Genomic DNA, 288,358 nt, shown 5'->3' with positions numbered 1-288,358 from the left:
CACATCAGTGCGAAAGAGGGCGGCACAGTGGCGCAGTGGTTAGCACCGCAGCCTCACAGCTCCAGGGACCTGGGTTCGATTCTGGGTACTGCCTGTGTGGAGTTTGCAAGTTCTCCCTGTGTCTGCGTGGGTTTTCTCCGGGTGCTCCGGTTTCCTCCCACAAGCCAAAAGACTTGCAGGTTGGTAGGTAAATTGGCCATTATAAAAATTGCCCCTAGTATAGGTAGGTGGTAGGGAAATACAGGGGGCAGGTGGGGATGTTTGGTAGGAATATGGGATTAGTGTAGGATTAGTATAAATGGGTGGTTGATGGTCGGCACAGACTCGGTTGGCCGAAGGGCCTGTTTCAGTGCTGTATATCTAATCTAATCTAATAAGGCTGAAGCATTTGCAACAATCTTCAGCCAGAAGTGCCGAGTTGATGATCCATCTCGGCCTCCTCCTCAAGTCCCCAGCATCACAGATGCAAGACTTCAGCCAATCCAGTTCACTCTGCGTGATATTAAGAAACGACTGAAGGCACTAGATACTGCAAAAGCAAGGGCCCTGACAATATTCCGGCAATAGTACTGAAGACCTGTACTCCAGAACTTGCTGTGCCCCTAGCCAAGCAGTTCCAGTACAGCTACAACACTGTCATTTACCCTGCAATGTGGAAAATTGCCCAGGTCTGGCCTGGACACAAAAAGTAGGACAAGTCCAACCCGGCCAATTTCCGTCCCATCAGCCTACTCTCAATCATCAGTAAAGTGATGGAAGGTGTCACCAACAGTGCCATCAAGCGGCACTTGCTTAGCAATAACCTGCTCAGTGACGCTCAGTTTGGGTTCCGCCAGGGCCACTCAGCTCCTGACCTCATTACAGCCTTGGTTCAAATATGGACAAAAGAGCTGAACTCCAGAGGTGAGATGAGAGTGACTGCCCTTGACATCAGGGCAGGATTTGACTGTGTATGGCATCAAGGGGCCCTAGCAAAACTGAGGTCAATGGGAATCAGGGGGAAAACCCTCCACTGGTTGGAGTCATACCTAGCGCAAAGGAAGATGGTTGTGGTTGTTGGAGGTCAATCATCTCAGTTCCAGGACATCACTGCAGGAGTTCCTCAGTGAAGTGTCCTAGGTCCAACCATCTTCAGCTGCTTCATCAATGACCTTCCTTCAATCATAAGGTCAGAAGTGGGGATGTTCGCTGATGTTTGCACAATGTTCAGCACCATTCGTGACTCCTCAGATACTGAAGCAGTCCATGTAGAAATGTAACAAGACTTGGACAATATCCAGGCTTGGGCTGATAATTGGCAAGTAACATTTGCGCCACACAAGTGCCAAGCAATGACCATCTCCAACAAGAGAGAATCTAACCATCTCCCCTTGACATTCAATGGCATTACCATCGCTGAATCCCCCACGATCAACATCCTAGGGGCTACCATTGACCAGAAACTGAACTGGGGTAGCCATATAAATACCGTGGCTACAAGAGCAGGTCAGAGGCTCGGAATCCTGCAGTGAGTAGCTCACCTCCTGACTCCCCAAAGCCTGTCCACCATCTACAAGGCACAAGTCAAGAGTGTGATGGAATACTCACCACTTGCCTGGATGGGTGCAGCTCCAACAACACTCAAGAAGCTCGACACCATCCGGGACAAAGCAGCCCGCTTGATTGGCACCCCATCCACAAACATTCACTCCCTCCACCACCGACGCACAGTGGCAGCAGTGTGTACCATCTACAAGATGCACTGCAGCAATGCACCAACGCTCCTTAGACAGCACCTTCCAAACCCACGACCTCTACCAACTAGAAGGACAAGGGCAGCAAAAGCATGGGAACACCACCACTTGGAAGTTCCCCTCCAAGTCACACACCATCCTGACTTGGAACTATATCGCCGTTCCTTCACTGTCGCTGGGTCAAAATCCTGGAACTCCCTTCCTAACAGCACTGTGGGTGTACCTACCCCACATGGACTGCAGCGGTTCAAGAAGGCAGCTCACCACCACCTCCTCAAGGGCAATTAGGGATGGGCAATAAATGCTGGCCTGGCCAGCGACGCCCACACCCCATGAATCAATAAAAAAAACCAATGGTACAACGTTCGCAGACCTCCAATCATCTAGTACCTCGCCTGTATCTAGTGAGGATTTGAAGATGATCCTCCGCGCATCCGCTATGTCCTCCATGGCTTCCTTTAACAGCCTGGGATGCAAATCATCCAGTCCTGGTGATTTATCCACTTTCAGGGATGTCAGACCCTCAAGCACTTACTCTCTCATTATGCTTATCTTATCTAATATTTCACACTCCTCCTCTTTAACTACAATGTCTGCATCAACCCTCTCCTCTGTGAAGACAGAGACAAAAAATTCATTAAGAATCCTGCCCATATCGTCTGCATCCACGCATAAGTTCCCTGTACATCTCTGATAGGTCCTACCCTTTCCTTTGTTATCCTCTTACTCTCAATGTACTGATAAAATATCTTCGGGTTTTCCTTGATTTTACCTGCCAATAATTTTTCATGTCCCCTCTTTGCTTTTCTAATTTCCTTTTTTACTTCACCCCTGCACTTTCTATACTCCTCTGGACTTTTAAAAGTATTAAGATATTTGTGATCATCATAAGCTTTCTTTTTTTGCTTTAACTTACCCTGTAAGCTTCTAGATAACCAGGGAGCTGTAGATTTGGCAGTACCACCCTTTAACTTTGTGGGGACATGCCTATACTGTGTTTGTAGTATCTTACTCTTGAATGCCTCCCACTGGTTTGCCACTGATTTTCCTTCAAGTAGCTGTATCCAGTCCACCTTCGCCAGGTCACCTCTCAGTTTCATAAAATTTGCCTTCCCCCAATTTAGAACCTTTGCTCCTGTTCTATCTTTGTCCTTTTACATGATTATGCTAAAACTAACTATTATGGTCACTATCTCCAAAATGGACACCCACTGTTACTTCATCCACTTGCCCAGCTTCATTACCGAAAACTAAATCTAGAATTGCGCCTCCTCTCGTTGGGCTTGTTACGTGCTGGCTAAAAAAGTTCTCTTGAATGCATTTCAAGAATTTTGTCCCCCCTGCGCCCTTCACACTATATCCCAGTCGATCTTGGGCTAGTTGAAATCCGCAACCATCACCGCCCTCAAGTAATTGTACTCAGAAATTTGCCTACTTATGTGTTCTTCTATCTCCCTCTCACTATTTGGGGGTATATAGTACACTCCCAGTAATGTTGCTGTCCCTTTTGTATTTCTGAGCTCCACCCATATGGCCTTGTTTGATGATTCATTCAGCATATCATCCCTCCTCAAAGCTGTTATTGATTCCTTGACTAATAATGCTACACTCCCTTCTTTATTTTAACTCTGTCTCTAACATGCCTGAATACTCTAAATCCAGGGATGTTGAGCTGCCATTCTTGCTCCTCCTGAAGCCAAGTTTCTGTTATAGCAACGATATCGTGTTACCATGTGTCTATTTGTGATCTCAGCTCATCTGCTTTATTTACTATACTCCTTGCATTTAAATAAATACCCTTTAACACTGCCAAATTCCTGTGTTTCACACTTTTTAACCTTTTCTTCTGCCTTTTAGAGTCACTCGCTAATTTTGCACCTCCTGTTTCCTGCCCTGAAATTGTCCTATCTAAGACTGCGCTCAGCTTCCCATCCCCCAGCCAATCTAATATAAAAGCAAAATACTGCGGATGCTGGAAATCTGAAACAAAAACAAGAAATGCTGGATTCACTCAGCAGGTCTGGCAGCATCTGTGGAAAGAGAAGCAGAGTTAACGTTCCGAAGAAGGGTCACTGACCCGAAACGTTAACTCTGCTTCTCTTTCCACAGATGCTGCCAGACCTGCTGAGTGAATCCAGCATTTCTTGTTTTTGCCCCAGCCAATCTAGTTTAGAGATACAGCACTGAAACAGGCCCTTCGGCCCACCGAGTCTGTGCCGACCATCAACCACCCATTTATACTAATCCCATATTCCTACCACATCCCCACCTGTCCCTGTATTTTCCCTACCACCTACCTATACTAGGAACAATTACTAATGACCAATTTACCTATCAACCTGATAGTCTTTGGCATGTGGGAGGAAACCGGAGCACCCGGAGGAAACCCACGCAGACACAGGGAGAACTTGCAAACTCCACACAGGCAGTACCCAGAATTGAACCCAGGTCACTGGAGCTGTGAGGCTGCGGTGCTAACCACTGCACCACTGTGCCGCCCTAGTTTAAACCATCCTCAACAGCACTAGCAAACCTTCCTGCAAGGATATTTGTCCCAGTCCTTTCAGGTGCAGACCTTCCCCAGAACTGGTCCCAATGCCCCAGAAATCTGAAGCCCTCCCTCCTGCACCATCTCTGCAGCCACACATTCATCTGATGTATTTTCCTATTACTAAACTCACTAGCACATGGCCTTGGGAGTAATCCGGAGAATAGTACCCTTGTTGTCCTGTTTGCTAATCTCTTTCGCAACTCCCTAAACTCAGCCTGCAGAACCTTATCCCTCTTTCCTGCTATATCGTTGGTACCAATGTGGACCACGACCTCCGATTGTGTAGCCTCGCCCTCCAGAATGCTCTGCAGCCGTTCGGTGATATCCATGACCCTTGCACCAGGGAGGCAACATACCATCCTGGAATCACGTCTGCAACCACAAAAACGCCTATCTGTTCCTCTAATCATAGAATCCCCTACCACTATTGCTCTCTTGCCCTGTTTCCTCCCTCCCAGCACAGCTGAGACACCCATAATGTTCCAGTCATGCCCCTCACTACACTCTCTAGAGGAACCCTCCTTCCAATTGGTACTCAGAATTGAATACCAGTTAGAAAGTGGGATGCCCTCCGTGGACTCCTGCACTACCTGCCCTGACCTTCTTATCTGTCTGGCAGCTATCCAGTCCCTCTCTGACGGTGCTTGCTTAGGCACATCTACAAATTCTGACAGCCTTACAGTCACCTCTGACTGCCTCCATATATCTCCAGCTATGTCAGGTACATCATCCAAACAGTGCAATATAATCACTGACGTTCTGCCCTCTCTCTTGCAGGACCAGGTGGCACACAAATGGAAGGGAGCAGAGCAGAATCAACAGGGGAACGAGGTCGCCTGCATCTGCTGAGCCCTATTAATGAGATTGCTCTCAGCATCATGGTTCCAGCTGCAACAGGGCCCATGCCATCCGGTGTCGATTGAGGATGATGATAGTTTCCTGGTTTATGCCCTTCTCAATTCCCAGCTCAACCTCATCCTGTTATCTGGCATGATGAGCAAGTTGCCGATAGTGTGACCATGGACCTTTTGCTTCCCACCCCAACTCACCTCCCTCACACAAACTTTTCCCTTCTGATTTCCTACTTTCACATATACAAGAACTGCTGCTGCCCAGCCACAGCAGCGACAGAGGAGGAGAACAATAGCACCACACTGATGAAGAGACCCTGTCACTTGATCTGACACTTACAGCCTCCAGCTCAGATACTGGCACTGCATGTACCTTGAAGGCAAGTATACAGTTGCCATCAGCACCTGGTGAGTCATCTGGGCACGAGAAGGCTGCAGCCAGGCCAGGGATAAAAGATGGTTTGTTTGCCAGCTCACTGGAGGGTGAGGTCTCAGATGAGGTCTACTGCAGAGGACTCAGATGAAGACCTCAATTGGCGACATACAGGAGAGCGCTGAAGGGCATGCACACCAAGATGCTGAGTGCATTGGCTGGCCTGTCAGCCAGACTCCTGTCACTTTCAAGGAGCATGGAGAAGTCTGACTCCAAGTAGGCAGATTTTGCCTCTCCGCAGCCTCTGCTCCATCTCCCTGTCATGCTGCAGACCCAGAGGCACTGGCTCTACTGCCGCCATAGCAGTCGCAGCCTTTGTGTGGACAAGTCACCTGCTCCTCTGCCATCCCTGTGAGGATGCAGCAGCATTTTCTGATAAACCCAAGAACTCACCACAACACCACCAAAAAGACTCCACAGTTCTTCTGGACACTTTGCAATAGTGGAAGTCCTTGAAAATTACCTTGCCTATAATTTTGGTGTTTGACCTTTAAGGAACACTAGTTCAAGGCCCATCTTGCAGCTTAACACTTGTTATTTGCTGGGTGATTGACATATTCGTTGCCTGGACCTGCGTGGTCCAAATTTGTTATCTTGGCATCACATCAGCCGGTCTGGCTGTGTGATGTCAGTATGGCATACATTCACAGCCTTCCAGCACATGTTGGGGATGACCATGCGTGGATCCTTTTCCTGATGGGATGCCAATTGGGTTGCATAGGAAGTGGCTGTTGGTGCATTGTGTCCCAGCAAATGAACCTAGGCCTGTGTACCACCGCCTCCAGCGGTGCTACGGCAATGAATTTTGTGCTGGTAGTTTTCTAGTCCAACAAGGAAAGAAGCATTGCTTGATTTAGTTCTCCGAAATGCTCAAATTAACTGAGTAGAAAAGTTAGCAAACAGAGTAATGAAATCCTGAAATATGAATTGGACAGGGTAAAAGATAGCTCCAATTTCAACACATGGAGAGCGTGGGGCTAATGAGCTGAGTATCAAGTTCACCATGGCTAGCCAACATGAGCCCCGAGCCATTTTGACTCTGAGGCCTCATTTAAATACACCAAGTTCAAATCCCGCCAAACTCAGCCTCAACAATATCAGACTGGTGGACAGGAGTTAGGCGAGTGTGGCAAGAGATGCAGCTGGGGACCCAACAAACAACATTACTGCACTACTTGCTTCCTTGGATCCTGCATTTCCCCTACCAAAACCAAACAATAGAAAAGCATGGCCACTGGGATACTTACAAGTTATATGAGCAAAGGTTAATTGCAGTTCACTTGACAAATATCCACTGATAGCAGATGGAACGCGGCTTTAAGAAGATATGAACGGCTGCTTTCTTGAAACTCAAGGACACTATAAAACAATCAGTGAAATTGCTGGGTCAGCATGCTGCTGCTTGATGTAACTGTGAAATAGGCTCCCCTTGAAGGAACAGTAACCCAATATGGCTGATTAGGCCATCCGTGTAGCGTCTGTTTTATATGGATATTGAGCTCTGGCAGTGCTGCCAGGTGCTGAGACTATTATGGAGAAAATACTTCATTAACATTCTTTTATACTCAAGAACAGGCCAACGGCACTGCAAGCATTTCACAATGGCTTGGGGCATGCAGTGGGCTTCAATGCTTGATAATATGTATTGCTTGCACCTGCTGTGCATCAGCCCTCCAGTTGCTGAACAATACATTATTGGCTCAATGGATTTGTTTATATCAAACAAAGATAAAAGTGCAAGCACTTTATTTTTCATGTATTCTTATATTTTTAAATAACTGAATGTGGAAGAAATCATAATTACTCAGCTTCATGTGGAGCCCTGTGCTTCCTACAATACAATATGGCATGAAGCCAAGAACCATTATTTCCTTAATCAACATTTTGGCTGCAGCAGACTTACGGAGTGAGTTTGGCCAAACTCCAGCGATTCTTAGAGGGTTAGGATTGCGGTCCTCTTTGTTGAAGGGTTGGTACTTGGTCTTGAAGGTTGAAGCGAACAGGACAGTGTTTAAAAGGCAGGAATCTAGGGCTTCGTTTCGAATGAAGGTGTTGTCCAAATTGCAGATCTTAATGATAATCATATTCTACTGGAAAGTTAGGATTGTATTTCCCCTGGCATGTAATTGGTTATGCTCAGATATGGAAAGAAAAGCTATATGCATGATATATTACTGTGGCAAAGTTAAAGCAGCATGCCCTAGGGTTGAATAATTGAACTTGCTTTTAATAAAGCTGAATATATGCTTACATGTGCACTGTGGTTGCTGGAGGTGCGAAGAAATTTTTCAGCAGTAAGGAATGTATTTTCCTTACAAACTGCTTGACTTGCATTGGCTGCTCTGGTGAGATTATTAAATGTCAGCCTGTGTTTCAAGGGAGTCCTGGAGACAGAGTCACTGTCACAACCACCTCCCTCCATAAAGTGCCAACCAAATGCTTAGCTGGTCTCCAGTTTCCAAAGCCCATTTGCCAGTCCATCCTTCTGTATAATCTCCGTTAGAAGGACATCCAGATAAGAGAGGTTAATTTTGACTTTGCATGATAGTGTAAAATGCACTATAGTGAATCAACAAGTTGTTTTACATTTCTCTCAAATTTCATTTCCATTGACTTCAATGCTAGTGTAATCGAGGCAAAAACATTGAGCTCATTCAAGAGGCCATTTGGTGGTGTGATGGTCGGACCATAGGGTTCTACGGATAGATGAACTAGATGAGATGGTGATGTAATGGTAATGTCACTGAACTAGTAATTCAGAGGCCCAGGCTAATGCCTCTGGGGACATGGGTTCAAATCCCGCCATGGCATCTAGTAGAATTTAAATTCAATTAATTAATAAAAATCTGTAATTAAAAGCTAGTCTCAGTAATGGTGCCATGAAAATATCATTGATTGTTTTAAAGTCCATCTGGTTCACTATCAGCCTTTAGGGAAGGAAATCTGCTGTCCTTACCTGGTCTGGTCCACATGTTGCTGCAGACCCACAGCACTGTGGTTGACTCTTAACTGCCCTCTGAAATGGCCTAGCAAGCCAGTCAGTTGTCAAGGGCAATTAGGTAATGGGAAACAAATGCTGGCCTTGCCAGCAACACCCACATCCCATGAACGAATAAAAAAACTCCATTGTCTGATTTCCTCGTGTATCCCAATTTTAATCAGTTCACCATTGGCGGACATATGTTCAGCTACCAAGGCCCTAAGCTATGAAATTTCCTCTCTCAACATCTCCACCTTTCTACATTGCTTTCCTCCTTTCAGATAATCCTTAAAACCTACCTCTGAGACCAAGCTTTTGGCCATCTGCACTTACGTGGCTTGGTGTCAGATTTTGTTTGATAACATTCCTGTGAAGAGCCTTGGGATATTTTACTACATTGAAGGTGCTATATAAATGCAAATTGTTGTTGTTATTGTTGTGACAGCAGCCTAATTTCACCCACTCTCTGATTTGCACTCCCTTTGGTAAATGCTTCTTTCCAGCTTTGAACCTTTACCAGAAGATGTCCGCATGGATATCGGGAACATGGATTGTGGAGCATTGCAAGGAAAAGTATGGATAGTGGTATCTCGATCTGGTGCATCGTTAGGTTATATACAATTAAAGAAGAATTCTTTTCTTTTGGGCCTCCTTATCTCGAGAGACAATGGATATGCGCCTGGAGGTGGTCAGTGATTTGTGGAGCAGCGCCTTGAGTGGCTATAAAGACCAATTCTGGAGTGACAGGCTCTTCCACAGGTGCTGCAGAGAAATTTGTTTGTCGGGGCTGTTGCACAGTTGGCTCTCCCCTTGCGCCTCTGTCTTTTTTCCTGCCAACTACTAAGTCTCTTTGACTCGCCACAATTTAGCCCTGTCTTTATGGCTGCCCGCCAGCTCTGGCGAATGCTGGCAACTGACTCCCACGACTTGTGATCAATGTCATACGATTTCATGTCGCGTTTGCAGACGTCTTTATAGCGGAGACATGGACGGCCGGTGGGTCTGATACCAGTGGCGAGCTCGCTGTACAATGTGTCTTTGGGGATCCTGCCATCTTCCATGCGGCTCACATGGCCAAGCCATCTCAAGCGCCGCTGACTCAGTAGTGTGTATAAGCTGGGGGTGTTGGCCGCTTCAAGGACTTCTGTGTTGGAGATATAGTCCTGCCACCTGATGCCAAGTATTCTCCGAAGGCAGCGAAGATGGAATGAATTGAGACGTTGCTCTTGGCTGGCATACGTTGTCCAGGCCTCGCTGCCGTAGAGCAAGGTACTGAGGACACAGGCCTGATACACTCGGACTTTTGTGTTCCGTGTCAGTGCGCCATTTTCCCACACTCTCTTGGCCAGTCTGGACATAGCAGTGGAAGCCTTCCCCATGCGCTTGTTGATTTCTGCATCTAGAGACAGGTTACTGGTGATAGTTGAGCCTAGGTAGGTGAACTCTTGAACCACTTCCAGAGCGTGGTCGCCAATATTGATGGATGGAGCATTTCTGACGTCCTGCCCCATGATGTTCGTTTTCTTGAGGCTGATGGTTAGGCCAAATTCATTGCAGGCAGACGCAAACCTGTCGATGAGACTCTGCAGGCACTCTTCAGTGTGAGATGTTAAAGCAGCATCGTCAGCAAAGAGGAGTTCTCTGATGAGGACTTTCCGTACTTTGGACTTCGCTCTTAGACGGGCAAGGTTGAACAACCTGCCCCCTGATCTTGTGTGGAGGAAAATTCCTTCTTCAGAGGATTTGAACGCATGTGAAAGCAGCAGGGAGAAGAAAATCCCAAAAAGTGTGGGTGCGAGAACACAGCCCTTTTTCAATTATATACAATTAAAGAAGAATTAGTCTGATAAAAATATAAAAACAGACTTCCAATTACAATTAGATTCCGGTAACGTGAAGATTCTGCTGAGACAATAACAGAACAATGGAAATGATACTGGCTAATGTTAGTTGTATCGCTCTTGTCAGCCCAAATTCCCTCACACTCCAGGATTAAGCTGGAAGGCATGCTGCCAACCAAGGCTTCAGTTCTGACTTTAACAGGATGGGAATCAGAGATGTGGAGCTGAGGTGGGTGTCGAGCCATCTGGACCCTGAGAACATGAGGCCCAGATGTTTGTGACTCCCAGGCCACATTAGCTTTTGCCAAAATTAACTGCTGCCCAAAGCTGCTGGGAATGATGTACTGCTGGTGGTTGGAAGTCAAGATTTGTGAGGGCTCAGTCTGCTGCTAGGGACCATTTAATTTATGGCCCTATTCCTCCAGCTAAAATGTGGAGGGTGGGAACGTGGTGCAAACCCTCCCCACTCCATCTTAACCCCTCCCTCAGCAGGACCTTTCCAGCCAGCCTGGAGGGTTAAAATTCCCTTTCTTGGCTCCACAGCTGACGACCTCCTCTAACCCCTTTATTCCGCTCCTTCCACCTTCATATCTCACACCAACTGTGAAGAGCTCATGAATTTCTTCATTTCTAAAATTGAGATCACCGTACAGCTCTCTCTGCTGCGATCTTTCCTTCCTCTTCCCCCTATGTTCCTGACCTCCTTCTATCCCCCATTACTGGAGCACCTGTCTTCCATCATTCTGCAGTTTCCATCCCATCTTCCTCACACCTTCCCATTGCTCATTTACTCCCTGATACTCATTTCCTGCCTACATCATTGACTCCCCACTTAACTTTTCACTGCTTTTTGAACAGCGGTAGCAGTGAGTGTGCGAGCCAGGGGGCAGCTGGGTAGGTAAGTTTCAGTATAAATTACTTACCTTGTGATTCGGCGGACGCGGACACGGGGACTGTTGGGTAAGTGAACTTATATATTCGGGCAGTGGCTAAACCCGAAACACTACACGTGTAGTGTCTCCCACCCATCCTCCTCCTCGAACAAAAAAAAAGGACTCTTGTGTGGAGGGTTTGGTAAGGTAAGTTTTTCCTTTATTTTTTTACTTAATCTCTGTATCAATTTAGAGCAGAGGGGATGGAAGCTAGGGCAGTTGCATGCTCCTCTTGCAGGATGTGGGAGGTAAGGGTCACCACTTGTGTCCCTGCTGACTTCACCTGTGAGAAGTGCACCCAACTCCAGCTCCTCACAGACCGCGTTAGGGAACTGGAGCTGGAGCTGGATGAACTTCGGATCATTCAGGAGGCTGAGGGGGTGATAGAGAGGGAAGTAGTGACACCTAAGTTACAGGATAAAGGTAGCTGGGTGACCGTCAGGGGAGGGAAAGGGAGTAGGCGCACAGTGCAGGGATCCCCTGTGGCCGTTCCCCTCAATAATAAGTATACCGTTTTGGATATGGTTGGGGGGGGGGGACCGACCAGGGGAAAGCCGCAGCGGCCCGGTCTCTGGCACTGAGCCTGGCTCTGTTGCTCAGAAGGGAAGGGGGGAGAATAGGAGAGCGATAGTGATAGGAGATTCAATGGTTAGAGGAACAGACAGGAGATTCTGTGGTCGCGAACGAGACTCCCGGATGGTATGTTGCCTCCCGGGTGCCAGGGTCAGGGATGTCTCAGATCGAGTCTACAGGATTCTTAAGCGGGAGGGGGAGCAGCCAGAAGTCGTGGTACACATCAGTACCAATGACATAGCTAGGAAAAGGGATGAGGACCTGAAAAGCGAATATAGGGAGTTAGGTTGGAAGCTAAAAGGCAGGACGAGCAGGATAGTAATCTCAGGATTGATACCGGTGCCACGTGCTAGTGAGGCTAGAAACAGAGATCGAGTGCAGCTGAACACATGGCTACAGAGCTGGTGTAGGAGGGAGGGCTTCAGATATGTGGATCATTAGGATACCTTCTGTGGAAGGCGGGACCTGTACAAGAAGGACGGGTTGCATCTGAACTGGAGGGGCAATAATATCCTGGGCGGGAGGTTTGCTAGCTCTTCGGGAAGGTTTAAACTAGTTTGGCAGATTGGAACCGGAGCTACAGATCAGTGGATGGGGTAGCTGTTGAACAAGCAGATACAGAGTGCAGAGAGGCTGTGAGGAAGGTTAGACAGTTGACAGGGCGAAGTTGCAGCCAGTATGATGGGTTGAAGTGTGTCTATTTTAACGCAAGAAGTGTCAGGAATAAGGGTGATGAACTTAGAGCATGGATCAGTACTTGGAGCTACGATGTTGTGGCCATTACGGAGACTTGGTTAGCACAGGGGCAGGAATGGATGTTGGATGTTCTGGGGTTTAGATGTTTCAAAAGGAATAGGGAGGGAGGTAAAAGAGGTGGGGGAGTGGCATTGCTAATCAGGGATAGTATCATAGCTGCAGAAAAGGAGGTCGTCGAGGAGGGTTTGTCTACTGAGTCATTATGGGTGGAAGTCAGAAACAGGAAAGGAGCAGTCACTTTATTGGGAGTTTTCTATAGACCCCCCAATAGCAACAGAGACACGGAGGAACAGATTGGGAGGCAGATTTTGGAAAGGTGCAGAAGTAACAGAGTTGTTGTCATGGGTGACTTCAACTTCCCTAATATTGATTGGAACCTCCTTAGTGCAAATAGTTTGGATGGAGCAGTTTTTGTCAGGTGTGTCCAGGAAGGTTTCCTGACTCAATATGTAGATAGGCCGACTAGAGGGGAGGCTATGTTGGATTTGGTGCTTGGCAACGAACCAGGCCAGGTGGCAGGTCTCTCGGTGGGAGAGCATTTCGGTGTTAGTGATCACAACTCCCTGACTTTTACTATAGTCATGGAGAGGGACAGGTGCAGACGGGATGGGAAAATATTTAATTGGGGGAGGGGAAATTACAATGCTATTAGGCAGGAACTGGGGAGCATAAATTGGGAACAGATGTTCTCAGGGAAATGCAGGACAGAAATGTGAAGATTGTTTAGGGAGCACTTGCTGCGACTGCTGGATAGGTTTGTCCCGATGAGGCAAGGAAGAGATGGTCGGGTGAAGGAACCTTGGATGACAAGAGATGTGGAACAGCGAGTCAAGAGGAAGAGGGAAGCTTACTTAAGGTTGAGGAAGCAAGGATCAGACAGGGCTCTAGAGGGTTACAAGGTAGCCAGGAAGGAACTGAAGAATGGACTTAGGAGAGCTAGAAGGGGACATGAAAAAGTCTTGGCGGGTAGGATTAAGGAAAATCCCAAGGCGTTCTATACTTATGTGAGGAGCAAGAGAATGGCCAGAGTGAGGGTAGGGCCGATCAGGGATAGTGGAGGAAACTTGTGCCTGGAGTCGGAGGAGGTAGGGGAGGTCCTAAATGAATACTTTGCTTCAGTATTCACTAGTGAGAGGGACCTGGTCGTTTGTGAGGACAGCGTGAAACAGGCTGATATGCTCGAACAGGTTGATGTTAAGAGGGAGGATGTGCTGGAAATTTTGAAAGACATGAGGACAGATAAGTCCCCGGGGCCAGACGGGATATACCCAAAGTTATTACGGGAAGCGAGGGAAGAGATTGCCGTGTTTTTGGCGATGATCTTTGCGTCCTCACTGTCCACTGGAGTAGTACCAGATGGTTGGAGGGTGGCAAATGTTATTCCCTTGTTCAAGAAAGGGAATAGGGATAACCCTGGGAATTATAGACCAGTCAGTCTTACGTCGGTAGTGGGCAAATTATTGGAGAGGATTCTGAGAGACAGGATTTATGATTATTTGGAAAAGCATAGTTTGATTAGAGACAGTCAGCATGGCTTTGTGAGGGGCAGGTCATGCCTCACAAGCCTTATTGAATTCTTTGAAGATGTGACAAAACACGTTGATGAAGGAAGAGCAGTGGATGTGGTGTATATGGATTTTAGCAAGGCATTTGATAAGGTTCCCTATGGTAGGCTCATTCAGAAAGTAAGGAGGCATGGGATACAGGGAAAGTTGGCTGTCTGGATACGGAATTGGCTGGCCCATAGAAGACAGAGGGTGGTAGTAGATGGAAAGTATTCAGCCTGGAGCTCGGTGACCAGTGGTGTTCCGCAGGGATCTGTTCTGGGACCTCTGCTCTTTGTGATTTTTATAAATGACTTGGATGAGGAAGTGTAAGGCTGGGTTAGCAAGTTTGCCGATGATACGAAGGTTGCTGGAGTTGTGGATAGTGTGGAGGGCTGATGTAGGTTGTAACGGGACATTGACAGGATGCAGAGCTGGGCTGAGAAGTGGCAGATGGAGTTCAACCTGGAAAAGTGTGAAGTGATTCATTTTGGAAGGTCGAATTTGAATGCAGAATACAGGCTTAAAGACAGGATTCTTGGTAGTGTGGAGGAACAGAGGGATTTTGGGGTCCATGTCCATAGATCGCTCAAAGTTGCCACCCAAGTTGATAGGGTTGTTAAGAAAGCGTATGGTGTGTTGGCTTTCATTAACAGGGGGATTGAGTTTAAGAGCTGCGAGGTTATGCTGCAGCTCTATAAAGCCCTGGTTAGACCACACTTGGAATATTGTGTTCAGTTCTAATCGCCTCATTATAGGAAGGTCGTGGAAGCTTTAGAGAGGGTGCAGAGGAGATTTACCAGGATGCTGCCTGGACTGGAGGGCATGTCTTATGAAGAAAGGTTGAGGGAGCTAGGGCTTTTCTCATTGGAGCGAAGAAGGATGAGAGGTGACTTGATAGAGGGGTACAAGATGATGAGAGGCATAGATAGAGTGGATAGCCAGAGACTTTTTCCCAGGGTGGAAAGGGCTATCACCAGAGGGCATAATTTTAAGGTGATTGGAGGAAGGTTTAGGGGAGATGTCAGAGGTAGGTTCTTTACACAGAGAGTGGTGCGTGGAATGCACTGCCAGCGGTGGTAGTAGAAGCAGATACATTAGGGACATTTAAGCGACTCTTGGATAGGTACATGGATGATAGTAGTATGAAGGGTATGTAGGTATCTTGATCTTAGAGTAGGTTAAAGGGTCGGCACAACATCGTGGGCCGAAGGGCCTGTACTGTGCTGTACTGTTCTATGTTCTATGTTCAACTTTTCCTCCTTGCTCCCATGCTAGATGATACTATTTTTGGTTCCGTTTCCTCCAGCACCAACCCTTACTTTTAGAACCTTTGCTATCACTCCCTTTTAAAATCTCATCCCCAACCTATCCATCCTCTCCAGCTGTTGCCTTATCACTGCTCTGGATGGGGTGCCAATCAAGCGGGCTGCTTTGCCCTGGATGGTGTTGAGCTTCTTGAGTGTTGTTGGAGCTGCACCCATCCAGGCAAGTGGAGAGTATTCCATCACACTCCTGACTTGTGCCTTGTCAATGGTGAACAGGCTTTGGGGAGACAGCAGCTGAGTTACGCGCCACAGAATTCCCAGCCTCTGACCTGCTTTTGTAGTCACAGCATTTATGTGGCTGGTCCAGTTCAGTTTCTGATCAGTGGTGACCCAGGATGTTGATAGAGGGAGATTCAGTGATGGTAATGCCATTGAACGTCAAGGGGAGATGGTTAGATTCTCTCTTGTTTGAGATGGTCATTGCCTGGCACTTGTGTGGCGTGAACATTACTTGCCACTTGTTCTGAAACATATTGTTACTTCCCAGCTCTGTGCCCCTTTCTCTGGAGAAGCTTTAGCCACTTTGACCCGACTCTCTGAAACTTTTTCCCTGTACTTTCATCTCTCCATTACCTTCTCCAGCTTTAAAACTCTTACTAAAATTCATTTCTCAAATATGCTTTTAGTCATCCCTCCTAATCTCCCACTCCAACGCCCCATGGCCTGGGATTGACTTCCTTGTCGGTTTCCTTATGTGAAACGCCTCGGATCTTTTCATATGAAAGGTGGTATGGGCTGGTTTTTCTCTTGTCTGACAGTGTAAATAGAAGTGAAAATGTGGAGAGATGTACATTGTGCTGCTGACTCACTATCACCTGTTTTACACTATCATACAAAGTCACGATCTACCCCTATAATCATGAAAGTTGTTTTGTTGCTGTTATTTTGTTGTTGTAGTAAAGGAAATTAATTCCGATCTTTGTTGCTGCAGGGGAGCAAGGTTTCATCCTGGTTTTTATTCTCACAGTACAGAGATGACAACTTTGTAAGATGTGTTAGTAATCATTCTTGAACTGGGTGTTTCTCGGCACATATCCATGGAGACAGTTGAAAAATAAAACTTAATGAGAAATATAAAATGTCTGCCAAAGGAACATGATTTTATAGCTTGGTAATAAATAGTGCTGTAAATTGGGATCTTTAATACAGTGGAAAAGATGCCTTGCAGTTTAACTACACGCTATAAATAAATTAATTGCGTGTTAACATGGCTGGGATTCAAGAGGTACAGTCTGCCTCTTGTATTCACCAATGGTACCAACCTGATAGCAGGACAGGTGGCTGTTCTATTAGGGAGGAATGCCTGACAAAGTGCAATCATGTTATTTTGAACAAGTGTGAAAGACAATCAGACTAAAAGTTTTTTATAATTAAAAGTGTCCCAGTAAATGTATTCAATTTTAAGATAAAACTTTGTCATATATTACTGTAATTTTAAATATAACTCAACTCTTTAAACTGTAACAAAAATAAAACTGAAGAAATATAAGTGAAACTATTGAAGAACAGAATGTGAAGACTGGAGAAAAGGAAGAAGGAAAATGAAGAAGGAAAGGAGAAAAACGAACTTAAGAAATAAGAAAGATAGTTAAAAATAAACTTTTACCGATGCAAAAAAATTGCGGGATGCTAACAATTTAATGTCTTCATCTGAAATTTTAGCAGAGGTGTTAAACCACTTTTCTCAGGGGGCTATCTGTTAAAATATTAATTTTCTTTTTCTGGAGGAATTGGCTGTATATGTAGTCCTTTACTTAGAATAATGCCCAATGCATTTGTATGAAATGTTTTGTCCATTATTTTCATAAAAAAGGCTATTTAACCTATTTATTTTAACTATGTTTATTACGAATATTATGCAACACAATTGAAACCCATTAAACCATTGTAGTTTTGGTATAATTATTTGCAGAAGTTCATGTTCTAGACACCTGCAACTGTTTGCTGAGTTATGGAAAATATTTGGGCTCAGGCAATAGCATTTAAATGAGCTCTCAGAAAATAAAAAATTCTGCAAAGTCTTTACTTTAAAGGGAAAACACTGCAATAAGATGATAACAGAATTCTAACATGATGATTGTAGCTGTGTTTGCAAGTACTGTGACTATTGGGCTGAAAACTCATTAAGTCCAGTGCTGTCATAATATCATGAAAAAATGTATTTACAGAGATCTTAATTTCTTTAACTCTAGGCACTTTTAGTGAGGAAATTTATCTAACTATACAATTGCATAGGTAGGTGGAAATAGCTTGGCTATCTCTGTATGGAAAAATGAAAATCCCCAAACTACAATGATGCAAAAGACTAGAAAACTAGGCAATGTTATTAATGCAAAGTTAGTTAAGTTTTTCTTTCTCAATTTTTACTGGTTTTCACTGATAAATGGTTTGATTTTAAGAGAATTGCCTCTGAAATATAAAATACTTGCAAACCCATGCCACTTCTCAAAATCTTGTAAGACTCTCAAGGTTTGATTCTGCGCCTTTTCCAAACTCATACAGATATAATACAATAGCTGATGTTGGCTCTGACGCTTTGGGGTGAAACTGATCTTTGCCAGTAATGCAAAGCAAGTGCATGGTGAATGGGCAGTCCATTTTACACTACACCCAATTTTCAGAGTTAATTTGCTGCAATGTTCATTTTGTGTTACTGGCAAAGATTCTCGCCAGACATGACAGGTCCTCTCCTGCACAATATCAAAACAAAAGTCTGGAAACTATTGAGCATAAATGAAAAGGAAAAGGTATATTAACTAAAATTAGACATCAATCAAGAGCGTATCTCATTCAGAGAAAGAGATATAAATATGTGGTGAGTGTTTTTGCTAAGTCCAAACCAATTCTGGGCTACTTCCACTCCAGCTCCCCTCTCCCACAGATTAGTTTCTCGTTCCCCCCTCCACGCCGGGAACCTACCTTTACCTCGCCTGAAGGCCGAGTTGCCTGATGCAGTGGCAACCCAGAGCAAGTGGCTACCCCGAGCCACTCAGTTTCCGGTCACTGGCATAATCAAAACAAGGCCTGGTCTTCAAGATGGACTGTGCCACCCGCTAACAAGCTGGTCAATTTAGGCTGCATTTTTAAAATTCGTTCGGGGTGTTTGGGCGTCGCTGGCTATGTCAGCATTCATTGCCCATCCCTAATTGCCATTGAGAAGGTGGTGGTGAGCTGCCTTCTTGAACTGCTGTGGTCCATGTGGGGTAGGTACACCCACAGTGCTGTTAGGAAGGGAGTTCCAGGATTTTGACCCAGCCACAGTGAAGGAGCAGCGATATAGTTCCAAGTCAGGGTGATGTGTGACTTGGAGGGGAGCTTGCAGGTGATGGTGTTCCCATGCAATTGCTGCCCTTGTTCTTCTAGGCAGGTTTGGGTGGTGCTTTCAAAAGAGTCTTGGTGAGTTGCTGCAGTGCATCTTGTAGATGGTACACACTGCTGCCACTGTGCATCGGTGGTGGAGGTAGTGAATGTTGAAGGTGGTGGATGGGGTGCTAATCAAGCGGGCTGCTTTGTCCTGGATGGTGTTGAGTTTCTTGAGTGTTGTTGAAGCTGCACCCATCTAGGCAAGTGGAGAGTATTCCATCACACTCCTATCTTCCCAATGCCTTTTGGATGGTGGACAGGCATTGGGGAGACAGGAGGTGAATTACTCATTGCAGAATTCCCAGCTTCTGACCTGCTCTTGTAGCCACATGATTTATGTGGCTGGTCCAGTCCAGTTTCTGGTCAATGGTGACCCCCAGGATGTTGATAGTGGGGGATTGAATGTTGTTAATGTCATTGAATGTCAAGGGGGCATGGTTAGATTCTCTCTTGTTTGAGATGGTTATTGCCTGGCACTTGTGTGGCACGAACGTTACTTGCCACTTATCAGCCCAAGCCTCGATGTTGTCCAGGTCTTGCTGCATGTGGACACCGGCTGCTTCAGCATCTGAGGAGTTGCGAATGGTGCTGAACACTGTGCAATCGTCAGCAGACATTCTCACTTCTGACCTTATGATGGAGGGAAGGTCATTGATGAAGCAGCTGAAGATAGTTGGGCCTAAGACACTACCCTGAGGAACTCCTGCAGTAATGTCCTGGGACTGAGATGATTAACCTCCAACAACCACCGCCATCTTCCTTTGTGCTGGGTATGACTCCAACCAGTGGAGAGTTTTCTCTCTGATTCCCATTGACTCCAGTTTTGCTAGGGCTCCTTGATGCCATACTCGGTCAAATGCTTCCTTGATGTCAAGGGCAGTCACTCTCACCTCACCTGTTGAGTTCAGCTCTTTTGTTTGAACCAAGGCTATAATGAGGTCAGGAGCTGAGTGGCCCTGGCAAAACCCAGGTTATTGCTGAGCAGGTTCTGCTTGATAGCACTGTTTACGACACTTTGCTGATGATTGGGAGCAGACTGATAGGGTGGTAATTGGCTGGGTTGGATTTTTCTTGCTTATTGTGCACAGGACATACCTGGGCAATTTTCCACATTACCGGGTAGATGCCAGTGTTGTAGCTGTACTAGAACACAAATCTTCAGTACTATTGACAGAATGTTGTCAGGGCCCAAAGCCTTTTCAGTATCCAGTTCCTTCAGCCATTTCTTGATATCACATGGAATGAATTGGATTGGCTGAAGACTGATATCTGTGATGCTGGGGACCTCAGGAGGAGGCTGAGATGGAACATCCACTCGACACTTCCGGCTGAAGATGGATGCAAATGCTTCAGCCTTATCTTTTGCACCGATATGCTGGGTTCCCCCATCATTGAGGATGGGGATGTTTGTGGAGCTTCCTTCTCCTGTTAGTTGTTTAATTGTCCATCACCATTCATGGCTGGATGTGGCAGGATTGCAGAGCTTAGATCTGATCCGTTGGTTGTGAGATCGTTTAGCTCTGTCTATTTCATGCTGCTTCCGCTATTTGGCATGCTAGTGGTCTTGAGTTGTATCTTCGCAAGGCTGACATCATCTTTAGGTATGCCTGGTGCTGCTCCTGGAATGCCTTCCTGCACTCTTCATTGAACCAGGATTGGTCTCCCGGCTTGATGGTAATGGTAGAGTGGAGGATATGTCGGGCCATGAGGTTACAGATTGTGTTTGAATACAATTCTGCTGCTGCTGAAGGCCCACAGCACCTCATGGATGCCCAGTTTTGAGCTGCTAGATCTGTTCAAAGTCCCATTTAGCACGTTGGTAGTACCACACAGCACGATGGTGGGTACCCGCAGCTTGAAGATGGGACTTAGTCTCCAGAAGGACTGTGCGGTGGTCACTCCTACGAAGTCATGGACAGATGCATCTGCGACAGGTAGATTAGTGAGGACAAGGTCAAGTATGTTTTTCCCTCTTGTTGGTTCCCTCACCACCTGCTGCAGACCCAGTCTAGCAGCTATGTTCTTCAGGACTCGGCCAGTTCGGTCAGTCGTGAGACTTCATGGGATCCAGAGTCAATGTTGAGGACCTCCAGGGCAACCCCACCCTACTATATACCACTGTGGTGCCACCTCTGGTGAGTCTGTCCTGCTGGTGGGACAGGACATACCCAGGGATGGCGATGGAGGTTTCTGAGACCAAGTTATGATTCCGTGAGTATGACTATGTCAGTGTCACGAATAGATGAGAACCCCCTTGTAAATTATGTATTGTTCATTTGAGTATTAATGTCAACCACCATTTTATACAGCCTGTTGTAAGTTTTACTTTTATGTTTCACTTGTTAAAATGGAGGAGGGAGATCATGTGGTACAGCTTATCCAAGAGACCTCCTTTTTCAGTCTGCTGAATTTGAAACTGAAGCCAGTTGAGGGAACATCTAGTTCGGAAGACACAGATGCCTGGCAGATTTTCCCAGCTACCTGCTGCTGCACACTTCTCCCTGAGACCTCCCTGCAAGAAGTCGAGCTGCCTTCAAGCTGCATTGACGTCTCTCTAAGGCCTTTTCAACAAGAAAAATTAAAAATAAGCCACACTTTGAAAAATCCAGCAAGAGAAATCAAAATGACAAGTTGCAAAAACAGCAGGAAAGTCTGATTTCTGCCAGTTTCCTCCCCATCTAAAATAAGGTGACTTCAGCAATTTAGCTGTTCTGTTTATATCCAGGCTGGCCAGAAGAAGAAGAAATTGTCAGAGAAGAGGTTTTCTCAGCGACTCCTGTCTATACCCAGCATTTCCATTTTGGTGATCTCCATTTTTGGACTTTTTTTATATTTTTAAAAGGACTCTAGTTTTAACTGAAAATCCATGTTAGCTGGTAGTTAAGAGAATTTTCTATTTAGTAAATGACCTTGCCTTTTTTTCTGACTTTAACCTTACCTTGTAAGTTTGTAAACGTGCATGGCGAAGTTAGACCCCTTCCCGAGTTTAGGAGTGTGTTAATAAACCCCACTTTGTTTTAACTTTAACAACTGTGTGGTTGTTGCGGTCATTTTTATTATTAGGGTTTAAGAGAGGGGAAGAAATTCAATCACTAATCTACTTACGGACAGGTGGTTGGAAAAACAGGGAAATTGGTTCAGAGAAAAAAAGATTAACGACCTGTTTGTAACAGGCTGTTGCTTGACTAGGGGGAACTGCTCTCCCAGTTTTGGCATAAGTCCCCAGATGTTGGTAAGGAGGACTTTGCAGGGTTTGCCATTGTTATTTCTGGTGCCTAGGTTGATGCTGGGTGGTCTGTCCGGTTTCATTCCTTTTCTTAGACTTGTAGCAGTTTGATACAACTGAGTGGCTGGCTAAGCCATTTCAGAGTCCACCACATTGTTGTGGGTCTGGAGTCATATGTAGGCAGGCCAGGTAAGGACATTAATGCACCAGATGGGTTTCTACAACAATTGATGATGGTTTCATGATCACCACTAGACTAGCTTTTTACATTCCAGATTTTTATTAGTTGAATTCAAATTCCACCATCTGCCATGGTGGGATTCAAACCCATGTCCCCAGAGCATTAGCTCTGGTTACTCGTCTAGTGACATTACCACTGCGCCACTGCCTCCCCCATATGCCATGTTTCAATGCCTTGTATTTCCCTCGGTGACTTTAGAAAGAGGTCACGCAGTGTCTGCTATCACTTGAAGCCTTCTGAGACCAGTGGACATCACTTGTACCATTGATAAAGAAAACTAGATCATAATCTGATTGCAAACATTTTAGTCTGATTGGTCCATTTGCCTGAGTGGTGCCTTTGCCTTGAGGAGGTTTTACCCTGGTGGAATTGGGCAAACCCCAGTGCCACCCTAATAGCCCAACTCATGTAGTCCTGACTATTGTACCTGCATCCAGTTCCTGATGCTTTGGCGAGTAGAGCTCTCAAGGTGAAATATTTCATCAGTTTGCCAATTGTTATGATCTCGCTAGAGACCAGTAACTTTTTAGAAAGAAATTCAAACACCCAGTTATTAACTGAAAGAATTATGCCACAAGATTTCATGTTTTAAACAAAAACCTTTAGTGTACAAGAGTTAAACAAAGTAAGCGCTATTAACGTAACACTATATTTTGTAAATACTTATACTTCACACCCAAAATCTCAACAGAATACACCCTGTTTGACTTTTACTTCCACCCACGAGCCCCCTATACTTTACAGGATCTTGAGGTTTCATTCACTTCCCCTGAGACCAATCCAAGGCATACAACAGCTGTCAGGAATTCATTTTGACTCTCCTTAGTGTTACAGCTATCCTCCAAGGTATGAAATTTATTGGGGCCCCTCCACTATCATCCGGCATATGAACCCTTCAACTCTCCTTCAACGCCTCACAATTGCGGACTCCCAGCTCAGGCATGAGCTTCACTGGCACTCTTGTGTAGTGACGTCAAATCAGAAAGCACCATTGACAGCTGATAGCCCTTTGCTACTGGGTTCAGCTGTTTCCAAACATTAACTACTGGCAGCTTTTTCTCACTGCTTCACCCCAGCTGCTTCCAAAACACCAACTAACTGCCTCTGTGAAAAAAATCCCAGAGATAAAACCCCAAAATCCAAACAGAGTCCCTCCCTGTAAAATGTATCTCTCCAGCAATGTGGTACCTCTGGGATGTCCCAGATAGAAACTTAAGCTAATTAACTTCAACTCCAAAACATCACTTTGATATTGGGTACCTGCATGAATAATTTATACCTCTGATTAGAACATCTGCAGTCTCTGCAGACCTTCTGGCTCCATTAAGAAGCTAGGAGAAGGGCCACCTATTATTTAGTGTTGTCACATTTCTAACTCTGACCTCTGTAAATAAACATGGGCCACCCTTTCATTTGCAATTACCCTAGGTTGGTTTGCCAGCTTCTCAAACCAAGTGTTTTTATTTATCTCACATTTAAAAATTCCAATTCCCAAACTAAAAGTTATACTCCAAAAACATATGAACCATGAAATTAAACTTTTGTAACACAATCCTGTGTAAATTTCTTGCTAATATTGATAGCTTCCATTGAAGACTGTCAGATGCTCCTAGTTTTATTGATCTTCAGTGCCTGCACACCTGGATACTGTTAGATTTGTTTTGTGGATATGGGAACCCTCCAGAGAAGCAGCCAAGTCAGCCAAAAGTTCTGGTTATTAGAAAGCTGTAACGAGTGCTTGTGTTCCAGTGCCATTTCTTCAAGGCTTTCTGTGCTTCCAGAAACAACAGATATCATTACTTGTTACAGCTGTCTCTGTCCACATTCTTTACTTACAAAAATAGCAAAAAACAAACTTTCAAAACATTATTTGCATCTGTTCACATGTCTCTTGGGATATATGAATCTTTTCAACTTTTTCACATAATCTGATATTTTATCAATATTTTCATTTGTCATAATGCACAATTACTCCTCTTAAAATGTCACCTTCATAAGGGAGTGTTTGAAAAATGCATCTTTGTTGGGGGAGGAAAACAGCCAGACTAGTATGCAAATAACACAGTGCAACTCTGCAGTTTACATTTCATGCTTGTAAATGACTGGAAAACGTTTATCCTTTAAGGACAATGGCTTCTGTAGCATGTGGAGCTTTTTTGTATTTGACTCCTGGTTTGGTTCCAGTGATTTAATTCATCTGTTCTTAATAGTGACCTTCTGCTTCCATGCAGTTCCTCATCTTATGTTTTAATTTCCTCTTCAATTTTTCTCCTTTCTTCTGAAGGCACAGACTCATGCTGCGGTACGTCTGCACTAGTGCAGTTTTCCCAAATTGACACTCTTTTGGTGTGTGTCTAGACCGTGCTGCCGTAGCTAAAATCAATTAGCTGGAAATCATAGGCAGTTCACAATGACAACTTACAGTTATATAACACCTTTCATGTAGTAAAATGTCCCATGGTGCTTCACAGAAGCATAATCAGGCAAAAATTGACACCAAGCCCAAGGAGACATTGGGGGAAGTGACCAAAAGCTGGGTCAAAGACGTAGGTTGGAAGGAGAGAGGTAGGGAGGTGGAGAGGTTCAGGGAGGAAATTCCAAAGTTTAGGGCCTAGGCAGCTAAAGGCATGGCCATCAATAGTGGAGCAAAGAAAATCGGGATGCGCAAGAGGCCGGAGTTGGATTTGAGATTCTTTTCATATATGTTCAGTCTGTCCCACAACAGTTATACTTGGGTAGGTGTTGAAGTTCAGTATTTATTATTTTGGAAAACAGTTCTCATTTTTTGCAGAGTAACTGCTTTTAGCAAGATAATGAAGGCCTTGTTGCTCTTTTTGTGTACTATAATTAATAAAGGTTTCTAGCATAAGTTTAAGGTTGTCTTCATTAGTAGCTGGAAGTTGCATAATATAATTATGAATGAAATAGTAAAGGTTTGTGCTGGACTGTATTCCAATGAGCTGAATAATAAGGCAACAGAAAATTGCAGAACGTGAAGATGAATAATTCATGTTTTTCAAAAAAATATGGCAATTATGGTAATTAGATTAGGTCTGTACTATGAGGATATTGTTGATATTATTCTGGATGTCACTGCTTCTGTGACCACTGCTATGAAGTTTACTGCTGCAATATAGTTAGTGTTTTATTTATTGCATTTTTCTTAATAGATGCCTGGTTAAGACATGGGGTGGATTTTAACATGCAGGAGCCCGTGGATTGGGAGCAGGGGGGTTAAAAGTGCAGAAATGGACAGCACGACAGGAAGCTGGCTCCAACCTGCCAACTGCAGCAAATTAGGCTGTGTGCGTCCAACCCGTTTGGGAGAGGAAGTTTCAATACATTAATCACTCAATTAACTGTGGGTGCACGGGTTTCCCAGGCTTCCTGGAACTTGCCTATGAAAGCAAGCTGAGAACTCAATGGCAATTGAGAGGGATGAAGTTATAACAGAAAAATATACCAATAAACACTGTCACGTTGCAACTCGTTTCTTGCCTGATTGTGTGAAAGGTTTTGTTCATAGTACTTGTGCTGAGAGGTCACTTTCACTACTTTGGCATTTACTTTTTCAACTTTTGGAAGTTTGTACATCTGATCTTCACTTTGCAGCTATTACCTATTAGATCAGCATGGATGCCGCTTATGCTGTTTAACCTTGGACCTCAGATGAGGACCGAGATGATCAGCAGCATAAGGGCCTGCTACCCGACCCGAACCCGACAGGACTCGACAACATGTGTCGGGTTCGGGACAGGTCGGGCCCCTTTTCTGGATCCAGCTTTCAGGCTCGGGTCGGGTCAGGCCGAGTCCAGGTCGGGCCGGGTCGGGTCGGGCCGGACACACACAATAAGTGCTCTGCTTCCTGGAGGTTCCAAGTCGAAAGGTAAGTAAAGGGATGGTCGGGTTGGGCTCGGGTCGGGTCGGGTCGAGTCAGGGTTGGGCTCAGGTCGGGTCGGGCTCAGGGCAAAATCAGAGGGACTCGGGTTGGGTCGGGCTCAGGTCCGCTGTGGTGCGGTTGGGTTCAGGTCGGGTTCTTTTTCCCGACCTGAGCAGGCCTTTACAGCAGCATCAACAGCACCAGCAGCAGCAGGAAGAGCACCAGTAAGGCACTGCCAGTAGCATGACTGGGAGCAACAACAGCCTGCTCCTCACAGAGCTGTCACTCCACAGGAGAGAGGAGATGAGCAGAGAGATGCAGCTCACAGGAGGCCATACCTGCAACATGGGGTGTGCAGGCAGAGGATAAGCATCCTCGATGTGTCAGAACACCAGTATTTCACGGGGCTCAGAGTCTCATGTCAGCTGCTGGAACAAAACCTGCTGCCATGCGGACCTGGTGGCCACATTTTACTAGGGGCTGTCAAAGTCACCACTGCCCTCAACTTCTTTGCCTCTGCTTCCTTTCAGGGCTCTGCCAGAGACATTTGCAGGATCTTGCAATTAGCAGTTCACAAATGCAAAAGACAGGTGACAAATGGTTGTTTTCCAGGGAAGGCAATAATACCAACTTTGCCACTGATGATCTCGGTCAGAATGAGCAAGCGCTTGAGTTTGTGATCTGGCTGACTTTTCTCAGGTGTGGGGCATCATCGACAGCACACATGTCACAATTAAGGCACCGACAGATCATTCAGGAGTGTTTGTCAACCACAAGAGCCTCCACTCCACATCAATGGTGTGCAACTACAAAAAGATCGTTATGCAGGTGTGTGCAAGATTCCCGGGCAGGTTGCCATGATGCTTTTGCTCTGTGACAGTTCACCCTCCCTGATTTCTTTGCATCTTGAAGCAGAGTTACCGCTGGCTGCTCAGCGATAATGCATACCGACTTAAAACGTGGCTGATGACCCTCTCAGAAACCTGAGGAATGAGGCCAATGAGCGACACAACAAATTCTATGTGACCACCTGATGAGCCATTGAATAATCCATCGGCATGCTGGATTTCAGTGGTGGGTGGACAGATGAGGATATGGAAATATATAGGCAGAGAAGGATAGGTGCACCTGCAAGCTCATAGAGTCAAGGATCATTATGGCACTGAAGGTGGCCATTTGGCCCATCAGGTCCATGCCAGCTCTCTGTAGAGCAATCCAGCCAGTCCCATTCTCCCCACTCTATCACCGTAGCCCTGCAAATGTATTTTCCTCATTCGTTAAGTTTCTGTGAGGAGTGATGTGCTGGAATAGACTTGTGAATGCAGAGTGAGGGGGGTTGATGTAATATTCAGGATGTAGGTAAATGTGTCTCTGTATTCACCTTTCCTGTCCTGCTTAGGTCGTTAAAAAGCTTTTGCTATTGGATCTAGGAGTGTAGCCGACCTGCTCCCTACCTCCAGCTACGCCGCCTTGGTTTCACTGGAAGGCTTCAGTAGGAAACATTATCTCTCTGTGAGCCATTACAACCCCCAGCAACATATTCAGGGAGGGGTCCCTAAAATGAGGTGCAGCCTTTAAATGTGTGTACTCTATTCTGTCACTTTGTGTTCTGCTTCCAACTCCAAAATCCATTAAATTTCATGTTTGCAAAGTGCCTTTAAATAACTTAGCTGAAATTGATGTATATGGGTCATCATTACATCCATTCAACCGAATTGGTTGAAAAATCCAGAAATAATGGGCTGAATTTTACCAGTCCATCGACGCTGTGGGTCGCTGCGGGGGTGGGGTTGGGGCGGTAAAATTCTGTAGGGAGAGGCCCGCTTCGACCCCCAACGTTGAAAAGGGCCCGCTGCATATTACCACCGGCGGGGGGATCTTGGTGCGGCACACCCCCAGCACCTCCGCCACATGGCGATGGGCCCTTCATCTAAATATGTAAAATTAACATTAATGAGATGTAAACAAACTTACCTGCAGGCGGCGGCCATCCTACGCCGATATTATGGCTGCCATTCGTCCTACGTGCGGAGTTCCGAGGCGAGAACCTGGTGGGGAGGGGGCAGGAATAAAATTTTCAGGATGGGAGGGGTGGGGGAGAGGGGAATACAGTTTTTATTGGTTGTGTAAATGGTGGGAAGGGGTTGAAGAACAAATAATAGAAGGTTGGGGGAACGTTCGGGTAGGGGATAATGTGATTTTTGTCAATGAGGGCCAATTAAAAGACCATTGTGGGGGGGGTGGGGGGTTGAGGAAGGGCCTCCATAACATAATTGTTTATTTAATAAAAATCGGCACTACTGTACTTTATAAATTTATATCTGTGTTAAGGGTTTAAAAACCTTTAAAAATTGCGCCGGCGCCTGCACAGTGATGCTGGACGCCATTGCTGGGGATGCAGCGACCGCCCCCTCTATGTCATTGGAGGCGGCCGCTCCGCCCCCTCGATTGAAATGAGCCCCTGCACGTAATATCACGGGGGCTCTTCAGCGGCACTTCCTTGCCGGAAGTCCGACAAGTTCAAAGCAAGGCGTTGGACAGCGTGGCGCGCGAATAAAATTCAGCCGACTGTGTTAATGCGCTGCACTTACTTCCGGTAGGTTTTCTAGACTCTGCTGGATTCCCTACCCACCCAGCGCAGTCCCCACTCTACCATCCACCCTGCCCTGAACTCGTGAACAACTCAGAATACAGTCTAATTTCTCCATGTGTGAAATTGGTCCACACCAGCAGCACAAAACAGTCTCACAGCAAATTGTTTAGTTTAGTTTAGAGATACAGCACTGAAACAGGCCCTTCGGCCCACCGAGTCTGTGCCGACCATCAACCACCCATTTATACTAATGCTACACTAATTCCATATTCCTACCACATCCCCACCTGTCCCTATATTTCCCTACCACCTACCTATACTAGTGGCAATTTATAATGGCCAATTTACCTACCAACCTGCAAGTCTTTTGGCTTGTGGGAGGAAACCGGAGCACCCGGAGAAAACCCACGCAGACACAGGGAGAACTTGCAAACTCCACACAGGCAGTACCCAGAATTGAACCTGGGTCGCTGGAGCTGTGAGGCTGCAGTGCTAACCACTGCGCCACCGGATTGGCAACCGACTTTTCACTGCACCAGTTTTCATTTTCCATTGACTTGGAAAATATTGCCTAGATTTTTAATTTCAAACCAAGTAAAGTAAAAATGACATTAGAAAATGAGTCTCCAAAAAGAGTTTTGAACTATTGTTCTGTGAACTTCAGTCGAAAGAAGATCGGGTGCGGTGAAAAATTGACTGCCGATTCACTACAAGCCCGTTTTGTGCTGCTGGCGTCGACTAATTTCATCCATTAAGAGTAAGGAAGTCTTGCTGCAATTATATAGGGCTTTGGTGAGACTGCACCTGGAGTATTGTGTCCAATTTTGGTTTCCTTACCTGAGAGGGAGTGCAACATCAGTTCACTAGACTGGTTCCTGGTATGAGAGGTTTATCTTGGTAATAGAATGGGCCTACATTCTCTGCAGTTTAGAAGAATCAGAGCTGATCTCATTGAAACGTATAAGATTCTGAGAAGATTTGGCAGGGTAGCTGATTTCCATGGCTGGAGAGTCTGGAACTAGGGGGCATAGTCTCAGGATGTGGGGGCCATTTAGGACTGTGATGAGGAGAGATTTCTTCACTCAGGAGGGCTGTGAATCTTTGGAATTCTCTACTGCAGAGGGTTGTGGTACTCATTTGATGAATATATTCAAGACTGAGATCAATAGATTTTTTGACACTAAGGTATTCAAGGGGTTTGGGGAGAGGGCAGGAAAGCAGAGTTGAGGTCAAAGATCAGCCATGATCGTATTGAATGATGGAGCAGGCTCAAGGGGCTGTATGGCCTACTCCTGCTCCTATTTGTTATGTTCTTATGTTAACAATTTTGACAGAGGAATAGAGTTGCTGCAGTATATCTGCTAAATGTTAATCCAGTTTCGCAAGATGGTTGATGAGTATACCTCACCAAAGAGATAAATTACAATTTACAAAAAAAGTAAAATTCCCAAAACATAATGAATTATTTTTCACATTTCTGAATAAAGTAATGTAGAGAAGATAAACTCCTTTTGAAATTTGAAAGGGTTGAATGCTGCAACTCTGAAATTATCATTGAAACAAGTTGACACTTGTTCTGTCACTTCCCAGGGAAGCAGTTGTTCACTACGCTGGCGAGATGCTTCCATGTGGAGTTTTGATAAAATATAGAGTTGCTGTCTTATTGCCCTTGTCTCGTGCAGTAATGTCTTTCACTGGTGATGTTAAGCCACAAAAATGTTAGTTATATTTGCAGTTAGTTTCAACAAGAGTGTAATTTTTTGTGTCTGTGCTACCAGTGAGGAGCATCAACTGCCAGTAGAGAACATTGCAAATCTGGGCGTAATCTGTGCATGATTGTCGGACCATTAGTTTAATTGTTCCAAAAATCATGTATAGAGCTTGCCCACAGTAATATTCATTACAAGCAAACCAGGCTTCTTCATGAATGGACAAAGTCAGAAAATCATCTGAGCGCAAAGGTTGTGGTTGTTGGAGGTCAATAATCTCAGCTCCAGGACATCACTGCGGGAGTTCCTCAGTATAGTGTCCTAGGCCCAACCATCTTCAGCTGCTTCATCAATGATCTTCCTTCAAGATAAGGTTAGAAGTGGAGATGCTTGCTGATGATTGCACAATGTTCAGCACCATTCGCAACTCCTCAAATACTGAAGCAGTCTGTGTAGAAATGCATCAAGATCTGGACAATATCCAGGCTTGGGCTGATAAGTGGCAAGTAACATTCATGCCACACAAGTGCCAGGCAATGACCATCTCCAACAAGAGAGACTATCTCCCCTTAACATTCAGTGGCATTACCGTCACTGAATCACCCATTATCAACATCCCAGGGGTTATCATTGACCAGAAACTGAACTGGAGTAGCCATTTAAATACCGTGGCTACAAGAGTACCATCTGGTACCATCTACTGCAGAGTGTGTACCATCTACAAGATGCACTGCAGCAACCATCCAAGTCTCCTTTGACAGCACCTTCCAAACCCGTGACCTCTACCAACTAGAAGGACAAGGGCAGCAAATGCATGGGAACACCACCAAGTTCCCCTCCAAGCCACACACCATCCTGACTTGGAACTATATCACCGTTCCTTCACTGTCACTGGGTCAAAATTCTGGAACTCCCTTCCTAACTGCACAGTGGGTGCCCCTACCTCAAATGGACTGCATCGGTTCAAGAAGGCAGCTCACCACCACCTTCTCAAGGGCAATTAGGGATGGGCAATAAATGCTAGCCTAGCCAGCGACGCCCACATCCCATGATGAATAAAAAAAAATCCGAGGCTTTATTAATAGGGGATAGGGGCATAGAGTGCAAGGAGGTTATGTTGAACTTGTATAGACTATAGTTCGGCCTCAGCTGGAGTAGTGTGTCCAGTTCTGGGTGCCGCACTTTAGGAAGGAAGTGAAGGCATTGGAGAGAGCACAGAAAAGATTCAAGAGAATGGTTCCAGGGATGAGGAACTTCAGTTGTGAAGATAGATTGGAGTAGTTAGGACTGTTTTCTTTGAAGAAAAGAAGGCTGAGAGGAGATTTGTTAGAGGTATTCAAAATCATGAGGGGGCTGGACAGAGTAGATAGGGAGAAACAGTTCCCACTCGTGAAAGGATCGAGAACGAGAGGGCACAGATTTAAATTAATTTGCAAAAGAAACAAAAGTGACATGAGGAAAATTTTTTTTGCGCATTGAGTGGTTAAGGTCTGGAATATGCTGCCTGAGACTAGAGGCCTGCTACCCAACCCGAACCCGACGAGACCCGATGACATGTGTCGGGCTCGGGTTGGGTCGGGCCGAGTCCAGGTCGGGCCGGGCACACACAGTAAGTGCTGTGCTGGTAAGTATTGAAATTAAAAAAGCTGGGAGCCCGGGACGAAACTGAGTCTGCACAGTGAGCGAGTGACATCACTGTGAGGTCATCGCTCATGTGCTGCAGCTTCTTGCAGGTTCGGCGTCAGGAAGGTAAGTAAAGGGATGGTCGGGTCGAGCTCGGGCTTGGGTCAGGTCGAGGCAGGGCGGGTTCGGGTCGGGTCGGATCGGGCTCGGGGCAAAATTGGAGGGACTCGAGCCTGGTTGGGCTCGGGGCCGCTGTGGTTCGGGTCGGGTTCTTTTTTCCTGACCAAAAGCAGGCCTCTACCTGAGAGTGTGGTGGAGGCAGGTTCAAGTGAAGCATTCAAAAGGGAATTAGACTGTTATCTGAAAAGGAAGAATGTGTAGGATTACGGGCGAAGGCAGGAAAATGACACTGTGAATGGCTCATTTGGAGAGCTGGTGCAAGCACATTGGGCCAAATGGTCTCCTTCTGCGCTGTAATAATTCTGTGATATAAATCTGTTTTAGTCAATTGCATTTGCCTCCCAAGACTAAGTCGGTAGTTTTATAATTCATCCTTGGGATGTGGGTTCTGTTGGCAAGTCCAGCATTTATTGTTCATCACTAGTTGCCTTGAGAAGGTGGTGGTGAGTCTTCTTCTTGAAACGTTGCAGTCCGTGCATTATTTTCCGTGGCAGTTCAATACAACTGAGTAGTTTGCTGGGCTAATTTAGAGGGCAGTTAAGAATTAACTACGTTGGTGTAGAAGGCAAGACCAGGTAAGGAGGGCAGGTTTCCTTCCCTAAAGGGTATTAGTGAACCAGTTGGGTTTTTAAGTCAATCCGACAGCTTTAGGGTCACTTTTAATGATACCTCATTTTTATTTCCAGATTTTTTAAACTGAACTCAAAATGGCATAGTGGGATTTGAACATGTTGAATTTAGTGAGGCTGTTTGGAGCGGGAATGGAGGTGTGAGGAGCTGGAGAATAGTGTCAGATGTGCCTGCCTGAAAATCCAACGTTGTGACATTGGTTCTGGATTTAGTAAGCGGCAGAAAAGCTCCAAGGTGATATCACCGCCCAGATGCAAGGGAACTGCCATTTGAATTGATGAACAGATAGTTATAATGCATTAGCACGCAATTGATCGGGATTCATTGGGGGGCTTGGAATTAAGTGGATGGCGAGCCCTCAAGTGCCTTCGGGTCCCCAGCCGTTGAAAGGAGGCGGCAATGCAGCGAGGCCTCAGTGCCACGACGGGAAGGCAGCCATGACAAGCACTGGATGCAGGAAAAGGGGCAGTTAAGGCCATTGTCGGCCTACAGTGCTGTGCACTCTGCACGGGTGGGCTTGGCACCAGGTGAGATGGTCAGCTGGGTTTGGCCTCAGGTGAGAGGATTGGGTGGCCATACAACTGGGTGCTGGGCTGGCTCTTAGCAAGGATGGGCACTGAGGGCCATTAGTGCATAAGCCGAGAAGAGTAGCAAAGGCAAAGACACCAAGGCAACTTCATCCCTTCAAGGACAGCTCTCTGGATCAGCTGGCATGGGTCTCATACACTCTGTCTTTGTGGACCCCCATGGCATGATGCAGCACCTCTGATGGAGGGAGGGCCAGGAGGCAGCTGCACCTGCTCTTGAAGCTCCATGACAAGAATGACTGCAGCTGGCCATGCCATGAAAGGTTCAGCTGCCCCAAAGAGTGTACTGGACTTGACTCAACTACATCCAAATGTCCAAGTGGCATTGTCAGCAAAGACTGTGGCTCTCCAGAGAGGCCATCACCAACCTACGTTCAATGCTGCAGGATGGGTTGTGACCTATGAGATTCGGTGGTCACCCTATGCCAGTGACCCTGAAGATCACTGTGGCCCTCATCTTTTATGCATCTGCATCTTTCCAGTGATCCACTGGGGACATGTGTGGGGTCTCCCAGGCAGCAGCCCACTGCTGCATCAAGGAGGTGACCAATGCCCTGTTCAAGAGAGCCAGTGACTAAGTGCGCTACCAGACAGACCCTGACAGTCAGGCCGAGAGGACCATTGGCTTCGGGATTATCGCTAGATTCCTCCAGGTGCAAGGTGTGATAGATTGCACGTATTGTTGCTTGCAATTCCTGTGCCATGTGGGAACTTCAGGACATGTCATGTGTCTTGGGCAATCACATTTGTAGGAGGTGTCTCCAGCTGCTTCAGCTCGAGTTCAGGATTTCTGAGCTTGAGGGGCAGCTGGAGTCACTGCGGAGAATCAGGGAGTACATTCCAGGAGGTGGTCACCTCACAGGCTATAGTTCAGGATAGTAGATGGGTGGCCGTCCGGAAGGGTAGGAAGAGGCAGGAAGTGCAGGAGTCTTCAGGGTATCTGCCACTCTCAAACCAGTACTCAGCTGTGGAGACTGCTGGGAGTGACGATACCTTGAAGGAGTGCAGTCCAGACCATGGCACCAATGGGCAAGGGACTGTACAGGAGGGAGCAGCAAAGTGTAGCAATGCAGTTGTTATAGGTGATTCCATAGGCAGGGGGATAGATAAACATTTCTATTTTGGGTGGCACAGTGGCGCAGTGGTTAGCACCGCAGCCTCACAGCTCCAGCGACCCGGGTTCAATTCTGGGTACTGCCTGTGTGGAGTTTGCAAGTTCTCCCTGTGTCTGCGTGGGTTTCCTCCGGGTGCTCCGGTTTCCTCCCACAAGCCAAAAGACTTGCAGGTTGGTAGGTAAATTGGCCATTATAAATTGCCCCTAGTATAGGTAGGTGGTAGGGAAATATAGGGACAGGTGGGGATGTGGTAGGAATATGGGATTAGTGTAGGATTAGTATAAATGGGTGGTTGATGGTCGGCACAGACTCGGTGGGCCGAAGGGCCTGTTTCAGTGCTGTATCTCTAAACTAAACTAAACTAAACATAGCCACTATCATGAGTCCCGCATAGTGCGTTGCTTCCCTGGCGCCAGGGTAAAAGAGAGTGCAGGATATTCTGTCAGGGGAAGGGATTGAGCCAGAAGTTGTAGTGCATGTTGGTACCAACGACATAGCAAGGGTAACTGTTGAGGTCGTACGGTCAGCCTTGTATGCTATGGTGTTTCAAGTGCTCATCTAAATACTTCTTATAATGAGGAACTTTAATTATTCAAATATAGACTGGGATAGTAGTAGTGTAAAGGGCAGTGAGGGGCAAGAGTTCCTAGAGTGTGTTCAGAAAAAATTTCTACATCAGTATATTTCCAGTCCAACAAGAAAGCAGGCATTGCTGGACCTGGTTCTTGGGTATGAGGTGGGCCAAGTGGATCAAGTATCAGTAGGAGAACATTTAGGGGACAGTGATCATTGTATCATAAGGTTTAAGTTGGCTATGGGAAAGGACAAAGAACAATCTAGAGTAAGAATAATGAACTAGGGGAAAGCCAACTTGAATGGGGTAAGAATGGATCTGGGCCTAATTAATTGCAATGAACGGTTAGCAGGAAAACAGTAGCTGAGCATTGGGCTACCTTCAAAGAAGACATAGTTCAGGCTCAGTCAAGGTATGTTCCCTCGAAGAGGAAAGGTACAGCAAACAAATCCTGAGCTCCCTGGATGACAAAAGAGATAGTGAAGAAGATGAAGAAGAAAAAATGCACTTATGACAGATGTCAGTTAGATAATAGAATGGAGAGCCAGGCTGAATATAGAATATAGACTTGGACAATATCCAGGCTTGGGCTGATAAGTGGCAAGTAACATTCGTGCCACATAAGTGCCAGGCAATGATCATCTCCAACAAGAGAGAATCTAACCATCTCCCCTTGACATTCAATGGCATTACCATAGCTGAATCCCCCACTATCAACATTCTAGAGGCTACCATTAACCAGACACTGAACTGGAGTAGCCATATAAATACCGTGGCTACTACAGCAGGTCAGAGGCTAGGAATCCTGGGGCGAGTAACTCACCTGCTGACTCCCCAAAGCCTGTCCACCATTGACAAGGCACAGGTCAGGAGTGTGATGGAATACTCTCCACTTGCCTGGATGGGTGCAGCTCCAACAACACTCAAGAAGCTCGACACCATCCAGGACAAAGCAGCCTGCTTGATTGGCACCCCATCCACAAACATTCACTCCCTCCACCACCAACACACAGTGGCAGCAGTGTGTACCATCTACAAGATGCACTGTAGCAATGCACCAAGGATCCTTAGACAGCAGCTTCCAAACCAACTAGAAGGACAAGGGTAGCAAATGCATGGGAACACCACCACCTGGAAGTTCCCCTCCTAGACACACGCCATCCTGACTTGGAACTATATCGCCGTTCCTTCACTGTCGCTGGGTCAAACTCCTGGAACTCCCTTCCTGACAGCACTGTGGGTGTACCTACCCCATATGGACTGCAGCGGTTCAAGAAGGCAGCTCACCACCACCTTCTCAAGGGCAATTAGGGATGGGCAATAAATGCTGGCCTGGCCAGCGATGCCCAGATCCCATGAATGAATTAAAAAAAAGGTTCAGAGGGGAAATGAAAAAGCACATAAGAGAAGCAAAGAGAGAGTATGAAAAGAGATTGGTAGCTAACATAAAAGAGAATCCCAAAGGTTTCTATAGGCATTAAATAGTAAAAAGGCGGTTAAAGGTGGAGTAGATCCGATTAGGGACCTCAGGGGAGATTTACAGATAGAGGCAGGGGGAATTGGTGAGGTATTGAATGAGTACTTTTCATCAGTCTTTACCAAGGAAGAAGATGCTACCCAGGCCATGGTGAAAGGGGAGATAATTCATTCATGAGAAGGATTTAAAATTGATAAAGAGGAAGTATTAGATAGGCTGTCTATACTTAAATTGATAAAACACCAGGACCAGATGAAATGTGTCCAAGCATACAGAGGGAAGTGAGAGTGGAAATTGCAGAAGCACTGGCCATAATTTGCCAGTCTTCTTTAGACTCAGAGCTGGTGCCAGAGGACTGGAGAATTGCAAATGTTACACCCTTGTTCAAACAAGGATGTAAAGATAAGCCCGGCAACTGCAGGCCAGTCAGTTTAACTTCGCTGGTGGGGAAATGTCTAGAAACAATAATTTGGAGCAAAATTAATAGTCACATGGACATATGCAGGTTAATTAAAGAAAGCCAGCATGGATTTGCTAAGGGAAAATTGTGTTTAGAGTTTTTTGAAGGGGTAACCGAGAGGATTGCTAAGGGCAATGCTGTTGATGTGGTGTACATGGACTTCCAAAAGGCATTTGATACAGTGCTGCACAACAGACCTGTGAGCAAAGTTATAACTCATGGAATTAAAGGGTCAGAAGCAATATGGATATGAAATTGGTTGAGTGACAGGAAAGGATTAATCAATGCTTTTCACGCTGGAGGAAGTTTCGTAGTGGAGTTCCCTAGAGGTCAGTGTTTGGGGCCATTGTTCTTGCTGATATATATTAATGACTTAGACCTTGGTGTACAGGGCACAATTTCAAAATTTATAGAAACTACTAAATTTTGAAGCACTGTGAACTGTGAAGAGGATAGTTTAGAACTTCAAAAGGACATAGGGGAGGTAGTGGTAATGTCACTGGACTAGGGGGCATGACAGATGGTGAAATTTGAATTCAATTAATAAATCTGAAATTAAACAAGTTAGTCTAAAAATGACCATAAAACTATTGTCGAGTGTTATAAAAACCCATCTGGTTGACTAATGTCCTTTAGGGAAGGATATCTTCTGTCCTTACCTGGTCTGGCCTACATGTGACTCCAAACCCACAGCAATGTGGTTGACTTTTAAAATGGCCTAGCAAGCCACTCAGTTCAAGGACAAATTAGGGAGGGATAATAAATGCTGGCTGAGCTAGCAATGCCCACATTTACAAAAAACGAATAAAAAAAATAGACAAGCTGCTGAAATGGGCAGACAAGTGGCAGATGAAGTTCAATGCAGAGAAATGTGAAGTGATTCATTTGGTTGTAAGGATATGGAGAGACAATGTTAAATAAAGGGTACAATTCTAAAGGGGGTGCAGGGGCAGAGGGACCTAGGTGTAGATGTGCATAAGTCATTGAAGGTGGCAGGACAGGTTGAAAGAGCAATTAATAAAGTATACAGTATCCTGGGCTTTATTAATAGAGGCATAGCGTACAAGATCAAGGAAGTTATGTTGAACTTGTATAAGACACTGGTTCGACCTCAGCAGGAGTATTGCATCCAGTTTCGGGCACCAAATTTAAGGAAAGATGTGAAGGCATAGGATAGTGTGCAGAAAAGATTCACGAGAATTGTTCTAGGGATTAGGAACTACATTAATGAGATAGATTGGAGAAATTGGGACTGTTTTCCTTGGCGAAGAGAAGGCTGAGAGGAGATTTGATAGAGGTATTCAAGATCATGATGTGTTTGGACAGAGTGGATAGGGATTAACTGTTCCCACTCCTGAAAGGGTCAAGAACGAGAGGGAATAGATTTAAGCTAATTGGCAAAAGAAGCAACGGCGACATGAGGAAAAACATTTTCGCCCAGCGAGTGGTTAGGATCTGGAATTCACTGCCAGAGAGTCCGGTGGAGGCGTGTTCAATCGAGGCATTCAAAAGGAATTAGATAGTTACCTGAAAAGGAAGAATGTACAGGGTTATGGGGAGAAGGCGAGGGAATGGCGTTAAATGAATTGCTGACTTCTGTGCTGTAACAATTCTGTGATTCTGTGATGTGGCTATTAAGGCTCCAATGGATCAGCCAGCTGTCTTCATCAACAGGGTCTCCATTCCATTAACGTTCAACTTGTCTGCGACCACTGAAAGTGTTACCTGCAGTTGTGTGCGCGCTTCCCAGGAAACAGCCACGACCCCAAAATACTTCTACAGTGCAAGGTGCCACAGCTTTTCAGGTCCCCCGCTCGCCTTCAGGGATATATTCTTGGGGACAAGGGCTACTCACTGAAGACATGGCTACTAACACCTGTGAGGAACCCTCACACTGCATCAGAGGAGTAGCGCAACACTTGCCACAGCTCCACCTGAGTGACCATCGAGAAGGCCATTGGGCTGCTGAAGATGAGATTCCGGTGCCTTGATTGATCTAGTGGAGCCCTGTAGTATTCCCCAGTGAGGATCTCATGTATTGTGGTGGTCTGCTGTGCTCTGCACAATCTAGTACTGCAAAGGGGGGAAGCCTCCCATGAAGAAGACATGATTGAACAATACTCCTCCACCAACGAAGAGGACACGGAGGAGGCTAATGAGCAGGCAGCACTGGATCCTGAACTCCTTGCACCAGAGGCCAGGCACATTGAGTGATGGGACAGAGGCAAGAGACAGTCTCAGTTACCCGCTTCCAGCCACCATGATGGCCTGTCAGAGTGAACTCAATAAAGACTCACCTTAATGCAGTCAGTCTGTTGCCTCCTTCCTATCTGAATTCTGTTCCTAGCATCCAGTTTAACCACGCACTCTGGCACATCTGGACGCTTACCAAAGGCAGGCTGTGCCTATAATTGCAGCCCAATGAGGGAGAGGGGTGAAGGCAGCATCTCACAATGAAGGCATGAAAAAAGAAGCATTTTTCAACAATGAGTGTGAACTGTACTAACAATAGAATTTTATAATACAAAATAAATGGCAAATATCAAACACTCGTGGGAAACCACAAGTGTGTCTTCGTGCTTTTCTTAATATGTTTACAAGTGCTTCTATGAGGTGTGACCCTGTGATAGCAGCTGAGCTGGAGTCAGGCTGCTGATCAAGCTGCCCTTTGGCCTGTGATGACTTTGGCAGCTGTTGTCTGGCTGCCTGAGGCCTGTAAGGCCCCGGCTGCCTGAGGGTTTCCTGCAGAGGTGCAGGACTGTCCTCAGGCGTCGTGGCTACAAGGGGCTGAGGAGCCACTGTCCACAATCAGAGCGCCCTGAGGGGAGTCCCCAGCTGTGGAGGTCAGCCTTTCCTCCTCCCTTTCAAGGTTCACTTGAACCTACTGCTGACCAGAGAAGAACGAAGACCTGGAGAAGACTGCTGTGTTGAGCTCATGGCCAAAGCATTGGTGTGCAGTTCTGTGCACATCTGTGGGATATGGTTCTCCATGAGGGTCACCAACCTCTTGATGGAGGAAGCTATGAGCTCACATGCCTGGGACATGGCAGCACTCATGGCATGGATGGTCTCCTCCATCATCCGCTCATAGCAGCGCATGGCCGCTGGTAACTCCGCCAGATGTTGCCTTACCTCTCTCTGCAACTCTAACATGCTCTGTGTTGTCGATACCAGAGGCTCTTCATTAGCCTGGGTCTCAGCATGGGCTTGGTCACCCACAGCCCTCCGACTGTCAGAGGCCTCGGCTATCTCAGCCTCAGCCAGCTGCTCAGGTGCGTGTGCAGTGCTCTCACCAGCTTGTGACCCTGATTCTACAGCCGAGCGGAAACCCACCGAGGTGAACATATCTGCACTAGTGGAAAGTGCAGGAGGGTCAGGTGATGGTGCATCCTCTGACTGCTCCTCCTCAGCCGATTGTCCCCCTTCAGTTGGAGCTTCCTGTGACATCGGCCTGCATGAGAGATTTCAAACATGTATGGGTTAGGCTGTGCAGATCTTGTCATGCCAGCCATGCATGATGTGGATCTCCAGATGTGTGTTGTATGTTGAATGAAGATCATCTTCACTCTCTTGTGCACAGACTCCAGTCTCACCATCCACTATTGAGCGGCCCCCTGGGTCCCCGCTAGCTCCAGTGCCTCCTCCTCAGCCGTCGACTGAGGCCATATATCTGGAATTCCTCTGCCAGTCCTTAAGGTCTCCCTGTTGTTGTAGGCCCGCTTGTCCTGCAAGTGGTAAGAGGGAAATACTAAAAGCTCTAAGAGCGAAAGAACAGTTCTGCTAGTAACAGCCCCTCGTTTCTTGCTGGGGTTTCCTATATGGCTTTTCCCCACGTCCGCTGTCAGGGAAAGTAATAGGGGTGAGTTGTGAAAGAAGGATGCCTGTGGCCGAGATGCAGCCATGCATCTGGCAGGATGTGGTGATGCCTAACCCTCTTTTCCAGCGCCTTAATGGTGACTCCCTCCCCATGTCATGCTGACTCCCACATAGCCACATGCAAGCTCCAAAGGGGAGAGAGGTGTGGAGAACTCACTTTGGTAGAACTCATGTTCGGGGGGGTTAACCCAGGCCGCTGACCTCCTCGGGGATTTCCATCCAGGCTTGCTTCATCAGGTGGGAGGACCTCTTCTTGCCAACACTGGGTGAGAGAACCTCCCACTTTTCCCTTGCAGCTGGATGAGAATTGCCAGGGAGGCATTGCTAAACTGTGGGACGATCGGTGTCCTGTCTTTGTTGTAGTGCGTCCTCTATCTCCTGGAGGCGGTCGTCCAGCAGCAATCGGCAAACAGTAAATCTCTATAAGGCTGCAATGAAAGCAGGGCTAGGGGGACTTTAAATAGGGCGCCAGCATCTGCTCCGCAGTCATCTGACACCGCAATCTGTGTTTTGGAGCCCATCCCTGTTGCATAATTGAGTGGGCCCCGTGCTTCCATTATGATAAGTGACTACCCGCCACATAATCGCGGCTGGCCGGCCGCACACATGATGAGTGACAATCACGTCCACTTCTGGGTCCACCACTGGGACGTACGACAGGTCACTAAATTCAGTCCGTTGGCTGGAATTTAGTTGGCATGGTGGGAGCCCCAACAACAGTCCCGAAAGCTGAGGGCACTGCCATATCAGCCGTTTGTGCAACCCCCGGATGCATTTTTTGGCCATCCAGCAACTAATTAGTTGCCATCGGAGCTCCCTCCCCTTTAAATAGGCGCCTGCCCCCCAGGAGCTGCCAGTTAATTGGATGGTTGGCAGCTCAGCAATTTCAGCAGCACCACCGGGAGCAGTGGCTATTGCTGGGACTGCACCTGGCAGAGAGGACGTCTTTCTTGGGAGCCGGCCTCCCTCCAAACCAGTAAGTGGAGTCTGGGGTTGCCGGGGCTAGTCAGGCAGGCCCCAGCGAGGGGTCCTGTAGGTTAGTGGTTGGTAAGAGCAAGCGGGAAGTTGCCATAGGGTCAGTCATTGTCATTGGGGGACCCTTCCATGGACCACAGTGCCCAATTAGGAGGGCCCACCTGAGCCCAGAGGGAGGCTGCCAGGGTTCACCAGGCGGTCTCTCCATGCGGTCGGTGGTAAAATGCCAGCAGCGGCGGGAAGAGGCCCTTAATTGGCCACTTTTGTGGCTCAATTGGTGTCTGGGCAGAAGGGCCGTCCTCCACTTTTCCCGCTGCTGGTAAAATGCTATGGTCGGGGGAAGGCGATGGGCACTCCACTCCGCACCTTCCCTCGCCAATTTATGGGCCTGGCCCCCACCTCCTAGCACCTCCCCAGTGGGCTAGTAAAATCCAGCCTGTTACTTGGATTATTGGGCCAGGCCTCTGGATTACAAATTCAGGAACATAGCCATTACACTACCTTATCCTTCGAAAGACAACAAGTACATTTAAACACAATGATTAAAGCCTACACTTTTTCAAATATTGCTGAATTGACTCCTGTGAAGTTTGTTTTTTTGGGTACATTTTTTCAGATCCAAAAACAATGTCAGAACTTCTTGGTGCCATTTTCAGAAAACCCCATAGTGAGGTATCACTTTTTTTTCTCACGTGAACAATCAACAATTAGAAAGGCAATAATTTTAGTTGTTTGATAACAAATAAACTGCTTTCATTAGATACAATAATGAAATATTGGACTAGTACCTAGGAATGTAAATCTCCTCGCTGCTGATGCTAGCATTTCGTTTACTGGAATGGTAAAGAAGTTTTCTAATCTCAGATAGGTCAAGATAAGGCAACACTCACTCAGAAGCGACAGTCGTGAATTAACCAAGTCGCCAATTTGATGCTGTTTGTGGTGGTACCTGGACGATAATCCCATCATGCCAACCGAGAAGGCTGGCATGGATGAGGAAGTTTGGAACACTAATTTGTGGGAGGAAGTAAGGAAGATATTGCCAAAATTGAAAAGAGGACACTGCACATTTTTTGCTATTTTTCTTATGATTTGGTTTGACGGGCTCTGATTTTATATAATAATCAGTTTGGAAAGTTTATACTTGTTAGATGCCAAGTGGGAGTTATTGTTTTTAGAAAATAGTTATCTTGTTAACTGTATTGTATAAATTTAATTTTACTCTATTCTTTTTGGTGTTGTTAGATGCTTTACTTGCTTGCAAGCACTGAAATTACACAAATTAAAGGTAGGCCCAGGGCATTCTGATGTTTTTATAGAGCCATAGAGAGATACAGCACTGAAACAGGCCCTTTGGGCCCACCGAGTCTGTGCTGACCAACAACCACCCATTTATACTAATCCTACATTAATCCCATATTCCTACCACATCCCCACCATCTACCTACACTAGGAGCAATTTACAATGGCCAATTTACCTATCAACCTGCAAGTCTTTGGCTGTGGGAGGAAACTGGAGCACCCGGCAAAAACCCACACAGTCACAGGGAGAACTTGCAAACTCCACACAGGCAGTACCCAGAATTGAACCCATATCAGTAGAGCTGTGAGGCTGCGGTGCTAGGCACAGTGTTATTCCAGGTTTGTTGACATGATGTAAAAGATGGCACTAATTATGTTGCAGTGCTGCCTGCATTTAATAAAAACTGGCACAGAGGAAATCACGCCTTCAGCATATCCTAATATAGCCCTCTTTAAAGAGTTAAATAGTTTTTAAAAATTATAGGCATATGAAATGCAGTGCCAGGTAAAAATATTGGAGAAATAAATTCAGTCATTTTATACTCATATTCTATTATTTGAAGTGTAAATATTTTTAAAAGGTGCCAGAGATCAAAGAACAAATAAAGCACCCACCATAAAGGATGCTGTCAACAACTACAGACCTCAGCAGACCAGATTTTACATGTGGTGAGTGATAGCTGCTTGTATGATTGACAAAGAAAACCAGAAGCATGGTAATAAACCATAACTGTCAATCTGGATACAACTGGTGTTAGCACTATTCCGAGCTTCACAGTCAATGGAACAATCTAGACAGTTTTTATGATAGCTATTATTCTCGCCGCCCACCCCCCCACCCCCCCATCTTAGCCAATAGTGGGAATCTACAGGGTTTGTTTGGCTATGGAAGGGGAAAATAGTCAGAGCTTTTGCTCCTAATCACCATCCCCACCCTTTCAGAATGGACAATGTCTAAGCATATAAATGAATAGTCCACCATAAAGTCTCGCTATTGGATGATATATCTGCCAATGATCATGGAGCCGTTTTCCATGAGAAGTCACCAGCTTTAGGAGAGGAGGAGCTAAATGAAAATTTAACTTCTCAGCTGGAGTATTTTGTCCAATTCTGGACACCACACTTCAGGAAAGATGTGAAAGCATTAGAGAGGGTGCAGAAAAGAGTAACAAGAATGGTTCCATGGATGAGGAACACAGTTATGTGGATAGATTGGATACGTAGATTCTCCTTAGAGAAGAGTAAGAGGAGATTTGATAGAGTTGTTCAAAATCATGAGGGATCGGACAGAGTAGATAGGGAGAAACCAGAGGACACCAATTTAAAATGATTGGCAAAAGAAGCAATGGTAACATGAGGAAAAACATTTTTACGCAGTGAGTGGTTAGGAGCTGGAATGCATTGCCTAAGAGTTTGGTGGATGCAAAATCAATTGAGGCTTTCAGAAGAGAATTGGATAATTATCTGAAGAGAAAGGATTTGCAGGGGTAAGGGAAAGGGCGGGGGAGTGGGACTCTCTTGCAGAGAGCCGGCACAGATATGACAGGCCAAATGGCCTCCTTCTGTGCTGTAACCGTTGTATGTTCTATGATCTTTAAAGTGGAGTTTTTCTTATCACCTGAAATTGCTGAGTGAGTCTTATGTTGATGAAATGAATTACTGGGCCCTAAAAATCCAAATGACACACATCTCAGTGCAGGTGCCAAGGTGCCAAATGTACCTGTCCCAGCACTCAGCTATTAACCATGTTAAAGTTCACACGGCCAAGTGGAAGTCCTCTCATCGACAGCTTCAGTGCCATTAGGGACACACCTGAGGTACCCATCCTTGAAGTCTAATATTAGTGGCCCTGCTGAGGAGGGGAGGGGGCATGGGGAGTGGGGAGTGGGGGTGGGTGGATGAGCAGAAGATGAGTCATTTGCGAAGGCAGTGTCCAGAGCTCCGCAAATCAGCTAATTCATGAAAACAGTAGTGATTTTTCAGCTCAGAGAATGGTGTGAAAGAGCGGCAGAGTTCAGTTACTCCCCTTGCACCCCACTCAAAATAACTCAAAACCAGTACGTGCAGTAATACTGCACTATATCATGCACCCAGCCATCTGTTATTCTCACCAGAATCTAGGGAGTGAAATTCTTGTCAGTACAAATCTCGATCTTGCACTCAGGCCAACCTATTCATTGACATTATTGAAAGGCGAAATTTCACTCCATCTGGTGTTAAGAATAGCGGAGGAAGATTTCTTCTGTGCTCTGTGGAGAGTGATTTTGTCACAACTTGCAAACAGAGAAAATCTTCCCAAGCTGTTTTCTTACCAAGCCTCTGAGAATATCAGAATTTTAATGGAAATTTTCATTATGACCTTTTCAAAATTCATGCACCTGTTTTTTCAAAAGAATATTATGTACCTGCCATTTTAGGTGAACTACTAATAAACCGTGGAACTTGGATAAAATTATGTTAAAAAGCAGATTAAACCTTGATGCTGCTCACAGCCTGGTGATATATTAACAAAGCATTATTAATTTTTGTTGTTGGTGATTCAATCAATAACTCACTAACTAAAATGTAGAGGCCTAGAAATGGTAGTTGCTGATATTAACTAATGACTACTTAACACATTTGTATGAAGTTTCTTTTTCCACTATTAATCCATCTAAAATAAAGACTGAAAGCTGTGTTAAAACAGTAGGCAAATGAATGTCATGTGAATATATTCCAATATGTCCACTAATATTCATCCCTAGGCTGCAGATTTTCCGAGGAGAACTATTCTCCTTCTGTAACATCAGCAGAAAGCTCGGAGAAGTGGTGCAAACAGGCTTTTCCACCATTTCTCTCAGATTTCTGCTGATCTTCTCCCAAAGCTACAAAGGTAGATTGGAAGAACTATCACAGTTTGTAACGTATTACTGAAGTTTTTTTTTATTCATTCATGGGATGTGCGAGTCACTGGCTCGGCCAGCATTTATTACCCATCCCTAATTGCCCTTGAGAAGGTGGTGGTGAGCTGCCTTCTTAAACCGCTGCAGTCCATGTGACGTAGGTACACCCACAGTGCTGTCAGGAAGGGAGTTCCAGCATTTTGACCCAGCGACAGTGAAGGAACAGTGATTTTGTTCCAAGTCAGGATGATGTGTGACCTGGAGGGAAACTTGCAGGTGGTGGTGTTCCCATGCATTTGCTGCCCTTGTCCTTCTAGTTGGTAGAGGTCACGGGTTTGGAAGGTGCTGTCTAAGGAGCCTTGGTGCATTGCTGCAGTGCATCTTGAATATGGTATACACTGCTGCCGCTGTGCGTTGGTGGTGGAGGGAGTGAATGTTTGTGGATGGGGTGCCAATCAAGTGGGCTGCTTTGTCCTGGATGGTGTCAAGCTTTTTGAGTGTTGTTGGAGCTGCACCCATCCAGGCAAATGGAGAGTGTTCCATCACAGTCCTGACTTGTGCCTTGTAAATGGTGTACAGGCTTTGGGGAGTCAGGAGGTGAGTTATTCGCTGCAGGATTCCTAGCCTCTGTTCTACTCTTGTAGCCACTGTATACATATGGCTACTCCAGTTCAGTTTCTGGTCAATGGTAGCCCCTAGGATGTTGATAGTGGGGGATTCAGCGATGGTAATGCCATTGAATGTCAAGGGGAGATGGTTAGATTCTTTCTTGTTGGAGATGGTCATTGCCTGGCACTTGTGTGGCATGAATGTGACTTGCCACTTGTCAGCTCAAGCCTAGATATTGTCCAGGTCTTGCTGCATTTCTATATTGACTGCTTCAGTATCTGAGGAGTTGCGAATGGTGCTGAACATTGTGCAATCATCAACGAACATCCCCACTTCTGACCTTATGATTGAAGGAAGGTCATTGATGAAGCAGCTGAAGATGGTTGGGCCTGGCCACTACCCTGAGGAACTCCTGCAGTGATGTCCTGGACCTCAGATGTTAAACGTCCAACAACCACAACCATCTTCCTTTGCGCTAGGTATGACTCCAACCAGCAGAGAGTTTTCCCCCTGATTCCCATTGACTTCAGTTTTGCTAGGGATCCTTGATGCCGTACTCGGTCAAATGCTGCCTTGAGTTCAAGGGCAGTCACTCTCACCTCACCTCACCTGTTGAGTTCAGCTGTTTTGTCCATGTTTGAACCGAGGTCAGGAGCTGAGTGGCCCTGGCAGAACCCAAACTGAGCATCATTGAGCAGGTTACTGCTAAGCAAATGCCGCTTGATGGCGCTGTTGATGGCACCTTCCATCACTTTTCACTGATGCTTGAGAGTAGACTGATGGGGTGGTAATTGGCCGGGTTGGACTTGTCCTGCTTTTTGTGTACAGGACATGCCTGGGCAATTTTCCACATAGCCGGGTAGATGCCAGTGTTGTAACTGTACTGGAACAGCTTGGTTAGGGGTGTGGCAGGTCTGGAGCACAGAACTTCAATACTATTGCCGGAATATTGTCAGGGCCCATAGCCTTCGCACTATCCAGTATGGAGAAGATCTTCCAATTTTCTAGAGTTGCTGTGCAAAGAATCCATTTCTTAAACATAAGCAGATCAATTTTCTCTCTCTGCAAATCATTACTGGGGCAATTTTATGAGACTCCTTGGCATAGAGCCTCAGAGGCTAGAAGCACAAGTGGGAAATGGGCTTGATGATTACTGAGCTAGCTGCATCTTGAATTGAAGGAACAAAACTGGCTTTAAAGCTCCAAATCTTATGCTGGCAAGTCCCTGGCTAGACATTACAGATTTCTGCCCACTCATTCCTACTGCAGAGCGACCCTGAATGTTCTTACGAGCATACAAATTAGGAGCAGGAGTAGGCCATGCAGCCCCTTGAGCCTGCTCCGCCATTCAACAAGATCATGGCTGATCTGATTGTAACCTTGGCTCCACATTACCGCCTACCCCCGATAACCTCTCACCCCCTTACAAAGAACAAAGAACAAAGAAAATTACAGCACAGGAACAGGCCCTTTGGCCCTTCAAGCCTGAGCTGATCCAGATCCTCTATCTAAACATGTCGCCTATTTTCTGAGGGTCTGTATCTCCCTGCTTCCTGCCCATTCATGTATCTGTCTAGATACATCTTAAAAGACGCTATTGTGCCCGCGTCTACCACCTCCGCTGGCAACGCGTTCCAGGCACCCACCACCCTCTGCGTAAAGAACTTTCCATGCATATCCCCCCTAAAATTTTCCCCTCTCACTTTGAACTCGTGACCTCTAGTAATTGAATCCCCCACTCTGGGAAAAAGCTTCTTGCTATCCACCCTGTCTATACCTCTCATGATTTTGTACACCTCAATCAGGTCCCCCCTCAACCTCCGTCTTTCTAATGAAAATAATCCTAATCTACTCAACCTCTCTTCATAGCTAGCGCCCTCCATACCAGGCAACATCCTGGTGAACCTCCTCTGCACCCTCTCCAAAGCATCTACATCCTTTTGGTAATGTGGCGACCAGAACTGCACGCAGTATTCCAAATGTGTCAGAACCAAAGTCTTATACAACTGTAACTCTTGTACTCAATACCCCGTCCGATGAAGGAAAGCATGCCGTATGCCTTCTTGACCACTCTATTGACCTGCGTTGCCACCTTCAGGGAACAATGGACCTGAACACCCAAATCTCTCTGTACATCAATTTTCCCCAGGACTTTTCCATTTACTGTATAATTCACTCTTGAATTGGATCTTCCAAAATGCATCACCTCGCATTTGCCCTGATTGCACTCCATCTGCCATTTCTCTGCCCAACTCTCCAATCTATCTATATTCTGCTGTATTCTCTGACAGTCCCCTTCACTATCTGCTACTCCACCAATCTTAGTGTCGTCTGCAAACTTGCTAATCAGACCACCTATACTTTCCTCCAAATCATTTATGTATATCACAAACAACAGTGGTCCCAGCACGGATCCCTGTGGAACATCACTGGTCACACGTCTCCATTTTGAGAAACTCCCTTCCACTGCTACTCTCTGTCTCCTGTTGCCCAGCCAGTTCTTTATCCATCTAGCTAGTACACCCTGGACCCCATGCGACTTCACTTTCTCCATCAACCTACCATGGGGAACCTTATCAAACGCCTTACTGAAGTCCATGTATATGACATCTACAGCCCTTCCCTCATCAATCAACTTTGTCACTTCCTCAAAGAATTCTATTGAGTTGGTAAGACATGACCTTCCCTGCACAAAACCATGTCGCCTATCACTGATAAGCCCATTTTCTTCCAAATGGGAATAGATCCTATCCCTCAGTATCTTCTCCAGCAGCTTCCCTACCACTGACGTCAGGCTCACCGGTCTATAATTACCTGGATTTTCCCTGCTACCCTTCTTAAACAAGGGGACAACATTAGCAATTCTCCAGTCCTCCGGGACCTCACCCGTGTTTAAGGATGCTGCAAAGATATCTGTTATGGCCCCAGCTATTTCCTCTCTCGCTTCCCTCAGTAACCTGGGATAGATCCCATCCGGACCTGGGGACTTGTCCACCTTAATGCCTTTTAGAATACCCAACACTTCCTCCCTCCTTATGCCGACTTGACCTAGAGTAACCAAACATCTGTCCCTAACCTCAACATCTGTCATGTCCCTCTCCTCGGTGAATACCGATGCAAAGTACTCGTTTAAAATCTCACCCATTTTCTCTGACTCCACGCATAACTTTCCTCCTTAGTCCTTGAGTGGGCCAATCCTTTCTCCAGTTACCCTCTTGCTCCTTATATATGAATAAAAGGCTTTGGGATTTTCCTTAACCCTATTTGCTAAAGATATTTCATGACCCCTTTTAGCCCTCTTAATTCCTTGCTTTATGGAATTAATTCCTTAATTCCTTCCCTTGCTCATCATGAATCTATCTACCTCTGCCTTAAAAATATTCAAAGACTTTGCTTCCACCGCCTGTTGAGGAAGAGAGTTCCAAAGACTCCCAACCCTCTGAGAGAAAAATTTTTTCCTCATCTCTGTCTTAAATGGGCGACCCCTTATTTTTAAACAGTGACCCCCTAGTTCTAGATTCTCCCACAAGGGGACACATCTTTTCCACATCCACCCTGTCAAGACCCCTCAGAATCTTATCTGTTTCAATTAAGTCACCTCTTACTCTTCTAAACTCCAGTGGATACAAGCCGAGCCTGCCCAACCTTTTATCATAAGACAACCCACCCATTCCAAGTATTAGTCTGGTAAACCTTCGTGGTGTCCAAATCCTCAAGAATTCGTAACTCGACTCTGCCTTGGATAGATATTGTGTTGGTAGAGACTCTTCCGAAAGGAAGCTTCAAAAGCAGATTCCCAGTGGTGTCGCTATAATATGTGAATGCCTGACTAACCGTAATCCTGGGTGGTTCTTCAGAAGCGCCAAATCAGAGAATCTCATGTTTCCATAGAACTGCATGAAAGAAGGCAGATCAAGATGATAAGGAACCAGTATTGCCTCTTTGGGTGCCAAGATGCACTAATCATTGCTGCAGGCACTCCTCACCTACCTAACAAAGACCATGGGGACCTTTCGTGTCAGGGTCTTTGTCAGCAAAGAGGCAGATGTAAAGTTGTGACAACTGTTGCAAGGACACTTGTGGCTACCAAGCAGCAGATGCTGGTACAGTCAATGACTCTAATGATTATCAGTGGCCTGAAACTTGGCTGCTCTTCAAAGAACAAAGAACAAAGAACAGTACAGCACAGGAACAGGCCATTCGGCCCTCCAAGCCTGCGCCGATCTTGATGCCTGCCGAAACTAACACCTTCTGCACTTCCGGGGCCCATATCCCTCTATTCCCTTCCTATTCATATATTTGTCAAGATGTCTCTTAAACGTCGCTATCGTATCTGCTTCCACCACCTCCCCTGGCAGCAAGTTCCAGGCACTCACCACCCTCTGTGTAAAAAACTTGCCTCGCACATCCCCTCTAAACTTTGCCCCTCGCACCTTAAACCTATGTCCCCTAGTAACTGACTCTTCCACCCTGGGAAAAAGCTTCTGACTATCCACTCTGTCCATGCCACTCATAACTTTGTAAACCTCTATCATGTCGCCCCTCCACCTCCGTCGTTCCAGTGAAAACAATCCGAGTTTTTCCAACCTCTCCTCATAGCTAATGCCCTCCAGACCAGGCAACATCCTGGTAAACCTCCTCTGTACCCTCTCCAAAGCCTCCACGTCCTTCTGGTAGTGTGGCGATCAGAATTGCACGCAATATTCTAAGTGTGGCCGAACTAAAGTTCTGTACAGCTGCAACATGACTTGCTAATTTTTATACTCTATGCCCCGACCGATGAAGGCAAGCATGCCGTATGCCTTCTTGACTACCTTATCCACCTGCGTTGCCACTTTCAGTGACCTGTGAACCTGTACGCCCAGATCTCTCTGCCTGTCAATACTCCTAAGGGTTCTGCCATTTACTGTATACTTCCCACCTGCATTAGACCTTCCAAAATGCATTACCTCACATTTGTCCGGTTTAAACTCCATCTGCCATTTCTCTGCCCAAGTCTCCAACTGATCTATATCCTGCTGTATCCTCTGACAATCCTCATCATTATCCGCAACTCCACCAACCTTTGTGTTGTCCGCAAACTTACTAATCAGACCAGCTACATTTTCCTCCAAATCATTTATATATACTACAAACAGCAAAGGTCCCAGCACTGATCCCTGCGGAACACCACTAGTCACATCCCTCCATTCAGAAAAACACCCATCCGCTGTTACCCTCTGTCTTCTGGGACCGAGCCAGTTCTGTATCCATCTTTCCAGCTCACCTCTGATCCCGTGTGACTTCACCTTTTGCACCAGTCTGCCATGCGGGACCTTGTCAAAGGCTTTACTAAAGTCCATACAGATAACATCCACCGCCCTTCCCTCATCAATCATCTTCGTCACTTCCTCAAAAAACTCAATCAAATTAGTGAGACACGACCTCCCTTTCACAAAACCATGCTGTCTCTCGCTAATAAGTTTGTTTGTTTCCAAATGGGAGTAAATCCTGTCCCAAAGAATCCTCTCTAATAGTTTCCCTACCACTGACGTAAGGCTCACCGGCCTATAATTTCCTGGATTATCCTTACCACCCTTCTTAAACAAAGGAACAACATTGGCTATTCTCCAGTCCTCTGGGACCTCACCTGTAGCCAATGAGGATGCAAAGATTTCTGTCAAGGCCCCAGCAATTTCTTCCCTTGCCTCCCTCAGTATTCTAGGGTAGATCCCATCAGGCCCTGGGGACTTATCTACCTTAATGCTTTGCAAAACACCCAACACCTCCTCCTTTTTGATGAGATGACTGTGACTATCTACACTCCCTTCCCTAGGCTCATCATCCACCAAGTCCTTCTCCTTGGTGAATACTGATGCAAAGTACTCATTTAGTACCTCACCCATTTCCTCTGGCTCCAGACGTAGATTCCCTTCTCTGTCCTTGAGTGGGCCAACCCTTTCCCTGGTTACCCTCTTGCTCTTTATATATGTATAAAAAGCCTTGGGATTTTCCTTAATCCTGTTTGCCAATGACTTTTCATGACCCCTTTTAGCCCTCCTAACTCCTTGCTTAAGTTCCTTCCTACTGTCTTTACATTCCTCAAGTGCTTCATCTGTTCCTAGCCTTCCAGCCCTTACAAATGCTTCCTTTTTCTTTTTGACTAGGCTCACAATATCCCGTGTTATCCAAGCTTCCCGAAACTTGCCAAACTTGTCTTTCTTCCTCACAGGAACATGCTGGTCCTGGATTCTAATCAGCTGAGGTTTGAAAGACTCCCACATGTCAGATGTTGATTTACCCTCAAACAGCCGCCCCCAATCTAAATTCTTCAGTTCCTGCCTAATATTGTTATAATTAGCTTTCCCCCAATTTAGCACCTTGACCCGAGGACTACTCTTATCCTTATCCACAAGTACCTTAAAACTTACGGAATTATGGTCACTGTTCCCGAAATGCTCCCCCACTGAAACTTCGACCACCTGGCTGGGCTCATTCCCCAATACCAGGTCCAGAATGGCCCCATCCCTAGTTGGACTATCTACATATTGTTTCAAGAAGCCTTCCTGGATGCTCCTCACAAATTCTTCCCCATCCAAGCCCCTAGCACTAAGTGAGTCCCAGTCAATATTGGGGAAGTTAAAATCACCCACCACTGCAACCATGTTACCTTTACATCTTTCCAAAATCTGTCCACCTCCCACTGGCTGTTGGGAGGCCTGTAGTAAACCCCCAACATCGTGACTGCACCCTTCCTATTCCTGAGCTCCACCCATATTGCCTCACTGCATGACCCCTCTGAGATGTCCCCCTGCAGTACAGCTGTGATATTCTCCTTAACCAGTAATGCAACTCCTCCATCCCTTTTACATCCCCCTCTATCCCGCCTGAAGCTTCTAAAACCTGGAACATTTAGCTGCCAATCCTGCCCTTCCCTCAACCAAGTCTCTGTCATAGCAACAACATCATATTTCCAAGTACTAATCCAAGCTCTAAGTTCATCTGCCTTACCTGTTATACTTCTCGCATTGAAACAAATGCACTTCAGACCACCAGTCCCGCTGTGCTCAGCAACATCTCCCTGCCTGCTCTTCCTCTTCGTCCTACTGGCCTTATTTACTATGTCTTTATTTGGCATTTACTTCACTAACTGTCCTACTGGTCTGGTTACCACCCCCCTGCCACACTAGTTTAAACCCTCCCGAGTGACGCTAGCAAACCTTTCAGCCAGGATATTAGTGCCCTTCCAGTTTAGATGCAACCCATCCTTCTTGTACAGGTCCCATCTGTCCCTGAAGAGAGCCCAATGGTCCAGATATCTGAAACCCTCCCTTCTACACCAGCTGCTCAGCCACGTGTTTAGCCATATTCCTTGCAGACATGGTGCAATGTGGACCTATGGGGAAGGTACTATGGAATGGCACAGAGGCACTCTCCTTATACCACTTCAAGTTCAACAGCAATCAAACAGTGTGCCTCCAGAAAACAAAGAAGGGAGAGAAAGGATAAGTGTGTTCGGTGGTGGAAATAGTGGAAAATGATCTGCAGGTGCAAAGGCTAATCAGAGAGAGGATCACTAACCCTGTACACTCTTCCCTCACCTCCAGCTTTGGTAACTTTTGTTCCGACACTTTCACATGCAACTGTAGTAGTTGCAACACCTGTCATTCATCTCTGACCAGATGATGATCCACATCTCCAAATATTTCTTTGATGTGAGACAGCAATTTAGATGTATTGTCTCTAATCTGGTATAGCCAATTCTCTGCTTATGGTGTGGTTTCCTCTATCTTATCTCACTTAACGGGAAAATATATATAATATAATTTGGTTGACTGCTTTACCAAACATCTTTCTACAAGCATGGTCCTCGCCTCATTGGAGTTGACTGTTCCAATCTCACTCCAGATTTTTCTACTTTGACCCGCTATATTACTCGAGACAAACGCATCAGAAACTTCAGGAACAGTTTGGGTAAATTCACTCATTCTGTGCTGCCAGCAGGCAACTGCTATTGAAGGGTGAACAAGCCAGAGATAGGGCTGCAGCACTGCAGCATTCAATCACTAACCCACACTCCCTTCCAGCACAGCTCCCCTCTGGGAGTTTGGGACCAATAAATTTATGTTAGTATCTTAATTTCTTCCTTGACATACTAAAGACCTCTATTCTGTGCATTGATATAAATTAATTCAGACCTTAACTGTCAGCTCCACTTTTCTGCCTGTTCCTCACATCCATATTCTCCTTACCCTTACTGCTTGGTGTTTAAATCCTTTTGGACTTTTCCTATGCCATTTTACTCCTTTTTCTGAAATGATCTTTGTATATCATGCATTTTTTTTCTCCTCTTTCTAGTTTTCTATAAAACTGTTTACCGATCATTAAACCTATTCACTGCTTCTTTGAGATGGTTGGAAGCATACCTGATTCCTTTCTTCAATCTATTTTTTCCCTCCCCTTCTCATTTTTGCAGCCCTAGAATAAGGCTCACTTATCTTCCAGTTTCCACTTTTCTCAAAGGCTCTATCCCCAAAATGTTAACCTATCTTTTGTTTTTTCAGATACTGACTGACCTGTTTTATTATTGCCAATAGTTAACCACCCCATGCAGTGTTGTACAATGCCTTCTGGATTTTCTTTTTGTTGTTCAAATCACCATGGCAAATCAACAGAAGCAGTGTACATAGAGAGTATTAGCAAACCTCACTGAAAAGTGAACCATATATTGATCCAGCTGAATAAATAGCAACACAAACATATCTAATTTTTCTTTATATTCTATCACACTTGAGGGCGCACAACCAGTTTACATTTTTCAGTTTGAAAGAAAATCATAGCTTACTCCCATTTACACCTTTTACAAGTTGTTTCCATTTTGTGCTTGGTGCTATAATTTAAAGTTAAACACAACAACATCTTGTTTTTATTGCGCCTTTAACATAGAAAAGCGACCCAAGATGTTTCACAGGAGTGTTATCAAATAAAATTTGACACCAAGCCTCAAAAGGGGATATTAGGATTAAGCTTTTGGCCATCTGCCCGAATATCTCCTTAACTGACTCAGTGTCATATTTTGTTTTATAATGCTCCTGTGAAGCGCCTTGGGACATTTTGTTACGTTAAAGGTGCTATACAAGTTGTTGTTGTTATGACCAAAAGCTTGGTCAATGTGGTAGATTTTAAGGAGCGTCTTAAGGGAGGAAAGAGGCAGAGAGGTTTAGAGTGGGAATTTCCAGCTTAGGGCTTTGGCAGCAAAAGGGATGGTCACCAGTGGTGGAGTGATTAAAATTAGAGATGGTCAAGAGGCCAGAATTGGAGGAGCACAGATATCTTGGAGGGTTGTAAGGTTAGAGGAGATTACAGAGATAGAGAGGGGCCAGGCCATGGAGGAATTTGAAAACATGGATGAATTTTTTAAAATCGAGGCATTACTTAACCGGGAGCCACATAGGTCAGTGAGCACAGGGGAGATGGTGTGTGATGGAATCCGTGGTTAGAAAGCTTGTTTTATTTTAGATCCTAACTGAGAGGGAAACTAGAATTAAAACAGAAACTAGAACTGAAACAAACACAGAAACCAAAACTGAATCAGAAGCTGAAAAATGACTTCAGGTTTCTGGAGAAACTGACACTGGTTAGAACCAGAAAAAGAAAATGGAGTCCTCCCCAGACCCGGCAGACAAGGCAGGAGTGGAGCACCACCAAACAGAAGAAAGTGATGACTAAATCCAACAGTTGTTTCTGTTACTTAAAGTAGCTGACTAACCAGATCCAGCCATACAATGCACAAGTTGTCACTGAAGGGTTTATAAAAATAGAAGACTGGTAAATCCACACCAGAATGACTGCCGTGAGCAGAGCCGAGGAGGTTCTGGAGAAGTGTCAGAAATGTCGCGCCACACAAGTGCCAGGCAATGACTATTTTAAATAAGAGAGAATTTAACCATGTCCCCTTGACGTTTAATGACATTACCATTGCTGAATCACTCACTATCAGCATCCTGGGAGTTACTATTGATCAGAAGCTGAACAGGACCAGCCACATAAATGCTGTGGCTACAAGAGCAGGTCAGAGGCTGGGAATTCTGCAGTGAGTAACTCACCTCCTCTCTCCCCAAAGCTGTCCACCATCTACAAGGCACAAGTCAGAAATGTGATGGAATATTCTCCTCTTGCCTAGATGGGTGCAGCTCCAACAGCACTCAAGAAGCTCAACACCATCCAGGACAAAGTAGCCCACTTGATTGGCAAACCATCCACCACCTTCAACATTCACTCCCTCCACTACCAATGCACAGTGGCAGCAGTGTGTACCATCTACAAGAAACACTGCAGCAACTCACCAAGGCTCCTTCGACAGCACCTTCCAAACCCGCAACCCCCACCACCGAGAAGGACAAGGGCAGCAGATGCATGGGAACACCTCCACCTGCAAGTTCCCCTCCAAGCCACACATCATCCTGACTTGGAACTGTATCGCCATTCCTTCACTGTTGCTGGGTCAAAAATCTGGAACTCCCTTCCTAACAGCACTGTGGGTGTACCTACACTGTGTGGACTGCAGCGGCTCAAGAAGGCAGCTCACCACCACCTTCTCAAGGGAAATCAGGGATGGGTAATGAATGCTGGCCTGGCCAGCGATGTCCACATCCCATGAACGAAAAAAAAATGTTTTCCTACTAACACTTGATCCACTTGGCTCACCTCATTGTCAAGAAACAGGTCGAGCAGTGCCTCCTTTCTTGTTGGACCAGAACCATACTGTTGTAGAAAATTTTCCTGACATACTCACTGCCCTTTACATTACTATTATCCCAGTCTATGTTTGGATAATTAAAGATCCCCATTATAACTACCCTATATGTTTTGCACCTCTCTGCAATTTTCATGCAAATTTGTTCTTCTATATCCTTCCCCACAAGCTGGTGGCCTATAGACAACACCAAGCAATGTGACTGCACCTTTTTTGTTCCCTTGCTGTAGCCAAATAGATTCTGTCCTCAATCCCTCTGGGACATCCGTTTTCTCCAGAACTGTAATGCTTTCCTTATATCAATACCGCCACCCCTCCCCCTTTTTTTCCATTCCTACCTTTCCTGAACACAATGTATCCAGGAATATTTAATACGCAGTCTTGCCTTTCTTTGGGACGGTCTCTGTTTTAGCCACAACATCATATTTCCACATGTCAATCTGCATCTGTAAGTCGCCAATCTTAGAGTCATAGAGTCATACAGCACAGAAACAGGCCCTTCGGCCCATCGAGTTGTGGCAGCCATCAAGCAACTATATTCTAATTCCATTTTCCAGCACTTGGCCCGTGGCCTTGTATGCTATGGCTTTTCAAGTGCTCATCTAAATACTTCTTAAACGTTGTGAGGGTTCCTGCCTCTACCACCCCTTCAGGCAGTGCATTCCAGATTCTAACCGTCCTCTGGGTGAAAAATGTTTTCCTCAAATCCCCTCTAAACCTCCTGCCCCTTACCTTGAACATATGCCCCCTGGTTTTCCCTCTGCTAAGGGAAAAAGTTTCTTCCTATCCTATCAATGCCCTTCATAATTTGTATACCTCAATCAGGTCCCCCCTCAGCCTTCTCTGCTCTAAGGAAAACAACCATAGTCTATCCAGTCTCTCTGCATAGCTGAAATGCTCCAGCCCAGGCAACATCCTGGTGAATCTCCTCTGCACCCTCTCCAGTGCAATCACATTCTTCCTATAGTGTGGTGACCAGAACTGTACACAATACTCCAGCTGCAGACTAACTAGCATTTTATACAGCTCCATCATAACCTTCCTGCTCTAATATTCTATGCCTCGGCTAATAAAGGCAAGTATCCCATATGCCTTCCTAACCACCTTATCTACCTGTGCTGCTGCCTTCAGTGATCTATGGACAAGTACACCAAGATCCCTCTGACCCTCTGTACTTCCTAGAGTCCTACCATCCCTTGCCTTGTTAGTCCTCCCAAAATGCATCACCTCACACTTCTCAGGATTAAGTTCCATTTGCTACTGCTCCGCCCATCTTACCAGCCCATCTATATTGTCCTGTAATCTAAGGCTTTCCTCCTCACTACTTACTACACCACCAATTTTCGTGTCATCTGCGAACGTACTGATCATATCTCCTATATTCACATCTAAATCATTAATGTACACAACAAACAGCAAGGTAAGAAGGTAAGAGCCCATGGGATCCAGGGCAATTGGACAAATTGGATCCAAAATTGGCTTAGTGGCAGGAGGCAGAGGGGAATGGTGGAGGGTTGTTTTTGCCAGTGGAAGCCTGTGACCAGTGGTGTACCGCAGGGATCGGTTCTGGGACCCTTGCTGTTTGTTGTATACATTAATGATTTAGACGTGAATATAGGAGATATGATCAGTACATTCGCAGATGACACGAAAATTGGTGGTGTCGTAAATAGTGAGGAGGAAAGCCTTAGATTACAGGACAATATAGATGGGCTGGTAAGATGGGCGGAGCAGTAGCAAATGGAATTTAATCCTGAGAAGTGTGAGGTGATGCATTTTGGGAGGACTAACAAGGCAAGGGAATATACAATGGATGGTAGGACACTAGGAAGTACAGAAGATCAGAGGGACCTTGGTGTACTTGTCCATAGATTACTGAAGGCAGCAGCACAGGTAGATAAGGTGGTTAGGAAAGCATATGGGTATACTTGCCTTTATTAGTCGAGGCATAGAATATAAGAGCAGGAAGGTTATGATGGAGCTGTATAAAACGCTAGTTGGGCCGCAGCTGGAGTACTGTGTACAGTTCTGGTCACCACACTATAGGAAGAATGTGATTGCACTGGAGAGGGTGCAGAGGAGATTCACCAGGATGTTGCCTGGGCTGGAGCGTTTCTGTTATGAAGAGAAACTGAAAAGGCTCGGGTTGTTTTCCTTAGAGCAGAGAAGGCTGAGGGGGAACCTGATTGAGGTATACAAAATTATGAGGGTCATTGATAGATTCGATAGGAAGAAATCTTTACCCTTAGTGGAGTGGTCAATAACCAGGGGGCATAGATTTAAGGTAAGGGGCAGGAGGTTTAGAGGGGATTTGAGGAAAACTTTTTTCACCCAGAGGGTGGTTGGAATTTGGAATGCACTGCCTGAAGGGGTGGTAGAGACAGGAATCTTCACAACATTTAAGCAGTATTTAGATGAGCACTTGAAACGTCATAGCATACAAGGCTACAGGCCAAGTGCTGGAAAATGGGATGAGAATAGATAGGTGCTTGATGGCCGGCACAGACACGATGGGCCGCAGGGCCTGTTTCTGTGCTGTATGGATCTATGACTCTAAGGCGGCGCGCTAATAAAATTCAGGCCAACGTTTCAGGTTGATGACCTTTCATCATGAATTCTGATGAAAAGGCATCGTCCTGAAATGTTAACTCTGTTTCTCTCTCCACAGATGATGCCTGACCTGCTGAGTATTTCCAGCAGCTTTTGTTTTTATCTAAATTTCCAGAAGCTGCAGAATTTTCTTTTTTTTCTGCCTGTTCTATTGGTTCAGTTAAATGCTTAAAATACTCGAATACTGGTCAAAAAATAACAGATTTCTCCTGGTGTCCTGTCCAACATTCATCCCTTGATCAACACCAGTAAAAAAGTCTAACTGATCATTTGTCTGTGCTTCTTATTGCTGTTTGTGGGACCCTGTCTTGCATAATAGGTGCTATATTTGCCTACATTACAATTGTCATTACGCTGCACAGTAATTCATTGCACGTGTAGTGCTCTCGAATATTTCTGGGAGATGTGATAAAGTACTATAAAAATAATAGCGCTTTCATTTCATTTGCAAACTCTCCAAAATCTTTATTACAAAACATAAACAAATAGAAATGTTGATTGTTTAACATCTTTCCATACACTGCAGCTTTTTGAAATGTAGTCACTGTTGTAGGAAACACAACAGCCAATCTGCGCACAGCAAGCTCCCTTCAACAGTACATGGTGTAAGACCCTACCTCCTGCAGGTGGTCCCATATTTGTTTCCTAAATTTGGCTCAAACAATTTCACACAAAATTTACAAAGCACAGATTGGATCAATGCAAAAGCACTTAACATTGACCTGAACGTTGTATTATAACCATCTCATAAAATCAGTCAAATTAAATTAAACTGATGTTGCAGTCTCGCTCACTGCATATGGAAATAGTAATGGAAATTCCTCAGAGAACGCTGTGTGGGCCACGCAGGTAGCAGCCGACAGCGTCACCTGCACCCAGGAAAGCCAAGTAGGCCTTTGTAGTGCCGCTAGAAGTGGCGCTCTGCTTATAATTTCATGCTCCTTCAGTTAAAATGCAGTTTTTGTGTATTCATTAATAAGTTATGTGAAAAATATATCAACTTTGAAACAAAGAGCCAGTTCTCTCATGCTATTACTCCAGCAGAAGGCTGGTGGAAGAACCACAAATCAGACCGGAACCTGGATACAGCAAGTGTCATCCCTGCTGTGGCAGTTTCTGCAGATCTCTTTTAGGGGTCTGTATGGCTGAAGAGGTAAGAAATTTAAAAATATTTTTCAGCTCCCTTGTAAAAGTCTACAACTCAGTCAGATGGTCATGCAACATCGTAGGGATTTGACTTGTGGACTCCTCCATAGACATCCCCCAATTGCGCACACTCTCAATGACTGCATGAACTGTTCATGTTGCTGAACCAAAATCCATGAGTTCCTTCAAAAGGAAATTAAATAGTTGCTTGAAAAAGAGAAATATTAAAAGAAATCGGGGGGAAGTTGGGGGGGGGTGGGGTGGGGGTGGGGGGCGGGGGAGTGATCATCAGCAGAGTTGGATTAGACTAGGTGGCTTCTGTGGGAAAATGTAACACCGGGAGGAATTTGATGGGTGGAATAGTTTGTTTCTGTGCTGCACCCAGTCTGTGAATCTGTGTGCTTCACGAAGATTCGACCGACAGCTTCAAAAGAACTATCTTTCTCTGTGGGTACTCTACCAGTGGCACCTGCAAAATTGCTTCATTAAACAGACCCATTCTAGCATGGGTGTTTCCTGCAGCCATTTCCTCCCTATTCGTGAGCAGGACAGCTTTAAAGGTGACCAGGAGCCCTTTAAGCGCTGCTGCAATGGGATAACCCCCTTCTTGATCCCAGGGCATTCTGAGAGCATTATTGATGTTCATGAGAGCAACGTAAATGTAGCTAAATGAGCTAACCTTGCAATATATTACATTGTCAGGTCACTGCATGGAGCAAAGGTCTGTAGGGACTGTATTATTGGCCCTTATTTCCCAACTAAAATCGAGCTGGTCTATTTATTGGATATCATTTTGATCTCTGCAATTGAAGGCTCCAAACAATGATGCCATGCACAATGGTGCATCGTAGAAACATGGGGAAATGTACTTGCTACCTGTGAGGATCCCATTAAGGATCATAATGTGGGAGTTGTTGGGGATTTCATAATTAGAAGACATATAGCATCTTTTGTAAGCAGGATTGAGAGAGTCTCACATAGTATGTTGCCTACATGATGGCAGGGTAAAGGACATTTCGAATCAGCTTGGAAGGATATTGGAGAGGGACGGAAGGATCCCGTTATTGTGATCAAAAGACTTGCAGGTGATAGGTAAATTGGCTGTTGTAAATTGCCCCTAGTGTAGGGAGGTGATATGGGATTACTGTAGGGTTAGTATAAATGGGTGGTTGTTGGTCGGCACAGACTCGGTGGGCTGAAGGGCCTGTTTCAGTGCTGTATCTCTAAATAAAAATAAAAAATAAATAAGTTAGAACTAACAATATAGGGAAGAATAGGCAAGAAGTCCTATTTGGAGAGCACGAGTTAGCGAAATTAAAGAACAGGACCTCAAGGGTTTTAATTTCTGCATTATTACCCGAGCCACTTGCAAGTTGCATAGGGATAAGCAGATTAGGCAAATTAATAACCTGATTAGCAAATTGGCTGAGTGTCAAGGCAGGTACTCTAATTGGCTAGATGTGACGAGTGGTGTCCTGCAAGGATCTCTGTTGGGGCCTTAACTATTGGGGGTTAACATTGACCAGAAACGTAACTGCACCAACCATGTAAATTCTGTGGCTACAAGAGCAGATCAGAGGAATTCTGTGGTGAGTAACTCATCTCCTGATGCCCCAAAGATTGTCCACCATATACAAGGCACAAGTCAGGAGTATGATGGACTACTCCACTTGCCTGGATGAGTGCAGCTCCAATATCACTCAAAAAGCTCAACACCATCCAAGAGAAAGCAGCCTGCTCGATTGGCACTCCCTGCACAACCAGCTCACTGTAGCCACAGCATGTACCATCTATAAGATGCACTGCAGCAACTCACCAAGGTTCCTTCGACAGCACCTTCCAAATCCGTGGCCACTACCACCTAAATTCTACGTTTTTTATTCAAAGTGGAAACATGTTGTTTTTCCATTAAATTAATACAATTCAGCATTTTTACATTTTCTTTTCAACCATACTTATACATAATTCATGCAAATTGATGCATAAAACCTGAACATGCTGGAGACACAAAGAAAAATATCATAAAGGACACAAAAAATGCAACAATTCAGAGTTAGGTCTGTTTTAATTTTGATTTTTTTTCTGTTGATACATAAATTCAATACATGTATTTTATTTATTAACTATGCAAATAATGCGTTCTACCAGAGACATTGACAATTTGCCAAGTATTTGGTTTAGAAATGCCAAATTTTTGTCTTGCGGCTCCAAATAATTTTTATTTTAGGAATTGTTTTTTTAAAAAGCTCTTCATGTAACAAGGTTGCTGACTCCTGACCTAGAAAGACAAGGGCAGCAGATGCAAAGGAACAACACCACCTGCAAATTCCCCTCCAAGTCACCCAGCTTCCTGACTTGGAACGAGATCACTACTCCTTCATTGAAACTGCGTCAAAATCCTGGAACTTCCTCCCTAACAGCATTGAGGGTGTACCTACACCCCAAGGACTGCAGCAGTTCAAGAAGGCAGCTTACCACTCCCTGTTCACAGGCAATTAGGGATGAGCATTAAATGCCTTACCTGCCAGCGATGTTCACATCCCATGAATTAGTAAAAAAATTCATCGTATTTATTCACAATATTTATGAACTCTTTAGATCATAGGAACATAGGAGCAGGAGTCAGCCATTCAGCCCATCGAGCCTGCCCCGCCATTCAGTACGATCATGGCTGATCACCCACCTCAATGCCTTTTTCCCACACTATCTCCATATCCCCTTATGTCACTGGTATTTAGAAATCTGTCAATCTCTGCTTTAAACATACTCAGTGACTGAGCTTCCACAGCCCTCTGGCATAGAGAATTCCAAAGATTCACAACCCTTTGAATAAAGAAATTTCTCCACATCTCTGTCCTAAGTAGCTTCCCCTTTATTTTGAAATTATGTCCCCTGGTTCTAGACTCCCCAACCAGGGAAAACATCCTAGCTGCATCTACCCTCTCTATCCCTTTAAATATTTTGTAGGTTTCAATGAGATCACCTCTCATTCTTCGAAACTCTATAGAATACAAGCCCAGTTTCACCAATCTCTCTTCATAGGACAGAACCACCATCTGGAGAACAAGTCTGGTGAACATTCGTTGCACTCCTTCTATGGCAATAATATCCTTCCTAAGGTAAGGGGATCAAAACTGCACACAGTACTCCAGGTGCAGTCCAACCAAGGTTCTATATAATTGAAGCAAGACTTCACCACTCCTGTACTCAAATCCTCTTGCGATAAAGACCAACATACCATTAGCCTTCTTAATTGCTTGCTGCATCTGCATGTTAACTTTCTATGTCATATTGACAAGGACACCCAGGTCTCTTTGCACATCTACACTTTCTAATCTCTTACCATTTAAGAAATACTCTGCACATCTATTCCTCCTACCAAAATGGATAACCTCACATTTTTCCACACTATATTCCATCTGCCACGTTCTTGCCCACTCACTTAGTCTGTCCAAATCCCCTTGAAGCCGCTTAGCATCTTCCTCACACCACACTTTCCCACCTACTTTTGTGTCATCTGCGAACTTGGAAATTACATTTGGTCCCCACATCCAGATCATTGATATATACTGTGAACAACTGGGGCCCAAGTACTGATCCTTGCGGTACCCCACTAGTCACAGCCTGCCAACGCGAGAATGACCCATTTATTCCTACTCTCTGTTGCCTGCCTGCTAACCAATCCTTAATCCATGCCAGTATATTACCTCCTATCCCATGTGCTTTAATTTTGCTAACCAACCTCCTGTGGGGGTCTTTATCAAAAGCCTTCTGAAAATTCATGTATACCACATCCACCAACTCCCCTTTATCAATTCTGTTAGTAACATGCTCAAAAAACTCCCAACAGGTTTGTCAAACATGATTTCCCGTTCAGAAATCCATGTTGACCGTGCAATCAGATCATTGTTATCCAAGTGTCCCTTTATCACATCCTTTAGAATAGATTCTAGCATTTTCCCAACAACTGATGTAAGGCTAACAGGTCTGTAATTTCCTGTTTTCTCTCTCCCTCCCTTAAATAGTGGGGTGACATTTGCTACCTTCCAATCTGCAAGAACCATTCCAGAATCTATAGAATTTTGTAAGATGATCACTAATGCATCCACTATCTCCATAGCTACCTCTTTCAACACTCTGGGATGTAGAATATCAGGTTCTGGGGACTTAGCAACCTTTAGCCCCATTAATTTCTCCGATACAACCTTCTTACTAATAGTAATTTCCTTCAATTCTTCATTCTCCCTAATCCCTTGGATCCCTAATTCTGGGAGATTTCTTGCATCTTCCTCAGTGAAGACAGACACAAAGTAATCATTTAGCTTCTCTGCCATTTCTCCATTCCCCATTAGGAATTCTCCTGACTGCCTGTAACAGACCCACATTTGTCTTAGCTAAACATTTTCTTTTTACGTAGCTATAGAAGCTTCTACAGTCAGTTTTTATGTTCTTTGCTAGCTTACATTCATATTCTCTTTATCAGTTTCTTGGTCCTCCTTTGCTGTATTCTAAAATCTTCCCAATCCTCAGGTTTACTACTATTTCTGACAACTTTATAGGCTTTTTCCTTTAATCTCATACAATCCTTAACTTCCTTTGTTATCTATGGTTGACTGCCTTTACTTTTGGGGTTTTTATGCCTTGAAGAAATGTATAGTTGCTGTAAACTATGTAATATTCCTTTCAAGACTATTCAATGCCTATGTACTGTTGTACCTTTTCATGTATTTTCCCAATCCACCTCAGTCAATTTTCCCCTCATACCTTCATAATGTCCTTTGTTCAAATTTAACACCCTGGCTTCAGATTGAACTACCTCACTTTCAAATGTAATGTAAAATGCTATCATATTATGGTCACTCATCCCTAAAGGTTCTTTTACAACAAGATTATTAATTAGTCCTTTCTCTTTACATAATTTTAGATCAAAAATAGCCTGTTCTCCAGTCAGTTCCTGAACATACTGCTCCAGAAAACCATCCCAAGCACACTCCAGAAACTCGTCCTCCACAGCATTAGTGCTCATTAGGTTTACCCAGTCTAAATGCAGATTGAAGTCACCCATGATTACTGTATTACCCATGCTACATGCTTCTCTAATCTCCTGATTAATACCATGCCCCACACTACCACTACTGTTTGGTGGCCTATAAACAACTCCTACCAATGTTTGCTGCCCCTTGCTCTTTCTTAGCTCCACCCAAATAGATTCCACATTTTGTTCTTCTAATCTGAGATCCACCCTTACTAATGTACTGATCCCAGCCCTTATTCTCAGTGCACCACCACCTCCTTTTCCTTTTTATCTGTCCTTCCTAAATGTTGAATATCCTTGAATATTCAGTTCCCAGTCTTGGTCACCCTATAGCCACGTTTCTGTAATGGCAATTAGATGATAAACATTTACCTCTAGAATAGAAAACCACATATCCAAGTTTGCCGATGACACAAAGATAGGTTGCATAAAATTACAAATAGATATTAATAGATTAAGTGAATGGGCAAAACCATGACAAATGGATTTCTATGTCGGCAAATGTGAGGTAATCCACTTTGGTCCTTAAAAGAATGGATCAGAGTACTTTCTGAATGGTGAATAGATAGCAACAGTGGAGATCCAAAGTGACTTAGGGGTCCAGGTACATAAACCATGAAAGTGCATGAACAGGTATGGAAAGTAATCAAAAAGGCTAATGGAATGCTGGCCTTTATATCCAGAGGACTAGAATAGAAGGGAGTGGAAGTTATGCTACACCGATACAAAGCCCCGGTTAGACCATACCTAGATTGCTGTGAGAACCTTTGGAAGAACATATTGGCTTTTGAGGGAGTGCAGCGTAGGGATGTAGAAGTTTGGAACTCTCTTCCACAAACAGCAATTGATTCTGGATCAATTGCTAATTTTAAATCTGAAATTTATACATTTCTGTTAGCCAATGTTATTAGGAGGTAAAAGGCAGGCATATGGAGTTAGGTCACTAATCAACCATGATCTCATTGAATGGCGGGTGATACAGGCTGTACGGGTTAAATGTCTACTTCTGTTCCTATGAAACAATCCAATTAAGGATTTTTTAAGTATCACATTCAAGCAGACATTTAATAGAGAAGCTGGATATTTTTAGTTTATCCATTGGCAGCTTCTCGTGGATTGAAATAATTATTTTAATTAAGAGTGTATGATGGGGGGACAATGGCATAGTGGTAATGTCACTGAACTAGTAATCTAGAGGCTCTGGCTAATGCCCTGGGGACATGGATTTAAATCCCACCTTGGCAGCTGATAGAATATCAATTCAATTAACTAATAACTTTAATTAATTAATAAAAGTCTGGAATTACAAGCTGGTCTCAGTAATGGGGTCATGAAACTATCATCAATTGTCATAAAAACCCATCTGGCTCACTAATGTCCTTTAGGGAAGGAAATCTGCCAGCCTTACCTGGTCTGGCCTACATGTGACTCCAGACCCACAGCAATGCGGTTGACTCTTAACTGCCCTCTGAAATGGCCTTGCAAGCCACTCAATTGTCAAGGGCAAATAGGGAAGGACAACAAATGCAGCCTGCCAGTGATGCCCACATCCCATGAAAGAATAAAAAAAAAGAGTTCTCAGGGCCAAGCCTGTTAATAATCTAAAATAAAGTATTTTAAGATTGAAAATGTTGGTCAATACATATCCTCCAAGTTAATTTATTTGCATTATCTATGCAGGTATTGCTGTAGTTTTCTGAGCTCGCATCCATTAATGGAAGTGGCTTGTGAAAAGGAGAATGAGGACAATAGGAACCATGCAATCGTGTTGTGCTTCCTTTGCTTTTACAATGGGTGCAGCAGAAATGGAATGAGCTTATTTTGGCAAAAACTCAATGAATTCACAGTGCATCAATTCACAGACCAAACAGCTGAGTATAAGTTGGGTGTGGGGGGGGGTGATGTTGGGTTGGAAATATACTAAATGCAATGATGTATTTCATAGTGAAAAGTACCATTGTGTTACTGGCATGTGATATCATCCGGACAGAAAAGGTGCACTGTTCTTCTGGCTCTTTCCCTGCCCCAGACAAGAATCCTGGGTGCACTTGATCCTTAAACAGCAGGTTAGAAGTAGAGAAATGTCCCACATTTGGGGTTCTCTTCCCACTATATGCACATTTTGATGCTCTGGTTAACGTGTTTCACGTTAACTCACTATTTTAACCATTTATTTTAAACAGCAGTTTAATGTGAGCACACTAATCAATGCACTAAACAAAGCACCTAAAGAGACTAAAACCCTGTGTGTACATAAAAAATAATGTTAAAAGTGAGGAATGAATTACAGTCAGTAGGAGCAGAGTGGCTAATTGTTGTCCAGTTGAGAGAGGGTTAAAAGCAGCTGCTTAACCCAGTTACAGATTCACTTTACCTTGCTAGAAAGAATTACATTGATTGTAGAATAGAAGGTGAATGTAAGGTGACACCATGCTGATTCCACCCTATCTAAGTCATCATCATTCTACCATGGGACCTCTGACTTTAACTCTGGACTCCTTCCTATTACCTCATATCTATTTCCTATTTCCCATTTTTTTTTCTTTTTATTCGTTCATGGGATGTGGGCGCTGCTGCCTAGGCCAGCATTTATTGCCCATCCCTAATTGGCCTTGAGAAGGTGGTGGTCCTTGGGGTGTAGGCACACCCACAGTGCTGTTAGGAAGGGATTTCCAGGATTTTGATCCAGCGACAGTGAAGGAATGGCTATATAGTTCCAAGTCAGCATGGAGTGTGGCTTGGAGGGAAACTTGCAGGTGGTGGTGTTCCCGTCCATCCGCTGCCCTTGTCCTTCTAGGTGGCAGAGGTCACGGGTTTGGAAGGTGCTGTCGAAGGAGCCTTGGAGAGTTGCTGCAATGCATCTTGCAGATGGTATACATTGCTGCCACTGTGTGTCAGTGTGGAGGGAGTGAATGTTGAAGTTGGTGGATGGGGTGCCAATCAAGTGGGCTGCTTTGTCCTGTATGGTGTTGAGTTTCTTGAGTGTTGTTGGAATTGCACCCATCCAGGCAAGTGGAGAGTATTCGGGGCGGCACAGTGGCGCAGTGGTTAGCACCGCAGCCTCACAGCTCCAGGGACCCGGGTTCGATTCCGGGTACTGCCTGTGTGGAGTTTGCAAGTTCTCCCTGTGTCTGCGTGGGTTTTCTCCGGGTGCTCCGGTTTCCTCCCACAAGCCAAAAGACTTGCAGGTTGATAGGTAAATTGGCCGTTATAAATTGTCACTAGTATAGGTAGGTGGTAGGGAAATATAGGGACAGGTGGGGATGTTTGGTAGGAATATGGGATTAGTGTAGGATTAGTATAAATGGGTGGTTGATGTTCGGCACAGACTCGGTGGGCCGAAGGGCCTGTTTCAGTGCTGTATCTCTAATCTAATCTAAATCTAATTCCATTACAAGACTTGTGCCTTGCAGATGGTGGACAGGCATTGGGGAGACGGAAGGTGAATTACTTGGCACAGAATGGGGCGGCACAGTGGCGCAGTGGTTAGCACTGCAGCCTCACAGCTCCAGCGACCCGGGTTCAATTCTGGGGACTGCCTGTGTGGAGTTTGCAAGTTCTCCCTGTGTCTGCGTGGGTTTTCTCCGGGTGCTCCGGTTTCCTCCCACAAGCCAAAAGACTTGCAGGTTGATAGGTAAATTGGCCATTATAAATTGCCCCTAGTATAGGTAGGTGGTAGAGAAATATAGGGACAGGTGGGGAAGTGGTAGGAATATGGGATTAGTGTAGGATTGGCATAAATGGGTGGTTGATGGTCGGCACAGACTCAGTGGGCCGAAGGGCCTGTTTCAGTGCTGTATCTCTAAACTAAACTAAGAATTCCCAGCTTCTGACCTGCTCTTATAGCCACAGCATTTATGTGGCTGGTCCAGTTCAGTTTCTGGTCAATGGTAACCCCCAGGATGTTGATCATGGGGGATTCAGCGATGGTAATACCATTGAACGTCAAGGGGAGATGGTTAGATTCTCTCTTGTTTGAGATAGTCATTGCGTAGCACTTGTGTGGTGCGAATGTTACTTGCCACTTATCAGCCCAAGCCTGAAGGTTGTCTAGGTCTTGCTGCATAGGGACACGGGCTGCTTCATTATTTGAGGAGTCACGAATGGTGCTGAACATTGTGCAATCATCAGCGAACATCCCCACTTCTGACCTTATGTTGGAATGAAGGTCATTGGTGAAGCAGCTGATGATGGTTGGGCCTAGGACACTACCCTGAGGAACCCCTGCAGTGATGTCCTGGGATTGAGATGATTGACCTCCAACAACCACAACCATCTTCCTTTGTGCAAGGTATGACTCTAACCAGTGGAGAGTTTTCCCCCTAATTCCCATTGACTCCAGTTTTGCTCGGGTGCCTTGACGCCATACTTGGTCAAATGCTGCCTTGATGTCAAGGGCAGTCACTCTCACCTCACCTCTGGAGTTTAGCTCTTTTGTCCATGTTTGGACCAAGGCTGTAATGAGGTCAGGAGCTGAGTGGCCCAAGTGGAAACCAAACTGAGCATTAGTGAGCAGGTTATTGCTGAGCAAGTGCTGCTTGATAGCACAGTCCCTTCCATCACTTTGCTGATGATCGGGAGTAGACTGATGGGGCGGTAATTGGCCAGGTCTGATTTGTCCTGCTTTTTGTGCACAGGACATACCTGGGCAGTTTTCCGCATTGCCGGGTAGAACATAGAACATAGAACATAGAACATACAGCACAGAACAGGCCCTTCGGCCCACAATGTTGTGCCGATCCTTTGTCCTCTGTCAAGGACAATTTAATCTATACCCCATCATTCTCCTTTATCCATATACCTATCCAAAAGCCTTTTGAAAGTCCCTAAAGTTTCTGACTCAACATAGGATTAGACAGTTCCAAATACAAAAAAAGTATTGTTGCACATGTAAAGCGTTTATGGAATATTTACAGTAAATTCTAACAGTGAAAAATTTACACTGGTTACAAGTTATATCCAATAGTTAGCAAAATCTTGAAGCCAGTTAAAAAGGTTGTCAACTGCAGTTTTTAAATCCTTTACTAAAGCCATCCAGAGAAGTCAAATAGAATTTGATTAGTCCCATCAAATATGCACTATTATATAATCAATAAATAGCTGTAGAGAGTTAACATTGACTATGTCCAATTAATACAAGAGACTGATGAAATATCAAGTTGCGTGGATTTAAAGTCATATCTGGCATTTGTTATTGTTCCTTTAATACTGAAAATACTTACTGTGAGTAAAATGGAGGCCTAGATTCATCTGTACTCTGTTCAAGAAACAGCATCATTTTACTCTTACCAGAAACTTGGAGTTCCACTGCATTGGTCTGAAATCATGGCCTCCATTTTACTTTGTCTACACTTGACATTTCCATTTTCAATCCAGCTTCCTGCTGTATCTACCTCGCACCTACCAAATCCCTCTTCCCACACAGTGGTGAGTTTTCAATAACTGTGTCTTGGGAAACAAGCACAGCCAAAGCTGTGCTATCAATATATACTTCTCCCCAAATATTGGGCTTAAGAGTAGTGATGCTCCTTAGATAAGAGCTTAGTTTGGGGCCATTCTTGCACATCTCTGCTCCTGAACCAAGTTGAACCCTTTTACATTTTCCTGGATGTACCTGTAATATTTTCCTAACCCTCTAAAGCTGTTTGCAAGTTCTTCCAACCCAAAGTTGCTCACCACACAGGTTAATGGAGGACGGGGTTAATCCAAAAATTGAAGCCATGCATCAGTCCACAACCACATCACAGCCAGACAGAATACAGATTGTTAAAAATATCATGTATACTATTACCACCTTTACTAAAGGGAGTCAGTAATTCTCAAGTCAATATTGCGGTTTCTTAAACATTGACTCTTCAGTGATGGTAATTTCCATCATCAGATCTGCCTGTAAGAGTATTGCTACTTGTATAGAAATAGTAGGGAAGAATGAAGGAAATGACCCCCAATATTGTACCAAAATTTGAAGACTCATTAATAAGTGTTGAACATACAATACAGCATAACCACATAAGGACTATGTTGCTCTCAGACAATTGAGGGGTATTCAATGTTACATGGATCACAGCTGAGGGCTGCAGTGGCATGGTTAGACAAAGCTACCCAAACTGCAGTGAAATAGCCTTGCACAGAAGGACCAGGCAACCAGTTTTGGTCCCATGCCCTCCATCCAGTTGACAACCAACTCGAATTTAGTATCTAAGCCAATCTCATTTATTAGTCAAGCATCGCAACAGACATTAAATAAAGTGGTCTCAGGCTGAAATAGATATGTTTTATACTTTGAGAGCATTAAATACGTATGCAAGAAGTCACATTGTGGAATCGGAAATTGAACTAAGGTCACCACTAAAGAGGATGCTGCAGTGAAGATTCTTCCCATCCTCATTTGTACCAATGTCATTAAATTGCTGGGCTTCTAGCAATGTTAGTCGCCCCTCAGCACATCTGCCATTTTCCTCTCTACGCGGTAGACATCATCCGTAAACTGCTCCAGCATGGCATCCAGCAGGCGGATGCCAGTGTCGTGGCTGTACTGGAGTAACTTGGCTAGGGGCACGGCTAGTTCTACTAGATTTGCTATCCGGTTTTTATGTATCCTAATTTTTATGTAAACAGACATGTAACATGCGCTCTCCCTGAATCCATTCATGTGCGCATTTTGGCTGCCGCTCCAGACCCAAGCCAATCAGTCTATTTCCACCTGTGCTCTTTTCTTTAACTTCTTTTCTCTTTCCCTCTCCTAGATTCTCTTCTATCGTCATGCCTCCTTTCACTTCTCCACTCTCAGGTACTCTGCCCTCCCAATTCCCTGCCCCAACCTTCAGTACTACCTGCTCTCTTGCCGCCAACCCAGGCTTGACTCCCTATTAGATAAACCTAAAGCTTCTCTCTTGGCATCCTCCAACTGGCTCATCAAGGCACTTGTAATAGTTATATATGGGTTTTAATACCAGAATTTCTTTTTTTTTTATTCTTTCATGGGATTTCAGCATCGCTAGCAGGCCAGCATTTGTTGCCTATCCCTAATTGTTCTTGAGAAGGTGGTGGTGAGCTGCCTTCTTGAACCACTGCAGTCCATCTGGTGGAGGTAAACCCACACTGCTGTTAGGAAGGGTGTTCCAGCTTTTTGACCCAGTGACAGTGAAGGATGGTGATATAGGGCCAAGTCAAGTTGATGTGTGAATTGGAAGGGAACTTGCAGATGGTGGTGTTCCCATGTGTATGCTGCCCTTGTCCTTCTAGGTGGTAGAGATCATGGAGTTGGAAAGTGCCGTCAAAGGCTAAAGGCTTGGCAAGTTGCTTCAGTGCATCTTGTACATGGTGCATACTGCTGCACTGTGCGTGGTGGTGCAGGGAGTGAATGTTGAAGCTGGTGCATGGGATGTCGATTAAGCGGGATGGTGTCGAGCTTCTTGAGTGTTGTTGGAGCTGCACTCATCCAGGCAAGTGGAGACTATTCCATCACACTCCTGACTTGTGCCTTGTAGCTGGTGGACAGGCTTTGGGAGTCAGGAGGTTAGTTACTCAACAAAGAATGTCCAGCCTCTGATCTGCTCTTGTAACCACAGTATTTATATGGCTAGTCCAGTTAAGTTTCTTGTCAATGGTGATCCCCTCCCCCCCCCCCAAAGATGTTGATAGAAACATAGAAAAATAGGAGCAGGAGTAGGCCATTCGGCCCTTTGAGCCTGCTCCACAATGCAATATGATCATGGCTGATCATCCAAACTCAGTACCCTGTTCCCGCTTTCCCCCCGTATCCCTTGATCCCTTGAACTATATCTAACTCTTTCTTGAATATATTTAATGATTTGGCCTCAATTGCTTTCCATGGTAGAGAATTCCACAGGTTCACCACTCTCTGGGTGAAGAAATCACTCCTCATCTCAGTCCTAAATGGTACCCCTTATCCTTAGACTGTGACCCCTGGTCCTGGACTTGCCCCACCATCGTGAGCATCCTTCCTGCATCTAGTCTGTCCAGTTCTGTTAGAATTTTATAGGTTTCTATCCGATCCCCTCTCATTCTTCTAAACTCTAGCAAATTCAAGCCTAATCGACCCAATCTCGCTTTATACATCTGTCCTGCCATCCCAGGAATCAGTCTGGTGAACCCTTGCTGCACTCCCTCCATCGCAAGAACATCCTCAGATAAGGAGACCAAAACTGCACACAATACTCCAGATGTGGTCTCACCAAGGCCTTGTATAATTGCAGCAAGAAATCCCTGCTCCTGTACTCGAATCCTTTTGCTATGAAGGCTAACATACCATTTGTCTTCTTAACTGCCTGCTGCACCTGCATGCTTACTTTCAGCGACTGGTGCACAAGGACACCCAGGTCTCGATGCACCTCCCCCTTTCCTAATCTCTCGCCATTCAGATAATGATCTGCCTGCCTGTTTTTGCCTGCAAAGTGGATAGCCTCACATTTATCCACATTATACTGCATCTGCCATGTATTTGCCCACTCACTCAACCTGTCCAAATCACACTAGAACTTCTCTGCATCCTCCTCACCCCAGCTCACACTCCCACTCAGCTTTGTGTAGTCTGCAAACCTGGATATATTACATTTAATTCTCTCATCTATATCATTAATATATATTGTGAATAGCTGGGGTCTTAGCACTGATCCCTGCGGTACCCAACTAGTCACTGCCTGCCACTCAGAAAAAGACCAGTTTATTCCTACTCTTTGTTTCCTGTCTGCCAACCAGTTCTCTATCCATGTCAGTACCTTACCCCCAATCCCATGTGCTTTAATTTTGCACGCTAATCTCTTATGTGGGCCCTAATCGAAAGCCTTCTGCAAGTCCAAATACACCACATCCACTGGTTCTCCCTTATCTATTCTACTAGTTACATCCTCAAAAATTCCAGTAGTTTTGTCAAGCATGATTTCCCTTTCGTAAATCCATGTTGACTTTGTCCGATCCTGTCATTGTTTTCCAAGTGCTCTGCTATTACTTCTTTTATAATGGACTCTTGCATTTTCCCCACTATTGATGTCAGTCTATAATTCCCTGTTTTCTCCCTACCTTCTTTTTTAAATCGTGAGGTTACATTAGCTACCCTCCAATCCATTGGAACTGTTCCAGAGTTGATAGAATTTTGAAAAATAACCAGCAATGCATCTACTATTTCCAGGGCCACTTCCTTAAGTACTCTGGGATGTATATTATCAGGCCCGGGGGATTTATTGGCCTTCAATCCCATCAATTTCCCTAACACCATTTCCCCACTAATACTGATTTCGTACAGTTCCTCCTTCTCTCTAGACCCTATGTTCCCCAACATTTCTGGGAGATAATTTGTGTCCTCGTTTGTGAAGACAGAACCAAAATATGTATTTATTTGGTCTGCCATTTCTTTGTTCCCCTTTATAAAGTCCCCCGTTTCTAACTGTAAGGGACACACATTTATCTTCACTAATCTTTTTCTCTTCACATATCTATAGAAGCTTTTATAGTCAGTTTTTATGTTCTCTGCAAGCTTACTCTCATACTCTATTTTCCCTTTCTTAATCAATCCCTTTGTCCTCCTTTGCTGAATTCTAAACTGCTCCCAATCCTCAGGTTTGCTGCTTGTTCTGGCCATTTTATATTTCTCCTCCTTGGATCTAATACTAGCCCTAATTTCTTCTGTAAGCCACAGTTGAGCCACCCTTGCTGTTTTATTTTTGTGCAGACAGGAATGAACAATTGTTGTAATTCATCCATACGCTCTTTAAATGCTAGCCATTGCTTATCCGCTGTCAACCCTTTAAGTAACGTTCTCCAATCTATCATAGCCAACTTGCGCCTCATACCTTCATAGTTTCCTTTATTTAGATTCAGGACCCTAGTCTCGGAATCAACTCTCTCACTATCCATCTTAATGAAGAATTCTATCATGTTATGGTCACTCTTCCCCAAGGGACCCCACACAACAAGATTGTTAATTATTCCTTTCTCATTACACAATACCCAATCTAGGATGGCCTGTCCTCTAGTTGGTTCCTCAACGTATTGGTCCAAAAAACCATCACGTACGCACTCCAGGAATTCCTCCTCTACAGTATTATTGCGAATTTGGTTTGCCCATGGGTTAAGTTCACCCATAATTACAATTGTACCCTTATTGCATGCGTCTCTAATTTCCTGTTTAATGCCATCCTCTACATCACCACTGCTGTTTGGGGGTCTACATACAACCACCACCAATGTTTTCTGCCCCTTTGTGTTTCTTAGCTCCACCCATACAGATTCCAACATCAGGATTCTCTGAGCTAATATACTTTCTCACTATTATATTGATTTCCTCTTTTACTAACAATGCTACTCCACCTCCTTTCCCTTTTTACCCGTCCTTCCTAAATATTGAATACCCCTGGATGTTCAGTTCCCATCCTTGGTCACCCTGCAGCCATGTCTCCGTAATCGCAACTATATCGTATCTATTTACATCTCTGTTTGCGCAGTTAATTCGCTTACCTTATTGCGAATACTCCGCGCATTGAGATATAATGCCTTTAGGCTTGTCTTTTTAACATTCTGAGTCATCTTAGCATTATTTCGCAGTATGGCCCTATTTGTTTCTTGCCCTTAATTTCTATGCCTTCCACTTTTGCCTTTTTGTTTCCTGTCTTTCATTTCTATCCTTGTTTCCTCCTCCTCAATCTCCCTGCTCAGGTTCCCATCCCCCTGTCATTCTAGTTTAAATCCTCCCCAACAGCACTAGCAAATCCCCCTGCAAGGACATAGGTTCCAGTCCTGCCTGGGTGTAACCCGTCCCGCTTGTACAAGTCCCACCTTCCCCAGAGCCGGTCCCGATGTCCCAGGAATCTAAATCCCTCCCTCCTGCACCATTTCTCCAGCCGCGCATTAATCTGGTCTATTCTCCTGTTCCAATATTCACCAACACGTGGCACAGGAAGTAATCCTGAGATTACTACCTTCGAGGTCCTGCTTTTTAATTTAGCTCTTAACTCCTTAAATTCACCTTGTAGGACCTCATCCCTTTTTCCACCTATGTTGTTGGTACCGACATGTACCACGACCACTGGCTTTTCACCTGTTCACTGGCCCTTCAGAATGTCCTTCAGCCGCTCCGAGACATCCTTGACCCTTGCACCAGGGAGGCAACATACCTTCCTGGAGTCTCGTTTGCAGCCACAGAAATGCCTGTCTATTCCCCTTACAATGGAATCTCCTATCACTATGGCTCTCCCAGTCTTTTTCCTACCCTCCTGTGCAGCAGAGCCATCCGTGTTGCCACGAACTTGGCTGTTGCTGCTTTCCCCTGGGAGGCCGTCCCCCCCCCCAACAGTATTCGAAGTGATATATCTGTTTGAGAGGAGGATGGCCAGAGGGGACTCCTGCACTACCTGCCTGCGCCTACTAATCTGCCTGGTGGTCACCCATCCCTTTTCTGCCTGTGCAGCCATTACCTGCGGTGAGACCACCTCACTAAATGTGCTATCCGCGATGTCCTCAGCATCGCGGATGCTCCACAGTGAGTCCATCCACAGCTCCAACTGCGCAATGCGGTCAGCCAGTAACTGCAGCTGGACACACTTCCTGCAACAAGTGTCCCTGATTTCCCACATAGTGCTGGAGGAACATGCCACAGGGCTGAGCTCTCCTACCATGAATTACCCTGAGAATAAGCTCCTTCGTTACTCCCTTTAGTTTAGAGTACTAATTACGTTAGGGACTTACTCCACTCCAGACACTACCTACTACAATCTAAAGTCCCTACCTTTACTTTTACTTCAGCTACTGAAAGTAGTAAAAAAGGGTAGAAATACCCACCTGTTCCTACTTACCAATCAGCTGCCTCCCCTTGTAACGCATCACTTTCTCAACTGTAACGTCAGTCGTGGAACTCTCTCGCTGTCCCTGTGAGAGTTTGTGAGAGTATGCCTCTTTTAAGCTGCTGGAACACCCGCTCGCTGGTGCTTGTCCCCTTGCAGGTCCGCCTCGGTCTCGCTCCTTCTCGCAGCTGCTCTTTTAAACTGTGCTGGTCTCGCTCAGTCTCACTCTTTCCCGCTGCTACTGCTCTTTTAAACTGTGCCAGTCTCGCTCAGTCTCGCTTCTTCCCGCCGCCACTCTTTTAAACTGTGCTGGTCTTGCTCAGATGGTAGGTGATTCAGCAATGGTAATGCTGTTGAATGTCAAGGGGAGATGGTTAGATTCTCTCTAGTTTGAGATGGTCATTGCCTGGCACTTGTGTGGCACGAATGTTACTTGCCACTTATCAGCCCAAGCCTGGATATTGTCCAGATCTTGCTGCATGTGAACATGAACTGCTTTAGTATCTGAGGAGTCACGAATGGTGCTGAGCATTGTGCAATCATCAGCCAATGTCCCCACTTCAGACCTTATGATGGAGGGAAGGTCATTGATGAAGGAGCTGTAGATGGTTGGGCCTGGGACACTACCCTGAGGAACTCCTGCAGTGATGTCCTGGGGCTTAGATGTTTCATCTGCAATAACCACAACCATCTTCTTTTGTACTAGGTAAGACTCCAAAAAGTTGAGAATTTTCCCCCGATTCTTATTGTCTTCAATTTTGCTAGGACTTCTTGAAACCACACTCAGTCAAGTGCTGCCTTGATGTCAAGGGCAGTCGCTCTCACCTCACTTCTGGGGTTCAGCTCCTTTGTCCATGTGTGGACCAAGGCTATAATGAGAACTGGAGCGGGATGGCCATGGCAGAACACAAACTGAGCATCGGTGAGCAGGTTACTGCTGTGCAAGTGGCGCCTGATAGCACTGTTGACGACACCTTCCATCACTTTGCAGATGATCATGCGGAGACTTATAGGGTGATAATTGGCCGGATTGGATTTTTCTGCTTTTTGTTGATAGGACATAATCTGGAATTGAAGGCTAGTCTCAGTAATGGTGCCGTGAAACTATCGCCAATTGTCGTAAAAACCCATCTCGTTCACTAATGTCCTTTAGGGAAGGAAATCTGTCACCCATACCAGGTCTGGCCTACATGTGACTTCAGACCCAGAGCAATGTGGTTGACTCTTAACTGCCCTCTGAAATGGCTTTCCAAGCCACTCAGTTGTCAAGGTCAATTAGGGATACGACAACAAATTCTGGCCTTGCTAGCGATGCCCATATCCAATGAAAGAATAAAAAAACCATACCTGGGCCATGTTCCACATTGTTGGGTAGATGCCAGTGTTGTAGCTGTACTGGAACAGCTTGGCTAGGGGTGCAGCTAGTTCTGGAGCACAAGTCTTCAGTGTTACTGCCAGGATGTTGTCAGGGCCCATAGCCTTTGCTGTATCCTGCGCTTTCATCTGTTATTGATATCATGTGGAGTGAATCAAATTGGCTGAAGACTGGCATCTGTGATTCTGGGAATCTCAGGAGGAAGCCGAGATGGATCAGCCCCTCAGCACTTCAGGCTGGAGATGGTTGCAAATGCTTCAGCCTTGTCTTTCACACTGATGTGCTGGGCTCCCCCATCATTGAGGATTGGGATATTTGTGGAGCCTAATTGTCCAGCACCATTCACGACTGGATGTGGCAGGACTGCAAATCTTTGATTGGATCCGTTGGTGTGGGATCACTTAGCTCTGCCTATCATATGCTGCTTCCACTGTTTAGCATGCATGTAGTCCTGTGCTGTAGCTTCACCAGTTTGGCACCTCATTTTTAGGTATGCCTGGTTCTGCTCCTGGCATGCTCTCCTGCACTCATTATTGAACCAGGGCTGACCCCCTGGCTTGATGGTGATGGTAAATTGAGGGATATGCCAGGTCATGAGGTTACAGATTCTGTCTGAATACAATTCTGCTGCCACTGATGGTCCACAGTACCTCATGGATGCCCAGTTTTGAGCTGCAAGATCTGTGTTGATTCTGTCCCAGTTAACACGGAGGTTGTGCCACACAACACAATGGATGGTATTCTCAGTGTGAAGACCTGATTTTGTTTTCACAAGGACTGTGCGGAAGCCATTCCTACCAATCCTTTCATGAACAGATGCATCTGCAACAGGTAGATTGGTGAGGGTGAGGACAAGCAGCTTTTTCCTACCTGTTGGTTTCCTCACCACCTGCCGCATACCCAGTCTAGCAGGTATTTCCTTTCAGACTCGGCCAGCTCAGTCAGTAGTGGTGCTACCGAGCCACTCTTGGTGATGGACATTGAAGTCCCCCACCTAAAGTATGTTCTGTGCCCTCGCTATCATCAGTGCTTCTTCCATGTGGTGGTCAACATGGAGGAGTACTGATTCATCAGCTGATGGTGGACGTAGGTGGTAATCAGCAGGAGGCTTCCTTGCTCATGTTTGACCTGATGCCATGAGACTTAATTGGGTCTGGAGTCAATGTTGAGGACACCCAAAGCAACTGTCTCCTGACTATATACTGTGCTGTCAGCTCTGGTGGGTCTGGTGGAGCTGTGAGGCTGCGGTGCTAACCACTGCGCCACTGTGCCGCCCATATGGGGCACCTTATCGAAGGCCATTTGAAAGTTCAGATAAATTACATCTGCTGCATTATCATTGTCTACTATCTCTGTCACATCCTCAAAAAATTCAATAAAGTTAGCCACGCAATGTCTTCTTTGGCCTCCTTATCTCGAGAGACAATGGGTAAGCGCCTGGAGGAGGTCAGCGGTGTGTGGAGCAGCGCCTGGAGTGGCTATAAAGGCCAATTCTAGAGTGACAGGCTCTTCCGCAGGTGCTGCAGAAAAATTTGATTGTCGGGGCTGTTACACAGTTGGCTCTTCGCTTGCGCCTCTGTTTTTTTTCCTGCCAACTGCTAAGTCTCTTCGACTCGCCGCACTTTAGCCCCGTCTTTATGGCTGTCCGCCAGCTCTGGCGAACGCTGGCAACTGACTCCCACGACTTGTGCTCCATGTCACAGGATTTCATGTCGCGTTTGCAGACGTCTTTAAAGCGGAGACATGGACGGCCGATGGGTCTGATACCAGTGGCGAGCTCGCTGTACAATGTGTCTTTGGGGATCCTGCCATCTTCCATGCAGCTCACATGGCCAAGCCATCTCAAGAGCCGCTGACTCAGTAGTGTGTATATGCTGGGGATGTTGGCCGCCTCGAGGACTTCTGTGTTGGAGATATGGTCCTGCCACCTGATGCCAAGTATTCTCCGGAGGCAGCGAAGATGGAATGAATTGAGACGTCGTTCTTGGCTGACATATGTTGTCCAGGCCTCGCTGCCATAGAGCAAGGTACTGAGGACACAGGCTTGATACACTCGGACTTTTGTGTTCCGTGTCAGTGCGCCATTTTCCCACACTCTCTTGGCCAGTCTGGACATAGCAGTGGAAGCCTTTCCCATGTGCTTGTTGATTTCTGCATCTAGAGACAGGTTACTGGTGATAGTTGAGCCTAGGTAGGTGACCTCTTGAACCACTTCCAGAGCGTGGCCGCCAATATTGATGGATGGAGTATTTCTGACGTCCTGCTCCATGATGTTCGTTTTCTTGAGGCTGATGTTTAGGCCAAATTCATTACAGGCAGCCACAAACCTGTCAATGAGACTCTGCAGGCATTCTTCAGTGTGAGATTTAGTTTTTTAGTTTTTAGTTTTAGAGATACAGCACTGAAACAGGCCCTTCGGCCCACCGAGTCTGTGCCGACCATCAACCACCCATTTATACTAATCCTACACTAATCCCATATTCCTATCACATCCCCACCTGTCCCTATATAGTTCCCTACCACCTACCTATACTAGGGGCAATTTATAATGGCCAATTAACCTATCAACCTGCAAGTCTTTGGCATGTGGGAGGAAACCGGAGCACCCGGAGAAAACCCACGCAGACACATGGAGAACTTGCAAACTCCACACAGGCAGTACCCAGAATCGAACCCGGGTCCCTGGAGCTGTGAGGCTGCGGTGCTAACCACTGCGCCACTGTGCCGCCCTAGTTTAAACCATCCTCAACAGCACTAGCAAACCTTCCTGCAAGGATAGCATGGATACAGAGAGAATATTTCCACTTGTGGGGAAGAGAATAACTAGAGGCCATCATGATAAGATAGTCACCAAGAAATCCAATAGGGAATTCAGAATAAACTTCTTTACCCATGAGTGGCGAGAGTATGGAACTCACTACCACAGGGAGTGGTTGAAGCGAATTGTATAAATGCATTTAAGGGGAGGCTAGACAAGCATATGAGGGAGAAGGGGATAGAAGTTTGCGCTGAAAGATGGGAGGAGGTTCGAGTGGAGCATGGGCTAGTTGGGCCAAATGGGCTGTTTCTCTACCGTAAATCCAGTGTAATCCTATGTAACATTGCCCCAGTAAGAGTGCTCTTGTGACATCTTCCTCAAACCAATGACAGCAATGGCTCCGTGTCACTCTGATGACAGACAGGAAGCCTGGAACGAGGCCAACCTAAAAGTAAACTTTCAGTTTTAGCTCCTCAGGAAGCTGAATGGGGAGAATTCTTGGAGTAGGATGTAAACCTCTTCAGACTCTCTCCTTTGACGTGGGGAGAGGGTGAGCAGAGGATTCACCCTGTTCCCACCCACCAGAATTCAAAGGGACATTCTGCTCCCTAGCGGAAATCTTTTTTACCTTCCACAAACTCAGATATTTGAGGCCCCTTTAGCAGTTCTAGCTGGTTTTCTAACATCTGTAGTATTCTTGTAAGGCTTAAGGATATAAATTAAAATGGAGTTTTACAAATAACATTTCTATTGCACATTAATTTGATTAAGTCCAGATATGATTCATTGCTCAGGTGCTATGAATGTATAATGGTTGTAAAATACACTTTTCAGAGCAGTTCACCATCTGAATACTGAAGTATTATAGCTGAGTCATTCAATGCTGTGCAACATTTAATTTACACACTCCATAAAGCCATCACATAGGCATGCAGAGAACTGATACCCAACACTAAGTTTATTGGACTGAATAGACTAATTAGAATTAACCCTCTTTATTTGTTAGCTGTGTGGGGAAAAACCCTTTTTGAATGTAATTTTGTGCTACGATTGTAGTTGAGGTCAAGGATTCTCAATATGGCATGTTTATCATCCTGACTGTGGTGTCGGGTGACTACCCTCTGAAGTGGCCTTGGAAACTACTCAATTCTATCACGCGGACTACACGCTGAATTTTATTTATATGCTTTTGGCAAGTAGCAGAGTTAGGGCTGAAGAATTTAGAGGAATCACTTGCTCTTTTCAGAGAGAGTTCAACCACTACGCCTCTGGCTTGGGCAGAAAGTTTGGAATTTGCAGGGCTATGGGGAAAGAGCAGGGGAGTGGGGCTAATTAGAGAGCTCTTTAAAAGAGCTGACACAAGCAGGATGGGCCAAATGGCCTCTTTCTGTGCCAGTTGGATGGCATGCTCCTTGGAATTCCTGCAGCTGCCTAAATACCCATCAACCAGGATTCTGAAAAGATACTGATGGCTAAGTCCATTAAGGGGCACAAGTTGAGTCTACCAGAATGCCCAGCCAGGTTTGGCTTGCACTTGTAGTAGCCCAGAAACCTATCAGCTGCAGCAGGCAACGTTGCTCATATATAAAGGGCAAGGATTTCCACATTTTAAGATATATTTGAACCAGTCGTGCCCAACTGCCTCATGAGTTTACTGCCAGTGCCACATCTTCCTCCCCCATCATCTGTCAGGCACTCAAGTTGTTCCCTTACAGGTGCGGGTACCTAATATAAAGATTTAAATTAATCGACCCCTCCCTGACCTCGGATACTTCAAAGGAGTCAGAAGAGGAGGTCACAAGATTCCCACTCCACTGTACACATCTCAGCAGAGTGGGTCCAAGAATTTCTGGCCCCCACATGTCTAGCACAAACCTGCATCCATCATACTTGAGGCATCATACCTCAATGTCATAATTAATATGCAAAGTTTGCATCACAATTGTATCTTGCTCAAATTTTGTATTCATATAGCAACAAACCAAAACTGAACAGTCACTGAATGCTCCAGTGAGGAAGTATTAAATAGAAATGATGATATGTCAATCACGTAACTTAAAAGCAATTGTCAAAAATAGGCAGCAAACAGCTACCAATTAAAAAAAGGAACCAATAAAATGATTCAAATATTTTTTGAAGATCCTTCAGATCTATCTGACGCTCTTACTAAACTGAGAAATTTAGTGCTGCAAAGCTTGGCAACATAATGAACATTAAAAAAACTTACGTATTTAATAGCATTTTGTGTATTTGAAACTTAACAGACAGTAATTTTAGTTGGAAGCTTGTATTCTGGAAAGCCTTGGATTTCATTTCTGCACAATTATCATTTCCTGTTAAAAGGACTTGACGAGGTAGCAAACTACAGTTCTTAGCATGAATCTCTGTTTATAACTCTCAGTTCTTTTTATGACTGGCTATTCCAAAAGCATGCCAGTGCCTGTTGTTTTAACCCTGCTTCCCCCTATCCTTTTATCCTATGATGGAAAATATTCTGAAGACTGAGCATCAACATTCCCAGTAGTTATAGTAACTTAAATTTATTATTTTTCTGTGTAAAACATCAAAACAATGTAAACCATGAACTTTGTTTATTTTGGATAACATCTGTCTAAAATAAATGTCTTACTATATTCAAGAGGTCCTTTTTTAACAAATGTAGCATGTGTGACAAATTGAAATTTTGCCATTGTTTAGTTTTGGTTTGACTTGGGCCTATCCTCATTGTTCAAGTATTTAGTTTGACTTTTTAACAGTCATGATACAGCCATCCTTAAATAACTGGAGATAGTGGTGACCAGAAATGTGGTCCAAATGGAGCGACCAAAAATCTGGTGACTCCAGAAACGTACTTCCTCTGCGTTCTAGCAATTTATAGCTTTCTATTCTGTTTTTATTCAATCCATTTCCAAAAGTAAAAAGTACCTTTGTGCCAGTCAATAAAGATACTGCATACAAGCCAGAGTTTTAGAAAAATTTGTAAAATCCATTAAACCACTGGTGAATTGAGGTAGGTTGGTCTAAAATTATGGCTGGAATTTTACCAGCCACTTGGCAATGGGCTGAGAGGTGGGAGGCAAGCTGGATATCTTCCCACAGCCATGTCACCTTGTCAGTGGCGGGAAAGATGGCAAGTGGGCCACCCACCGGGAACCTAATTGAGCCAATAAAGGGCCTCTTTCCACCTTTGCTGTCATGCAGTGAAACCTCCTGGCAGTTTTGGGGGGAGGGGGGCCCTCCTTTTCAGGCACTCCATGACCCACAGCATGCCTCAGCAACACCCCGCACTCTCCCATCCCCAACTGATCGCTGGGGCCCACTTGCCTCATGACCTCACTTACCTGTTTTCGAGGAGACACGGCCATCAATGCCCCCTCATCCTGTAGTTGCAGCCCCAGCAATGGCCATTGCTAGCAGTGGCGCTGCTGAGCTGCCAACCCTTTGATTGGGCCAGCAGCTTTTGGGGGCAGGCTGACATCCTTTAAAAGGGACGGCAGCCCCGGCAGCAGCGCCTTAATTGGCCACCTCCGGGAATATGCCTCCTGGGGTCCCTGGTGCGGGTCAAAGATGGCTCGCCTCCTGCTTTCAGCGCTGATGGCAGGACTTCAGCCTTGGTCATAAAATTCAGCCCTATATTTCTGTCATAATTTCACTATTTTTGTATATTGTATTTCTCTGGACTGTAACATTGGAATACATAAACCTTGCCCACATAACTTTTACACAATCTCATTTTTTTCTTTGCTGTTCATGAGGTGGTTGTACACAATTCGTTGAAATATTGCATAACACCCGCGACCACTTTCTCATCATCCTATAAATTGTGTTTTATGACAAATTACAGAACTTGTCTTTCCAGTGAGCTGAATGCATACTGTAGAATATTCAGTACTCACATTGAGTGTTCAATGTTTTGATTTATCCTGTTTATGGAGTTCATAATAATCATGATGAAAAATAGGACATTTTGCTCATTGCACTTATTGACTGCACGATGTTCCTCTCTATAGTCAGTACAGTATGGATAGTGATAATGTTAGGCATACTGACATTGGTGGTGATGAGTGGTAATATCCATGAAAAGATCAAACTGTTCTGGATGTAATGTTAATTACCACCCCTTTAGAGTTCATCATATTCAGTATTTAGTTACACTTTTACTTGCACTGTTTTCACTGCTTGTCTGCAGTGCCTGCTATTCATGATTCTTTGCACTGCCATCAGGGGAATTTATTGTCACCATGATTATATTCACAATGGGGGTAAAGCATAATCATCATAGATTCGATGTATGAGAAAAATCAATATGTAGAATGGACAGTATTATTTTACTAACAATTGTCTGTTTTTAAACCATTTCTATTATTTTGTCCAAAAGTACAAATAAATCAAATTGCTGACTATGAATTAATATATATTTATGTTAAGTGAATTTTTAATGATATGAGCAGAGTAATTCCAAGCTTTAAATATACGTATGTAGTGGACAAAGGAATATTGTAGCAGATCAGTGATTTTCCACTGAAAAACAGGTTGGTGGATGAAATCATTCAGAGTGGGACACAGCACAAATGGTTTGTAACATTCATTGAACAATGAGTCTCCTGTCAATTGCTGGCTGGAAGGTAATACATTCTCTACACAAACCGAAATCAGCTGCCTTTGGAGATGCAACTTCAGTTGGCATGGTCAGTCAGGCTTTAGCTTTGAGTAAAAATGTTTTTACCTAGTTTATGACTGATGCTAAAATATAGTTTTATTACATTCTTGTTATGATTTATGTACCCCTGTTTCCCCACCTAAAAAACAATGAAGTTCGCAGATTTTGGAGTCTTTCCAAATTAATTTCAATTATTTTAAATTAATCAATCAAAGAACTAGAGTAAAAAGATAGGATGGGAGGGACACTGCTACAATTCCCATATTTTAGTTGACTTGGGAAGAAAAGTGGCACAACCACCAAGCCAATTGGCCATTGTTTTCTGTCAATGTTATGAATTTTCAGGGGTAATTTTAACTCCCCAGGGTGGGTAGGGAGGAGGCCGATGAGGGTGAATAATTAAAAAACGGGAAACCCAACCCCAACCCGCCTCCAACCCACTCACTTCTGATTTTAACAGAGGCAAGTCTGCGGGCCGTTTGCCAATTTGTTCTCAGAAGGCAGGGTTTTTTTATTCGTTCGTGGGATATGGGCATCGCTGGCTAGGCCAGCATTTATTGCCCATCCCTAATAACCCTTGAGAAGGTGGTGGTGAGCTGCCTTCTTGAACTACTGCAGTCCTTCTGGTGTAGATACACCCACAGTGCTGTTAGGAAGGGAGTTCATGGATTTTGACCCAGCGACAGTGAAGGAACGGCGGTATAGTTCCAAATCAGGATGGTGTGTGGCTTGGAGGGGAATTTGCAGGTGTGGTGTTCCCATGCATCTGCGGCCCTTGTCCTTCTAGGTGGTAGAGGTCATGGGTTTAGAAGGTGCTGTCTGAGGAGCCTTGATGCATTGCTGCAGTGGTGAAGGGAGTGAATGTTAAAGGTTGTGGATGGGGTGGCAATCAAGCGGGCTGCTTTATCCTGTATGGTGTTAAGCTTCTTGAGTGTTGTTGGAGCTGCACCCATCCAGGCAAGTGGAGAGTATTCCATCACACTCCTGACTTGTGCCTTGGTAGATGGTGGACAGGTACTGGGGAGACAGCAGGTGAGTTACTCATCGCAGAATTCCTAGTCTCTGACCTGCTCTTGTAGCCACAGCATTTATGTGACTGGTCCAATTATGTTTCTGGTAAGTGGTAACCCCCAAGACGTTGATAGTGGGGGATTCAGCGATGGTAATGCCATTGAACATCAAGGGGAGAGGGTTAGATTGTCTCTTGTTTGAGATGGTCATTGTCTAGTACTTGTGTGGCGCGAATGTAACTTTTCATTTATCAGCACAAGCCTGGATATTGTCCATTTCTTGCTGCATCTGGACATGGGCTGCTTCAGTATCTGAGGAGCTGCGAATGGTACTGAACATTGTGCAATCATCAGTGAACATCTCCACTTCTGACATTACAATGGAGGGATGGTCATTGATGAGGCAACTGAAGATGGTTGGGCCTAGGATGCTACCGAGAGGAACTCCTGCAGTGATGTCCTGGAACTGAGATGATTGACCTCCAACAACCACAACCATCTTCCTTGGTGTTAGGCTTGACTCCAACCAGCAGAGTGTTTTTCCCCGATTCCCATTGACTCTAGTTTTGCTAGGGCATCTTGATGCCATACTTGGTCAAATGCTGCCCTGATGTGAAGGGCAATCACTCTCACCTCTCCTCTGGAGTTCATCTCTTTTGTCCATATTTGGTAATGAGGTCAAGAGCTGAATGGCCCTGGTGGAAACCAAACTGAACGTCAGTGAGCAGGTTATTGCTGAGAAAGTGCCGCATGGTAGCACTGTTGATGACCCCTTCCTTCACTTTCCTGATGATCTGTTGTAAGCTGATAGCGTGGTAATTGGCCGGATTGGATTTGTCCAGTTTTTTGTGGACAGGACATACCTGGGCAATTTTGTACATTGCTGGGTAGATGCCAGTGTTGTAGCTGTACTGGAACAGCTTGGCTAGGACTGCGGCTAATTCTGAAGCAGAAACCTTCTGTACTATTGCTGCAATGTAGTCAGGGCCCATAGCCTTTGCAGTATCCAGTGCCTTCAGCCATTTCTTGATATCATGTGGAATGAATTGGATAAGCTGAAGACTGGAATCTGTGATGCTGGGGACCTCAGGAGGAAGCTGGGATGGATCATCTACTTGGCACTTTGGGCTGAAGATGGATGCAAATGCTTAAGCCTTGTCTTTTGCACTGATGTGCTGGGCTCCCCCATCATTGAGGAAAGGGATTTTTGTGGAGCCTCCTCCTCTTGTTAGTTGTTTAATTGTCCACCACCACTCATGACTGGTTGTGGCAGGACTGCAGATCTTATATCTGATCCAGTGGTTAGATTGCTTAGCCCTGTATATCGCATGTTGCTTCCACTATTTGGCATGCAAGCAGTCCTGTGCTGTAGGTTCACCAGGCTGACACCTCATTTTTAGGTATGCCTGGTGTTGCTCCTGGCATGCCCTTCTACACTCTTCATTAAATCAGGATTGGTCCTGTGGCCATGAGCTTACAGATTGTGGTTGAATACAATTCTGCTGCTGCTGATGGCCCACAGCGCGTCACGGATGTTAAGTTTTGCATTGCTAGATCTATTCAAAATCTATCCCATTTAGCATGGTGGTTGTGCTACACAACATGATGTAGGGTATCCTCAATGTAAAGACAGTACTTTGTCTCCACAAGGACTGTGCGGTGGTCACTCCTACCAATAATGTAGTGGACAGATGCATCTGCAACAGGTAGATTGGTGAGGACGAGGTCAAGTAGGATTTTCCCTCTTGTTGGTAACCTCACCACCTGCCGCTGACCCAGTCTAGCAGCTATGCCCTTTAGGCTTTGGCCTGCCCGGTCAGTAGTGATGCTACCGAGTCGTTCTTGGTGATGGACATTGAAGTCCCCCACCCAGAGTACATTCTGTGCCCTTGCTACCTTCAGTGCTTCTTCCAAGTGGTGTTCAACATGGAGAAGCGCTGATTCATCAGCCAAAGTTGGGTGGGGGGTGTGGGGGAGGGCACTTTAGGTGGTAATGAGCAGGAGGTTTCCTTGCTCATGTTTGACCTGATGTCATGAGACTTCATGAGGTCCAGAGACAATGTTGAGGACTCCCAGGGCAACTCCCTCCTGACTGTATGCCACTGTGCCGCCACCTCTGGTGAGTCTGTCCTGCCAGTGGTGGTGTCTGGAACATTGTCTGTAAGGTATGATTCCATGAGTATGATTATGTCAGGCTGTTGTTGACTAGTCTGTGGGACTGCTGTCCCAAGTCCCTAGATGTTAGTAAGGAGAACTTTTCAGGGCTGATAGGGCGTTGTCATTTCCTGTGCCTAGGTCGATGCCAGTTGGTCTTTCTGGTTTCATTCCTTTTCTTAGACGTCGTAGGTTTGGTGCAACTGAGTGGCTTGCTAGGCCACTTTAGAGGGCTTTTAAGAGTCAACCACATTGCTGTGCGGCTGGAGTCACATGTAGGCCAGACTGGGTGAAGATGGTAGATTTCCTTCCCTAAAGGACATTAACAGCAATGGTTTCATGAGCACCATTAGACTAGCTTTTTAATTCCAGATTTATTAATTGAATTCAAATTTCACCATCTTCTGTGGTGGGTTTCGAACCCAAGGCATTAGCCTGGGCTGCTGGATTATTGTCCAGTGACATCACCACTTTGGCACTGCCTCCCCAGGTCAGTTGCTAAATTCTTTTAAGGAGGCTGTGAGCCTCCATTTTGACTCATTTTATTTTTAATATCTGCAAGCCAGGGTTCCCAGATCTCTGGAATCCGAGCAGATGAACAGTGGAGAGAACGGCCAGATCCATGAGATAAATGCCTTCATTGAACTGCTTGTGAGCTAGGAAGAGCAGGAGTGTTGCCTTAGAAGCTGACCTTTTAAACAACTCATGATGGGACCCCTAGGATGGCCAACATCCCTGCGATATTCGACTCCCCCCAATCCCTCTGCGATGTCCCATTCACCCCTTTCAGTTGCAGCTCGTATTTCTGGTAGGAGTACACTGAATCAACAGGAAGCTTACAATCCCAGCAGGACTATACTGGATTGATGTGCAGCTAGTGAATATAAAAATAGGAGGATAGAGCAGATGAATGTGTGGCTGATGATATGGTACAAGAGGGAGGGCTTCAGATTCCTGGGATATTGGGACCAGTTCTGGGGGAGATGGAACCTGTACAGAGCTCGGACCAGTGTTCTTGCGGGGCTATTTGCTTGTGCTATTAGGGAGGGTTCATATTGACTTGGCAGGGGTTTGGGAACCAGGAGGTAATATGAGAGAGGAAAACCAAGGTGCACAGAGTATTGAGAAAGACACAGGGCACTACAATACAAAATAGGGGTCAGAGTAAGAGAGAATGTAATAAGGTTTAAGTTAGGTATGATGTGCAAGTATGTGAATGCACTATGTGTGGTAAATAAGCTTGGCGAGTTGCAGGTGCAGACAGCACATGGAAATATGATGTGAAGATAATGGAGACCTGACTCAAAAAAGGAAAGGACTGGGAACTAGATATTCCTGGATGCAAGGTGTTCAGGAAAGATAGGGAAGGAAAGAAAGGAGGAGGGGTAGCAGTGTTGATTAAGGAGAACATTACAGTGCTGGAGAGGGAGGATACCCTAGTGGGGCCAAGGACAGAATCTATTTGGTTAGAGCTAAGAAACAATAGAGTTACCATTACATTGCTTTTTTTTTCTACATCAGTATGCTCCAGTCCAACGAGGAAAGAAACGTTGCTGGATTTGGTTCTGGGAATGAGCTGGGTCAAGTGGATCAAGTGTCAATAGGGGGACATTTAGGAGACAGTGATCATAGTATCATAAGGTTTAAGTTGGTTATGGGAAAGGACAAGGAGCAATCTAAGGCAAAAGTAATTAATTAATTAACAATTAATTGTGGGAGGGCCAACTTAAATCAGGTGAAAACAGATCTGGGCCAGGTAAATTGGAATCAACGATTGGCAGGCAAAACTGCAGCAGAACAGTGCTTCTAAAGACCAGATAGTCTGGGTACAGTCAAAGTATATTCTCAAGAGGGGGAAGGGTAGGGAAAACAAATCCAGAGCTCCCTGGAAGTCAAAAGAGATAGAGAGTAAGATGAAGCAGAAAAAGGGTGTATATGACAGATATCAAGTGGATAATACAAGTGAGAATCAGACTGAATATAAAAGGTTCAGAGGGAAAGTGAAAAAACAAGAAAGAGAAACAAAGAGAGAATATGAGAAGAGACTGGCAGCTAATATAAAAGGGAATCCAAAGGTCTTCTATAGGCACATAAATAGTAAAAGGGTGGTAAAAGGAGGATTGAGGTTGATTAGGGACCTAAAAGGGGATTTATGCATGGAGGCAGGGTCATGGCTGAGGTGCATCTGTCTTTACCAAGGAAGAAGATGCCGTTTAAGTCATAGTGAAAGAGGAGGTAGTTGAGACGCTGGATGGCCTAAAAATTGAGAAAGAGGAGGTATTAGATAGGCTGGCTGTATTTAAAGTTAATAAGTCACCAGGATCGGATGAGACGCATCCAGGAATACTGAGGGAAATAACGGTGGAAATTACGGAGGCACTGTCAATAATGTTAGATACAGGTGTGGTGCCAAAGAAGTGGAAAATTGAAAATGTTACACCTTTGTTCAAGAAAGTATGTAAGGATGAGCCGAGCAACTACAGGCCATTCAGTTTAACCTCAGTGATGGGCAAGCTTTTAGGAACGATAATTCAGGACAAAACTAACAGTCACTTGGACAAATGTGAATTAATTAAGGAAAGCCAGCACGGATTTGTTACAGACAACTCGTGTTTAATTAACTTTCTTGAGTTTTGATAAGATAACAGAGGGTTGATGAGGGTCATGTGGTTAATGTGGTGTACATGGACTTTCAAAAGGCATTTGATAAAGTGCCACATAACAGGCTTGTTGGCAAAGTTAGAGCCCATGGAATAAAAGGGACAGTAGCAGCATGGATACGAAATTGGCTCAGTGACAGGAAACAGAGTAGTTGTGAATGGTTGTTTTTGAGACTGGTGGAAGGTATACTGTGGCATTCCCCTGGGGTCAGTGTTAGCACCCCTACTTTTCTTGATATATATTAATGACCTTGACCTGGGTATACAGAGCACACTTTCAAAATTTGGGGATGACACAAAATTGGAAGTATTGTGAACTGTGAGGAGGATAGTGATAAATGTCAAGAGAACATAGGCTGGCGGAATGGGCGGACAAGTGGGAGAATAAATTAAAGCAGAGAAATGTGAAGTGATTCATTTTGGTAGGACAACAAGGAGAGGCAATATTAATTAAACAGTACAATTCTAAAGGGGTTGCAGAAGCAGAGGAACCTGGGGGTATATGTGCACTAATCATTGAAGGTGGCAGGGCAGGTTGAGAAAGTGGTTAATAAAGCATATACAATCCTGGGCTTTATAAGTAGGGGCATACAGTACAAATCAAGAGAGTTAAGATAAACCTGTACATAACATTGGTTCGGCCTCATCTGGAGTATTGTGTCCAGTTCTGGGCACCACACTTTAGGAAGGTTCTGGAGGCATTAGAGAGAGTGCAGAAAAGATTCACGAGAATGGTTCCAGGGTTGAGGAACTTCAGTTACATGGATGGATTGATTACATGGATCCTTGAAGAGAAGATTGAGGAGATTTGATAAAGGTGTTCAAAATTATGAAGGGTCTGGACAGAGTAGATATGGAGAAACTGTTCCCGTTGGCAGAAGGATCGACAACCAGAGGACACCGATTCAAGGTGAAATGCAATTGAAACAGTGGCGACATGAGGAAAACCTTTTTATGCAGCAAGTGGTTCGGATCTGGAATGCACTGCCTGAGAATGTGGTGGAGGCAGATTCAATCATGACTTTCAAAAGAGAATTGGACAATTATCTGAAGAGAAAAAATCTGCAGGGCAGGGGAGTGGGATTCAGTGAGTTACTGTTGCAGAGAGCTGGCACAGACGCGATGAGCCGAATGAACTCCTTCTGTGCTGTAACCATCCTATGATAAAAAAGTTGACAGAAGCCTGACAGATTTTTAGCAACTATATATCAATTTGCTGCTTAAAGAGGTTTACAATCAACCGTCTGGTTTGCAGTGGAGAAGATCAGCTCTGTTCTTTAGCTGTAAAGGTATCTGCACTCGTACACATGGAGCAGCTGATGACGAGCGTTGGTTCGAATGGTTCTAACAATAAACACAGTGTGAGCGAAGCAGCTTAGTAACCTGACACTACCTTCTTGAATGGCTCCAGTTATACCTTGCACCGTTTAATGTGGAACTAAGTAACTCATAAAATGCAGGCAGGTAAGGTTTGAATGTAGCCATTTTATCTTTATTAATGTATCAAATATTACAGAATTGTCTATAGCATTCACTGTTTAAATTACCTGTGTTTAAAATGTACTATTTGTGTCAAAACAAATGCAAAGTAAAATGCGTTAGAGAAAAAAATGAATGCCCAACTATAGTACTGTTAAGTCAGCTGAGGGTACAGTCAACTTTAGGTGTAGAATCAATGTGGTTTTACGTATACGGTAGCAATACAGTTGATGTTTCTTCTTTGTTATGGCAATGGGACATCAAAGAGGAAGACAAGAGAGAGTGCATAACATTGTTTCAGTAAAATGAAAATGTTACATTTATGATTTCATTTATGAAAGAATTGTGCTAATATAATCACATTTTAAATAGCAATGGTTTGTGGAAGTAATTTATCATTACCAATGATAATATTTTTCATAAATGAGATGAAAAGCAATAAGGAATTGATAAGCTGTATATTTAGTATTCTCTCTGTTCCATACTGTTTTACAGAGCTTTATGGCAGTTACTGATCTTCATGGTAGAACTGCGTTTATTAATAATTCAGTGCAAGGTTGTTACTTGCTAATGATTTCAAGAAGTGGGTTTATGTGAGGAGGGTTGATGCATTCCATTTGTGGTGCATCTTTAGCAATGTAATAAACTAATCCTTATAAAAAAAGCAAGATAAGGTCTTCCCATTGGTTTTATTTATTTAGTTTTGCTTGACCTGAGGTGTCATCAAGCAGTTAAAGTTTGACAGTTATGACAAGCAAGACTCCATCGTGAAACCGTAACAACAACATGCTAAAGTACTGCCGCCTCCACCACCCCCCCACCCCCCCCACCACCCCAAATTTTATCTTAACCCGTTTGAAATTACATAATTACTTCTTAGCAAAATAAAGCCTTGTTTCAAGTGATCACCTATTTTTAAGCTGGAATGACCTATTAGCCTGTGGTAAACCTAGATGGAAATAGTACACCATGCACCATATGATACACTGCTTTGTTACAGATTGCCATTTGCTCGTATTCCTCTCCCATTTCATCAGACACATGTTCGTTTTGGATCATTGGCATGATCATGCACTGTAAAAATAATCATTAGTTCTTGTTTGCTGAATGGTCTTACTATTCTAATCAGGTTCATCTCTTAAATGCTTGACTTGCTCTGCCAATTGCAAGTCTTTTCAGCTCATTTGAGGAGGTACTTTACGATTCATAAAGTGATACAAAGCCAGTTTGCAATGGTATGTGTCATCATTACCACAAAACAAACACACACTCTATCCATTTGCTGAAAAGCACTTTTGTAACATTTTAATGCAAGTTCCTTCTTTCTTTCCATTCCTCTTAAGAGTAAAAAGATGACTGAAAATCTATTTGACACAAAAGGCACCAGAGGAGGTGTATTAGTTATTGAACTAATCCAGGTGTCACCTGAACTGTACAGAGTTGGAAAATCTGGGCACTCATTACCTCGAGACTCAATGTATATACATATATTTCAAAGCAATTGTTATTTTTTCTACCAGCAAACTGACAGCTTTAAGCAGAGAATGGTGGCTGTGGCCATGGAAATAGAAACTTGTTAGACCTCCTTCATTTCACCTCTGATTGATTAAAAAGCCTGCTAAGCATACCAGGGCTGCTAGTTTGGGCTCCATGGTGCTGTTGGTGCTAGCAGTACAGAAACCCTGAATTGAAGAAGTGTCGACTGAACACTTCCAGCCAAGCCTACGTGGCACAGCGGAGCATGCCCTGACTGACAGATCGCTAAGATGGGTGTGCCGTGCGTGCACCGGAAGCATGTAGAGTGGGCGGATCATGACATCAAACAGCCTATAATGCTGATTTGAAGCACGATCTGCCATTTAATGCCCTCTCCTAATCAATTCTACCTGAACATGCGTTCAGCTGCACAAGGGACCCCAACACTAGCACTGTTTAAAGGGTTAACCATCCAACTTTCAGGTGAGGTACTTTTGACTTATTTTCCTGGTACAGAATTAGTGGAAGTACTGTGTTCTCTGTTACAGGAAGAGTTTTGCAAACTTTTTTGGATTTTCAAGGGATCTTGACAAGGTAGTCAGAGGAGTTGTTTGACCGGTCAGGAGAAAGACTGCTTCAGTAATGGGGACTACAGTTGCAGTCCCTCCTGGAATGCAACATGATTTGGTAATGGAGCACAGGCAGCAGAGAGGGGAAGCAGTTCACAGGGGGGATGAGAAGAAGGGCTCTCAACGGAAGGCCCCGCCTGGCAAGGCTCTTTAGGGAACACTTCTCCTACCTGCACCTCAGCCAGGAGCAACGTCTGAGGTGCCTGAGATTCAAAAAATCACAGAATAGTTACAGTGCAGAAGAAGATCATTTGGCCCATCGTGCCCACCCTGGCTCTCTGAAAGAGCAATTCACTCAGTTCCATTCCCCCGCCTTCTCCCCGTAACCCTGCACATTCTTCACTTCCAAGGAAGTATGTTACCTCCGAGCACCCGACCTGCAGCCTTACATTCAGGCAAGGATGGCGCTGTCTGTGTCTGTCAGTCTAAATTCCTACGCCAGTGGATCCTTCCAGGCAGGAGCACGTGACATCAGCAACATCCCACAGTTTTCTGTCAATCGCTGCACTGGGGAGGTGACAGAGACCCTGTATAGAACGAGAAGGAACCTCATCGTCTTCTCACTGACCAGAGAGAAGCAGAAGGAGAGAGCTGGCTTTGTCAGGCTGGCAGGATTCCCAATGGTGTGGGAATCCATCTACTGCACACACGTGACTCTAGGAGCCCCACATGTTAACAGGGAGATGTTCAATAACCGCATGGGCTACTACTCTATGAACGTTCAGTTGATGTGCGAACATGACCAGAAGATCCTCGCGGTGAATGCCTGTTTAACTGGCAGCAGCTGCAATGCATTCATCCTGTGGCAGTCAGCTATACCCACCATCTTTGGGCCACTATGAAGAATCTGAGGCTGGCTGCTGGGTAAGAAGGGATATCCACTTTACACTTGGCTAATGGCTCCCCTCTGTCATTTCACCGCACAAGGACAGTACACCTATAGTAAGAACCATGCATCAATCAGGAACGCAAACCATTTGCTTTGACTGCTCGGGTGGGGTAGGGGGCACTCGCCAGGACTCACCAGAGTGCGTCTCCACGTTTGTGGTAGACTGTGTGCCTAGCCATCATTAGGATGCAGCCCTTGCCACCAGGCATTCAGAGGCTACCTCGGGACAGGGAGAAAGAGGAAGAGGCAGGGAGGAGGTGTCCAGGATACCTTTGCTCAAACTCCAGTTCCCATCAGCACAGTTGCTCCACAATTCTCCATCTTTCAATCCATCTGCTACAGTACATTATCGAGATGCTTGGTGTATTAGCAGGCCTGCCACAGAGCCGTAATCCTGAATAAAAGCCACCAACAAAAAGCCATTCCAGAACAACTTCAGCCAACAGCACTTCCAATAAAAACTGAACTATTCAACCTAGTGCATTCCCTTCGTGCCTGTCTTATGGGTACCTTTGCCAGTCCTAATGCTCTCACACAGTGCTGCCCCAGTGGCTGCAATATGGCTCGCGGAAAGCTGCTGCCTTTCAGTGGTGGAGACTGCCGTTGGCCTTGCAGGATGACCTGGAGCAGCCCTGGGCCTTGAGGGCCTGACTTCGGACTGCACCATCTTGGCATAGGTGGCAGCAGTCTGGTCTGGCTGGCTGAAAAGCAACAACAAGGGCACTGGTAGAGTAGCACTGGAGGACGTGTGAATACTGTCATCCTGAGAAAGGACAGCAGGATCGTGCACCATGGAGCCACTGCCACTCCAGGGCGGCACCTCAACAATCCTAGTGATCTGTTGGAGGACAGATTGCTGGACTGCTGTGAGAGCCTGCAAGCCCCTTTGAGCGCTGGTTTAATTTAATTGTTACTGGGGGGGGGTGGGAAAGGGGCATTAGAATTTTATACGGTACATTTCGGGAGGGGGTATTTATTTAAAAATTTTAATTAACTGGCAGGGCTGGCTGCCCTTTAAAGATGGCGCCAGCGCCTGTGCACAGGCAGATGACGCCATTGCTGGCCACATGATTGGGGGGGCTTTGCGGGCCGACCCGGGTATTTAAATGAGCTGCTGCACGGGAGATCATGGTGGCTCAGGGGCATGCTTTTTTACCCGCCACCTCTCCCAGCGGCGGGCACTTAAAATCCAGCCCACAGGGTCTTTCCTCCTTTTCAGCTCCAACACTAATCCCTCCAGCGCCACATCAGAAAACCTGGGAGCCCTCCCTCTTGCCTGTTGCTCCATTTGCTGTGCATTTCCTTCTAGCCAAGTCTTCCTCAGACAGTTTGCAGCAGCTTCTATTGACTGAGTGTCGCTCCCCTTTAAGAGAGGCAGTCTTTCTTTAAGATCCTGAGGCTAGCTGTGCGTCATGCTGGCGATGCACGCTGCTGAGCCCCCTGTTGAGAGTACAGCCAGTTCTGCACTGGGCTGCACGCTGACAACAATTAGTTGAGCAGGCAGCATGAAGTTTCCCAGCTGCCAGCTTCAACAAGGTAATCGTGCATCGTGATCCCCACGTCCAGAATTATTCTCCGGGTAGTCGTAGTCTGATCTTGGGCTTCAAGTCTTAAGTTCCTGAAGACTCCAATTTCTTTCATGCACATGATAAGATGGTTTGTTAATATTAAAATTCAGAGGAAAATATGGTGCTGATATTAAAAAATCTTGAGAAACAATTTTGATTCCATATTATTTGATACTTAGGTAGGCTGTAAATTACAAACTTTTGACAGTATCATAATCATATGGCACAGAGTAACACATATTTTGATACATATATTGTACCTTCATATATGTATGGCGTGAACTTGGGGATGTTCAAAATTTGAGAAAGGAATAAACAAGGTAACTATGGACCAATCAGCCTAACATCGGCAGTGGATAAACATATCATAAATTACACAGAATTGCATAGAATTTAGAGCACAGAAACAGGTCCTTCAGCCCCATTGTCCATGAAGGTGTTTATGCTGAACACAAGACTCCTCCCACCCAACTTCATCACGCCCTATCAACATATTCTTCTAGCCCTTTCTCCCTTATGTACTTATCTAGCTTCCCTCTCAAATGCATCTACGTTATTTGTCTCAACTACTCCATGTGATAGCAAGTTCCACTCTCTGGGTTAAAAAAAAGTAAAAGCCCATCTAGAAAGATGTGGTTTAATTAAGGACAGCCTGCAGGGACTTGTAAAATGCGAGCCCTAACTAACAATTTAATAGAGTATGTGGTAACATGGTTAGGAAGTTGGTTGAAGGACAGCAAACAGAGAGTAGTATTTAATAGATGTTTTTCAGACTAGAAGAAGGACGTAAACAGTGGGGTCCCACAGGGGAAAAAGAGACATATGACAAACTTAGAGTTTAGTTTAGAGATACAGCACTGAAACAGGCCCTTCGAGACTGTGCCAACCATCAACCACCCATCTATACTAATCCCACAGTCCTACCACATATCCCCACCTGTCCCTATATTTTCCTACCACCTACCTATACTAGGGGCAATTGCTAATGGCCATTTTACCTATCAACCTGCAAGTCTTTGGCTGTGGGAGGAAACCGGAGCACCCGGAGGAAACCCACGCAGACACAGGGAGAACTTGCAAACTCCACACAGGCAGTACCCAGAATTGAACCTGGGTCGCTGGAGCTGTGAAGCTGCGGTGCTAACCACTGCGCCACTGCAAATTCAAGCAAATATCAAGGGGAAGCAAAAAGGAGATAGGACATGAGGAAAGGCTGACATGTAACATAATCAGAAATGGTAAAACATTTTATCAGCACAAAAGCAGAAGAATAGTTAAATGAAAGGTAGGGCCAATTACAGATGAAAAAGAAAATTCTCTTATGAGGGAGAAAGGAATGGCAAAACATATCAAAAGAGAACTTTAGATGAGTTTCACAAGATCATAAGATATTAAATAATGAAGAAGGCAATTCAACCCATTTAATTCATGCTTCCATGGTGATCCTAACAGCCTCTCCAGCATTATAGCACCAGTCCGAGATAAGGGAGGAGGAAATTGAAAAATATAAAATCTCTACCAGTGATATACATATTTTCTAACTCACAAAATACCTAAGAATGGTTCTTCATCATCCATTTCATTCAGTGAATCAATTCCTCTATCACATGCTGGCCTGAAACTAATATTCTTTATCATCTGAAGTTTACTTTTACAGCACCTGTGTGATTTTAAAGTTGGTAAATTCTTTTTGCTGATGTATGTGAATAGATGGAGGATATTCTTGAATGTGTTTAAAATAGTGTATTTAAATGATTGGAAAAAAAGTACCAAATTTGTGTGTAGGGTTTTCCTCTTTGCATCTAGTGAGGCAGCATCAGAACTGACCTCCTGTTGCTGCCCTGACACTACCTCTGCCTCAGAGCTACATATTCCGATGAGTTCTGTTTAAAAATTGTCCTGTAGCTGAATGACTTAAATGCCATTGGTTTATCCGTTATGTGACCAAGGACTAAGCTGTTCAAATGCAGTTTACTTGTGCTCTCTTCATCCATTCTCAGTTTTGAATTCAAACCCTCCAGGTTGAAGGCTAACATAAGATTATTGGTCTTATCTCATTTACCCCAGCGATGGTCAATTTAATTTCGGGGGTGCATAATGAATTAAGAAGTCTGATCAGAGAGGTAGTCAGTAGAGATATGAGGATGGGTTGTTTCTTGCTAAAGTAATATGTCAGAGAGTAAAGATGACACAAAATGAGAGTCCAGTGTATACCATGCGCAATCTGTATTGCTGTGCTTATTGTTTTTTCAGTGATACAGATGCAAACATGACAACAGATATAATGGACACTAAACAAGATATCAAAGCAAAGTGTACTGACAATGACACTGCAGGTAATTAGATGCAATTGTTTGAAGAATTTCATTTTGAAAATTCAATTAACTTTGAATATTTGAACAGTCAGAGCATCTCCTGTTAAATACTTTCACAAGAAGTATTTTACTATCTGTACAGAACTAAATTGAATTCTGTTTTCATATATGGATTTCAAAGTGAGCAAAACACTATTTGCCAGCTGATTGTACTTCTCTCTAAATTCCCAAAAATAAGACTGTAGATTAAACAAAATTCTCAGGAAATCTTATTGTAACACCTGCTTTATAGTAATTATAATTCATCCACTGCATTTCCAACAGTGTTAGAGTTCAAAGTTTCATACCATCTATTAAGTTCTATTATTTTGAGAAGGTAGGATCTATGAAACCAGAATACATTTATTCAAAGTGCCATTAAGTCACAAAATGTGAGCTCAAGGCATTCTCTTTAAGCGAGGTGCGCTGTGTAACGATAACCAGTGTTTTGGAGTTAACTGAAGAGTGTTGTTGCTTTGATGTGCAGTTTTTATCTTGTTTATTTAGAATATATTGTGATTTGAGGTGACTTGGACTTTTTACGCTCTATTCAGATAACGTTAAATTATATATGTACCTGTCATGCATGGTGTGTTTTAGTTTGGTGTGTGTGTTATTTTCCATTTATGATTTATATGTGTTGCTAAGCAAAGTAAATTGTCATTTACATTTGCATTACTTTGCCCTATACCAGTGGTATAATTTCCAACTTATTTCCTGCTCCGATCTACAAGCTTTTTAAAACCCAGGCTTTAATGTTAGCAAAGCATTTCTTTGGTTTGGTCAGCTGAGTGCCTGAACACAAATGGAAACCCAACTCCATATATAAGGGTCTTCAAGTCAAACAATGAGAAATCTACATAGTTATGTTCTTTGTTTGCTTGCTCACACTATTCTCATAGCGAATCATGCACTTACAAAAGTTAGAGAGCTTAGGCACAGGTTTGTAGCACCAAGGCTTTTGGACCTCAAGAGTATGCAGGGGTATAACTGAAGTTTAATCAGCTAAAACTGAGCAACTAGCCATCACAAAATATTTGCAAGCTTTAACAACGACAACAACAACCTTTAACGTAGAAAATGATCCCAAGGGGCTTGATAGAGGCTTAATCAGATATAAGTGGACAAAAAGGAGAAAATCAGGAGGAGAGACCAAAAGCTTGGTTAAACAAGTGGGTTTTAACAGGTGGGTTCTTAAAACAGGGGCGGGAGATGGAGAGCCAGGTTTTTTAGGGAGGGAATTCCAGAGCATGGGACATAATTGCTTAAGACACGTCTGCCAACGCTGGGGCGAAGGAATCTCCTCTCAACCTTCTCTTCTCTAAGGGGAACAACACTAGCTTCTCCAATCTATCCAAATAACTGAAGTCCCTCGTTCCTGATACAAAAACAAAATACTGCGAATGCTGGAAATCTGAAATTAAAACAAAAAATGCTGGAAATACTCAGCAGGTCAGGCAGCATCTGTGGAGAGAGGAACTGAGGCAATGTATCAGGTCAATGATCTTTAATCAGAACTGGACGACCTGGATCCAATGTAGGCCACCAAGGACAGGGGTGAGTGCGACTTGAGCAGAGTGCTGGGAGTTTGGTGAATTGACGGAAACTTAATCTCTTACTAAAAATATAATTTTATTTGTATTTAACATTTAACTGAAAGTTACTGTTTAAATTCTAAATTTCATCCGGGGGGCGAAGCAGGGATATACAAGCTATCCACTGGGCAGCTGTAGTTAGTTAATTAAGGAAACTAGTTTGAACCGTTTTTTCTGTACCTGGGGCTCAGCTAATTTCTTCAGTTTCAGAACATATAAATATAGGCATCTCAGTGTGACTTGAACAGAGTGCTGGTAGTTCAATGAGTTGAGGGAGTTGGGAAAGGAGGTGCTCCTTTGCTTTTTCTACCTTTTTCACCCTTTTTTTTGGTTATTGCTCTACTTCAGGGGAAGAAGGTGGCTGTCTGGTGAGTATCTGCTAAGTGATTAAGGTCTATTCTATTCCGAAGGTTTAAAATAGTAAAGGAACTGTGGGTAAGGTTAATAAAATATAAAGGAAAATAAATAATTGAATAAAATAATTAAATAGTTAATTAAAACACATTAAGGTTGGCAGGGCAGGTGATGTGTCACCGCTGCAGCATAGATAGAGTAATAGAGTCATAGAGTTATAGATATACAGATCCTTCGGCCCATTGTGTCTGTGCTGGCTATCAAGCACCTAACTACTCAAATCCCATTTTCCAGCACTTGGCCCGTAGCCTTGTATGCTACGGCGTTTCAAGTGCTCATCTAAATACTTCTTAAATGTTGTGAGGGTTCCTGCCTCTACCACCTCTTCAGGCAGTGCATTCCAGATTGCAACTACCGTCTGGGTGAAAAAGCATGTGGGAGCTCCTGGATGCCAGTGTGATCCAGGGCAAACATGGCTGCACTGTTTGCAGCTCGAGGAGCTTTGGCTCAGAGTCACTGTGCTGGAGGCCGAGCTGCAGATACTGCGACTCATCAGGGAAGGGAAAATTACCTGGACATTTTGTACCAGGAGGCAGTCACACTCCTTGGGATAGGGTCTTCTGATTTGGTCAGTGCTCAGGGACAGGACATTGTGGCTGCAGCTGAGGCAGGTAAGGGGACCCAGAGGGCAGGAGTGCAGGAGCCTCAGCCTTTGTGATTGTCCAATAGGTTTGAGGTTCTTTCAAGCTTCTTTGGATGAGAGTGAGGGCTGCAGGGTGGATGAGCTAGCTGACCATGGCACCTTGGTACGGGAAGCCATTCAAGTGGGGGGAAGCAAAATAGAATCCAGTGATTTTAGTTTAGTTTAGTTTAGAGATACAGCACTGAAACAGGCCCTTCGGCCCACCGAGTCTGTGACGACCATCAACCACCCATTTATACTAATCCTACATTAATCCCATATTCCTACCACAATCCCCACCTGTCCCTATATTTCCCTACCGCCTACCTATACTCGGGGCAATTTATAATGGCCAATTTACCTATCAACCTGCAAGTCTTTGATAGTAGGGGACAGTGTAGTGAGGGGGATTGACACTGTTCTCTGCAGCAAAGAGCGAGAGTCCAGAGGCTGTGTTGCCTGCTAGGGTTTAGGACATCTGCTCAGGCCTGGAGAGGAACTTACAGTGGGATGGGGAGGATCCAGTCATCGTGGTTATTGTAGGTAACAACGACATAGGCAGGAAAAGGAAGGACGTTCTGCATAGTCAGTATGAGGAACTAGGCACCAAATTAAAAAGCAGAACCTCAAAGGGAATGATCTCTGGCTTATTACTTGAGCCTTGTGCAAATTGGCATAGGGCAAATAAGATTAGAGAAATGAATGCATGGCTCAAAGACTGGTGTGGTAGAAGTGGGTTCAGGTTCGTGGGACTCTGTCACCAGCACTGGGAAAAATTGGATCTTTACCATTGGGATGGCCTACACCTGCACTGTGCTGGGGCTGGTGTTCTAGTGAGCTGCATAACTAGGGAAGTAAAGAGGATTTTAAACTAAATAGTGGGGGCAAGGGATCAAATTTGGGAAGATGTGGTGAATCAAACAGTAGAGACATGGCAAGAGAGAAAGGTATTAATATGGAAAATGATAAACAGACTGTCACAGGAAGGGACAGAGAGTACAAATCTAAGAGTAAATCAGCAGATAAGGCTAGAGGTTACAAAAATAATAAAAGGACAAAACTAAAGGCTCTGTATCTGAATGCATAGAGCATTTGAAACCAAACAGATGAACTGATAGCACAAATAGAAATAAATAGGTATGATCTGATAGCCATTACAGAGACATGACTGCAGGATGACATGGATTGGGACCTTAATATTGAAGGAGATATGACATTTAGGAAGGACAGGAAGCTAGGAAAAGGTGGAGGGGTGGCTCTGTTAATTAATGATGGTATTAGCACATTAGAGAGGGATGACCTAAGTTCAAGAAACAAGGATGTAGAAGTGGTTTGGGTAGAAATGAGAAATGATAAGGGCAAGAAGCCACTCATGGGAGTGGTGTACAGGCCCCTAACAGTAACCACACAGTAGGAAAGAGTAGAAAGAAGAAATAATGGGAGCTTGTCAGAAAGGTAGATTTTAATCTACATATAGACTGGAAAAATCAGATGGACAAAGGTAGCCTAGATAAGGAGTTCATAGAATGTTTTCGGGATAGGTTCATAGAACAGCACGTTCTGGAGCCAACAAGAGTGCAAGCTATACTAGACCTGGGAGTGTGCAATGAGATAGGATTAAGTGATGACCTCATAGCAAAGGTGCAATGAGGGAGAGAGACCACAAAGAGACCTGTTTATTCCCCTCCCCCATTTCCCAAAGGAGAATAGTCACAAATTGGTCTTTAAGATGAATACATTTTGAGCCTTTACTTGGTACCTGGTGCTCCTCATGAGTGACAAGGTAATCATTGTTTCTTAATGTATCTTGTCTTCTAGAATAGCGAGCCATATATCCAAGTTTGCTAATGAAAGTAAGATAGGTGACGCAGTAATTAGTGTAGATGGGAGCAGAAGATTACAAAGGAACTTTAATAGATTAAGCTGTGGCAGATGGAATTTAATATGGGGAAGTGCGAGGTCATCCACTTTGAACCTAAGAACAATAGATCAGAATCTTATCTAAATGGTCAGAAGCTAGAAACTCTGGAATAACTCTTTCCTCTGGTCGGAGAGTCCAGACAAAGGGGCATGATGTTAAAACTCGAGCTAGACAGTGTTGTGTATTCTCTTAACCTCTGTGTTAGCTGCTACTGTATACAAAGCACTGACCACTCAAGATGGGATCAGTAACGCAGTATTGTGAATTCTTTATTGAAGAATCGTGTGACATGTACACACAGGTCTTCATTGTATCAGTACTTACTTAAGACTGCCCCACACCAGAAGTCACCTGCTGTGTTACATCACAGCTCTTACACTGCTGGCATGAGAATGTAGCCACACCCCTTAAAGGTGTACACACAACAGACAGTTCAGGGATGATGTCAGGAAGCAATTCTTCACAAAAAGGATAGTGGAAATCTCGAATTTTCTCCCCCAAAATGCTGTTGAGGATTGGTCAATTGAAAATTTCAAAACTGAGACTGATACATTTTTGTTAGGCAAGCATATTAAGCTTAGCAGGTGAATGGAGTTCAAATACAGATCAGCCAGGCTCAAGGTACTTGAGAAATTTGAGTGCCAAGGCTCAGTTGGTAGTGTTCTTGCCTCTGAGTTAGAAGATTGTGGGTTCAAGTTTCACTCCAGGACTTAAAAATAAAAATCAAGGCTGACTCTCAAATGCAGTACTGAGGGAGTGCTGTACTATCAGAGTTACTGTCTTTTGGATGCGACATTAAACCGAGGCCCTATCTGCTCTCTCAGGTGGATGTAAAAGATCCCATGGCAATATTGTGAAGAAGAGCAGGAGAGTTATTCCTGGTGTCCTGGCCAATATTTATCCCTCAATCAACATCACAAAAACAGATTACCTGGTCATTATCACATTGTTATTTGTGGGACTTTGCTATGCACAAATTGGCTGCCATGTTTCCTACAACAGTGACTGCACTTCAATAGTACTTCATTGGCTGTAAAGCTGTTTGGGATGTACAGTGGCTGTGAAACGCGCTATATAAATGCAAGTTTTTATTTCTTTAATGTCCAACTCCTGTTTCTGTGTTCTCTCTTACTCTTTTTGAACTGGGTGGTTTCCTGCACAATTAGCCCTTCATCTAGATTTCTGAATAAAAAATGTTAATATATTGCTGCCTGATACATTGACCTTCCAAAACGACTGTCTATTATATCATATTTTGCATATGAAAATTCCTCCTGTTGTCCGCAGGTTTCTTTCCATTATTCTTGACATTGGCAAAGCTGCATTTATTGCCCATCACTAGGCCTTCTGGAACTGTTGCAGTCCTTGTGGCAATGGTTGTTCTAAAATGGTATTTGGCAGAGAATTCTAAATTGTTGACCCAGAGACAATTAAGGTTTCGTGCTTATATGGCCAAATCAGGATTTTGTGATTTGAGGGGAATTTGGAGCTGATGGTCCTGCCAGGACATTGCTGCTCTTATCCTTCTTGATGGTACAGGGAAGGAAGGTGCTGTTGAAATAACCTTGGTGAGTTCCTACAGCGCACCAGTAGACCACACATACTGCAGCCACAATACTAGATGGGTGTATATTTAATCCAGTGGGGCGGTGGGGTGGGGAGGGGAGGCATTAATCAAGCAATCTAGGCTGCTCTGGATATTGAGCTTCTTGAATGGTATGGCTGCACTCATCCAGGTGAATGGTGAGTATCTCATTGCACTCCTGACTTGAGTCTTGGCTTTGAGGGGTCAGGAGGTGAGCCACTCGTTACAAAGTACTCAACCCTATCGTGCTCTTGCAGCCATGGTTTTGATATGTCTGGTCCAGTTTAGCTTCTGGTCAGTGATGACTCTCAAGAAGTTTCAAGGGGAGAGTCATAGAATTATACAGCACAGAAACGGGCTCTTCGGCCCATCGTGTCTGTGCCGGCCATCAAGTACCTAACTATTCTAATCCCATTTTCCAGGAGTGGGCTTTCTCTTATTCAAGATGGTCATTATCTGGCATTTACATGAGCTGGATGTCACCTGCCACCTGGACAAGGAGGATGCCCTGCTCTAGGTTTATGTATAAACATGCTATTGTCTAGTTGCCAGGAGATCTATAAGGATGCCCTGTGAAGATTTGTCAACTGATTTTCCTGTCCCTGTAGGAAGGAACTTCCCATTATCTTCACATATGATCATAATGTTGTTATTGAGGTCAGGAACTCAGCAGACCAGAGGAATGTAGCTGCAAGTCATCACTTTGAGCTGTGCATTCATACTATATTGATTGCCTAGAAGTATCTAGATCTGAATAAATGTGAAGACATAAACATTGAAAAATAAATTCTTCAATTTCATTGATTGTCTGCTAGGATTGTGTGTGTATTATAATTATGTATTGTAGACAAGTCAGGTGACTTATTAGCATTAACTCAGTGATCCTTTAAGGAGTAACATTCAAGGGGAGCACGAGTTAGAGATGGGGAGGCAACACTGTAGTACCAACCTTCCAGCCCTCACTGTCCTTGATTATGGCTCCTCACTGGGAGCACTAAGTTTATGCTATAGTGTATAAGCACTTTGAATTAGAGAGGTTAACTAAAAAAGTCATAAAACACTGAGGGAAATTGTCGCCAGTGCTACTGTGTAGAAACATGAGGCTGAATTTTACGAGTGGTGTCAGGACCCTGACATCAGGGCAAAAAGCAGTCCTGAGCCTGCATTTGCCAGCAGCAGGACTTGCTCAGCAATTTTACCGTAGGCAGTTTCCTAATTGGCTGCCTGTGGGCCCGCCATCCAATTAAGGAAGGCGGGCAGTGTCCTGATACTGCTGGCCCAATCAGATGTCCCCAATTGGGCCTTTAATGATGATAATTGGCTGCCTGCCTCCTTGAAGCTGCCTCTCTGCTTCTGGTCTCACTGCCAGTAAAATGCCCCAATAGCGATACTGCTTCAAGGAGCTGATCTGACTTGGCTTGGTGCAATTTTGCCATCCCCCCCTCCCCACCACCCTCCAGGCTCCCAGCCCACCTCCCAAGGTCAGTAACATCCTAGCCATGGTGACAGTGTCCCAGTTCCATTTCTGCTTTGGTCAACTCGAACCTGCAAAGTGCTCCTTGCTAATATCTGGAGGCTTGTGCCAAAGTTGGCAGAGCTGTCCCACAGACTAATCAAGCAAGAGCCTGACATAGTCACACTCATGGAATCATACCTTACAATGTCCCAGACACCGCCATTATGATCCCCAGGTATGTCCTGTCCCACCGGCAGGACAGGCCCAGCAGAGGTGGTGGCGCAGTGGTATACAGTCGTGGGGGAGTTGCCCTGGGAGTCCTCAACATTGACTTTGGATCCCATGAAGTCTAATGGCATCAGGTCAAACATGAGCAATGAAACCTGCTGCTGATTACCACCTACCGCCCTCCCTCAGCTGATGAATCAGTACTCCAAGTTGAACACCCACTTGGAGGAAGCACTGAGAGTGGCAAGGGCACAGAATGTACTCTGGGTGGGGGACTTTAATGTCCATCACCAAAAGTGGCTCGGTAGCACCACGACTGACCAAGCAGGCCGAGGCCTAAAAGACATAGTTGCTAGACTGGGTCTGTGGCAGGTGGTGAGGGAACCAACAAGAGGGAAAAACATACTTGACCTCGTCCTCACCAATTTGCCTGCCGCAGATGCATCTGTCCATGACAGTATTGGTAGGAGTGACCACCGCACAGTCCTAGTGGAGACAATGTCCCGCCTTCACATTGAGGATACCCTCCATCGTGTTGTGTGGCACTACCACCATGCTAAATGGGATAGATTTTGAACTGATCTAGCAATGCATAACTGGGCATCCATGAGGCGCTGTGGGCCATCAGCTGCAGCAGAATTGTACTCAAACACAATCTGTAACCTCATGGCCCAGCATAGCCCCCACTCTACCATTACCATCAAGCTGGGAGACCAAACCTGTTTCAATGTAGAGTGCAGGAAGGCATGTCAGGAGCAGCACCAGGCATACCTCAAAATGAGGTGTCAACCTGGTGAAGCTACAAGCCAGGACTACTTGCATGCCAAACTGCATAAGCAGCACGCGATAGACAGAGCTAAGCGATCCCATAACCAACAGATCAGATCTAAGCTCTGTAGTCCTGCCACATCCAGTCGTGATTGGTGGTGGACAATTAAACAACTAACTGGAGGAGGTGGCTCCACAAATATCCCCATCCTCAATGATGGGGGAGCCCAGCACATCAGTGCGAAAGATAAGGCTGAAGCATTTGCAAAAATCTTCAACCAGAAGTAGAGTTGATGACCCATCCTGGCCTCCTCCTCAAGTCCCCAGCATCACAGATGCCAGACTTCAGCCAATTCAATTCACTTCTCTGGATATCAGGAAACGACTGAAGGCACTGGATACTGCAAAGGCTATGGGCCCTGACAACTTTCCGGCTATAGTACCGAATACCTGTGCTCCAGAACCTGCTGCACCCCTAGACAACCTGTTCCAGTACAGCTACAAAACTGGCATCTACCCTGCAGTGTGGAAAATTGCCCAGGCATGCCCTGTATACAAAAAGCAGGACAAGTCCAACCCGGCCAATTATCACCCCATCAGTCTACTCGCAATCATCAGTAAAGTGATGGAAGGTGTCAACGACAATGCTATCAAGTGGCACTTGCTTAGCAATAACCTGCTCAGTGTCGCTCAGTTTGGGTTCTGCCATGGCCACTCAGCTCCTGACCTCATTACAGCCTTGGTTCAAACATGGACAAAAGAGCTGAACTCAAGAGATGAGATGTGGGACTGCCCTTGACATCAAGGCAGCATTTGACCGGGTATGGCATCAAGGAGCCCTAGCAAAACTGAGGTCAATGGGAATCAGGGGGAAAACTCTCCGCTGGTTGGAGTCATACCTAGCACAAAGGAAGATGGTTGTGGTTATTGGAGGTCAATCATCTCAGCTCCAGGACATCACTGCACGAGTTCCTCAGGGTAGTGTCCTAGGCCCAACCATCTTCAGCTGCTTCATCAATGACCTTCCTTCAATCATAAGGTCAGAAGTGGGGATGTTCGCTGATGATTGCACAATGTTCAGCACCATTTACAACTCCTCAGATACTGAAGCAGTCCGTATAGAAATGCCGCAAGACCTGGACAATATACAGGCTTGGGCTGATAAGTGGCAAGTAACATTCGTGCCACACAAGTGCCAGGCAATGACCATCTCCAACAAGAGAGAATCTAACCATGCCCCCTTGACATTCAATGGCATTACGATTGCTGAATCCCCCACTATCAACATCCTGGGGGTTACCATTGACCAGAAACTGAACTGGAGTAGCCATATAAATACAGTGGCTACAAGAGTAGGTCAGAGGCTAGGAATCCTGTGGTGAGTAACTCACCTCCTGACTCCCCAAAGTCTGTCCACCATCTACAAGGCACAAGTCAGGAGTGTGATGGAATATTCTCCACTTGTCTGGATGGGTGGAGCTCCAACAACACTCAAGAAGCTCGACACCATCCAGGAGGAAGCAGCCCGCTTGATTGGGAACACATCCACATTCACTCCCTCCACCACCGTGCACAGTGTGTACCATGTACAAGATGCACTGCAGCAAAGCACCAAGGCTGCTTAGACAGCACCTTCCAAACCCGTGACCTCTACCACCTAAAAGGACAAGGGCAGTAGTTGCATGGGAACACCACCACCTGCAAGTTCCCCTCCAAGCCACACAACATCCTGACTTGGAACTATATCGCCGTTCCTTCACTGTTGCTGGGTCAAAATCCTGGAATTCCCTTCCTAACAGCACTGTGGGTGTCCCTACTTCACATGGACTGCAGCGGTTCAAGAAGGCAGCTCACCACCACCTTCTCATGGGCAATTAGGGATGGACAACAAATGCTGGCTTAGCCAGCAAAGCTCACATCCCATGAATGAATAATTTTTAAAAACTCCATCTTCGGAAATCCTTCCAATGAACAGCCAAAGAGCAGGCCTAATTCAGCCAGCAGGCCCTTTTATGATACAAATCAATGTCCTACAGCATTCATGGAACCTGACTGCCATTTTGGGACACAACTGGGCGCACCCTATGTCGTATGCTCTCTACCCAGTTTCACGATGGTCCAAAGGGGAGCCAAAGAGGTAAGCCATTAATTATTTTTTCTGGGGCCAGGAGTCACAGGTATACTCAAAAAAAATCCTTTGGGCTGGCGCCACACTGAGTTCTTCCCTCCACTACCCACCCCTCTGTGAACAGCCTCCTTTGGTTCGACATTGATACAAGTCCGTTCAACCTCTGGGCCATCCAATATTGTGCTAGCCTGGAGCCAGTGAGCTGCAGTGTGGCAACCATATGGTAATAAGCCCTGACCCTCAAAATGGGCCAGGTCTCCTGTTGAAACTATAGGATGGGTGGTGCACTCTGCTGATTGACTACCTAATATTTAAAATTTACCCCGATACTTCTTCAGTGAGTTTAACCATATTTGGAAAAAAATGATAAATTGAACTAAGAGGAAACTAGGGTGTCTAAAATCCATTTGTTATGTAAAATCCATTTGTTATAAAAATAACCACTCGTAACTCAAAGGATTTTATATCTGTCAAACTGGTATCTAAAATTAATTTCATTGTGTATAATGTTTTTCTGAACAGAGAACATTAAGAATACAAGAAATACAATTTGTTGGAATTGCAATTTGGATCTGAATGTGACACTGTCAGGGATATAGACAAATGAGAGAATGAAAACCTTTGAAGAATTAGCTGGTAGTGACAAAGTGGTATTGCAAGATTTGGGAGAAGCTGGCAGATAATTCTGAATGCCATGAAAAATGGCACACTGGTCATTGGGAACGTTTTCATTTATCAGTGAGGGGTGACAGTCTTTAAACAGCTATTCTTACTCTGTGATGGGGTTGGTGGTGTTTGTACCAGAATGCCAATGCCAGATAGACTGTGACAAACTATAATTGATCTTTCAAGCGACTGCCATGGTGACATAACTGAGCATGTATAGAGAAAAGCCCATTTGGCCCATCAACGCTGCTTGTTACACAGTTCACAGGCAATTTGCATGATTTTAACTCAATCTTCCAGGGAGGTGGCCAATCACTGGTACAAGCTGCAAGAAGCTGCAGCTCTGAAATTTCTCCCTGACCCTGAAAGGTAATGCAGTAAAATTCCAGCATTATAATGCAGTCTTGCCCAGACTATTCAACTTTGTTCAGTTCTATGGATTATTCATGGTTCCCATAGCATGGAATTTGATCATCTGAGTCGACCTTCACCTTCATTAACCCTGACCAGCTCTTAACTCCGAAAACAGCTGAATATATTTTGTTTAATAGAAATAGCATTTACTGCTTTCTGGCATTTATTCCATATATCTACTGTACTATGTTACGACCAGGTGAGACAGATGCCTCAGGGTATTTTATAGTCTTCACCTGGTCTTATTGTAACAGGGTTTGATTTTTAAACACACTGTGTTTTGAGCTCCCCCCTTGGTGAATCCTTGTTCACCACTTCCCAATTATAAGGCAAAGAAATGAGCACACCAGGTTTTCTTAGGTTTAAAGAAGAAGAGTGAAATTTATCAAAATTTAAACTCTAATTTGGTTAACACCTATGGATATACGACACGCCCACGCTAGCATGCACACGAGATACACACAGGCAAATAGGGACAGAAAAGAGCAGAAGAAAAATAGAGAGGTTTGAGGCAGTCTCTTGAAGGGAGTTTCTTGTTACTGTTTCTGTGTTTCCAGTTTGCCGTAGAGTCTTTGATTGTAGACAGCTCTTACCTTTCGTTGGGGCCCAATATTCTTCTTAAAACTTGTTCACGTAGGAGCCTTTTCTCTCTTTGAGTTTACGTGTCATCTGTGGTTTCCAAAGCTGGTGAGAACGAGATGAGAGCAGACAGGAGAGAGATCTTTTCCAGTCCAGGAGCGAACAGCTTTCTGAGTTTCTCTCAACAAGTTCTAATTCAACAGCCAGTTAATCATGTGACTAAACTGGCCTGACCAGGTCTTCCATGTATTGGAGAAGCAGGGACTGAGACTTTTGTTCCAACCCTGTCTGCCAGCATGTAAATGTCTTTCCAGTCAGGGGCTTGCCAATTCCTTGTGATAGGCCCTCTTTTCTTCCCAGCCACAATTTTAAGTTTTAATGTTCATGTGGCAAAATAATGTGTGCCTCATTCTTGGCTGGTGGGGGCCTGCATGACAACTATGTGAGATAAACTTGCGAACCGCTAACACCTTGTTAATTTTGCACTAGTCTATTTCTCTTAATTTAAATGGCTAAATTAAGGTTATGCATTAATTCACATTGAAATCATTCAAAAATGCATATTGTGCTGTTTTATTTAAATTGCTTCATTCAAACCACTTAATAATTTGATTTTTTCCCCAAGCAAAACATGACTTCAAATAAACAAGAGTGGACTGTAGTTCATTAATCTGCCTATATCTATATTAAAATGTTTATCAGCATTTTAAAAATGTGAATCAACATAAATCAGTTAAGTTGCAGAATAGAAGATGGATGTTAATGCAGATATAACGTTATACACATTGGAAAAGAGTGTAACATATGAAGAACAGAAAAAGTACTTGGACTTGAATTTTAATCAGAGTCTCCAATAAATGTAAAATTGTTAGTTAGAACATTAATTAAATACTAGAATCCTAGTTATTGGTATTTGACTACAATTTGAGGCAAGTTATTCAAACTCTGTGTAAATCACTGTGAAGGTGCATTCGTAATATTAGCCTGGAGATTAGTGTAAGCTGTGTTTTATATGACTGCTTAAAGTGTTTCTATTAAATTATTCTCCATTATTTTAACAGAGACATTAGTCCATTTTAAATAAATGGGCAGAAAGCTCTGTTAAGGTGGTAAAGGGAATAATATGTCAAGCATCGATATGATAACTGCAGAGTGTGAAGAAGGGAGTTTGGTAATTGAGTGAATTTTAAGGGTTAATCTCACAAGACTAGTTTTTGTTTTGTTTACATTTAGCAATTAATTGAAATTCCTGTTTCAGTTAAGAGGTAAGTTAGGTTTCTTGCAGGTTTAAACAGGGGTATAGAAATACTCTGAGAGTAGCTGTAGCTAGTTAATTAGGCAGCTAGCTTAAACTGGTTTCTGAGCTCTAGCAGAGCTGACACAGCATTGTTTTCAGTGTATAAATTCAGGGGACTCTCATTGCTGTTTGTCTGCACTGAGTGCTGCTGGAGGACACAAAATGTGAAGAAGGGAGTTTGGTAAGTGAGGGAGTTCACGAAGGAGTGGCACTATAAATTAAGAAAAAAAATTTGACTGCACTGAGAGCTGCTTTGAGTGCACAGAGAGTAAAGTGGGAGTTTGGTGCACGAGGGAGGGGTTCCTTCCTTCCTTCTTTCCTTCCCTCCCTTCCCTCCACCTGCCTGCCTTCCACCTTTTTTCAGCCTTCAGCTGATTGGTGAGTAACTGGTAAGTGATTCTGCTCATTGTAATAAAATGTTTTTAAAGTTACAATATGGCAGGTCAGCTCAGCCAAGTGGAATGTACGTCCTGTGGTACGTGGGAAGCCATGGACGCACCACGTGTCCTAGACAAACACATTTGCAGGAGGTGTCACTGGCTGCAGAAGATTGAGCTCTGGGTTTCGGAGCTTGAGCGGCAGCTGGAGTCACTGTTGTGCATCCGCGAGGCAGGGGACTATGTGGATAGTACGTTTAGGGCGGTGATCACACTGCAGGTTAGGAACATGCAGGCAGAGTGGGAATGGGTGACCACCAGGCAGTCTAACAGAACCAGGTAGGTAGTGCAGGGGTCCCCTGAGTCTATCTTGCTTGCTAATCAGTTTTCCATTTTAGCTACTGGTGAGAGCGATTGTTCTTTAGGGGAGTGCAGGCAGAGCAAAGTCCAAAGGAATCGACTAGAGAACAGGCTATTTTAGATCTAATGTTATGTAATGAGAAAGGGGTAATTATTTATCTTGTTGTAAAAGAACCTTGAGGGATGAGTGCCCATAATATGATAGAATTTTACATTATGTTTGAAAGTGAGCTAGTTCAATCTGAAGCCAGGGTGTTAAATTTGAACAAAGGGGAAAATTGGCTGAGGTGGATTGGGAAAATACATGAAAAGGTACAACAGTACATAGGCAATGAATAGTCTTGAAAGGAATATTACATAGTTTACAGCAACTATACATTCTTTCAAGGGACAAAAACCCCAAAAGTAAAGACAGTCAACCGTGGATAACAAAGGAAGTTAAGGATTGTATAAGGTTAAAAGAAAAGGCCTATAAAGTTGCCAGACATAGTAGTAATCTTGAGGATTGGGAGGATTTTACAATGCAGCAAAGGAGGATGAAGAAACTGATAAAGGGAGAATAGAATATGAATGTAAGCCTGCAAAAAACATAAAAATAGACTGTAAAAGCTTTTATAAGTACGTAAAAAGGAAACGTTTAGCTCAGAGAAATGTGGGTCCATTACAGGCAGTCAGGAGAATTTATAATGGCAGAGAAGTGTCTGTCTTCACTGAGGAAGATAAAAGAAATCTCCCAGAACTAAAGGTCCAAGGGATTAGGGAGAATGAGGATGTTACTAACAGAATTGATAAAGGGGAGTTGGTGGACATGATATACTTGGATGTTCAGAAGGCATTTGATAAAGTCATCCACTGGAAGTTGGTTAGCAAAATTAAAGCACATGGGATAGGAGGTAATATGCTGGCACGGATAAAGGATGGGTTAACAGGCAGAAAGCAGAGAGTAGGAATAAACAGGTCATTCTCGCGTTGGCAGGTTGTGACTAACGATCCGCAGGGATCAGTGCTTGGGCCCCAGTTGTTCACAATATATATCAATGATTTGGATGTGGATACCAAATGTATTATTTCCAAGTTCGTGGATGACACATTTGGAATACTGCGTGCAGTTCTGGTCGCCACATTACCAAAAGGATGTAGATGCTTTGGAGAGGGTGCAGAGGAGGTTCACCAGGATGTTGCCTGGTATGGAGGGTGCTAGCTATGAAGAGAGGTTGAGCAGATTAGGATTATTTTCATTAGAAAGACGGAGGTTGAGGGGGGACCTGATTGAGGTGTACAAAATCATGAGAGGTATAGACAGGGTGGATAGCAAGAAGCTTTTTCCCAGAGTGGGGGATTCAATTACTAGGGGTCACGAGTTCAAAGTGAGAGGGGAAAAGTTCAGGGGGGATATGTGTGGAAAATTCTTTACGCAGAGGGTGGTGGGCGCCTGGAACACGTTGCCAGCGGAGGTGGTAGACGCGGGCACGATAGCGTCTTTTAAGATGTATCTAGACAGATACATGAATGGGCATGAAGCAAAGAGATACAGACCCTTAGAAAATAGGTGACATGTTTAGATAGAGGATCTGGATTGGCACAGGCTTGGAGGGCCGAAGGGCCTGTTCCTGTGCTGTAATTTTCTTTGTTCTTCTTTGTTCTTTGTTCTTTGAGGTGGGAATGTGTGTTGTGAGGAAAATGCAAAGCGGCTTCAAGGGGATTTGGACAAACTTAATGAGTGGGCAAGAACGTGGCAGATGGAATATAATGTAGATAAATGTGAGGTTATCCACTTTGGTAGGAGGAACAGGTGTGCAGATAAGAGATTAGAAAGTGTAGATTTACAAAGGGACCTGGGTGTTCTTATCAATAAGTCACTGGAAGCTAACATGCAGGTGCAGCATGCAATTAAGAAGGCTAATGGTATGTTAGCCTTTATCGCAAGAGGATTTGAGTACAAGAGTAGTGAAGTCTTGCTTCAATTGTATAGAACCTTGGTTAGACCACCCCTGGAGTATTGTGTGCAGTTTTGGTCCCCTTACCATAGGAAGGATATTATTGCCATAGACAAAGTGCAAAAAAGGTTCACCAAACTTGTTCCTGGGATGGCGGGACTGTCCTATGAAGAGATATTGGGGAAACTGGGCATGTATTCTCTCGAGTGATAAAGGGGAGTCGGGGGAGGTGGTATACTTGGATTTTCTGATTACATGAGGTGATCTCATTGAAACCTACAAAATACTTAAAGGGATAGACAGGGTAGATGCAGCTAAGATGTTTCCCCTGGTTGGGGAGTCTAGAACCCGGGTACACAATTTCAAAATAAGGGGGAAACCACTTAGGACAGAGAAGAGGAGAAATTTTTTTAGTCAGAGGGTTGTGAATCTTTGAAATTCTCTACCCCAGAGGGCTGTGGAAGCTCAGTTATTGAGTATGTTTAAAGCAGAGATTGACAGATTTCTAAATACAAATGACATAAGGGGATAGTGTGGGAAAAATGCATTGAAGTGGAAGGTCAGCCATGATCTTATGGAATGGCGGGGCCGGCTCGATGGGCTGAATGGCCTACTCCTGTTCCTATGTTCCTATCCTATAACATTACCAGACTATCATGTTTTAAATTTTCAGTTTCATATTTTAAAGAAGATACTGATTTTTAAAAAGGGAATTGTTACCAATTCCTAATTATGAGAGCAAGACAAGTTGAAATCTGTCAACAGATGAGGGAGATAAATAATAAGTCAAGCATTATTCTGTGAGATTTTAGTTCCTGACTTGTTGATGGACACAAGGAGGGAGGAAATAGAGAGATGAGAAAGGACTTTATAAATGTTGTGCAGAACTGCTACCTCAAGCTGTATGTTCAAATGCTGACAAGGGGAGATTGAGTTAAGGATAACAAAACAGAATCAAATGTGAGTGAGCACCTTGGGAGCAGCAACCACAATATGATAAGGTTTGACACAGAAAGAGAATTTGGCACATAGGATTGTAGATCAGTACTATGTACAGTTTTGGTCTCCATACCACAGGAAGGATGTTGAGGTAATAGAGAAGTTACAGTGCAGATTCATTAGGATTCTGGCTGGTATAAGGAAATGTTAATATGATGAAAGACTTAAAGAATTAGAGCTGTTTTTGTGTGAACAGAGGAAATTACATGGTGATTTGATAATGGTGTTTAAAATTATGTAGGGATCAGAAAGTGCAGACAGGAACAGTCTGTTTCAAATGGTTGATGGTCCAGAACAAGGTGGCATTGGCCCAGATTATGTGTTGAGAATAACAGTGTGGCTAACAATGCTCATCGTTATTATGGAGTAAATCGGACAGCAAACTCTGGCATCTGCACATGCGCATTGAACTGCTGAAATCCAGACGTTGCTGCCAGAAATACCCTGCTGCTCCACAGGGTGTGCAGTGGCAGTTCTTGCCAATAAACGCAGCATTGAAAAACATGCAATAGCACAAATTCCATTCAAGCTGCCATAAAATGTTATGGCTGGTGCATTCAGGAATAAGTGAATTTTTAACAGCATGATAATTGAAAATTACTGGCCAACATACGAACATACGAATTAGGAGCAGAGGTCGGCCTCTCGGCGCCTCCAGACTGCTCCGCCATTCAATAAAATAATGGCTGATCTGTTTGTGTTTCAAATTCCACACTCCCATCTACCCCTAATAACCTTTGATTCCCTTGCCTTACAAGAATCTATCTACATCTGCCTTAAAATTATTCAATGACCCCGCCTCCACCACCTTCCGAGGCAGAGAGTTCCAAAGTCACACAACCCTCTGAGAGAAAAAATTTCTCCTCATCTCTGTCCTAAAAGGGTGACCCCTAATTTTAAAACAGTGGCCCCTAGTTCCAGACTGCCCCACAAGAGGAAACATCCTTTCCACATCCTCCTTGTCAAAGCTATTCAGGATCTTATAAACTTCAACCAAGTCTCCTCTCACTCTTCTCAACTCCAGTGAAAAAAAGTCCAGTCTGTCCAACCTTTCCTCATAAGACAACCTGCTCATTTCAGTTATCAATCTAGTAAACCTCCTCTGAACCGCCTCCAACGCCTTCAGATCCTTCCTTAAATAAGGAAACCAAAACTGCACACAGTATTCGAGATGTGGTCTCACCAATGCCCTGTATAACTGAAGCATAACATCCTTACTTTTATTTTCAATTCCTCTCGTAATAAAGGATAGCATTACATTAGCCTTCTTTATTACTTGCTGTACCTGCATACTAACCTTTTGTGACTCATGCACTAGAACACCTAGATCCCTCTACACCTCGGAATTCTGCAGTCGTTCTGTTTGAGTAATCCTCTTTTTTTATTCTTCCTGCCAAAGGGAACAACTCCACATTATACTCCATCTGCCAGATTTTTGCCCACTCATTCAACCTATCTATATCAGTCTGCAAGCTTCTTATATCCCCTTCACAACATTGTTTCCCATCTTTGTGTCATCTGCAATTTAACTACCATGCCATCACTCCCCTCATCTAAGTCATTGATATAAATTGTAAAATGTTGAGGCCCCAATACAGACCCCTGCAGGACTCCACTCATCACATGCTGCCAATCAGAAAAGGATCCATTTATGCATACTCTCTGTTTTCTGCCAGCCAGCCAATCTTCTATCCATGCTAATATGTTACCCCCTACACCATAAGCTCCTACTTTGCACAATAACCTTTTATGTGGCACCTTGCCAAATGCCTTCTGGAAATCCAAGTAGAGTACGTCAACAGGATCTTCTTTAGCCACGGCACATGTTACTACTTCAAAGAAGTCCAATAAATTGGTTAAACGTGATGTCCCTTTCACAAAACCATGCTGACTATTCCGGATTACCTTGAGTTTTTCTAAGTGCCCAGCGATAATGATTGATTCTAACATCTTCCCCACAAAAGGCGTCAAGCTAACTAGCCTATAGTTACCTGTTTTCTGGCTCACCCACCTTGAATAGAGGGGTTATATTTGTTATTTTCCAGTCTGATGGAATCTTTCCAGAATCTAGTGAGTTTTGGAAAATTAACACCAACGCATTTGCTTACTCATTAGCCCCTTCTTTTAAGACCGTTGGATGAAGCCCATCAGAACTTAAAAACAAAAAGGGGGCAATCACTTGGCTGAGAGTGTCCTACAGGCCCCCAAACAGTCAGGGAGAGATACAGGAGCAGATATGTAGGCAAATCTCAGAAAGGTGTAAAAATAATAGGATAATAATAGTAGGGGATTTCAACTTCCCTAATATCAACTGGAATAGTCTTAGTGCAAAAGGCTTAAAGGTGGCGGAATTCTTAAAATGCACACAGGAGAGATTTTTGAGCCAGTAGGTAGATCGTCCTACAAGAGAAGGGGCAGTACTGGACATAATCCTCAGGAATGAAGCCAGACAAGTGGTAGAAGTGTCAGTGGGGGAACATTTCGGGGATAGTGACCATAACTCTGTAAGATTTAAGGCAGTTATGGAAAAGGACAAAGATGGACCGAAAATAAAGGTACTGAAATGGGGTAACGCCGATTTTAAGATGATAAAACAGGATCTGGCCAAAGTGGACTGGGAGCAGCTACTTGTAGGAAAGTGTACATCAGATCAGTGGGAGTCATTCAAAGAGGAAATAGAGAGAGTTCAGAGCCAACATGTACCCATTAAGGTGAAGGGTAGGACCAACACGTCCAGGAACCCTGGTAGTCAAGGGATATGGAGAATTGGATCAGTCAAAAAAAGGAGGCTTATGACAGATTCAGAGCGCTGAAAACAGTGGAGGCACTAGAGGAGTATAGAAAGTGTAGGGGGGGTACTTAAAAAAGTAATTAGGAGAGCGAAGAGGGGACATGAAAAAACACTGGCGGGCAAGATAAAGGAAAATCCTAAGGCATTTTGTAAATATATTAAGGGCAAGAGGATAACCAGGGAAAGAGTAGGGCCCATCAGGGACCAAAGTGGCAATCTGTGTGTGGAGCCGGAGGACATAGATGGGGTTTTAAATGATTACTTTTCATCTGTGTTCACTATGGAGAAGGATGTGTAGGTGTAGAGATCAGGGAGGGGGATTGTGATATACTTGAACATGTTAGCATTGAAAGGGAGGAAGTATTAGCTGTTTTAGCAGGCTTAAAAGTGGATAAATCCCCAGGCCCAGATGAGATGTATCCCAGGCTGTTATGTGAGGCAAGGGAGGAGATAGCGGGGGCTCTGACACAAATTTTCAAATCCTCTCTGGCCACAGGAGAGGTACCAGAGGATTGGAGGACAGCGAATGTGGTACCATTATTTAAGAAGGGTAGCAGGCATAAACCAGGTAATTACAGGCCGGTGAGTCTAACATCGGTGGTAGGGAAACTATGGGAAAAAAGTCTGAGGGACAGGATTAATCTCCACTTGGAGAGGCAGGGATTAATCAGGCGGTGACGAAATGTGTAGATGAGGGTAAAGCAGTTGATGTAGTCTATATGGACTTCAGTAAGGCTTTTGATAAGGTTCTGCATGGGAGATTGGTTAAGAAGGTAAGAGCCTATGGGATCCAGGGCAATTTGACAAATTGGATCCAAAATTGGCTTAGTGGCAGGAGACAGAGGGTGATGGTCGAGAGTTGTTTCTGCGTGTGGAAGCCTGTGCCCATGGTGCTGGGACCCTTGCTGTTTTTGTGTACATTAATGATTTAGACGTGAATATAGGAGGTATGATCAGTAAGTTCGCAGATGACACGAAAATTGGTGATGTCGTAAATAGTGAGGAGGAAAGCCTTAGATTACAGGACGAAAAAGATGGGCTGGTAAGATGGGCGGAGCCGTGGCAAATGGAATTTAAACCTGAGAAGCACTTTGGGAGGACCAACAAGGCAAGGGAATATGCAATAGATGGTAGGACCCTAGGAAGTACAGAGGGTCAGAGGGACCTTGGTATACTTTTTCATAGATCACTGAAGTCAGCAGCACAGGTAGTTAGGAAAGCAATTATAGAATATAAGAGCAGGGAGGTTATGATGGAGCTGTATAAAACACTAGTTAGGCCACAGCTGGAGTACAGTGTACAGTTCTGGGCACCACACTATAGGAAGGATGTGATTGCAGTGGAGAGGGTGCAGAGGAGATTCACCAGGATGTTGCCTGAGCTGGAGCATTTCAGCTATGAGGAGAGACTGAAAAGGCTCGGGTTGTTTTACTTGGAGCAGAGAAGGCTGAGGGGGACCTGATTGAGGTATACAAAATTATGGGGTCATTGATTTATTTAGATAGGAAGAAACTTTTTCCCTTAGCAGAGGGGTCAGTAACCAGGGGGCATAGATTTAATGTAAGGTGCAGGAGGTTTAGAATGGATTTGAGGAAAAATCTTTTCACCCAGAGGGTGGTTGGAAACTGGAACGCACTGCCTGAAGAGGTGGTAGAGGCAGGAACCCTCACAACATTTAAGAAGTATTTAGATGAGCGCCTGAAATGCCATAGCATACAGGGCTATGGACCAGGTGTGGGAAAATGGGATTAGAATAGTTAGGTGCTTGATGGCTGGCACGGAGATGATGGGCTGAAGGGCCTGTTTCTGTGCTGTATAACACTATGACTGTATGACCCGGGGACTTGTCAGCCTGTAGCTCCATCAGTATCGCTTCCCTGCTGATTGTAAATTCACCAAGTTCCTCTCTTCCTTCCACCTCCTGATTTTAGCTATTACTGGAATGTGTTTTGTATCCTCTATAGTGAAGACAGAAGCAAAGTATTTGTTCATTTCATTCGCCATTTCCTTATCATCTACTATTAACTCCCCATTCTTACTCCCTAGAGGACCAACACTCATGTTACTTACTCTTTTCTTTTTTTAATACCTGTAGAAACTCTCGCTATCCGTTTTTACATTTCTAGCTAGCTTCTTATATTCTAATTTCTTTCTCCTGATTAACCTTTTAGTTATTCTCTGCCATTCTTTATATTCTGACCAATCATCTGACCTGTCACTCATCTTTGTACAATGATCTGCTTTTTCCTTAACTTCTTTAGTTAACCACGGATGGTGAGTCCTCCCCTTAGAATTTTTTTATTGTAGGAATATACTTATCCTGAGTTTTCTGAAATATCCCCTTGAATGTCTGCCAATGCTTCTTTATTGATGTATCTCCTAGCACAGTAACCCAGTTCCCTTCAGCTAGCTCAGCTTTCATGCTCACATAGTTGCCCTTATTTAAATTTAAAATTTTAGTCTTAGACCCACTCCTCTCTCAAACTGGATGTAAAATTCAATCATATTGTGGTCGCTGCTACCTCGAGGTGCCTTTATTCGGAGGTCATTAATTAATCCTGTCACATTACACAATACCAAGTCTAATATAACCTGCTGTCTGGTTGGTTCCAGAACCTGCTGCTCTAAGAAACTATCTCAAAAGCATTCTATGAACTCCTCATGCCGGCTTCTATTGCCAGTCTGATTTTTCCAGTTTATTTGTAGATTCAAATCACCCAAGATTTCTACTGTCCCTTCATCACAAGCACCCAATATTTCTTCTTGTCCTACATCATGGTTACTGTTAAGGGGCCTGTAGACCACACCCACTAGTGACTTCTTTCCCCTACCTTTCCTCATCGCCACCCAAATCGATCTACATCTTGATCTCCTGAACCAAGATCATCGCTAACTATTGCACCGATGCCATCCTTGACTAACAGTACTACCCCTCCACCTTTACCTAGCTTCCTATTCTTCTTGAACGTCATATATCTCTCAATATTCAGGACCCAATCCTTGTCATCCTGCAGCCACGTCTCCATTATGGCTATCAGATCATATTTATTTACGTCAATGTGTGCTATCAGTTTGTCTACTTTGTTATGAATGCTACGTGCATTCAGGTACAGAGCCTTTAGTTTTGCCTTTTTGTTATCTTTATAACATCTAGTCTTGACTGTTGGTGTGTTCTTAAGTTTTTTCTCCCTTCCTGCCATTCTCTGACCTTCATTTCCCATATTACTATTCTGCTCTCCTGCCTTGACTCTACCCCTAGGTTTGCTACATCTACCCATGCTTGATCTTTCACCCCCTTTAGGTTAAAGCCCTCTCTACTTCCCTAGTTATACAGGTCCCAGTATGGTTCAGGTGCAGACCATCCCAACAGTACAGCCCTCACTTGCCCCTGTATTGGTGCCAGTGCCCCATGAGCTGTAACTCACTTCTCCCACACAAGTCTTTGAGCCACGTATTCATTTCACTAATTTTATGTGCCATCTGCCAATTGGCACATGGCTCAGGTTATAATCCAGAGATTATTACCTTTGAGGTTCTGCTTTTCAATTTGGTGCCTAGCTCCTCATACCGTCCAAGCAGAACCTCTTTCCCAGTCCTACCTATGTCGTTGGTACCTACATGGACCACGACAACTGGATCCTCCCCCTCCCACTCCAAGTTCCTGTCTAACCCTGTGCAGATGTCCCGAACCTTGGCACTGGGTAGGCAACACAGCCTTCTGGATTCACACTCTTGGCTGCAAAGAACATTGTCAATCCCCCTCACTATACCAACCCCTACTAGCACTACATTCCTTTTTGTTCCTCCCACTTGAGTCGCTTCCTGTACCACAGTGCCATGGCCAGTCTGCTAATCCACTCTGCAGATCTCGCTTTCATCCACACAGGGTGAGTGCACCTCAAACCTGTTTGACAACTGCAAGGTCTGAGGCTCCTCCACTGCTGTCTGCTCGGTTCCTTTACCTGCCTCACTCACGGTCACATCCTCCTATCCCTCACTGCTGACCAAAACAGATGACCCGGTTCTAAGAGGTGTGACCATCTTCTGGAACAAAATGTCCAGGTGTTTCTCCCCCTCTCTTATGTTGCACAATGTTTGCAGTTCAGCTTCCAGATCAATAATCCTGATCCGGAATTCATCTATCTGCTCACACTTTCTGTAGACGTGTTTGTCCTGGATCGCCTTGGCATCCAAAAGCTCCCACATACCTACATACCACAGCTGCAACATAACACCTGTCCCGCCATTGTTACGTATGCTATTGGTTAATTTACTTTAATCACTTTCTTAATCACTTTCTTAATTAACTCTCTCACTGTTTCCCCATCTACTAAGCTTAACTAGTATTACTGAATAAAAACCTTACAATTTCTAAAATTACCTGAGTTTTGAAAGATAAAACACTCATCAACCAAATACCTACCTTAGAGGCAAAGGAAGAAGATGCACCAGCTGCTGGAGGCTAATAAAGATCAGGAAAGGAGCCCCTCTTTCCCCTCTGCACCAAATTCCTATATTCACCAAATTCCAGCTTCACTCTGGCAATGTCTCCCTCAGGCAAATATGTCTTCTCACTGCGTTCAGTTAAGAACTGGTCTGCTTTATATAGAGATTCAGTTTTATATAGAGCTCAGCTTCTGCTACAATAATTAGCAGGTATTGACTCTAGCTACTTTCAAATGATTGACAGATAACTGCCACTGCTGGCTCTTTCTTGTTTAACAAGGCTATTTACCTAACCAGAAGATTTTAAAGCCTGACCCTTAATCTAAAATTTAAGCTTAACAAAAACTTACCAGAACTTACCGTATGCAGCAAATTTCAGCTTCACCCTGGCAATGTCTCTCACTCAGTCAACTTGTCTCTTTTCACTGTGTCCCCTCACAACCTTGGTGGTCCTGAAAATTTCATTTTACAAGTGTAGAGTCTCATTCCTTCAGAAGCTGATCAGTACTGGAAATTTAAAATATATATATATATATATATATATATATATATTTAAATTTTGTCTGTCTCTTTTATCTCTGTCTTTTAATCCTATCTGCCTTTCCCAAGCTCCGCCATTTCAACAAATCATGGTTGATCTTAACTCCATTTTCCTGCCTGCCCCCATAACCTTTGACTCCCTTGTAGATCAAAAATCTGTCTAACTCAGCCCTGAACATATTCAATGATCCAGCCTCCACGGCTTGCTGGGGTACAGAATGCCAAAGATTAATAACCCTCCGAGAGAAGAAATCTGCCTGCTGCGGCCCTTTTATTACTGTTATAAACATGATGGTCTGCATTTATTACAACCAACTCTTGTGGTGCTCCTCTAGTTAATAGGACTGGAAATCCACCCACACATCTGAATTGTTGTAAGGGAACGCTAGCATGAAGTAAGCAATCCTCATGCAGTCCACTTTGTGTGTGACTTTGGATGCAGTGCAGCAAAGTAGGAATTGCTTGTTTCATTTCAATAAAGATCTAATTGTGTATTTAATCAAACGATAAAACTAATTCATTTCCCTGGATTACTTGATAACATTATTTCTTTAATCAAAAAGAAATGGATTGTTATGAGAATTTGTATGTTTGCCACAGATATATAAAGTGTTCGTATCTTCCTGAATATTCACCGGTATACATTGTAATCTGTTTTCTATTATTATTACATATATGCAGCAAGTATTGTTGTGTCGGGAAACTCTGCATCACAAAGTTAATAGAAGTTTAAAGTTTGATATTTAAGATCTTAAAAACAAGGATTGTGAATTTTGACTCCATAGCACCCGGTTTTTCAGTGCTACAGGTGCTGTTTTGTCTCCAAAGTGGCATCTGCAGCACGTTCACACACTTCTGGTGCTAGTCTCGCCAGATGCCATTTTGATGAGGGCATTAGCATGCATGCTGTGAGAATTCAGCGGAAGTATGCAGAGCAGGCAGATTGCAACGTCAGTCAATGCGTTGCTATCCTCGGTGCTTCTTCCAAGTGGTGTTCAACATGGAGAAGTACTGATTCATCAGCTGAAGGAGCATGGTAATCAGCAGGGAAGGCTCGCATTTATTGCCCATACCTGGGGCTGAATTTTCTTATCCCACCATCAGGAGTGGTGGCAAGCAAAGAAAATGTGCGGGCCGCGCGCCACCATGCCACCATGATCTACCTCGTGGCGGCCCAAGATAAGACGCCGGTCAGGCCGCCCCACTCCTCCAATCATGTGGAGGGGGCGGGCTCTGTGACACCAGCAATGGCGCCAGCTGCCTGTGCGCAGGCGCTGGTGCCATTTTTAAAGGGCAGGCAGCCCTGCCAGTACATTTAAAGTTTTAAAGTCCTACCTCCCACCCCCCCAATGCCCCACAAAAAAACTATCACCCTTCCCTCCCAATAGCAATTAAATACAATAGTTGCCCTCTCCCTCTGGCCTGCAAAACACTTGCCTGCAACACTTGACCTATCCCCCACAAACTGATCTAAGTACAGAGGCCACCTCTTCTCCCCTCACCTCCTCCCCTACACTAGTAACTTATATTTGACCTCATACCTGCCCCCCACCCCCACTGGACTAAAAATTCTGAGAACCCCCCCTTCCCCACCTTGGGGCGCTAGCTTTTCCTAGACGGGAAAATGAAGGCACGTGAGTGCCGGCTGCCACTCAGAAGATCCCAGGCAGCAGCTAAGATTGCTGTGAATTTTATTTAACTGTATTCATTTAATTAATTTGAATATGTAAAGCTGGGTCCCATCGCCCAGTGCCCAGCCACGGAGTCTCGCTGCACCAGGACGATCGGATCCTGCGCTCCCGGTGTCAGACTCCATGGTGGGTCACTGCCGGTACAATCTTCCGGCCCCTCCACCCCCGCCGCCCACAACCCTCCACAGATCCCGATGTCGGGACCTCAGTAAAATCCCAGGCCTGGTTTCCCTTGAGAAGGTGTATGACTGTTTCCTGAATCACTGTAGTCTGTCTGATGAAGGTGCTCCCACAACTCTGTTAAGCAGGGAGTTACAGGATCTTAACCCAATGAAAATAAAGGAAGTGCCATATGTGTCCAAGTCAGGATGGTGTGTGGCTTGGAGGAGAAATCGGAGGTGATGATGGTAAGAACATAAAAGGTAGGAGCAGGAGTAGACCATTCAGCCCCTTAAGCCTGTTTGCCATTCAGTACGATCCTAGCTGATCTTTGACCACAACTCCACTTTCCTACCCCCTCCCCATATCATTTGATTCCCTAAGAGGTCAAAAATCTATCCATCTCAGTCTTGAATATACTCAGCAATGAAGCATGTGCTTCTTTGCCTCTGGGGCAGACAATTCCAAAGATTCGCAACCCTCTGAGTGAAGAAATTTCTCATCGCAATCCTAAATGATTGAGCTCTTAGCCTGAGATCGTACCCCCACGTTCTAGATTCCCCAGCCAGGAGAAACTACCTCTCAGTGTCTAACCTATCAAGCTCCTTCAGAATCTTGTATGTTTCAATGAACCACCTCTCATTCTTCTAAACTTCAGCATGTATCGCCCCAAATTATTAAGCCTCCCATCAATGCTCTCATTCCAGGAATCAATCTAATGAATCTTCGTTGTACCGTCTCCAGTGCATGTATATCCTTCCTTTGATATGGAGACAAAAACAGTGCACAGTACTGTGGTCTCACCAAAGCCCTATACAATTGAAGCAAGACTTCCTTATTCTTGTACTCCAATCCCCTTGCAACATGCCATTTGCTTTCCTAATTTCTTGCTGTACCTGCATGCTAACTTTGTATTCCTTGTACGAATACACCCAAGTCGCTCTGAATATCAACATATAAAAGTTTCATGCCTTTTTAAAAAATTCTGCTTTTCTATTCTTACTACCAAAGTGAATAACCTCACACTTCCCCACATTATACTCCATCTGCCACCTTGTTTCCCCACTCACTTAACCTGTCTATATCTCTTTGCAGGCCCTTTGTGTCCTCCTCACTGCTTATATTCCCACCTAACTTTGTATCATCAGCAAATGTAGATAAATTACTCTCAGTCTCTTTGTTTAGAAACATAGAAAATCGGAGCAGGAGTAGGCCATTCAGCCCTTCGGGCCTGCTCCACCATTCAAAAAAGATCATGGCTGATTGTCTAATTCAGTACCCTGTTACCGCTTGCTCCCCATATCCCTTGATCCCTTTGGCATTTAAGCTATTAACATAGATTGTAAATAGCTGTGTCCCCAGCACTGATCCTTGCGGCACTCCACTAGTTACAGCCTGCCAACTTGAAAATGCCCTGTTTATCCCTACTCTCTGCTTCCTGTCCGTTAACCAATCCTCCTTCCATGCTAATATATTATCCCCCAACCCCATGAGCCCTTATCTTGTGTATTAACCTTTTGTATGACACCTTATTAAATGCCTTTTGAAAATCCAAGTATACTATACTATATTAGCTGTATAAAGTGCTAGCTAGGCCACAGCTGGAGTACTGTGTACAGTTCTGGTCACCTCACTATAGAAAGGATGTGATTGCACTGGAGAGGGTGCAGAGGAGATTCACCAGGATGTTGCCTGGGCTGGAGCATTTCAGCTATGAAGAGAGACTGGATAAGCTAGGGTTGTTTTCCTTAGAGCAGAGAAGGCTGAAGGGGGACCTGATTGAGGTATAGATAGGAAGAAACCTTTTCCCTTCGTGGAGGGATCAATAACCAGGGGGCATAGAATTAAGTTAAGGGGCAGGAGGTTTAGAGGGGTTTGAGGAAAACATTTTTCACCCAGAGGGTGTTGGAATCTGGAACACACTACCTGAAGGGGTGGTAGAGGCAGGAACCCTCACAACATTTAAAAAGTATTTAGATGAGCACTTGAAATGCCATAGCATACAAGGCAATGGGCCAAGTGCTGGAAAATGGGATTAGAATAGATAGGTACTTGATGGCCGGCACAGACACGATGGGCCAAAGGGCCTGTTTCTGTGCTGTATAACTCTATGACTCTATGACTATATCTACTGGTTCCCCTTTATCGAACCTACAAGTTACATCCTCAGAAAATGCTAATAAATTTGTCAAACACAATTTTTCTTGTGTAAAACGATGTTGACTTTGTCTGATCATACTATGATTTTCTAATTGCATTGTTAAGACTTCCTCAACAATAGATTCCAGCATTTTCCTGATGACTGATGACTGGCTAACTGGCCTTTAGTTCCCTGTTTTATCTCTCCCTCATTTCTTGTTCCCATGCACCTGCTTTTTGGAGTTTGTCCCAAGGAACGTGATGACCCTGGTTTCTGGTGCTGAATGGGAGTCTTTACAAAAGACAATAACAGATGCCCTCACATGGTTCCATGGACTCTGGGTGTGATGGGCAGCACAGTTGACTAAATATGCCTACACTGAAATAGTGGCACAAGAAAAAGAGATATTCATCGGAAAGGTGAATATCCACAACCTCTTTACCATACCATGGAAAGTGACAGAAATATTATTCTGTTCCAAATAATGCACCTTGACTTAATGTTGAGAATGTGTGGTTTCAGGACCACATTGGTTATCCATTTTTCATATATTTAAGCCAAGACCTTCAGAGTTAGTGTATATTATGTACGACAGCTGTTTTTTATCAAAAGGGTTGAACTTTAATGTTAGATTGCAACAGTAATCTTACACGAAAGCCAAGCTGTTTAAAATAATTTACATATGTAGTTGCATGAGCCTTGGTGTCTCTGGAGGGTTTGGCTAATAAATCCCTTCAGTTAAAAACATCCATTTCGTTGTATGTGATTGGAATCTCAGATTAGCTCTCTAAGAACTTGGCACAATAACCAACCACAGATGGTGAAAGATGAAAACGAGTAAAGATATTTCCTGTTTTGATTTCTGTGATATAGATACTGTCAGAGTTTTAAAGCTAACTGAAATGGCTGCAAATTTTGTATAAGTCTCATATCAAATACATTTCCATTGAGCTAAAAGTTAAGATAATTGCCCAATTTCTCACCAACATTTCCCTAATTTGTGATAGATTTCATTTTTAAGTTTGGTTACCTATCCAGAATGCAACACCAAATACAAAAAATAAATTAGTTGTCAGATTGCTGAGTTACTAGTCAAGTGAAAAATTAAATAGTTTGGGGTATTGTTCATTTATATCTGCCCTCCAAGCAACATTTCCATCTAGCCATCCATTGTGCTCAACCCTAGGACAGCTCCTAATTCAAGCTTCACATAGGAGATTCTTGAGCCACTTACTCAAAGAGTAGCTGAGATGGTTCTTCATGATCGTTATCTTCTCCAAGGTGTGCTCCAAGGCTAAAGATCCCCATCTACCCTTACATTGGGTGAAGGGGAGAAACATAAGAACTAGGAGCAGGAGTAGGCCATTCAGCCCCTCAAGCCTGCCCCACCATTCAATAAGATCATGGCTGATCTGCCCCAGACCTCAACTCCTCTTTCGTGCCAGCTCCTCAAAGCCCTCAACTCCCCGATACTTCAAAAATCTATCTACCTCCTCTTTAAATACTTTCAGTGATCTAGCCTTTACAACTCTCTGGGGTAGAGAATTCCAGACATTCACTACCTTCTGAGAGATGAAATTCTTTCGCATCTCTGTTTTAAATTAGTGTCCCCTTCTTCTGTAACTATGTCCCCTAGTTCAAGATTCCCCCCACTACTGGAAACATCTTCTCAACATCTACCCTGTCAAGCCCCTTCAGAATCTTGTACGTTTCAATAAGATCAGCCCTCATTCTTCTAAACTCTAATGAATAAAGGCCTAACCTGTTTAACCGTTCTTGATAAGTCAACCCCTTCATCCCAGGAATCAGCCTAGCGAATCTCTTTTGAACTGCCTCCAATGCCAGTATATCCTTTCTTAAATACGGGGACCAAAATTGGGCACAATACTGCAGATGCAGCCTCACCAACACCCTGTACAGTTGTAACAAGACTTCCCTATTTCCAACCCCCTAGCAATAAAGGCCAAAATTCCATTTGCCTTCTTAATTACTTGCTGCACCTGCATGCTAACTTTTTGTGTTTCGTGCACAAGAACACCCAGATCCCTCTGTGTTGCACTTTTTTGGAGTCTCTCTCCATTTATATAATAGTCTGCTTTTTGATTCTTCATACCAAAGTGCATGACCTCACACTTTCCTACATTAAACTTCATCTGCCAAGTTTTTGCCCACTCACTCAACCTATCTATATTCCCTTGCAGATTCCTTATGTCCTCATCACAACGTGCCCTCCCACCTATTTTTGTATCGTCAGCAAATTTGGATATATTACACTCTGCCCCCTCCTCCAGTCATTAATATAGATAGTAAATAATTGAGGCCCGAGGACTGATACTTGTGGAACTCCACTAGTTACGTCTTTCCAACCTGAAAAAGACCCATTAATCCCCACTCTCTGTCTTCTGTGAGTTAACCAATCTTCATCCATGCTAATACATTACCCCCTATCTTTTTCAAAAATCATTTATGTGGGACTTTATTGAATGCCTTCTGGAAATCCAAATACACTACATCTACCGGTTCCCCTTTATCAACTCTGCTTGTTATATCCTCAAAGAGCTCTAGCAAATTTGTCAAACATGATTTCCCTTTCAAAAAACCATGTTGACTCTGTTTGACTGCGTTAAGCTTTTCTAAATGTCCTGCTATTTCTTCCTTAATAATGGACTCTAGCATTTTCCCAACGACCGATGCTAGGCTGACTGGCCTATAGTTTCCTGCTTTTTGTCTCCCTCCCTTCCTGAACAGGCGTGTCACATTAACGGTGTTCCAATCCACTGGGACCCTCCCAGAATCCAGTGAGTTCTAGAATATTTTGACCAATGCCTCCACTATCTCTGCAGCCACTTCCTTTAAAACCCTTGGATGTAGGCCATCAGTTCCTGGTGACTTGTCTGCCTTTAGTCCCATTAGTTTGTCAAATACTTTGTCCCTCATGATAGAGAATGTTACAAGATCTTTCCTCCCATTAGCTCTTTGCTGATCTGATATCTGTGGGATGTTTATAGTGTCCTCCACTGTGAAGACTGATGCAAAATATTGGTTTAAATTATCTGCCATTTCCCTGTTCCCCGTTATCAATTCTCCAGTTGCATCCTCCAAGGGTCCCACACTCACTTTAGCTACTCTCTTTTCATATACCCGTAGAAGCTCTTGCTGTTTGTTTTTATATTTCTTGCCAATTTACTTTCAGAATCAATTTCTCCCTCTTTATTAGCTTTTTAGTCATCCGCTACTGACTCCTAAAAAATTCCCAATCCTCTGGACTACCAGTAGTTTTCGTCACCTTAGTTTTTGATTGGATACTCTCCTTGGCCGCCTTTGTTAACCACGGGTGGTTCATCCTTCTTATCCAGTCCTTTTTGACCGGGATAAATTTTTGCTGATCGTTATGAAATATCTGCTTAAATGTCTGCCACTGCTCATCCACTGACCTTCCCCTTAGTCCATTTTCCCAGCCCATTTTAGACAACTCTTTCTTCATACCTCCGTAATTGCCCTTGTTTAAGTTGAGGACACTGGTTTGAGACCCGAGTTGCTCGCCCTCAAACTGAATTTGAAATTCTACCATGTTGTGATCGCTACCCCTAGAGGATCCTTAAATACGATATCTCTTATTAATCCTACCTCATTACACATTACTAGATCTAAAATAACCTGTTTCCTGGTAGGTTCTGCTGCGTATTGCTCTAAGTAACAATCCCTGATGCACTCTACAAATTCGTCTTCCATGTTACCTCTGCCAATCTGATTTGTCCAGTCAATATGTAGATTAAAATCACCCATGACAATTGTAGTGCCCTTCTTACGCACCTCCATTATTTCCCAATTTATACTTTGTCCTACAGTGAGGCAACTCTTCGGGGGCCTATAGATGACTCCCACCCGTGACTTCTTCCCCTTGCTATTCCTTATTTCCACCCAACTGATTCCACATCACGATCTATTGCACCTATATCACTACTCACCACCGCACTGATGCCTTCCTTTATTAACAAAGCTACCCACCTCCTTTTCCTTTTTGCCTATTTTTCCAGAACGTCGAATACCCTTGAATATTGAGTTCCCAATCTCGGTCACCCTGCAACCACATCTCTGTAATAGCTATCAAGTCATATTAATTTATTTCTATTTGTGCCGTCAACTCATCTATCTTGTTATAAATGCTGCATGCATTCAGATAAAGAGCCTTAAGCTTTGACCTTTTACCATTATTACTCATTCTGGTTCTAATTTCTGCTGCACTCTTCTGCTTATATTTTCTGCCTCTTCCTGTCACAATTTGATTACAATTCACCTCTTCACTATCCTGCACCTCTGCTCTCTCATTTCGTTTTGATTTTTTAAACTTCCCTTCAATTGAACCCTCGCCTCCACTAATTAGTTTCAAGTCCTATCTACAATACTAGTTATACGATTCTCCAGGACACTGGTCCCAACATGGTTCAAATGAAGCCTGTCCCAACGGAACAGCTCTCTCCTTCCCCAGTACTGGTGCCAGTGCCCCATGAATCGGCACCATTTCTCCCACACCAATCTTTGAGTCATGCATTTACCTCTCTAATCTTATTTACCCTACGCCAATTTGCACACGGCTCAGGTAGTAATCCGGAGATTATTACCTTTGAGGTTCTGCTTTTAATTTAGCCCTGAGCTGCTCATAGTCCCTCAGCAGAACCTCTTTCCTAGTCCTATCAATGACGTTGGTACCTACAAGGACCACGACAACTGGATCCTTCCTCTCCCACTGCAGGTTCCTCTCCAGCCCAGAAGAGATGTCCTTAACCTTGGCATCAGGTAGGCAACACAACCTTCGGGACTCCCTGTCTATGCTGCACAGTACAGTATCTATTCCCCTAACTATGCTAACCCTATTACTACTACATTTCTCTTTTCTCCCCCCCCCCCCCCACTTGAATGGCACGCTAAACCACGGTGCTGTGGTCAGTTTGCTCATCCTCCCTGCAGTCTGTGCCCTTGTCCACACCAGGAGCAAGAACCTCATACCTATGGGATAAGGGCACTGGCTGAGGTTCCTCTAAAGCTAAATTCTGGATCCCCATACCTGCCTGACTCGCAGTCACACCCTCCTGTCCCTGACCATGGTCCAAATTTGATGTAATTAATCTAAGGAGTATGACTGTCTCCTGAAACACAGTGTCCAGGTAACTCTCCCCCACCCTGATGTGTCGCAGTGTCCGCAGATTGGACTCCAGCTCATCAACGCTGAGCCGAAGGTCCTTGAGCAGCCAACACTTGCTGCAGATGTGGCCACTGTGGATCGCACCAGCGTCCACCAGCTCCCACATACTACAACCGCAACACATCACCTGCTCAGCCATCTCTATTCTATTTAATTAATTAATTTGGATGTTAAATATTTGGATGTTTGATGTTGTGTTTGATTTAAATTAAATTAAATTAAAAGTACCTGTTTAAACAATCAATTGTAATGAATACTTCTAGTCCTGCTCTGTGTTTATACTCTTATTATAACACTTACTGTTACACTACCACAACCGAAAAAATTTTGATTATCCAGCTCCTAATTTGAACCAATACCCTCCCTGCTGGTCCCTCTCTCTCTCTCTCTCTCTCTCTCTCTCTCTCTCAAGTCCTATTTTATATTTGATTAACTTCGATTAAATTAAAAGTTTACCGGTATATTCACCCGGGCCTGCTTTCTGTTTCCCTGTGCTCTCTGTTGATTGTGACATCACTTTTCGATTTTTGATTTGCCTCCAAATCTCCCACTCCTCTCCCGTTGCTTCTCTGGGAGGGGTTGCACCACACCCATCAGACACAAGTACCCCTGCTGGACGTCAACCCAGTTATCAAAGCCAGTGCTCCACTTACCGAAGCTGTGAAACCCAACCCTTGTGATTCAGAGGCAGGAATACTACCACTGAGCCAGTGGGCACTCCATCTGGAAATGACTATTCTGTCAACCCAGTATTTAGAGACTTTATTCTAGTCACCACTTGCCTAAACAGTCTGGAGTCGAATTTGAACCCTTACGTTCTGACTGAGGTGGGAATACTACTTTTAAGCCAAAAGCTGACTCCAATACAACATCTATGTGGTTGCATATAAAATTACTTAGTTTATATGTTTAAGTGGGTGTTTGAAAGATATGTCACCAATTCAAACTTCTTTCTGATCTCAGTTTATGTTACCCAACACCTTAAGTTTTATTATCTTAAAGTTACTGAATGAAAATTCTGAGTGAACCAGTCCCCGTGAATCAGTTATGGTGCCTTTCCATGCATGTGTATTCACTGCTACCATACTTCCTCCAATTATCAAGAGGGAAAAGAAGAAAATCTTTTTTATCTGTCCTCTTTAACAAAGCTTTGTGGATCAGTTTCACAGATAATAGAAATCACGATGAAGAATTAATATTTCTTGAGCTTTCATGTAAGTATGCATAAATGTTTCGATGGGCTAGAAAAAAACTATATATCAGCTCAGCCATGTAGTCTTAATATTCAGATCAGACCAGGGGATCCAAATCCAGACTCTGTGAAGCCAATAGCTCTTTCAGGGAGATGCCATAGGTGTGATGGCTGCCTTCTGTGACTTGAGATTTTATTGACTCTGTGGAGTGAATTTTCAAGCCTCCCACACAGCAGAAACAGGGCAGTATCACCTCAAAAATGATGGTCAATGATCCACTGCCCCCTTGCCACCATCACCATTGGTCCCATTTAAAATGCAAATCAGGGTCTTACCACATACATAGAACCGCAATTGCCATTTTTGGTCTGAATTGGGCAGAGCAGAAGTATTCCTCCATGCTTCTGAAAATCAGCCTGGGACGCTACTGCTTCAACCCCGTTCCGTTAGACGTCTGAGCCTCCCCACAGACCTAACTTCTTTGGCTTCGGTGGCCAGGACATTCCATTTCTGGCCGTAGCCCAGCATCCCACTGCTAATAAGGCCTGGCTCTCAAAATGAACCGTGTCTGCCAGCAGGGGATAATCAACCCTTATGATACTATAAACCAAATAGTTGCAATAGCAAAAATGCTTATCTCTGCACTCCTTTAAAAATGATTTTCTTGATCAATAGTGCTGAAAATTACAAAATGAATTAATGCTAAAAATATTATAATATGGAAGACTAATGTATATCTGTAAATTTTTATAAAACATCTTTAAAACAGGATGGAGAGATACTTGGCTCCAATGCCACAATATAAAAAGGCCACAGAACTGTTTTGTTCCATTAAAAAAATTGTTGCTGGAAAGAAAGCAGTTGAAAGTGAAATGTAAATGGCAACGAATCATCAGAGTTACAGCAACATGTTACTTCAGCAGGATATTCCAACTTTGCCATATTACAGTAACATTCAGGAGGTTTTCTATAAATTCTTTGATAAACTGCAATCCAAACAAACTCACTGAAAAATTCACAAAAAGTAACTGTTCAAGTGAGCACTTGCTCTCTTTATGTTAACTGCAACCACTCCTGTGCCACTAGGGTATATTAGGTGATTGTGAGGGAATGAGCCTTAAACTGATGTTGGGGGTGAATTTCCCGGGGGCTTCTCCTGGTCCCCTGATATAGCTTCAGCAGAAATTTGGTAAACAAGGCTTCTGCTGAACTGCAGAAGTGGAATAGGTAAAGCCCCCAGGAAATTCTCCCTGACTAAAACAGTTTTTTTTATATGAAACATACATATTGCCTAGACGTTATACTTAATGTTGTCTGATTCAGAGGGTAAACAGCTAGGGCATGTTGAATATAACTCATGCTGTGTCAATTTTCTTCAGTTCGTAGCACTCTAGCCCTGAGACATAGGTCTGTGTCTTCTAGCTTCATGCTGGGACTTGAACCCATAATCTAGGCTGACCTTTCACTGCATTACTAAAGGAGTGCTGCATTGACAGAGGTGTCACCTTTCAGATGAGAAGTTAAACCGAGGCCTGTTTTGCCTGTTCAAGAAAGAAAGAAAGACTTGCATTTATATAGCACCTTTCATGACCACCAGACGTCTCAAAGTGCTTTACAAGCAATGAAGTACTTTTGAAGTGTAGTCACTGTTGTAATGTAGGAAACACGCATTAGTCTTAGTCTTCCAGTAAGGAGACTGAGCTTGATGCATCCAAGCATAAAAGCTTCAGTATTGTCTAAATATGCAGTACGGTACAGCAGGTTTCAGACTTGGAATCCTCCCGAATGGCATCCAGGATTGGAAATGATCTGTGTTAAACCCCATGGGCCTACTTCTTTCTGGAACCCACAGCTGATAACAGCTGAGCAACTCTGGTGGGTTTAGAAACCCGAAATTGCAAGGCTTCCATATCCTAGGATACTATAATAGGTTACAAATATCTCCTACTGTACAGGAGGCAATGAACAAAGTGAACACAGCCCCTTAACCTCTGGAACTTATATTCAAACCAAGCCCAGACTATTAGGATGAAAATCTGAAACAAAAATAGAAAATGCTGGAAAAACACATTAGATCAGGCAGCATCTGTGGAAAGAAAAACAGAGTTAACGTTTCAGATCTATGTGACCTTTCATCAGAACTGGCAAACGTCAGAAATGTAATCGGTTTTGAGCAAGTGAAAGGGGAGATGAGGGAAGAAAAACAAAAGGGAAGGTCTGTGATAGAGTAGAGGGCAGGAGACATTAAATGACAAGAGGTTTCATGGTACAAAGCCAAGTAAAGAAACAAAAGATGTGTCTGGATGAGACGCAAATGGCCAAATAGCAGTCATCCAAACACAAAAGGGATTAAGAAAGAAACAAGGAGTGGGGGAGAAAAAACGAACCAGCAAACAAAAAAGATTTCCAGAGGAGATGAGGTCAGTGACAATCTTGGATACAATGGCTTGATGTTCAATGGTGGGATCGTGGTTCAGGGGATGGTAGGATGCAGTGTCAGAGAGTTGGCATTTGGCCTGCTGGATAGAGGTCAGTACGCTCGACAACAACAGCACCAGCCTTGTCAGCAGGTTTGATGACGATGTTAGGGTTGGAGCTGCGAGTATGGAGTGCCTCAAGTTCAGAGGAAGATAGGTTAGAGTGAGTGAGGAGAGCAGAGAAATTGAGATGGCTGATGCCATGCCAGCAGTTCTCAATGAAAAGATCGAGGGATGGTAAGAGGCCAGAGGGAGGGATCCACGTGGAGGGAAAATACTGGAGACGGGTAAAAGGGTCTGCTGAGTGGGGGGATAGCTCATGGCCAAAGAAGTGGGTGTGGAGGTACTGGAAAAAGAGCTCAGCGTCACGCCGAGCTTGAAATTCATTAAGGTGGTGGCGGAAGGGGATGAAACTGAGGACAGATCATTCAGAGTCAGAGAGGGGAAGATCAGAGGGTATTGTGAAAGTCTACTCTGTCTATTGACTATAAATAACCTCATTCCAGTTCTTAATAGTCCTGGTCTGCAGCAAAAACCTGCTATCATACAGCATTGAATGGCCTGGTTTGAGAAATGTGAAAATGTCACGAAAGTGTGATATACTTCTGAGGTGGTGCAAGGCAGAATAGCTTTATTCTGCATTTAATCATGCTGTGCCTAAATTGGAAGTGTTTAATCCTGATATTGGAGCCCTGATTTTTATCCAATCTGCACGACAGGAATGAAGCAGATTCAGCTCGGACACCTGTTACACACCATTCCCGATTTTACGTTCCATCGACCACAATGCTTTTTTAACCAGGTTAAGGGCATTCTAACAAGAAATTTAACCTGCCTCAATATAAGTTACTTGAGCATTTAAGAGGCCAAACTAAGGACACGTTTCAGTTCTGTGCTGTCCTGAACAGTCACAGTTTCATAATTTGGACTTGGATCAAACCTAGTTGCAATGCTTTTGCAGTTGCATAGGATTAAAGGTTAGGTGTTTCTGATTGTTCTAATTTCAAAATTGCATCAGATTTTATGCCGGTTTATTGTTATATATAGAGCATATTTTAAGACTTTCACCTCAAGCAGATTGAAATTACAGCAGATTGCCACAAATACATTATAACACAGGTTACAAATTAACACCACACTTTAGTGCTGACCCCACCCTTGCTTCACAGTGCAGCTTATGTGAAACTTCAAGTCCCAAATTGTTCGCTTTAGTTTATCTTGTAAGTCATAATAGCCTCTTTGAGTAAAAAAATCGTCTTTTTACCATGATGTAAAAAACATTTCTCATGATATATTGCTGCTTTATAATTTTTTAACAGTTTTTATCAGGGATATGACATGACTCGCAGTGAGATATTGTGGACATCTGCACAAGCAAGGCTAAGCTTACAAATGATGAAGACATGAGTACCATATGGTCAGCCTCACGAGCAAAAGTATTGGTTGCTCATTGTGAGCAGTCATATTCTGTTTGTATCATAATGCTAAAAATATTATTTTAAAAGTAATTCATAGGGCAGTGGGTTTGGCATTGGAGCCTAGAAATTCTGGGGGCTCAGTGTACTAACAGAAATGCGACAGGGCAGAACTTCATCCATCAACCTGGCTTTGACTTTGACCCCTTCCCAAATCCCAGGACTGAAATAATTGAAATATGAGGAGTGAGAGTTTAAAGCAGCTCGTTGTCCCTGTCTTGGGGGTGACAGCAAGTTGTTGTTGTTGTTGCAGAGTAATATCTGGGTCCCACAATACCATGGGCTGAATTTTACCATCCCCCTGACGTCGGGGGTCGTGGCAGGGGGGCCTGGAAAATACTTCTGGGAGAGGCCCTCCATTGGCCCACCCCCGATGACGTAGAGGGAGCAGCCAATCCGGCAACGGCGTCTGGTGCCACTGCGCAGGCGCCGGTGCCATTTTTAAAGGACTTCAAGCCCTTCAGGGTCATTTAAATGTTTAAAGTGACAGGTTTGTCAAAAAGTTAAAATAAAATTTTATTCACACATCCAATCCCTTCTCCCACTGTCCAATGAGTAATCAGTTTATAATTTGTCCTCCCACCCAAAAAAGTAGATTTTCAATCACGACCTTTCCCGCTGAACTTTTTTAGATTAGATTAGAGATACAGCACTGAAACAGGCCCTTCGGCCCACCGAGTCTGTGCCGAACTTTCTTTAACCTTCAATCCCTTCCCACCATCCCCTCAACCAATTGCGTTAGTTATTGCCGTTCCTCCCCCTCCCGCCCTGAAAAATTTACTCCCCCCCCCACCCCCTCCCCACCAATGTTACCAGTGGCCGGAATATTAGCGTGGAATGCCCATCGGGTGAAGGTAAGTGTTTATGCATTCATTATAATTTATTTAAACATTTAAATTAAGGCTCCGCCGCCCAGTGGCGGGCAGGCTGTACTGAGGCCTCACCGCTGGTGGTAAAATGGGGTGGGGCCTTCCCGGCATCGAGGCCCGTGGAGGGCCTCTCCCAAAAATATTTTCCAGGCCCCCCTGCTACGACCCCCGACGTCAGGGGGATGGTAAAATTCAGCCCATGGTATTATGGGACACAGATATGACTCTGCAACAACAACAACTTGCTGTTCTTTCGCACCTTTAATGTGGTAAAACATCTCAAGGCATTTCACACGAGTGATTATCAAACAAAATTTGACACCAAGCCACATGAGATATTAGGACAGATGATCAGAAGTTTGGTCAAAGAACGAGCTTTTATGGAGCACCTTAAAGGAGGATAGAGAGGCGAAGAGATTTAGGGAGGGAATTCCAGAACTTAGGGCTTCGGCAGGTGAAGGAATAGCCGCCAGTGATGGAGCGAAGAAAATTGGGGATGCACAAGAGGCCAGACTTGGAGGAGTACAGAGGTTTTGGAAGGTTGTGGGGCTGGAGGAGGTTACAGGGAGAGGGAGAGGTAAGGCTGTGGAAGGATTTGAAAACAAGAATGAATTTTTTTAAATGAGGCATTGCGGGACCTCCAGCCATTGCAGGTCAGCAAGCACTGGGTTGATGTGTGAACTGGACTAGGTGCAAGTTAGGATATGGGCAGCAGAGTGTTGGATGAGCTCAAGTTTACAGTGTGTGCAAGGTGGGAGGCCAACCAGCAGAGCATTGGAATAGTTTGATCTAGAGATAACAAAGACATGGATGAAGGTTTCAGCAGCAGATGACCTGAAGCGGTTCTAAGACCGGCAATGTTACGGTGCTGTAGGTCGGCACTCTTGGTGATGGAGAGGATATGGGGTCACAGAAGCTGAGGTCAGGGTCAAATAGAATACCAAGGTTGCAAGGTAAGGAAAACTACTTCATGCAAGTATACTTACTGCTGGCTATATCTGGGATTTCAAGAGAGCCCAGGGTGCTGCCAGACATACTCACAAAAATGATACTGAGATGGCAGGGCGTGCAGGTAAATGAACTTCAATCAGAAGTTCTTAGTGTAGTGAGTAAGACATGAGGACCTGTTAGAAACCAGCTCCTTCCCCTTCCCCTCCACTACTAGTCTACTCCATTGAAGAGCAGAATTTCTATGCATGTTTTTTGCTTCTGAAACCTGGGTTTAAGTCCAGGCTAATACGATGGAAATCTCCTCTATTGGCTGCAAGGGTCCTATGTGACTTTGGGCACTCAAGTAAACTCCTTGTCGGCAGGGGCCCACAACACAAAATTACCCTAATCCAACCCTAACTGGGCAACCTCATTCAGATATGTGATCTGGGAAATATAAAAATATCAGGTGCAGCCAAAGACTGTTCTTCTGAAATTGAAGCTGAGGAAAATTGTTTGGGCAGAGTAGAAGGAGTTCTAATTGGTATATAACTTTGCTAAACCCATTTTAAGAATACTTGGATGCTGCCAATGGGTGCCTGTTCTGTAATATTTATCATATTTTATCTTGATGGGTACAACATTTATTTTTTTAAAGAACAGCTATATTTTTTATGGAGTTCTTGTGATATTTTCTGTTAGGCAAAAATATGTTATCACACTTACACTTCAGCTGCAGTCTTTATCGCTCAATGCAAGAACACCATAACATGCACTTCTCTAACAGTCAATTAAAACACTTTCGTCATGCTGCTTCTTTAAGACAAGTCTTAAAAGAAAAATAATCCTGAACTATTAAAAATATGAAGAAGTTAATCAGTTTTCCTTCATGTCTGATCATCTGTCTCTTCCCATTCTATTCTGACTAAAACACCAATCTGCCAAAATTGTATCAAGTCTCTCCCATAAAATTTGGTTCTTCTGGGACATTTGATCCTCAGTTGTACTGTTGTTATGACCAGGTGAGAAGGGGTCAAGGGGGTTCCCTCTCAGCCTTTGCCTGGCTTAACCGTAATAGGGTTAGGTTTTTAAAACACTGTATTTTTAGCTCCCCCTTAGTGAATCCTTGTTCACTGCTCCAATTGTAAGGCAAATAAATCAAACAGGTTTCCTTAGATTTAAACAAGAAAGGTAGAAGTTTATTAATCTTAAACTCTAATCCGGTTAATGACTACGAATATGCGATGCGACCACGCTAACATGCATACGTGATAAACACAACATGCAGATCGAGACAGAAAAAGTAGAAAAGAATAAAGGAGAAATGTTTGAGGCAATAGATTGGTTTCTATTTTACTGTCCTTTGAGTTTTCTGAGAAGTCTTTGGTTGGTGGTCAGACTGCAATTCGTTGGGACCCAGTCACGCTTCAACTTGTTTCAAGGTCGGAGTCTGTTCTCTGTTGAGGTTTATGTGTCTTCCATGTGTCCAGAGGCTTGGGAGAAAGCAAGAGAGAGAGAGAGAGAGGCTTCCTTGCTCCGGGTTCCAGTTCAAACAGCCTTCTGTCTTTCTCTGTGGCACAATTCAAAAAACCCCAGGTTGTCCAGAAGGTTAGTCATGTGACTAACTGGTTTGACCACTTCTGTTCGTGGATTCTGCCATCTTAGCAGTTATCCTGGAATGTGAGTTTCCTCACCTTCAGTGTCTGGTGATCAAAGTCCATTGTGGGTTAAGTGGACCAAGGAGCACTCCTTTTGTCTCTCCAAGCACTGTCTGTTAGTATGCAAATGTTTTTCCAGCCACTGCTGATCTGTTTAACCAGTCATTTCCTCGCCCCAGCAACAGTTTAAAATCAATGTTCATATGATGAAATCAGTATACCTCATTCTTGGCAGGTGGGGGTCTGCATGACACTGATAACAGAATCAAATCCACTTTTCACTCCCTGATTTCCTTTAAGACCATTGAATCTGTATATGTACCTTATTGTAGCTCAGCCAATGGTAACTGTATGTCTGTCTCTCTTCAACCAGGTTATTTCAGTGGTACTGTTTATCCATACCTCTGTTAGGCCCATAATTTCCCTAAACCACCTTTATGTTTGATGACCTTCTGGTTTTCCCTTTCTCCACTCTTGTTATTTGCCACATGGTATGTAAGTAAACAGGCATGAAGGTAGCAGCTCATGACTGAATGCAGCTCAAGACAGAGAGGGAGCTTAGGAATTTGGTATGTGAGGGAGTTTTAAGGGTTAATTTTAAGGATTAATCTCTTTCTAAAAGCTAATCAAGTTTGAATTTAGCATTTAACTGCAATTTACTGTTAAAGTTAAGTTTCTTTCAGTGTTAGTCAGGGATAAACAAGCTCCCTGCTGGAGAGGCAGCTACAGTTAGTTAATTAGGTAGCTAGTTAGAACTGGTGTCTCCAGCAGCAGTGCATGAATTTCAGTGAGAATAAATACATGTGGTCTTGTTAAGCGCACCAAGTAAACAGGCATGAAGGTAGCAGCTCGTGACAGTGCAGCTCAAGACAGAGTGTGAGCTTGGGAACTTGGTAACATAGGAACATAGGAGCAGGAGTAGGCCATTCATCCCATTGAGCCGGCCCCGCCATTCAATACGATCATGGCTGATCTTCCACTTCAATGCATTTTTCCCACACTTCCTCACATCCCTGATGTCATTTGTATTTAGAAATCTGTCAATCTCTGCTTTAAACATACTCAATGACTGAGCTTGCACAGCACTCTGGGGTAGAGAATTCCAAAGGCTCGCAACCCTCTGAGTAAAGAAATTTCTCCTCATCTCGGTCCTAAGTGGTTTCCCCCTTATTTTGAAATTGTGTACCCGGGTTTTAGACTCCCCAACCAGTGGGAAAAATCTTAGCTGCATCTACCCTGTCTATCCCTTTAAGTATTTTTTAGGTTTCAATGAGATCACCTCTTATTCTTCGAATCTCTAGAGAATACATGCCCAGTTTCCCCAATCTCGCTTCATAGGACAGTCCCGCCATCCTGGGAACAAGTCTGGTGAACCTTTTTTGCACTCCCTCTATGGCAATAATATTCTTCCCAAGGTAAGGGGACCAAAACTGAACACAATACTCCAGGTGCAGTCTAACCAAGGTTCTATACAATTGAAGCAAGATTTCACTACTCCTGTACTCAAATCATTTTGCGATAAAGACCATTAGTCTTCTTAATTGCTTGCTGCACCTGCATGTTAGCTTTCAGTGACTTATTGACAAAGTAGATCTACACTTTCTAATCTCGTACCATTTAAGAAATACTCTGAACATCTATTCCTCCTACCAAAGTAGATAACTTCACCTTTTTCCTCATTATATTCCATCTGCCACATTCTCGTCTACTCACTAAGTCTGTCCAAATCCCCTTGAAGCTGCTGAGCATTTTCCTCACAACACACTTTTCCACCTAGTTTTGTGTCATCCGCGAACTTGGAAATATTACATTTGGTACCCACATCAAAATCCTTGATATATATTGTGAACAGCTGGAGCCCAAGTACTGATCCTTGCGGTACCCCATTATTCACAGCCTGCCAACACGAGAATGACCCGTTTATTCCTACTCTCTGTTTTCTGCCTGTTAACCAATCCTAAATCCATGCCAGTATATGACCTCCTATCCCATGTGCTTTAATTTTGCTAACCAACCTCCTGTGGGAGACTTTATCAAATGCCTTCTGAAAATCCAAGTATACCATGTCCACCAACTCTCCTTTATCAATTCTGTTAGTAACATCCTCAAAAAACTCAACAGGTTTGTCAAACATGATTTCCCATTCATAAATCCATGTTGACTATGCCCAATCAGATCATTATTATCCAAGTGTCCATTTATCACAACCTTTAGAATAGATTCTAGCATTTTCCCAACGACTGATGTAAGGTAACAGGACTGTAATTCCCTGTTTTCTCTCTCCCTCCCTTCTTTAATAGTGGGGTGACATTTGCTACCTTGCAATCTGCAGGAACTGCTCCAGAACCGATAGAATTTTGGAAGATGATCACCAATGCATCCACTATCTCCATAGCTACCTCTTTCAACACTCTGGGATGTAGAATATCAGGTCCTGGGGACTTATCAACCTTCAGCCCCATTAATTTCTCCAATACAACCTTACTAATACCAATTTCCTTCAATTCCTCATTCTCCCTAGTCCCTTGGATCTCTAATTCTTTTATCTTCCTCAGTGAAGACAGACACAAAATAATCATTTAGCTTCTCTGCCATTTCTCTATTCCCCATTATAAACTCTCTTGACTCTGCCTGTAATGGACCCACATTTGTCTGAGCTAAACATTTCCTTTTTACGTACCGATAGAAGCTTTTATAGTCCATTTTTATATTTTTGCTGGCTTACATTCATATTCTATTCTTCCTTTCTTTATCAGTTTCTTCGTCCTCCTTTGCTGTATTCTAAAATCCTCCCATTCCTCAGGTTTACTACTATTTCTGGCAACTTTATAGGCCTTTTCTTTAAATCTTATACAATCCTTAACTTTCTTTGTTATCCACGGTTGACTGCCTTTACTTTTGGGTAAGTGAGGGAGTTTGGTGCAGTGAGGGAGGAGGTGCTGTTCTGACCTTACTAAAATGAGTGGTCTGAGAAAGGGAGCCAGACACCAACAGCGAGACGTAACACCTAAAGCCCGGAAACATTAATTAGCTGAGCAGGCAGGTGAGTGGTTTGTGAGTTTTAAGTTTTTATTCTCTCTAAATGGAGTCAGTAGTTTAAACTAGTCCTGGGGAGATATAAGTATTGCATTAAATTTATAGCGTAAATAGTTAAATCAATTGATATAGCTACAAATAATTCTTGAGTGATATTTCTAAACTTAATTTGTTAAATAAAACATACTAAAGATGGTAGGGCAGGTGATGTGTTACAGCTTTAGCATGTGGGAGCTGGTAGAAACCTGTATGATCCACAGCTACCACATATGCACTAAGAGTCTGCAGCTTGAGGAACTTCAGCTCAGAGTTGGTGAGCTGGAGTCTGAGCTTCAGACACTGCGATGCATTAAGGAGGGGGAAATTTATTTGGACACTTTATTCCAGGAGGCAGTCACACCCCTTAGGCAAGGTACTTCTGATTTGGTGTATGGTCAGGTACAGGAGGGTGTGACTGAAAGAGAGGCAGGTATGGAGATCCAGAATGTAGCACTGGAGGAACCTCAGCCTTTGCAATTGTCCAACAGGTTCAATGTTCTTGCAGCTTGTTTGGATGAGAGCAGGGACTGCAGGGAGGATGAGCAAACTGACCATGGCATTGTGGTGTAGGGGGCCTTCCAAATGGGGGGAGTTAAAAGGAATGTAGTTGTAGTTGGGGACAGTATAGTTAGGGGGATAGATACGGTTCTCTGCAGTCGAGACCGTGAGTCCCGAAGGCTTTGTTGCCTGAACAGTGCCACCATTAAGGACATCTCCTCAGGGCTGGAGAGGAACTTGGAGTGGGAGGGGAAGGATCCAGTTGTCATTGTCCACGTGGGTACCAATGACATAGGTAGGACTAAGAAAGTGGTTCTGCTGAGGAAGTATCAGCAGCCAGGGGCTAAAGTAAAAAGCAGAACCACAAAATTAATCATCTCTGGATTACTACCTGAGCCACGAGCAAATTGGCATAGGGTAAATAAGATTAGAGAGTTGAATGCGTGGCTCAAAGATTGGTATGGGAGGAATGGGTTTTCATTCATGGGGCACTGGCACCAGTATTGAGGAAAGAGGGAGCTGTACCATTGGGATGGCCTTCACCCGAACCACCCTGGGACCAGTGTCCTGGCGAATCTCATAACTAGGGTGGTAGAGAGGGCTTTAAACTAAATAGTGAGGAGGAGGGTTCATGTGAAGGGAGATTTGGAAAGTTAAGGTTCTGTAGTCTTGAAACTTCATGGCTGCCACCGAGGCTTCCCTGGGACTTTGCTGGAGAGACAGACAGAGAGTGTCTGTCTTCTTGGAGTTTCTTCTTGGAGTTCAGTTACAGTCACTTTACTTTCAAAGGTACAATTCACAATTCAGTGTTACACCATGAGGTATGTCATGTGACCAACTCTTTGTTTGAAAGCAAAAGTTACTGGAAGGTTTTTTGAAAAATTAGTTTTCAGACATACTTGGGGTGGGGGGGGGGGGGTGTGGGTGGGAGGTGGCGGGGGGGTTGTTCTTTCAAATTCAAAAGGGTGTCGATGACTTTTCATTACCACTATTGACAAAATCCATTCTAGGTAAGTGAAATAGCGTGCACCCCTATTGTTCTTGCTAGACCAGGTAATAACTCTGTCTCCTGGCCAGCCTTCATCTTCTCATATGCAAATTGTGCATAGCCATCTTTAGCTTTTCTGTTCTTCTCTTTTTAAAAGTTATTTGTAATGTCCAGTAAAAAGTCTCAAGCAGAGTTCCATATGATGAAATTCATATTTTCCATTTGGCATGTGTGATTTCCAACACAGTAGCCATCACAGAGACATGGTTGCAAGGTGACCAAGGCTGAGACCTGAATATTGAAGGTATTTGACATCTCGGAAGGACAGGAGGAAAGGAAAAGGAGGTGGGATAGCTCTGTTAATAAAGGATGAGATCAGTACAATAGTGAGAATTGATCTTGGTTCAGAAGATCAAGATGTAGGATCAGTTTAGGTGGAGATAAGAAGCAGCAAAGGAAAGAAGTCACAAGTGGGAGTAGTTTATAGGCCCCCTAACAGTAGCTACAAAGTCAGACAGAGTATACATCTAGAAATATTGGGGGCTTGCAAGAAAAGTATGGCAATAATCATGGATGATTTTAATCCTCACATCAATTGGACAAATCAAATTGGCAAAGGTAGCCTGGAAGATGAATTCATAGCATGTATTCGGGACAGGTTCTTATAACAATACATTCTAGAACCTACCAGGAACCAGGCTATTTTGGACCTGTTCATGTGTAATGAGACAGGATTTATTAAAAACCTCATAGTGAAGGCTCCTCTAAGAGTGATCATAACATGATAGAATTTCTCATTCTGTTTGAGAGTGAGAAATGTGGGTCCATAACTAGTGTCCTAAACTTAAATAAAGGCAATTACATGGTTTCATAACTCTCAACAAAGATCTATTTCATTGAAAAAGAAAGACTCTACCAGAAGGATGCATCATCCGTGGTTAACCTAAGGAAGTTAAGGGTGGTATCAAATTGAAAGAAAAGGCACACAATGCTGCGAAGATTCGAGGTAGGCCGGAAGATTGGGAAAATTTTAAAAACCAGCAAAGGATGATTAAAAAATAATAAAGAGGGAGAAATTGGAGTATGAGAGAAAAGTAGCAAGAAATATAAAAACAGACAGTAACAGCTTCTACAAAAATATAAAAAGGAAAAGAGTAGCCAAAGTGAGCATTGGTCCCTTAGAGGGTGCGACTGGGGAATTAATAATGGGAAATGAGGAAATGGCAGTGGAGTTGAACAATTATTTTGTATCTGTCTTCACAGTAGAAGACACAAAAAGCATCCCAAGAAGAGTAGAAAATCAGGAGGCAAAAGGGAGGTAGGAACTTAAAACAATCACTGTCACTAGAGAAAAAGTAATGGGAATACTAATGGGACTAAAGGCTGACAGGTCCTTAGACATGATGGCTTGCATCTGAGGGTCTTAAAGGAAGTAACTACAGAGATAGTGGATGCATTGGTTGTAATCTTCCAAAATTCCCTATATTCTGGAAAGGTCTCAGCGGATTGGAAAACCAAAAATGTAACACCTTTGCTCATGAAAGGAGGGATACAACAAGCAGGAAACTATAGGCCAATTAGCCTAATGTCTGTTCTTGGGAAAATGCTAGAATCCATTATTAAAAAGGTGTAGCAGGACATCTAGAAAATCACAATCAGGCAGAGTCAACATGGTTTTGTGAAAGGTAAATCGTGTTTGACAAATTTATAGGGGAGACAGTGGCGTAGTGGTAATGTAATCCAGATGCCTAGACTAATGCTGTGGGGGCATGAGTTTGAATCCCATCATGGCAGATAGTGAAACTTGAATTCAATTAATATATCTGGAATTAAAACCTGGTCTAGTGGTGACCACGAAAACATTGTCGACTTTTGTAAAAACCCAACTGGTTTACTAATGTCATTTAGGGAAGGAAATCTGCCGTTCTTACCTGGTCTGGCCTACATGCGACTCCAGATCCACAGCAACGTGGTTGACTCTTCAGTGCCTTCAGTGGACAATTAGGGATGGGCAATAAATGCTAGTCAGCACAAAAAAAATAACAAAAAAATCAGAGTTCTTTGAGGATGTATCAAACAGAGTGGACAAAGTGGAATGAATAGATGTAGTGTATTTGGATTTTCAAAAGGCATTCAATAAGGTGCCATGTAACAGGTTACTTCACAAGATAAGAGCTCATGATGTTGGGAGTAATATATTAGCGTGGATAGAACATGGTTAGCTAACAGAAACAGAGAGTTGGGATAAATGGACCGAGTGTATTGTAGGCAAGTTTGCTGACAATACAAAGACAGGTAGGAAAGCAAATTGTGAGGAGGATACAAAGGGCTGGATCTTGTTGCCCCCTCAGCAACCGGATCCATGGTGGGGGTTGGGGGGCTGCTCCTGAAGATGGGTCTGGGTGAGGCCCGCCATGGACCTCGATGCCAGGAGAGCCTGGCCCGATCCTCCCGGCAGCAGCGAGGCTCTGTGGCAGCCTCTCCGCCACTGGGCGACGGGACCACAATTAAAGTATTCAAAGCAATAAAATGAATGAATTAACATACACTTACCTGCAATCTTCAGCACGGCAGCCAGCATTCCCGTGCCTTCAAATCCCCGTCCGGGGAAATGCGGTGTCACACAGGTCGGGAGAGGGAGGAGATAAGATTTTCAGTGCTGGGGGGGTGGGGCCAAATACACATAATGGGTGTAGGGGATGGTGGAAAGGGTTGAACTTTAAACCTTGTGCAGTTTGGGAGAGAAGGTCAGGTGTGAAAGCTAAGTGTTTTGGAAGGGGAAGGGCAAATTGTTAATGTAATTGTTATTGAGGGTGGTGGGAAAGGGGCGTTAGAAATTTATTTATTTAATTTTTGGGGGGGGTTACTTCTTTAAAAATTAAAATATGTCGGCAGGGCTGGCTGTCCTTTAAATAAGGCGCCAGCGCCTGCGCACAGGCAGCTGACGCCATTGCTGGGGACAGACAGCCTGTCTCCTCCATGAGATTGTCGGGGGTGGGGAGGGGTGGGGGGGCGCCCCAGGTATTTAAATGAGCCGCCCTGTGGGTGATTGTGGCGGTTCTTTGGCCTGCAGTTCGCTTGGGCGGGCTGCCATTTTTTGAGCTCGCAGCCAAGATCAGCGGCGGGTTCTTAAAATCCAGCCCAAAGAGTCTGCAAAGGGATATAGATAGGTTAGGTGAGTGGGCAAAAATTTGGCAGATGGATTATAATGTGGGAAAATGTGAGGTTGTTCACTTTGGCAGGAAGAATAAAAAAACAGAATATTATTTAAATGGAGAGAGACTGCAGAATGCTGCGGTACAGAGGGACCTGGGTGTCCTTGTGCATGAATCACAAAAGGTCAGCATGCAGGTACAGCAAGTAATTAGGAAGGCAAATGGAATGTTGGCCTTTATTGCAAGGGAGATGACATATAAAAGTAGGAAATTCTTGCTACAACTGTACAGGGCATTGGTGAGACTGCACATTGGTGAGTACTATGTACCTAGAGTACTATGTACAGTTTTGGTTACCTTATTTAAGAAGGGACATACTTGTATTGGAAGCAATTCAGAGAAGGTTCACTAGGCTGTTTCCTAGGTTGGGGGGTTTGTCCTATGAGGAAAGGTTGAGCAGATTGGGCCTATACCCATTGGAATTTCAAAGATTGAGATCTGACCTTATTGAAACGTATAAGATTCTGAGGGGGCTTGACAGGGTAGATGCTGAGAGGATGTTTCCCTTCATGGGGGAATCTAGAATGAGGGGGCACAGTTTCAAATTATGGGATCTCCCATTTAAGGTGGAGATGAGAGGGTCGTAAGTGTTTGGAATTCTATTCCCAAGTGAGCAGTGGAGGCTGAGTCATTGAATATATTCAAGGTGGAGTTAAACAGATTTTTGATTGACAAGGGAGTCAAGGGTTATGGGGGCAGGCAGGAAAGTGGACTTGAGGCCACAATCAGATGAGCCCTGATCTTATTGAAAGGCAGAACAGGCTTGAGGGGCCAAATGGCCTAATTCTGCTCCTATTTCTTATGTTCTTATTCCAGTGTAGCCACAGAATCAGCTGGCAAGATTTTTCTGGTGCTGCATCTTTTGATATCCAAAGCTGTTCACAATCTGCACCTAGATTCTGCCCCCCACGCTTGCAGCAGATCATGGGAAGGAGAACAAGGCATTTTCAGCATAACATTCACACTGCTCAGTAGCATTTCTCATGTTTGACGTATTCCCATTTGGTATCCTCTATTTAAGGTGCCATAAATGTAGAAATGTGAAAAATATTTCTTGATTCCATGTGTGATAGAAACAAATCATCGGATTGCCTCACTGCCAACATTTATTGCATTAAAATGGAAGTACCTTGCAATTTTAGTGGCACTGTGAACTGTACATTTCTTTGATATTGTCAGCATCGCTGTCCTACATCAGAAATCCCAACAGAGACTCTTATTTTATTCAGTAAAACTAGATGTTTATTTGTTTTGGAAACTCAGAGAGGCTCCAAGAAAATGTGGACAGATGGATTTTATTGAATAAACTCGGAAAGTCTTTATTAAATGCTTCAAGTGCCACCTCTGCCACACCTGCACACTTCAATACAGTGGCTGCAATGTTCAAATATTTACCTGAAAAAAATTCCTCTAGGTCTAGGAATCATCACAAAATTCTGAGTAAAAGAAATTCAAAAAAGAAATTGTACAAAATGTCTATCTAATCCCATGAGCCTAACTATTGTTTGGTCAGCTGGGAAGTGGCATATTCGTGGGAGCAATTGGAAAAAATCCATTTAAACTGCTACAAGTCATAATGTGGTTTATTGTATAATGTACAATTCCCTAGAGAATTGATATAAAAGGAACAAGACTTTGTGGGGGGGGGTGCGATTTATTTCATTAGGCCTGTTTACTCATTTCCGTATAATGTTGCATGATGGCATTATCTTAAAAGATGTTTAATTTCACTGCAGTTCAGACTTTTGATAGCACAAACTACTGTGCTAGAAATAAACTGTTATAAGAATTGTTTCAATTCAGTGATTTCATATGACCTGTTACGACCAGGTGAGAAAGGGGTCTAGGGTTCCCTCTCAGTCGTCACCTGGTCTTACCGTAACAGGGTTTAATTTTAAACACACCGTGTTTTTAGCTCCCCCTTAGTTCACTGTTTTCCAATTATAAGGCAAAGAAACCAGCACAAACAAGTTTTCTTAGGTTTAAAGAAGAAATGTTGAAATTTATCAGACTTAAACTTAAACTCTAATTTGGTTAACACCGACAGATACTCGACGCACCAATGCTAGCATGCATACACAATACACACATGCAGATAGAGACAGAAAAGAGCAGAAGCAAATAAAGAGGAAAAGTTTGAGGCAATCTCTGCAGAGGGTTTTTGTTACGGTTCTTTGAGATCACTGTGGAGTCCTTGATTGTAGGTAGATCTTTCTCTTTGTTGGTGCCCGGTATTCTTCTTAAACCTTGTTCACTGTAAGAGACCTTTCTGTCTTGGGGTTCATGTGTCTTCATGGATTTGGAATTCCATGAGAAAGAGAGGGAGTGCCAGACAGGAGAGGTCTTCTTCAGTCCAGGACAAAACAGCAGTCTCTCAGTTCAAACTGTACAATTCAGAAAAGGCTGCGTTTTCTGACAACGCAACCACTCGATGACGCAGTACTTGCACATGCGCAGATGCAGGCTCTTCAACTGGAACATCAGTGTCTGTAATGTTCAGGCAGCTGCCAGGATTAAAGATGGCGCTGCTCAATTTATCACAGGAAATGCTTATGGCTAGATCATTCTAGCAAACTAACTTTACATTAAGTTGGATGGAAGCCCAGTAATATGCTACCATGTAGTTATAGGATACGAACTGTAATCCTCAGATCCATTTACTACCCCAGTAATCCTATAAAATACAAAAGGAATTTTATGATTGAATTTCCATTGGAAGATAATGAATTGGGACCCCGATTGATGGAAAAGGAAATCAGGCAGGGTATAAAATGTGCTGCCAATTTGTTATTGTGATTCGTTTATATGACTTGCCAGAACTGATTTCACCCGAATGCAGCTACTAGCTCTCCCTCCATTTGATCAGTCTCCACGCGCCACCCGAAGAAGCAAGGAATGACGGTCGACATAGGAGCGAAATATACAGAGGAAATTTACCAGGACATTACCAGGGATGAGGGACTTCAGTTATGAGGAGAGTTTGGAAACATTAGGACCGTTCTCCTTGGAACAGAGAAGGTTAAGATGTGTCTTCATAGAGGTTTTCAAGTTGATCAGAAAGTTTGAAAGAGTAAATGGAGAAAAATTATTTCCTCTGGTGAATGGGTCAAAAATTAGAAGTCATAGATTCAAAATTGTTGGCAAAAGATCTAGAGGGGAGATTTTTTTTTACTCAGAGATTTGTCAGGCTCTAGAATGTTCTACCTGAAAAGGTGGTAGATGCTGATTCTGTAAATAATTTAAAAAGTAAATTGGACAAGTACTTGAGGATAAGGATCTTACAGACAAAAAGTGGGGATGTGGGACTAAGCAAAACTACTCTTTCAAAGAGCCAGAACAGGCATGATGGGCTGAATGGCCTCTTTTTGTGCTGCAAATTTCTATGATTCTAAGTATTAAGTATTTTTAATTGCTGCAGTAATAAGTTGAAATGTGGAGATTACAGTTTGAATCCCATTATTTCTACCTTATTTATGCCTGCTTCACATTCTACAAATAAGATAATACTGAATGTATTTCTTAAACGTTCTAATACTAAATATCAGTCATATGGTGCAATTTTTTAAACCTAATATAGCAATCAGCTTTACCAGCCTTTTGCGTAATTTGCACTGCTTCTTTCACTTCATTGGGTTACCAAGTTGTGATGTTTTGCACTGCTTTGTGGGCACTGTGCCATCTCCAGCTGTCTCACTGAGCAGATAGAGCAGTACTGCAGCATCAGACCCATCTATTTAAATGTGTCTTCCTAGAAGTACTCTGGGCTGTCTATTATCAATTTGCTGATATTGTGCTATGAATTTGGTTCATACTGCTCAATTAATTTAGTGTCAGATTTGCCAGCTTAACAATAGTATAAATGAGCCAGCCCAGCTGTAAGACCAATGTAATAACACAATCTAATAAAGTACTTAAGTTTGAAGTATTTTTAAAACAGCTTATGAGATGCCTCTCTCACAAAGGACCGAACCATTTTATTAGCAAGCAGCTTCTTTGAGTAATATTTATCGCAATGCTAGGTGACATCTGTGAGGATATTGGGCCAATTCAGCTTTGTAGCATTGCAGTTATGATTACTGACTGAAGTACAGACCTCAGACCCTACACCATTAGAATTTAATTGTAAACTTACTAGCTAAGCAAACAGCAAAGGAATCATTTGAGTAAATGCACCATCATTATGTTTTGCAATTACCAGAGTACATTTTGTGTTAAAAAAGTAGCGAACACAATGCAATAGAAGGACTTAAAAATGATAAAATGACTGTAGTTATACTGTTATTTGAAGAGGCACTGGGGGATAACTGTCACCTTCACCTGGGTAATAATCTAGAGGAGGGGTCATTCATTCATTGTAGAACCTGCCCAATTCGCATCCCATTGAAATCAATGTTTTCATGAAAAGTGTTTATGAATAAGCAAGTTTACCAAATAGACCATATGGGTTATTTTTCCAATTTTGCATTGCTGGTGGGGAGTCTCCTCTGCCAGTAACATGGAGCAGAAATTTGGGCATACACGGCACACAATTTTCTGACCTTTGTTGCCCACAGTCAAAGCTTCCCACCAGCTATGCACAGTTGGAAAATTACCCCTTATAAGTTGATGTAAATCATAATGATAAAAGTATTACAGGCTGTTTTCCCTCCCCAAACAAACTAAGGTCTGGAAACTTTTTTTCATTAAGTCATTGGGCTTTTAAGTCAGAGGGGCATAAATTGATCATTGTTGGCCCCATTTACTGGGTGGAAAAAGGGGGCAACAATGACCAATTTTGCACCCAAGGACACCTGAAAAATGTCCAACGCCATATTGACCTCAGATGAATTTTAGTGCTCGTGTTAGCCACCTATATAGGAGTTCCGATGAAGGGTCACTGACCCGAAACGTTAACTCTGCTTCTCTTTCCACAGATGCTGCCAGACCTGCTGAGTGGTTCCAGCATTTCTTGTTTTTATTTTAGGCTTTATGCCTGTTGCCTATGTTAATAAGGGGCCAAACAGCTCTTTTAGGGCACCTCAATGAATTGGTGCTGCCCTGAGCAGAGCAGACATAGATACGACCTAACAAGTGTCCACCATGAAAAAATTAAGCACATTTTATTGTTGAGCCTGGAGAAGCAGGAGTGCTCCTTCCAGCCCCATAACTCCTGACTGCCAACTGTGATTAAGCCCCCTCCAGCTGTCCTCCCCACCCAGACCTAACTAAGGTTGCTGTTGATGAGGAAGTGACCCAACATTCAATCCTGCTGAAGGTAGCTGCCCTGATTCAGCACAATAGACATCGGCAGCATGCCCGAAGTATTTTGGCAAAGCTTCAGGCACAATTATGAAAGTGGGCCTTGTACCATTGAAAGGTTACAGAAAGAAGCCATTCAGCCCATCGTGTCTGCGCTGGCTGAAAAAACTAATCCCACCTTCCAGCACCTGGTTCATAACCTTGCAGGTTACAGCACTTCAGGTGCAGGTCCAGGTATCTTTAAAATGAGTTGAGGGTTTCTGCCTCCACCACTGATCTGGGCAGTGAATTCCAGACACCCGCCATCCTCTGGGTGAAAAAGGTTTTCCTCATGTACCCTCTAATTCTTCTATCAATCACCTTAAATCTGTGCCCACTGATAATTGACCTCTCTGCTAGGGGAATCAGGGCCCTTCCTGTCTATTCTATCTAGGCCCCTCATAATTTTGTAGACCTCAATTAAGTCACCCTTCAGCCTCCTCTGTTCTAAGGAAAACAATCCTAGCTGATCCAATCTTTCCTCATAGCTGCAATTTTCAAGCCCTGGAAACATTCTTGTAAATTTCCTCTGCACTCTCTCTCCTTCCTGTAATGTGGTGACCAGAACTGTATGCAATACTCCAGCTGTGGCCTAACCAGCGTTTGATACAGTTCCAGCATTACAGTGCTACTTTTGCATTCTATACCTCGGTCAATAAAGGAAAGCATTCAATATGCTTTCTTCACCACTCTATCTACCTGTCCTGCCACCTTCAGGGACCTGTGGACATGCACTCCAAGGTTTCTCACTTCCTCTACCCCTCTCAATATCCTCCCTTTTATTGTGTATTCCCTTGCTTTGTTTGCCCTCCCCAAATGTATTACCTCATACTTCTCTGGATTGAATTCCATTTGCCACTTTTACGCCCACTCAACCAAACCATTGATATTACTGTGGAGTCGACAGCGATCTTCTTTACCATCAATTATATGGCCAATTTTCATGTCATCTGCAAATTTCCTATTCATGCCTCCCACATTTAAGACCAAATCATTAATATATACCACAAACACCAAGGACACAACACTGAGCCCCGTGGATTGCCAAAGTGGATGTGGTGGTGGTGGAGAGAGGGAGAAAGAGAGAAACACAAAGAGAAGGGGGAATTTTATGGAGGTGATGGGGGTCTCGGCCACCGGCTAGAGAGTTGGCGAGACCTTTGGGGAAGGCTCGCCATATGCCAAGCCAATCAGGCAATTAGCAGACCACCTGTGGGCTTTTCCCGGGATCAGGATCTCGGGGAGGTGGCGGCCACTGCCGGAACGACAGCCACCAGAGGCTCAGGATCCCAGGTCAGAGGTAAAGTGATGGCAGGAAGGGTTTTGCGGGTGGGGGTCACGGGTGAGGATAGTGTGGGGAGGGTTGGTTGTCGGCAGCAAGGACAGGGGTTTGGCTCTCAGCATGTCCCCCACTTCCCAATGCCGGTCCCTCGATCAGGCACTGAGTGCCTTTGAACGAGAGACCTCCCCTGGGAGACCACAAGCAAGCCTGCACAGGTTTGCATATCATGCTCCTCTGTGGTGACAGGCCCATCTGCAACTAGGTTAATCCAGCAGCAGCAGGAAGAAGCCCTTAATTGGGCATTAATTGCCCCTTAAGGGCCCCAATTGGCCACGAGGCGGGAAGGCTGTCTACGATCCTTCCTGCCATGGACGTAATCAGGCTGGAGGTGGGAAGGTGACGAAGTCCCCACCTGCCACCATCCCGCCCAATTAAATGCCCTCCCTGCCTCCAAATTCACCACAAGGTAGAGCATAAAATACTGCCCAGAAAGAGAAAAACAAACTGGGGAGCGAGAAAGAGAAAAACAAAAAAGAGAGGGAGAGAGAGAGAGAGAGAGAAATATCAAACCATGGGAGAGGGTGAGAATGAAACATTAAGCCTGGGGAGGGAAAGAATTACAAACTGGAAGAGGGAGAAAGAGTAACACAAATGGATTGAAGGAGAGTTCATGTCAGCATGTGATGTATGCGTCTGTCTAATGTGTTTTATTCCAGGAGTCGGACAGCTTTGGTGCTTTTGTCTCTCTGAGGACTGAACCTCACCTCCCTGAAGATGGGCTTCAGCAGTATGCTTAGGGAGTCAGTGAATTAAATTACATATGGTTTTGGTTTTGATTTTATTTATTCTTATAACTTGCTGTGCATTGTAAAAAGTAATAAAATTGCATGAAAGCTTTAGTTAGAAGTTACTTGCTCTATGATTCTATGATTCAGTTTCTATGATTCTGCTTCTATCGATGATGTTCTTGTTAACTCCATGGAATTTACTTGGTGCTTCTCATTACGGTCAATATTGTTGAAACATCATGGAAGTAGTTTTTATTTAAACATTACTTATCCTTAAATCTTTCTGTTCTTTTGTGCTCTTTCTTTCATTTATAAATTATGTTAAATTAAATTGGAATATATTGTACTTTTCTCATGACTAGACACAAAAGCAATCACGACATTTCCAAGAAAGTGATGTTTTCTTTTAATAGATCATCTGAAAACATCACAAACTATGAAAATCAAACATTATGGGGAGAAATATGGAAAAATTAGATCATTAAATAATGTGAATCGTATAACTAGGGTTGTAGATAGGACTTTAAACTAATTAGTGGGGGGGAGGGTTCAATTGAAGGGAAGTTTAAAAAAATCAAAAAGAAACAAGAGAGCAGAGGTGCAGGGTAGTGAAGAGACGAACGGTAATCAAAGTGTGACAGGAAGGGGCAGAAAATATAAGCAGAAGAGTGCAGCAGAAATTAAAACCAGAATGAGCAATAATGGTAAAAAGTCAACTCTTTATCTGAATGCATGCAGCATTTGTAACAAGATAGATGAGTTGACAGCACAAATAGAAATTAATGAGTATGACTTGATAGCTATTACAGAGACGTGGTTGCAGGGCGACCAAGACTGGGAACTCAATATTCAAGGGTATTCGATGTTCCGGAAAAATAGGCAAAATGGAAAAGGAGGTAGGGTAGCTTTGTTAATTAAGGAAGGCATCAGTGCAGTGGTGAGTAGTGATATAGTTGCAATAGATCGTGATGTGGAATCAGTTTGGGTGGAAATAAGGAATAGCAAGGGGAAGAAGTCTCGGGTGGGAGTCGTCTGTAGGCCCCCGAAGAGCTGCCTCACTGTAGGACAAGGTATAAATCGGGAAATAACGGAGGCATGTAAGAAGGGCGCTACGATTCTCATGGGTGATTTTAATCTGCATATTAACTGGACAAATCAGTTTGGCAGAGGTAACATGGAAGAAGAATTTGTAGAGTGCATCAGGGATTGTTACTTACCAGCAAAGGAACAAATCATTTAAACAAAATAATTAACAAGGCACAAGATGAGCAAAGGATTGAAATTCCTTTCTTAGAAGAAATACAAGGAGCAAATGAAAAATGCTGGACAGCAGATATCATGGTAGGAGAAAATAAAACTAGCTTTAAGTTGGACATGAGAGCAGCGGTTTCAGTTTTATTGGATGAGGAACCATGGCTAAAAAAGGGAAGCTTTAGAACAACAGACAAGAAGCTATATGGGCCTGGAGGCATTGAGCTGAAAGTTATAGGGGAACTGAGAATGACTTTAAGATACAAGAATAAAGAGATTCCCGAAACATTGTATATTATTAAGAATCAGAGTTGTTCATTACTCAGCAGGATGGCTTACTTCGACCTACAACTGTTATGTATGGTAGAAGAAATTAAGGGACAAGAGAAGCAGCCGAGAGATTTTAGGGCTGAATTCCCAAAGCTATTTAGAGTATTGGGAAAATTGAAAACAATATCACATCACTCTGAGGAAAGAGGCAGAGTGTTTATTCACAATTAGAAAGATCCCACACCCACTACTGGAAAAGATTAAAAAAGAAATAGAAGCAATGCAGAACCAAGGAGTGATATCAGCAATAATAAAACCTACTAAATGGTGCTCTGGTATGGTTCCAGTAAAGAAACCAAATGAATCCATAAGAATCTGTACAGACCGCACTCAACGTAATATAGCAGTGGAGAGAGAGATCCACTCAATGGCATCAGTGGATGAACGTTTGGCAAAACTGGGAAAAAGCTCCATATTTATGAAATTAAACGTAAACAGTGGATTTTGGCTCAGACAACCCGCTTCTGTTGCAAGCCAGAATACTCAGGGGTGAATCATGGAGAAAACTATGACCTGCATATTAGTACTCATTTATGTTACTACATACACAACACTTCGGCTGGGAACCATGGGGAAGACTTCCTCTGGCTGCTGTGAGTTAGTAATGGTATAAGCAAACAGGAGGCTTTCCTCTGTTTAATGTTCCTAGCAAAATTTCAAATCTGTTCCTTTAGAAACCTGTACAAGTTGGCAAGAAATAGTAACTGGAGCAAATCGTACCCCAAGCCCCTTTAAGCTTTTATTTTCCATGTGCAATTTAGTCTATTTATAATTGATTTGCTCACATTAATGAAACATCAGTTAAAGCAATTATTCAGGGCTACTCTGACTAGCATAAGACAAAAAGCATTTCTGTTGGTTGTGGCCTAAACTGTAAAAGACATTTGAAATAACCTCTAATAGTTTTCCCCATGGTATATTGACACTTTGCAAAGTATTTGAAAGTGAAAGTACTGTGTGCCATATAGCATTAACCTTCACTTTGATGTAATTATAGATAAACTGTAGTGTAAGCAACATGTGACCTTTTAAAATTGCCAACTGTGATTGATTTACATAGCACACATAGAGATTATTTAGGACTATAATTTCCCCCTTTGTCAAAAAATGGGTTATTTGGCTATTTTTCATCCTTATGCTAACAAAATTATGGGATTGCACAGTTTTGAAATATGCAATTTTTTGGGATGTGTTTGCAAGCTAACATTATCCTGCGGGAACAGGGTACTGAGTTTGGACGATCAGCCGTGATCGTATTGAATGGCGGTGCAGGCTTGAAGGACCGAATGGCCTACTCCGGCTCCTATTTTCTATATTCTATTTTTCGATGATTCCATCCCAAAATTCTTTAACAATACCTTAAGAATACTTTTCTAATCTAAAACCTTTTGGAATGCCAGAATAAGAAGGCAACAAATATCTGTTATTGCTAAGTCTTATTTGAAAGCTGATCAGATGAGTCTGTATCACTTCTGGTATACAGTGCATTCGATTATTTTATATCTAAACTTGTAAAATATTAGAAACAAGATCATTTCTGCTATCATCAGTGTTCTTTTGTGATTTTCATTATTTGGCACATTTAATCATTGCAACTCTTCTAAGTAACTGAGTCCATTTTTAGTTCTAGACAATCCAGGTTAACTGACAGAAATGGCCAGTCAAATTGTGTGTGTCTGTGTGCGTGCACGCACATGGGATGAAATTGGTTTTCAGTTGTAGCGTGAAACTGGTGATGACGAATCTGCATTTTACACCTCACCTGATGTTCTTTTTCAGGCAGAGTGTAAAACGGGATGCCAATTCACTATTGTCCATTTTGCTCTATATTTCAGCCCACAGAGTGCAGGTGTCCACAACCTTTTTCTATTAATGTCCATATGGACATACAGTAGCACAGGGTAGAGTGTTCCTGTCTGCCTCATACACATTACCATAGAGGTACAGTAGTGAGAAGAACTGTTGTCTCAGCTGGATGATTATAAATTCTGACAACTCATTTGAAATGACCTTACAGGGATGTGACTTTATAAAACCTTGAAGTTGCACTAAAGATAAATACATCCAACAACTGTACAAGTTCTTTCTTAACGAAAAGAAACTACAGTATGATTCTAGATAAAATGTCTGGTTGACCTAGTAATTGCACTTTGACCATATTTTGCATAAGGCTTACTGTTTATTCTGTGTACTCAACATTGAACCCTTGGCATAACAGCAATCAATATGAAAGTGTATGTGATGCTTGCAATTAACAGAGAAGAAAAAGCAGGGCAAATTCCAACCATTCAAGAAGCTGTTCGGTAAAAAGAGAAGGAAGTTACCTCCCATAATTCCTGAGAAAGTAAATCTAAAATCCAGTCAATCCGCTGGGGATGTTCGAAATGGCATTGGGTCAGCCGATGAGGCATCTGAAGATGAATTAAGGTAATATCTCCTTGAACTACATTTTTTCATTGCAGTTTAAACATACAGTGTATAGAAGTCCTGTAGTGCTGTAAAGTCATGAAACAATGGTCCTGATTTATGTAACATTTAGTGGTAGTTTTGATCATTCATGTTGATGGTTAGTTTGAGAAATTAGTATCAAGATGAAGTGAAGGAACAGCAAGGGTTAAGTGTGGAAAACAGTAAATGGGAGACTCAATTATAAAGCAAATGTCCTTAATTGGAGTTGAGTGTTGGCATTGCTAAAAACAGGAATAAACCAAAGTTGCTGCAAGGACAGGTGTAAGGGTATGGTGCATTCTGAACTTACAAGGTGTAATATATGCTGTGTTATTCATATGTGATCAGAACATTCCATTTTCAGATATTGGTATTACACTTCTGAAAATAAGATTTTGAATTATTCAATAAGGTAACGCTTGCAGCTGAGCTACCAGCTTTATGGATTTCAAGTTTACACATAGAAATTTACTGTATTGTTGTTCAGTCTCAGCTCTCATCAAATATAGCTACTCATTTTGATCTTCTGCAGTCCCTAGACTTCCTCACCATATGGTGACTTGGAGCTGCTGAACCCTGGATAACCTCCTACTTGCTGAGTATATAGCAATACGTAGCTGCTGTACTGTTTTACCAAAATTGAACAATTCAGATCAGCTCACCAGGTCATTTCAGTTTAATGGAGTCATTCATGCATGCATGAGACCCTTCTCTGTAGCATATGGAACTGATGAGGAAGTTTGGTCTCCATTCTATTCTATGCTGATGCTGCTCCTGGCATGCCCTCCTACACTTCCCATTGAAACAGAGGAGAGTCCCCAAATGCAGGAGTGAGAAATGCGCTGGACCATGAGGTTACTGATTCTGGTTATATACAATTCCACATGCTGCTGATAGTCCCCAGCTCATCATGCAAGCCTGCTTTTGGGCTACTAAAGTTCTTAGTATGTCCCATTTAACATGGTGTAGTGCCACACTACATGATGGCGGCTATCCCCATTGTGGAGATGTGAATATGGTCTAGAAATTGGTTCATGTCGGCCAGTTGGCATATACTGGGTGCAGTGAACGATTCCTGTACTGGAATGGGTAGGCCTAAGACACACCTAATATTGGGCCTCATTTAACTTGGACTGGCTAGCTGCGGACACATGCTGGGCATCCACAGACAGTTTGCCAGTGTGAATCGACATTGGATTTTGGGCCAGTGCATCAGCAGCAGAGGCCCTTCACAAAATCACAGAATAATACAGTGCAGAAGAGGCCCTTCGGCCCATCGAGTCTGCACCGATGAATTAAAGACACCTGACCTGTTTACCTGATCCCATTTGCCAGCACTTGGCCCATAGCCTTGAATGTTATGACGTGCCAAGTGCTCATCCAGGTACTTTTTAAAGGATGTGAGGCAACCCACCTCTACCACCCTCCCAGGCAGTGCATTCCAGACAGTCACCACCCTCTGGGTAAAAAAGTTCTTCCTCAAATCCCCCTTAAACCTCCTGCCCCTCATCTTAAACTTGTGTCCCCTCGTAACTGACCCTTCAACTAAGGGGAACAGCTGCTCCCTATCCACCCTGTCCATGCCCCTCATAATCTTGTACACCTCGATCAGGTCACCCCTCAGTCTTCTCTGCTCCAGTGAAAACAACCCAAGCCTCTCCAACCTCTCTTCGTAGCTTAAATGTTCCATCCCAGGCAACATCCTGGTGAATCACCTCTGCACCCCTTCCAGTGCAATCACATCCTTCCTATAATGTGGCGACCAGAATTTCACACAGTACTCCAGCTGTGGCCTTATCAAAGTTCTATACAACTCCAACATGACCTCCCTGCTTTTGTAATCTATGCTTCGATTGATAAAGGCAAGTGTCCCATATGCCTTTTTCACCACCCTATTAACCTGCCCTTCTGCCTTCAGAGATCTATGGACAAACACGCCAAGTTCCCTTTGTTCCTCGGAACTTCCCAGTGTCAGGCCATTCATTGAATACATGCATGTCACATTACTCCTTCCAAAGTGTATCACCTCACACTTTTCAGCGTTAAATTCCATCTGCCACTTTTCTGCCTATTTGACCATCCCATCTATATCTTCCTGTAACCCAAGACACTCAACCTCACTGTTAACCACTCGGCCAATCTTTGTGTCATCCGCGAACTTATCCTACCCCCCACATAGTCATCTATGTTGTTTATATAAATGACAAACAATAGGGGACCCAGCACAGATCCGTGTGGTACGCCACTGGCCACTGACTTCCAGTCACTAAAACAGCCGTCTCTCATCACTCTGTCTCCTACAGCTAAGCTAATTTTGAATCCACCTTATCAAGTTACCCTGTATCCCATGTGCATTTGCTTTCTTGATAAGTCTCCCATGTGGGACCTTGTCAAAGGTTTTGCTGAAATCCATGTAAACTACATCAACTGCACTACCCTCATCTACACACCTGGTCACATGCTCAAAAAATTCAATCAAATTTGTTAGGCATGACCTCCCTCTGACAAAGCCATGCTGACTATTCCTAATCAAATTTTTCCTCTCTGAGTGGAGATAGATTCTCTCCTTCAGAATATTCTCCAATAGTTTCCCTACCAATGGCGTGAGACTCAGTGGTTTGTAGTTCCCTGGCTTATCTCTACAACCTTTCTTAAATAGTGGGACCACATTAGCTGTTCTTCAGTCCTCTGGCACCTCCCCCATGGCCAGAGAGGAATTAAAGATTTGGGTCAGAGCTCCTGCAATCTCCACCCTTGCCTCCCACACATTCCTGGGACACAAATCGTCCGGACCTGGAGATTTGTCAACTTTTAAGCCTGCCTAAACCTCCAATACCTTGTCACTCCCTATGACAATTTGCTCAAGAACATCACAGTCTCTGTCTCTGAGTTTCATATCTACATCCTCATTCTGTTGGGTGAAGACAGATATGAAGTATTCGTTCAACACCCTACCAGTGTCCTCTGGCTCCACCCACAAATTTCCCCCTTGGTCCCTAATGGGCCCTACTCTTTCCCTAGTTATCCTCTTCCCATTGATATGCTTATAGAATATCTTGGGATTTTCCCTACTTTTACCAGCCAGAGCTTTCTCATATCCCCTCTTTGCTCTCCTAATTGCTTGATGACATCCTGTGAGGGCAGGTGATGGAGTGTGGGAAGAAGTGATCAGGAGTGAATGAGGGAGGTGATTAGGAGGAAACTGAGCTGAAGCTTGCAATGGTCTTTGGCTCCACATTTAGGAAAGTATTTTTTTTTTAACAAACTCACATTTTGGTGATGGCCCACAGAGGTCCCTTTAAGGATTGTGGGTTAGACTGTGTGTAGAGATCGCCTTTTTCTGAACACAGCTGGCCCGGCTTCTTTGGTAGCCCGTCCCAGACCTGCAACCTCCATCCTGTAGAAGGACAAAGCATTTGATAAGGTTACTGCAGAAAATAAAAGCTCATGGTGTAGGGGGTAACGTTTTGGCATGAATAAAAGATTGGCTAGCTAACAGGAGACAGAGAGTAAGCATAAATGGGTCATTTTCTGGTTGGCAAGATGTAATGAGTGGTGTGCCACAGGGATCAGTGCTGGGGCCTCAACCTTTTACAATTTATATAAATGACTTGGATGAAGGGACAGAAGGTATGGTTGCTAAATTTGCTGATGATACAAAGATAGGTAGGAAAGTAAATTGTGAAGAAGACATGAGAAGGCTACAAAGGGATATAGACAGGTTAAGTGAGCGGGCAAAGAGCTGGCAAATGGAGTATAATGAGGGAAAATGTGAAATTGTCCATTTTGGCAGGAACAATAAAAAAGAAGCATATTATCTTAATGGTGAGAGATTGCAGAGCTCTGAGATGCAGAGGGATCTAGGTGACCTGGTGCATGAATCGCAAAAGGTTAATATGCAGGTACAGCATGTAATTCGGAAAGCTAATAGAATGTTATCATTTATTGCGAGGGGAATTGAATACTAAAGTAGGGAGGTTATGCTTCAGTTATACAGGGCATTGGTGAGACCCCATCTGGAGTACTGTGTACAATACTGGTCTCCTTATTTAAGGAAGGATGTAAATGCATTGGAAGCAGTTCAGAAAAGGTTTACTGGACGAATACCTGGAATGGGCGGGTTGTCTTATGAGAAAAGGTTGGACAGGCTTGGCTTGTATCCACTGGAGTTTAGAAGAGTTAAAGTCGACTTGATTGAAACATATAAGATTCTGAGGGGTCTTGACAGGCTGGATGTGGAAAGGATGTTTCCTGCTGTGGGAGAATCTGGAACTAGGGTTCACTGTTTAAAATTTAGTGATCACACATTTATACAGAGATGAGGAGAATTTCTTTCTCGCAGAGGGTTGTGAGTCTTTGAAACTCTGTTCCTCAAAAGGCGGTGGAAGCAGAGTCTTTGAATATTTTTAAGGTAGAAGTAGATAGATTCTTGATCAGCAAGGGGGTGAAAGGTTATTGGCGGTAGGCAGGAATGTAGAGTTGAGGTTACAATCAGATCAGCTATCATCTTGTTGAATGGCGGAGCAGGCTTGAAGGGCCAAGTGGCCTACATCTGCTCCAAATTCGTATGTTTGTGTGTAAAGGCAGCAGGTGCATAGGAACACCATCACCTTCAGGTTCCCCTCTAAATCACACACCATTCTGAATTGGATGTATATTTCCATTTGTTCATTACTGAAACAAAATCCTGGAGCTCTCTAACTAACAGAACTGAATTTCACCAGATAGGCTGCAGCAGTTCAAGAAGTAGGCGCGAGACCCTATTCTCAAGACAACTAAGGATGGACAATAAATGTAGCCTTGTCAGCAACACCCACATCCCAAGATTGAATAAAAGCCTAGTACTAGGTTGAGATTGTCTGATTCTTATTACAGATCCAGTTTCACTTATTGTTCTGTGTTTTTAATGGTCGTCATACAATTGCGAGATCACTTCAGAGAGCATTTAGAGTTGTGTAGTCCTGACTGGATAAGAGTGGTGAGACCCCTTCTCTAAAAGACATTCTAAGCTACTAAATTTCTGGAATTTAACGTCACAAATTTCATAGGATTTGAACTCAAAACCTCCATGAGGTTCATCCAGTACCATAAACACTAGACTTCCATACCCAGATATCTGTGAGGCTGAAAATATAATGCTTGTTTCTATCAGGTTCCATAGATTCTGCACATTTCTAGCTACAAAGATGAAGGGAATACTTGATAAATAAAGTACTGTCCCTCAATCTTTCTTCCCTTTATATTTCAACCGTGGCACTCAAAGTTCCAACTAAATGGAAAGAATTATTTCGAGATGCAAAAATTCAAACATCTACAACTGAAACTCATTGAAACAATTGGTACATTGCAGCCAAGGGACAGTACATTTTTCTAAGGTTGCAAGAATATACGAGACCTACGTGAAATGCATTAACAACATCTAGTAAGTGGGAAGACACTGAACTTGAGTTAAACAAAAAAAAAGATGCAAAGTTCACGACTTGGATGCGCCCAAGGAGGAAAAAACTGTGAGCGGAATTGAGGGGACAGAAATATTTGAATGAAGCACTTGACCAACATTTGGCTTTATCAATTCTGGTAAGTTTAATATTTGATCATGGATCCACCTCTAATGCTTCAGATTTTACAGTACCAGCTATTACCATCACGATTTGTATGACATACAGAGCAATGATATGTAATGTAGCTCCTTTAAAATATATTAAAGTTGTGTTGTGACTAATCATTTGTTGTCGCTATAATTTTAAATCAGTGTTTGATTTTCCAATTTTTGGAAAGGTGTTATTGATATGTAGTCTTTTCAGCTAATATACAATTCTGAATTCAGCAAAATACTGTCCTCTTTATATTTACATGAATGGGTTTATCCTTCTCATCATCCCATTGCTCAGACAGCAATTTAGCATTGTGATTGAGAAAAGGAGGAGATTTCTGCCCAGCATAAAGATTCTACTGTATTTAAGGAAAGATGGAAAGCAAAGGCATTCAACTCAGTCCATGTAGGCAGCAGAGGTCAATGGAAAGGGAAATTGAGTAAGGTGCATAATGCGCGGGCAGCCCAATATCACCTGTTATATGCTATTGCTGACAGTTAACATGACCCTTTTCAGCCTTCCTCTTCACTGCACCAGAATATTACTGCACAGATCTCCCCTGTCCACATAGTCAGCTAAAGGCCATGTTGAGGGGAATGTTGAGCCTTTAATTTGCAATCCATTCTCAAGGTAACACAATGCAGAATATCTCTTTTAGATTCTTTCCAAAGCTCCTCAGATAGGAAACTGGAATACGTGTAAATGAATGGAATGTAAATGATTTCAGTGAAGTTAACTATGTCAACAATTGGCTGCTTTGGAAAAAAATAAATTAATATTTTCAAATATAAGTTAGTGCAATATTAATATTCAGTTAATTTAGCACTTTTATACACCATACTATTTGCAACTGATGCTTGTATTTATACATAACACAAAACTGCATTAAACATAGTCACTGTAAAATCAGATCTTGTTTAACTTAATCATAACAATTATTGTAACATTTGTTCATGTTGCTATTTGAAGTAAAAGTTTTATGTTGATTACTTCCTAATTGTGTGAAAATGTTTCATTCACATCAGAAAGTTGAAAATAAAGTTACATCTACCTTCATCTTTTTACGTGTAATATATTTCTGATTCTACTTCTGACTAGGTAGGATATGGACTAGAAACATTTGATTCTTATTTCCTTGTTTAAACCTGTCGATCTTATCTTGATTTGCATCTTAACGTGGCATCTGATCCACATTCTAACAATGTTTAACCAATATGATTCATAAACATTTCACAAGTATATTTTGCAAATACATGCCTTTCCACTTATGGAATCATACTATTGACCTGTGTTGCAAAATCCTAATACAGCATTGTGTGGAATTAAGATGTATAAATGCATGCATTCATTATTGAGGAACAATGCTGAAATGCATTTTTATTATGTATAATGAAAAACGAATACAACTTTTATGCAATTGTCATGCAATTTTTATGCCGTGTTTCATGTGGTCTCAATTCTGCAGACAGTTTGTTGGCATTGTGGATGACTGAGTTGAATCCGAAGTAAATTGGTTCTGTTGTCTGATACATAGCTGAAATAATTGATTTCTAATTGTGTGGAAAACTTTTTCCTCCCAGTTTAATATCAAGATGACTATAGGACAAGTGACAATGCAATTTAAAATACAGATTTCAATCTGCAAGAGAATTTACTGAAATTTGATGGTCCCTATGTATTTTTTTAACAAACTTTGTAATGTGTTATTGCAATTGCCTTGTTTTGGCTGATATTTTTACAGCAAATAACATAATATACAGTTTAAAAAAGGGCAATTCTGAGAATCTAGGTGGATGAGTGGAAAATTTCAAGCATTATTAAAATGAAAAGAGCTGCTCCAAGACACAGAGTCTCACTCTCCATCACTGATGTTCCCACTGCTGTTCTGGAGACTCAAAATGGGAGGTCTCCACCAGGCAGCAAATTGGAAAATTCTCTCTAAAGGCAAGAATGAGGTTTCTAACTATACTTTTTCCATGTAGTAGTCCCCTTAGACTTTCCTTCACCTTTAAGACTAGCTTTTGCAAATACAAAATCAATGCTCCTCATTTAGTTGAGGTGAGAGCGACTACCCTTGACATCAAGGCAGCATTTAACCGAGTATGGCATCAAGGAGCCCAAGCAAAACTGGAGTCGATGGAAATCAGGGAGAAAATTCTCCACTGGTTGGAGTCATACCAAGCACAAAAGAAGATGGTAGTGGTTGTTGGAGGTCAATCATCTCAGTCCCAGGACATCACTGCAGGACTTCCTCATGGTAGTGTCCAAGGCCCAACCACCTTCAGCTGCTTCATCAATGACCTTCCCTCCAACATAATGTCAGAAGTGAGGATGTTCGCTGATGATTGCACAATGTTCAGCACCATTTGTGACTCCTCAAATACTGAAGAAGCCCGTGTCCAGATCCAGCAAGACCTGGACAACATTCAGGCTTGGGTTGATAAGTGGCAAGTAACATTAGTGCCAGACAATGACCATTTCAAACAAGAGAGAATCTAACCATCTCCCCTTGATGTTCAATGGCATTAGTGTTGCTGAATCCCCTGCTATCAACATCCTGGGGGTGACCATTGATCAGAAACTGAACTGCACCAACCACATGAATGCTGTGGCTACAAGAACAGGTCAGAGGCTGGGAATTCTGCGGTGAGTTACTCACATCCTGTCTCCTCAAAGCCTGTCCACCATTTACAAGGCACAAGTCAGGAGTGTAATGGAATGCTTTCCAAGTGCCTGGATCGGTGCAGCTCCAACAACACTCAAGAAGCTCGAAACCATTCAGGACAAAGCAGCCTGCTTGATTGTCATCCCATCTACCACCCTCAATATTCACTCCCTCCACCACTGATGCAGAATGCACAATGGCAGCAGTGTGTACCATCTACACGATGCACTGCAGCAGCTCACCAAGGCTCCTTCAACAGCCCCTTCCAAACCTGCGACCTCTACCACCTAGAAGGTCAAGGGCAGCATATGCATGGGAACACCACCTGCAAGTTCCCCTCCAAGCCACACATGATCCTGACTTGGAACAATTTTGCCATTCCTTCACTGTCGCTAGGTCAAAATCCTGGAACTCCCTTCCGAACAGCACTGTGGGTGTACTTACACATGATAGAATTCTTCATTAAGATGGAGAGTGAGAGAGTTGATTCCGAGACTAGGGTCCTGAATCTAAATAAAGGAAACTATGACGGTATGAGGTGCGGGTTGGCTATGATAGATTGGGAAACGTTACTTAAAGGGTTGACAGTGAATAGGCAATGGCTAGCATTTAAAGAGCGCATGGATGAATTACAACAATTGTTCATTCCTGTCTGACGCAAAAATAAAACAGGAAGGGTGGCTCAACCATGGCTTATAGAAGAAATTAGGGATAGTATTAGATCCAAGGAGGAGAAATATAAAATGGCCAGAACAAACAGAAAACCTGAGGATTGGGAGCAGTTTAGAATTCAGCAAAGGAGGACAAAGGGATTAAGAAGGGGAAAATAGAGTGTGAGAGTAAGCGTGCAGATAACATAAAAACTGACTGTAAAAGCTTCTATAGATATGTGAAGAGAAAAAGATTAGTGAAGATAAATGTGGGTCCCTTACAGTCAGAAATGGGGGAATTTATAATGTGGAACAAAGAAATGGCAGACCAATTAAATACATACTTTGGTTCTGTCTTCGCAAAGAAGGACACAAATTACCTCCCAGAAATGTTGGGGAACATAGGGTCTAGTGAGAAGGAGGAACTGTATGAAAGCAGTATTAGTAGGGAAATGGTGTTAGGGAAATTGATGGGATTGAAGGCCAATAAATCCCCAGGGCCTGATAATCTACATCCCATAGTACTTAAGGAAGTGGCCCCAGAAATAGTCGATGCATTGCTGGTCATTTTTCAAAATTCTATAGACTCTGGAACTGTTCCAATGGATTGGAGGGTAGCTAATGTAAACCCACTACTTAAAAAAGGGAAATAGAGAGAAAACAGGGAATTATAGACCAGTTAGCCTGACATCAGTAGTGGGAAAAATGCTAGAGTCCATTATAAAAGATGTAATAGCAGAGCACTTGGAAAACAATGACAGGATTGGACAAAGTCAACATGGATTTACAAAAGGGAAATCATGCTTGACAAATTTACTGGAATTTTTTGAGGATGTAACTAGTAGAATAGATAAGGGAGAACCAGTGGATGTGGTGCATTTGGACTTTCAGAAGGCTTTTGATTAGGTCCCACATAAGAGACTAGCATGCAAAGTTAAAGCACATGGGATTGGGAGTAAGGTACTGACATGGATAGATAACTGATTGGCAGATAGGAAACAAAGAGTAGGAATAAACGGGTCTTTTTCTGAGTGGCAGGCAGTGACTAGCTGGGTACCGCAGGGATCACTGCTAGGACCCCAGCTAGTCACAATTTTTTAATGATATAGATGAGGGAATTAAATGTAATATATCCAAGTTTGCAGACTACACAAAGCTGGGTGGGAGTGTGAGCTGCGAAGATGATGCAGAGAAGTTCCAGTGTGATTTGGACAGGTTGAGTGAGTGGGCAAATACATGGCAGATGCAGTATAATGTGAATAAATGTGAGGTTATCCACTTTGGTGGCAAAAACAGAAAGGCAGATCATTATCTGAATGGCGATAGATTGGGAAAGGGGGATGTGCAGCGAGACCTGGGTGTCCTTGTGCACCAGTCGCTGAAAGTAAGCATGCAGGTGCAACAGGCAGTTAAGAAGGCAAATGGTATGTTAGCCTTCATAGCGAGAGGATTCAAGTACAGGAGCAAGGATGTCTTGCTGCAATTATACAAGGCCTTGGTGAGACCACATCTGGAGTATTGTGTGCAGTTTTGGTCTCCTTATCTGAGGAAGGATGTTCTTGCTATGGAGGGAGTGCAGCAAAGGTTCACCAGACTGATTCCTGGGATGGCAGGATTGACGTATGAAGAGAGATTGGGTCGATTAGGCTGGTATTCGCTAGAGTTTAGAAGAATGAGAGGGGATTTCATAGAAACCTACAAAATTCTAACAGGACTGGACAGACTAGATGCAGGAAGGATGTTCCCGATGGCGGGGGAGTCCAGGACCAGGGGTCACAGTCTAAAGATAAGGGGTAAGCCATTTATGACTGAGATGAGGAGTGATTTCTTCACCCAGAGAGTAGTGAACCTGTGGAATTCTCTACCATGGAAAGCAATTGAGGCCAAATTATATATATTCAAGAAAGAGTTAGATATAGTTTTTAGGGCTAATGGGATCAAGGGATATGTGGAGAAAGCGGGAACAGGTTATTGAGTTTGGATGATCAGTCATGATCGTATTGAATGGCGGAGCAGGCTCAAAGGGTCGAATGGCCTACTCCTCCTATTTTCTATGTTTCTAAGCATTGCATCGGCTCAAGAAAGCAGCTGACCACCATCTTCTCAAGGGCAATTATGAATGGGCAACAAATGTTGGCCTAGCCAGTGATGTCTACATCCCACAAACTAGTTTTAAAAAATTAAATTAGGGTGTGGCAAACGCTTGCGACAAATACAGAATGAGGGTACCTGTGCAAAGAAGGACTGATGCAAAAGCAAGGCGTGCCCCCAAAATGGGCTTTCCAAAACTTGGACCTAGAGTGAGTGCCCAAAATTAAGAATCATAGAGGTAACTGTCAAAAGAACTGCGATGAGGCATCACAATTTGACTTTTCATCAATTTTTTGCCAGGGTTATTTTTGTAATCTGTGTGTTTTATGGGGTTAATATTTAAGCAGGTAGATGTTGAACATAACTCTATTTCCAACAATTTTCAATCCATTTCTATCAAAATTCAAATGAATATGGGGAAATATGCTAGTATAATGGATTAGTACATTGTATTTCCATCTCTAGGATTGGATTTGAATCTACCTCAGCTTTATGAACTCTGAAGAACGGAGTATGGGACTTCTTTTTCATTATATGGTTTAATTCACCTACTTTTTCATGAGTGAGAACGCTCTGAGGAGGGGAGGGATATGCCAATAAATGCCATGCAGTTTGTCCAGGGGCAGACAGAAAATTATTTTTTTTAATTGTTTTCTAACAAATTGACACAATGTCCTCCAAGGCTCACTGGACTCTTCACAATACCTTCCCTTTCCTGATATCATGAAACAGCTGAACGCACTGGATACTGCAAAGGCCATGGGCCCTGGCAATATCCCAGCTGCAGTAGTAAAGACTGTACTGCAGAACTAGCCGTGCCCCTAGCCAAGTTGCTCCAGTACAGCTACAACAGTGGCATCTACCCGACAATGCGGAAAATTGCCCAGGTATGTCCTGTCCATAAAAAGCAGGACAAATCCAACCCGGCCAATTACCACCTCATCAGTCTACTCTCGATCATCAGCAAAGTGATGGAAGATGTCATCGACAGTGCTATCAAATGTCACTTAATCAGTAATAACACGCTTATTAATGTTCATTTTGGGTTCTGCCAGGGCCACTCGGCTCCTGACCTTGTTACAGCCTTGATCCAAACACGGACAAAAGAGCTGAACTCAACAGCATTTGACTGAGTGTAAAGGAGCCCTAGCCAAATGGAAATCAGGGGAAAACCCTCCGCTGGTTGGAGTCATACCTAGTGAGAAGGAAGATGGTTGTGGTTGTTGGAGGTCAATCATCTCAGTACCAGGACATTACTGCAGGAGTTCCTCAGGGTAATGTCCTAGGCGCAACCATCTTCAGCTGCATCATCAATGACCTTCCCTCCATCATAAGGTCAAAAATGGGAATGTTCACTGATGGTTGTATGATGTTCATTACAATTCGCAACTACCCAGATACTGAAGCAGTCCATATCCATATGCAACAAGATCTGGACAACATTCAGGCTTGGGCTGATAAGTGGCAAGTAACATTCATGCCACACAAGTGTCAGGCAATGACGATCTCTAACAAGAAAGAATCTAACCATCTTCCATTGACATTCAATGGCATTACTATCGCTGAATCCCCGACAATCAAAATCCTTGGGGGGGGTTACCATTAACCAGAAACTGAACTGTAGCAGCCACATAAATGCTGTAGCTACAAGAGCAGGTCAGAGGCTGCGAATCCTGTGGCGAATAACCCACCTTCTGACTCTGTGGACCACAGAGGGCTCCCAAAGACAAAGGCCACACCACTGTGAACAACCCCCCTCACCCTCAATGACTGCCGCGAACAACCCTCATCGCCCTCAATGACCGCCCTCCCCCCTCCCCCCATCGCCAGGGCCTGCCAGACTGGCCCTGACAACCTCGCCACACTTACCTGAGATCCAGAGCTCCAGTGCTAATCCTGGTCCTGGGCATCGTAGTATTGGCAGTGGCCATCGCACCTGGTGGCACTGCTGATACAAATGAGCTGCCGGCCCTCTGACTGACAGGCAGCTCTTGAAAGTGGGATCTCCGTCCTTAAAGTGAATTGCCTGAACGCTGTTAAATGGAACCTGCTGGGGGCCCTCCAGAGGGCTGAGACACGGTTTCCCTTGACTTTTGGGCCCAACATAGGGACCCCTGCTGGCTCCCTAAAATCCAGCCATAGTATGTTGACAATTCCCCAGTTGTTACTTTTCAGAAAGGCACTGTTTCATATCTATGATTTACATCATCTTTCCCTCAATGATTTCAATTAACATGCCCCACCCTCCGCCTTTGCAGTAATTAGTATCCTGAACCACTATTACCCTCTCCTGAAGGCAGCATGGTTTCAGAACTGCTGGCAGTCTTCTGGTACCTCATTCAAATTGCTTTTCTTCATCCATAACTTTAGACAGGTTATTGATCTGCAGGTGGGGCTAAGCCCAATCTTGTGTTCACCCACTGTCCACATATACACAACAGTGGTCACCTTCATGACCAAGACAAGACAGAAAGCCTGATGATAGATGACAAACTAGACCTAGCCAGAACATTAATGGAGGAGCTGTGGTTTAAAAAATATATAGATGTGGATATACTCTTCCAAAAAATATCACTTGATATATACTTTCACAAAATAAATGTGTGACTATATACTTTGGTCAAATATGTAAGTAATTACATTTTAGAACTCATTAAAAAAAATGGAATCTCAACCTAAAATAAAATTTTAAATGGAAATGGCAGAGCCAAATTTGACATGTTTTATTGCACCTTTTTAATACTAGCAAAAATTAAGCAAGGTATTAATGCAATTTGTACCTTGTAACCTATTTATAAAATGTTGACAGGTCCGCTAGCACTAGCATGGGAACCAGGGCATTGTCACATGACAGTATTTTTATCCCGGAAGGCTCAACAGGCCATGGAGCAACGACAGAAGTGACATCCCAGGAAAACATCCCAGGAAAAGTACGAACCCTTCAGGTGAGAGGTGTTGCAACAACAGGCTGAAACCAACACTTCATTGACTGGAAGACTGCATTGTGGATCTGACCTGAACCAACTCATACAGTTGTTGTTAGCTTTGCATAAGTAATAATTGCCTCAAGCCAACCTCAATTTGGGATGGTTCAGTCCCTATTTGCAGGAAATAGATTTAAATTCTCTCATTTTTAATGAGTTAGGAAGTGCTTGTAGATAGTAGCATGAAGTGAAACAGCACTGCAAAATGGGCATTCAGACTGATGGGATAAAAGTGTCTGTGTGGTGACTATAAGGTACTTACACAAAATATGTTTGGGTAGTCTCAGCTTAATTTGTGAGTGCAGGACCTTAGCACCACAAGAGCAGGTTTTCATCCTACATGTCAACCCTGATTTTGAACCCAAGCCCCAGAGCTGAAGAACGGTGTGCTGATCTCTTGCACTACCCAATGGTCCAGGATATCAAATACTGCATACTCCACAATTTTATGTCTGGGTTACAGAAATTCTTGTGTTTCAAACAATTTAACCACTGTGTAACATTTTGGCGACTATACCCATACTTAAGTTACTATTTCATGTACACATGTACGCACTCCAAAGTAGATGTGAGGTCGGTGCTGGGGAGTGGGTCATTTTCAACCTATTGCGGGAGTATAACACCGATGTTATGGATTAGCTGCCCATTACAGACACTGCGCAATTGATTTAAATGAAAGGGAAAGATGATTTCTATAATGGGTGCCAACCCACAATGTCAGTTATATGTTCCAGCACTAAATCAAAAATTATTCTCAGGATCTCAATCCAATACATAAGCATCAAAAAGATTTCATCTCCCTTAAATATTAGCTTAACCTAACTTACTACAGGGTCAGACTTTCCATTCTGCATGGCTGGTCTATGAGTGCTTTATTTGAATGGATGGTAATGGCAGTATAATGAGTGTACCTGTCTTGGACGCTCAAATGCCAATGCTACTGAAGTTGTTATGTGATTCATGGTGGCCTGCAAGTCAGACAAATGGTTCTACATGACTGCAATGATATAGATTGTGGAATTCTCTACAGTTGTCACCCAAAGCCCAAGCCCACAGAAGGAAGTATGCTGACCCTCAGCAGCAAGTTCCTGCTCTTCTTGTTACAAGTTTTGTGTCTGCCTTAGGTATTCTCTGGAGTACAATGGTGCTGGTCACTTCTGAAACCACTTTGAATGTCTTGCATTCAGGAATGTGCCCAATCTCTAAATATACCATTGCGTAACGAAAGGGTGTGTAACGATAGTGCCCATGTGTGATGGGAGTTGGATATCCTGCCTTCCACTTATTCCTTCATGTGTGTTTCACTGATCCTTCCAAATGCGGACTGAGAAATACCAGGTTCATTTGTTAAGATGCTTTTTTTAAGGACAATAAGTGAAGGTGCAAAGTAATAGTGAAGCAAATTCCCGTTCAATTGCACTGCTTTCTTCAAAAAATACATAAAAATTAATTAACCATATGCCACGTTTCCTTTGTGGACTAGCTTAGTTATTTTTGGCATTACATTTCTTCCTGGACTACTGGATGGAAGTACATCTGCTGGTGCGTGCAATGGATAAAATGTTTCATGCAGGGTGCAGTGAGATGCAGGCTTGTTTGCTGTTTCAGGGAGTTTGGGCTTGTTCTGGATAGAATAGAAGAGCAAAATATGTTAGCATGCCGGCTTCAAGGAACCTCTTCAAATAGTATTTACATAGCTAAATGAATGTGTTATGGTGGTGTCCTGAAGTGCATGCTTGTGAATTTTTAAGTCAGTAACTAAGCGGGCAAATACTGGCTAAAAGAAAAAAGAATGACTTGTATTTATAGCGCCTTTCATGACCTCAGGCCATCCAAGGCACTTTACAGCCAATGAAGTGCTAAGGATGGTAATAGCTCTCATTTTTCCCACAGATTTCCAATTTCAACATGGTTCAACGCTTGTCAGCCCCCGGATGTTCAGCCTATTCTAAAGTCTTTAATATTATAGTGCTATACCCCAATTGGGAGTAGCTCCCGTGTGTTATGAACCACCTTGTCATTCATGCAGAGAAATATTGTTGAGATTCAGGAAGTTTGATGGGTACATAAATTGAGAATCACCTATATCTCAGCTTGTGTATGAATAAATCAAAATATGATTAAGCAGAGTCAACGTGGTTTTATGAAAAGGAAATAGTGTTTGACAAATCTATTAGAGCTTTTTGAGGATGTAACTAGCAGGATAGATGAGGCAGAACCAGTGGATATAGTATATTTGGATTTTCAGAAGGTATTTAATAAGGTGTCACACAAGAGGTTGTTGCACAAGATTAGGGTTTATGGGATTGGATTAATATGATAGCATAGATTGAGGATTAATTAATGGACAGAAAACAAGAGTAGGAATAAATGGGTCATTTTCAGGATGGCAAGGTGAAACTAGTGCAGTGTGGCGAGGATCAGTGTTTGGGCCTCAGCTGTTTACAAGCTGTATTGTTACGACCAGGTGAGAAATGTGTCTAGGGGTTTTTTGCTGTCTTTACTTGGTCTTATTGTAACAGGGTTTAATTTTAAACACACTGTGTTTTGAGCTCCCCCTTTGTGAATCCTTGTTCACAACTTTCCAATTATAAGGCAAAGAAATGAGTACAAACAGGCTTGCTTTGGTTTAAAGAAAGATGAAATTTACTAAACCTTAAACTCTAATACGGTTTATGCCTACGGATATACGATACGCTCACGCTAGCATGTACACGCGATATAAATATGCAGATAGGGACAGAAAAGAGCAGAAGAAAAGATAAGTAGAACAGTTTGAGGCAATATCTTGTTACTGTTACTCGAGGTTCTGTAGTCCTTGATTGAAGATATGGTCTTGCTTTTCATTGGGGCCAAGTAGTCTTCTTAAAACCTTTTTCACGTAGGAAACCTTTCTCTCCTTGAGTTTCACATGTTTTCACAAGATTCAGTTCTGCGGGAAGAGACGAAGGCAGGCAGACAAGAGAGGAGATGTTCTCAGTCCATGAGCACACGGCGTTCTGTCAAATCCTTTGTTGGAAGTTCAAATTCTCTGCAACGGCCAGTAAATCATGTGACTAAAACTGGTCTGACCACTTCTGTGTATTGGGGAAGCAACTGCTGGGTCCCCATTTTTCTACATTGTCTGGTACTATGAAAATGTCCTTCCAGTCAGGGCTTGCAATTTTAAGTTTTTGTTCATGTGGCGAAATAATGTGTGCCTCAGTCTTGGCAGGTGGGGGGGTTTGCCTGGCAATATCAATGACTTAGATGAGGGATTGGAGTGTAACATTATCCAAGTTTTCTATTGATGCAAAGTGGGAAAGTAAGCTGTCAGGAGAACGCAAAGAAGCTGCAAAGAGATAGTGATTAGGCAAGAAGGTGGCAGATGGAGTATAATGTGGAGAAGTGTGAAATTATCCACTTGATATGAAGAATGGAAAAGCAGGACTTTTCGTAAAAGGTAAGAGACTGGTAAATGTAGGTATTCAGAGGGATTTGGGTGCCCTTGTACAGGAATCATTGAAAGTTATCATGCAGGTATGGCAGGCAATTTGGAAGACAAATGATATGTTGTTCTTTATTGCAAGGGGATTGGAGTATAAGAGCAGCAAAGTTTAACTGCATTTATTTGGCTTTGGTGAGACCACACTTGGAGTACTGTGTACAGTTTTGGTCACCTTACCTAAGGAAGGATAGACTTGCTTTAGAGGGGGTGCAACAAGGATTCACTAGATTGATTCTGGAATGAGAGGGCTGTCTTATAAGGAAAGATTGTGTAAATTGGGTCTATGCTCTCTGGAGTTTAGAAGAATGAGAGGTGGTCTCATTGAAACATGTAAGATTCTGCAGGGGCTTGACTTTTTTTATTCTTTTGTGGGATGTGGGCATTGCTAGCAAGGCCAGCATTTGTTGCCCATCCTTAATTGCCCTTGAGAAGGTTGTGGTGAGCTGTCTTCTTGAACTGCTGCAGTCCATCTGGTGCAGGTACTTTGCAATGCTGTTAGGAAGGGAGTTCCAGGATTTTGATCCAGCGACTTTGCAGGAACGGTGATACAGTTCCAAATCAAGATTTTGTGTGACTTGCAGGGAACTTGCAGGTGGTGGTGTTACCATGCAAATGCTGCCCTTGTCCTTCTAGGTGGTAGAGGTCATGGTTTGGAAGATGCTGAGAGGTTGTTTCCCCTGGCTGGGGAATCTGGAACATGGGGGCAGAGTATCAGGATAAGAGGTTGATCATTTAGGACTGTGATGAGGAGGAATTTCTTCACTCGGATGGTTGTGAATCTTTGGAATTCTACACTGCAGAGAATTGTTGATGTTCCATTGTTGAGTATATTCAAGGCTGAGTTAGATAGATTTTTAGGCACTAAGGGAATCAAGGGATATGGGAATAGGACGAGAATGTGGAAGCGATGTAGGAGTTCAGCCATGTTCCTATTAAATAGCAGAACAAGCTTGATATGCTGGATGCCCTTCCCCTGCTCCTATTTCTTATGTTCTTATGGAAATGAGCATTCATCACTAAGCTAGGTTTAGCTGTAAGCTTGCTTTGTCTACCCACTTTGACCTTCAATGGCACCGCCTGCACCAAGTACCAAGTCTTGGAAATTGCCACTGACCAGGAGATGAATTGGGCTCACAATATGGACACTGCAGCTATAAAGGCAGGCTAGAGGCTAGATACTTGATGATGAGTATCTTACTTCCTGAAACGTTAAAACCTCTCCACAACCTGATGGCCTATTTCTAAAAGAGGAGGCTGCAGAAACAGTGGATGCACCTTCCAAAATTTCCTAGATTCTAGAACAGTCTTCATGGATTGGAAGTTAGCAAGTGTAACACTGCTATTCAAGAAAGGAGGGAGAGAGCAAACAGGGAACTACAGGCCAGTTAGCCTGACATCAGTCATCGGGAAAATGCTGGAATCTATTATTAAGGAAGTCCTAACAGTGAACTTAGAAAATCATGGTTTGATCAAAGTCAACATGATTTTATGAAAAGGAAATCATGTTTAACCAACTTATTAATTTTTTTTTTGAGGATGTAATTAGTAGGGTAGATAAAGGGTGTGGGGGCCAATTGATGTAGTATACTTGGACTACCAAAGGCATTCAATAAGGTGCCACACAAAAAGTTAATACGCAAACCAAAGGCAAATGGAGTTCAGAGTAATGGATGGAGGTTTGGTTAATGGACGGGAAGCAGAGAGTAGAAATAACTGGGACATTTTCAAGTTGGCAGGCTGTAACTAGAGGAGTGCAGCAAGGATCAATGCTGTTTACAATCTATATTAATGACTTAGATGAAGAGATTGAGAGTAATGTATCTAAATTTGCTGATGATACAAAGCTAGATGGGAATATAAGAAGTGAAGAGGACACAAAGAGGCTGCAAAGAGATATAGACAGATTGAGTGGCAACAAGGTGGCAAATGAAGTTTAATGTGGGGAAATGTGAGGTTATCCACTTTGGTAGTAAGAACAGAAAACAGAATATTTTTTAAAAGGTGTGAAACTTTCAAATGTTGATGTTCAAAGAAACTTGGGTGTATTCGTACAAGGAACACAGAAAGTTAGCGTGCAGGTACAGCAAGCAATTAGGAAGGCAAATGGCATGTTGGCCTTTATTCAAAGGGGATTGGAGTACAAGAATAAGGAAGTCTTGGTACGATTGTATAGGGCTTTGGTGAGACCACATCTGAAGTACTGTGCGTAGTTTTGGTCTCCATATCTAAGGGAGTCTTGGAAACAGTAGAGCGAAGGTTCAATAGATTGGTTCCTAGGATGAGAGGATTGTCCTATGATGAGAGACTGAGTATATTGGGCCTATATTCTCTGGCTCCAACAGTTTCGGAGTGAAGAATGGAGTGAAACACGGTTGTGTCCTAGCCCCCCTTCTGTTTGGCATCTTTTTCTCCATGCGCAGGACCTTCACCTTCCCTGCAGATATGGAAGGAGTCTACCTGCACACTGGATCAGATGGCAAGCTTTACATTCGATCAAAGCTGAAAGCGAAGACAAAAACACATCATGTCGTGATCAGAGAACTCCTGTATACTGATGATGCTGCGCTAGTCGCTCACATGGAAACTCAGGTATAAAGACTCATGGACTGTCTCGTGTGCCTATAACTTGTTCTCCTTGACTATAACCAACAAGAAAACTGTGGTCATGGGACAAGGTGTTGCATCTCCACCCCTGATCACACTAAATAATGCCCCACTGGAAGTGGTTAGCAGATTCTGCTACCTTGGGTCCATGGTGAAAGACAATCTGTCCCTTGATGCAGAGCTCGATACACGAGTAGGGAAAGCAGCTACCATCTTTGGCTGACTTGCGAAACGCGCATGGAATAACACCAAGCTCACCCTTTGGACCAAGCTGATGGTTTATAAGGCCTGTGTTCTCAGCACCTTGCTGTATGGCTGTAAAACATGGGTGACTTACAGCTACCAGGAAAAGAAGCTCAATATTTCTATCTTCGCTGCCTGTGGCACATTATGGGTATATCCTGGCAGGACAAAATCACAAATGTGGCAGTCCTCTGAAAGGCAGAGCTTCCAAGTGTGTTGGCACTAATCAAACAGAGGTGGCTTCGGTGGATCGGACAAGTCCACAGGATGGAAGACGGTCACATACCCATGGACCTTCCCTAGCGGAGAGGTCAATTACCAGGGGGCACAGATTTAAGGTGATTGGTAGAAGGATTAGCGGGGACATGAGGAGAAGCTTTTTCACCCAGAGAGTGGTGGGTGTCTGGAATTCACTGCCAGGAATAGTGGTGGAGGCAGAAACCCTCAATTCTTTTAAAAGGCACCTGAAGTGCTGTAACCGGCAACACTATGGACCAGGTGCTGGAAGGTGGGATTAGATTGGGTGGCTAGTTTTTTCAGCCGGCACTGACACAACGGGCTGAAAAGCCTCCTTCTGTGCCATAATTTTTCTATGGTTGTAGCAGCTCGCCCCCTTGAGACCTCCACCAGAAGCATGTCTTCAATCTGAAGCTCAGTGAAGAACAATGTATGAGACATCTGCACTTCAATAAGGACATCCGCACTGAAATCTGCCAACTGCTGTAGCCACTATTATAACCTGAGAGCAGGGCAAGGATGGCAATGCCAATGGTTGTGAGGCTGACCATATCGATGAATGTTAATGCATCTGGCTCCTTCAAGGCTGGTGCTGGAGATATTAGCAACATCTCGCAGTTTGCCATCCACTGTTGCATAATGGAGGTCACTGAGGCTCTCTATTCAGTGAGAGCTAACTATATTTCATTCACTCTTTTCAGAGACAAGCGAGTGGAGCAAGCATGAGGTTTTGCCAAGATTGTGTAATTCCCATGGTGCAGGCTGCCAGTTGCAGGCAACGCAACTCTATCAATGTACAGAAACCAAAAGGGTTTTCACTCATTCAATGAAAGTATGTTGTGAAGAGGACATAAGGAGATTGCAGACCGATATAGATAGGTTAAGTGAGTGGGCAAAAATCTGGCAGATAGAGTATAATGTGGGAAAATGTGAAGTTGTTCCCTTTGGCAGGAAGAATAAAAAAGCAGAGTATTACTTAAACAGAGAACGACTGCAGAATTCCGAGGTGTAGAGGGATCTTGGTGTTCTAGTGCAGGAGTCACAAAAAGTTAGTATGCAGGTACAGCAAGTAATAAAGAAGGCTAATGGAATGCTATCCTTTATTACAAGAGGAATTGAAAATAAAAATAAGGATGTTATACTTCAGTTATACAAGACATTGGTGAGACGACATCTCAAATAATGTGTGCAGATTTGGTCTCCTTATTTAAGGAAGGATATAAATGCGTTAGAGGCAGTTCAGAGGAGGTTTACTAGATTAATACCTGGAATGAGCGGTTTATCTTAGAAACATAGAAAAATAGGAGCAGGAATAGGCCATTCGGCCCTTCGAACTTGCCCCGCCATTCAATACCATCATGACTGATCATCCAAACTCAGTACCCTGTTCCCGCTTTCTCCCCGTATCCCTTAATCCCTTTAGCCCTGAAAACTATATCTAACTCTTTCTTGAATATATTTAATGATTTGGCCTCAACTGATTTCTGTGGTCGCGAATTCCACAGGTTCACCACTCTCTGGGTGAAGAAATCCCTCCTCGTCTCAGTCTTAAATGGCTTACCCCTTATCTTTAGACTGTGACCCCTGGCCCGGGACTCCCCTGCCATCAGGAACATCCTTCCTGCATCTAGTCTGTCCAGTCCTGTTAGAATTTTGTAGGTTTCTATGAAATCCCGTCTCATTCGTCTAAACTCCAGCGAATACAAGCCTAATCGACCCAATCTTTCTTCATACGTCAATCCTGCCATCCCAGGAATCAGTCTGGTGAACCTTTGCTGCACTCCCTCCATAGCAAGAACATCCTTCCTCAGATAAGGAGACCAAAACTGCACACAATACTCCTGATGTGGTCTCACCAAGGCCTTGTATAATTGCAGCAAGACATCCTTGCTCCTGTACTTGAATCCTCTCGTTATGATGGCCAACATACCATTTGCCTTCTTAACTGCCTGTTGCACCTGCATGCTTACTTTCAGCGACTGGTGCACAAGGACACCCAGGTCTCACTGCACCTCCCCCTTTCCCAATCTATCACCGTTCAGATAATAATCTGCCTTTCTGTTTTTGCCACCAAAGTGGATAACCTCACATTCATCCACATTATACTGTATCTGCCATGTATTTGCCCACTCACTCAACCTGTCCAAATCACACTGGAACTTCTCTGCATCCTCCTCACAGCTCACACTCCCACCCAGCTTTGTGTAGTCTGCAAACCTGGATATATTACATTTAATTCCATCATCTATATCATTATATTGTGACTAGCTGGGGTCCTAGCACTGATCCCTGCGGTAACTCACTAGTCACTGCCTGCCACTCAGAAAAAGACCTGTTTATTCCTACTCTTTGTTTCCTGTCTGCCAACCAGTTATCTATCCATGTCAGTACCTTACCCCCAATCCCATGTGCTTTAGTTTTGCATGCTAATCTCTTATGTGGGACCTAATCGAACTTCTGAAAGTCCAAATACACCACATCCACTGGTTCTCCCTTATCTATTCTACTAGTTACATCCTCATAAAATTCCAGTAGATTTGTCAAGCATGATTTCCGTTTCGTAAATCCAGGTTGACTTTGGCCAATCCTGTCATTGTTTTCCAAGTGCTCTGCTATTACATCTTTTATAATGGTTTCGAGCATTTTCCCCATGACTGTGTCAGGCTAACTGGTCTATAATTCCCTGTTTTCTCTCTATCTCCTATTTTAAATAGTGGGGTTACATTAGTTATCTTATGAAGAAAGGTTGGACAGACTGGACTTGTTTTCACTTGAGTTTAGAAGAGTGAGGGGAGATTTGATTGAAGTATATAAGATCCTGAATGGTCTTGACAAGGTGGATGTGGAAAGGATGTTTCCTCTTGTGGGCAGTCTGGAACTAGGGGCCACTGTTTTAAAAATCAGGGGTCGCCCTTTTAGGACAGAGATGAGGAGAAATTTTTTCTCTCAGAGTGTTGTGCGACATCTCTGCCTCAGAAGGTGGTGGAGGCGGCATATATAGAATTGGGGGTTGGTTAGCTCAGCTATTTAGAGTGTTATGCAGAAAATGCCAGCAGCATGGGCTCAATCCCTGTAATGGCTGTGGTAGTTTATGAAGACCTATCTCCTCACCTTGCCCCATGCTTGAGGAGTGATGCCCCACAAGCTATATGTTACCAACTCTAATGGAGAGAGATGTTTATGGTCCTTTGGGACTATGGTTAGAACAACAATATATGTAAAATTATATAATACTGTCTCTGCTATCTTTTCCTTAATTTCTTTTAATAACATGGGTGCAATACATTCAGACCAGGTTTTTAATTCCCTCTCTAAGTTTGATTAGTTTATCAATTATCTCCCCCTTTTCTATATTAACTATCTTTATATCTTTTTGATCTCTTCTTCTAAAGTCATGCCCATCATGTTAGTCTCCCTGGTAAATATGGAAGCAATGTAATTATTTAATATTCATGCCGTTTGCTGTCATTACTTGTGAGTTTATTGTGTGTATCCTTTAGTGACCCAAGACCTATCCTGATTTTTCTGTTTTTTTATTTTTGTGTCTATATTTTTTTTATATTCTTTCATGGAATGTGGGAATCACTGGCAAGGTCAGCATTTGTTGCCCATCCCTAGTTGCCCTTGACAACTGTATGGCTTTTCAGAGGGCAGTTAAGAGTCAACCATATGTAGGGCAGACCAGGTGAAGACAGCAAATACCCTAAAAGGCATTAGAGAATCAAATGGGTTTTTACAACAATCACCAATTTACATGGCACCAGTACTGAGACTAGCTTTCAACACCAGATTTTTATCAATTAATTGAATTATTAATTCCGCTAGCTGCCGTGGTGGGATTTGAACCCATGTCCCCAGGGCATTAGTCTGGGCCTCTGGATTATTAGTTCAGTGACATTACCACTACACTACCATCTCCGCTTGACAATTTAATTTTATACTTTCTCTTTACCTTCCAAATTTTTTGATTTCTTTCCTGACCTTACTTCACTGCATTCCAGTCTGTCCTCTCTGCTAAGGTTGCTACAATTGGATATGTATAGACCTGAAGGGTGAACTCTGAAAATCTGTTTAAAAAACTAGACAATGGATATACTCTAAAAGTGCTTCTGAGTGGTCAGTGGCATTCACTAGTGGAATTAGCCTCCTTTATAAGCTAAAATTATGTAGCCAAAAGCAGCATACACTGCCATTAAAATTATTGTGTTCTTTAAGTCTCTTCTAAATGTTGAATGTGGGAGTTTATTCTGTAATAAAATAGAATTTGGTGTATTCATACTGGTATGTGTGAGATAGATTTAAAGTCTATCCCTACAGAAACATGTCCTTGACATTATCAGTGTATGTTTTAGTACTCTGTATACACAACAAATATTTGAAAAAATATTTAAGCATATTGTGGAAAACAATAATACAAAAACGAAGAGTTTGTTTTTCTCTCCACAGATGCTGCCTGATTTGCTGAGTATTTCCAGCATTTTCTGTTTTTGGTGTGGAAAACAATGCTCTTTTACCCAAATATAAGAAACAGGAACAGATATTCTCAGGGGCTGTCTTTAGTAATGAGAGTGGTGCCTGTGCAGGCTGTTTAGAATCCTACAGCCCTGCAGTTTCCAAATAACCCTGTGAATCATATAGCCTTGCGTTCGAGTACTTTTTAAAACAATTACAAAGCAACTGTGTTCCATTGCAGCCTGTAGTGCTTAAAGAAAACTGCATTTTTGTAAAATCCTTTTCAAAGAACCTTTTGTAGTCACATAGCATGAAGGGTGGGACCCGCCATCCGTGGTTAACTAAAACAGTTATAGATAGTATCAAACTTAAAGAGAAGCCTATAATTTCGCAAAGATGGGAAGCAGGTCAGAAGATTGGACAGAACATAAAAAACAGCAAAGAATGGCTAAAAGATTGATAAGGAAGGTAACATTAGAATACGAGAGAAAGCTAACTAGAAATATAAAGACAGATAGTAAGAGTTTCTATAGATATTTAAAAAAGAAAAATTAACAAAGTGAGTGTTGGTCCTATAGAAAGTGAGTTTGGGGAATTAATAATGGATAGTAAGGAGATGGCAGATGAATTGAACAGATATTTTGCATCGGTCTTCACTGTTGAGGATACAAGTAATGTCCAAGTATTAGCTGTAAGTCAGGAAATGGAAGGGAGGGAGGAACTCAAGAAAATTACAATCACCAGGGAAGTGGTACTGAGCAAATTGTTGGAGCTATGGGCTGACAAGTCTCCGGGTCCTGATGGACTTCATCCTAGGGTGTTAAAAGAAGTGGCTAGTGAGATAGTTGATGTGTTAGTTTTAATTTTCCAAAACTCTATAGATTCAGGGAAGGTTCTGTTAGATTGGAAAATAATGAATATAATTCCTTTATTCAAAAAGGGAGGGAGACAGAAAGCAGGAAACTACAGGCCAGTGAGCTTAACATCTGTCTTAGGGAAAATGTTAGAAGTTATTATTAAAGATGGTATAGCAGGGCATTTAGAAAAATTCAAGGTAATCAGGCAGAGTCAACATAATTTTGTGAAAGGGAAATCATGTTTAACCAATTTATTGGAGTTCTTTGAGGGAGTTACATGTGCTGTGGATAAAGGGGAACCGGTGGGTGTATTGTACTTAGATTTCCAGAAGGCATTTGATAGGATGCCACATCAAAGGTGGGAAGCAGAAAATAAAAGCTCACTGTGTAGGGGGTAACATATTGGCATGGATAGAAGATTGGTTAGCTAACAGGAAACAGAGAGTAGGCATAAATGGGTCATTTTCTGGTTGGCAAGCTGTAATGAGTGGTGTGCCACAGGGATCAGTGCTGGGGCCTCAACTTTTTACAATTTATATAAATGACTTAGATGAAGGGACCAAAGGTATGGTTGCTAAATTTCCTGATGACACAAAGATAGGTAGGAAAGGAACTTGTGAAGAGGACATAAGGGGGCTACAAAGGGATATAGATAGGTTAAATGAGTGGGAAAAGACCTGGTAAATGGAGTATAATGTGGGAAAGTGGGAAATTGTCTACTTTGGCAGGCAGAATAAAAAAGAAGCATATTATCTAAATGGTGAGAGATTGCAGAGCTCTGAGATGCAGAGGGATCTGGGTGTCCTAGTGCATGAATCGCAAAAGGTTAGTATGCAGGTGCAGCACATAATTAGGAAAGCTAATAGAATGTTATCGTTTATCGCGAGGGGAATTGAATACAAAAGTAGGGAGGTTATGCTTCAGCTATACAGGGCATTGGTGAGACCACATCTGGAGTACTGCGTACGGTACTGGTCTCCTTATTTAAGGAAGGATGTAAATGCATTGGAGGCAGTACAAAGAAGGTTTAATAGACACTGGAATGGGCGGGCTATCTTACGAGGAAAGATTGGACAGGCTAGGCTTGTATCCACTGGAATTTAGAAGAGTAAGAGGCAACTTGATTGAAACATATAAGATTCTGAGGGGTCTTGAGAGGGTGTACGTGGAAAGGATGTATCCCCTTGTGGGACAATCTAGAACTAGGGGTCACTGTTTAAAAATAAGGGGTCGCCCATTTAAAACAGAGATGAGGAGCAATTTTTTCTCTCAGAGGGCCATGAGTCTTTGGAATTCTTTTCCTCAAAAGGCGGTGGAAGCAGAGTCTTTGAATATTTTTAAGGCAGAGGTAGATGGATTCTTGATAAGCAAGGGGGTGAAAGGTTATCGGGGGTAGGTGGAAATGTGGAGTAATCAGTTCAGCCATGAACTTATTGAATGGCGGAGCAGACCCGAAGGGCCGAGTGGCCTACTCCTTCTCCTAATTCATATGTTTGTATCATATATATCTCATAATTATAATTTTTTGAGAAACATGTTTCCTGTAAAGTTAGACTAAATATTGTTGGAAAGTGGCATTGATTGTAACCCTACTGAGTCTCACTAAATTGGGTCAGTTGTCAGTTTGCTACACTGTAATTACCTGTGTTTATAAACCTGGCAGCTGTCCAGTTACTTTTTGTAAATTTTAATTACTGGAACTAGAAAAACTGTCAGAAAATTGCTTCTCAGAGATCAGCTCAATAAAATCCCAACATCAACAACAGACGACCAACCACAAGTTTTTGTTCACCTGATTTATGCTGAAAATTATGTGCATAAATTACATTTTGATAAAGTAATCAAGTGCAAATATTCAATATTCTAAATCTTTTGCATTTCTTGTTACTTTTTATTTCCTTTAGCAGACTAGCCGATTTTCACTCCCTATTTTGATGTACTCATTCAGTAATGCAAAAATGATTAAATTAGTTTTTAATGGGTATTGCTGTATGTAAGGATAATTTCTAAGATTTCCTTGATGTTGACATTTTGGCCACTATTGGATGGTCGTCATCTTTAAAATTAAAAATAGGTTGGAGTTGCACAGTTGAAAATGGCATCTACACTGATGTCTAACTTTTTTACATGTTCATCAATGGCAGAAGCGTGAGTGAGGAATGGGATACAGAGGAATAGAGAGAAAAATGGATTCATTCTTCTGTATGTGCTTTTTGGAAATTGGACATAGAGTCATAAGCTAGAACGTCACAGAAGGAGGCCATTCAGCCCATCGAGTCCATGCTGGCTCTCTGTTGAGCAATCCAATCAGTCCCATTCCCCAGCTCTATCCCTGTCGCTCTGCAAGTTTATTTTCTTCAAGTGCCCATCCAATTTCCTGTTGAAATCATTGATTGACTCCACTTCCACCATCCTCATAGGCAGCGAGTTCCAGCTCATTACCACTCACTGTGTAAAAGATTCTTCCTCCCATCCCCCCTGCATCTCTTGCCCAAAATATTAAATCTGTGTTCCCTAGTCCTTGTACCATCAGCTAATGGAACATCTTTTCTTAGTCTAGCTTATATAAACCTGTCATAATCTTGTACATCTCTATCAAATCTCCCCTCAATTTCCTTTGTTCTAAGGAGAACAACACCAGCTTCTCCAACCTAACCTTGTAGCCAAAATCCCTTGTCCCTGAAACCATTCTGGTAACTCTGCTCTGCACCCTCTCAAGGACCCTCACATCCTTCCTAAAGTGTGGTGACCAGAACTGGACACAATACTCTAGTTGTGGCCTAACCAGAGCTTTAGGAAGATTTAGTACAACTTCCCTGCTTTTGTACTCAATGTCCCTATTTATGAAGCCCAAGATCCCATGTGCTTTGCTAACCACTCTCAATATGTCCTGCCACCTTCAAAGATCTATGCACGTGAACCTACAGGTCCCTCTGGCCCTGTACACTCTTTTGAACTGTGCCATTAAGTATATATTGCTTCTACCTATCCCTTCTGCCAAAATGCACCATTTTAAACTTTTCTGTATTAAATTTCCTCTGCTGGTTGTCTGCCTATTCAGCTAGCCTATCTACGTCCACATGCAGTCGATTGGTATCATCCTCAGTGTGTGCCACACCTCCAGGTTTGGTATCATTGGCAAATTTTGAAATTTTACTCTGTATTCCAATATCCAAGTCATTTATATATATCAAAAAAGCAGTGGTACTAGCACTGACCCATGGGTAATACCAGTGCCTACCATTCTCTCGAGTTTAGAAGAATGAGAGGTGATCGCATTGAAGCATGCAAAATTCCTACAGGGCTCGATAAAGCTGATGCAGGAAGGATGTTTCACCTGGCTGGGGGGGTTTAGAACCGGGGACACAGTCTCAGAATAAGAAGTAGGCCATTTAGGACTGAGATGAGAAGGAATTTCTTCAGTCAGAGGGTGGCGAATCTGTGGAATTCTCTACCCAGAGGGCTGTGGAGGTTCAGTCATTGAGTATGTTCAAGACAGAGAGCAATAGATTTCTAGATATTAAAGATATCAAGGGATATGGAGATAGTGCAAGAAAATGGCATTGAGGTAGAAGATCAGCCATGATCTCGTTGAACGGCGAAGCAGGCTCAAGGGGCCAAATAGCCTACCCCTGCTCCTATTTCTTATGTTCCTACATTCCAGTCTGAAAAACAACCCTTTACCACAATTCAATGTTTTCTGTCCTTAAGCTAATTTTTTATCCAGGCTGATCTTGATCCTTCTATTTCATGAGCCTCAATTTTGTTAACCAGCCTTTTATTTGGTACTTTGTTAAACACTTTCTTAAAATCCATGTAGACAACTCTACCACATTCCCTTCATCAACTTTCTCTGTTACTTCATCAAAAAATTCCATTAGATTAGTCAAGCATGATCTGCCTTTTACAAATCTGTGCTGGTCTCCCTAATTAACTCAGACCTCTCCAAGTGCCTGTTAATTATTTTCTTTGATTTTTGTTTCTAAAATCCTACCCACTACTAATATTAAACTGACTAATCTTTAGTTATTAAGAATGTCCTTGCATCCTTTCTTGAACAAGGGTGTCACATTTGCCACTTTGCAATTCTCTGGCACCTCCCCCGTATCTGGGCAAGATTGGAAGATTATGGCAAGTCCTTCCACTATCTCTACTCCCACTTCCTTTAGCAACCTGGGAGGCAAGCCATCCAGACCAGGTAACTTATCCATGCTAAGCATAGCCAGCCTTTCCAGTACATCCTTCTTATCAATTTTCACCCCATCCATTATCTTACCATCTCTGCTTCTACCGATATTTTGTCAGCATCCTCTTCCTTAGTAAACACCAAAACAAAGAACTTACGAAGAATTCTAGCCTTGCCCTGTGCCTCTAAGCATATATCACCCTCTTTGTCCCTAATGGGCTCCAACCTATCTTTTACTACTCATTTACTATTTACAGGTTTTTGGGTTCCCTTTTATGTTGACTGCCATTCTATTCTCATATTCTCTCTTTGCCAGACTTTCTTTTCTCTTCACTCCCCCTCTCAACCTATTGCATTTGGCCTGTGTAACCTTTTACCCTTGACTGGTTACTCCACGATTCAAATACAACAATTATGAGCTCAAAGCTCAAATTTAACACTAACAACTTTACTAGGTTTGATGGGAATACTAGTTAACAAGACAAAACAACTGTTAGCAATACACCCGTTAACAGTACAAACATTAGCAATACAGCCGTTAGTCACAAATACGCTACAAGGTATCATATGTACTTGATCACCCAGTGAGCAGTCACCTCCCTGCTGATTGTTCTTTTCAGTAGCTGACTGAGCTCTCCGACTTAAGCACTGAATCGCTCATGACAACAATTTTTATACCTTTTTAACTTCATACTGTCCTATCAAAATCCACCTTAAGCTGCAATTGTCCAATGAGGCATCAAATTCTTTGTTCAAACTATGATATCAGAAATTGCCTTGACAATGAGCATATTTTTACATTTCCTTTTTATTTATTAAAGAACCAAACATGCAATTCACAGTTGGTGAGACAGCCAATCGCAATGTTAATAGTTCGAGGAAAAGAAAGAAAATACAATCTTGTTTCTAGTAGAGAATTCAATTTTTAAATCTATATATTTTGACAGTAAAATATTTAAGAAGGATATCCATCAATTGTTAAAGTAACATTTACCTAAATCACCAAGTAGAAGACTACAGAGTTTAGCGAGATACCTGTGTCCGAGTTAAGGGGAGAACTATCATCGACGCACCCCAATAGTCGTACCTATACCGGGAGAGCCGTTGCAGCATGTCCAATTAACCTAAAAATCAATGTGTGCTTCAATATTTATACTGTGTTTCAAGTTGCATAACTAATTTCTTATGTATGGGGGTGTTGCCTCATCTGCAAGTAAGTTCGTCCCCCTTTAATTCCCAAATATGGCTGTATAATTGTTAACTTCTAGGTAAGATTCACCTTCTTTGATTGCTTAGAAAGGCAAAGCTAGCAGTAATCTGTGAGCCTCTCGTGATGGTCAATTTTCATTAGTCATCTAATTGTGTTTCAAGATTATAATTCAGTTTTTTGTGTTTGGTTAGTTTTGCAAAATTTCTGTTGACTGTGGTTTAGGGTTGGCTGCATAAGACCATCTTATCAACTATTACATTGTGGCAGCTTTTGTGACCATTTGTAAAACTATATTATCAATGTTTTACCATGTGCTGGGGTTTGTAACATTAAGGGGTGAATCCTCCTTATCAGAAGCTGCCTCTATGTTCTAAGCCTTCAACACAGAGGCATGTCTAGAGGCATGTCCATGAACTTTTCTTAACCTGTCTGGCAAGCCCCCCACCTGCCAATACTGAGGTACTGACCAACTTTAAGGGCATTTAAGTGGTCATTGGATAGACATATGGATGTAAATGGAATAGTGTAGGTCAGATGATCGGCGCAACATCGAGGGCCGAAGGGCCTGTACTGCGCTGTAATATTCTAATTCTAATTCTAATTTCACCACATGAACAAAAGCTTAACATTGCAAGCCCTAACTGGAAGGACATTTGCATAGTACCAGACCATGGTGAAGCAATGGGGACCTAGCAGTTGCTTCCCCAATACTGGTCAAACCAGTTTTAGTCACATGACTAGCTGGCTGGAATTTTTGAATTTGAACTTCCAACAAAGGATTTGAACTCAGAACGCCGTGTGCTCATGGACTGAGAACATCTCCTCTCCTGTCTGCCTGCCTCCATCTCTTCCCACAGAACTGAATCTTGTGAAAATACGTGAAACTCAAAGAGAGAAAGGTTTCCTACATGAACAAGGTTTTTAGAAGGCTACTGGGCCCCAACGAAACACAAGACCATATCTTCAATCAAGGACTACAACGAGCTCGAGAAACAGTAACAAGATATTGCCTCAAACTGTTCTACTTATCTTTCCTTCTCTTTTCTGTCCCTATCTACAGATTTATATCGCGTGTGCATGCGAGCATGGGCACGTTGTATATCAATAGGCGTGAACAGTATTATATTTTAAGTTTGTTTAATAAATTTCATCTTCTTTAAACCAAAGAAAGCCTGTTTGTGCTCATTTCTTTGCCTTATAATTGGAAAGTTGTGAACAAGTACTCACAAAGGGGAAGCTCGAAACACAGCGTGTTTAAAATTAAACCCTGTTGTAATAAGACCAGGTAAAGATAGCAAAACAGAGCCATCTCCTAACACAAAGCTGCATTGGACAGACCATTTACATCTTGAAGATGAACATCCGTTGTCTTGACCAGTCGGCTAGTGCCCTCCAGTATGAGCCAGCCAAGGTGTCCTGTATTGTGGTCATCTGTTGCACGCTACACAACATGACTATAAAAAGAGACCTGGAGCTGGATAAAGAGGAGGACCTTGAAAGTCACTCTTCCTTGGAGAAGGATGGAAAGGAGGAAGAAGAAGAGAAAGAGGTTCCCGGCGCCCAGTCTTTGGAGGAAAACTGCTAAGGCAGCCCCAGGCCTCATGGCAATCAACAGGTTGGCATGACCACGAGGGCCATGCTAACTCAGCAATGTTTCACTTGAGCATCTCACAGCCCTAATGACAGATGACTCTGTAACTCACCTTCCTTTAGAGAGAGAAGTCATCCAGCAAATACACAGATTGGAAGAACCCTATTGCCACCCAAAACCATTGAAATGGGTCTCCACTGCCAACGTCCTCTAACATCACAGACCATGGCGCCACAGCAAACCAAGGCCTCCCCATCTCCCCCAGCTTCTACCCCCCCCCTCCCCCCCCAAACCAAACTCCATTTCACTTTTGATATCAAGGAATAATAACACACAAGTCTGATCAATTGCATCAGGAAAAGTCAATGAATAAACAAATTGACAAAACATCACCGAAGTGGCCCATAAAGTTCAACTAATGGCATGTCGCCTTACGTTCCCGTACACTTCTATGGGGTTCTCTCTCTGTGGCTGAGGAAGAGGCTGGAGGCAGCCTGCTCCCTTATCTCTGCATCTAGCTGAGAGGCCCGTGGCTTCCATCCTCATCTTGGAGGTGCCTGTGGGGGCTCCTCCTCAGGTTGTGCGCCTGTGTCTTTGCGTGGGTAGCCTCTGTCACAGGACCTTGTGGCATAGATGTTTCCTTAGTCAGTGTGGCTGAGGAGGCAAGGGATGGGGCTGGTGCCTCCTGAGAGGTGGCCCCCTGATCAGCCTCTTGACTTCCTCAGCCCTTTCATGGTGCCCTTGCCTGCTGGATGAGGTCATCGGCTGGGACCTGTGCTCCAGAACAGCCGTGCCTCTAGCCAAGCTGTTCCAGTATGGCTACAACACTGGCATTTACCCGACAATGTGGAAAATTGCCCAGAGATGTCCTGTACACAAAAAGCAGGACAAATCCAACCTGGCAAATTACCACTCCATCAGTGTACTCTCGATCATCAGTAGTGATGGAAAGTGTCATCGACAGTGCTATCAAGCAGCACTTGCTTAGTAATAAGCTGCTCAGTGACGCTCCGTTTGGGTTCTGCCAGGGCCACTCAGGTCCTGACTTCATTACAGCCTTGGTTCAAACATGGACAAAAGAGCTGAGCTCAAGAGGTGAGGTGAGAGTGACTGTCCTTGATATCACGGCAGCATTTGACCGAGTATGGCATCAAGGAGCCCTAGCAAAACTGGAGTCAGTGGGAATCAGGGGGTAAACTCTCTGCTGGTTGGAGTCATACCTAGCACAAAGGAAGATGGTTGTGGTTGTCAGAGGTCAATCATCTCAGCTCCAGAACATCACTGCAGGAGTTCCTCAGGGTAGTGTCCCAGGCCCAACCATTTCAGCTGCTTCATCAATGACCATCCCTTCATCATAAGGTCAGAAGTGTGGATGTTCACTGATGATTGCACAATGTTCAGCAAAATCCGTGACTCCTCAGATACTGAAGCAGTCCGCGTCCAAATGCAGCAAGATCTGGACAATATCCAGGCTTGGGCTGATAAGTGGCAAGTTACATTCACGCCACACAAGTGCCAGGCAATGACTATCTTAAACAATAGAGAATCTGACCATCTCCCCTTGACATTCAATGGCATTGCAATCGCTGAATCTCCCACTATCAATATCCTGGGGGTTACCATTGACCAGAAACTGAACTGGAGCAACCATATAAATACCGTGGCTACAAGAGCAGGTCAGAGGCTAGGAATCCTGAGGCGAGTAACTCACCTCCTGACTCCCCAGTGCCTGTCCACCATCTACAAGGCACAAGTCAGGAGTGTGATGGAATACTTTCCAATTGCCTGGATGGGTGCAGCTCCAACAACACTCAAGATGCTCGACACCATCCAGCACAAAGTAGCCCGCTTGATTGGCACCCATCCACGAACATTCACTCCCTCTATCACTGACGCACAGTGGTAGCAGTGTGTACCATCTACAAGATGCACTGCAGCAATACACCAAAGCTCCTTAAACAGCACCTTCCAAACCCGCAACCTCTACCGTCAGAAGGACAAGGGTAGCAGTTGCATGGGAACACCACCACCTGCAAATTCCCCTCCAAGCCACACACCAGCCTGACTTGGAACTATATCGTTGTTCATTGTTGATGGGTCAAAATCCTGGAACTCTCTTCTTAAAAGCACTGTGGGTGTACCTACCCCATATGGATTGCAGCAATTCAGGAAGGCGGCTCATCCACCACCTTCTCAAGGGCAATTAGGGATGGGCAAGAAATATTGTCCTCGCCAGCGATGCCCACATCCCATGAATGAATAAAGAAAAAAATCCGCTCTGCGCCATCAGCAACACTGAGCATTCCAGAGAGTGTCACTCTTTCCGTGCATACCAGTGTGCTGCTCATGCATGCACTCAGAGTGATGCTGCATATGGCTCTCCAAGAGCTTGGCCACTTTGTCAGTGGAGGAGCTCATGTGTTCGAAACCCTGAGTCAAAATACTGGATGATGCAGAGGAATGACGTGATGGTGCAGGCTGTGGAACATCTGCCCCCATGAGGTGGCTGGCGATGACTGGACTGGGACACTGAGCTCCTCCTCTGCTACTGGCCCTGTGGGAAGCACAAGAGCAAGATGAGAACTTGGGCTACTCAGCAGGTGCCTCAGCACAACCAACCCCATAGATGACAGTGTGCATTGAGCATGAGTTTCCTCCATGCCCTTCACCTGAAGATAAAGCTATCAAATATGCTTATTGTTCAGGGCTTCCCGTCTCGCTATTGCTCATGGCCTGACATGATGGAACCCTTACAATTTTCAGCACCATCTCCTTCATTGGGGTCAGAGTGTGGAAGTCTGGTACACTACTACCCATCTGAGACATTTCCCGGGAGTTTTACATATAAGCATAGGAACATATGAATTATGAGCAGGAGTAGGCCACTCGGCCCTTCGAGCCTGCTCCATCATTCAATAAGTTCATGATTACTCCGCATTTCCACCTACTACCGATAACCTTCCCCCACCTTACTTATCAGTTTTGTGCTCTCTCATCCTGCAGGATGAGGAGAGAATGATTTATGAGTAGGCTGCCTGCCCTCACTTATTCCAGCATGACATTCACATGAACTGTTGCACTCCTCTGCGATGCCTACTGCTCAGTTGTGCCTCATATGTGAGGGTCCCTCACATATCCAACTGGGCATTTGATCTGACAATGTTAGGGAGAACTATGGGCACTCAGTCTGCTCAGCTCATCTGCATGCTGGTGTATTCAGAGTTAGAGGCCTTTCACCTGGGTGTTGCTTGCCACTCACCTTTCCAGACCTTATCAGGTCATTGAATCTTTTTCTACATTGGATGCATGTGCTTCTCATCACTCCTTGGCTGCTGACCTCCATTGCCACCTACATCCAGGCCTTGTTTGTGTCTCGAGGCGCGTTTCTTCTTCCAGATGCTGGGAACATGATCTCTTTCCTGTCTGCCACTGCATCAGTTAAAGCCTCAAGGGAGGCTTGGAGATCCTTGGTGCCACCCGTGGATGCCTGCCCGTACCACAGTGGTCCTCTGAGTACCCTACTGCTCCATCTGATCAGTGAACGGCAAGCCCAGTTATGGCTGCCATTCGCCTTTTCAAAGGTCCTTCGGTGACAGGGTCCTGCCTCCAGGCCACTCCTGGCACCACTAATTGGGTGCCGAGCTTGCCCCCAGGCCAATTCGGCCCTCTGCATATTAAAATTACATTGCGTCACTGATGCTGATGCAGGACCGGAACCCAGAAATGATCCAGGTGTTGGGTACCAACCCCGGATTGAAAATCCATCCAATGGTATCTCATTAGTTTTTAGTTTGTTCTTATTTTTTAGCATAATATATTTTTCCTGGATTCTGTTGAACACTGTTTTAACTGTTTCCCATTGCTGTTCTACAATATTGTTGACAATTTTATTTTCCCCAATTCTATTCCCAGCCCCTTAAAATCAACTTTTCTCCCATCTATTACCCTGGTCTTTGTCATGCTTATGTCCTTCTCAATTATGATCTTAAAGTGTATTATATTTTGGTCGCTATTGCCTACTTATACTTCTCTTATCTGCTCTGGTTCATTCCCCATTATAAGATCCAGTAGCAAATCTTCCCTTGTTGGGCTTCTTACATATTGGATTAGAAAGAAGTCCCATACACAATGTAGGAATTCCATTCCCTTATCCTCTTTACCTGCCACTTCTCGCCAGTTAATTTTGGGATAGTTGAAATCCTAAATGATTGTTTTTTTTCTACTCATTTCCCAAATAAATTGCATATGTCTTCCTCCACCTCCGTTCCACTATTAGATTTTCACAAAGGAAGATGGTTGTGGTTGTTGGAAGCCAATCATCTCAGTAGCAGGACATCACTGCAGGAGTTCCCCAGGATAGTGTCCTAGGCCCAACCATCTTCAGCTGCTTCATCAATGACCTTCCCTCCATCATAAGGTCAGAAGTGGGGATGTTCGCTGATGATTGCACAATGTTCAGCACCTCAGATACTGAAGCAGTCCATGTCCACATGCAGCAAGACCTGGACAACATTCAGGCTTGGGCTGATAAGTGGCAAGTAACATTCGCACCACACAAGTGCCAGGCAATTACCATCTCAAACAAGAGAGAATCTAATCATCTCCCTTGATGTTCAATGGCATTACCATAGCTGAATTCCCGACTAGAGATTTCCCTGGCAGATAAGATAAAGGAGAATCCTAAAAGATTCTATAAGTATATGAAGAGTAAAAAGGTGGCTAGGGAGAGAGTTGGTCCCCTTAAGGATCAGTATGGTAATCTATGTGTGGAGCCATGGGAAATGGGCAAGGTCTTAAATGAATACTTCTCTTCTGTATTTACCGTGGAGAAGGTCTTGGAAGCTAGTGAGTTCAAGGGAGGGAACAGCGATATCCTGGAGCATATCAGCATTACAAAGGAGGAGGTGTTGGAAGTTTTGAAGTGCATTAAGGTGGATAAATCCCCAGGGCCTGACCAGGTGTATCATAGGATGCTATCGGAAGCAAGGGAGGAGATACTGGGGCCCTGGAAGAGATTTTTGTATAATCGTTAGCCACGGGTGAGGTACCGGAAGACTGGAGGATAGCTAATGCTGTGCCTTTATTTAAGAAGGGCAGCAGGGATAAGCCAGGGAACTACAGGCCGGTGAGCCTTACATCAGTGGTGGGAAAGTTATTGGAAGGAATTCTGAGAGACAGGATTTATATGTATTTGGAAAGGCAAGGTCTGATTAGGGATAGTCAGCATGGCTTTGTGCGTGGGCAATCATGTCTCACGAATTTGATTGAGTTTTTTGAGGAGGTGACCAAGAGGATTGATGAGGGCAGGGCGATGGATGTTCTCTACATGGACTTTAGCAAGGCCATTGATAAGGTCCCGCATGGTAGGCTAGTCCGGAAGGTTCGAACACATGGGATCCAGGGTGAGCTAGCCAATTGGATACAAAATTGGCTTGGTGATAGGAGGCAGAGGGTGGTAGTGGAGGGTTGTTTTTCAGATTGGAAGCCGGTGACCAGTGGTGTGCCGCAGGGATTGGTGCTGGGCCCCCAGTTGTTTGTCATATATATTAATGACTTGGATGTGAATGTAGGGGGCATGATTAGTAAGTTTGCAGATGACACCAAAATTGGTGGTATAGTGGACAGTGAAGAAGGTTGTCTAAGGTTACAACAGGATAAAGATAAACTGGGAAAGTGGGCAAGGAATTGGCAAATGGAATTTAATGCAGACAAGTGCGAAGTGATGCATTTTGGGAAGTTAAACCAGGGCAGGACATATACAGTAAATGACAGGGCCCTGGGGAGTGTTGTCGAGCAGAGAGACCTTGGGGTGCAACTACATAGTTCCCTGAAAGTGGCAACACAGGTCGACAGGGTGGTGAAGAAGGCGTATGGCATGCTTGTCTTTATCGGCCGAGGCATTGAGTACAAAAGTTGGGACGTCATGTTATAGTTGTACATAATGTTGGTTAGGCCACATTTGGAGTACTGTGTGCAGTTCTGGTCACCGCACTACAGGAAAGATGTGATTAAGCTAGAGAGGGTGCAGAAAAGATTCATAAGATGTTGCCTGGTTTGGAGGGCTTGTGTTACAAAGAGAGATTGGATAGGCTGTGTCTGTTTTCCCTGGAGCAAAGGAGGCTGAGAGGGGACATGATAGAGGTATATAAAATTATGAGAGGCATAGATAGGGTAGATAGCCAGAGTCTGTTTCCCATGGTAGGCTTGACTAAAACTAGAGGGCATAGATTTAAGGTGAGAGGGAGGAGGTTTAAAGGGGATCAAAGGGGTAAATTTTTCACACAAAGAATACTGGGTATCTGGAATGAGCTGCCTGAGGAGGTGGTGGAGGCAGGAACAGTAGCAACATTTAAGAGGCATCTGGACAGGTACTTGAATGAGAAAGGTATAGAGGGACATAGAATTAATGCAGGCAGGTGGGATTAGTATAGATAGGCATTATGGTCGGCATAGACGCGGTGGGCCGAAGGGCCTGTTTCTATGCTGTACGACTCTATGGCTCTATGACTATCAACATCCTGGGGGTTACCATTCATCAGAAACTGAACTGGACCAGCCACAGAAATGCTGTGGATACAAGAGCAGGTCAGAGGCTGGGAATTCTGCAGCGAGTAACTCACCTCCTGTCTCCCCAACGCCTGTTCACTATCTACAAGGCACAAGTCAGGAGTATGATGGAATACTCTCAGCGTGCCTGGATGGGTGCAGCTCCAACAACATTCAAGAAGCTCAACACCTTTGACAGCACCTTTCTACTACCTAAAGGACAAGGGCAGTTGATGCATGGGAACACCACCACCTGCAAGTTCCCCTCCAAGCCACACACCATCCTGACTTGGAACTATATCGCTGTTACTTCATTGTTGCTGGGTCAATATCCTGGAACTCCCTTCCTAACAGCACTGTGGGTGTACCTACCTCACATGGACTGCAGCGGCTCAAGAAGGCAGCGCACCACCACTTTCTCAAGGGCAATTAGGGATGGGCAATAAATGCTGGCCTGGCAAGTGACACCCACATCCCATAAATGAATTTTTAAAAAGTCTGTAGACTGTCCCTATTATGGCGGTTGATCCTTTATTATATTTTATCTCTATCCATATGGATTCTATTTCTGTCTTTTTGATGATTGCGTCACTTTTTTCTACACCATTATGTTTTCTCTGATAGGTACAGCTACTTCACCTCCCCTTTGTCCTTCTCTTCCTTTTCTAAATATGTCACAGCCTGCAAAGTTTAGTTCCCAATCTTGATATTTCTGTAGGCATGTCTAAATAATCCATACTATATCTGGTTCCTTACAATGTATTATTGCCTCCTGTTTCCCTGTTTTATTATGGATTCGGTGCGCCTTGCTGTTCTAAGAATTTCAGTTATTTTAATAGCAGTTCCACTCACTTTATTTTTAACCATATTTTTACACTTCTGTTCTGTAACTGTATGTATTCCCTGGTCATTCATATCCACTCTTAGTTTAGTCTGCCCTATACTCTCCTTTCCCAAATCATTTGTCCCGGCAGACCCATTGTGTCAGCCTGCTCCTGCCCAACTGAACTTATTTCTTCCTATCTAGACTCTATCTTTTCTCCGCTGGTCCAGTCTCTTCCCACCTACATCCGTGACTCTTCTGACGCCCTACGTCATTTTGACAATTTCCAGTTTCCTGGTCCCAACCGCCTCCTCTTCACTATGGACGTCCAATCGCTCTACACCTCCATCCCCCACCAGGATGGTTTGAGGGCTCTCCGCTTCTTCCTGGAACAGAGGCCCAACCAGTCCCCATCCACCACCACCCTCCTCCGCCTGGCTGAACTTGTTCTCACATTGAACAACTTCTCCTTCAACTCCACGCACTTCCTTCAAGTAAAAGGTGTCGCTATGGGTACCCGCATGGGTCCTAGTTATGCCTGTCTTTTTGTGGGATATGTCGAGCATTCTTTGTTCCAGTCCTACTCAGGCCCCCTCCCCCAACTCTTTTTCCGGTACATTGATGACTGTATCGGTGCCGTTTCCTGCTCCCGCCCCGAACTCGAAAACTTTATCAACTTTGCTTCCAATTTCCACCCTTCTCTCACCTTTACATGGTCCATCTCTGACACTTCCCTTCCCTTCCTCGACTTCTCTGTCTCCATCTCTGGGGATAGGTTGTCTACCAATATCCATTATAAGCCCACTGACTCCCACAGCTACCTCGACTACTTTTCTTCACACCCTACCTCCTGTAAGGACTCCATTCCATTCTCCCAGTTTCTCCGTCTCCGACGCATCTGCTCTGATGATGCTACCTTCCATGACGGTGCTTCTGATATGACCTCCTTTTTCCTCAACCGAGGATTTCCCCCCACTGTGGTTGACAGGGCCCTCAACCGTGTCCGACCCATTCCCCGCACCTCTACCCTCACCCCTTCCCCTCCCTCCCAGAACCGTGACAGGGTTCCCCTTGTCCTCACTTTTCATCCCACCAGCCTCCATATCCAAAGGATCATCCTCCGCCATTTTCGCCACCTCCAGCGTGATGCCACTACCAGTCGCATCTTCCCCTCCCTTCCCCTGTCAGCATTCCGAAGGGATCGTTCCCTCCGCGACACCCTGGTCCACTCCTCCATTACCCCCACCACCTCGTCCCCGTCCCAGGGCACCTTCCCTTGCAATCGCAGGAGGTGTAATACCTGCCCATTTACCTCCTCTCTCCTCACTATCCCAGGCCCCAAACACTCCTTTCAGGTGAAGCAGCGATTTACTTGTACTTCTTTCAATGTAGTATACTGTATTCGCTGCTCACAGTGTGGTCTCCTCTACATTGGGGAGACCAAGCGCAGACTGGGTGACCGCTTTGCGGAACATCTCCGCTCAGTCCGCAAGCAGGACCCTGAGCTTCCGGTTGCTTGCCATTTCAACACTCCCCCCTGCTCTCATGCTCACATCTCTGTCCTGGGATTGCTGCAGTGTTCCAGTGAACATCAACGCAAGCTCGAGGAACAGCATCTCATCTACCGATTAGGCACACTACAGCCTGCCGGACTGAACATTGAGTTCAATAATTTCAGAGCATGACAGCCCCCCACTTTACTTTCATTTTTAGTCATTTTTAGTTATTTTTTCTTCCTTTTTTTTTGCATTCCTTTTTACATTTTTTGCATTTATTTCATTTCATCTTAGTTTGTTCAGTTTGCTTACCCACTGTTTTTTTCAGGTTGTTTTTCTTCAGGTTTGCACTTGCTGATGTTCTATATTCAGTATATTCACACCTAATCTGTACTAATGCTTTGTCTTTCAAAACACCATTAACATATTGTTTGCCTTTGCTCCGTGACCTTTTGGTCAGCTATGTGGCCTGGTCCAATCTGCACCTTCTCCTTTGTTATCTCTTGCCCAACCCCCACCTCACTTGTTTATAATCTGTGACTTTTCTAATATTTGTCAGTTCCGAAGAAGGGTCACTGACCCGAAACGTTAACTCTGCTTCTCTTTCCACAGATGCTGCCAGACCTGCTGAGTGAATCCAGCATTTCTTGTTTTTGTTTCATTTATATTGAGGCTAGTTTCATTTCTTCTAAATCCCTCCCCCCATCTTACTAGTTTAAAGCCTTTGCCATCTCCCTGTTTACCCTTTCTGTGATACACTGGTTCCATTCTGGTTCAGTTGGAGTCCGTCCCACTGTTACAGCTCCTTCCTGGCCCAGTTCTGGTGCCAATGTCCCATGAAAAGGAGCCTATCTTCATATTAGCCCTTTAACTATGTGTTCGTTCTTCTGATCTATCTGTTTCTATGCAAATTTTCACATGGGCAATTAGGGATGGGCAATAAATGCCGGCCTGGCCAGTGTCGCCCACATCCCTTGAATGAATTTTAAAAAATGGCTTGGGCAGTAATCCAGAGATGATCACCCTCAAGGTCCTGCTTTTTAATTTAGCACGTAAGTCATAGTACTCCCTCAGCATGACCTCCTTCCTATTCATAGCTACGTTGCTTGTTCCAACATGGACCACGAAACCCTCTTATTTATTATTTAGAGATACAGCACTGAAACAGGCCCTTTGGCCCACCGAGTCTGTGCCAACCATCAACCTCCCATTGATACTAATCCTACACTAATCCCATATTCCTACAACATCCCCACCTGTCCCTATATTCCCCTACCACCTACCTATACTAGGGGCAATTTATAATGGCCAATTTACCTATCAACCTGCAAGTTTTTTGGTGGTGGGAGGAAACCAGAGTACCCGGCGAAAACCCACACAGACACAGGGAGAACTTGCAAACTCCACACAGGCAGTACCCAGAATTGAACCCGGGTCACTGGAGCTGTGAGGCTGCGGTGCTAACCACTGCGCCACTGTGCCGCCCTCTCTTTCCAAATTCCTGTCCAGCTTACCCTGGCACTGGTTAGGCAACACACCCTTTGGGACTCTCATACATGGCTGCAGAGGATGCTATCTATCCCCCTATTTATAGAATCTCCTATCATTACCATATTTCCTGCTCTTCCCCTCCTTGGATAACCTTCTGAGGCACAGTGTGTTGGTCTGCATTGTGGCTGGCCTCCCCAGAGCCTTTCTTCTTCTCCTCACAGGTAGCTACTACATCGTACCTGTTGGACAGGACCAGTGTCTGCAGGACCTCCTTCTCAACCTCTTCGAAGTCCCCTCTACCCAGCTCCCTGACAGTCACACCTTTCCTTCCTAAACTTGTGCATTTCTCTGGGGAGTAATTGTGTTCTGGATAAACTATCCAGAAATTCCTCCCCCTCCCTTATCATTTGGAGTGTCTTTAACTTGCAGTCCAGCTCATTGACTCTGAACCAGAGTGACTCAAGACAGAGGCATTTCGGCATGAATTTTAGCAGTGCGTCGCAAATCGCAGTGGCACGCTTTGAATTTGGCAGTCCCCCCGCATGGGACAGCCGCCACTGAGCTCCCGCGATACTTTGCATGGGGACCCATTTAAATGGCGGGGGCAGAGTGGCACCCCCCGATGACATAGAGGGGGAGGCCGCTTCTTCACCGGAAATGGCGTCTGGCGCTACCACGCAGGTGCTGGCACCATTTTTAAAGGGCTTCAGGCCCTTCAGGTAGATTTAAATTTTTAAAGGTGCCGCTGCACTGAAATGGGAAATAGAATTTTAGTGAAACTTTCAATCTCCTCTCCCACCCCTCTCCCCCCACTGAGTTCTCAATGAATAAAATAACCTTTCCCCCTGGAAAACCAATTTTTTAAATGACGAACTTTCACCCCCCCCCCCTCAACTTCAGCACCTTTGCCCCTCAGCCCCTTCCCACCATTGCCACAACCAATCGGCGCGGTTTTACCCGCTCCTGCCTCCTCTCGCCCTGAACATTTCACTCCTCCCCCCCTCCCCAGCAATGTCACGCTGGAGTTCCTATCGGCGTGGGCGGCTGTCTCGACCAGGTAAGTTATTATGCTTTAATTGTAATATCATTTCCATATTAAGATGAAGGCCCTGCTACTCAGCAGCGGAGGGGCCGCACCGAGGCCTTGCCGCCGCCGGTAAAATGCGGCGGAGCCTTCCTGGCGTCAGGGGTCATGGCTGGCCTCTCCCGGAAGAATTTTCCGGGCTACCCCACCATTACCCCCAACATCAGAGGGCTATTAAAATTCAGCCGTTCATGCAGATGTGTGAATCTAAGACAGTCTTACTGTCCACAAACTTCCACAGTCCCGTCACATAGCCTGTCCTGCGATCTCTGGGCTTTATTTATTTATTGATTGTTTGATTGATCAATTGATTGATAGTCTGAATTAAAATTAGGTAGACTGCTTTTGTTCAAAAATATCTAATCACTGTTTACTCACCCAATGAAGACCAACCAAATGTTTTAGTTAGCCATTGCTCACATAAGCAAGTTGCTTTGTAATATTGGTCAGATTCTGAAATATATTGTATTGCTGCATAAAATGCTGAAAGATAAGTGAGAAAGTTGTTTTATCAATTTTATGAAATTTGTGTAATTGTAGACAGGAAAATTCATAAGCTTTTACTTATAATGTATTAAAATCTTGCATATAGCACACAGTTCTGTAACTGATGTACTTTTATACTGCCCCTATATATAACACACTGTATCCTCCAACTCACTGTCAACAATCCAAAGGAGATCAGCTAGTGTAGCATCAATGTTTCAGTGTCATTCAGCAAGGGATGAGTGTACCACTGTGTTAAAAGGCCAAACCGAACTCTGAAATCAGTGTTCCCTACTTGCCTCTATTCTTACTGTTGTGCTAAAACTTATCAGCGTAACAGTAAAATGTCATTCAGCAGCAGAGTTTATTTTCATTATATTTTATAAAACAAGTAGAGGCAACTGTTTATTTTGTTCTACTAACACTAGTTAACGTACAGAAAGACATTAAAACAAGGAAACAATGAATGGATACGTTAAGGTAAGCTGACCAAAGTTCTGTGGGCAGACAATAAAAGTTGCAGTTTGGCGCTTTCAAATCAATTATCCTGGTACTAATAAAATTTTCCATGTCTCTTTGGAAAGTAATCTGGATTTCCTGCTTTCCCTATTGCAATACACATTCTATGAAAGAAATGTCTTGGCATTGATTTATTGTGCAGTGAACAAGCTTATTAAAAGAAAATGGAACTGTAAGATTTTTAAATGTAGAGCACTTTGAAATCCCACATTGCTCTTTTCGTTTAAACTGCCCCTGCCATTTGTTGAATAATTCTCAGTTGAGCACGTCCCTTGAGATCTGTCTTTCACAGTTGGAAGCTCCAATGTGCTCAGCATCCAGTGAGTCTGAAAATCTAGAATTTCTCCTCTCGGGTAGGAGAAACTGCAACCCTTTTTTAACAATGTTATTGATTTATATTGTACAGTACATTACTATCACCTCTTTCTGATTAATAGGGCTGCATTTGTATTGTTGCATACAATTGACAGATAAAATGTTCCATCCAATAACAGGCATGACCAAAAAACGTTAAATATTTTTATGGGGGTTGGAGGAAGAAGGTTAGATTAAATGTATTTTCCCCATGGTATATAGCATTGTACTTTAATGGAACTGTGACTGAGAACAGTGCCTTCAGCATAAATGGCAGGCTAAAAACAGAATAATCAGCATATACTGTGTGATTTTATTGAGATGAGCTCTTTTTGCTTTTATGAATTAACATCAAGCAATTTGAAAAGCTAGAAAAAACATTTACATTTTGTTCTATTTCTTAGCTTCAGCTGGCAAAAAGTATTAAATTTGGCCAGCCCCCGCTGACTGTGGAAAGGATGGAAGATACTGGAGCCAATTCAGAGGTTGATGGGTTTCCCAGAAGTCCATTGGAACAATCCACTTTGCAGGAAACCCAGTTACAAGGCTCAGCATACAAAGTGAGTTCAGTTGTCACTAGATTTTATCTGCAGATCTAACATTTTGTATAAAATAAACTGAGTCTCATTTTGAAAAGTAAGACTGCACATTGGGCTTGTGCTGCATCGTTGTGATTTATTCCATTGAAATTGGCAATTTTAGTGCCCACAGGCTCATCTTCACAACACCTCAGGGTGATGATGTATTGGCAGACATGTCATTAAAAGCCCACAAACAAAAAAATGTTTAAATTAGATGGCTTTCCATAATGTGACTGGAGTAACTAAGCAATACTCAAAAGATGTATTTTGTCAGAGGAGAAATCTCAGCAAAGGATGTTAGCAGGTCTGGACAAATAAGAAAATTAGGCCCTTCAAGTTTAAGGGGACACTTCCTTCATGAGAAATAGTTTGTGACTTTTTGCCATTTGTTTACAAACATATGATATAATTACATAAATGCTGATTGTACATGGCTTCACTGCATTTTCATGGAGACAATATATGAGTGGGGAAATGGGATTGTAAAGCTCTATACAGTGACTATTTTATCCAAGCACCTTTGATGGATTGCCATATTAAACAAAGTATTAGCCTAAATTTTAGAATATTAACCTATTTACCACCAATAATAAGTTTGATGCATTCTACTTATGTGCAGCATTTTACCTTGGTCTTGAAACTAAAATAGAACATGGGGAGAAATAGATGCCAAAAGTCAGATGTTTCTATTACTTGTAACAAACAACAGAAGACCCTTGAGGTGATAGTAGGAATTTAGGAACTAGGAAGCAAATTACATGAGAGTAGGTAATCAGGTATTTTTGCGACCAATTTACACTAGATACGAAGACTGAGTGACAAAAAAGGCTAGGAATTGGGGTCTATAGCAACCTGTTTTTCAGTGCTACAAGTGCCATTTTATGTCCAAAATGGCAGCCACGCCACATGCAATACTGACCCAGATCATGCCAAACGCCCTTTTGATAAAGGCCAAACAGGAAGCGTCATTTAGCCACATCTGAAACAGGCGATGGCCGTTAACATATGCAAGTAAGGGGCTTTACACCTGCTCCTACTACCTCTTGCAACCTTGGTTTTGTGCCTGAGACATCCAGCACCAGTGCTGATTGCCTGTGGGAAAACCAACCCTAAACAGCATGCAATTAAAAAAAGATAAGCAATTAACATAATCACCCTTGCTCCTGATCCCAGGATCTTCAATCTCATTCGCAACGCCAACCCCCAGGACATTCCCCTCATCCCCCTCACCCCTCCACCAATCTCACCCCCAAGCCTCGGTCCTGACCACCTAGCCCACGTTGATAGCAGTCCCAATCCCCAACTCCAGACTCCAACAATTTTCCTCCCCGACACCCAACAGCCCTGCAAAGGCACTCCAAGGCTTAACTATTCCTTCTTCAGACCCCTGTGATCTTACCCAATCACATATCAGAAAATTGGTGCACAAACATGTGCAGGCTGCAACTGCTGCACCAGATACATGATAATGAGGTCTGAGGCCCAAAATTCCGGGTTCATTGGACTGCCTCATTTGGCCGCGGGCTGCTGGCACTCTGTGGGCAAGGTGTGCAAAAATGGACACTACCAAATTTCTAGGCCATGATGTGCAGATTTACATTTTACAACTGATGCAAATACTGTAAGCATTAACTGTAAGTTAAATGATATAATAATGTTAAAGCATCCATTAGAAATTGATGTCATTGTACCTGGTTTGCATTTTTGAAATATTTGCTAATTCCATGTCTTTCATTCAATGCTTCCTGACTCTATAGAATGATAGGAAGATGAGGTCAATTGAATATTGCAACACAATTTCATATCTAGCCTTAGAGATGTAATTAGAATTTACTTCAAGAGTGCAAAGGACCTTTTGTTACAGTTTAATATCAACAATTCCCATTCAGATGTAAATAGCTTTCTACCTATTTTCCATTTTATCTTTCATAATTATCTTCACTTTTATAACCATCAGCTTTTTTAATCCATCCTTCCATTTCATTTTCCCTTCTCCAGTCCCATGATCCATCCAACCGGCTAAGCTCCTTGAGTTTAGATGGAACAGGAAGTGAAGCAGAAGAGCAGGTAACAAAGCTTGACATCACTAGAAAATGGTTGACCAATTCATTTACATCTTGCAAGCTGAAAAATTAATATGACAATAAACAATGGTGACCAAATTACCATCATTTTATAATGCCTATAAGCTTTGCTATCTAATATTCCAGCTAGAAATAGTATTAATTGCTTCATAAAAATCTAGTAGTGTACCAATACTTAAGTTATACATAAACAATAAGTGCTGGAAACACACAGCAAGTCGAACACAGCATCTATGGAGAATGAAGTAACAAGTTAACATTTCAGGCATAAACCTTTCTGAGAAGTGTCCCATTGTTTTCTGTTTTTGTTTCAGATCTTCAGCATCTAGAGTAGTTTGTTTTTAATTTTAATTTAAGCAGGACCTTCCTCTCCTTAATGTGCTTTGTAATTTTTAAAATTTTTAAAAACCTAAGGTGTCTGTAATGACCACAGTTCTTGTTTTATAGGTTACACCTGTTCGGTCGTCATGGCTCACTAGCCCCCTGTCTCCAGCGAGTTCTGGTGGGACCATTGAATCAATTAACCTTGATGCAGTCCCACAGTCTTTGAGCCGCTTGGACAACACTGCTGCTAAACATAAACTCTCTGTCAAGCCAAGAAATCAGAGAGTCTCAAAGAAACATGGGAGACTAGCACAGGTAAATGTACTGTTAAGTTTGTGAGAATTTTGTATATATTTGTTTTTCAATTTTGGACAGTTTTTAATCATCACATAACGCATCAAAAGGGTGCCAGTGGGGTTCCATGGGAAAATCATTATACAATTTAAATATGTTCTGAAATGTTGCTTGAATCATTATTCATGGGACAGTGAAATTATTCACTGCAACTGAATGAATAAATGTAATTTTTATAGTTCTTCTATATTAGAGAATAGCGCAGAACCGTAGACATTGACAGCACAGAAGGTGATCATTTGGCCCATGTGCCTCTGCTGGCTCTATGCCACAGTAATCCAAAACTGATCCTACTGCTCACCTTACACCATACTCTGTTTCAAATATTAATCTCAATTCCCTTAAAGAAATTGTTGCTACCTTAACCGCTCCTAGTGGAAAAACATTCCACTCTGCATTAGCCCTGTGTCTAAAGAAATTACTCCTAACCTATCTCCGTGTCCTCTTACTGCTAATTTAAAATGAGTGAACCATTGTCACTAACTCTCCAACCAGAGAAAATAATCTTTTCCTATTTATTCCATAAATACCTTCATAATTTTAGAAACCTTTATTACATTTCCTTTTAGTCTTCTAGCTTTAAAGTCTGTCCTTAAAACTATAGTTTCTCTTTACTGGTGAACTTACACTGTAAGTGCTCTGTGTCTTTAATGTCCTTTCTATAGTGGCAGAGACAAAACTGCACTAAATATAGCCTAACCAATATTTGTATAAATTTATCATTACCTCTACTTTTTTACTCTATGCACCGTCCAATGATGAATTCCAACTGTCTAATTTAGGAACGAGAGTATTGGGATCATGCTTATGAAAGGGAACTGCAGTCCTTTTATGCACCTATTTATAAAATTCAGAATGCAATTGCAATTTCAGAGAATTATATATGTTTGAACCCCTTGGTGTCTCTGTTCATCCTTCAGAACCTGTCCTTTGAGTGTATATTTCCATTCCTAGTTTTTCCTTCAAAAATGTATTACCTCAAACATAACCACATTAAACTGCATTTGTCCTCTGTTTGCCCATCAGGTTAAACAATTATCCCAAATAAGTAGAAAAGTGCAATATGTATGAAATGATGGAATTATTAACTCACATTCCAGTTGCAGCGGTTATAAGGCATCTATATTTTCTTCCTTTTTTGAGTGCATGGACCTCACTTTTTACTCAATACTGCATGTCGTCTCCCTGACTAAGATCAGCAGGTTGATATGTGGCCTGCTTTAAAGCTTCTACTAGCGGGCTAAGCTTTCACTCATGCTCAGAGAAGTGGGAAAGTGTCACACTGGTGCAGTGGGGGTTGTCTTTTGAGACTGGGACTGAGGTATCTGATATTTACATTATTATGGGCAGGTGAAAATTATATAGAAATATTTGAAATTAGTTAAAATCTTTGCAACTTTTAGGAAAAGCGGAGTATGACTATCCATGAATTTGAATATGAGCGAGAAGAGAAGGAGCAAATTCATGCTGAGAATGAACAAAAACATTACAAAATAGAAGAGGAAAAAGGAAAGGAAGAACAAAGACATCTTGAGCTGGAGGAACAAAAATGCAGAGATGAAGCAAAGATGCTCCAATGGCAGGAAGCAGAACAAAGACATCTTGAGTTGCAGGGACAAAAGAGATGGGAAGATGAACAAAAACAGGAGGCTGAAGAACAAAGAATACAAGAGGAAAATCAGAGACGTGAAATGGAGGAGCAGAAAATAAATGAGGAGAAACAAAAACATCGTGAAATGGAGGAGAAGTTAAATGAGGATGAACAGAAATGCTGTGAAATGGAGAAGCAGAAATTACATGAGGAACAAAAGTATCATGAAATGGAGGAGCAGAAGTTATATGAAGAAGAACAGAAACGTCATGAAATGGAGGAGCAGAAGTTATATGAAGAAGAACAGAAACGTCATGAAATGGAGGAGCAGAAATTGCATGAGGAAGAACAAAAACATGAAATGAAAGAGCATCAGTTACAAGAGGAAGACCAAAAATATGAAATGGAGGAGCAGAAATTAAATGAGGAAGAACAGAAATGTTATGAAATGGAGGAGCAAAAATTGCATGAGGATGAGATGAGATGTCATGAAATGGAGGAACAAAATAGAGAAGCAGAAAAGCAATATCTTGAGAAAATGAAGAAAGAGGAACAAATGTGTTTTGAGGCAGAAGATCTGAGACAAAAGCAGGGGAATGAAGAACTGCATTTCCATGCTGCTGAAAACAAACATCAAAATGAAGAGCAAAGAGAACAAGGTTTTGAAGTGCAAAAACAACAGAAAGAAAAAAAGAGGCAGAATGATTTGAAGAAACAACAAAGGGAAGAAGAGCAGAGGCAAAAGGATGCTGAAGTGTTAAATCGAGAAGAGCAAAGATTCCTTGAGGCAGAGGAAGAGGAACAACGTAGAGGGGAACTTAGATGGAAAGAATTAGATCAAAGACAAACAATGTCAAGCCCATTTTCATTCCAAGTTTCTTCAGGAGAAAAGCAAATTATTTTTCAGAAAGTTAATCTGACCCCTGTGACCCATCCAAGAGAAGCTGTTCCTTCTTTAGATGCGAATGACTTACCATCCTCTACAAAGTCAAGTAAAGGGCTCTCGTCTTCAATTTATGTTCCCCATACAGCCATCTTGGTTACTGGAGCTCAACTTTGTGGTACAGCTGTTGATCTGAAGCAGATCAAAGACACTGCCTGCAAGACTTTGCTTGGTTTTTCAGAAGAGAGAAAAACTGTTGATTTGCCACCTGTTGAAAAACCAATTAAATCCAATCATGAGACCAGAAGTAGAATTGGTAAATCCAAATTCAATCCAGAACTATCAGTTGACCAGTCAAGATCAACAACTTTAACTGAGTGGGCGACCATTAGGGCTAAAATTCTTAAAAGTTCTGATGAAAGGTTTCTGGAAAAAGAGAGAAGAGTCCATGGAAGATATAGTGATGACTGGACTACCTTCAGAGCTACCAGTATGCATAGCAGCTTGAGAAAAACTCTATCTGCTAATGCAAAATTTTCAATAACACCCGCATGGCAGAAATGGGCCGAAGGCAATAAAATGAATGATTGTGAGAAAATAAATATCTCTCATAAAACAGAGGAACAAAATACACCCGAGGAAACTGTGTTTGCACGTAATTGCACAATGGACACTTCAGAATCAAGTCGGTCTTTGACATCTAGAGACATTGTACAGGATGTAGCCAAAGACATAAAAGATGACTCACACTCAGATAATCACAATATTAGGATGGCTGCTGAAGGCTACAAGTTTGCTAAAGATCTTCCATCATTTCTAGTTCCAAGTCTTCCTGCTACACCAAGGAAAGAACATTCACTAATGCAAGCTCAACCTCCCTTTATTAACCAAGCTGCTACGAATTTGATCACACAAACTGAAGGGGCAATGGATACACCACCATTTGGTATAAAATTACGGAGGACACACTATTCCCTTCGGTTTCGCTATGAACAGCAAGGAGAACAAAAAAGGAAGAAGCGATATAGTGCTGGAGATAGTATGGAAGGAATTCCAGCCTTCCTGGCCTCAAAAGAGAAAGAAGGTGAATCATACACTATTTCTGGTAAGCAATACATTTATAGCAAAGATAATAAGAACAGTAACATTTTGCAAGACAGCTCAAATAGCATTTCAGACATTTCAAAGACTGGAATTACACATCTAAGTAGTATTGATGTGGCAAAACATGTTAAAAATAAACTCGCTGCACTTTCAAATGAGAAAATTTCACCAAGTCCACAACCATCTCAAAAACCTGCTTTTGTGTCCAAGCCAACACGGTTCACTCCACCTTCATCCCCTCATAATACCTTAAACAAGACAGACCTTATTGAGAGTGCAGATCACAAAAACACAAAGACTTCACTTGATTCAAATGTGAGAAAAGAAGATGAGAAGAATGATACCTCAGTACAAACATACAGATTAAAGAATGAAGAAGATGAATCAAAAGAAAGAAGATCTTTTTTCCCATCCATCAACATTCCATGGAGGGAGAGGGCAGACAAAAAGTTAGACTCCATTAAGAAAGGTAGGCAAAGTGTAATTTTCTTTTAGGTATTTTGGTTTCAGTGTGCTTAAGTAGATACATGCACTTCAATTCCTCAGGAGCACTGTATTTGTAAAAAGAAATGAAAGACCTGCATTTATATTGCACCTTTTATGACCTCCCAAACCACTTTACAACCATTGGAGTATTTGTGGAGCACTGTCACTATTGTAATGACCAGAAAATCTGTTTTTAGGTGTTGGTTGAGGAATGCTGTTCTTTGAAATAATACTGTGGGATCTTTTACATCCACCTGAGAGGGCAGATGGGGCTTCACTTTAATACCACTTCCAAAAGATGGCACCACCATGGTTGGTGGTGCTATATTTTGGAAGTGGTATTAAAGTGAAGCCCCATCTGAGTAGCGTACTGGAATGACAACTGAAATTTTGTGGTCAAATTCCTGGATTGAACGTACAACTTTTTGACTCAGAGATTAGAGTACTATCAACTGAGCCAGAACTGATCGTCTCCTTACAGTACATCATTCAGCAATCCCTATCTCAGAATTGCAGGACCAGATTTCATGAGAGTAAAACTAAAATATTTTCTGAAAATAAAACAAATGCCATAGAGCTAGTACATGGTATTGATCTTAGAAAAACTGTTCATAATGATGTTCATGGTGATAGTACTGCCCTGGTGGCCTGGATAAGCAGGGGAGGCAGTGGTATAGTAGTATTGTCACTAGACCTAATGACCCAGGGTATCGTTCTGGGGACATGGGCTTGAATCCCACCATCGCAGAAGGTGGAATTTGAATTCAATTAATAAATCTGGAATTAAAAGCTAGTCTAATAGTGCCCATTAAACCAGTTTTGTAAAAACTCATCTGGTTCACTAATGTCCTTCAGGGAAGGAAATCGACTGGCCTATGTGTGACTCCAGACCCACAGCAATGTGGTTGACTCTTAAATGCCCTAGCAAGCCACTCAGTTGTATCTAACCGCTACAAAGTCAATAAAGAATGAAACTGGCCGTACCATCTGGCATTGACCTAAGCACTGGAAATGACAATGGAAAACCCAGTCCTGTTGATTTTACAAAGTCCCACAGATTAGTCAAGCAACAGCCTGATGCAGTCATACTCACCAAATCATACCTTACCATGTCCCAGATGTCACCATCCCCAGATATGTCCCCCTCCCACCAGGAGGACAGACCCAGCACAGTGGTATACAGTTGGGAGGGAGCTGCCCTGGGAGTCCTCAACATCAACTCCAGACCCCATGAAGTCTCATGGCATCAGGTCAAACAGGGGCAAGGAAACCGCCTGCTGATTATGACCTACTGCCCCCACTTCAGCCGATGAATCTGTACTCCTTCATGTTGACAGGTGACATGAAGGAAGCACTGAGGGGGAGGAAAGGGCACAGAATCTACTCTGGGTGGGGGACTTCAATGTCCATCACCAAAAGGACATAACTCCTAGACTGGGACTGGGCAGGTGGTGAGGGAAAAACCTACTGCACCTTGTCCTCACCAATCTGCCTGTCGCAGATGCATCTGTCCATGACAGTATTGGTAGGAGTGACCACTGCACAGTCCTTGTGGAGACAAAGTCCCATCTTCACATTGAGGATACCCTCCATCACGTTGTGTGGTACTACCACCATGCTAAATTACTTACCTTCTGTGAGAGCAGCGGACAGGAGTCCAGGCACACCTGGGTTTGAAAAAACAAGTGAAAAGTGACACCACAGGAAAGCTGCAAGGCGATTGGTAAGTAACTGCTGTTTGGGAGTATTTGTAAATAGCTGGGTTAGTACACTACTGTTCGGATGCGTGTGTAAATAGCTGTGTTATAGCATCTCAACAACTAGCAAAATAAAAATAAGTAAAAAATTAAGTATTAATAATAAGGAACAAGTGAGTAGCTGGTGAGTTTTATCTTTTTTTTGAGCAAGGTTTATTTTAACTAAGTATTGATTTTTAGTAGGATTTATCAGTGCTAGTAAGGTTTTATTAATAATTCTAAGGTGTTGTAGTATTTTAAGGTTTATTTCATTTAGCAGTAGCAAAGGGTCAACGAATAAATAAAGGAATGGCAGGGATGCTTCAACCTCAAGAGTGCACCTCCTGTGCTATGTGGGAGCTCCAGGATGCATCCCGTATCTTGGAGAACCATTTGTGAAGGAAGTGTTGTCAATTGCAGCAGCTTGAGCTCCGGGTTTTGGAACTTGAGCGGCAGCTGGTGACACAGTGGTGCATTCGTGAGGATGAGAGCTACGTGGATAGCACATTTATAGATATGGCCACCCCACAGCTTATGAGTATGCAAGGAAAGAGGGAATGGGTGACCGCCAGGCAGTCAAAAAGAATCGGGCAAGTAGTGCAGGTGACCCCTGAGTACATCTCACTCTCCAACAGGTATTCAGTTCTGAATACTGAGGAAAGTGATGCTTCAGCTGGGGAGCGCAACGAGAGCCTAGTTCATGGCACCATAAGTGGCTCAGCTGCACAGTAGGGTACAGGGAAGACTGGAAGAGCCATAGTGACAGGTGATATAATAATCAGGGGAACAGACAGGTATTTCAGTGGCCGCATATGTGAATCCAGGATGCTGTGTTACCTCCCTGGTGCCAGAGTCAAGGATGTCATTGAGCGGTTGCAGAGCATCCTGAAGGGGGAGGGTGAACAGCCAGCAGTCGTGGTCCACATAGGAACCAATGACATAAGTAGAAAGAGGGATGTGGTCCTGCAGTCAGAATTTAGGGAGCTGGGTAAGAAATTACCAAGCAGGATCTCAAAAGCAGTCATCTCTGGATTACTCCCAGTGCCACGCGCAAGTGAGTATAGAAATAGAAGGATAAGACAGATGAATGCGTGGCTGGAAAGATAGTGCTGGAGGAAGGGCTTTAGATTCCTGGGACATTGGGACTGGCTCTGGGGGAGATAGGACCTGTATAGGCCGGAGGGGTTGCACCTGATCAGAGCTGGACTGAGTTCCTTGCGGGACGTTTTACTAGTGCTGTTGGGGAGGGTTTAATTAGTTTGGCAGGGGAATGGGGAGCTGAGGGTAGACTCAGTTGGGACAAAATCAGAAATGAAAATGGAAGGCAGAAAGTTAATGGATGAGTCTGGAAGACAGAGGGAACAAAGGTTAGAAAGTAAAGAGTTTGGCAGTGCTCAAGGGTATCTATTTCAATGCAAGGAGTATAGCAAATAAAGGAGATGAGCTGAGGGCACAGATAGACACGTGACACATATTGTAGCTATTAGAGAAACATGTCTTAAGGAGGGACAAGAATGGCAGCTCAACGTTCCTGGTTACAGGGTTTTCAGACGCGATAGGGAGGGGGATAAGAAAGGAGGGGGATGGTAATTTTGCTCAAAGAAACTATTACAGCTTTGAGAAGGGATGATATGTTGGAAGGTTCATCAAATGAGGCCATTTGGATTGAGCTAAGGAACAAAAAAGGGGCAATCACACTGGTGGGAGTGTACTATAGACTCTCAAACAGTCATAGGGAGATAGAAGAGCAGATATGTAGGCAAATCTCTGAGAAGTGCAAGAACAATAGGGCAGTAATATTAGGGGATTTTAACTACCCCAATATTAACTGGGATAGTTTTAGTGTGAAAGGAACTGAGGGAGCAGAATTCTTGAGGTGCATTCAGGAGAACCTTTTTGGCCAGTATGTCGCAAGTCCAAAAAGAGAGGGCGTAGTTTTAGACATAGTTTTAGGAAATGAAGCTGGACAAGTGGAAGGAGTGGCAGTGGGAGAGCATTTTGGTGGTAGTGATCATAATTCAGTCAGTTTTAACATAATTATGGAAAAGGACAAGGATAGAGCAGGAGTTAGAATTCTCAATTGGGGCAGGGCCGATTTTACTGAACTGAGGAGTGATTTCGCGAAAATGGACTGGAAACGGCTACTTGAAGGTAAATCAGTGTCAGAGCAGTGGGAGGCATTCAAAGGGGAGATTCAAGGGGTTCAGAGTAAACATGTTCCCACAAAGAAAAAGGGTGAGATGGCCAAATCTAGAGCCCCATGGACGTCAAGGAGCTTACAGGGTAAGATAAGGCAGTAAAGGAAAGCTTATGTCCAACATCGAGAACTCAATACTACAGAAAGCCGAGAGGAATATAGAAAATGGAGGGGTGAAATCACAAAGGAAATTAGGAAAGCAAAGTGAGGGCATGAAAGAATATTGGCAAGCAGAATCAAGGTGAAACCAAAGATGTTTTATCAATACATTAAGAGTAAGAGGATAACTAAGGAGAGAGCAGGGCCCATAAAAGGCCAAAAAGGTAACATGTGTAAGGGCAGAAGATGTTGGTATTGTTCTTAATGAATACTTTGCTTCTGTCTTCACAAAAGGGGGGATGATGCGGATATTGTAGTTCAGGAGGAGGAGTTTGAATTATTGGATGTGATAAACATAGGGACAGAGGAAGTATTAATGGGATTAGCATCCTTGAAAGTTGATAAATCACCAGGGCCGGATGAAATGCACCCCAGGCTGTTAAAAGAAGCAAGAGAGGAAATAGCAGAAGATCTGACCATCATTTTCCAGACCTCACTGGACACAGGTGTGGTGCCGGAGGATTGGAGACCTACTAACGTTGTACCTCTGTTTAAAAAGGGAGTGAGGGATAGACCGAATAATTTCAGGCCAGTCAGTCTAACCTCAGTCGTGGGCAAATTATTGGAATCTATTCTGAGAGACAGGATAAACTGACACTTAGAAAGGCACAGGTAAATCAAGGATAGTCCGCATGGATTTGTTAAGGGAAGATCTTGTTTGACCAACTTGATCAAATTCTTTGAAGAAGTAGCAAGGAAAATAGATGAGCGTAGTGCAGTTGATGTGGTCCACATGGATATTAGCAAGGCTTTTGCCAAGGTCCCACATGGCAGACTGGTTAAAAAAATAAAATCCCATGGGATCCAGGGAAATGCATCAAGGTGGATGCAAAATTGGCTCAGTGGCAGGAAACAAAGGGTAATTGTTGATGGGTGTTTTTGCAACTGGAGGCTGTTTCCAGTGGCGTTCCGCAAGGCTCAGTACTGGGTTACCTGCTTTTGGTGGTATGTATTAAAGATTTGGGTGTAAATGTAGGGGGCATGACAAGTAGTAAGTACTGGTCCAGGTTTTTTTTCATATTTGTGCTTTGGGCCAGGGCTGTTCATTTTTCTGTCAGTTAACACCTTCTCTGCTCTAAGGCTTTGTCTTTCAACACACCATTAACATACCATTTGTCTTTGCTCCATGACCTTCTGGTCAGTTATTCTCTGTGACCCTCTGTCCTATCAACATGTTGCCCTTTGTTATCTCTTGCCCCACCCCCGCTTTATTTGCTTAAAACCAATTACATTTCTAACATTTGCCAGTTCTGATGAAGGGTCACTGACCTTAACTCTGCTTCGCTCTCCACAGATGCTGCCAGACCTGCTGAGTATTTCCAGCATTTCTTGTTTTTATTCCAGGTTTTCTTGTTGGTGCCTCAAATCTTCACAACTTCCCAAACTACTCAAGAGTGTTAGCATTGGTTTACCCTTAGGAGTTTCTCTCCACCAACTACTGCAATGGCTTCCTTCAAAAACTTATCCATTATACCCTTTTTCAGGGGTGAACCTGGGTGTTATTTTTACAGGACTTAATTGCCCTGTAAAAGTTCTTCTTAATGTAAAGTGTCCAATGTTGCATCAAGTTCCTTGTTTAAACCATGGAGTAAAAGCCTGCCCTTATGTTATCCATTTTCCATGTGCCTCCATAGCCTTTTGCACATATCTTCTGTCCTTGATCAATTATATCCTACAGCATTTTCCCTTATCTCATCTTATGTGTTGCCCATGAACAGTTCTAGAATTTCCTTGAGTACCATCCTCGGTCTTCAAGCCTACTTTCAGGGGCCTTACTGTTCATATTTGCCTGCAATCAATTTTTTAATGCCCAGAGCTGTTCATTAGGCCTGTTAATGAGCTGTTCATAATGGCTATCCAATCGAATCGTTCTCATTTCTCATCAGACAACTGACCCATGATAATTCACTCAGGTAACTTTTATTCTATTTCTACACACTAATTAATTTTCACATTTCAATAAGCATCTTAATTAGGCAAGGTTAACTCAAGATCCTACCACAAATTTGAAGTATGGTTATTTGTTTTTAGCATCTATACATTTGCACTCCCATTATTGCAGAGGCCTCATCTGACCTTGGCCCCTTTCCAGGCTAGCCACAGCAATCATCACCGAAGAATAATCATTCCACTAGCTTTCTTTCTAGAGAAACAATACCTTAAGCAGTTTCCAGGAAAATGAAACCTACAGCTCTAACCTATTCAGTTACCTGTTTCAAGCTGTTTTGACCTCAATTGAGACTGTTAACTTAAAAATAAGAGATATGAACTCCCCAGACCAATTAAAGGATGACACAAGATTTCACCTTTTCAGACGTTTGCTATATAAACTAAACTATAAATCAATATTAAATAAACAGTACTTAGTAGGTAGCTAATACACTAAATTACAAAGAAAGGTATTTCCCATTAATTTATTAACATATTTTAAAAACTCACACCACATTTATACATTACAGAGTGTTCTCATCGAATAGGTATCTTTGCAATTAAAAGTCCCAAACTCCTTCCAGTTGCACAGGGATGGATCTCCCAGTCCTTAACAAAACCAGTGTCCTTTTTGCTCATTTCTTCTGAGCGCACTCGACTGGTCCTCTGTTAATAAGGCAATCCTGGTGACCCTGTTGATCTGTTCTGCTCTGAAAACCTTGACTTTTGAATCAGGTTCAAGTCTTAGCAGCCTCTTGCTATATCACTGTTCCGAGAGCAGTTGTTTTCTCTTTCTTTCTTCTGAGGCTGTGCAGCTCCTGCTGGTTTCTTCCTTTCTTCCTTACAGCCTGTCAGACTTAGGAAAGCCTGGTGAATTTATTGAGAACAAAAGTCAATAGTCATTTGCCTTTTGCAGTATTCAGAGTCCATAAGTCTGGCCACAGCAAAACTACCTGGGCCTTCCTTGTTTCCAGGTGTTAGCAACTGCAACTCAAATTTGCATTTTCAGAGCCCCTGGCTCCCTGTTTACGATCTGCGAGTCTGGGAGAGCAAAACCCATTGTGCCTCAGGTGTTGCGACCTTGCACTCTGCTTTCAAAAGGGTCTTTGATCTGGGTTCCTTGTTTGCATGGTAACCAAGAACCCTGGCTTGTTTCTGGGCAGACTTGGTGTGAGGTCACATGTCACCTCCGAATCCTTCTTCCACTGCATTAAAAATCACAGTGTTTAAAACACACTACAAAGTCCAGCGTTCATAACACAAGCTGATTGCTTGTTTTTCTAAGCATATTTTTAATTTCTAACCGGGGAGAGTTTCTTCCCCAAGAACTACCATTAGTTGTGGCTATGGAGGGTCCCTTGCCCAGGAATTACCAATGGTATTAGATGGGAAGAGTTGAGCACAATGTTGCATCATCTAACAGATAGGGTCACCGTTGATGGGCTTTTCTTGCTCTTTTCTATGTATTTTCTTACACATGCATTCTTATGAACCAAGCTGGTTAAAATTGAATCTAAAAAAACTCTGCATACATAAAGTTGCAAGAATGTGAAATTACTGCAGAAGGCCATTGATGCAGAATCAATTGAAATGTTTAAAAAGGAGATAAATACTTGGGAAGTAAGAGTAATAAGGCAGAGAACTGGGCTTATTGATAAAGATGCGACATGATCTGATTGGTCAAATGGCCTACTCCTGTTTTTGTGTTTTACCGCATGGGGTTCACTTTAAAGAAACATAGTTTTCATGAAAAATTGTTTGACAGGCCAATTTTCTTTGAGAGAGGAACAAGGGCCAAATGTCATTTTGTCACAATGATGGCATACACAGGTTATGTAATTATGAGGTAAACTTTTATCTTCACTGCATTGGCAACAGTCTGGCAGACCAGATGGCCTGCCTGCCCATTATCGAACAATCAATGAAATGAAACTCAGGCAGGTTCTGTAATTATGGGTCTGTCAGCTCCACAGGCTGGGATGCCAAAAACGATTTTTGTATCCCTATGTGTTTTGACTTGATTTATGTCAGTGTGGTTTATGAAAATAATCCTGTCCCTTGGATTTGCAAGATGTTCAAGGGTAAAGCCCTTTGTGTCTTTAATGCATTGGTGCAGACTCGATGGGCCGAAGGGCCACTTCTGCACTGTATTATTCTGTGATTCTGTGAAAGCACACCGGCGGCTGATAATCTTGCACTTCTGGCTCAAGGAATTTCAGGCTCATAATTTTCATAGAGTCATAATGGCACAGAAGGAGGCCATTTGGCCCATCGAGTCCATGCCTGCTTTCTGTGGAGCAATCTAGTCAATCCCATTCCCCACTCTATCACCATAGCCCTGAAAGTTTATTTCCCTCAAATCCCCATCCAGTTTCTTTTTGAAATCATTCATCCTCTCCACTTTCACCACCCTTGTAGGCAGAAAGCTCCTGGTCGTTACCACTCGCTGCGTAAAAAAGTTCATCCTCACATCCCTCTGCATCTCTTGCCCACAACCTTAAATCTGTGTCCCGTAGTATCAGCTAATGGGAATAGCTTCTTTGTCTACCTTATCCAAACCTGTCATAATTATGTACAACTCTATCAAATTTCCTGTCTAACTCCTTTGCTCCAAGGAGAACAACCCCAGCTTTTCCAACCTAACCTTGTAGCTATAATCCCTCATCCCTGAAACCATTCTGGTAAATCTCCTCTGCACCCTCTCAAGGACCCACACATCCTTCCTAAAGTGTGGTGGTCATAACTGGATGCAATACTCTGGTTGCAGCCTAAGCAGAGCTTTATAAAGGTTTAGCATAACTCCCTGCTTTTGAATTCAATACCTCTATTTATGAAGCCCAAGATCCCATTTACTTTGCCAACTACTCTCTCAATATGTTCTGTGACCTTCAAGCATCTGTGCATGTATACCTCCAGGTCCCTCTGCCCCTGCACACTCTTTAGAATGTGCCATTAAGTCTATATTGCCTCTCCCTATCTCTTCTGCCAAAATGCAACACTTCACACACTTACCTGTATTAAATTTCATCTGCCATTTGTCTGCCCATTCTGCTAACCTGTCTATGTCCTGTTGCATTCGCTTTATATCATCCTCACTGTTAGCCACATCTGCAAGTTGGAAATCATTGGCAATGAAAATTTACTGTATATTCCAATATCGAAGTCATATATATATATATTAAAAAAGCAGCAGTCTGAGCACTAACTGTTGGGGAACACCACTGTCTACCATCTACCAGTCTGAAAAACAACCATTTAGCACAACTCATTGTTCCATGTCCTTAATGCTTTATCCAAGCTGACACTGACCCTCCTATTCCATGAGCCTCAATTTTGCTAATCAGCATTTTGTGTGGTACTTTGTCAAAAGCTTTCTTAAAATCCATATAGACAAAATCCATTGCATTCTCTTCATCAACCTTTTCTGTTACTTCATCAAAAAATTTAATTAGATTAGTCATGCATGATCTGCCTTTTACAAATCTGTGCTGTCTATCCTTAATTAACTCAAACCTCTCCAAGTGCCTGTTGATTTTTTTCACTGATTATTGTTTCTACGACCTTAACCACAACTGATGTTAAACTGACTGGCCTGTAGTTGCTAAAAAATCTCCTTGTGCCACTTCTTGAATATGGGTGTCACCTTTACCACTCTTCAGTTCTCTGGCACCTCCTCCCCCTGCCCCCACCCTGTATCGAAGGAAGATTGGAAGATTATAGCAAGCCCTTCCACTATCTCCATTCCCACTTCTTTTGGCAACCTGGGATGCAAGCAACCCAGACAAGGCGAATAATCCACTCTAAGCATAGCCAGCCTTTCCAGTACATCCTACATATCAATTTTCACTCCATCCATTACCTCTACCATCTCCGCTTCTACCGATATTTTATCAGCATTCTCTTCCTTAGTAAACACCGATACAATGTACTCATTAAGTATTCTAGCCTTGCTCTGCACCTCTAAGCATATATCACTTTCTTTGTCCCTAATAGGCCCTTTACTACCACCTTAACTATTTACATGCCTGTAGACGTTTTTTTGGATTCACTTTTATGTTAATTGCCATTCTATTCTCTCTTTGCAAGTCTTATTTTCCTCTTCATTTCCTTTCTCAACTTATTGTATTTGGCCTGTTACTTGCTTGACGAATTCACCTGACTTGCATCATACACACTCTTTTTTTGCTTCATCATATTCTGAATCTCCCTCATCATCCAAGGAGCCCTGGCTTTGGTTCCCCATCCTTGTTGGAATGTACCTAGTCTTTACCTGAAACATCTCTTCCTAAAGATCACCCATTGACGCGTTATTGTTTTTACTGGCAGTCTTTGGTTCCATTTTACCCTGGTTATCCCTCTTCCAATTGAGAAGCTCTACATTAGAATTTTCCTCGCTCTTCTCCATTACTGATACAAACCTTAAGATACAATGATCACTCTTACCCAAGTGTTCCCCCACAGATAAATGGCCCACTTGGCTCACCTCATTCCCCAGCACCAGATACAGCATTACCTCCTTCCTAGATGGGCCGAGAACATACTCTTCCAGAAAGTTCTGCTGAACACATTTCAGAAATTCCTCCCCCTCCTTATCCTTTACTCTAAAATTATCCTAATTGATATTTAGGTAATTAAAGTCCCCAATATCACTACTCTATAATTCTTGCACATCTCTGCGATTTCCCTGTAAATTTGCTCCTCTATCTCTCTCACTATATGGTAACCTATAGAACACCCCCAGGAGTGTGATCATATCCTTTTTGCTTCTCAGTGCAAACCAAATGGACTTTGTCCTTGACCCCTTAAGGACATCCTTGAATGTCTTCCCTAATTAGTATTGCCACCCCACCTCCCTTTTTTCTTTCCATATCTTTTCTGAACACTTTATATCCCTGAATATTAAGTGCCCAGTCCTCACCATTTTTAAGCCATGTTTCTGTTCTTGCCACTGCATCATATTCCCACATGGCTATTTATGCTTGTAGCTCATCAACTTTATTCACCACACTTGCTGCATTTATGTATAGGCCTTCTAAACCTGTCCTTATATTCCTCATAGTTCTTCTTACCCTGCTACTGTCAAAAAGGTACTACTTCCTCCTCCAGCACTATCCAACACTCTCAGCCCTTTATGCACCCTATTTCTCTTTTCTACTTCGATACGCTGGTGCCTACTCCCCTGCCAATTCAGTTCAAACACTCCCCAACCACATTAGTGAACCTTCCCATAAAGACATTGGTCCCAGTCCTGTTGAGCTGCAACTCATCCCTTTTGAATAGGTGCCTCCTGCCCCTGCATCACAGATGCTAGTCTACAGCCAATCCAATTCACTCCATGTGATATCAAGAAACGGCAGAAGACACTGGATAGTGCAAAGGCTATGGACCCTGACAATATTCTGGCAACAGCACTGAAGATTTGTGTTCCAAAACTAGCCACACCCCTAGTCAAGCTGTTCCAATACAGCTACAACACTGGCATCCACCCGGCAAAGTGGAAAATTGTCCAGGTATGTCCTGTGCACAAAAAACTGGACAAATCCAACCTGCCCGATCAATCTACTCTCAATCATCAGCAAAGTGATGGAAGGGGTCATCGAGAGTGTTAGCAAGTGGCACTTGCTCAGCAATAACCTTCTCCGGGTACTGCCTGTGTGGAGTATGCAAGTTCTCCCTGTGTCTGCGTGGGTTTTCTCCGGGTGCTCCGGTTTCCTCCCACAAGCCAAAAGACTTGCAGGTTGATAGGTAAATTGGCCATTATAAATTGTCACTAGTATAGGTAGGTGGTAGGGAAATATAGGGACAGGTGGGGATGTTTGGTAGGAATATGGGATTAGTGTAGGATTAGTATAAATGGGTGGTTGATGTTCGGCACAGACTCGGTGGGCCGAAGGGCCTGTTTCAGTGCTGTATCTCTAATCTAATCTAATGCTCAGTTTGGGTTCCGCCAGGGCCTCTCAGCTCCTAACCTCATTACAGCCTCGGTTCAAACATGGACAAAAGAGCTAAACTGCATAGGAGAGGTGAGAGTGACTGTCCTTGACATCAATGCAGCATTTGACTGAGTATGGGATCAAGGAGCCCTAGTAAATCTGGAGTCAATGGGAATCGGGGGAAAACTCTCTGCTGGTTGGTGTCATACCTAGCACAAAGGAAGATGATTGTGGTTGTCGGAGGTCAGTCATCTCAGTCCCAGGACATCACTGCAGGAGTTCCTCAGGGTTGTGTCTTAGGCCCAACCATCTTCAGCTGCTTCATCAATGACCTTCCCTCCATCATAAGGTCAGAAGTGAGGATCTTCGCTGATGATTTCACAATGTTCAACACCATTCGCGACTCCTCAGATAATGAAGCAGCCCATGTCCAGATGCAGCAAGACCTGGACAACATCCAGGCTTGGGCTGTTAAGTGGCAAGAAATATTCGCGCCACACAAGTGCCAGGCACTGACGATCTCAAACAAGAGAGAATCAAACTATCTCCCCTCGATGTTCAATGACATCACCATCGCTGAATCCCCCACTATCAATATCCTCGGGGTTACCATTGACCAGAAACTGAACTGGATCAGCCACATAAATGCTGTGGCTATAGGAGCAGGTCAGAGGCTGGGAGTTCTGTGGCGAGTAACTCACCTCCTGACTCCCCAATGCCTGTCCACCATCTACAAAGCAGAAGTCAGGAGAGGTGGAATACTCTCCACTTGCCTGGATGGGTGCAGCTCAAACAAGACTCAAGAAGCTTGACACCATCCAGGACAAATCTACCTGCTTGATTGGCACCCCATTCACCACGGTCAACATTCATTCCCTTCACCACCGACACACAGTGGCAGCAGTGCGTACCATCTACAAGATGCACTGCAGCAACTCACCAAAACTCGTTCGAGAGCACCTTCCAAATCCGTGACCTCTACCACCTAGAAGGACAAGAGCAGCAGATGTCTGAGAACACCACCACCTGCAAGTTCCCCTCCAAGCCTCACACTATCCTGTTTTGGAACTATATCGCTATTCCTTCACTGTCGCTGGGTCAAAATCCTGGAACTCCCTTCCTAACAGCACTGTGGGTGCACCTACACCCCAAGGACTGCAGCAGTTCAAGAAGGCAGCTCACCACCACCTTCTCAAGGGCAATTAGGAACGGGCAATAAATGCTGGCCTAGCCAGCGATGCCCACATCCCACGAACAAATTTTTAAAAACTGGTCCGAGTGCTTCAAGAATCTGAAGCCCTCCCTCCTGCACTATGCCTCAAGCCAAACATTGATCCTCCCTATCTTCCTATTTCTACTGTCACTAGCATGTGGCATTGGGAGTAATCCAGAGACTATACTATCTTTGAGGTCCTACTTTTTAACTTCCTCCCTAACTCCTGAAAATCTGAACATAGGACCTCAACACATGCCTTCTGTATGTCATTGGTACTGACATATACCACAGCTTCTGGCTCACTCTGTACCCCAGCAGAATATTCTGCAACCTCTCCACGATGTCCTTTACCCTGGCACCAGGGAGGCAACACACCAAGTGAGACTTATGATGCTGGTTACAGAAACGCCTGTCTGTCCCCATAGCTATGAAATCTCCTATAAATGACCAAATTTCTACTCTTTGCTGTTCCCTCCTGTGCAGTCCCTCGCCCATGGTGCCATAGTCTGGACTGCACTCATTTAAGTGCCTTCACTCCCAGCCATTTCCAATGCTGACTATCGGTTTGAGAGTGGCACACACCCCAAAGACTCCTGCATTTTGTGCCTCTTCCTACTCTTACAGATGGCCACCCACCTAGTATCCTGAACTCCTACTGCGTGTGGGGCGACCAGCTCCTGGAACCTATGATCCAGGGAAGTCTCATCCTCGCTGATGCTCCGCACAACTCCAATTGCCCGTCAAGCTCGAAAATCCTGAGCTCGAGCTCAAGCAGCTGGAGACACTGTTTATTTACCACCATACCTTTTAGTCTATTTACCCAATTAACATTAGCCAGTTCTCCCCTCATACCTTCGTAATTGGCTTTGTTTAAGTTTAAGATTCTTGTTTGTGATTGAAATGTGTCACTTTCAAACTTTCCATGAAATTCAATGGTACAATGATCACAATTTCCCAATCGATCTTTGACTATGACATTGCTTATTAACCCTGCTTCATTACACAATACGATATCTAAGATAGCTTTATCCCTAGTCAGTTCTACAACATATTGCTCCAAGAAACTGTCACGAAAACATTTTATAAAATCATCTCCTAGACCACTGTTGCCAATTTGATTGTCCCAGTCTATATGCAGATTAAAGTCCTCCATAATTAATACATTATATTTTTTCACACTCCAATAATTTCCCATTTAATGTTCTATAATAATATAACTACTGTTAGGGGGCCTGTAAACTACTCCCATCAGTGTTTTCTGACTCCTCCTATTCTTAATTTCTACCCAAACTGATATTACTTCATGATCTCTGAGGCCAGACCCCTTCTAATTAATATCCTCATACCATCCTTTACTATCAGGGCTGCCCCTCCTCCTTTGCTATTCTGTCTGTCTCTCCGAAATATTGTGTACCCTGGAATATTCATTTTCCAACCTTGATCTCCTTGTAATCTTGTCTCGGTAATGGCAATTAGATCTAGATCATTTACCTCTATTCTTGCCACTAGTTCCGCTATCTTATTACAGATGCTTCATACATTTATATAAAGGAACTTTAATTTCATTTTTTACCTCTCTTCCCTGCAATGACCTTATTTGCCGATGTACAATTTTTGTTAATCTCTCTGTCCGTTCCTGTCCCATTCTGTTGGCATTTACCCACATCACTATCCTGCTCCGATGCCCTGACCTCTCTCTTTGGATTTCTAAATTTTCCTTTACCCAAACCCTCCCCCTCCCCTGTTAGTTTAAAGTCCTGTTAGTTTAAAGTCCATGAAAGGGAATTGCTGTCATAGCAACCTTGGTAATGATGGGGATGGATATTGACCCTGGTGATGGGAACACCAAACAAGTAGACTTCTCTGTCCTGAATGATGTCATCCATCCAGATGGGTGGTGAGCTTCCATCACTCTCTGGACTTGAACTTTGTACGTGGTACAGGTATTTTGTACATGGCTTTGAGGTATCGGGAGGTGAACATCTCATCGCAGAGTACCCAGTCTCTGCCTAGATGTTGTAACCATGATGTTAATATGGCTGGTCCGCTTCAGCGTCTGATCTATGATGACCTCTACATTATTGTTGGTGACATCGAAGGTTAAGGGGAAGTAGCATGGCCTTTACTGGTTGAGGTGATTACCTGGCACTTATGTGGTATGAATATTACTCACCATTTGTCATGTCAAGCTAGATGTTATCCATGTCCTGCTGTAAGCTGGCAGGGGCTGTTTCATTATCAGAGGAGTTGTGAGTAGAACTGAACACTGAAATCATCAGTAGACAGCCTCATTCATGAGCTTACAATGGAGGGAAGGTCGTTGATGAAGCGATTGAAGATGCTTGGGCCAAGGACACTGAAGTGATGTCCTGGAGCTGCAATGTTGGCCTCTGACAAGCATACCGATCTTCATTACTCACCGTTGCTCAGTTTGGGTTCGGCCAGGATCACTCGGCTCCAAGCCTCATTACAGCCTTGGTCCAACATGGACAAACGAGCTGAACTCCCGAGGTAATATGAGAGTGACTTCACTTGGCATCAAGATTGTAAAATTGAAGTCAATGGGAATCAGGGGGAAAGCTCTCCACTGATTAGAGTCATACATAGCATAAAGGAAGATGGTTGTGGTTCTAGGATGCAAATCATCTCAGCTCCAGGACATCACTGCAGGAGCTCCTCAGGGCAGTGTCCTAGGCTCAACCATCTTAAGCTGCTTAGCCGTTGGCTTTCCCTCCATCATAAAGTCAGAAGTGGGACTGTTCACTGATGATTGCAGTGTTCAGTTCCATTCACAACTCCTTAGACAATGAAACAGTCCGAGCCCACATGCAGCAAGACCTGGGCAGCTTTCAGGCTTGGGTTGATAAGTGACAAGTAACATTTTCACCACACAAGTGCCAAGCAACAAGAGAGAATCTAATCATTTCTCCTTGACATTTAATGCTATTACCATTGCTGAATTCCCCCACCAGCGATATCCTGGGGATTACAATTGACCAGAAACTTAACTGGACCAGCCACATGAATACTGTGGCTACAAAAGCAGGCTGGGAATTCTATGGCGAGTGACTCATCTCCTGACTCACCGGAGTCTGTTCACCATCTACAAGGCACAAGTCAAGAGTTTGATGGAATGCTTCCCACTTGCCTGGATGACTCAGCCTCCTCCTCCTGTCAGTTTTTAATTGTCCACCACCATTCACAACTGGATGTGGCAGGACTGCAGAGCTTAGATCTGATCCGTTGGTTGTGGGATCGCTTAGCTCTGTTTATTGCATGCTGCTTCCACTGTTTGGTTAGTCCTGTGATGTAGCTTCACCAGGCTGACACCTCATTTTTAGGTATGCCTGGTGGCTGCTCCTGGCATGCCTTCCTACATTCTTCATTGAACGAGGGTTCGTCCCCTGGCTTGATGGTAATCGTAGAGTGGGGGATAGGCCGAGCCATGAGGTTACAAATTGTGGTTGGTACAATTCTGCTGCTGCTGTTGGCCCACAGCCCCTCATGGATGCCCAGTTTTGCTTTGCTAGATCTGTTTGAAATCTATCCCATTTAGCACGGTTGTAGTACCACACAACACAATGGAGGGTATCCTCAATGTGAAGATGAGACTTTGTCTCCACAAGGACTGTGCGATGGTCACTCCTACCAATACTGTCATGGACAGATGCATCTGCAGTAGGCAAATTGGTGAGGATGAGGTCAAATATGTGTTTTCCTCTTGTTGGTTTCCTCACCACCTGCTGCAGACCCAGTCTAGCAGCTATGTCCTTTAGGACTCAGCCAGCTCGGTCGGTAGTGGTGCTACCGAGCCACTCTTGGTGATGGACATTGAAGTCCCCCACTCAGCATATATACTGCCCTCTTGCCATCCTCAGTGCTTCCTGCAAGTGGTGTTCAACATGGAGGAGTACTGATTCATCAGCTGAGGGGGTACGGTAGGTGGTAATCAAAGAACAAAGAACAAAGAAAATTACAGCACAGGAACAGGCCCTTCGGCCCTCCAAGCCTACGCCGATCCAAATCCTCTATCTAAACCTGTCGCCTATTTTCTAAGGGTCTGTATCTCTTTACTTCCTGCCCATTCATGTATCTGTCTAGATACATCTTAAAAGACGCTATTGTGCCTGCGTCTACCACCTCCGCTGGTAATGCGTTCCATGCACCCACCACCCTCTGCGTAAAGAACTTTCCACGCATATCCCCCCTAAGCTTTTCCCCTTTCACTTTGAACTCATGTCCCCTTGTAATTGAATCCCCCACTCTGGGAAAAAGCTTCTTGCTATCCACCCTGTCTATACCTCTCATGATTTTGTACACCTCAATCAGGTCCCCCCTCAACCTCCGTCTTTCTAATGAAAATAATCCTAATCTACTCAACCTCTCTTCATAGCTAGCGCCCTCCATACCAGGCAACATCCTGGTGAACCTCCTCTGCACCCTCTCCAAAGCATCCACATCCTTTTGGTAATGTGGCGACCAGAACTGCACGCAATATTCCAAATGTGGCCGAACCAAAGTCTTATACAACTGTAACATGACCTGCCAACTCTTGTACTCAATACCCCGTCCGATGAAGGAAAGCATGCCGTATGCCTTCTTGACCACTCTATTGACCTGCGTTGCCACCTTCAGGGAACAATGGACCTGAACACCCAAATCTCTCTGTACATCAATTTTCCCCAGGACTTTTCCATTTATTGTATAGTTCACTCTTGAATTGGATCTTCCAAAATGCATCACCTCGCATTTGCCCTGATTGAACTCCATCTGCCATTTCTCTGCCCAACTCTCCAATCTATCTATATTCTGCTGTATTCTCTGACAGTCCCCTTCACTATCTGCTACTCCACCAATCTTAGTATCGTCTGCAAACTTGCTAATCAGACCACCTATACTTTCTTCCAAATCATTTATGTATATCACAAACAACAGTGGTCCCAGCACGGATCCCTGTGGAACACCACTGGTCACACGTCTCCATTTTGAGAAACTCCCTTCCACTGCTACTCTCTGTCTCCTGTTGCCCAGCCAGTTCTTTATCCATCTAGCTAGTGCACCTTGGACCCCATGCGCCCTCACTTTCTCCAACAGCCTACCATGGGGAACCTTATCAAATGCCTTACTGAAGTCCATGTATATGACATCTACAGCCCTTCCCTCATCAATCAACTTTGTCACTTCCTCAAAGAATTCTATTAAGTTGGTAAGACATGACCTTCCCTGCACAAAACCATGTTGCCTATCACTGATAAGCCCATTTTCTTCCAGATGGGAATAGATCCTATCCCTCAGTATCTTCTCCAGCAGCTTCCCTACCACTGACGTCAGGCTCACCGGTCTATAATTACCTGGATTTTCCCTGCTACCCTTCTTAAGCAAGGGGACAACATTAGCAATTCTCCAGTCCTCCGGGACCTCACCCGTGTTTAAGGATGTTGCAAAGATATCTGTTAAGGCCCCAACTATTTCCTCTCTCGCTTCCCACAGTAACCTGGGATAGATCCCATCCGGACCTGGGGACTTGTCCACCTTAATGCCTTTTAGAATACCCAACACTTCCTCCCTCCTTATGCCGACTTGACCTAGAGTAATCAAACACCTGTCCCTAACCTCAACATCCGTCATGTCCCTCTCCTCGGTGAATACCGATGCAAAGTACTCGTTTAAAATCTCACCCATTTTCTCTGACTCCACGCATAACTTTCCTCCTTTGTCCTTGAGTGGGCCCATCCTTTCTCGAGTTACCCTCTTGCTCCTTATATATGAATAAAAGGCTTTGGGATTTTCCTTAACCCTGTTTGCTAAAGATATTTCATGACCCCTTTTAGCCCTCTTAATTCCTCGTTTCAGATTGCGCCTACAATCCCGATATTCTTTCAAAGCTTCGTCTTTCTTTAGCCGCCTAGACCTTATCAGCAGGAGGTTTTCTTGCCCATGTTTGACCTGATGCCATGAGACTTCATGGGGTCCACAGTCAATATTGAGGGCTCCCAGGGCAACTCCCTCCCAACAGTATACCCCACTGTGCCACCACCTCTGCTGGGTCTATCTTGCCGGTGGGACAGGACATAATGATGGAGGAATGGTGATGGAGGTGTCTGGGACATTGTCTTAGTTTTTTTAGTTTAGTTTAGAGATACAGCACTGAAACAGGCCCTTCAGCCCACCGAGTCTGTGCCGACCATCAACCACCCATATATACTAATCCTACACTAATCCCATATTCCTACCACATCCCCACCTGTCTCTATATTTCCCTACCACCTACCTATACTAGGGGCAATTTTTATAATGGCCAATTTACCTATCAACCTGCAAGTCTTTTGGCTGTGGGAGGAAACCGGAGCACCCGGAGGAAACCCACGCAGACACAGGGAGAACTTGCAAACTCCACACAGGCAGTACCCAGAATTGAACCCGGGTCGCTGGAGCTGTGAGGCTGCGGTGCTAACCACTGCGCCACTGTGCCGCGTCTGTAAGGTATGATTCGGTGAGTATGACTATGTCAGGCTGTTGCTTGACTAGTCTGTGGGACAGCTCTCCCAACTTTGGCACAAGCCCCCAGATGTTAGTAAGGGGAATTTGCAGGGTTGACAGGGCTGGGTTTGCCGTTGTCATTTCCGGTGCCGAGGTCGATGCCGGGTGGTCTGTCCAGTTTCATTCCTCTCATCCTTTCATTCCTTTCACCGCCTCTCATTCTTCTAAACTCCAGAGAATACAGGCCCAGTCTCCTCAATCTCTCCTCATAGGACAATTCCACCATCCCAGGTATCAGTTTGGTGAACCTCCGCTGCACTTGCTCTGTGGCAAGTATTCTTTTGGGCCTCCTTATCTCGAGAGACAATGGATACGCGCCTGGAGGTGGTCAGTGGTTTGTGAAGCAGCGCCTGGAGTGGCTATAAAGGCCAATTCTGGAGTGACAGGCTCTTCCACAGGTGCTGCAGAGAAATTTGTTTGTTGGGGCTGTTGCACAGTTGGCTCTCCCCTTGCGCCTCTGTCTTTTTTCCTGCCAACTACTAAGTCTCTTCGACTCGCCACAATTTAGCCCTGTCTTTATGGCTGCCCGCCAGCTCTGGCGAATGCTGGCAACTGACTCCCACGACTTGTGATCAATGTCACACGATTTCATGTCGCGTTTGCAGACGTCTTTATAACGGAGACATGGACGGCCGGTGGGTCTGATACCAGTGGCGAGCTCGCTGTACAATGTGTCTTTGGGGATCCTGCCATCTTCCATGCGGCTCACATGGCCAAGCCATCTCAAACGCCGCTGACTCAGTAGTGTGTATAAGCTGGGGGTGTTGGCCGCTTCAAGGACTTCTGTGTTGGAGATATAGTCCTGCCACCTGATGCCAAGTATTCTCCGAAGGCAGCGAAGATGGAATGAATTGAGACGTCGCTCTTGGCTGGCATACGTTGTCCAGGCCTCGCTGCCGTAGAGCAAGGTACTGAGGACACAGGCCTGATACACTCGGACTTTTGTGTTCCGTGTCAGTGCGCCATTTTCCCACACTCTCTTGGCCAGTCTGAACATAGCAGTGGAAGCCTTACCCATGCGCTTGTTGATTTCTGCATCTAGAGACAGGTTACTGGTGATAGTTGAGCCTAGGTAGGTGAACTCTTGAACCACTTCCAGAGCGTGGTCGCCAATATTGATGGATGGAGCATTTCTGACATCCTGCCCCATGATGTTCGTTTTCTTGAGGCTGATGGTTAGGCCAAATTCATTGCAGGCAGCCGCAAACCTGTCGATGAGACTCTGCAGGCATTCTTCAGTGTGAGATGTTAAAGCAGCATCGTCAGCAAAGAGGAGTTCTCTGATGAGGACTTTCCGTACTTTGGACTTCGCTCTTAGACGGGCAAGGTTGAACAACCTGCCCCCTGATCTTGTGTGGAGGAAAATTCCTTCTTCAGAGGATTTGAACGCATGTGAAAGCAGCAGGGAGAAGAAAATCCCAAAAAGTGTGGGTGCGAGAACACAGCCCTGTTTCACACCACTCAGGATAGGAAAGGGCTCTGATGAGGAGCCACCATGTTGAATTGTGCCTTTCATATTGTCATGGAATGAGGTGATGATACTTAGTAGCTTTGGTGGACATCCGATCTTTTCTAGTAGTCTGAAGAGACCACGTCTGCTGACGAGGTCAAAGGCTTTGGTGAGATCAATGAAAGCAATGTAGAGGGGCATCTGTTGTTCACGGCATTTCTCCTGTATCTGACGAAGGGAGAACAGCATGTCAATAGTCGATCTCTCTGCACGAAAGCCACACTGTGCCTCAGGGTAGACGCGCTCGGCCAGCTTCTGGAGCCTGTTCAGAGCGACTCGAGCAAAGACTTTCCCCACTATGCTGAGCAGGGAGATTCCACGGTAGTTGTTGCAGTCACCGCGGTCACCTTTGTTTTTATAGAGGGTGATGATGTTGGCATCGCGCATGTCCTTCGTTAAGCAAGAGGACCAGAACTGCACACAATATTCCAGGTGCGGCCTCATCAATGTTCTATACAATTGATGCAAGACTTCTTTGCTCCTGTACTCAAATCCTCTTGCGATAAAGGCTAACATACCGTTTGCCTTCCTAATTGCTTGCTGCACCTGCATACTAGCTTTCAGTGCCTTTTGGACAAGGACACCTTGGTCCCTTTGGACATCAACACTTTCCAATCTTTCACCATTTAAGAAATACTCTGCACCTCCATTCCTCCTACTGAAGTGGATAACCTCATACTTATCCACATTATATTCCATCTGCCATGTTCTTGTCCACTCACTCAGCCTGTCCAAATCCCCTTGAAGCCCCTTTGCATCCTCCTCACAACTCATATTCCCACCAAGTTTTGTGACATCCACAATCATGGAAATATTCCAATTGGTCCCCACATCCAAATCATCGATATAGATTGTGAACAGTTGAGGCCCAAGCACCGATTCTTGTGGAACCCCACTGGTCACAGCCTGTCAACCTGAGAATGACCCATTTATTCCAACTCTCTATTTTCTGCCTGTTACCCAATCCTCAATCCATGCTAGTATATTACCCCCAATCCCATGTGCTTTAATTTTGCTTACTAACCTCTTATGTGGTACTTTATCAAAAGCCTTCTGGAAGTCCAAATACACCACATCCACAGGTTCCCCCTTATCCACTCTGCTGGTAACATCCTCAAAAAACTCTAACAAGTTTGTCAAACATGATTTCCCGTTCATAAATCCATGTTAACACTGCCCAATCAGGCCATTATTTTTTAAGTGTCCAGTAATCACATTCTTTATAATAGATTCTAGTATGTTCTCTACCATGGACGTCAGGCGAACAGGTCTGTAGTTCCCCATTTTCTCTCTTTTTTTAATTCGTTCATGGGAAGTGGGTGTCAATGGCTATGCCAGCATTTATTGCCCATCCCTAATTGCCCTTGAGAAGGTGGTGGTGAGCTGCCTTCTTGAACCGCTGCAGTCCATGTGAGGTAGGTGCACCCACAGTGCTGTTAGGAAGGGAGTTCCAGGATTTTGACCCAGTGACAGTGAAGGAACGGCGATATAGTTCCAAGTCAGGATGGTGTGTGATTTGGAGGGGAACTTGCAGGCGGTGATGTTCCCATGCATCTGCTGCTCTTGTCCTTCGAGGTAGTTGAGGTCACGGGTTTGGAAAGTGCTGTCTAAGGAGCCTTGGTGCGTTGCTGCAGTGCATCTTGTAGATGGTACACACTGCTGACACTGCGTTGGTGGTGGAGGGAGTGAATGTTTGTGGATGGTGTGCCAATCAAGCGGGCTGCTTTGTCCTGGATGGTGTTGAAATCCTTGAGTGTTGTTGGAGCTGCACCCATCCAGGCAAGTGGAGAGTATTCCATCACACTCCTGACTTGTGCCTTGTAGATGGTGGACAGGCTTTGGGGAGTCAGGAGGTGAGTTACTCACTGCAGGATTCCTAGCCTCTGACCTGCTCTTGTAGCCACGGTATTTATATGGCTACTCCAGTTCAGTTTCTGGTCAATGGTAGCCCCCAGGATGTTGATAGTGGGGGATTCAGCGATGGTAATGCCGTTGAATGTCAAGGGGAGATGGTTAGATTCTCTTTTGTTGGAGATGGTCATTGCCCGCCACTTGAATGGCGCGAATGTTACTTGCCGCTTATCAGCCCAAGCCTGGATATTGTCCAGGTCTTGCTGCATTTCTACACGGACTGCTTCAGTATCTGAGGAGTCACGAATGGTGCTGAACATTGTGCAATCATCAGCGAACATCCCCACCTCTGACCTTATGATTGAAGGAAGGTCATTGATGAAGCAGCTGAAGATGGTTGGGCCTAGGACACTACCCTGAGGAACTCCTGTAGTGATGTCCTGGAGCTCAGATGATTGACCTCCAACAACCACAACCATCTTCCTTTGCGCTAGGTATGACTCTAACCAGCAGAGAGTTTTCCCCCTGATTTCCATTGACCTCAGTTTTGCTAGGGCTCCTTGATGCCATACTCAGTCAAATGCTGCCTTGATGGCAAGGGCAGTCACTCTCACCTCACCTCTTGAGTTCAGCTCTTTTGTCCATGTTTGAACCAAGGCTCTAATGAGGTCAGGTGCTGAGTGGCCCTGTCGGAACCCAAACTGGGTATCACTGAGCAGGTTATTGCTAAGCAAGTGCTGCTTGATGGCACTGTTGATGACACCTTCCATCACTTTGCTGATGATTGAGAGTAGACTGATGGGGCGGTAATTTGCCGGGTTGGACTTGTCCTGCTTTTTGTGTACAGAACATACCTGGGCAACTTTCAACATTGCTGGGTAGATGCCAGTGTTGTAGCTATATTGGAACAGCTTGGCTAGGGGTGCGACAAGTTCTGGAGCACAGTTCTTCAGTACAATTGCCGGAATATTGTCAGGACCCATCGCCTTTGTAGTATCCAGTGCCTTCAGTCGTTTCTTGATATCACGCGGAGTGAATCGAATTGGCTGACGTCTGGCATCTGTGATGCTGGGGACTTCAGGAGGGGGCGAGATTGATCATCAACTCAGCACTTCTGGCTGAAGATTGTTGCAAATGCTTCTGCCTTATCTTTCGCACTGATGTGCTGGGCTCCCCCATCATTGAGGATGGGGATATTTGTGGAGACACCTCCTCCAGTTAGTTGTTTAATTGTCCACCACCATTCACGGCTGGATGTGGCAGGACTGCAGAGCTTAGATCTGATCCGTTGGTTACTGTTCTTGAACAGTAGGGTTACATTTGCAACCTTCTGATCTGCAGGCACCATTGCAGAATCTATAGAATTTTGAAAGATGATCACCAATGCATCTACTATCTCTGTAGCCATCTCTTTCAACACTCCTGGGGTGCCTGGGGATTTATCAACTTTCAGTCCCATTAATTTCTCCAATACTACTTTTTTTACTAATCTTAATTTCTTTCTGTTCCTCCTTCTTACTAGACCCTTGGATCTCAATTATTTCAGGGAGAGTTTTTGTATCTTCCTTTGTGAAGACAGACATGAAGTAACTATTTAGCTTCTCTGCTATTTCTCATTCTAAATTATCCTGTCTCTGCCTGTAATGGACCCACATTTGTCTTTGCTAATTTATTCCTTTTTATATACCTACAGAATCTTTTACAATCTGTATTTATATTTCTTGCTAGTTTACATTCATATTCTATTCTCTCTTTAGTTTAGTTTAGAGATACAGCACTGAAACAGGCCCTTCGGCCCACCGGGTCTGTGCCGACCATCAACCACCCATATATACTAATCCTACACTAATCCCATATTCCTACCACATCCCCACCTGTCCCTATATTTCCCTACCACCTACCTATACTAGGGGCAATTTATAATGGCCAATTTACCTACCAACCTGCAAGTCTTCTGGCTTGTGGGAGGAAACCGGAGCACCCGGAGAAAACCCACGCAGACACAGGCAGTACCCAGAATTGAACCCGGGTCGCTGGAGCTGCGAAGCTAACCACTGCGCCACTGTGCCGCCCCAATTTTTTTTATTTATCAATTTCTTGGTCATCCTTTGCTGAATTCTAAAATGCTCCCAATCATCCGGCTTATGACTTTTTTTGGCAACTTTATAAGCCTCCCCCTTTGATCTAATACTATCTTTAACTTCTTTTGTTCGCCACGGCTGACTCACTTTCTTTATTGGGTTCTTTTGCCTTTAGGAATGTATGTTTTTTTGAATCTTTATTCTTTAAATAAAGAATTTATTGTTGCCTGTCTACCATCAAACCTTTTAATGTATTTTTCCAATCCACCATGGCCAACTTGCTTCTCATACCTTCACAATTGCCCTTAAGACCCTAGTTTCGGATTGAACGACATATTTTTCAAACTTAATGGAAAATTCTATCATACTATGGTCACTTTTACCACCAGATTACTAATTCGCCCTTTCTCATTGCATAATACTACATCCAAAATAGCCTATTCCACAGTTGGTTCCTCAACATATTGCTCCAGAAAACCATTTCGGACACATTACAGGAATTCTTCCACAGCATTGGTGCTCATGAGATTTATCCAGTCTATATGTAGATTGACGTCACCCATGATTACTGCATTGCCCTTGCTACATGCACTTCTAATTTCCTGATTTATACCATGCCCTACGTTACTACTACTGTTTGGTGGCCTGTAAACCACTCCTACCAATTAATGTTGCCCCTTGCTGTTTCTTAGATCCACCCAAATAGATTCTACATCCTGTTCTTCCAATCGAAGATCCTCTCTCACTAATGCACTGATTCCATCCCTTACTATCAGTGCTACCCCACCTCCTTTTCCTTTTTGCCTGTCCTTCCTAAATGTCAAATATCCTTTAATATTCAGTTCCCAGTCTTGGTCACCCTGCATCCACGTCTCTGTAATGGCAATTAAATCAAACCTGTTTAATTATACTTGTGCCAACAACTCACCTACCTTGTTGCGAATGCTGCGTGCATTCAGATAGAGTGCCTTTAATTCCGCCTTTTTCACACTATTCTGTATTTTGACCCTGGTTGGGTCTAGCATTTGTTTCTGCTGCTTTCTGCTTTCATTCACAGCTTTACAACTTCCCATAACCAGCTTTGTTTTTCACGTACCTGAGTTCCCTTGTAGGTTCCCAATCCCCTTAAAAGCTAGTTTAAACCCTCCCTAACAGCACGAGCAAATCTCCCTGCGAGGATATTAGTCCCGGTCCTGTTAAGGTGTAATCCATCCATCTTGTACAGGTCCCAACTGCACCAGAACCGGTCCCAACACCCCAGGAGTCACGTCCAGGACCACAGAAGTGCCTGTCTGTTCCCCTAACTATTGAATCGCCTACCAGTATTGCCCTTCCACTCTTCTTGCCCACCGCACCCCCCCCCCCCCCCCGCTGCAACCTGTGCAGCTCAGCCACTTGTTGTGCCACAGACTTAGCTCTTGGCTCTGACAAACCATCGCCCTCACCAGTATCCAAAACAGAAAACTGGTTAGTGAGTGAGATAGACTCAGAGGACTCCCGCACTACCTGCCTGGTCTTTCTAGATTGCCAAGTGGTCACCCCTTCCCTCTCTGCCTGCATGCTCTTAATCTGCAGTGTGACCACTTTGTTAAACGTGCTATCCACCTAGTTTTCAGCTTTGAGGATGCACCACAGTTACTCCAACCTCCACGCGAGTTCCAAAACATGGTGCTCAAGTTTTTGCAGCTAGAGACACTTACTGCACATGTGATCGTCTAGGCCACGTGAAGCGTCCACGACTCCCCACATGTCACAGGATGGGTATTCCATGCCGCCAAGCTGTCCTGCCACATCTTCAGCTTGCTTTCAGATTATTTACTTGAAACTGGAGACTAGAAAATAAAAAGTAAATTTATTCACCAATCAGCTTCTTCTGTGTGTATATTGTTCTTTGGCCTCCTTGTCTCGGTAGACAATGGGTAAGCGCCCGGAGGTGGTCAGTGGTGTGTGGAGCAGCGCCTGGAGTGGCTATAAAGGCCAATACTGGAGTGACAGACTCTTCCACAGGTGCTGCAGAAAAAATTGGTTGTCGGGGCTGTTACACAGATGGCTCTCCCCTTGCACTTCCGTCTTTTTTCCTGCCAACTGCTAAGTCCCTTCGACTCGCCACACTTTAGCCCCGCCTTTATGGCTGCCCGCCAGCTCTAGCGATCGCTGGCAACTGACTCCCACGACTTGTGATCAATGTTACAGGACTTCATGTCGCCTTTGCAGACGTCTTTAAAGCGGAGACATGGACGGCCGGTGGGTCTTATACCAGTGACGAGCTCGCTGTACAATGTGTCCTTGGGGATCCTGCCATCTTCCATGCGGCTCACATGGCCAAGCCATCTCAAGCGCCGCTGACTCAGTAGTGTGTATAAGCTGGGTGTGTTGTCCGCCTCGAGGACTACTGTGTTGGAGATGCGGTCCTGCCACCTGATGCCAAGGATTCTCCGGAGGCAGCGAAGATGGAATGAATTGAGACGTCGCTCTTGGCTGACATACGTTGTCCAGGCCTCACTGCCAGAGAGCAAGGTACTGAGGACACAGGCTTGATACGCACGGACTTTTGTGTTCCGTGTCAGTGCGCCATTTTCCCACACTCTGTTGGCCAGTCAGGACATAGCAGTGGAAGCCTTTCCCATGCGCTTGTTGATTTCTGCATCTAGAGACAGGTTACTGGTGATAGTTGAGCCTAGGTAGGTGAACTCTTGAACCACTTCCAGAGCGTGCCGATATTGATGGATGGAGCATTTCTGACGTCCTGTCCCATGATGTTCGTTTCCTTGAGGCTGGTGGTTAGGCCAAATTCATTGCAGGCAGCCGCAAACCTGTCGATGAGACTCTGCAGACACTCTTCAGTGTGAGATGTTAATGCAGCATCGTCAGCAAAGAGGAGTTCCCTGATGAGGACTTTCCGTACTTTGGTCTTCGCTCTTAGGCGGGCAAGGTTGAACAACCTACCCCCTGATCTTGTGTGTATAAGGTAGGTACTTAAGAGTTCAAGAAAAAAACTTTTACCTTTCTTCTTCTTTTTCTTCTTCTTTGGCCTCCTTATCTTGAGAGACAATGGGTAAGCGCCTGGAGGTGGTCAGTGGTGTGTGGAGCAGCGCCTGGAGTGGCTATAAAGGCCAATTCTAGAGTGACAGGCTCTTCCACAGGTGCTGCAGAAAAATTTGTTTGTCAGGGCTGTTACACAGTTGGCTCTCCCCTTGCGCTTCTGTCTTTTTTCCTGCTAACTACTAAGTCTCTTCGACTTGCCACAATTTAGCCCTGTCTTTATGGCTGCCCGCCAGCTCTGGCGAACGCTGGCAACTGACTCCCACGAACTGTGAGCAATGTCACAGGACTTCATGTCGCCTTTGCAGACGCCTTTAAAGCGGAGACATGGACGGCTGGTGGGTCTTATACCAGTGACGTGCTCGCTGTACAATGTGTCTTTGGGGATCCTGCCATCTTTCATGCGGCTCACATGGCCAAGCCATCTCAAGCGCCGCTGACTCAGTAGTGTGTATAAGCTGGGGATGTTGGCCATCTCGAGGACTTCTGTGTTGGAGATACGGTCCTGCCACCTGATGCCAAGGATTCTCCGGAGGCAGCGAAGATGGAATGAATTGAGACGTCGCTCTTGGCTGACATACGTTGTCCAGGCCTCGCTGCCAGAGAGCAAGGTACTGAGGACACAGGCTTGATACACTCAGACTTTTGTGTTCCGTGTCAGTGCGCCATTTTCCCACACTCTGTTGGCCAGTCTGGACATAGCAGTGGAAGCCTTTCCCATGCGCTTGTTGATTTCTGCATCTTGAGACAGGTTACTGGTGATAGTTGAGCCTAGGTAGGTGAACTCTTGAACCACTTCCAGAGAGTGGTCGCCAGTATTGATGGATGGAGCATTTCTGACGTCCTGTCCCATGATGTTCGTTTTCTTGATGCTGATGGTTAGGCCAAATTCGTTGCAAACCTGTCAATGAGATTCTGCAGACACTCTTCAGTGTGAGATGTTAAAGCAGCATCGTCAGCAAAGAGGAGTTCCCTGATGAGGACTTTCCGTACTTTGGGCTTCACTCTTAGACGGGCAAGGTTGAACAACCTGCCCCCTGATCTTGCGTGGAGGAAAATTCCTTCTTCTGAGGACTTGAACGCATGTGAAAGCAGCAGGGAGAAGAAAATCCCAAAAAGTGTGGGTGCGAGAACACAGCACTGTTTCACGCCACTCAGGATAGGAAAGGGGTCTGATGAGGTGCCGCTATGTTGAATTGTGCCTTTCATATTGTCATGGAATGAGGTGATGATACTTAGTAGCTTTGGTGGACATCCAATCTTTTCTAGTAGTCTGAAGAGACCACGTCTGCTGACGAGGTCAAAGGCTTTGGTGAGATCTATGAAAGCAATGTAGAGGGGCATCTGTTGTTCGCAGCATTTCTCCTGTAGCTGACGAAGGGAGAACAGCATGTCAATGGTCGATCTCTCTGCTCGAAAGCCACACTGTGCCTCAGGGTAGATGCGCTCGGCCAGCTTCTGGAGCCTGTTTAAAGCGACTCGAGCGAAGACTTTCCCCACTATGCTGAGCAGTGAGATTCCACGGTAGTTGTTGCAGTCACCGCGGTCACCTTTGTTTTTATAGAGGGTGATGATATTGGCATCGTGCATGTCCTGAGGTACTGCTCCCTCGTCCCAGCACAGGCAAAGCAGTTCATGTAGTGCTGAGAGTATAGCAGGCTTGGCACTCTTGATTATTTCAGGGGTAATGCTGTCCTTCCCAGGGGCTTTTCCGCTGGCTAGAGAATCAATGGCATCACTGAGTTCCGATTTTGTTGGCTGTTCGTCCAGCTCATCCATGACTGGTAGAGGCTGGGCTGCATTGAGGGCCGCCTCAGTGACAACATTCTCCCTGGAGTACAGTTCTAGGTAGTGGTCAACCCAGCGGTCCATTTGTTTGCGTTGGTCAGTGATTCTGTCCTGATTTAGATTTGAGGGGGGCAATCTTCTTGATGGTTGGCCCAAAAGCGCTCTTAATGCCATCATACATTCCTCTGATGTTTCCGGTGTCTAAGGCCAGCTGAATATGACAGCATAGGTGTTGCCAGTAGTCATTTGCGCAGCGCCTGGCTGTTCTTTGTGCAGTGCCTCTGGCTGCTTTAAATGCTACGGATGTTAACTCGCTGATGCAACACCACACCAAACAACATGAAAAAAGGAAAGAAGGTACCAGCTTTGCAAGCTGGAACGTCAGAACATGTGTCCTGGCCTGTCGGAAGACCTTACTCAAATCAACGATTCTCGGAAGACCGCCATCATTAACAACGAGCTCAGCAGACGCAATGTAGATATTGCAGCACTTCAGGAGACACGCCTCCCCGCGAGTGGATTTCTAGCAGAGCAAGACTACACCTTCTTCTGGCAGGGCAGGGATCCTGAAGAACCAAGACAGCATGGAGTGGGCTTCGCCATCAGAAACTCCTTGCTCAGCATGATAGAGCCTCCCTCAAATGGCTCGGAACGCATACTGTCCATCCGACTGCTCACCACCTCTAGTCCAGTACACCTACTCAGCATCTATGCTCCAACACTCTGCTCCCCACCTGAAGCTAAAGACCAGTTCTACGAGGAACTCCATAATATCATTAGTAGCATCCCCAACACTGAACACCTGTTCCTGCTGGGGGACTTTAATGCCAGGGTAGGGGCCGACCATGACTCATGGCCCTCCTGCCTTGGGCGCTATGGCGTTGGAAGGATGAATGAGAATGGGCAGAGACTGCTTGAGTTGTGTACCTATCATAACCTCTGCATCACCAACTCGTTCTTTCACACTAAACCCTGTCACCAGGTTTCATGGAGACACCCAAGATCGCGTCGCTGGCACCAGCTAGACCTCATCGTCACAAGGTGAGCCTCCTTAAACAGCGTTCAAATCACACGCAGCTTCCACAGCGCGGACTGCGACACCGACCACTCCCTGGTGTGCAGCAAGGTTAGACTCAGACGAAAGAAGTTGCATCATTCCAAGCAGAAGGGCCACCCGCGCATCAACACGAGCAGAATTTCTCATCCACAGCTGTTACAAAAATTTCTAAACTCACTTGTCACAGCCCTTCAAAACACTCCCACAGGGGATGCTGAGACCATGTGGGCCCACATTAGAGACGCCATCTATGAGTCAGCTTTGACCACCTACGGCAAAAGTGCGAAGAGGAATGCAGACTGGTTTCAATCTCATACTGAGGAGCTGGAACCTGTCATAGCCGCTAAGCGCATTGCACTGTTGAACTGCAAGAAAGCCCCCAGCGGGTCCCTTTCTTCTACCATCCAATTATTAACCCACGTTTCCTAAAAGTACTGAATGTGTCAAGCTCTTTACAAACAGACACCACTTGCACTAGATATTCACCAACCGAGCAGCTTACGACTTTGCTGTGATGTCATCATTTTTTCAACCTCAGCGGGCGCTGATTTCAAGGAGCTCCCAATATGTGCCTTTCTGACTCCCAGGTAAGTGTGGGCCTCGAGCCTCAGTCCCGAGTTATAGTCTCCTGCTCCAGGCTTTTTCCTCGCAGGTCCGATGCCTCTCCTAAACCCCAGGTAAGTGTGAAGTGATTCACTTTGATAGAAAAAATAAAAAGGCAGAACATTTCTTAAATGGTGAGAGGTTGGGAAGTGTTGATGTCCAATGAGACCTGGGTGTCCTTGTTCATGAGTCACTATAAGCTAGTATGCAGGTACAGCAAACAATTAGGAAGGCAAATGGTATGTTGGCCTTCATTGCAAGGGAATTTGAGTACAGGAATAAATGTCTTGCTGCAATTGTATAAAGCCTTGGTGAAACCGCAGCTGGAGTACAGTGTACAGTTTTGGTCTCCTTATCTAAGGAAGGATATACTTGCTATAGTGGGAGTGCAATGGAGGTTCACCAGACTAAACCTTAGGTTGGCCGAATTGTCTTATGAGGAGAAATTGCAGAAACTGAGCCTGTGTTCTCTCGAGTTGCGAAGAATGAGAGGTGATCTCATTGAAACTTACAAAATCCTTACAGGATGTGACTGGATAGGACGTTTCCTCCGGCTAGTGTGTCTAGAACCAGGCGACACAGTCTCAGAATATGGTACAAGCCATTTAAGGCTGAGATGAGGAGGAATTTCTTTCCTCAGAGGGTGGTGAATTTTTGGAACTCTCTGCCCCAGAGGGCTGTGGAAGCTCAATCATTGAGCATGTTCAAGACAGAAATTGATAGATTTCTGAATACTAATGACATCAAGGGATATGGGGATAGTGGGGGAAAATGGCATCAAGGTAGATGATCAGCCACGATCTGTTTGAATGGTGGTGCAGGCTCGATGGGCCGAATGGCCGACTCCTGCTCCTATTTCCTATGATCCTATGCTTGCAGAAGAGAATTCTGAACTGCTTTGTGTAAAGAAATGTTTTTTAATTTCACACCTGAAAGATCTGGCTTTACATTTTTGATGATGCCCCAGTCCTAGACTCCCCAACTAGTGGAAATAATTTTTCTCAGTCTACCCTATCTGTTCCCCTTAATATCTTGAAAGTCTCGATCAAATCACCCCTTAACATTGTTACGGACATAATTGAGAGAGAACTGAAACCCCAGTTCCCTTCCCTTTACTGTCCCTAATCAGTGTGTTTTTAACAAGGAAGATGGGTATTTTTCTTAACCCCTCAGTGTATGGCCAATTTGAATAATGATCAGCATGCTTTTTGTGGTTTTAAATATTTTTATTCACACATTCATCTCAGAAGTCTAACGCTACGTCACTCACTCACCACTCACACACAGACACTCGAGGAAGAAAGCTGTTGAAGTGGAGAGAGCACTTTTACCAGTTACAAACAAAGGATTAGTTCGTAAGTTACATGATTTTGGCTTGTCCTAGGGAAAAGGCATGCATTGTAGGCCCGGTGAAGAAGGCATTTTCACTCTTGAAGTGTACTTTGGTGGATTCGTTAGTTGTATAAAGAAGAACAAAGAACAAAGAAAATTACAGCACAGGAACAGGCCCTTCGGCCCTCCAAGCCTACGCCGATCCAGATCCTCTATCTAAACCTGTCGCTTATTTTCTAAGGGTCTGTATCTCTTTACTTCCTGCCCATTCATGTATCTGTCTAGATACATCTTAAAAGACGCTATCGTGCCCGCATCTGCCACCTCCGCTGGCAACTCGTTCCAGGCACCCACCACCCTCTGCGTAAAGAACTTTCCACGCATATCCCCCCTAAACTTTTCCCCTTTCACTTTGAACTCGTGTCCCCTAGTAATTGAATCCCCCACTCTGGGAAAAAGCTTCTTGCTATCCAACCTGTCTATACCTCTCATGATTTTGTACACCTCAATCAGGTCCCCCCTCAACCTCCGTCTTTCTAATGAAAATAATCCTAATCTACTCAACCTCTCTTCATAGCTAGTGCCCTCCATACCAGGCAACATCCTGGTGAACCTCCTCTGCACCCTCTCCAAAGCATCCACATCATTTTGGTAATGTGGCGACCAGAACTGCAATCAGTATTCCAAATGTGGCCGAACCAAAGTCTTATACAACTGTAACATGACCTGCCAACTCTTGTACTCAATACCCCGTCCGATGAAGGAAAACATGCCGTATGCCTTCTTGACCACTCTATTGACCTGCGTTGCCACCTTCAGGGAACAATGGACCTGAACACCCAAATCTCTCTGTACATCAATTTTCCCCAGGACTTTTCCATTTACTATATAGTTCACTCTTGAATTGGATCTTCCAAAATGCATCACCTCGCATTTGCCCTGATTGAACTCCTTTAACTACAACTATATTGAAGTTGTTGCAGGAATCTGTCGAAGAGATGGATTTTCAACAGGTCACAAAGTTAATTGTTTGTAGACTTATTACTAGGAGGTCGGTTTTCTGTACTGGTGGACGTGAAAAGAAACAGGCTTGGAGACCTTAAGATGTTGTAATCTCCACTTTTAAGGCATAGGTGTTCTGTCTTTGTTGCTGTCTCTGCAATGTTGTTTTCAGACTGACTGGTTTCTCCCTGGTGCTTGGAGTAATTTTTGATAAGTTTCGGTTGGGTGACCACCTGATCAATACTTCTGTTGTCCGCCCAGAATGATTTGAAGGTTGAAGCCATTGCGACACAGTGGGGATGGATGGTGGCCATTTGCACCTACTTAAACTGTTTTCCTACAGCTCCCTTTGTTTTGACCTCAGAGACAGTGAGTCTAGGAGTCTGTAGATATTGAGTTTTGGGTCAGACCACAAACAGTAAGAAGTGTGAATTCAACAAATGGTTTTGTCTTGGTATGTCCATCCAAAGGAGGCACTCCACTCATGGTCATTCAGTTAGGAACTTTGAGATACTTCTGAGTCTGTGCCAAAATTGCAAAAGTCATCTGACCCTCGGCAGCCATCTTATTGCAGCATTTTAACGTCCGTTGTGGCTCATTTAAAAAGGAAATTAATCTCCAGAAGATTTTATCCTGAATGCAGTCCATGTTTAAAGTTTTGAATAGGACATGCCTTTACTGGGCATGACAACATTCTAAATTCCAGGGAATACAACCCTTGTTTGTTTAATCTCTTCTTGTACGTTAATCTTTGGAGTCCAGGTAGCATTCTATAAATCTATGCTACAATCCCTGTAAGGCCAATATATCCTTCTTAAGGTGTGGTGCCCAGAACGCCTCACAGTGCTCCAGGTGTGGTCTAACCAGGGCTTTGTGTCGCTGAGGTTTTTGGGGCCTCGCTGGGGGTGATCATTCAGGCCCCGGCGAGACAAGTGTGGTCCATAGGGCAGATGGGGGGGGCGGGGTGTCTGTTGGATATTGGGGATGGTTGGGGCATCAGGGGAGGCCCTCCGTTGGGCACAGGGTGCCTGATCACGAGGGCGCCCCGGCAGGCCGTCAGAAAGCCGCCTGCTTTTGTCAGGCAGCTTTTCTCAGGCCTGGGCCGCCAGACCAGCCACGGGTAAAATCCCCGTGGCGGCAGGTGGAGGCCCTTAAGTGGCCGTTAACTGGCCACTTAAGGGCCTTGATTGGCCAGGGGTGGGCACGCCGGTTTTCACCGCCACCCCGCGTAAATTGGCGGCGGAGGCAGGAGCGGGTCAGAAAGGGCCCCCAAGCCTCCCACTCCATTTTATGCCCCCCGCCCACCACTAACCTGCACTTTGGGGGGGCATAAAATTTCGGCCCATTTGTAGAGATTCAGCAGTTTATCAGAGTCGGTTTTAGACTCACTTCATGCTAACTATTTGAGGATTACAGTGGAATTTGAATAGTGGAATTTGAAATGATGAAGCAGGCCTATTCTAGTTTGTTAATATCTAAATTACAAAATCCCCAAACTCACCCACACAAAGGTTGAACTTCAGTAGGAATTCTGCTGATCATCTGTCATAAATTTGGCAGAAGATCTGTGCAAGCTCTGGAGAATTTTCTGTTACACTTAATATTACTATTTTAAACACTATTTTTTTTATTTACCTATGATTGATTCTGCCATCCATCACTTATAAAATATATTTTCAAAAATTATATCTAAATGTTTTGCAATTGATACAAATTTATTCCATTCAAACTTATACTCGCAACTGAGCTAACTTGCCACAAAGTCCACAAGCTGTGAGTAAAGCTCCACTCCAGGAATTGAGCACCTAATGTTGTTTAACGCTTCAGTGCAGCACTTAAGAGAGCGCTTTATTGCTGGGGGTGCTGTCTGCCAGATCAAATGTTAAACCAAGATCCTGTTTGGCTGTTCAGGTGGCTGTAAACGTTCCCATGGCACAATATGGAGAAGAGTAGGGAATTCATCCCTCAGCCAACACTGCCATAAACAGCTCATTCATCCTACTACCTGCTGCATATAATGACGTAACATCAGTGACTGCACTTCAGAAGTAATTCGTTGGATGTAAAGAGCTTTGGGGAATTTTGTGCATGTGATAAGGTGCTATATAAATGCAAGATCTTGCTTTCTGTCCTCTGAACATATTTATTCCAGATGACGGAGTTGTACACAATGAGAAAAAATTCTGAGTCCTTTCCTGTACCATTTTTGCTTCGAAACGGAATTTTTTGATTTTTAACATAGGCCTTAAACAGAATAAAAATGTTGAAAAATTAGATACTGCATGATAACATATCAAATTTACTATAGTATTATCTCTGCAATCTTTTATACCATCATTAAAGTTTTTATTTCACAATTACCATCCGAATGTTTTCATTGGATATTTTTTTACCCAAAACAGTAGCAGGGAATTACAAATCATAGCTGTGCAGTCTGAACATGTATGATTTTCAGAATTTCCTCATATGGATTAGAATAACTAAGAATTATGCCTGCGCAAGCTGCATCTATAATCAAGAGGACTTCTATTTGTTTCAAAATGACTTGAAAAGCACATGGCAAATTTTCAAACACTAGTCAGGTAATATTTCATGCTTAAACAATACCACATGTATTTTTATTGCATCAGAGACATAGAAGAAGGCAACGACAGTGACGGAGAGATAAGTATAATCAGTATTCTGAAATTTTTTTTTCTTGAGTTTTTGTTTACAAAAGATTAACAAATTAAATTCTGGAAGTTTTTCAAGTAACAAAACTTGAATAAAAGCAAAATACTGCACATGCTGGAAATCTGAAATAAAAACAAGAAATGCTGGAAATACTCAGCAGGTCTGGTAACATCTGTGGAGAGAGAAGCAGAGTTAACGTTTCAGGTCAGTGACCCTTCATCAGAACTGACAAATATTAGAAATGTAAAAGGTTTTAAGCAAGTAAAGCGGGGGTGGGGCAAAAGATAACAAAAGAGAAGGTGTTGATAGGACAAGGTCACAGAGAATAACTGACCAGAAGGTCATGGAACAAAGGCAAACGGTATGTTAATGCTGTGGTGAAAGATAAAGCATTAGTACAGAGAGGTTGTCAATTAACTGTAAAATGAACAGCCCTGGCTCCAAGCACAAACATTTAAAAAAACAGTGGGTAGGCACAGTAGAAACAAACTAAAAGAAAAAAGAAAAAAGAAAAAAATAACTAAAAATAAAAAGGGGGGCCCATCATGCTCTGAAATTATTGAACTCAATGCTCAGTCCAGCAGGCTGTAGCGTGCCTAATCAGTAAATGAGATGCTGTTCCTCGAGCTTGCGTTGATGTTCACTGGAACACTGCAGCAATCCCAGGACAGAGATGTGAGCATGAGAGCAGGGCAGGGGGGTGGGGGTTGAAATGACAAGCAACTGGAAGCTCGGGGTCATGCTTACGGACTGAGCAAAGATGTTCTGCAACGCAGTCACCCAATCTGCGTTTGATCTCCCCAGTGTAGAGGAGAGCACATTGTGAGCAGCGAATACGGTATATTAAATTGAAAGAAGTACAAGTAAATCCCTGCTTAATCTGAAAGGAGTGTTTGGGACCTTGGATAGTGAGGAGAGAGGAGGTAAATGGGTAGGTATTACACCTCCTGCGATTGCCTGGGAAGGTGCTGTTTGAAGGGGACGAGGTGGTGGGGGTAATGGAGGAGCGGACGAGGGTGTCGCGGAGGGAACGATCCCTTCGGAATGCTGGGAGGGGAAGATGCGTTTGGTAGTGGCATCATGCTGGAGATGACGGAAATGCTGGAGGATGATCCTTTGGATGCGGAGGCTGGTGGGAAGTGAGGACAAGGGGAACCCTGTCGCTGTTCTGGGAGGAAGGGGAAGTGGTGAGGGTAGAGGTGCGGGAAATGGGCGGGACACAGCCCTGTCAACCACAAGAAACTTGGAAATTGGAAAAGGACATTTTTTATTTTTCTTATTGTGTTTCACATGGTGCAGAAGTGCTCCTCCTGGGCATTTAAAAATGTCTGGCCTGCTGCCAACTATTCAAGCACCACCCTCACCCCCCCCCAACTACTTTCCTCCACTTCCCAGAGATGTTGTGCTGGGAGCTGACCGAATTGCTACCATCCCACAAAGAATGAGCTCCAGTGCTGACCCATTTGGAGCCCACAGCTCACTGGGGACATTTGAACAACGCTGGCTTTGTTTGGGTAAAGCACACAGCCTGCCTTCTTTGTACCTGTTTCAAATAGAAGTTGAATTCCCCCTCCCCACCCACGCAAACCTCCAGTGCAGCTACTCAAGGAAAATCAGAAGATGTGCTGTTTTATAAGATCAATAACATTATACCATGTATCGTGTAGGTGTGTCCCCCTTAAGATGTCAAACTCTGGTTGCTGCTAAGTGAAGAATGGGCTTAAGCAGAAGTCAGTAAAGACCTTTCTTCCATTAACTTAAGTGAGCTCATACAGATGTCAATAAAGAGCTTGCAGACACCCTGGCTTCCACTATTTTGAATCTTTACATGTACACGAAAAACACTGGCAACATTCAGAGGTTATGAGACTGTCATTTCATTTCAGGATGGTTCTAAAGCACTCAAGATGCCTTTTTCAGAGTTTATGCCATTATTTGAACCCCTTGATTGAATGACAGTGTTATGACCACCCCAGGGTATTCATTGTTCCATAAGTAATTCGATTTATTTTATACTGGAAAAAGGTTAATTTACGAAGTACCCTAATTCTTAGTTGATATAAGGTTGAACAAAATATATACCCAGTACCAAAAATCCTCCTCGAGGTCAATATGCTATGTGCATGAAACACATGAAAAGAACAAAACACTGTTCTAAAAACAATTATTTACTCAAATGCGGCTGTACAAAGTGTGAGAAGTTAATCCACACCTCTTTATTTGACTGGTCTGTTCATCTGCAGAACTATTTTCCTACTTGTGCATCAGTTTCTGCAGCTACCACATTCAGCTGTTAAAACAAATATCTATCAACATCATAAATTGACCTGCAACTAATTTAACTTTCCAGCTCCAAGGTACAGGGACTCTAAATATTAAAAAGCATATAGATTGATTTGAACACCACAGCTATAGGAATTCAGTTCTCAGTCAGCAGGTGTGGAAAGGATGATAAATTCTGAAACAGAAAGCATGTGACTATTACTGTTAACATTTTGATCTTAAATGTATATATTTTATAATTCTGATTGTTGACTTCAGTTAGAGTGCAGTCTTCAAGTGTTTACCAAGCTTTTTTTTTGTGCAGTGCATCAGGTCAATGGTGGTACAGTGTCTCAATCCCGCAGGCATGATATTGTCAGTGGGTGTGGCATGGAGGCCAGATGTTTTTCTTGAGGAGGTAGAGAAGGTAGAGATGAGAGCAGGGTAATTAGAAGGACAGTAACCATAAGGTCAAGTTTATAATGGTATTGACAGAAGTCTCCCAGCAGGTTGCAGAATTCCCCTTTAAGTTGCATTTTCTCAGGCAGACCAAAGAAAAGAGCAAAACAGTAAGCTTACCCTTAAAACTATTTTATACCAATATTACACTATTAGATGTAATAATTCCTATTTAGATAATGAATTCAGTATTTATCCTATACAACTTGAAAACCCTGCCTCTTTGTTCACAACTGTTCGTTGCTAAAATTACTTGAATGTCAATATTTCGGCCCCCTCCTATTTTCATTATCTGGCATTATGTGGGGTAACACCTGGAGTCGGTGTTTTTTTTAAATTTATATTTAGGTACATTCACAGTGCTGTTAGGAAGGGAGACCAGGTTTTTGACCCAGCATAGTGAGGAACAGTGAAGGTGATATAGATCCAAGTCAGAATGATGTGTGACTTAGAGGGAAACTTGCAGATGGTGGTGTTCCCATGCTTCTGCTGCCCTTGTCCTTTTAGTTGGTAGAGGTCATGGATTTGGAAGGTGCTGTCGAAAGAGGCTTGGCGAGTTGCTGCAGTGCATCTGGTAGATGGTATACACTGCTGCCACCATGTGTCAGTGGTAGAGGGATGAACACTTAAGCTGGTGGATGGGATGCTAACCAAGCAGGCTGCTTTGTTTCGGATGGTGTCAAGCTTCTGGAGTGGTGTTGGAACTGCCTTCATCCAGGCATGTTGACTTGTGCCTTGTAGCTCGTGGGCAGGCTTTGGAGAGTCAGGAGGTGAGTTACTTGCTGCAGAATTCCCAGTCTCTGACCTGCTTTTGTAGCCACAGTACTTACATGGACGGTCCAGTTAAGTTTCTGGTCAATGGTAACCTCTAGGATTTGATATGGGCGATTCAGCGATGGTAATGCCATTGAATGTCAAGGGGAGATGGTTAGATTCTCTCTTGTTGGAGATGATCATTGTCTGGCACTAGTGTGGCACGAATGTTACTTGTCTGAACATGAGTCTTCAATATTTACTGTTTCATACTGAAATATGCTTTTCACTGATATCATCTCAGCCCCAGCAAGCATTAAACATAAATTTGAATGGCTTTATTTCCATTTGTTACAGCTTGGGGTAAAATGTCTATTCATTTACAATAATTGATATTTACTGAGCTCTTTTCCTCTCTTTAGATTTCATTTCTGAAGCATTGTAAACAATTTGCAGTTAAATTAAATAATCTGACTCTATTTGTATGTACATTTGTATCGCTTGTTTTGGTTCGCTAACATCCTTTTGATGAAAAGTAATCATTTCCACAATTTGTTTCCAGAGAAACCTGTTCTTCAGAGCCGTCATTCTCTGGACAGCTCAAGGCTCATGGACAAGGTGGAATCAGCCCAGCCTCTATGGATCACCCTGGCAATGCAGAAGCAGAAAGGATTCCGCGAGCAGCAGGCCAGCCGAGAAGAGAGAAGGCAAGCCAGAGAAGCCAAGCTAGCAGAGAAACAGGCTAAAGAAAATGTATGCACCTCCTGTTATTCTAAGGTTTAATAATAGATGTTACACTGAATCAAATGGACTGCAGGGCCGGGATTTTGTGTAACCCGCTGAGGGGGTCAGAGGTGGGGGGGCATGGAGTATCGCGATGGGTGGGGGGGGGGGTGGGGCATCAGAGGGCCTGTTGCCTCCCCGTCGCTAAGCAATCTTCCCAGGGGAGGCATAGGTCAACAAGAGCTTTTCTACCCTGAAGCCAATTGAGGCCCTTAAGTGGCCTAATAATAGCTAATTAAGGGCCTCTTCCCATCGCCACTGGGATCTTACCAGCGCGGGTGGTGCCTCTGCTGTTTGAGGCGGAGGCCTTGTAGCATGAGGCGCCCTCCCTGTGGGCTTGTGGGAGGTCCCTCCTCTGTAGGCAATCTGTGGCCTATGGAAGACCCCCAGCAGGAACCAGTTTACCCCGTGGGAACCCCCCTCCCCCTGGACTTCATGACCACCCCTCCACTCGCCCTCGCTAAACTGGCCCCGGTGACCCCGTCTCGCTCACCTTGGGTCTGAGGTTCCAGTGTTGGGCCTGGGTCCAAGGCCTCTGCAGTACCAGCAGTGGCCACCGATACCAGTGGCACTGCCCTGTGATTGGCCAGCAGCTCTTGGAGGCGGGATCCCCGTCTTTAAGGGGACGGAGATACTGGCTCCTGAAACTTTGATTTTAAAGACCCAAGGATCACTCCGGTTGGGGGGGGGGGGGGGGGTAGGGTGGTGGTGGTGGTGTGGGGGCACAATAAAGCAGTGGCGGGCTTTCCCCTGCCTTTTCAGCCTGGAGCTCCCAGCCTTCAGCACAAAATCCAGCCCCTAGTTTGGTGGGAGCTAGATTCAGAATAAAGCTGTTGGTCATGTTAAGATTGTTATTTTTGGTAGAAATCAACTGTATTGATGGTGACAATATTTCCTTCCTTTAATACAACTATCATTTGCACAGTGTAGTTATCAAATTTCTATTGCTTTCATTATTGGGACCACAATTAATGTTTGAGGGTTTTTTTTCCAATTTGCCTTCAGTGCTGTTGTTTTGGAGATTTGGCAGCATTGATTGGACCTAAATTAAAGAAAACTTAATACTTAATTGGCAGTAAAGTGCTTTGGAATATCCTGAGTCATGAAAGATGCTATATAAATGCAAGTCTTTTGTTTCAACTTTCTTCCTCAGACTCTCTGTACCAACTGATTCCACATGCTATGTGATTTCAATTTCCATCTATCACCTTTGTCGCCTCTCTTCCAAATTCACTGATATTCTTGCCTACGCTAGCATCTTCCTCTATATAAACTCTCCTACCTATATTCATGGCATCCCCTCAGAAATCTGTCTGATCAGATCTGGCTCACCAACTTGAAATGCCATAACCTACTGGGCTATGGACCAAGAGCTGGAAAGTGGGCTTAGGCTTGATCGCTCATTTTTGGCACAGACACAATGGGCTGAATGGCCTCCTTCGGTGTCATAAATCCTATATGTTTCTATCATGTTCTATCAGGCTTTGGTCTACTCTGTCAAAACTTTCCACTATTCTAGGATTATCCCGGAGAGCAAAAATAAGTAAAGGATCCTTTCTTTACTACCAACCATCTCCTTAAACCCATCCTCCCATTCCCTATCTATCCTTGTTCCTCAATTACATATTGCTCCTTGGTGATTTCAATCTGGAAATATGGGGTCAGCTTCTACATATCGACTTGTGACTCTACCTCTGTAACATCTATCTTATCCCTTCCACTGCTTCTGTGCTATCAGACTTGTTACACCAGTGTGTTTTGTTGAATTACATTTTCTTTGGTCCACTGGCTGGACATCTGAATTTATATTTTTTTTAAAACTTTTCAAGATGTTTTCAAAATACAAGCTGCCAGCAAAGTCACCCTTTCAGCTTAATATGATCACATAGTTTGCAACACTGTTGCAAAGGGCTGTGAGGAGAGAGACAAAATGTCTGCTAATATCCCAGCAAGAACCAAGACCCAGAAAGTTTGAAGGTACTGCCTGTTCTCTCAGCAAGAAGAAGAAATATGCTAGATGCTATGTTTGAATCATTGAGTGACTGTCATGTGACAAACCCCTCCCTATCTGTGGTTTTAAGTGGTGTTTTCTCTGCAGCAGAGGAGAAGCTTTTGGACTCTGACATGAGCAGACCCTAAGTGGGGGTTGCTCTCGCTCTGTCTCGCTCTCTCTCTCCATTCCAGCTTGAAAGCTTTCAAATCCTACTTGTTGACTGACCACCTTTGCATGCTCCAGCCACAATCAGAAACCCCACTGGAGGAAATCGTCCACATCGCTGTCTCCAAAGAGACCAACTGAACCAGTTATCTACCTCTTCAAACTAAAAGCCTCAGGACCACCAAATTCAGCTAGAAGCCAGCCAAATCACCAAAGCCTACAGACTGTATACCCTTTTGTTTTATGGACTCTTAATGGACAGAGAAGGGAATCTATGTGTGGAGCCAGAGGAAATGGGCGAGGTACTAAATGAGTACTTTGCATCAGTATTCACCAAAGAGAAGGACTTGGTGGATGATGAGCCTAGGGAAGGGAGTGTAGATAGTCTCAGTCATCTCATTATCAAAAAGGAGGAGGTGTTGGGTGTCTTGCAAAGCATTAAGGTAGATAAGTCCCCAGGGCCTGATGGGATCTACCCCAGAATACTAAGAGAGGCAAGGGAAGAAATTGCTGGGGCCTTGACAGAAATCTTTGCATCCTCATTGGCTACAGGTGATGTCCCAGAGGACTGGAGAATAGCCAATGTTGTTCCTTTGTTTAAGACGGGTAGCAAGGATAATCCAGGAAATTATAGGCTGGTGAGCCTTACGTCAGTGGTAGGGAAATTATTAGAGAGGATTCTTTGGGACAGGATTTACTCCCATTTGGAAACAAACGAACTTATTAGTGAGAGGCAGCATGGTTTTGTGAAGGGAAGGTCGTGTCTCACTAATTTGATTGAGTTTTTTGAGGAAGTGACAAGGATGATTGATGAAGGAAGGGCAATGGATGTTATCTATATGGACTTCAGTAAAGCCTTTGACAAGGTCCCTCATGGCAGACTGGTACAAAAGGTGAAGTCACACGGGATCAGAGGTGAACTGGCAAGATGGATACAGAACTGGCTCACTCATAGAAGACAGGGGGTAGCAGTGGAAGGGTGCTTTTCTGAATGGAGGGATGTGACTAGTGGTGTTCCGCAGGGATCAGTGCTGGGACCTTTTCTGTTTGTAGTATATATAAATGATTTGGAGGAAAATGTAGCTGGTCTGATTAGTACGTTTGCGGACGACACAAAGGTTGGTGGAGTTGCAGATAGTGATGAGGATTGTCAGAGGATACAGCAGGATATAGATCGGTTGGAGACTTGGGCGGAGAAATGGCAGATGGAGCTTAATCCAGACAAATGTGAGGTAATGCATTTTGGAAGGTCTAATGCAGATGGGAAGTATACAGTAAATGGCAGAACCCTTAGGAGTATTGACAGGCAGAGAGATCTGGGCGTACAGGTTCACAGGTCACTGAAAGTGGCAACGCAGGTGGATAAGGTAGTCAAGAAGGCATACGGCATGCTTGCCTTCATCGGTCGGGGCATAGAGTATAAAAATTGGCAAGTCATGCAGCTGTACAGAACTTTAGTTCGGCCACACTTAGAATATTGCGTGCAATTCTGGTTGCCACACTACCAGAAGAACGTGGAGGCTTTGGAGAGGGTACAGAAGAGGTTTACCAGGATGTTGCCTGGTCTGGAGGGCATTAGCTATGAGGAGAGGTTGGATAAACTCGGATTGTTTTCACTGGAACGACGGAGGTGGAGGGACGACATGATAGAGGTTTACAAAGTTATGAGCGGCATGGACAGAGTGGATAGTCAGAAGCTTTTTCTCAGGGGACATAGGTTTAAGGTGAGAGGGGCAAAGTTTAGAGGGGATGTGCGAGGCAAGTTCTTTACACAGAGGGTGGTGAGTGCCTGGAACTTGCTGGAGGTAGTGGAAGCAGGTACGATAGCGACGTTTAAGAGGCATCTTGACAAATACATGAATAGGATGGGAATAGAGGGATACGGTCCCCGGAAGTGCAGAAGGTTTTAGTTTAGGCAGGCATCAAGATCGGCGCAGGCTTGGAGGGCCTAATGGCCTGTTCCTGTGCTGTACTGTTCTTTGTTCTTTGTAAAACTACAAATCCTGGGAAGAGTTTCTGCTCATTTCTGCAAGTACCTTCAGCACAATCTGGGCCGAATTGGCCGAACCAGCACAAAATATCAGGGAATTTTAAATGTGAGTGTTCAAAACCACTTACTTGGTCAAAACTCCTTGATCATTTATACTAGTTTAAGATTAAATTCGTCCGGACCAGGCCTGCAAAACCAGCCACAGCCCCGGTCGAAATTGCCAGATTGCACTGGCTAGGGAAGGCTCTTCAAATTGTGTTCATTTTCAAATGCACACCTGCACTAGTCAGCATGTTTTAAAGGTTTTTTATATCAAAAAATATTGAATTTACCAAAAGCAGACTAGTGTACACCAATTAAACTATTAAATAGTTCAGTGTCGTTTTTTTAAAGTATTTTACAATCATTTTAAATCAGGTTACTCACAGGTGGAGGACTAGGAGACATCACTAAAAATGCTTGTTTGGTGATAAACCCATTTTTAATTGTACTAATAAAAACAGTCTTAAATACATCAAGGAATACATTTTAATGAAAAGAAAAAATAAATTATTACATTCTATTATGCTGCCCGACTGCACTTGTTCATGAAAGACTTTATGTTTATGATTATGCAAATGAACTTTATTGGAAACTTGAACTGTAACTTAACCAGCACAATTTTGAGTGCATTTTGGGTGTAATTTCCCAATTGCACACAAAGTGAAAACTCCAACCCCCTCTTCTTTATTAAACTCAGGATGTTTTGATCTATTAAAGATTATTAACAAATTCTGCTAGCTAAACCTTAATTTATATATGTAAATTGAAATGCTTAATTATAGCTCACCAATTTTTACGAAACTTGGGGTGAGGTGGTGGGGAGGGTAACAGTGTTTATGCTGATGAGACTTAATTTACGAATTAAACAATGATTTCACTATTATCTTTAAAACTCTCTGAAGAAAGAAGAATCTCATTTAAATATTTCTTACATGGGGAAAGATGATGATATCACTATAACTTAGTGAGTCTGCTCTAAACCATTTTACTAATATTCGGATCAGATGTGTGAGTGTGAATGTCAGTCACAAAATTTTGATATAAAATTTCAATTACTGTGATTTGTTTTCCAATACTTCCACAACTGGAAACAGGCAGTTAACAACAGTAGCTGTTGTTAACAAAGTAGCTGTTGTTAACAACAATCATTTCTATTCTTGCATTATTTAGAGGCCTTGCTATACAAACTGGAATCATGTTCTGATAATTAAGTCCAGATTTAAGTCTGGAACTAGATTATAACTCTTAAACACAAAAGTGAGCATACCAGATATTTTCAAGGTTGAATTGAATCCAAAGTTAGCCACGAATCTTGCTTTGGCGCTAAGGCCACGAAATTGGGCTCTGTGGCACTGTTGGTGTCAACGTTACAAAGCCTCAAACTCAGAACATGGCACTCGCTGTGCTTCCGGCCACTTCTGGCATGGCCCGTTTGGGGCCTCATGATGAGAAGGGCGCTAGCGCGTTGGTGCCTTGCATACACTGGAAGCTCCCGACTTTGGCACATTGTGACGTACAACACACACTGTTTTGTAACTTGGACCATGCAGGACAAGTGAATGCTTGCACTAATCACTCACAACTAAACATGTGTTCAGCTGCACGGTGAACCACACCACCCCACCCCCACGACCAGCCATTCAACTTGTAGGTGAGATGCTTTTAACTTACTCTGCTATTGTAAAATTTGTGGATGTACCTGTGGAGTCTTTTTGAAGGTGTTGTGCTGCATTGCTGGATTTGACAGAGAGTGTTGCTGCATCCTCACAGGGAGGGAAGAGGATCTGTTAATATGTCCACACAAAAGCTGTAACAGGTATAGGGGTGTAGTTGCAGTATCTTTGCCTTTTCAACACGACAGGCAAATGGACCAGAGGCTGCAGAGAGGGGAAGCGCTGCACAGAGGATGAAGGAGGAGGGCTCTCCAGAGAAGGTTTCACTACAGCACTGAGACGTTGACTGGCATCCGCCAATGCTGCGGTGGAAGTTGAGACAATGTGCTGTCATGGAGTTGGCCACCACTTCCACTGTACTACAAACCTGCTATCCAATGGTGGTTGTCAGGTTGGCATCATTGGAAGGTGTGTGAGGGGAGGTGGAGCATCTGAATGTTAGGGCTGAGTCCTGACTGCTAGGGACTGCTGATGATTGATTAATGAGGGTGTGGTGCATTTAGCAGCATGAGAGGTTGGTGGTGCAGTGGGTTTGAGAGGTCCTATCAAGATACGTTGCCTGTAGAATCATTGAATGGTTACCGCACAGAAGGAGGCCATTCGGTCCTTTGTGTTTGTGCCCACTTTCTGCAAGAGCAACTCAGTTAGTTCCACACTCCTGCCTTTTCCCCATAGTCCTGCAATTTCCTTCTCTTCAGGTGCTTATCCAATCCTGTTTTGAAAGCCACAATTGAATCTACCTCAAACACACTCTCAAGTATTGCTTTCCAGATCCTAACCACTTGCTGCATAAAAAGGTTTTCCTCATGTTGCTGTTGGTTCTTTTGCCAATCACCTTATATCAGTGCCCTCTGGTTCTCTACCCTTCTGGCAATGGGAACAGTTTCTCTCTATCTACTTTGTCTAAACCCCTCATGATCTTGAACACTTCTATCAAATCTCCTCTCAACATTCTCATCTCTAAAGAGAACAGCCCCAGCTTCTCCAGTCTATCCACATAACTGAAGTCCCTCATCCCTGGAACCATTTCATAATCCATTTTGCACCCTCGCTAAAGCCTTCACATTCCTTCTAAAGTGCAGTGCCCAGAAATGGACACAATACTCTAGAGTCATAGAGTGATACAGCACTGAAACAGGCCCTTCGGCCCATCAAGTCTGTGCCGACCATCAACCACCCATTTATACTAATCCGACATTAATCCCATATTCCCTACCACATCTTCCCTCAATTCTCCTACCACTTACCTACACTAGGGGCAATTTACAATGGCTAATTTACCTATCCAACCTGCAAGCCTTTGGCTGTGAGAGGGAACCGGAGCACCTGGCAGAAACCCATGCAGTCGCAGGGAGAACTTGCAAACTCCACACAGGCAGTACCCAGAACCGAACCCGGGTCGCTGGAGCTGTGAGACTAACCACTGAGCCACTCTAGTTGAGGCTAAACCAGTATTTTATAAAAGTTCATCATAACTCCCTTGTTTTTGTACTCTATGGCTGGAATTTTACATGGCGGCGAAGGCCCCGTCCACCAGCTTAAAAGTCAGGGGCCAGCCCGCCTCTGCCAGGCCTGGAAGCAATTTTGCAAGGCCCAGGCCCTTAATTGGTCTCGGGCAGGACATCTGGCCCTCTGAGGTAGGAAGTCCCGCCTCCAAGAGCTGCTGACCAATTAATGCGCTGGCAGCTTCTCAATCCCAGCAGCACTAGTGGGAGCGGTGGCCACTGCTGGGACTGCACCCAGCAAGAGGAGCAACATGGGCACTGGCTTAAAACAGGTGAGTGGGCGTTGGGCCTCAGCAAGGACAAGTGGCTGGGCCCCGGCAAGGAGGGATGTGCTCCAGTTGGGGCAGCTTCTGCTGCTGAGGGGGGGAGGGGCCCTCTGTGGGACACAGGGTGCCCAATCAGGCTGGTAATGTACCAGCAGTGGCAGAAGGAAGCCCTTAAGTAGCAATTAATTGGCCACTTATAGGCCTCAACTGGCCTGGGTGGGTTGGCCGTTTGCCACCTCCCCTGCTGCTGGTAAATTGACAATGGGGGCGTGTTGGCGACGGGAATGGCAACCCCTCCCTCCTACTCGATTTTACGCCCCCCACCCCTGCCCCCCACCCCCTCCAGCCCATTCCTGGGGGTTGGGGGTGGGGGGTAAAATTCCACCCTATGCCTCTATTTATAAAGTCCAGAATCCCATATGCCCTTCCAGCCACTTTGTGAACCTGCCCTGCCACCTTCAACGATTTATGCACATACACCTCCAGGTCCCTCTGCTCCTGCAGCTCTTTAGAATTGTATCCTTTTTTTTATATTGGCTCTCCTCATTCTTCCAACCAAAATGTATCACTTCACACTTCTCTGCCATGTGTCCACCCATTCCCCCAGCTAATTTATTTCCTCTTGAAGTCTACCACTATCTTCCTCACAGTTCACAATACTTTAAAGTTTTGTGCCAGATTTTGAAATTGTGCCCAGTACACCAAAGCCCAGGTCATTAATAAATGTCAGGAAAAGCAGTGGTCCTAGTACCGAACGCTGTGGAACCCTGTTGTATACCTTCCTCCAGTCTGGAAAACAACCATTAACCACTACTCTCTATTTCTTAAAAGCAAAATACTGCGGGTGCTGGAAGCCTCCGAAGAAGGGTCACTGACCCGAAACGTTAACTCTGCTTCTCTTTTCACAGATGCTGCCAGACCTGCTGAGTGGTTCCAGCATTTCTTGTTTTTATTACTCTCTGTTTCTTGTCACACAGTCAACTTTGTATCCATGCTACCACTTTCTCTTCTACTCCATGGGCTTCAACTTTGCTGACAAGCCTGTTGTGTGGCATTTTATCAAGTGCTTTTTGGAAGTCCATATGCACCATATCAACTATATTACTCTCATCAACCATCTCCGTTACTTGATCAAAAAATTCAATCAAGTTAAATAAACATAATTTGCCTTTAACAAATCCGTGCTGGCTTTTTTAAAATTCATTCATGGGATGTGGGCGACGCTGGCCAGGCCAGCATTTATTGCCCATCCCTAATTGCCCTTGAGAAGGTGGTGCTGAGCTGCCTTCTTGAACCGCTGCAGTCCATTTGGGGTAGGTATACCCACAGTGCTGTTAGGAAGGGAGTTCCAGGATTTTGACCCAGCGACAGTGAAGGAACGGCGATATAGCTCCAAGTCAGAATGGTGTGTGACTTGGAGGGGTACTTGCAGGTGATGGTGTTCCCATGTATTTGCTGCCCTTGTCCTTCTAGTTGGTAGAGGTCGCGGCTTTGGAAGGTGCTGTCTAAGGAGCCTTGGTGCATTGCTGCAGTGCATCTTGTAGATGGTACACACTGCTGCCACTGTGCGTCGGTGGTGGAGGGAGTGAATGTTTGTGAATGGGGTGCCAATCAAGCGGGCTGCTTTGTCCTGGATGATGTCGAGCTTCTTGAGTGTTGTTGGAGCTGCACCCATCCAGGCAAGTGGAGTGTATTCCATCACACTCCTGACTTGTGCCTTGTAGATGGTGGACAGGCTTTGGGGAGTCAGGAGGTGAGTTACTCGCCACAGGATTCCTAGCCTCTGTCCTGCTCTTGTAGCCACGGTATTTATATGGCTACTCCAGTTCAGTTTTTGGTCAATGGTAGCCCCCAGGATGTTGATAGTGGGGGATTCAGCGATGGTAATGCCGTTGAATGTCAAGGGGAGATGGTTAGATTCTCTCTTGTTGGAGATGGTCATTGCCTGGCCAATGTGTGGCGCGAATGTTACTTGCCACTTATCAGCCCAAGCCTGGATATTGTCCAAGTCTTCTTGCATTTCTACACGGACCACTTCAGTATCTGAGGAGTCATGAATGGTGCTGAACATTGTGCAATCATCAGCGAATATCCCCACTTCTGACCTTATGATTGAAGGAAGGTCATTGATGAAGCAGCTGAAGATGGTTGGGCCTAGGACACTACCCTGAGGAACTCCTGCAGTGATGTCCTGGAGCTCAGATGATTGACCTCCAACAACCACAACCATCTTCCTTTGCGCTAGGTATGATTCCAACCAGCGGAGGGTTTTCCCCCTGATTCCCATTGACCTCAGTTTTGCTAGGGCTCCTTGATGCCGTACTCGGTCAAATGCTGCCTTGATGTCAAGGGCAGTCACTCTCACCTCACCTCTGGAGTTCAGCTCTTTTGTTCATGTTTGAACCAAGGCTGTAACGAGGTCAGGAGCTGAGTGGCCCTGGCGGAACCCAAACTGAGCGTCACTGAGCAGGTTATTGCTAAGCAAGTGCCGCTTGATGGCACTGTTGATGACACCTTCCATCACTTTACTGATGATTGAGAGTAGGCTGATGGGGCGGTAATTGGCCAGGTTGGACTTGTCCTGCTTTCTGTGTACTGGACATATCTGGGCAATTTTCCACATTGCAGGGTAGATGCCAGTGTTGTAGCTGTACTGGAACAGCTTGGCTGGGGGCGCGGCAAGTTCTGGAGCACAGATCTTCAGTACTATTGCCGGAATATTGTCAGGACCCATAGCTTTTGCGATATCCAGTGCCTTCAGTCGTTTCTTGATGTCACGCGGAGTGAATCGAATTGGCTGAAGTCTGGCATCTGTGATGCTGGGGACTACAGGAGGAGGCCGAGATGGATCATCAATTCGGCACTTCTGGCTGAAGATTGTTGCAAATGCTTCAGCCTTATCTTTCCCTAATTAATCTGCCCTTGTCCAAGTGACTGTTAATTTTGTCTCGGATTATCATCTCAAAAAGCTTTCCAACCACCAAGGTTAAACTGACTGACCTGTAGTTGCTGGGTTTTTTCTTATACCCTTTTTTGAACAACAACATCTTGTATTGATATAGTGCCTTTAACGTGACAAAACGTCCCAAGGCGCTTTACAGGAGCTTTATAAAACAAAGAATGACACTGAGCCGTAAAAATTAAGTCAGATGACCAAAAGTTTAGATTTAAGGAGTATCTTGAAGGTTTTGGTGGGACCACATCTGAAGTACTGTGTGCAGTTTTGGTCTCCACATTTAAGAAAGGATGTACTTGCATTGGAGGTGATACATCGAAGGTTCACAAAATTGGTCCCGGGGATGAGGGGGTTGTCAGAGGCAGAATAAATTGGGCCTATATTCTCTGGAGTTTAGAAGAATCTCATTGAAACATACAAGATTCTGAATGTGCTGGATAGGGTAGACACTGAGGGATTGTTTCTGCTGGTCAGGGAATCTAAAACCAAAGACTTGCAGGTTGATAGGTAAATTGGCCATTATAAATTGCCCCTAGTATAGGTAGGTGGTAGGGAAATATATGGACAGGTGGGGATGTGGTAGGAATATGGAATTAGTGTAGGATTAGTATAAATGGGAGTTTGATGGTCGGCACAGACTCAGTGGGCCGAAGGGCCTGTTTCAGTGCTGTATCTCTAAACTAAAACTAAACTAAACTAAAACACGGGGATACAGTCTTGGGATAAGGGGGCGATCATTCAGGACTGAGATGAGGAGAAATTACTTCACTCAAATGTTGTGAATCTTTGGAATTCTCTACCGCAGAGGGTTGTGGATGCTCCATCGTTGAATACATTTAAGGCTGGGACAGACAGAATTTTGGTCTGCCAGGGAATCGAGGGATATGGAGAGTGGGTGTGAAAGTGTAGTTGAAGCCTAAGATCAGCCAAAATCATACTGAATGGCAGAACAGGCTCAATTGCCTATGTGGTCTACTCCTGCTCCTATTTCTCGTGTTCTTGTGAAAACGAGGTGCAGAAACAGAGTGGCGAAGGGAGGGTATTCCAGAGCTTGGGGCCTAGGCAACTCAAGGCGCTGGGACCAATGATGGAGCAACTAAAAATCAGGGATGCACAAGAGGCCAGAATTAGAGGAGCGCAGGTTTCTTGGAGGGCTGTGGGGCTGGAGGAGATTACAGAGTTAGGGAGGGGCGAGGTCATGGAGGGATTTGAAAACAAGGAAGAGAAGTTTAAATCAAGACATTGCTTGTAGATCAGTGAGCACAGGGTGATAGGGGAACGGAACTTGGTGCGAGTTAAGACACAAGAGTTTTGGATTACCTCAAGTTTACGGAGAGTAGAATGTGAGAGACCAGCCAGGAGTGCATTGGAATAGTCAAGTCTAGAGGTAACGAAGGAATGAATGAGGGTTTCAGCAGCAGATGAGCTTGAGACAGGGCAAAGTCAGGCAATGCTACAGAGGTAGAAATAGGCGGTCTTAGTGATGGCACAAGTATGAGGTCGGAAGCTCAACTCGGGATCAAATGTGACACCAAGGTTGCAAACAGACTGGCTTAATCTTGGACTGTTGCCAGGGAGAGGGATGGAGTTGGTAGCTAGGGAATGGAGTTTGGAGCGGGGACTGAAAACAATGGCTTCAGTCTTTCCAATATTTAATTGGAGGAAATTTCTGCTTATCCAGTACTGGATGTTGGATAAGCAGTCTGATCATTTAGCAACAGTGGAGGAGTCAAGAGAAGTGGTGGTGAGGTAGAGCTGAGTGTTGTCAGTGTACATGTGAAAAGCAATGCCAAAAACTAATGCTGTCCTAGCTCTTTTTTGAACAAGCGTGTAACATTTGTAATTCTCCAGTCCTCTGGAACCAGCCACATATCTAAGGAAGATTGGAACCTTGACCAAATGGTTGAGGTCATTGAACTCATTGTGGCACTGCTGCCAGGTCCTCAGGGCCAGACTCCAGGAGTTGAACTCCCTTGCCAGCTACTCCCACTCCCTTTGAAGAGTGTTCCTTGAGGGCCTCCAAGAACCAGCCCACCATGAACTGCCACCTGCCCAGGCACAGCAGCCTCAGGAGGAAGGGCAAGGACAACACCACACCACTGATGAAGAGGTACCGTCACTTCATCTAACAGTCGCAGCCAACAGCTCAGATACTTGTACTCCATGAAATTTAGAGGGTAGTATACTGAGTCGAGATCTGCATGTGGTGAGACACCAGGCATGAGTGGGCTGCAGCCTGGCTCAGAAGGACGGATAGTTTGTGTACCAACTCAGTGTAGGGCGAGGTCACGTTTGAGCTCTGCTACAAGGGCTCAGAACAGGACTTTGATGGGGTGGCGTATGGCGGCATGCACACCTCCCATCACGCTCCATCACTAAGGCCTCCAGTACATCTGTGAAACTGGGAACCCACTTTCTTCCCTGGTGCTCTATTCGTTCAGCTTCCAATTCCAGCCAATTGCATTACAGGCAGTCAGCAGCAGCTTTATTGTAGCTTCCTTGCAGCTCCCCTTTAAGAGTGACAATCTGCCTTTAAGAGGTGCAGGCTAGCTAGAACATGTGCTAGCCAGGCACATTGCTAGGCCCCCATTAAGCGCTCAGTGAGCCAGCAGCACAAGTCACGCTTGGCTGAATGCTAAAATTATGCGAAGGAGGAGGCAGCACGAAGTTTGTGTAAATTGCGACCTCCCCTGCCAGAAAATGTGAGAAAATGAATTTTTAGCCCTAGGAGTAAAACTTCAAGTCAAGCCAATAAAAAGATAAGCTTATGTTTAGAGTATATAGAGCGAAAATGTAATCAGTAACATCTGTTGTTATGTGTCTATCAATCCCTCACACATCTGACACAGTTCATGCGGGGGGAAAAATGAAGTAATTTGAGTTAAGCTACCACAGACAAGTCATGTTCACAGTGAAGAAGAACTTATTATAAATGGCCTCAAAATCAGCAAGCACATGGAGATTGTGTGACATACTATCACACTCTTGGAGATGGAAGAAAAATAAAAGGAATCAACTTAAATCAAAATATAACTGCTGGAAAATCAGCACTATAGCAAACCTTTTTATTAATAAAGATTAGATATGTGGGTGTGAAGTTGGAAAAGAGAATGGCAAACAGGTTTGTGTTACAGACCTTCAGCTCTGGAGTGTCAGAGAGAAAATACAAATGGTTGTTATTAAAAGCTGCTCAAACAGTTTTTTTTAACAAGACAGGGTTTGAAAAACAGTTTGACACAGTAATTTCTATTCTTTGTAACAGTTTAACTTTGAAAGGGAAAGTTGATGGCGAGTCTCACTTTATAAGGAACAGCATGCAGTAAGTTGTTCACATATGGTTATATTACCTTCAACACCAAAATATAGACATTTCAGAAAGTCACTTCCAAATTATTACAAAAATGAACTAGGGTTGCCAATCCTCCAGGAGTCTCTCGGAATTGACGGTTAACCTCCAGGACACCCAGGAGGAAAATCACGGGCACATTAAAAAGAATATGTTCTTTTCATTTTTTTAAACACCTTATCAATAATAAAAATATTGGAGATGGGGGAAAAGGCTGCATGATTAACAGTCAAGATTAATCCAATCAGGTCTGAAAGAGTTTGTTTGCTTTCTAATTGGTTTGGGATAACAGTGCACCCGGAGGATGGACCAATGGTGGGAATATAAGGGTGGGTTGGTTTGAAGTGGAAAGTCATGTGGTCAAGCCTCCAGGAATACACCCAATCAGAATTGGCAATCCTAAAATGGACGTCTTCCCACAACTGAACTTCTCCTGTAAGAAATTTATTTTTAATTTGATGAAGATCGTCAAATCTTTGGGCCAACTAAACAAAATATACAATGGATGGTAGGACCCTAGGAAGTACAAAGGGTCAGAGGGACCTTGGTATACTCATCCATAGATCACTGAAGGCAGCAGCACAGGTAGATAAGGTGATCAGGAAGGCATATGGGCTACTTGCCTTTATTAGCCGAGGCATAGAATATAAGAGCAGGGAGGTTATGATGGAGCTGTATAAAACGCTAGTTAGGCCACAGCTGGAGTACTGTGTACAGTTCTGGGCACCACACTATAGGAAGGATGTGATTGCACTGGAGAGGGTAAAGAGGAGATTCACCAGGATGTTGCCTGGGCTGGAGCATTTCAGCTATGAAGAGAGAATGAAAAGGCTAGGGTTGTTTTCCTTAGAGCAGAGAAGGCTGAGGGGGGACATGATTGAGGTATACAAAATTATGAGGGGCATTGATTGGTTAGATAGGAAGTAACTTTTTTACCTTAGTGGCGGGGTCAATAACCAGGGGATATAGATTTAAGGTAAGGGGCAGGAGGTTTAGAAGGGATTTGAGGGGAAAAAAATTTCACTCAGAGGGTGGTTGGAATTTGGAACGCACTGAGGGCAGGAACCCTCACAACATTTAAGAAGTATTTAAATGAGCACTTGAAACGCCATAGCATTCAAGGCTACAGGCCAAGTGCTGGAAATTGGGATTAGAATAGTTAGGTGTTTGATGGCTGGCACAGACATGACGGGCCTGTTTCTGTGCTGATTAACTCTCTGACTCTAAAATGTAACTCAACTGTAATAGAAAACATGCATATAGTTTACCCTGCTATTCAAATAGCTAAATAATGCACCAACCAAATACTGACACCAGATTTAAACCACCTGCAGTTGGAACAAATATTAAGGACGACTATCTGATAAAATGCAAAATGCATCAGTGAAAAAATATAAAGAGATGTCTTCTCATTTATATTGGTCTGTCTTTACCATTACAGACAATGGTCTCCAGCTCCACAGACAATAAAGGAGGCAATCATTATGTAAGTGCACTGCAGAAATCCAGTCAGGATGAGGAAAAGAAAATTGGGAGTAATATTGTGTCTAAAGTGGATCGCCGTGAACACCTGAAAAAATCTGCCACACTTCCAAATTCTGTCACAGGTACGTGATATCATTGTTTTAAGAGGGCAGATTTACATATGTTATGCTGTTATTGTCAGTTTATGGGGCAGAATTTCAGTTTTTGGCGCTATCAGTGATTCTGGGTACAAATTGCATCCAAAATTGCACCCATTTGAAATGTGTTTTTTCTTGAGTTTCCGCTCAAAGATTTGCATGTCAGTGAACACAAAATCTGCCATGAACCTGAACAGTCAGGCAGCATTTTAAAACATTTTTAAAAAGAATTTTGCTTTAAAAATAAAATTCCTTGATATATTTAAGAATGGTAAATTTGGTAACGTTTAATTAATACAGCTGAAAATGGGATTAGTCATAAAAATAAGTATCTTAAATCACAGTGTCCATCCATCACCTGTGAGTAACCTCATCTTAAATTTTTGAAAGTGACTTTTAAAAAATATACCAAATTATTTTGCTAGTTATATTCGGGTACAATCATCGGTTAATCGGTTCTTTAGTAATTAAAAAAAATTCTAAATCTTTTAAAACGTACCTATTAGTGGCCTTGTGCTCAAATGTTCCAAATTAACTTTTGGAGCCTCCGTGAAGGCCTGAAAAGGTGCCCAGTTCATGGAAACTCCCAAAGGTGATTTATTAACCCTGGGGTCATAGCCAGATTTGTGGGTGGGGCTTACTTCTAGCACGATGATTTAAAATTAGTGCAAAAGGCCACAGAAACTGGAGTTGTACTGAATGCAATTTGTGCTTAAAATTCTGTGAAACTTCGCAGCAGTTGCGCCGATATTAGAGGAATTGCATTTGGCCTACATGTGAGTCCAGTCCCACAGCAATATGCTTGACTCTTAACTGCCCCCTGAAACAAGCCACTCAGTTGTACCAAATCATTGCAGAAAAGTCGAATAAGAATAAGATCGTATGGACCACCCAGCATCAACCTAGGCACCAGAAACAATAACAGCACAGCCCGCCCAGTTGACCCTGCAAGGTCCTCCTTACTAACATATGGGGACTTGTGCCAAAATTGGGAGAGCTGTCCCACAGACTAGTCAAGCAACAGCCTGACATAGTCATACTCACCAAATCATACCTGTTGCAGTCAGGTGAGGAGGAGGTCAAAGGGCTTGCCTTTTTCCCTCTCCCTATTTGACCACAACAGGTTTAATTCTTTTTTAAACTGGATGTACTGGCCAATTCAGTAGGTGTTTGATTACTTATTGCTGTGATCATAACAAGAACCAATCAAATAGGTTTTCTTGATTTTAACAAAGAGGGTAATTTTATTGTACTCACACACACACACTAGAGGTTTACACACACACAAATAGGTTACAGAGGGGGAAAAGTAGATTGGTTGAGTTAGAGTCCATAGAAAAAAGGGGTATACAGTCTATGGGGTTTGGTGATTCGGCTGGCTTCGAGCTGATTTCAATGTTCCTGAGGCTTTTAGTTTGAAGAGGTAGATGATTGGTTCGGTGGGTCACTTGGAGAGAGCGATGTGGATGATTTCCTCCAACGGGGTTTCTGATTGTAGCTGGAGTATGCAGAGGTGATCAGTCAGCAGACAGGGTTCAAAGCTTGTCAGCTGAAACGGGGGGAGAGAGAGAGAGAGACTGCACATGTCAGAGTCCAGAAGCTTTTCCTTGCTGCTGCAGAGAAACACAAGCTTAAAACCAGAGATGGGTAGGGGCTTGTCACATGACAGTCACCCAGTGATTCAAACATGGTAGCAGTGTTTCTCTTCTTGCTAAAAAGAACAGGTAATTCCCTGAAACTTCCTGGGTCTAGGTTCTTACTGGGATGAGCAGTCATTTCATTTCCACCTCACAGGCCTTGCAATGTAGGATACAGTGTTGCAAATTAGGTGGCCATCCCAAGCTGCCAGCAAAGTCATCCTTCATCTGTTCTTTTTTAAATTTCTTCAAAAAATATAAATTCAGATCGCCAGTGGATTAAAAAAAATTATCAATCAACAAAGCAAGTTGGCGTGACATACCTTACAGCAATGCCCCAGATTCCTCCATCACCATCCTGGGTATGTCCTGTCCCACCAGCAGGACAGACCCATCAGAGGTGGTGGCACAGTGGTATACAGTCGGGATAGAGTTGCCCTGGGAGTCCTCAACATTGACTCTGGACCCCATGAAGTCTCATGGCATCAGGTCAAATATGGGCAAGGTAACCTCCCACTGATTACCACCTACCGCCCTCTCTCAGCTGATGAATCAATGCTTCTCCACGTTGAACACCAATTGGAAGAAGCACTGAGGGTAGCAAGAGCACAGAAAGTATTCCAGGTGAGGAACTTCAATGCCCATCACCAAGAGTGTCTCAGTAGCACCACTTTAGACCTAGCTGGCCGAGTCCTGAAGGACATAACTGCTAGACTGGATCTGCGGCAGGTGGTGAGGGAACCAACAAGAGGGAAAAACCTGTTTGAGCTCACCCTTACCAATCTAGCTGTCGCGAATGCATCTGTCCTTGACAGCATTGGTAGGAGTGACCACCACACAGTCCTTGTGAAGATGAAGACCCGATTTCACACTAAGGATACTGTCTATTGTGTTGTGTTGCACTTCGCCAACCATGCTAAATGAGATAGATTCAGAACACATCTAGCAGCTCAAAACTGGGCATCCATGAAGTGCTGTGACCATCAGCAGCAGCCGAATTGTATTCAACCACAATCTATAATCTGATGGCTTGGCATGTCCTTCACTCTACCATTACCATCAAGCCAGGGGACCAACCTTGGTTTAATGAGGAGTGCAGGGGGGCATGCCAGGAGCAGCATCCGGCATATCTCAAAATGAGGTGCCAAATTGGGTGAAACTACAATACAGGACGAGATGCATGCTAAACATCGGAAGCAGCATGCGATAGACAGAGCTAAGCAATCCTACAACCAACAGATCAGAACAAAGCTCTGCAGTCCTGCCACATCCAGTCGTGAATGGTGGTGGACAATTAAACAACTAAGTGGAGGAGGAGGCTCCACAAACATCCGCATCCTCAATGAAGGGAGAGCTCAGCACATCAATGCAAAAGAAAAGGCTGAAGCATTTGCAACCATCTTCAGCCAGAAATGCCAAGTGGATGATCCATCTTGGCCTCCTCCTGAGATCCCAGCATTAGAGATGCCAATCTTCAGCCAATTCAATTCACTCCACGTGATATTAAGAAATGGCTGAAGGTACTGGATAGAGCAAAGGCTATGGGTGCCGACATCATCCCGGTAGTAGTACTGAAGACTGAAGAAAAAAAATTGTGCGCCAGAGCTAGCTGCACCCATAGCCAAGTCCTGTACAGCTACAACACTGGCATCTCCCAGCAATGTGAAAAACTGCCCAGGTATGTCCTATCCGCAAAACGCAGGACAAATCCAATGCGGCCAATTACTGCACCATCAGTCTACTGTCGATCATCAGCAAAGTGTTGGAAGGTGTCATCAACAGTGCTATCAAGCGACACTTACACAGCAATAACCTGCTCACCAATGCTCAGGTTGATTCTGTCAGGGCCAATAGGCTCCAGACCTAAATACAGCCTTGGTCCAAACATGGACAAAAGAGATGAGGTGAGAGTGACTGTCCTTGACATCAAGACAGCATTTGACCAAGTGTGGCATTAAGGAGCCCTAGAAAAATTTAAGTCAATGGGAATCAGGGGGAAAACTCTCCACTCGTTGGTGTCATACCTAGTATAGAGGAAGATGATTGTGTTTGTCAGAGGCAAAACATCTAAGCCCCAGGACACTGCTGCAGGAGTTCCTCAGGGTAGTGTTCAAGGCTCAACCGTCTTCAGCTGCTTCATCAATAACCTTCCCTCCATCGTAAGATCAGAAGTGGGGGGTTCGCTGATGTTTGCACAATGTTCAGTACCATTCGTGGCTCGTCAGATACTGCAGCAGTTCGTGTTCACACGCAGCAAGACCTGGACAACATTTAGGCTTGGTCTGATAGTGACAAGTAACATTCGAGCCACACAAGTGTCAGGCAATGACCATCTCCAACAAGAGAGAATCTAACCATCTCTCCTTGACATTCAATGGCATTACCATCGCTGAATCCCCCACCATCAATATCCTAGGGGTTACCATTGACCAGAACTTAACTGGAGTAGCCACATAAATACCATGGCTACAAGAGCAGGTCAGAAGCTTGGAATTCTGCAGTGAATAACTCACCTCCTGATTCCCAAAACCCTGTCAGGAGTATGATGGAATACTTTCCACTTGCCTGGATGGCTGCAGGTCCAACACTCAAAAAGCTCGACACCATCCAGGACAAAGCAGCCCGTTTGATTGGCACCCCATCTATAAACATTCACTCCCTCCACCACTGACACACAGTGGCAGTTGTGTGTACTACAAGATACACTGCAGCAACTCGCCAAGCCTCCTTTGGCAGCACCTTCCAAACCCACAACCTCGACCACAAGGGCAGGAGACACATCGGAACACCACCACCTGCAAGTTCACCTGCAAGTCATACATCTTCCTAACAGCACTGTGGATGTACCTACACCAAATGGTCTGCAGCGGTTCAAGAAAGCGCTCACCACCACCTTCTCGAGGGCAATTAGGGATGGGCAACAAATGCTGGCTTTGCCGGCAATGCCCATATTCCATGAAAGAATGAAAACAAAAAGCCCAATTTAGCATAAACTTCAGGCCATGTTTAAACAGGATAAAATTTCTTACACATTAACATTTTGAAATTATATTAAATGAGTAACATTGCAGCTTTTGAGGTGTTTTGAGTGGATCTTGGAAGAGTGCATTCCTAACATTCTGCTGTTCAGTTATTGTGTGAAACTCATGCTGTACAGCCTTGTCTTGTCACAGTGATTTTATTTTTTTCAATTCATTTTTGCTTTTAAATAATGGCCCTGAGAATCCTCAGGGATTCCACCGGAAAATGGTGCAGACCCAGTCGGTATCAATGAAGAATGTAAATCAAGTGAGTTCTGTAAGTCGTGAGATCAGCCTTGCAAAGAATAACCTTTTTTCATTAATTCACGGGATGTGGGCATCACTGGCAAAGCCAGCACTTATTGCCCATCCATAATTGCCATTGAGAAGGTGGTGGTAAACCATCTTCTTGAACTGCTACAGTCCATGTGGTGTAGGGTCACCGCAGTGCTCTTAGGTAGGGCTTTCTCGGATTTTGACCCAGCGACGATGATAGGAATGATGATATATTTCAAAGTCAGGATGGTGTGTGTGACCTGGAGGGGAACTTGCAGGTGGTGGTGTTCCCATGCACCTACTACCCTTGTTCTTCTTAGTGGTAAAGGTTGCAGGTCTGGAAGGTGCTGTTGAAGACATCTTGGCAAGTTGCTGCAGTGCATTTTGTAGGTGGTCCACACTGCGGCCACAATGTGCTGTTGGTGGAAGGAGTGAATGTTTGAGGTGGCAGATGGTGTGCTAATGAAGCTGGATGGTGCTGAGCTGAAGTAGCACTAATTCAGGCAAGTGTGGAGTATTTCATCACACTCTTGACTTGTGTCTTGTAAATGGTGGACAGGCTTTAGGGGGTCAGGAGTTGAGTTACTCGCCACAGAATTCCCAGCTGCTGACCTGCTTTTGTAGACACGGTATTTATTTAACTGGTTCAGTTAAGTTTTTGGTCAATGGTTACCCCCAGGATATTGATGGTGGGGCATTCAGCAATTGTAATGCCATTGAATGTCAAGGGGAAGTGGTTAGATGGTCAGAACTGAAGCAGGGTCACTGATCTGAAACGTTAACTCTGTTTCTCTCGCCACAGATGCTGCCAGACCTGCTGAGTATTTCCGGCATTTCTTGTTTTTATTTCAGATTTCCAGCATCCGCAGTATTTTGCTTTTATTCCTTTGTGTTGGTATGACTCCAGCCATTGGAGAGTTTTCCCATGATTCCCATTGACTTCAATTTTACTAGGGCTCCTTGATGCCACACTCATCTTGGCAACATCATTTGAAAACACAGCATCAGTTTCTACAAGTACACTGATGACACCCAGCTCGGCCTCATGACCATCTCTCTCGACCCCTCCACTGTCTGTAAATCATCAGACTGCTTATCCGACATCCAGTACCGGATGAGCGGAACTCAATATTGGGATGACCAAAGCCATTGGCTTTGGTAACCACCACAAACTCCATTCCCTAGCCACTGACTCCAAACCTCTCCCTGACAACTATCTTAGGCTGACCCAGACTGTTCGCAACCTTGGTGTTATATTTGACACTGAGAAGAACTACCAATCACATATCTGCACTAAAACTGCCTATTTCCACTTCTGTAACATTGCCCAACTCTGCCTCTGCCTCAGCCCATCTGCTGCTGAAACCTTCATCCATGTCTCTGTCACCTCTGTACTTGAGTATTTCAAAGCACTCTTAGCCAGCCTCCCACTTTCTACCCTTTGTAAATTTGAGGTCATCCAAAACTCTGCTGCCCATATTCTAACTTGCACCATGTCCCATTCATCCACCGCCCCTGTGCTCACTGACCTCCACTGGCTCCTGGTTAACACCACCTTGATTTTAAAATTCTCATCCTTATTTTCAAATCCCTCCATGGCTTTACCACTCTCTGGATTGGATTTTGTTGTCCCGCAGTGGTGGCAGGCAAAAAAAAAATGGTGGCCGGCATGCACGGGCCACACATTGTCACGATCCTGCATCCGGCGGCTCATTTACATATGCGCGGCAGCCACCCCCCTCCCCGACTACATGGAGGGGGTGGCCTCAGTGATACCGTGAACAGTGTTACCTGAGACAGGAGCAGGAGCTGGCGCCATTTTTAAAAGTCTGCCAGCCCTGCAGACAGTTCCAAAGATGCAGAGTTTGCCCCTACCCCCTCCCCTGTGCAAAACATGCAGAGCTCACCCTTTCCACCCCCACCCCCACCCCGCCCCCTTGCCAACAGAGCAATGAAGAGTTCCAACCCGCACCCCCCCCCCACCCATTTCTGGCTACTTAAATATAATGCAAATGTCCAAGTTTGCTGCAAAAACAAATAAGAGAAGGATATTACCTACCAACCTTTGCAGGCACCAAGGGCTCTCACCTCGGTGGCGCCAGCTTTTCAAGGATGGGAACATGAAGGCATGCGAGGGCCACACGTTGCGCTGAAGATTGGAAAGGGTTGGTAGGATCGCAGCGAATTCCATTAAAATGTATGCTAACAGGTAATTTCAATATTTAAAGCATGGTCCCACTACAGAGTGGTGGAGGTCCTGCCCTGAAGCTTCCCCGCCGTCGAGAAGATCGGGCCCGGCAATCCCGGCGCGGGCTCCATGGTGGGCCGCTGCCGCTCCGATCTCCCGGAACCACCGGCACGGAACCTGATGTCAAGAGGAGAACAAGATCCCGGCCGCTATTTCTGTAATCTCTGCACCCTATAACCTCCAAGATATATTTGCTCTCCTCCAATTCTGGCCTCGAGGATCCCCGATTTTAATTGGGCATGTGTGCCTCACTGGCAAGGGCACCATTTATTGCCTATTCCTTGTTGCCCTGACAAGCTGGTAGTGGACCGTGTTCTTAAACCACCTGAATTCCATGTCACTTTGTTATTCTTTGCGGTGGTTTGATGCAACTGAGTGGCTTGCTATGCCACCTCAGAGGGTAGTTAAGATTCAGTTATATTGGTGTGCAACTGGATTTACATGTAGGCTAGACTGGGTAAGGATGGCACATTTCCTTTCCTAAAGAACATTAGTGAACCAGATGGGTTTTCATGACAATCTAATGGCCCAGCTTTTGTGGTCACCGGTGAATAACTGGTGCTCGCCGATCATTACACTTACATTTGCCCACAAACTATTTGTGGGCTTTTGCACTGCGACTTGCCATAATTAGAGTCAAAGCAGCCTGACAGCCTTTATAGGGACCTGAAGAGGGCAAGCAACAGTGTGTTTCCTTAACCAATCAGATTGAAGACTCCTTATGAGTCACAAAGTCTAAACCAGTAATTATCAGTTAGAATATTTAATTCAATGTAAAATCATCTACAGAAAGCAAGTAAAGCAAAATAAAGAGAGGGCAAGAAAGATGGGATTGTGAGAGAGAAAGAGAGAGAGATAAAAGAGACAGAAGAAGTAAATAATTTTTTTGATTTTTTTTAATCTCCAAAAATAATTAAAATCTGAAGGAATGAGAGTCTACACTTTCAAAAGTAAATTTTCATCATCAGAGTGGTTGTTTGGCAGTAGTTAAGACTTAACATGCTGTTAAAAATTCACTTACACTAGAAAAAACAAGCCTTAACTTTTTCTGCCATGTTTAGTGGGTTAGTACTGCAACTTCATGCTGCTCATATATGTGAACACTGAGTCTCTTGGCAAGATACTGCTAGAGCAAAGCTTCTGAAGGAGCTGAGTAACTTGGACAGCAACCTCATTATTTCCATGTTTAATCATGCATGTGTGGATGCTGGAAGTTGCTGTCCAATTTACTCCTTAATAACAATGAGCACTGATGGCCTCACTGTTATTCTTATTGCAAAATCCAGGCCATTATCTTCATGCAAACTTTTTGTTTTAACTGATATTAGTTATTGTATTTCAATTTTTTTTAACTGAATTCAAATTCTCACATTTCCCTTGTTCTCTGGATTATTAGTTCAGGCCTCGGGATCACTAATCCAGTAACATAACACAACTACTACATTATCATGCAAAGTCAATGAGTGTTAGGGGAAAGCAGAATCAAATTTGGCCATGATTCTTCCAGTGTCTCACTATGTCGGAAAATCCTGACACACTCACTGACAAGGCTTAAACACAGGGTTTGTGGGACTGTATCCCAACAAGGAGTCAACACTTTCAGAAGTAGAGGGGGAAGAGAAAAAAATGGCAGCACATTGAAATAGGTTGGTAATATATGTGAATCTTTATAATAAGAAACTATTTCTATTCACCGTTGCATTATTTTCCTTATATTTTGATTTTCAATAAAATCCATTTTTGGTATTTTCATGTGTTTAATTCTTTCTAAATTCTCTTTGCATAGTTGAAATTTGTGATTCAATGTCATCAACTCCACCAGTGAAAGAAGTACCGAAGAGATTCTCAACTCCGGATGCTGCACCGGTATCCGTGGAACCTGCCTGGCTAGCCCTTGCCAAGAGAAAAGCTAAAGCTTGGAGTGACTGTCCTCAGATAATTAAATGAACCCAAATGGTTTGGGAACCTCCACTATATCCTGTATAGCTGTCACGAAACAAAAAATGCGAAAGTGTATTTTTTTCAAAATCGATTAAAACCATAAAAAGCACTGCATGTGCTGCAGACATCACCTTTCTCAGTATATCTAGAATGCAAATAACATGTAGCTTGTAAATGTATATCTCGATTCACATTCTCTGTAGTTTCCCAATATTGTTTGTAAATTTGAATATACATGAATATCAATTGCCACAGCTTACATTTAACTGTTGCGGTCCTTGACTGTGTATGGTAGTTCTTGCTCTTCCTCTTGCTACCACCACCTTCAAAGCCAATTTTACTTTCAAAACCTGTCAGAAAGGATGTTCCCTTTGCCCTAAAATGTCTCAAGTTTTGATGGTCATCTAAATGAGGTCCTAAAGTCCTTCAATAAAATATTAAATATTTTCATAACTTGACTATAAATGAAGCTCTATCTTAATTTTAGCATTTACTTGAATTCTATTTTGGATTAGATTTTGGCATGATGTACGTGTCTGTGATTCTAGGACAAAAAATCCATTTCTTTCAAAATAATGCCAGCAAGAACAAGAAAGGTTGTTTGTTTCAAGTTGGTTAATTTAGGCAACATTTAAAACAGAAATTACAGAATTACAGTAATATAGATCAGAAGACAAATTCAAAGTGCCATGGAAAAAGTTAAAACAGCTTACACATGGTAGTTTAAATAGTGCTGAAAAATAGTTTCTCCCCCCCCCCCCACTAAGAATATAGTTTTATTTTTTGATCTTTCCTGTTGCACAGTAAGATGTGGATGTCTGCACAGTAAATGACATTTGCTGCATTGAATGCGAGTGTGAATATCTCCTTTGTGCATCGGTGATGGCCCCTCAATTTAATCTGTCTCAGACTTTTCGAAGGTCTGTTTTATTTCTCCTGCTCTGTGGGACAGTCTCATCTGCAGAAACAAGATTGGAAGAGAGTACAGTGGATGAATTTCTGCTGGGATTCTCCTTAGCGTGTGTAGAAGAGCTGCAGAAACCTTGGAAAAATGGCATAAATGCCGTTTATGCTATTTTGCTAGGATTTCCAGGGCTCTTCTGCTAAAGTTACAGCAGAATAGTGGGAGATCCCCCATGAAAATTCACCCCTCATATGTCCATCTAGTCCATCTTAGACTATCCTGTTGTAGCTGATGTATTACTCTTCAAAATACTTATCTGTTTTGACCTTGAAGAGATTCAAGAGATTTGCCCCTCTTTCACACCCCTGTTTGCGTCTCCCTGCTTGTGGCTATTCCTCTTTTGTTTTCTGGGCCTGTCTCTTACGCTTCCCTCTGGCATGTTGGTATTCTTCTTGTGCATTTGCTTCCTATTCTATTATATCTCTGAATTTTCTCTGATTCTTTCCTCTGCGACTATTCCCTTTTGTTCCCCAAGTCCTTTTTACTTGTTCGTGTCAATTTTTTTCTCTCCATCTTCATCTTTTTTTCGAGTGATTATTTCTTGACTCATTTGAATGTCTGCTCTTTTATGCACATATCTCTATACTCTTTGTCCTTTTCTCTCCCATACATCTTTTATTTGTTGCCATCTTGATTCTCCTTTCCACGTGTCCTCTCATCATTTCTCTGTTTCTTCTCTCGATTGCTCAGTTCCTTCTCCCCAACAGTCAGACTCACATCCATAAAAAGAAAGCGAACAGAATTGAAAACTCCTGATGGTAAACGCAGCATTCAAAATCTGGCCTCAGAGTAGTGCACGTCATTCTTCCAAATTTGCCAAAGGAGAAAACAGTTTGCAAATGTGTGACTTATAACCTGTTTCTTAAATTATCATATCTGTAACATTTCCATCAACTGCACAAGTGCTACTACCAGAAGATACTGAACAATGAACTTTTCAGATATATTTCAAGCTGGAAGATAACTAAAATTCAAGAAGGATCTACTGCTTAAGATTTTTTGCCATTACAGAAGAGAGGAAGAAGCAGCTTCAGCGTTTTTTTCTTTAGATCTCGCATTTATTAATATTTCATAGATAAGCAGAATTGAACTGCAAATGAATTTCTTAATCTGAATACAGCTAACTTGGAGTTTTGTAAATTGACTCATTTTTGAGTATTATATTAATTCCTACTGGTTCTCCACCAATGTCCTATCATTGGTTAGGACTTGCTGAAGCTAGTATGGCCAAAATAGATTGAAGTTCAACATCTATAAAATTTTGATTTTTATGCTAAGTTTACAATGCTGCAGGCATAAATTCAGTGTGAAAATAATATTATAATCACAAGGGGAAATAACTGACCTCGGAACAACCTATAGGGTTACTCTGATCAAAATGTCTGGAATATTGTTGTTCCTTTTTTTTATTTGTTCCTGGGATGTGGGCATCACTGGCTAGGCCAGCATATATTGCTAATCCCTGGTGGCTTTTAAGATGCAATGCAGCCATTAAAAAACAACCCTTTCAGTGGATTACATTGTCTAAGTGTACAATCCTATTTCATTTTTATTTAAACAGTTATTAGGGTTACAAGATTTATTCAGTACAAACTGTTTACTGGTTTGAACTTAGAAAAAGCTACTATAAACTATTGTGATCAAAACACACTTTAACCTATCTAAATAGTATATGGCAGTACTTCAATTAAAATTAAAACTACACACTTTCTTAGAAAACATTTTTCGTAGTTCATTGTATTTGAGGGACTCCCACAGAAAATATGTATTTTACTAAATACATACATCCTTGATTCCATCACATGTACTAACATAGCATTCAGCTTACGTGAACTCTAAATTTAAACTCACACAGGAATAATTAGGCCTGACACATAACAGAATGTCAGCTCTTCAGCTGCTTGCAGTACAAGAATTATCAACTGTTTTAGTCCAAACATTTTTTTTAATAAGCATCAACAAACGGAAAACAAAATTATGATTGAAATTGTGACAGAAATAGCAGCTGGTCTGCCTTTACTGCACCTTGGTGTAGAAAAAAGCAGGCTGATTAATTCAGATTAAACCTGTCAATCCTCTGTTCCATTGTGTAATATAAGCAGCCATCAACTATCACTTAATATGTATTTTTATTTAAATTGCCAACTTATGCACTTTGCTTATTATGGTGTTTTTGCATTTCATGAAACTATAATGATTAGTCCATATTTGAGAATATTTTACTTTGATGATTTTGGCCATCTATTTCTGACATATAGATGATCAATTTTAATTTTGATTGTTAACTGTATAAAATAATGTAAGCAATGTATTCTATGGGATTTGCTTATATCTCCTGGGAAGTGAAAAAAATGAATAAAACAAAAGTAATTAATGAATTAATCTTTCAATTCATCTAATTAACTTCCATCAGTCAATTCATTTTTTAACAAATCTAAATTATTAGTGCTTCCAAACAGTCTGATGATTTTTACATTGCCTGTTTCAGGGTCTGTAGGACTTTTCCAGGTGTAGAGTTGTCACTGTTTCTTTCTATTTTTAACTCGATCAGATGTTAACAAAGTTGGAACTGCTAGAGAAATTAAAAATTAATGCTCTAGGACATAATAAAAACTAATGCGACAATATAAAGACCACAGCTTTTATGTAGCATGACTAGATAAAAACGAAACATTATAATCTAACCTAAAAGCTATTGCAGTCTTCAATTATTGGAACAAACATGACTGTAACTCTCTGGGTAATATTTTAGCTTCGGTATCTTTATAAGTCATCATTGACTGCTTGTTCAATAACTAAACTATCACTGAATGGATTTCAGATAACCAAATCATGTGTACGGCCGTGCTTCTCATAACTTTATTGAGTCTTTCAATTCATGCAAGTTACTTCCATCATTCAAGTCAATTATTTTTTTAAATCTAAATTATTAGTGCTTCAAGCAGTCTGATGATTTTTACATGACCTGTTTCAAGGACTGTAGGACCTTTCCAGGAGTACAGTTGTCATTGTTTCTTTCCATTTTAAATTTCCATCAGAACACCACTTACTTCATGTTTCTAACTTTTTAAACTCTGGCACATGGATGGAAACAATGGATGTGAACTGCATAGTCAGCATAAAAAGACTAAAAATGTCTTTATAATTTGCCAGTTTATAATCCATGTCTTTCAAGCCTTTATACACGGCAATAAGCCAAACAGAAGACAGCTGAACATCTTATTTTACATTGACTTGTGCAAGTTTTCCTGAAATTACAATTTTTTTTTTAAAGAGATACAGCACTGAAACAGGCCCTTCGGCCCACTGAGTCTGTGCCAACCATCAACCACCCATTTATACTAATCCTACATTAATCCCATATTCCTACCTCATCCCCACCTTCCCCAACCACCACTAGGGACAATTTATAATGGCCAATTTATCTATTAACCTGCAAGTCTTTGGGAGGAAACCAGAGCACCCGGCGAAAACCCACATGGTCACAGGGAGAACTTGCAAACTCCGCACAGGCAGTACCCAGAATCGAACCCGGGTCCCTAGAACTGTGAGGCTGCAGTGCTAACCACTGCACCACTGTGCCACATAGTTCAGCAAAGTGGAACTTTGATTTTCATCCGTGTTGACACTAGTTTGTGAAATTCTGATTGAACGGTCTAGTATGTAACTAAGAATGGAAAATGCTTAAAACACATGTCAGGTTTGTCCGCATCTAAAAAGAAAGCTGGGCTAAAGTCAGAGCTATAACCCTTCGTCACAACTAGAATTGATTATGTGTCGCAGTCTATTTCTCACAAAAGGTCAATACTGGAAACTTTTACTTTTTCTCATTCTGTGTATTTGCAACCTTTTCCGTCTTTAGATTTGAAACCATCCCTTTTTTGTCATTTTATCAAACTCACAACTAATGTTTAATTTTTTTTTCAAACAGTTGCTATTTTTTAAAACTTGAAATTTCGGATTATTTCTGTTTCCTACTTTATGCTCTGCTACCAATTGCTCTAATCCCTAGACTAAATTTCTGACTTCTTTCCATCCCCACTGTATCCATTCCTTCTCCATCTCCAAACAGCCTCCATACAAGTTCAACCTTAATTAAACTCATTAGTTCCAAAACTGGGGTATAGCCGCCCTTTGGGATTATTAAATTTTTAGATTATTTATTTTTAAAATAGGCAAAAAAGCATTCATTCTAAATAAGCAAAATGTTTTTTATTTAGATTGGGCAAATATGATAACTTCTGAAATTACTTAACCTACAATCAAAAGTAAGGAAGAAAGCACTCTGTATTTTTTGTAACATTGCTTTGTTCCCGGAAGATGTTACACTCTGATTCTTAAATAAAAATAAAATAATTAAGCAAATCTTAAAATATGGCCTGAAAATTAAGAATCTTATGCAGTATATTAACATGGAAGTAATTTTGACGTTCAGTTTATGATTGATGCATGTTTTCACAATACACATTTGCTGCTGAGATGTGTCACATACACTTGTTCAGAAAGCTGTAAACATTTCATCAAGGTTTTATAGATTAAATAAACTTTGTGAGGATCATTTTTTTCTGATTTCCCTCGGCTGCTTGAGGAGAAGTGATTCATTATGAAGTCTAAAATGTAGAATTAAAAAATATTCATTTATATGAACAAAGGACAAATTATTGTTTCATCATTGCAAATTGTAAAGAGAATTTAATTTAAGTAACTGGATTTTGGTCAATTGACCCAAAACTACTTACAGAACCTGGAGAACCATACTTTAAGATACTGCATTACATTCCAACTTAATGTTCCAGGTAGGGTTCAAAGTCATCCAAATATCTTAATGTAAATGCTATATCAATGGTGTCAATAAACAGTATTTCATGTATTTGATTGGTATTATACTGAGATACATTGAAATTTATAAAAGATGGGGGTCACATGTATTAAAATATATGACAACCAATTAATGTGCTCACTGTTTATGTGTAGATACTATGCAGACAAACCTGACACTGGAAAACATAACAACCCTGTTACTCCAGTAAATAAATTTATTTGGAGTGGCAATTTATACTGGTAGAAACTGAAATATGATATCTCTATATTTTCCAAACCTTTGCTCAAGATACTTTGCACTAGCAAACATTAAGTACTACTATCCTCTCACTTTACAATAATGCTAAAAATTAAATTGCATCATTTGTTGAGCTAATTATATGAAGTTCCCATTTATTCTGCACTGAAAGGAACAAGCACTGTGTCATTAATTTTAATATAGAATAAGATATCAAAATGTTTACTCAAGGGCACAATTCTTAACTTTTTTTAGAATACAGAACTTTTGTCATTGCTGACCGTTGTGTTTGTAATTTTTCATTTTCATTATTGGTTTTAAATACAAAATATAAACAAACTATTTCCTGTAACCATACAAATATAAATGGCTAAGAGTGGCTTATAATCAAATAATTGTTTCTAATACTACTCATTCCATGTACAAAAGTGATTTTATGATACAATGTTTCTGTAACTTGGT

General features: G+C 43.7%; 1 protein-coding gene across 1 annotated transcript; it reads left to right on the top strand.

Annotated features, from left to right (window-relative positions):
• The first annotated feature begins 163,120 nt into the window (after nt 1-163,120).
• Nucleotides 163,121-282,324, top strand: cracd (capping protein inhibiting regulator of actin dynamics). The gene is made up of 8 exons (XM_068057049.1): nt 163,121-163,209; nt 209,285-209,440; nt 211,460-211,528; nt 211,993-212,184; nt 213,627-216,270; nt 256,973-257,163; nt 272,571-272,736; nt 281,719-282,324. Exons 2-8 carry the CDS (start codon nt 209,339-209,341, stop codon nt 281,877-281,879), a joined length of 3,525 nt encoding a protein of 1,174 aa, XP_067913150.1. The 5' UTR covers nt 163,121-163,209; nt 209,285-209,338; the 3' UTR covers nt 281,880-282,324.
• Nucleotides 282,325-288,358: the final 6,034 nt, after the last annotated feature.

This window comes from Heterodontus francisci, chromosome 1 (assembly GCF_036365525.1).
Source record: "Heterodontus francisci isolate sHetFra1 chromosome 1, sHetFra1.hap1, whole genome shotgun sequence".
Classification (NCBI taxonomy): Eukaryota; Metazoa; Chordata; class Chondrichthyes; order Heterodontiformes; family Heterodontidae; genus Heterodontus; species Heterodontus francisci.
Note: the sequence above shows the minus strand (reverse complement) of the source record. Positions and strands in the feature narration are given on the sequence as shown.

Coding starts and splice junctions, on each gene's coding strand:
- cracd (XM_068057049.1), top strand. CDS start 209,339: ATGGAAGATACTGGAGCCAATTCAGAGGTTGATGGGTTTCCCAGAAGT. Junction 257,164..272,570: donor AGAAACAGGCTAAAGAAAAT/GTATGCACCTCC, acceptor TTACCATTACAG/ACAATGGTCTCCAGCTCCAC. Junction 272,737..281,718: donor ACTTCCAAATTCTGTCACAG/GTACGTGATATC, acceptor CTCTTTGCATAG/TTGAAATTTGTGATTCAATG.